Genomic DNA, 241517 nt, shown 5'->3' with positions numbered 1-241517 from the left:
TTAAAGTCCCCCAAGATAATAAGTCTGGGGAATCCTACTGCCAGTCCGGCTACCTCCTTGAGCAGCACAGGCAGGGCTGTTGACACACAGCTGGGAGGCAGGTACGTGAGCAACAAGCCCACCTGAACCCCTAAGTCCAACTTCACCAGGAGGGACTCACAACCCACAATCTCTGGAGCAACGAGTCTACGCAGGCAAAGGCTCTCCCTGGCTATAATAGCCACTCCTCCCCCCCTTCCCTGGTCTCGAGGCTGATGCCATATCCGAAACCTGGGTGGGCGGATTTCAGAGAGAGGAACTCCACCCACTGGGCCCAGCCAGGTTTCAGTCACACATGCCAGGTCGGCCTTCTCATCCAGGATCAAATCCCGGATGAGGAGAGCTTTATTTACCACAGCCCTGGCATTGAGTAGCAGCAGCCTGAGTCCAGGGCCAGAATTACACTCATCACCAGTACCCTGGATTGAGCTCACGGAGCCAGAAGAAGGGATTGCTATTAAGCAGCGATCTCTCCTTCCCCTAGAATGGCTAGCTCCATGGCTCCCGCCATATCTGCCTCTCCCCAACTCCTGCAACTCCTCCTCAACTCCTGCAAATGTCAAAGAAGTTAAATAAGAAGTTAATCTAAGAAGGTTTTTAAAGGATTAAGGGACACGATGAATTTTAAATATTACATCTTTTGAAAGATTAACTAAAAATAACACAAGTTGTTTTGTTTATTAGGAATGAGATCATTGTCTGAAAGCTGAAAATAAAATAAAAAAGAAAATAAAAACTTTGTAAATGCAAAAATGGAACATTAGAGGGCACCAAACTTCCAGGCAGGAAAAAGTAAAATGAAAGTTACAAAATGACTTCCTCCTCATTTTTCAAAATTGTAATCGATACTGTTGTTAGCAATATTTATTTTTCATGATTTTATTGGCTTTTCATATTTTGCTGATGATGTCACGATGACATCACCAACCCAGTTCAGTCCGTGTCTGTCTGTAGTCTCTACCATCTTTTATTTATTTAATTTGAATTTTTTGAATTTATTTTTTTTCTTCTGAGCATGCGCAGAAGCAGTTTCCAGCACTGTGTTTTTGCTTTTTAAAATTTTTAATTTTTTTTTATTATTATTTTTCAGCATTGCGCATGCGCGCACTCATGAGGGCACCCACACAGCATGGGAGCCAGCAATCATATAGAGTCTATGGAGAGGGGCGGCATACAAATCCAATAAATTATTATTATTATTATTATTATTATTATTATTATTATTATTATTATTATTACCCCTGCCCTCTATCCATACTCTTACCCCTATCCTTGAACCCCTGAACCCCTACGCTCTATCCCTAACATTAACACTCACCTAAACCATCCCTACCCCTATCCCTACCTCAAAGACTATACATACCCAGATATTCTGACTGCATTAGTAATGTCTAATTTGATCTTCAAGTTCATGGTGACCAAACTCTAACCCTAACTAGTGTTGTGGTTAGCTCTGGCCCAGCTCTTGCCCCTAGGACTGTGGATGTGGGGAAGACATCCACATGCTGCAGGCCTGTTTTGCCCCCGGTGGAATCTGCTGATGAAGGCTCTACTGACCAAGAAGACATGAGTGACAGGGAGGAGGAGAGTGTGGCAGACAGCTCAGAAGGAGATCAATTATCTAGCTCCTCCTTGGATTCAGAACAAGAGTTAATGATACAGCCACGCATGCGGAGAGTGATGCATAGGCAACAACAACTGAGAGATTATTGTCAAAGAAAATGAGGCCGCCTGTGGTTGGGTGGGGCTGTGGTAATTAGTGAGGCTGCTATAAATAGCAGCCTGTGGGTTTGGCCATTGTGGAGGATTATCTGATCAGTGTGTTTCGTGACTATTTTACTGACTTTGACCTTTTGTGTGCTTATTTTTGCCCTCTTTGAAACTAAACCAGAGCAAAGTGTGTTTCACTTTGTGAAAGAAGAAGGACTGTGAGTTGCCTCACAGCTGCAAGCTAAGTATCACAGAACTGGTAAGGGACTTGTACAAATTACCAGTTTGTTTGGAGACGAGTGCTCTTGGCTATACCAAAAGAGGGCTTAGTTTAAGTGAATTTTCATTATAAAGAACATTGTTTTGAATTTTCAAACGTCTGTGTGTCTGAAATTTTGTACCTGTGAATTTTTGGGAGGAGTCTACCAGAGAGCCCGACAGAACAACTAGAATTTCCTTTGATGGGTAGATGGAGCCTCCTGCCACCAGTACTATCGGTTCTAAGAGCCGTTCCCAACTGGGAGCAACCCACCACTGGTAATGTGCATTTTGCTCTCAGAATTTATAGTGAGCTAACACTAACCATAAGTGGAATTTCTTGTAATGGGATTTTTCATTATTATTATTATTGTTGTTGTTGTTGTTGTTGCTGCTGCTGCTGCTGCTGCTGTTGTTGTTGCTGTTGTTGTTTTGTTTTGTATTGTTTTGTTGTTGTTTTGTTGTTGTTGTTGTTATTGTTATTGTTGTTGTTATTATTATTATTATTATTTAGATTTGTATGCCGTCCTTCTCCAAAGACTCGGGGGGGGGGATACAATAGGAATCTAGCATAAGAGAGATGTGTTGTTGTTGAATCGTGACAGTATGTTCATCATAATTAATTATATTAATTAATTATATTAATGACATCAGTGATAATGGAAGATTTTCCATTTTTTTAGATCTATTTTAATTTGTTTCTTTAATCTAAAATAATTATCTTCCTTAATTGTCATACATCTAGTTATCTGATGAGTATTTTACTTTTTTGGTAATCTGTACATTTAACTTCCCAATTAATTCCTTCTTTTGTTTTTCCATCATATTTTCCCCTAAAAGTTTTGTTTTGTCTTTGTTAATTTTTAATCTTGCCACCTCTCCGTATTTTTCAATTTGCTGTATAAATTTAGGTCCACTCTCTAATGGGTCTTCCAATATGAACTCCAAGTCACCTCGGAGCACTTGTAATTTGTACTTCTCTTCTTTAATTTTCATTCCTTTAATATTCTTTCTTTGTCGTATATTTCTAGTTAGTACTTCGAACGTCAGCAGAAATAACAATACTGATAAAGGACATAAAAGAGCCGGGGTGGCGCAGCAGGTAGAGTGCTGTACTGCAGGCCACTGAAACTGACTGTAGATCTGAAGGTCAGTGGTTCAAATCTCATCACCGGCTGAAGGTTGACTCAGCCTTCCATCCTTCTGAGGTGAGTAAAATGAGGACCCGGATTGTGGGGGCAAAAGGCTGGCTCTGTTAAAAAGTGCTATTGCTAACATGTTGTAAGCCGCCCTGAGTCTAATGAGAAGGGCACCATAAAAATTGAATCAATAAATAAATCCTTGTCTTTCATATAATATCCACCTTCTCTATAATTTTTCTGCTCACTAATACTTTCGCTGTTTGTTTACTAGGATTACATTAATAAATATTTTTCCAAAATCCATAGTTTGAAGATGCATTGTCATAAATTGCTAATTCACATTATCAAATTATTTCTGTGCATATAGAAACATTAAATCCACTTGTTTTCCAGGATGTTGTTCATAATATTCTAATGCATTTAAAATTGTTTGCATATTGTCTTTAATCTGTCCTTTAGATAAAAATCCATTTTGATCTGAATGCATCAATTCGCTTAGAAATTTTCTGTAGATCAGTCTTTTGATATCAAAGTTATAAATTGAAATTTCCCTTCCCCCTAGGCTTATAGAATTTATACATGGTATGCTTGTATGTATGAGTGGTTCTTTAAATTGAGGGTTTTTAGATTGTTTTTAATATTAGATTTGTTTACATTGTCTTTTTATATTGTTGTTAGCCGCCCCGAGTCTTCGGAGAGGGGCGGCATACAAATCTAATAAATAGATAGATAGATAGATAGATAGATAGATAGATAGATAGATAGATAGATAGATAGATAGATAGATAGATAGTTCACGATTCTGGCATCTTAGCTTCTAATAGCAATTCATTATATAGTTCCAACATCACAATTCCTAATGTTTCTTCAAATGTTTTATACACCTCTGTTGGTATCCTATCTGGTCCTGGTGTTTTACTATTTTTCTGTCTTTTCATTGCCTCTGTTAATTCCATCATTATTATTTTCTCCTCTAACAAATTCTTACATTTTTCTGGTATTTTGGGGAAGTTCCATTTCCTCCAAATATTGTTTTATATCCTGCTCAGTTATTTTCTCTAGTTCATATTAGTCTTCGTAATATGCCCTCACTATCTTTTTTATTTCCTCATTTCTATGTTGTAGATTCCCATCAGTATCTTCCAATTGCTTAATTCATTTTTTTCCCTTTCCCCTTTTCATTTTATAAGCATCTTCCTGGTTTATTTGCATGTTCAAAAAAGTTTTGCTTGGTCATATTTATTTTCCTTGCTACCTCTTCATTTTCTATCATATTCATTTTGTATGTCTTCAAGTTCATTATATTTTTAATATTTTTGTTTTTAATATCTTTTTGAAGTTCCTTTTCTAATTTTTTATAGTCTTCTTCTAATTGTTTCTCGGCATATCTTCTTTATTTCTTTTACTTATATATCTTATCACCAATCTTCTAATATATGCTTTTGCTGTGTCCCACACAATATGAAGTGAAATATCACTCTTTTTATTTTCTTTAAAGAAAAAGTCCATTTCTTTTTTTCTATAAGTTGTTGGAATTATTTTTCATTCAATATTTCTTGATTTAAAGTCCATCTGGTTCTTTAGTTTTGGCCTTTCCAAATAATTATACTTGGGTTATGATCAGCCCACATACCAATTTCAATGCTTACATTTTGTACATTTTCTAATAAATCTGTTGTAATCCACAATGTATCTATTCTTGACCAAAACAATAATGTCTATTGGAGTAAAATGTATATTGTTTCTTTGATGGAAACCTCCCCCTCCATGTGTCAAATATATTTAATTCCTCTACTGTAGGGGGGGGGAGACAATTTTGGTAATATCCTCCTTAACGTCTTCTTCTTTTCGTCATCTTATAGTCCGGTTCCACCTCTACCATAGTAAAATTGTACATTGATGAGAAGGAAATGAGATTATTTTTACATGGTGGTTTGATTTTTAATCAAGGGTGGAATTTTTCAAACTGTGGGCCAGGATTTGTGGGATTTTTTAAAAATCTGTTTATACCAAGGACACTTCCTCAAAGACAGCATTCCACAGGTAGTTATTTCATAAAGTTTATATGCTGTTCTGAGCATATTACAATTCTACTATACATAAACAGGATTAAAATAGCAAAATTGTCAATGTAGTAATAAAATAAATGCTAATAATAATCAATAATATTCATGAAAGAGTAAGAATCAAAATCTTTCTATCTATCTATCTATCTATCTATCTATCTATCTATCTATCTATCCACCTATCTACCTATCTACCTATCTACCTACCTATCTACCTACAATCTATCTATCTACCTACCTACCTATCTACCTACTGCTACCTACCCACCTATCTATGTACACATCTACACATTTACATAGTTATACAGATATATAGATATATCCAGGGGTGGGCAGCAGGCAGAACGGGGTGGAACACAGTTCCACCGGCGGAAATGAAGCTGTATGCCTAGCTCCAGCTGACTGGCGGCAGTCACTTTTAGGATTACCGGTCCCGGCAGGGCTCTCTCCTTTTTTTCCCTGCTGCTGCTGCGTCTGTGCTACTCGCTTTTTTTTTCCTTCCTGGCCTTGGACGAGCTTCCCTCTCTCCTGCCCGGCTCCCCCCCAGCCTCATGCGGCCACCTACCAAGGCCAAGAAGGAGAAAAGAGGAAAAAATGAAGAGTGCGCAGCAGCAGCAGGAAAAAAAAGGAGAGCTGAGCCAAGGCAAGCCACGCCAAAGCGGTCTGGGCTGCGGTCTTTTTCCCCTTGTGAAGCCGTCACTCTGGCCACAGCTGAGATGAAAAGGCATTGTGTGGCAATAATAACCTTAACTCTCCTTCGACTTTACATTATTTTAAAATCCCCCCTTCCATTTTTCTCCTCCTCCTCGGAAAGCGGTAGGAAGACCAACACTGGTGAGGTTGTAAGTCGAGGACTTAACAGTTCACTTGAATGATGATGATTGTTCAAGACACTCCCACCTGGTCACATGGCCAGCAAGCCACTCCTACCATCTAGCCACACCCACAAAATAAGCCACACCCACAGTATGGCAGTAAAAAGTTTGGCTGTCCATTACTGGATATATCTATATCTTAGGGCAAACACCCTGAGTAGTTGTGGCAGTTGGAGCTTGCAGACTAGTTAGCAGTCTATACATTACAAAACAACTGACTAGTTCTACAACTACTCAGGATGTCACCCATAATCTGCAAACATCAACTAATCTGCATACATCAATTGCATCAATTACTCAAGGTGTTACCCCACCAACTAACCAGGAAGTTTCAACACAGCCTTCAGCAGCCGAGCCAGCACTCCACACCCACCCACCAGTATTTATAGAAGGACAGCAGCTCAGATCATGTTTTGTTCGCCCAAGCACAAAGCTGAAAGCACCAGCCCGAAGATGATGAGTGGGACCTCATTGAAACGTCACCAGGAATCTCTGAAACTTACACGGAAAGAAACCCGAATATCCCAAGACCTACATACCTGCACCCATGAAAATCTATGAAAACACACACATATATATATGTCACATATTTTTGCTGAATTTGAAATTTTCAAAATTTCAAAGTTTTCAAATTTAGCTAAAACATGTGGCACATACAGAATATACAGGGGTGGACAAACAAATGGAAACACCTTGAAAAATCATCAAAATATCTTTTAATATGTTGTTGTTCCACCTGTTGTGGCAAATACAGCCTCAATTCTCCGAGGTATTGATTCATACAAATTCCAAAGGAATTTTAGCCCATTCTTCAGTTAAAGCACCCTCCAGTTCTTTTAGAGACGATGGTGGTGGAAATCGACTTCTTACTTGAATCTCTAAAATCGACCATAAATACTCAATAATGTTGAGGTCTGGTGATTGTGGTGGCCAGATGAGATGCTGAACTTCATTGACATTGAACTTCATTGAGAAAGACATTTGCCTAGCCTCTGGGATGAATCAGAAGAAGATAGCTGTCAAAATAGAAGGGACCCTCTGTACCATGGAGGTAGATACTGGCTCCTCTAAGAGCATATTAAAGCTTCCAAAGAGCGTTCAGAAACTACAGATCATGCAGAATGCAGCCATTCAGGTGGCTATGGGCCATCCCGGATATACCCATGTCTCTCCAACACTGATCGGTTTCCAAATGCAATTCAAAGTATTGGTTATGACCTACAAAGCCCTACATGGCATCAGACCAGATTACTTATGGGACCGCCTTCTGCCATGTGAATCCCAGCAACCGGTCAGGTCCCACAGAGTCAGCCATGATTATGTGTATCGCCGTCCCTTTCAAGTAGTCACTGATCACAATCTCCTGGATCTCTTGGCAGGGAATTGCCAGATCCGCTCCCCTAGCATGTCTTGGTGGACCGAATTCTTGGCCCCTTCTTCATACACCTGTCAGGTCTTCGTCCAGCACAGATGCCCTTAGTACAGGAAGAACTGTTTTATAAAAATGCTTTTCTTTTCTTAAAACAAAAGCAGTAAAATTTATCAATAAGGTTGGGGCTTGTGAATGTGAGATAAAGAAAGCAAATATAAATTATCAAGGAGGAAATTCATTGAATAAGTGGACAAGGGACAATTGTCAAGAAAGTGGATTTTGTAATGCAAGTGTATTATTAAAAATGTCAAGTTAAACATTAAAAAAGATGGATTATAATTCTTTCTTCCTCAACCAAGAATACGAATTATACATAAAACTCATATACAAGTTCAATGATATTTATGGCAGCCTATAATAGTGAATATTTTGGGGGGAAAGTGGTCATAAATAGGTGTATTATTATAGAAAGCATAACAATCTTTTCAATAGCATCTCTCTGACGTTTTTGTGTTCATAGCTTTGGTTTTTCTCTAGTTAGAGGATTGGCGCTTACAATCCGTAGTCCCTCTGTCTGGACAAAAAGACAATAATTTATAATAATCAGAGTTATCTTCCTAAAATTTTGAAGTAATTGGAAATATTGGTCTTGTAAGAGTGAGAAACACTTAAGAGTATGGAGTTATAGAGAAGAATTAGCATTAAGATACAGGGGTGGCTCTGGGTCATTGAGGTCCTTTGCAAAAGATTGTATCCTAGACTTTTTCCTGCTTATAATCTTTATTTATTTACTGCAATTCTATGCCACACATCTCTGAGGACTCGGTGGGGCTATAGATGTCATTCCATCGGCAAATGCATTTGCACTGGAGATTAAAGATTATACAGGCAGTGCAGTTCTCCACTTACAACCATAGTAAAGCCCAACATTTATGTTGCTAAGCGAGACTTTTGTTAAGTGAGTTCTGCCTCATTTTAAGATTGTCCTTGCCACTCTTGTTGAGGGAATCACTGCAGTTAGTAAGGTAGTAACATTGTTAAGTGAAATTGGCCTCCTCATTGACTTGGTTTATCAGAAGATTGCAAAAGGTGATCACGTGACCCTAAGTCACTGCAACCATAATCAATGGAGTGTTGCCAACATAAGAATTTTGGTCACATGACCATGGAGATGCTGCAAGTGGGGAGAAAAGAATAGAAAAAGGTTAAAAAAAACCCAGTTTTTGCAGTGCTGGTGTGACTTTGAATAGACTTTGAAATTAACGATTGTACGTCAAGGACTGCCAGTAGTTCCCAAAATGAGGGGGAAGTTGGGAGAGACTTACAGAGTTCTTGATACTATGGTAAACCATGGACAGTTTCAGTTAGTACCTTATCCAGAGAGATTTTGTATCTGTGGTGCAGTAGGGGAAATCAGTCCTGTATAGAGTGCTGGTGAGACCACATTTGGAATACTGTGTTCAGTTCTGGAGACCTCACCAACAAAAAGATATTGATAAAATTGAACGGGTCCAAAGAAGGGCTACAAAAATGGTCCTAAGCATAAAACCTATCAGGAAAGACTTAATGAACTCAATCTGTATAGTCTGGAGGACAGAAGGGAAAGGGGGGACATGATAGAAACATTTAAATATGTTAAAGGGTTAAATAAGGTTCAGGAAGGAAGTGTTTTTAATAGGAAAGTGAACACAAGAACAAGGGGACACAGTCTGAGGTTATTGGGGTAAAGATCAGAAGCAACGTGAGAAAATATTATTTTACTGAAAGAGTAGTAGATGCTTGGAACAAACTTCCAGCAGACTTGGTTAGTGAATCCACAGTAACTGAATTTAAACATGCCTGGGATAAACATATATCCATCCTAAGATAAAATACAGGAAATAGTACAAAGGCAGATTAGATGGACCCTGAAGTCTTTCTGCCGTCAATCTTCTATGATTCTAAATTGCTATTCCTTGACTACTAACCAAATGTTTCAGCCATGAGCACAGCCTTTAAAGTTGCTAATTAACAGGATAGCAAATAGGGACCCCATTCAATAGTCTTGTTACTTCCTCCATGGTAAGAAAGGCTGACAAGTTTATGGTTAAACTCATTCAACTGAGAGCTTCATATCTAGATCAGATTCAAGGTCAACTGTCAAGGGAGGATCTTGTCTGATTATTTCACTCAATATTTTTTTTAAAGTGTGTCAATATGTTTCATTATTTAATCTTATTTGCTTGATAGATCATTAGAGTAAACAGTAAAAGCTTCTGAAGGGTAGATTATGTTAGCTGACATGCCATAGGAAAATGGAAGTGGATTTTTCTCTTCTTATTGTCTTATTTCCAATTTATGCTGATCATGAAAATACATTATAAGACTTTCTCCATTACCTGGATAAAGCGATGTAGTGTTTCTCCTTGAAAGAAAAAGGTTTACGATTGTTTTAATATGAGCCAGGGAAATGAATTGCTACTGAAACAATATATTGTGACCTCTATTCCTGGAACTCATTGTTATGTGTCTATATGACTATTGCTGGTAAAATAAAAAGCAACAAAACTGAATTTTTTTTTGACTTTACTGCTATGATTACAAAGGTTGCTAGCCTGTAACAACTAAATATATTTATTATTATTGACTGTCTGTGGTCATGCATCTAAATCTTAAAAGATTAGTTTAAAAATACCAATATAATTTAAAAAATGACCACAGCCAATGTTCCCTCTAATTTTGTTTTGGTATGGATGGAAAAGTATAGTGTCTGAGCAGCAGTCACTTTGGGACTGGACGGCATAGAAAAATAAATAAATAAATAAATAAAACAAAAACAAACAAACAAATAAATAAATAAATAAAACAGGGGGGGGGGAATCTGGGTACCTATTCTATCTCTCCCCCTTTTCTCTCTCATGTTTCTCATTTCTCCCTCTTCCTCCCTTTTTCTCTCATTCCTTCCCTTTCTCACTTCTCTCTTTTTCCATCCTTGTTTCTTCCTCCCTTTTGTGTGTATGTGTGTATGTATGTGTGTGTGTGAACTCTTGAACCATTTCCAAAAACAGATGAGGGCTGGGTTTTTCCCCCTCTGTTATTATTTGAGCGCTTTTTACCATATGCTTTAAATCAAAAGTCACTTCTCTCTCTCTTTTGTTTCTCTCTCTTTCCTCTAATTCTCTGCCTCAATCATTTTCTCATTTCTCTTTTTTCTTCCTTTTTTGCTCTCATTTCTCTCTCTTTCTCTCTTCCTTCTCTCTCTTGCTTTCTCTCTCTCTTGCTTTCTTTCTCTTTCTCCTCTCTCTTTCACTCTCACCTCTCTTGCCCCCTTTCTCTCTCCCCCCTTTCTCTCTCCCCTCTCTTTCTCTCTTCCCCTCTTTCCCTGAACTGGAGGAGGCAAAGTGGAATGGGGAGAGCGTGGTTTTTCAAATGAAAAAAAAACTTGTCACTCCCCGCCCCAAAATCCGATGCCCAGCTCAGCTGAGCAGCCTTGGAAAAGGCTACGTGGGGGGGTATATTTCTGTGCGCGCCCGTGCAGGCATGCACCTTAAAGGGAACTATGACCACAGCAACATTATTTAAAATATTTAGTGCTAAAAGTACTAATAAATTTATTAATAAAGAAATATACTGTACTAGGAAATGTTAGTGATCACATGACCATGGGATTCTGCAAGAGTTGTAGGTCTTGTTATATTATTTTCTTATTTTGATTGATACCTCATTGAATGGTAAACAATAAACTGAACTAAGATAGTGAATAGCAGATTATGTTAATTGACATTCCATAGGAAAGGGGGAAAAGGATTCCCCCTCTCCACAAATTTATGTGGCCAATGCATGCTAGACACAAATATACATTTTAAGTGGGTCTTCATTACCTGGTATTGTAGTGCTTCTCTCTGACAGAGAAAAGTTTATGATTGTTTTAATTATTTAATATGAGGCAAAAAGTGAATGGCTGTTGAAACAATATACTGTATCTATTTCTATGACTTGGTAGAATGTCTATGGCATTGTAAGCAAAATAGCCGCTCCAAGTCTCCGGAGAGGGGCAGCATACAAATCTAATACATAAAATAAATAAAATAAAAAAACAACATTTAAAAAAAAGTACTTCACTTTTTGCTTATAAGTTACTAGCCTGTTACAAATAAATTGTAAATTTACAATGCACTTGTATTTATTTGAAACAGGCTAGTAACTTATAAGCATAGTAGCAAAGTGAAGTACTTTTTTTAAAATTTGAAAGTCCAGCATTATTACTTAATATACCAACATCATTATTAAAAATATTTAGCACAAAAAACATTAATAAATTAAATTAGAAAATGTTAGTAATCTGTGGGACAATATTACAAGATTGTGCTCCAAAAATCTGCAGGAATAAGTCTGTTTTAACCACATGTCTTGAAAAAGAGAGGATAAATCCCAGAATGAATGAGATGGTGTCTGTTTAAAGAATATCTACCAAGGAAAATTTACATTCATTCTGCATATGTTCTTTAAGCTCATCTCTGTTCATGTGTACAGGAAGCGTAAAAATGAATATAAATCAGAAAGCACTTGATTGTTTTTCCAGAAACAAAACTCTTCCTTTGCTCGCTCGTCTTTAATTTCTACTTGTTCTATGACATGCACGATTCAGTAGGTTGTTTCTTAGATTTCCCGCTCAAGGGTACAAAGGGGTTTGTGAATTCTGAATGGGGGATCCACCAAATCTTTTTAGCACAAAATTGGGAATTGCAATGTAGATACAGGCTAGAACAGAAAAGAATGAGTTGGAAGGGACCTTGGAGGTCTTCTAATCCAATCTCCTGCCCAAGCAGGAAACCTTTTCATTTCAGATAAATGGTTGTCCAATCCCTTCTTTAAAATTTTCACTGTTGGAGCATTCACAAGTCTGAAGGCAAGTTGTTCCACGGATTGATTGTTCTAACAAGAATTTTTTCCTTAGTTCTAGATTGCTTCTCGCCTTGATTAGTTTTTATTTGTTGTTTCTTGTCCTGCCTTCATGTTTTTGGACAATGGCTGACTCTCTCTTCTTTATGGCAGCCCTTTAAATCACTCCTAGTCCTTTTTTCATTAAAAATAGACATACCCAATCCTGCAACCATTCTTCACACGTTTTAGCTTCCAACCCCCTACACTTTTTTCTAGAGTGTTAATACTGTATCTTTTAAAAAACAAGTTGGTCTTTCTTTAGAAACGAAAACGGGATACAATATTCCAAGTATGGTCTTACTTACTTATTTATTTATTACTTATTTGGAATATGTATGAAAGAATTTCCTTCAAATAATATTTCTGTTCAAATTCTTAACATATATTTTGTAGTTGTCAAATTACTAATGTGTGGAAACAGACAAGCTTCTTCACTTGCCAATTCATGCCAGCTAATGTCCATTTTTTGGATGTATAATCATATGCTCAGTCTGTTGAACAGAACAGAACAAAATAGAATTCTTTATTGGCCAAGGGTGATTGGACACAGAAGGAATTTGTCTTTGGTGCATATGCTCTCACTATACATAAAAGACAAAATACATTCATCAGGAACCATAAGGTACAACACTTAATGATGGTCATAGGGCATAGTTCCCACTAAGCTGAGCAGTGAGCAATCGCTCACTTAAAAATCATCATCAACTCAGAGTTTTCCAACCCTGCCCAGAAGCCGAGAGGGAAAGAGTGAGAGGGAAGGAGAGAGAGAGGAAGAGAGGAATAGAGAGAAACAGATAGAAAAAAGAGAGGAAGGAAAAGAGAAAGAAAAAGAATGGGAGTAAGGAAGAGAGAAAGAAAATAAAAATCTAGTTTGAAACTAGCTCAACTATTTAAGTGGCATTTTGATATTGATAGAGTTGCCCTATTATGAGCTCACTGTTATAGACACACAGTACAGTATTTTATTTTGAAATTCTCTGAGGAAAAACAGGGTGGGTTTTTTATTTGTTTGTTTGTTTGCTTGTTTATTTATTTATTTGTTTATTTATTTATTTATTTTTTAATATTTCTATGCCGCCCAGTCCCGAAGGGACTGCCACTCAGACACTATACTTTTCCGCCCACCCACCCCCAAAATTAGAGGGAACACTGTCATAGGGTACAAATAAGCAATCAGGAAACAATATTAATATACTGTAAATTGTAAGGATACAAGTAACAAAGTTACAGTCATACAGTCATAAGTGGTAGGAGATTGGCATCACAGAAGGATAATATATGCAGAGAGGCTTTAAGAGTAGACAAGGAACTGACTCTAACCAAAATGTGAACTTCTACATTAAACTTTATCCCATTTTGCAAAATGTATGCAAAAGGTCGTTTATCTCAGAGTTTGTTTGCATTTGCTTATTTATAGAAGTCTGCGTGTGACTAACTTGTTCAAAGGTGATAATTTTAATTGGGTTTTTTTATGAAGGAAGATATGAATACAATGGGATACAGTCTCATAAAACTTACCACACAACACTAAGGTTCACTAGATATAAGAGCAACCAATATGATTAGGGGACTGGAGATTAAAGCATACGATGAATGGTTGCAAGAGACATGATAGCAATGCTCCAATATTTGAGGGGCTGCCACAGAGAGGTGGGTCAAGCTATTTTCCAAATCAACTGAAGGCTACACAAGGAATAATGGATAGAAACTGAACAAGGAGAGATTCAATCTGGAAATAAAGAAAAAAATTATGATAGTGAAAGCAATCAACCAATGGAACAGCTTACCTTCAGAAGTTGTGGAAGCTTCGTCACTGGAAGCTTTTAAGAAGAGACTGGACTGTCAGAAATGGTGTAGGGCAGTTAGGACTAACTTTTTTGTCATTGTGTCCTGAAAGAGCGCGCACGTGTGTGCCGGCACCAGGAATGGGCAGCAGGCAGGACGAGGTGTAATGTCATTCCACCAGTGAAAATGAAGCTGCGTGCGCAGTTCCAACTAACCGGGAGCAGTTACTTCCTGGATTACCGGTCTTGGCTCAACTCCTTTTATTCCCTGCTGTTGCGTCTGCATCTGTGCACCTCGCTTTTTTCCTCTTTCCTCCTTCCTGGGTTCAGATGAGCTGCCTGGCTCGCCTCAAGCCTCATGCGGCCACCTCCCAAGGCCAGGAAGGAGGAAAGAGGAAAAAAGCAAGGAGCACGTATCAGCAGCAGCAGGGAAATAAAGGAGAACCAAGTCATGCCGAGCTGCACCAAAGCCTTTTCATTTCAGCTGCGGCTGGAGTGAGGGCTTCACAAGGAGAAAAAGACCGCAGCCCAGATAGCTTTGGTGTGGCACGGCTCAGCTTGGCTCTCATTTTTTGCCCTGCTGCTGCTTCTGCCATCTGTGTTCCTTGCTTTTTTCCTCCTTCCTACTTCTTCCTTCCCCCTTCCTGGCCTTGGGCCACTAGAAGCAGGAATGCCACCAGTGCTGCTTCCATCCATGCCCTCTGCTTGCACCTCAGGCTGGGAGATGGCCGTGTGAGGCTGGAGGGGAGCCAGGTAGGTGAGAGGAAAGCTTGTCTGAAGCCAGGAAAGAGGAAAGAGAGAAAAAGTGAGGAGCGCAAATGGCAGCAGCAGGGGGGGAAAGGAGAGCTGCACTGCGCCAAAGCGGTCTGGGCTGCGGTCTGCCCGCAGCTGAGATGAAAAGGCATTGCGCAGCAATAATAACCGTGTAACTTTCCCTTGGTTTCCTGATATTTTTAAACCCCCCTCTCGTCCTCCTCCTTGGAAGGTGGCAGGGAGACCAGCACTGGCAGGAGTTGCGGGGGGGCATTTTCCTCCCCCTTCTTTTCTCAACAGTTGATCAGCACCTGTTCACCTAGCTACCCAGCCTGAGGCTGGGGGGCAACCCAGGAAAGAGAGCACGAGAAACACAAAGCAAATTGTTATCTCAGCGAGCGACACTGGTGGGGTTGTAAGTCGAGGACTAAACAGTTCACTAGATGATGATCGTTCAAGCTACTCCCACCTGATCACATGGCCAGCAAGCCACTCCTACCAAGTCACATGACCATCTAGCCACACCCACAAAATAGGCCACAGCCACAGTGTGGCAGTAAAAATTTTGGCTGCCCATTCCTGGCTGGCACCCATAATGCAATGTGGCCTACATGCGCAGAAAATCCTCCACACTCCTCCCCACCCTTGCATGTGTACATGACCCCCTGTGCTCTGTTTGGGCTAGTAGGCCTCCCTGCAGCCTCCTGGGACCAAAACCAGGCCATGGGTGGTGTGTGCCACCCCCCCCCCACTCCTGCTCCATTCACATGATACTCCCATGCATGTGCATCTGTCTCCCTCATGCGCCCCACCTTCACATATTCCAAAAAATCCCAAAAGATTTAAAGCCGGAATTGTTCTTTTTAGGAATTATAAAGGGGAAGATAAATAATAATAATCAATATCTTACATTACATATAATAACTACAGCTGGAATCATCTATGCCCAACACTGAAAAGCAGCAACAGTCCCTTCGAGCTCAATGATAATAACATAAATACTAGAGTGTGCGGAAATGAGTAAATTAACCATGGAAATACATGATAAAGCAGAAACAGAATTTTATACAATATGAAATAATTGGCACAATTGGTTGAAGGTAAATTGAACCAATTTAATTGAAATAGTCAGTTTTGCATATAGGATAAAAGGTAACAGGTAGATAGATTTAGACAAGATGTTAAATGACAGAGAAAATTGTCATAGATTGTAGTTTAAGAAATATGTGAGTATAGATAAGTTAACGAACAAGTGATATAAATATACAGAAGATATATTGATATGAAACACTGCTAAATGAATATCAATACTAATTGTTTAGGTTAGATTAGGTTAGTTATGTTATGTTATATCTTTTGAATGTTGGTTTTGTATATATGTATATTTGCATCTATGTTTTAAAAACTGTTCAATAAACATCATTAAAAAAAGAAAGAGAAAAAGAGTGGTGAATTTGGAATTGAGGTTGAAATGCAACAATTAGACAAACCTTTAACAGGTCTTGAAAAATGGATTATAAAAATTTATTATTATCTGCTACAATTTGACAGAGCTGAGGATCTAGTAAAGGGAGCGATGATAGTTTGGGTGAAAAATGTGGAACATAACGTTTATTTGGCTAACTGGGAACAAATTTGGAACAGAAATTATAAAATAACAAAATCGGCATCTTAAAAAAGGGAGCCACTATAAAACGTTCTATCGCTAGCATTTGGCCCCTTCAAGGCTAGAGAAAATATATACAAATTTAAACTCAGTTTGCTAGAAATGCAAAAATGAGCAAGGTATTGTCTTTCACACATGATGGTTGTGCCTGGAAGCAAAGAAATGTTGGGGGAAAAAATACACAGATGGCTACAAGAATTAGTAGGTTTACAAATAGACTTCACCCCAGAAATTTTTCTTCTAGGGATATTTAAAGGGAAATATATCTCACATGTTTTTTTTTTGCTGAATTTGAAAATTAAGGGAGACTAGGGTAGATCTATTTTGGCCTTATTTTGGCCTCATCAGCTAGCCATACCCACTGGGACTTGAACCTGCAACCTTTGCCTTGTAAGGCAGATAATTATCCTCTAGGCTACAGTATCCAATCCCTTCAGCTCTGCACCAGGGAAGGGTTACATATTTTTGTGTCAAATCACCCTGGTGTATTGAAGAAACATCACAGCTCCTTATTTGCCTCTCAGCCCAACCCAGGGCCATTTCCAAGGCAGTTAATTTTATTGATAGCTGACAATTCTATCTGTATGTGTCACATGTTGTTTTTTTTTTGCTGAATTTGAAAATTAAGGGAGACTAGATAGATACAGATAGAATTGTCAGCTATCAATAAAATTAACTGCCTTGGAAATGGCCCTGGGTTGGGCCGAGAGGCAAATAAGGAGCTGTGATATATATGTGTGTGTGTGTGTGTGTGTGTGTGTGTGTGTGTGAGAGAGACATGTTTTTGCTGAATTTGAAAATTAAGGGAGACTAGGATAGATCTATTTCAGCCTTATTTTGGCCTCATCAGCTAGCCATACCCTCACTGGGACTTGAACCTGCAACCTTTGCCTTGTAAGGCAGAGAATTAACCTCTAGGCTACAGTATCCAATCCTTTCAGCTCTGTACCAGGGAAGGGTTACATTTTGTGTCGAATCATATATATATATATATATATATATATATATATATATATATATATATATATATATATATATATATATATATATCTTTGTTTTCGTAAAATATTACACAGGGCAAAACCCGAACTCAGAACAATCTACATATATATATATATATATGTTTTCGTAGATTTTCACGGGTACAGGTATGACGGTCTTGGTATATTTGGGTTTCTTCTCGTGTAGGATTTGGAAATTTCTGGCAACGTTTCGATGAGGTGCCACTCATCATCTTCAGGCTGGTGTTTCTGTCCTTGTTCTAAGGCGAACACTGCGAGACCTAAGCTGCCTTCTTTCTATAAATACTGGTGGCTGGGTGTGGTTTGATGGCTCAGCAATTGCCTGCTGTGTAGAAACTTCCTGGTGAGTCAGTGGGGTAACATCTGGGGTCGTTGATGTAGCTGAAGTATGCTGATTAGTTAATGGTTGTTGATTAGGCATGATATCCTGAGTAGTTGAAGCTTGCAGGCTACTTGATTGTTTTGCAATATGTGTTCTGAGTCTAGTTTCTGTTTTTACATCTGGGTTACGTTTGAGGGCTGGTTTCCAGATGTCTGGTAGGCGGGAGGTATCATCCTGCTTGTTCATATTTTGGGGATGTTTTTCTATCTCGATGGCTTCCATTATTATTCTTTTGCTGTAGTTTCGATGAGTGGGACCTCATCGAAATGTCGCCAGAAATTTCCAAATCCTACACAGGAAGAAACCCGAATATACCAAGACCGTCATATGTATGTATGTATGTATGTATGTCATGTATGTATGTATGTATGTAGATTGTTCTGAGTTCGGGTTTTGCCCTGTGTAATATTTTGAGTGTCTATGCGATGTTTCGGTGAAATCACATTCACCATCATCAGGCTGAAGTTTTAAGCTTCGTGCTGCTGTAAATATGCTGTAAATATTTACAGCAGCACGAAGCTTAACACTTCAGCCTGATGATGGTGAATGTGATTTCACCGAAACGTCGCATAGACATGCAAAACATTACACAGGGCAAAACCCGAACTCAGAACAATCTACATATATATATATATATATATATATATATATATATATATATATATATATATATATATATATATTTGTTTTCGTAAATTTTCACGGGTATATGTATGTAGATTGTTCTGAGTTCGGGTTGTGCCCTGTGTAATTTTTTGCATGTCTATGCGACGTTTCGGCGAAATCACATTCACCATCATCAGGCTGGAGTTCCAATCTTTGTGTTTTTGCAAATGAATATTAGCAACTGACATTTCTTCTTAGCATGTAGTGTGGGGGTGGAGATTTGCTTTGAATGTAGCAAATAGATTGGGTGACTATGCTTCCGTGATCTGATTGGTTGGTGTAATCATGGTTATAGAAGGAATGGCATGAAGATTATGAAGTGTTTTGTTTAAGTCTGATTTCCAAATATAAAATTCTAAAATCATAATAATTAAAGGATTGACATATTGATTATAATGAAGTGTTTATTTTGTTTAAGGCTGGTTTCCAAATCTCTGGCAGGCGCGAGGTATCATCCCTTTTATTTAAACAAAAGGACCTCTTTTCAATTTCGATAGCTTCTAGAGAGATTCTTTTATATAAATTCTCTGTTTTGTGGAGTAATTTAGTTTTTTCAAAGTCAATTTCGTGCCCTGTTCTTTTAATGTGCTGGACAAGGGAGGAGGTCTTCTCCTGTTTCTTGACTGCATTCATATGTTCTGCCATGCGCTGGCTCACTCTTCGGTTAGTTTGTCCAATGTATGTGGCTGCACATGTTTTGCAAGGGATTTCATAGATTCCTTGGTATTCTAATTGGATTTTATCTTTGGGGCTCCTTAGGATATTAGATATTTTTTGGTTAGTGCAAAATGAGGTTTTGATGTTATGTTTTTGTAGAATTTTACTAATTTTATCCGTGGTGCCTTTGATGTAAGGAAGGATGGTGGTGCCATTGTCCTGTTCTTGATCTTGTTTTTTGGGGGGTGTCTCTTTATTGATTAGGTTTGTTATTGTTTTCTCTTTGAATCCATTAGAAATTAGTACATCTTTGAGTTTGTTCAATTCAGTTTTTAAGTGCTCATGGTCAGCTAAGTGTTTGGTTCTGGTGATGAGAGTTTTGGCCACTGAGGTGATTTGTGCGGGGTGGTGGTGTGAGTGTGCATTTAGATAACGGTTGGTATGGGTTTTCTTTTGGTAGATAGTATGTCCTAGGCTGCCATTGGGTTTTTTTATAGACCAGTACATCTAGAAAGGGAAGTTGATCATTGATTTCTGTTTCCATAGTAAACTGTATTTTGGGGTGTAGGCTGTTGAGATGAGTGAGGAAATTGTCTAGTTTTTCTTTACCATGTGGCCAAATTACAAAGGTATCATCAACATATCTCAGCCAAAGTTTGGGTTTGTATTTGGCTTGCTCTAAAGCATTATTTTCGAAATATTCCATATAGAGGTTGGCTATGACAGGTGATAGAGGTGATCCCATGGGGGCTCCCTCTATTTGTTTATATCTTTGTTCATTATAGATGAAGTATGTATTGGTCAGGCAGTGGTTGGTAAGGTCTAGGATATATTTGGGGGGTTTGTGTTTGTCTTGGATAGCTGTCAAGGCTTCTGTAATAGGTATTTGTGTGAACAGGGACACGACATCGAAACTTACAAGTAGGTCATCGGGTTGTAGGTTTTGTTTTTTAATTATTTGTATAAAGTGGGATGAATTTTGAACATATGAGGTAATAGTTTCTGTATATGGTTGAAGGTATTTGGCTAAAAATTTGGCAAGGTTTTGTAGAGGGGAGCCTATAGAACTGACTATTGGCCTGAGAGGTATTCCTTCTTTGTGTATTTTTGGAAGGCCATAGAGTTTTGGACATATGGAAGATTTTTCTCTGGGGATGATTTTTTGCTGGATTTCTTCGCTGATGGGAGAGGCCTTGATTTTAGATTTGGTGGTTTTTTCTAGGTAGGTGGTAGGATCTGTGCTTAGGAGTTTGTAGGCCGGGTTTTTTAGTAGATTTGTCATTTTTTTCTTGTATTCTGCTGTGTTCATTACTATAGTGGAGTTTCCTTTATCAGCTGGGAGTATTATTATATCCTGGTTTTTCTTTAGATTGATAAGTGCCTCTCTTTCTTCCTGCTGTATGTTGCTTTTTGGAGGTTTACTAGAGCACAGAATATTAGTGACTTGGAGTCTGATTTTGTTAGCAGTATCTGGGTTGATTTTATGTAAAGTTGTTTCAATTTCACATATGATAAAATCAAGGCCTCTCCCATCAGCGAAGAAATCCAGCAAAAAATCACCCCCAGAGAAAAATCTTCCATATGTCCAAAACTCTATGGCCTTCCAAAAATACACAAAGAAGGAATACCTCTCAGGCCAATAGTCAGTTCTATAGGCTCCCCTCTACAAAACCTTGCCAAATTTTTAGCCAAATACCTTCAACCATATACAGAAACTATTACCTCATATGTTCAAAATTCATCCCACTTTATACAAATAATTAAAAAACAAAACCTACAACCCGATGACCTACTTGTAAGTTTCGATGTCGTGTCCCTGTTCACACAAATACCTATTACAGAAGCCTTGACAGCTATCCAAGACAAACACAAACCCCCCAAATATATCCTAGACCTTACCAACCACTGCCTGACCAATACATACTTCATCTATAATGAACAAAGATATAAACAAATAGAGGGAGCCCCCATGGGATCACCTCTATCACCTGTCATAGCCAACCTCTATATGGAATATTTCGAAAATAATGCTTTAGAGCAAGCCAAATACAAACCCAAACTTTGGCTGAGATATGTTGATGATACCTTTGTAATTTGGCCACATGGTAAAGAAAAACTAGACAATTTCCTCACTCATCTCAACAGCCTACACCCCAAAATACAGTTTACTATGGAAACAGAAATCAATGATCAACTTCCCTTTCTAGATGTACTGGTCTATAAAAAACCCAATGGCAGCCTAGGACATACTATCTACCAAAAGAAAACCCATACCAACCGTTATCTAAATGCACACTCACACCACCACCCCGCACAAGTCACCTCAGTGGCCAAAACTCTCATCACCAGAACCAAACGCTTAGCTGACCATGAGCACTTAAAAACTGAATTGAACAAACTCAAAGATGTACTAATTTCTAATGGATTCAAAGAGAAAACAATAACAAACCTAATCAATAAAGAGACACCCCCCAAAAAACAAGATCAAGAACAGGACAATGGCACCACCATCCTTCCTTACATCAAAGGCACCACGGATAAAATTAGTAAAATTCTACAAAAACATAACATCAAAACCTCATTTTGCACTAACCAAAAAAAATATCTAATATCCTAAGGAGCCCCAAAGATAAAATCCAATTAGAATACCAAGGAATCTATGAAATCCCTTGCAAAACATGTGCAGCCACATACATTGGACAAACTAACCGAAGAGTGAGCCAGCGCATGGCAGAACATATGAATGCAGTCAAGAAACAGGAGAAGACCTCCTCCCTTGTCCAGCACATTAAAAGAACAGGGCACGAAATTGACTTTGAAAAAACTAAATTACTCCACAAAACAGAGAATTTATATAAAAGAATCTCTCTAGAAGCTATCGAAATTGAAAAGAGGTCCTTTTGTTTAAATAAAAGGGATGATACCTCGCGCCTGCCAGAGATTTGGAAACCAGCCTTAAACAAAATAAACACTTCATTATAATCAATATGTCAATCCTTTAATTATCATGATTTTAGAATTTTATATTTGGAAATCAGACTTAAACAAAACACTTCATAATCTTCATGCCATTCCTTCTATAACCATGATTACACCAACCAATCAGATCACGGAAGCATAGTCACCCAATCTATTTGCTACATTCAAAGCAAATCTCCACCCCCACACTACATGCTAAGAAGAAATGTCAGTTGCTAATATTCATTTGCAAAAACACAAAGATTGGAACTCCAGCCTGATGATGGTGAATGTGATTTCGCCGAAACGTCGCATAGACATGCAAAACATTACACAGGGCAAAACCCGAACTCAGAACAATCTACATATATATATATATATATATATATATATATATATATATATATATATATATATATATATATAAAAGTCACATGTTTAAGCTGAATTTTAAAATTAAGGGAGACTAGGATAGATCTATTTCGGCCTTATTTTGGCCTCATCAGCTAGCCATACCCACTGATATGAATATGAATGTGAGGAGATAGATAAATTAAAAATGGGATTTAAATGACAAAAAGATTTGGATTATTATGTAATATGGAAAAAGTGGTATGATTGGATTGAGAACAGAAGGATGAAGAGAAAATGTACAAAAAAGACGTAGAACTAGATAATATTTCAAGACAATGTACAAAATGTATTAATATAAATGGTAAAGTATGTAAAGGTTGTAGATCTGCTTAAGAAATTACCGTGACATGTATAAAGAGAAAAATACAATAAAGAAATGTTTAAAAAATAACAATGTATTTCATATTTTTACACACAATAAATCATAATTTTCCATTCAACACCCTTAAATATGTATTGGAAACACTGCTGATGTCCTTTGAATGCTGCCCTATGAGCAGATTATGTAGGTCTATTCTACCTTTTAACCTGTTTAATTATGGTTTTTTCTTTGGTCTCTTCAATCTTAGGCACACCCAAAGAGATTTATTATCACAAGGAAATAGTTTATGATCAAAAGGAAGTAAACTACATTTTAGCTATGAATGTGGTAATGATTATGTAGCAATATAAGTCATGGAAACTTGTTATCACTGCAATGCTATCCTTGTTGACAGAAATGCAGATATTGATCCTTGAAAGACACTGTCTTAATATTTATGTCAATGAAAACAAAGGGAAAGCAAAGTGTTCTCAATCCAATCATATCACACCAGTGAAGTAGGGGACCACACCTCCACATTAACATAAACTTTTAAATTCAGGTGCTCGTGTGTCTGGGTCAGAAGGGTTGGGGAGACAGACACCACCATGATGCTCTCTTGGGTGATGCTGTTAGTGCTCGCAGGTAAACTCTATGCTAAATCTTCTCCAGGGTGATTGCAATACAGTGTAGTAGATAGATCATCCAAGTTCTCCAAAATGGGACTGTTTTTGAGAAATGGCTAAAACTGAATCTTTGCATTTTGTGTACCTTCAATTAATTCAGAATGTTCACCCTTAGGAAGCAAATGAAGCAGTGTTTAGATTCCATTTGAAGTTCTACATTCTGAACTGAATTCTAAAATTTAGCTTTATAGGAAAGTATGCTATGTATCATGTATCATTGTATATTTAAATGATGCATGCATCAACATGAGCTCTGCTCATTCTTTAAGCTTCTAAAAATACAAACTAATTTTTTCTTGTTGCAAAGTTTCACTTTAAATATAGGTTTAGCCAGCAAACCATCATCTATAAATATAGGGGTGTCTTTTAAGCTGTTAAGAATCTGTCAGTGATCAGAACTCCTCATGCTAAATATTTATTAACTATCTATTAACCAACTTTATTAATCTTTATTAAATGTCCATTATCCATTTTTTTTAAAAAAATGTATCAATACATTCAATATCTCACTCAAGTCACATGAGAAAAAACTGATGAACATTCTTTGAATTTTATTTTCATGCCAGCTATGTATCTGCTTAATTGTCATGCCATCTAACCCATGATTGACTAGCATGGTAAATAGATTATTGTGTGCAATTTTACCTACTGACTTGTTGCAGTTAGGGATTTTATATTTAAGCATTCCCCATTATCTGCCAAAAATTGTATAAATTGTCAAAAGTTGTCCTTTGATCACTTTATATCCTTCTCTGAAGTCTTGGGTATCGCTGTAGGACTGGCTGATCTGTTGTTCCCTAAATCCTAGTATCTCTTCTGTTTCAACATTAGGAATACTTTGCCCTATTTAGTCATCAGGCATTTCCAGGATTTTCTTGATAATCTGTTCTTCAGAATTTCTTTTCAACCTTCAGACAAACAATGGGGTTTTTTTTTAGTGCCCAAGGATATAATTCCTGAGGATGAAATAAATAAACCTTCCATGATTACATTTATTTCCATCTTAACTTTCAATTTTGACCTTTATACTATTCATCACAACTGTGCCTCTTGCTCTCTAATTAAAGAAAATAATGATGCATTACCTGTTGGTTAGCTCAGCTTTGCCTTGGAAGCCAAATAACGCATGGACACAAGTCTGGATTTTAAAAATGGGTCACTTTATTGTTATGCATTAATCAAATTCTTAAAAGACCTGCAGAGGTAAGAAACAAAACGGGGGAATCCAGTGAAGGGCTACCAAAATTTTTACTCCCATACTGTGGGCGTGGCTTATGCAGGATGCCCTGCATTTTCTTTCAACATCTTTCAGTGCAAATTGGGTACTCTGGAGTGGAGCTCCATTTTCGCTACCCCACTGCGTTCCACCCCGTCCGGGCAGCAGCCAACCCCTGGTGGAATCCCTTTCAAAATATTTCTAAACAGCTATGTGCGAAGCTCCTTGCTGAGCAAGAGAAGGTTCCTCCTGGCCTTTCCTTTGCTCTCCGCCACACCATTTGACATATGGGAAGGTCCACCCCATTTCCCCATTTAGAGGTCCTGACATGGGTGAAGCTCCAATGGCACCCGTCCCCCATAACTCAGGCCCGACATGCCCGGAGCTTCTGGCGAGGGCAGCCAATCACCTTCCAAAGGGTGTCCTAAAGGAGAACACACAGCTGCTGCTAATACCTCTTTCCGCCCCCAGTGACCAAAGAGGGTTTAAATTAAATTATGATATGAGGTTCTGGGTCACAAATAAAGTCATAGGTGCTGAGAACTCTGAAACACCTCGCTTAGTGATGGTTACTTGAACCCTGATGAAACAGTGGTCCCCCTGATGTTAATAGCTCATTTAATGATGGTGAATCAATACCTAAAGGTGTCGCTGTTTGGGTAGAATGATCTGAAGAAGGTGTGAAGCTAGAAGGCTTGGAAACACCCCTAGCAGGCCCTGCTGCAGGTCCATGCGATGCAGGGAGGGAGGTCCACTTGACTGGTGTTCAGCCAGGGCAACTAAGATGACTCATGATATGAGGCCCGAAGCTACCAGCTTTCTTAAAGCTGATCTAATCCATCCTGAAATATAAGAAATAGCAAAGCCAAACTATATTTGTTTCCTGCTGTTATGTTGTTAGGGTTTAGTTGTCACCGTAGTTTGTAAGCATTCTGATATATTCATTTAAAATTAGCTGGGGGAAAAAATACTTTGGAATGTCATTTAAACTCATTAGCACTTTGATTATATTATTTCTACAGGTAGTTCTGCAACAACAATAGATATAAGAAGAACATCAACAGAAAGCACAACTAAGTGTAAGTCTTTTGCTTTTTAAAAAATAACATTTTTTGCTGCTTTTCTGCTGAAAACTCTGATGAGACTCTTACTGCCATGCTTGCACATATTTATGTTCCATAGGCCATAATTTGCTTTAAAAATATACAGTGTTCCCGCAATTTCTGCGGGGGATGCGTTCCGAGACCGCCCACGAAAGTCGAATTTCCGCGAAATAGAGATGCGGAAGTAAATACACCATTTTTGGCTATGGACAGTATCACAAGCCTTCCCTTAAGACTTTAAACCCCTAAATTACCATTTCCCATTCCCTTAACAACCATTTACTCACCATTATTACTGGTACTCACCATTGAATAAGACACTTAGTGATCCTGATATTTACAAACATAATTATTTATTAACAATAATTACTTTTTTTTGTTATTTATTTGCAAAAATTATTAGTTTGGCGATGTCATATGATGTCATTGGGTGGGAAAAACCGTGGTATAGGAAAAAACCCGCAAAGTATTTTTTAATTAATATTTTTTGAAAAACCGTGGTATAGGCTATTCGCGAAGTTCGAACCCGCGAAAATCGAGGGAACACTGTATAGTATATTATATAAGGTATATTACTATATCTTTTAAGCAAATTTCCTCTTGGCTTTGCCTCAAGCATAATTTCAAATATGTAATTTTGAGAAAGCCCAGACAATGTCTCTCCACACCATTTTGACTCTTTTCGCATTGTCTTATTGCAGGGGTGTCAAACTCACAGCCCACAGCCCGGATGCATCATGAGCTGGCCATGCCCAAAGGGGGGGGAAAGTTGCAATGTGTCATGTGATGACAGCGTTTTGTCATGAGCGTGACACCCCTGTCTTATTTTGTGAACCAGTTCATGCACCAATCCAAATTGATTGTTTAGGCAATTGGCTTTGGATAAACTGCAGTCCCTGGGACCATATCAATCCCTCCCCAATATCAGATGCACTTAGCTGATATGAGCAAGATACTTATTTCTGTATAATTTAGAAGGAATTGCAAATATTTTGAAAAAGGAGCTTGAAAACTCATAGGAATGCATACAAAGTTCTTTCCCTCCAAACTATTAAATATCTTTTTGCAGAAACAGCTGGCTGTTTCAGAATATATGTGTGAGTGTGCGTGTGTGCGTGCACATAGCTGCTACATTTTATTATCCAGCAAGACAGGAAATGTTTCTGCATGTTTTTTCCTAAAGAGATATTGGTATTTTTCATGTATTCTTAAAAATATTATTTCTAACAAGAACAAATCACAGTCGGATCTGTTGCAATAAGAAATGTTCCTGAAAATCACTGGTGTATTTTTTTATTTTACAGATATCCCAGTTCACCCAGCCACTGAAGGTGAGTTTTCAAACATTTATGTTGGTTTCAGTGAGAATTGTTAGACCAGCCTTTGTCAACCACTTGCTTCCCAAGTGCAACAAGTGCAAACTGGAATTCTGGGAGGTGTAATCATGGCATTCCTGGAAAACTACCATTTGGGAAGGTTGTGTTAGACAAATAAAAATTGAAGTAGAGGGTTTGAAAATGAGACAGGTGACAATAAAGTTACCTGTATTATAATATAATATAATATAATATAATATAATATAATATAATATAATATAATATAATATAATATAATATAATATAATATAATATAATATAATATAATATAATATAATATAATATAATATAATATAATATAATATAATATAATATAATATAATATAATATAATATAATATAATATAATATAATATAATATAATATAATATAATATAATATAATATAATATAATATAATATAATATAATATAATATAATATAATATAATATAATATAATATAATATAATATAATATAATATAATATAATATAATATAATATAATATAATATAATATAATACAATACAATACAATACAATACAATACAATATAATATAATATAATATAGATATGATGTTATTATATAGCACCCATCTTGCTGTAACAAAACTCTGGGTAGCTAACAATCTGTCAGTTTACAATGTTATAAAAGTTTAAAATAGTAACATGCTCTGACCCTCTGCCTGTTTGCTTTCCTTTAACTGCTCTTTGGCCTCTTGAGTTATGGCTTGTTTGGGGAGGAAGAATTATATAGCAAAAGATCGGCTTCTTCATTCAAATGGATATGGGAAGAGAGAAGCTTTAAAGATGAGCCTTTATGGAAGGTGTACTATATATTTGCATAGTTAGCCAACAGCACAGCAGTGCCAAGATGTTGGTAGGCATACAACACCTACTTAGAACAATTAATTTTCCCAAAGAAACAAGCAGGCATTTTGGGAGGGGATGGATTTGGGGCAGGAAATGGGCTGAAAATGATCTGTAAAGGTCCAGAATTGATCAGTAAGAAGGTGAAGAAGGACATTTTACTTACTGTTATTCCCTGCTTCGCTCCAGCAATATATGTTCTCCCAGCTGAAACCAATAGTAGTGGAACCATAATAAGTCCTTGCTATTCTACTACCATAATAAAATATTATTTTTTAAAAAGTAGTAAGATCCAAGTCAATATTTCTATCAAGTTATTGAAAAGGCTGAATACAGGACAAAAACATGGAGGTTCTAAGCTGTCAACTTTAAATCCAAAACATTTGCATATCCAAGGGAGATTAAGTTTAGATCATAGTGTTTCAAAACTCAACTAGGGCCTTCAATGATTGATCAATAATCATACAGAAGAATCTTCCCTATTCTTCCCTAGACATAGGGTCTAGTTATTTGACTGACCACTGGCCTCTGTTCCATGTTGCTTCTGGGTGTCCCATGAGATTAGGTGCTAGCTCCCAGATCCCATCATCTAAGCAGCGCCAGGTAGTGGAACTCTACTAGACCCTTCTCTGCTTTGCTATCTTCCTTCTGGAATGATATCTCCTCTGCCACCCCTGATATCTAAAGGCCTCCCCTCTGATTACGGTAAGTTTAGTAACTTTTGAAGTCCTAGTTATCTTTCCATGCTTTCAATCAGGGTAATAGTTGGATCAGGGTAATAGTTGAATCCAGTTGGATATTTTTCTTTTCCTTCCCCCCCCCCCTTTTTCCTTTTCTTTTCCTTTTTTTCATCTTTGGTTCAAACCATCTATAACATGTTTGTATTCTTTTGCCCTTTACTTTTTAAATTGTGAGTTACCCAGAGTTGCTGGGAGCATGTTGTATAATAAAATAAAATATAAACTAGGTATCTGAAAGAAAGAGGCCTATTCCAACTTTTTTTTGACATAGTAGTTTAGTAGTGCAGGGAGCTTTTGAACGGAAGAACTTCATTTATGATCTGAAGTAATCCTTCCCAGGTATATAGTTATCACATCAGAAACAGGCCACTAACATATCAGAGGAGGAATGGAAACAAAAGGCTAAGATTTACAGTCTATTATGTTTTGATCCCCTAAGGTGAGATTTTCTATATTGCCCCATTTAAAATTAATTATTAAAGCAATAATTACATATTTATTTGGGAGATATGTTTTAAAATTATAATTTTGTGTGCATTAAATATACACATGTAGAAACCTAATCATTGATTGATTGACTGATTGGTTAAGAGCCGTGGTGGCACAGTGGTTAGATTGCAGTACTGCAAGCTAATTATGCTGACTGCTGGCTATCTGCAGTTTGGTAGTTATAATATCACTGGCTCAAGGCTGACTCAGCCTTCCATCTTTCCGAGGTGAGTAAAATGAGGGACCCAGATTGTTGGGGCCAACATGCTGACTCTGTAAACTGCTTAAAGAGGGCTGTAAAGGGCTGTAAAGTGGTATATAAGTCTAAGTGCTATTGTTAATAACACTCTTTTCAATGCCTATTTAAAGGAATTTATGTGAGGCTATCAGAAAACTGTTCCAGTCTTCTTGAAATTTATTACGTTGGTGGCTGGACTGGCATTTGCTATGATCAATTCAGCCTGAGAGAAGCTGGGGTCATCTGCAGGGAGCTGCAGTGTGGTCGAGCAGTTGGAGTTAGCAAATACAACTTCACTCACCCTTACTTGAGTAACATGTTCTATAGTGGCAATGAAGACTACTTGGGGCAATGCTTTTTTTTTTTAGAAGGAGGCTGCCGAACCAAAGCAAATGTTGCACTTACATGTGCAGGTTTAAGTCTTTCTCTGATTTTGTGTCACATTGATGCTAGGAAAAGCAGGTTATGGAGTTAAGACAGAGGTCCAAAGTACAATTCAATATCCATAGGCACAGCCCTCTCCAACTTCGTGCTCTTCTGAAGTATCGGCTATATTAGCCATAATCCATGTTATGTATTGGCAGGAAACATTTCATGTGCCATCAATTAGGAGGGCTTCCCACTAAGCTAGCTGATAGGATTCTATTACTATTTGTTTGACTGATATATTTATGATCAATCTTTTATTAGTAGTGTTGGCCGAACCGAACTTGCAAAGTTTGGGTTCGTGCCGAACTTTGCAGTGTTCAGCATGCCAAACGCGAAACCGAATTTTTTAAAAAGTTCGGGTAAAGTTCAGGTTCGGGTTTGGCGTTCACTCGAACAACGTGAAATGCCACTGCCTGGGAGGAGAGTGGGGAATCCCATTGTGGGATTCCCCACCTCCTTTTGCTTGCAGAGCTGCAAGCAAAAGTAGGTGGGGAATCCCACAATGGGATTCCGGAGGCGGGGCTTTGACATCACGGAGACTCCTTCCTCCCCATTTCGGCCAGCCTGAAAGTAGTCTCCGTGATGTCAAAGCCCCACCACCGGAATCCCATCATGGAATTGCCTACTTACTTTTGCTTGCAGCGCCACTGTGGCATCCTTTTCTGTAAAAATAAAAGGAAGCAAAAGGAGGTGGGGAATTCCCCACCTCCTTGTTTATTTTTACAGAAAAGGACACCACAGCAACTTGCTGCTGTTCGGGTTCGGGTTTGGGTTCGGCTTTGGCAAACTCACCCGAACTTCATGGCAAAGTTCGGGTGAGTTCGCCGAACCCAAACTTTGTTGGGTTCGCCAAACACTATTTATTAGTCCCAGGTAGTTAAGGTCTCCTTCATTTATACATAGTCCTTGACTTGCTACCACAATTTAACCCAAAATTTATGTTGTTAAGTGAGACATTGGTTAAGTGAATTTTGCCTCATTTTACATCGCAGTTGATAAGTTAGCTAAACGATTGTGAAGTGAATCTTGCTTCCCTATTGACTTTGCTTGTCAGAAAGGTTCACATGACCTTAGGACACAGCAATGGTAATTAGTACGAGTCTATTGCCAGGCATCTTAATCTTGATCACATGATCATGGGGATGTTACAAAGATCGTATGTGTGAAAAACAGTCACAAGTCACTTTTTACAGTGTTGTAAACTTGAGCTGTCAATGAATGTACTTATAGGATTGGATGTTGTCCAAATAAATCTCTTTTTCCCAGCTCTGTACTTGCAAATCTGATTTACATGAATTTTCCCAGTACATAAATTTCTCTGATTATGCAATTCATCATCATAAACATTACCTATTTACGTATTTTCCAAGAACCGGAGAAAATAATTACCAAACCAAAAGTATCTTTATCATGTTTAATAATATGTACATTTAATGCCTCATGTTTCTTCTTTTCTTGTTCACAGGCACAAAACTGTATCCGACAACAGGTAATTTTGAATTAATACAACTGTCAAGCAACTGGGAAATCAGCAGATTCAGGCAGTTCAAATGAGTATACAGATTTATATTGCAAGTTTAAGTTCTCTGCAAGAATTTGGCTAAGTGACCATTAAGAAGTTAAGAATAGGAAGGAATTCAAAATGAGCTGGACTTAGATCTCTTGTGGGTGTTTAGGGATTCATGACTTCTGACTCATCTTCAAAATAACTTATTCATATCCATCTGTCAAATATAAATCAGTTTTGCTGTTGTAAAACATTGTTTCTCTATTTATTAAAAAAACCAGTAAACACACACACACACACGCAAACATGCATATATACACCAGCACAACTTGCACACTTCCAGGGGAAAGGGAAAGGTAATTGTTGGCATGGTTGCCAAAAGAAAGGAATCTTCATGCATATGTTCTGGGAGTGTGTTGAAGTTCAGAAGTTTTGGAAGGAAGTGCAGAACGAAATAAATAAAATGCTAAATATTAACTGGATAATTACAAAAGAAATAGCGATATTAATTAAACAAAGAGAACTAAGAGATTTTAAATAAATAAAAACTACAGCACTGGAAAGCGCTCAAGCGGTAGTGGTATTGGGTTGGAAAGAGCCTATAAAATGGACATTACAGAACTGGTACTGGTACATGGTGGATCACATTCATTTTGAAATCATGGAAATAAGATTAAACAACTTTGATGAAAATAAATTGGAGAAGCTGATGGCATGATGGAATAAGGTGAAAGGTTATATGCTTAGTAGAATATGTGACGAAAATGTGAAAAATAAACTCCAATCACTCTTTTAATAATAACAAATGCAAAGTAGAGCTAAGGAAATAAAAAATATATAAACTAGTAAATATTTGAAACCCCCGCAATTGGTGGTGGTGGTGGTGGGATTGTCAGTTGGGTGATGGGCACATGCACTGTGCAGTGTTTTATGTTTGTTCATGTAACTTTATGTGCAAAACCAATAAAAAATATATTTTTTAAAAAAAAACATGCATATGCTTTCCTGATATAGGTTGCTTACTTTTGAGATGAGTAATAAAGATCCAGTAACTTGTTCCTTTGGTACTGTATAACTGCAACTTTCCTTAGATTCTGGAAAAGTTTGGGAACCCAAACAAATCTTGATTTCAAGTGGAAATAAATGGCATCTCCTATCCTTATTTATTTATTTTATTTATTATTTAGATTTGTATGCCGCCCCTCTCCGAAGACTCGGGGCGGCTTATTGTACAGTAGTTTAGAACTAAGGACCAATAACTGATCTGGTTATGTGGGAAAGCACTTTGGATATTTAATTCCCCCCCCCCCCAACATAATATCTAACTACCGGACAGGTAGTAATTGTGTAGTTTAAAAATCCATCTGTTAAATCATGGGAACTGCCACAAAAATGTATTTTAAAACTGCACAGTTTCTATCCGTCTGGTAGTTAGATAATATGTTGGGGGTGGGGGTGGGGAGGGAAGTCCACATTAGGTAAGAAATTCTCTTAAATCCATTTTTCCAGATATAGTTTCTTTGCTGTTTGTTGTTTTATCTGAAGACAAAAGATAAAGATGGTTTATTTTCAGTTACAGAGGAGCAATATATTAAGAAATACTACATCAATCTATTTCAAACCAAAATTCACTTCACTGTTTTACTGTTTTTATACCAAATGAGTTAGTATCATTATTTTTGTAGTATATAAGGGATTGAAGTTAGAAATACCAATATATGAATGGTAGGGATCTTTTAACATTACATAGAGATTCAATCATTAAAATTAATTTGGAGCGCCCCCATGAGGTGATCAGTTCCTACAACAAGATATGTGAAAAATCACTATGCTCTGTATAATTGCTTTGCAGTTACCACTCAAGGTTTTTAAAAACATCCCATTTTGTCTTTAATTGTTTTTTGGTGATATCAAAGATGGAGTGGTTCATAAAACTAAGGCTCTTAAAAAGGCACATAGAAATATGTAAAGGATAGAAATATGAAGTCAAATGAAAGTTGATTATGATATTTTGCAATTTAATATACTAACTATGAGTGGATATAGCCAACATGGGATGTCATTCCATTTTATATTTTATAATATTATATATAATTTTTTTCTTTAAAGTTGTTTTTATTAAGAAAATTTTCTACATGTATGTGTTGACCTCTCCAGATTGCTAAGAGGTCAGTAAGGGGCGTGCATAAGTGCACTAGAGTGCCTTCCGTCCCCTGTCGTTTTACTCTCCTATATCTCCTATACCATTCTTCTTTTCCTATATCTCTTCTATTCTTTCATTGATATATTTTATTCCTATATCTTCTCTTCTATTCTTTCTTAGACATATTTTTCTATGAGTATATCCTCTATAATCTTCATTATGTATTTTACTATGTGTATATCCACTATAACCCTCATTGTGTAATGGACAAAATCAATCAATCAATAAAATAAATAAATATAGATAAATATCAAATATGTTTGACATATCTTCAAATATTTCATGGGTAAATGTTGTTAGGTGTTATTATCTGTCATATAGTTTAATATGTCTCTTTTCCTTTTTCAATTACTTTTACAGCATTCAGAACAACTTGGTATAGAAAAGGTAATATTATACACTTAGATTTCTTACAATTGGCTAACAAGAAAAAAAAGTTATGTTTTGTATCCAGAAATCACATATAATTTGGATATTATTTTTAGCATTTCTTTCTGTTTCTAATTGTAATTATGTCTACAGTAATACTATTTTTTAAGATGTAGTTTCAAGGATTATTGATTTAAGCTAAGCTTTGATATCTGGCATGTAAAATTCCAGAAGACCACAGGATGGTGCAGTAATATAAAACTCTGATTTTGCTGCCATCTGGATTTTACAGCCCAATTATACATGGTATGCTTGTATGTATGAGTGGTTCTTTAAATTGGGGTTTTTTAGATTATTTTTTAATATTAGATTTGTTTTCATTGTCTTTTCATTGTTGTTAGCCACCCCGAGTCTTCGGAGAGGGGCAGCATACAAATCTAATAAATAAAATAAAAAATAATTTTTTTTTGCTAGACTTATTTTTCCTAATTTTACTAATCTTTTAAGGAAGTACATATAATAATAAGGATGCTCTAGTAACAATTGAATATAAAATCACAAATTTTTATTTTATTTCATAAATTTATTTTCAATTGTTACTATATAATACTCAATTATTGTATTTATTGTACAATTATTATTATATTATATTAGATTAGATTAGAATTCTTTATTGGCCAAGTGTAATTGGGCACTTGTAATTGTCATTGATGCATATGCTCTCAGTGTACATACTGTAAAAGAAAAGATACATTTGTGAAGAATAATGAGGTCCAACACTTAATAATTGTCTTAGGGTACAAATAAGCAACCAGAAAGCCATCAATATTAATATAAATTGTAAGGATTATGATGTTATGATTGAGTATAAAATTATATTAAATTAAAAGTACACTCAATTTTATTGATATATTACCAATAAGAAGATAGATAGCAAAGAAGGTATTTGAGAGCAATTTTATCCTGATGGTTATAGGCCTCATTGAGGACTAAAGAAACCACAGGTCTAGTCCTAACTTGGGTATGAAGACAGCTGGGCTTAAGGTAAGTCCCTCTTTCTGAAAATGTTGCTAAGAGGGATATTTGGCTTTTCCACATACACTAAGGATTCAAGAGTCAAAACTGTTCTTCAAGTATGGTGATGCTAGAAACTGAAGCACAAAATCTCAGTATGCATGTTTTGTTCCAGTGTCTTCAAAGAAAGAAAAATAGTTTTGTTGAACACTTATATTAAAAATGTCAATTTTCTAGCAACAATATAGAAGAGATTTTGACTATCTTCCCCTTAAATTTTCTTAAAATTTCCAAATGAGCATACATTTGGCATTTCTTAATGACCTTCAAGAAAACTTAATCCCAGTAGATACCACCCTGATTACTGGTTTTGAGATCAGCCAAGGTTGTGTAGGTTCTGGGTATCACATCTGAATATTAAATTTGTGAATGTTTGTCAAGAAGAGCAATCATACTAATTGATTCATTAATTGATTTTTAAGAGCTCCGATTGGTAAATGGAGGGCATAGGTGTCGAGGCCGCATTGAAGTTCGGCGTGACTATAGTCAATGGGGGACAGTTTGTGATGACTCATGGGATCTGAATGATGCGGAAGTAGTATGCAGACAACTTGGATGTGGCTACGCTGTTGAAGCTAAAATTGGAGCCTATTTTGGAGAAGGATATGGTCCTATTTTCCTGGATGATGTTAACTGCCGTGGATATGAATACCAACTTTGGGATTGTACAACTTCAGGCTGGGGAAATCATAATTGTGGCCACAGTGAAGATGCTGGCGTCATTTGTTCAGGTACGTTGTCATCTTATGATGAGATCAATATACATATTTTATGGGTATTTTCCCATTGGTAGTTGAAAGTTTGTACATCTTAGTGTACTTAGTGTTGGAAATTAATATTCTAACTCACCTAATGAAAACCCAGGATATTAACAAATAAACCCAGAAGCAAATTATGACTATAAAATTATAAAGGGATAGGATTCACCAAAAAAGGAAAAAGTTAGAGGGGCAAAATCAGACTTGCAGAAATATATCTGTCAGCAACTTTTACCTGAAGAAAAATGTCACCAAAAATTTCCACCAAACTTGAAATACTGTAACAATTTACAACTACATCGCCTCTGATCTAATCTAATTGTAGTTCACAAAATCATATACCAAAATGTCCTTTGTGTTGGTGACTACTTCACCTTCAACCGTAGCAATGCATAAACACATAATACAGTGTTCCCTCGATTTTCGCGGGTTCGAACTTCGCGGATAGCCTATACCACAGTTTTTCAAAAAATATTAATTAAAAAATACTTCACGGTTTTTTCCCCATACCACGGTTTTTCCCACCCAATGACGTCATATGTCATCGCCAAACTAATAATTTTTGCAAATAACAAAAAAAATAATTATTGTTAATAAATAATTATGTTTATAAATATCAGGATCACTAAGTGTCTTATTCAATGGTGAGTACCAGTAATAATGGTGAGTAAAAGGTTGTTAATGGAATGGGAAATGGTAATTTAGGGGTTTAAAGTGTTAAGGGAAGGCTTGGGATACTGTTCATAGCCAAAAATTGTGTATTTACTTGCGCATCTCTACTTCGCGGAAATTCGACTTTCGCGGGCGGTCTCGGAACGCATCCCCTGCGGAAATCGAGGGAACACTGTATATTCAAACTAAATGTAAACCGCTCTAAATTTGAGTGCAGAAAATATGACTTCAGCCACAGAGTGATCAATGCCTGGAATGCACTACCTGACTCTGTGATTCCTTCCCCAACCCCCCCCCCCAAATTTCTAAGTTTCTAAGAAGACTGCAAGGGGAGTCCATAAGTGCACCATTGTGCCTACCATCCCTCTCTTACTGTCCTATTGTCCTTCTTTTTATCACAAACAAACAAGCAAACAAATAAACAAACAAACAAATAAACAAATAAATAAATAAATTTCCTCAGATAAACAGCCTTAAGGCCATTAAAAGCTTAAGTGGTAACCAGAATTTTGAATTCCATCCCAAAGCCTCTCAGTAACCAGTTCATTTAGATATAGCCCAGAAAAATATAACTGAGTAGTGTAGTTTAGAGACTCTACTGAGCCTTCATCTGAAGGATATGTGATAGTACGGGGGAGTATTTTGATAATGCCTGGCAGAGCAGCAGATGTATAACTCTTTCAAATTAGATAATAACTCCACCATCCCTGAACTAGTTACATAATATTGTCAGAAAATCTTTCATTCAAGCAGAATTAGCAACAAAGATTGCAAACGCAGGCAAAGAGAACCTTTAAATTACATTGAATAGCTATGGGGAAACGTAGCCCTTTCATTTTTTTGTACTCTTGAAACCAAATAGCTGGCACAGAGAAGAGTACAGGTGAGTAACTTTTGCAGCCTTTGCAAAACAAAGTACACATTATTCCTCTGGTCATTGTATCCATTTTACAAGCAGTGTGATAAGAAATTGATATGCATATCAATGCAGTCATTGTGTAACTAAACTATTACATTAAATCCCTTGAAATGTAACCATACCTCTATTTTTCTTTTTCAGCGAGTCTTACTTCAACACCAGGTAATGCTGAGGCAGTAGAAGTGTATTTCAATGTACATTTTGATTATTTGAACACTTACAGTTGAGTCAGTGAAGGGCTACTAACATTTTTACTACCACACTGTGGGCGTGGCTTATGCAGGATGCCCTGTATTTTCTTTTAACATCTTTCAGTGCAAATTGGATGCTCTGGGGTGGAGCTCCATTTTTGCTACCCACTGTGTCCCCCCCGCCCCTGTCCAAGCAGTAGCCCACCCCTAAGTTAAGAGAACAATTTGGAGATGTGTGTGTGTGTGGGGGGGGGTTGTTCCAGGATCACCTGAAAAGCATGATGCTGTCCAAATAAGTCAATATTCCTCAGCTGTGCGTCTGGACTCCTGTTCATTTTTTTTCCTGTTCATGAGCATATATGAGAGCATATTGGATTATTCCTCTGCATCCAGATAGCCCTTATACCTGGGGGCAAATATCTCACAGGAAAATCTGTTATGGTAATTTGGGTATTTTCATGAACAGCCAGATAAGCATAGCAAAATACTTTTTGTTTGTTCGTTTGCTTGATGAAATAAATGCAAAATGTTTCATCTCTACTCTTTATTCTTTATTGATATATTTAGTATTGCTAACAATAGGTAATATTGAAATGCAAAACAGGGCATGAGGATTCAACTATAAAATCTAAACTAATTTGGCAACTAGCCTTTGCTTTGTATATGTCCCAGTGTTTGTCATCAAGTCGTGCAGTACACATTTTCTTTAATAGCAATAGCAATTAGACTTATATACCGCTTCATAGTGCTTTTACAGCCCTCTCTAAGTGGTCACAGAGTCAGCATATTACCCACCTCGTAAGGATGGAAGGCTGAGTCAACCTTAAGCCGGTGAGATTTGAACTGCCAAACTGCAGCTGGTAGTCAGCCTGCAGTACTTCACTCTAACCACTGCGCCACCTCAATTCTTGTAAGTAGATTAAGTAGATTCAGTGCCGTCAAATCAGTGATGACTCTTAGCTATCACATAGATAAATTTTCTCCATGATGATCTATTCCTAACCTGGTCTTTCAGGTCTTCAAACAGTGAAGCCATCATTACCATAATGGAGCCCATCACAGATTTACCTTTATTGATGTAATATGACCTATTCAGGGTTTAACTGTAGTAATAAAAAAAAACAATTATAACTTTAGTTATATGTACTACAGCACAAAACATTGCTATTTGAATACATTTATTTAAAATAGAGTGGATAATATATTATCACATTCAAGTTGCAAATCCAATCTAAGGATTTCAGAGTGCATGGTAGATGTTTTTAAAAATTCCAAGCAGGTGCCCTGCCCACACTATCTTTTTGTCTTCAAGCATTGCATTATTTGCATCTTGCATTATTTGATCTACTGAGCCATGGTAGCAGAGTGGTTAAAGTGCAGTACTGCAGGCTATTTCTGCTGACTGCCGACTGTCAGCAAGCTAGCAGTTCAAATCTCACCAGGCTCAAGGTTGACTTGACTTCCATCCGTCCGAGGTGAGTGAAATGAAGACTCAGATTATTGGGGGCAATATGCTGACTCTGTAAACCACTTAGAAAGGGCTGTAAAGCACTGTAAAGCGGTATATAAATCTAAGTGCTATTGCTACTGTGCTGTGAAAAAAAGCAAAGAAACATAAACTCCTTCTTGATGATTGCAGAGTATTTCATGATTTAGTATGTTTGTTACTGTGATTGAAGGTTCAGTAATGTCAACTTACATTATTGAAATCTCAAAATCAATCTGCTTTTAACCTTGTGTAGTATGCTATATGATTTCAGAATGTAACCTCATGCTTTATCTATTACTGTAGCCTATCTTACACTTTATCTTTGTTTACTGGCAGGTCCTCCGTCGACAACAATACCATCATCAGCCTATGGTAAGAAAGCTTTGAGGATCTGTTTTATCTGCTAAATGTCATCTGTTTGGAGTATAAGAGCATTTTCTCATGGACCACTTTTTATGTTTGTGATTCCATACTAGAGAACACAGTATTATTTAGCATTCAATTCTAGGGTTCTTAACAACCTTAAAGGATCCACTATTGCTAGGCTTCAAGATGCAAACTATCTCTAAATTTCCTTCTATATTGTTAAATATGTAATGGGAATGAGTATTGTGCATTTGATGTCATATATCTGGATGGTTCTATGAGAAAGAAATAGTCTTCACCAAGAGTTTTAGAAGTTCGCTGTTCATTGATTCAGTCACTTTTGATGCCACATGACCAAAGGGACACCATTACACCAGGGCTGTTTTGTCAACAAATGGTTCTTTGAATCCTTGTTTTGTTCTTAATGATGGAATCTAAGCATCTTTCCTTCTTTTTCCTCTTTTCAATTGCTTTCCTCCCCCTCCCAGATCTTCAATGATTGTTGTTTTTGAAATAGATTAGGTTCTGGTTATCAAAATTTTAGCTTCAATATTAATAGTTGGGATTTTACTTCATTTAATGACAGATGGCCTGTTCTTGTTGTCTAAGATATTCTCTACCTATTGTCCAACACCAAAATTCAAATGAGTTATTGTAATGGCAGCAACATTTGGTTTTTATTCCATATATGATTCCATAGGATGTGATGGTCCCAAAGAACATAGGCTAGAAAATTTTTGAATACTTATTTTTATTTTTTAAGTTTAAACATAAACTGAAATTTGTGACTATTTTCTCAAAAGTATCTCCATTCAGTTGAGAATGTTTATTTGCAATACAGTGATACCTCATCTTACGAACTTAATTGGTTCCGGGAGGAGGTTCGTAGGGTGAAAAGTTCGTAAGATGAAACAATGTTTCCCATAGGAAACAATGTAAAACCTATTAATGCGTGCAAGCAAAAAAAAAATCACAAAAACCGTGCTCCACTGGGTGCCTTTTGAAACATCCGGGCGCTTCTCAGCGTTCTCCCAAACGCCGAACCCGAAAAGTGTGGCAAAAGGTTGGGTTTGGGAGAATGCCGAGAAGCGCTGCTGCCTGGCGGTCACCATCGCAGAAGAGCCATGGAGCTGTCGGCCGGTCGGGAGGCTCAAATGGAAGTGGGGAATCTCAATAGGGAATTCCATGGGCGGAGCTTTGACGTCACGAAGACGTCCTTCCTGAAGTCCATGTTTTGGCCGGCCAGGAAGGATGTCTCCATTATGTCAAAGCTCCGCCCATGGATTTCCCTATTGGTACTACTGTATTTGCATTTTTTTGAATATTTGAGAAATGTCTTATGATGTAACGACAGATTTCCTTCTCCAAGAAAGACCACAGGAAAAAAAAACTTTCCAGTAAGAGGATGAGGGACAGCAAAGCTCATGCTACAAACTGGTCTTTCTATTTATTGTTTGGAGCACTTTCATGGCTGTATATTTGAGTAATTTGTATGCAGTGAAAATATCCCATGTTCCATTCTTTCTGATTGTGGTCTTCTTACTCCCTTACTTTTTTTGTTTTGATTCATGATGGCAGACAGATATCCAAAAGTTGTCTCTCTGTAACAGTGATGGCGAACCTATGACACGGGTGCCACAGGTGGCACGCGGAGCCATATCTGCTGGCACATGAGCCGTTACCCTAGCTCAGTTCCAATTTCATGTGTGTGGTGGCCAGCTGATTTTTGGTTTACACAGAGACTCTGGGAGGATGTTTTTGGCTTCCAGAGAGCCTCCGGGGGATGGGGAAGGTGTTTTTACCCTCTCCTGGCTCCAGGGAAGCCTTTGGAGCCTGATGAGATGAAACATGAGCCTACTAGGCCTACCAGAAGGTGGGAAACAGGTTGTTTCTGGTCTCTAGAGGTCTTATGTGGGGTGGAAGAAGCTGTTTTTGCCCTCCCCGGGCATTGAATTATGGGCACAGACCTTCATGTATGCGTGATAGCACCCACCCACGCTTTTTTGGCACCTGAGGAAAAGAAGGTTTGCCATCACTACCATATAAAGATAAATTTTCTCACATATTCAAATCTTCATTACTGATGTTAATCCTGTTTCCTACCAAAAAGTACAATTTTAAAAATATTTTTCTCCCATGTCTGGGACTGTATATGACTGAACAATATGATTTCTTTTTTTCTTAAGAGCTCCGATTAGTAAATGGAACTCGTAGCTGTGAAGGCCGTGTTGAAATTAGGATTTATTACTACAATTGGGGGACTGTTTGTGATGATTCATGGGACCTGACAGATGCCCATGTGGTATGCCAACAGCTTGGATGTGGATATGCCATCCAAGCAACATCGCAAGCATCCTTTGGTCAAGGATATGGCCCCATTCACCTCGATGATGTCCGGTGCAATGGGAGTGAACGCTACCTTTGGGAATGCAGAAATGCAGGCTGGGGAAATCATAACTGCGGCCACTCTGAAGATGCTGGTGTTATTTGCTCAGGTACTTGCTTACTTTGTTATTGAAATATAAATATTTTTATAACACATTTTATATTTACAGATTTTAAATAGTTTGGCATGAGAGTTGACTCATGCATCTGGTTTAAGAACACATAATTAATGCACAGTGAAGGGCTGCCCAAAATTTTTACTACTACACTGTGGGAGTGGTTTATGCATTTTCTTTCAACATCTTTCAGTGCAAGTTGGGTGCTCTGGAGTGGAGCTCCATTTTCGCTACCCCACTGTGTCCCCCTGCCCCTGTCCGGGCAGTAGCCCACCCTGTTAATGCATAACATTGTAATTCAACTAGCTACAAATAATGAAGACAGGATTTGATACTCAGCTGAAGAGTCCTGAAGGAAACAAGTCATCAAAGAACCCAGACATTTTAACCTATCTTTGGGGATGATAATTGCCAAAAGGCACAATCTTAAAGCAAGGCTGGTAGAGAATGTATTGACCTCAGACAGAGAAGAACCAAAGATTCAGATTCTATCCCATTTAAACACAATGTATTAAAAAACCATCCTCTCTATTTCAGTTAGTCTTATACCCAATTGAAGAGTTGGGACAATGCTGACATAACTTTCTGGAAAAGGATAATTCCTGAACATCTCTTAATAGGTGAGGAAGCTAGGTTAGGTATAATTGCTCTGTTTTCTCTTTCCAAATAATGACTAACAACAGGCATCTTGGTTTTGTTGTTTTAACTGGCTTAATAACACAATTAATGTGCTGCAGGCAAATGTCCAAGATAAGCCAGGAAGTCAAAATTGAGCCAGGAAATCTAAGAAACAACTTATTGAATCATAAATGCCCCTGTCATGGAACAAGCAGGAATCAAAACAGATGACATGTCATAGAAGTGACCAAAACAATAGATGGGGTCAAGGAACAATCCAAAGCTGGAAGAAAAAGGGAGTTGAACAAAGAAAGCCAAGGTTTCAATCAGGAAGTTCTTCTAGATCCAGAAAACTAAATAAATAGGAGGCTTTTTATCATTCTCCTGATCAAGCCAAATTAACCGATCAGCCTGAATGGTGGGGTCCTTCAGCATCAGTCTCATAATGAAGTTTAAGATCCTTCAGAGTCATTCCAATAATTCAAATACCAGTAGTCCACATGATAAGTAGCTTCCCATTAGTCTAAATTCATTCTAGTTCCAGAATCTTTTCACTCCCTAACTCTGTTGGATCTCTACAGGTAGCCCTCAACTTACAACAATTCATTTGGTGATGGTTCAAAGTAACAACAGTACAGAAAAAAGGAACTTATGACCATTTTCCAACCTCATGTCCCCTACAGAATCTCCAAATCAGAATCAAAATTAAAAATGATGGTTGCAATGTCCCAGGACCACATGATCGTCTTCTGCAAAATCAATGAATAAGCCAGATTCACTTAATAACCATCTCATTACCTTAAGAACTGCAATGATTCACTAAACAATGGTAGCAAGAAAAGTCATAAAATGGGACATAAAATGTCTAGCAACAGAAATTTTGGGTTCAATCTGTCATCATGTCAAGGGCTACCTGTATATGGACAGCCTTATCCGAGCAGTTCATTCAGTTCAGCAGACTTAGTCCTCCAAAGATGCAAAGCTATCATGCTCTGCATCTATTTTCTTTTGCAATAAACAGTATTAAACTGAGTAAAGGAAAGAAATTATAAGATAAAGAAATAGAATGCGTGAAATACATTGCTTAAGCTTTTTTTTCCGCCTTTCACTGCCGATTTTCACATATATATATATATATTCTTCTCCACATTCCTACAATATTTCATAAATTCCCTAAAGAGTTTGAAAGTTACAATCTCTTTGTTTTGGGAATCTTTTCAAAAGTACTGCACCCTTTCATACTTAATCCTATTTGTTTGTTTCATCCCATGCACCTTTCTTAAGGCCATTACTGACATTGTATTCAATTTACTTTTATATTTCTTCTGACATAACTCAATTTTATTTTCATTCTGGTTCCTTGCACCTGACATTTATGCATTTCTTAGTGACATATTGATCATCAAATCAAGGAAAACATTAAAGATTGTTTTTTAATGTATTATTAATTGGATTGTTATTACTCTTTCTTGTTTTTCTGTACATGCTGTGAGCCGCCCTGAGTCTTCGGAAAGGGGCGGCATACAAATCCAATGAAATCTTAAATATTGGCTTTGTCCAACCTGAGGACAGGACAAAAAACAATGGGTGGAAACCAATAAAGGAGATAAGCAACCTAGAACCAAGGAGAAATTTCTTAGCAGTTCGTACAATCAATTAGTGAAACAACATGCCTCCAGAAATTGTGAATGCTCCAACAGTGGAAGTTTTAAAGAAGATGTTGGATAACCATTTGTCTGAAATGATAGGGTTTCATGCTTGGGCAGGAGATTGAACTGGAAAACCTCCAAGGTCCCTTCCAACTATGTTATTCTATTCTATTCTAACCTGTATCCACATTGCAATTCCCAATTTTGTGCTAATAAGACCTGGTGGATACCCCATTCAGAATTTAAAACCCCTTTGTACCCTTGAGCCAGGAATTCTAAGAAACAACCTAGTGAATCATTCATGTCATGGAACAAGTAGAAATTAAAGACAGGCAAGCAAAGGAAGAATTTTGTTTTAGCAAAAACAATCAAGTGCTTTCTGATTTATATTCATTTTTATGCCTCCTATACCCACGAACAGACATGAGCTTAAACAGCATATTCAAAATAAAGGTACATTTTCCTTACATTACTAACATTTTCTAATTGTACTGTTTAGATGCAGACCACTGGGAATCATTTATAATGCACTTATATTTATTTGCTACAGGCTAGTAACTTTTGTAAGCATAATAGCAAAGTGAAGTACTCTTTTAAAAATGCAACAGAAATACTGATGAATATTAGAAATAGATATATTGTTTCAACAGCCATTCATTTTTGCCTCATATTAAATAATTAAAACAATCATAAACTTTTCTCTTTCAGGGAGAAACTCTACAATACCAGGTAATGAAGACCCACTTAAAATGTATTATGACTAGCATAAATTAGCCACATAGCAAAAAAATGGAGGGGGGGGTCCTCTTCCACTTTCCTATGGTATGTCAATTAAAATAATCTGATATTCACTAGCTTAGTTTAGTTGATTGTTTACCATTTAATAAGGTATCAAGCAAAATAAGATTGAATAATATAGCAATTCTTGCAGTATCCCAAGGTCATGTGACCACTAACATTTCCTAGTTTGTTTATTTATTAATAAATTTATTAGTACTTCTAGCACTCAATGTTTTAAATAACAACGCTGTGGTCATTTTTTAAAATTATGGTGCTATTTTTTAAACTCAACTTTCAAGATTTAGATGCATGACCACAGATAGTCAATACATATATTTATTTGTTACAGGCTAGCAACCTTTGTAAACCTAGCAGTAGATTCAAGTATTTTTTAAAATTTTGTTGCTTTCTATTTTATTAGCAATAGCCACATAGACATACATAGACATATTCCTAAGTTCCAGGAATAGAGGTCACAATATATTGTTTCAGCAGCAATTTATTTCTTGGGCTTATATTAAAACAATCATAAACTTTTCTCTTTTCAGGGAGAACCACTACACCGTTGTGGCCAGGTAATGGAAACTGTCTTAAAATGTATTTTCATAAACAGCATAAATTGGAAATAAGACAATAAGGAGGAGAGAATCCATTTCCACTTTCCTATGGCAGTAGCTTAGTTTTGTTTATTATTTATTCTTTAATCATACATCAAACAAAATAATATTAAATAACATAGCATATTGACATATTTTTTTAAAATATTCAGTGAAATAATAAGATCATCCCTTGGCAGTCTTTCTTACCATGGAGGAAGTAACAAGACTATTGAATGGGGTCCCTATTTGCTATCCTGTTAATTAGCAACTTTAAAGGCTGTGCTCATGGCTGAAACATTTGGTTAGTAGTCAAGGAATAGCAATTTAGAAACATAGAAGACTGATGGCAGAAAAAGACCTCATGGTCCATCTAGTCTGCCCTTATACTATTTCCTGTATTTTATCTTACAATGGATATATGTTTATCCCAGGCATGTTTAAATTCAGTTACTGTGGATGTACCAGCTAGATAGGAAGCTCTAAGTTAAATAACTTTAGCTATAAACTTGGCAGTCTTTCTTACCCTCTGTATGTTTCTACCTTAGAGGAAGTAGGCAAGCCTATTGAATGGGGTCCCAATGGGCTATCCTGTTAATTACTCATGCCCTTATCACCTTGAGGTTCGACTACTGTAATGCTCTCTACATGGGGCTACCTTTGAAGAGTGTTCAGAAACTGCAAATTGTGTAGAACGCAGCTGCGCGAGTGGTCATGGATCTGCCCAGGCATGCCCATGTCTCTCCAACACTCTGCAGTCTGCATTGTCTGCCAATTGTTTTCCAAACTCAATTCAAAATATTGGTTATGACCTATAAAGCCCTACATGGCATCGGACCAGATTACTTGCAGGACAGCCTACTGCCACATGAATCCCAGTGACCAGTTTGGTCCTATAGAGTCAGTCTTCTCCAGGTCCTGTTAACTAGACAATATTGTTTGGCGGAGCCTAAGGGAACAGCCTTCTCTGTGGAGGCCCTGGTCCTCTGGAATGAGCTCCCCCCAGAGATTTGTACTGCCCCTACCCTCCTTGCCTTTCATAAGAGTCTTAAGACTCATTTATGTCATAAGGCTTGGGCCAATTATATCTTGGCCCCTGTCCAACAAATGTTTGTAGGCTCATTGTATGAATGAGTGTGATTGATTTTAATATTTGGTATTTTAGATAGCTATTTAATTTTAATTTAATTGGATTAATGTTATTGAAATTTACTGGTTTTTATGTGTTGTTAGCCGCCCCAGTCTTTGGAGAGGGGCGGCATAGAAATCCAATAAGTAAGCAAGCAAGCAAGCAAGCAAGCAAGCAAGCAAGCAAGCAAGCAAGCAAGCAAGCAAGCAAGCAAGCAAGCAAGCAAGCAAGCAAGCAAGCAAGCAAGCAAGCAAGCAAGCAACTTTATAGGCTGTGCTCATTTGGTTAGCAGTCAAGGAGGATAGGAGTGATATCCCCTATTTGTGGTGGCCACAGATACAGATTGTCACTTATTGACACTGTTTATAGTTTATCATAATATCCATGAACTCTATACAGTAATACGTTTCTCCAACTCCCCACTTCTTTTAGGGACTACAGATAGTCTTTGACTTACAATGGTTCATTTCAAAATCTATTCAAGTCACACCAGCACTGAAAAAATAGTGACCTTTTACCTTTTCCCAACCTTTTCTTCCCCACTTGCAGCATCTTCATGGTCATGTGACCAAAATTCTTATGTTGGCAACTGACTCCATTGATGATGGTTGCAGTGACTTAGGGCCACGTGGTCACCTTTTTCTGACAAACCAAGTCAATGAGGAGGCCAGTTTCACTTAACAATGTTACTAGCTTACTAACTGCAGTGATTCCCTCAACAAGAGGGGCAAGGACAATCTTAAAATGAGGCAGAACTCACTTAACAAAAGTCTCGCTTAGCAACATAAATGTTGGGTTTTACTGTGGTTGTAAGTGGAGAACTGCACTGCCTGTATAATCTTTAATCCCCAGTGCAAATGCATCTGCCAATGGAATGACATCTATAGCCGCCCCGAGTCCTCAGAGAGGGGCAGCATAGAAGTCCAGTAAATAAATAAATAAATAAAGATTGTAAGCAGGAAAAACTCTAGGATACAATGTTTTCCAAAGGACCTCAATGACCCAGAGCCACCCCTGTATCGTAACGCTAATCCTTTTCTATGACTCCATACTATTAAGTGTTTCTCACTCTTACAAGACCAATATTTCCAATTATTTCAAAATTTTAAGATTTCTAGGCTATAACTCTGAGTATTATAAATTATTGTTTTCTTGTCCAGAGGGACTACTGATTGTAAGCGCCAATCCTCTTGCAAAACTAATTAGAGAAAAAACAAAGCTTTGAACACAAAAACATCAGAGTGATCCTATTGAAAAGATGCTTTTCTATAATAATACCCATTTATGACCATTTTCCTCCAAAAATATTCACTGTTATAGAATGCCATAAATATAATTGAACTTGTACATTAGATTTATGTATGTCGTGTTCTTAAGAAGAAAAAATTATAATCCATCTTTTTTTAATGTTTAACTTGACATTTTTAATAACACACTTGAATTGCAAAATCCACACTCTTGACAATTAATTCCTTTGTCCACTTATTCAATGGATTTCCTCCTAGGTAATTTATATTTGCTTTCTTTACTTCACACTCATAAACCTCAGCCTTATTGATAACATTTTAGCACTTTCCTTTTAAGGAAGAGAGAGGCATTTTGATAAAGCAGTTCTTCTTGTACTAATGGACTCTAATCCTTTTGACTGAAGTGTATGTGACAGAATTGACAATTTTCAGTAATGCAAAAGAAATAAATTGAAGATAAATATACTTTCCACTTGTCAAATGTACCTTCCCATTTGTCAAAATTTGTCCTATTTGAATGTTTATTTTTTAGCTCTCTCTCTAGTGGTTTCTCAGTTTGCTGAAGAGATCCTCCCAGGGCATCAGGTACACAAGATGAGGGGTGACCATGACCTTTGCGGTTGAAAACATTGGGTGCCCACAAGCATTAGGAAATAGGCTCTATTCCAAGCGCTGGACAGTTTGGTCAGGTTGCTTGCTTGGAGGAAGTATTTGAATCTTTCCATGTATGCGTCCCATGTCTCAGAGGCTGGACTGTAAGCCTCAAAAGTGGTTGGATTGTTGCTGTTGCTGGCCATCCTGAGTAGGACTGGCTGGGGCAAAAAAAAGTGACAGGTAGCTCGAATGGCTTCAGCTCAGTTTCTGAGGCTCCGAACATTCTTTGTCAACAGTGCTAAATTTGAAGGTGAGGCAGCAATAACTGAGGCGAGGCAAGTCAGAAACCAAATAAATCTTTATTAAGGCTAACAGGGAGGCAACATCAAACACAACCAAAATACAGTTCTAGTAACACAGTCGGCAGGCAGCCACTTCTGACAGCTCTTTTATAGCCGGATGTCAGACGAGGTGGCTAATAGGGAGGCTGGAATCTCCCGCTCTGCAGCTCTGCAGCCCCCGTCTTGGCCAATAAGGAATATTTCTGCTATTCTCCGACATCCTGAGGGGATAGCACAAAAGAAATAAATTGAAGATAAATATACTCTCTCAGCTGTGTCCAGGGGGACCTTTGCCCAGATTCATCTGGTGCACCAGTTATGGCCCTATTTGGACCAGGAGATCTTGCGCACAGTCATTCAGGCCCTCATCACCTGCCATCTTGATTATTGCAATGCGCTCTACATGGGGCTACCCTTGAAGAGCATTCAAAGACTATGTCAAATGTACCTTCCCATTGGTCAAAATTTGTCCCATTTGAATGTTTTAGCTCTCTCCAAGCAAATTCTGAAAATGTAGCAATTATATCTGCTTCTGTAGCATGTATTCTTGTAAAAAAAAAAAAAGAGTTCACTTCTACCTGAAAGAAAATTTGTAGCATGACAAACACCTTTATGATATTTTAGGTCCTAAAGGAGATTATTTATTAAGAAAGAACACTTCACTCTTATTTCTGGCTATATAATAGTACTGAAATCTGCCTTCCAGTCTCCTGAAAGATCTCTTTCAGGCATGGGCATTTTCTGGTAACTGATGGCTTCATTTAACTTTTTTGTGAATGGAAAGAAAGCTGAGGTTCCAAAAGGGGCAGGAAAAATCACATATGTGAGTTGGGGTGGGTTCTGGACCCTTTTGTTGCTGGTTCATTCATGGTTGCGCCATCGCGCTTCGCACGCCTTTGCCCACTTCAATCAAAAAATAGCTTCTGCACATGATATTGCTGAGTTACCAACAGTTGTAAAGAAACGGTTAGAACCGATAGAAACCCACCTCTGATATGGAACTTGCAGGGATTTATAAAGGCTCACTCTCATTTTGAAGTAGGATTTGACAATCCTACTTTAGCATGTTCTCTTCAGTTTTCATCTGCTCTGCACCTCAGAGTGATAGGCCACAGTGCCCGTGTTGAGCAGTTATGTTCAAAGGGAGACATTTTGAGGTTATTTTTGCCATGTGATAGAGAGTGCTGTTGTTGCTTTCACAAATTGCATTGTTCTTCCTCTGTACAAGACAGTAAGCAGGCACTAGTGCAGTGATGGTGAACCTATGGCACGGGTGCCACAGGTGGCACACGGAGCCATATCTGCTGGCATACAAGTCATTGCCCTAGCTCAGCTCCAATGTGGATATGTGTGCCGGCCGGCTGATTTTTGGCTCGCACAGAGGAGGACATATAGGAGGGCATTTTTGGCTTCCAGAGAGCCTCTGGAGAGATGGGGGAGGATATTTTTACCCTCCCCTGAGGAGAGACAAATGGGCCATTTTCTGCCTCCAGAGGGCCTTCCCAACCCTCCCACAGGCCCTCCAGAGGGAAACCTTTGGAGCCTGGAAAGGGTGAAACGCAGCCTACTGGGTCCACTAGAAGTTGGGAAACATGCAATTTCCAGCCTCCAGAGGGCTTCTGGGGGACAGGGGAAGCTGTTTTTGCCCTCCCCAGGCATTGAATTATGGGTGTGGGCACTCTCGCATGCACAATAGCGCACGCCCACACTCTTTCGGCACCCTGGGGAAAAAAGGTTTGCCATCACTGCACTAGTGTGTTGCAAAGATGGAAGAGGGGTTAGGAGGTAAACAAAAGCAAATGTGAAATTGCACAATCTTTTCTCTTTACAGCCAGAAAATAGAGGCAGGATCACATGATTTTCCATTTAGTGTCTGCTTTCCTTAGCAGTAGAATTGCCGGTCTTAATTGAGTTGTTAAGTGAGGATTGCCTATGCAGCTTTCTTCAAACTGGTGTTTTCAGATATACTGAATATTTTAGTCTAGCTCCTTAGTTATTATATCTGTGCAAAATCATTCACAAAGCTTTTTCTGAAAAGTAATTAAAAGTTCCCTTTGAATGTACTCCTTAAGATATTGAAGCACTAAATTTTGCAGAACTCTCAGAAGAAGCTTTCTGAAGGCCTTCAAGATATGCATGACAATGACTGTGAATGCACAGGTGATATTTCTACGAAAATTGCTGCTAAAATGGGGTTGCAACCAGCCCAGCAGCTTTTCTTAAGTGGCAATCTTATCAAAAGTCGACACACATGTAGTCAGTTAATGTGGGAGGACCATGAGGTGATTGTACTGAACATTTCATAATATATGATTCTGTGCTTTTGGCAGTGGGACCTGATTCATGAAGTGTTCCTCAAACAGTTCAAAGAGCTTTCAACATTCTTTTTCCTATTTCACTGTTTTATTTCCATTGGCTCTTAAGGAGCCAATTTAGCTTTTGGAAATGGTGAAATAGGCAACAGTTCAGTGGTAGCAAGGATTCAAAAAAAATTTACTACCACTTCTGCAGGCAAAGCTTGGTGTGCATGATGTGGCTTGGCTCCGGCTTAGCAAGGGAGGGATACTGTAAAATCTCCATTTCTTCCTGATCAGCTGGGCCTTTGGAGGCAGAGAATAGATGATGCAGGGTCATTAAGAGGTGATATTTACCAGTTCTCTGAACTGGCACACCTGTTTTTCTAGGAGCCTGAGGAGAGACAAATGGGCCATTTTCTGCCTCCGGAGGGCGTTCCCAACCCTCCCAGAGGCAGAAAATGGCCCATTTGTCAAGTTCCAGTAGAACCAGAAGGCCCCCTTTTTTTGGTCTCCCCAGGCATCAGTTGGGAAACGGGCCATTTATCGCTTCGGGAAGGCCATTTTCATCCTCCCCAGGCTCTTAGAAAGGTTCTGAAGCCTGGGCAGACCCAAAAAATGGAACTTCCAGTTCAACTGGAAATCAGAAAACAGAACATTTCCAGCCTCTGGAGGCCCTTTGGGGGGGGGAAGACCCTTTTTGCCCTCCCTAGGCTCTTAGAAAGGTTCTGGAGTTTGGAAAGAACAAAAAACAGGCTTTCCCCACCCCTTACAGAGGCTGTTTCGCGACTCCCTGTGAGTCCAGAAGACCTGAAAATCAGCTGGTGCATGCATCGCACCTGGCCTGAGTTCTCCTACCACTGATATGGCTCAGCATGCCACTTGAGGCACATGTGCCATAGGTTCGCCATCATGGGTATAAGGCAATGATGGCGAATCTTTTTTTAACCAGGTGCCGAAAGCATGTGCGTGTTATTGCATGTGTGCCCACACCCATAATTCCATGACCTCTATGTATGCGCATGACACATACACACACCCAACGATCTAGGCATGCGATGGCACACCTGTTTTTTGTTCTCCTCAGCTTTAGAGCCTTTCTAGGAGCCTAAGGAGGCCGAAATGCTCTCCCAGAGCCTCTGGGAGTCTAAGGCAAATATGAGTACTGTATTATTGATTACTATTAGTATTGATTTTATGCTTTTATTATTAGATTGACATTTCTGCTATTTTAATCCTGTTTGTGTATAGTAGGATTGTAAATTGTTCAGAGCAGCATATAATCTTTTTGAAATAAATACAGTGTAATGCTGTCTTTGAGGAAGTGTACTTGGTATAAACAAATATATTTGGCTGTTTCCTGGAATTATTAAGTACTCCTTTGATCAAAGTACTCAAAGTAAGTATACTTTTGGACATTCATTGTCTTGTAGTCTTTCCTATCATACAGAATTACTGTAGGTATAAACTTGAAGAGAGCTTCCATACCTGGAATAAATGCTATATTTGGTCTCTAAATACTTTATATATTATGATCTAATGAAACTATGGTTTCTGACTTTAGTTACACATAATTTATTTTGCTGCTATTAAGTATGCAGGCAGTCCTTAACTTACAACCATAATTGAACCTAACATGTTGCTAAGTGAGACAGATAAGTAGGTTTTGCTTTATTGTATGACTTTTCTTTGCTTCAGTTATGAAATGAATCACTGCAATTGTTAAATTAGTAACATGGTTGTTAAATGAATCTGGCTTCCCCATTGACTTGGCTTGTCAGGAGGTCACACCAGGCTATTGCAACCATCATAAATATAAATCAGTTGCCAGGCATCTAAATTTTGATCGTGCAATCATGGGAATGTTGTAACAGTCATGTGAATAATGATCATAAGCAGTGAAGGGCTACCAAAATTTTTACTACTACACTGTGGGTGTGGCTTATGCAGGACACCCTGCATTTTCTTTCAATTCAATTCAATTCAATTTATTAGACTTGTATGCCGCCCCTCTCCGAGGACCCAGAGTGGCTCACAACATGCAATGCAAACAGTATGTATAGAAATCTAATAGTTAAAAATTATTCTGGTTTCTGGTAGAACTTTAGCTATTACAAATAACTCTTACTAAATGCAGTATTTCATAAACAAAGAAACTCCATCTTTATTCTCTTCTCTTCTGTATTCAAAATGCAGTTCATACTAGCACATTCCTTTTTCTGCCGTTATCTCTCTCAATTATATTCCTCATGCATTCCTCCCAGCCTCCTGTGTTTACCAAGATTTATGTACTCACAGCATGATTCAAAAACAGCAGAAATGACTGTAAAATAACACAGAATGAATTCGCTCGCTTGGGAGCTGAACGGGAACACCTTTCATTTTAGCACTACAACATTGAAACTCCATCCTTCTTCCCCACTGGCCCCCTAACGTACCAAATACATCACTCCAGTATTTAACCCATTCCTCCCCTTAATATCTTCTTCCAAACACCTGTTCCTTACATTTTTGGACCCTTCTGAATTTAGGCTTGACCCAGCGAATGTCTGTTTCTTCCTCGCTAGATTTTGGACTCATAGCAACATCCTGTGGCTCGCCTCCCACCTGTTCTACTACATGTAACCCCGGGCCTGCCACTAATTCATAAACACTATCTGTATCAGAGTCCTCAAGTTCATCATCATCCTACAACTGACCAGGAGTATGTACAACAAAAACAGTCAACTATTTCAACATCTTTCAGTGCAAATTGAGTGCTCTGGGATGGAGCTTCATTTTCACTATCCCACTGCATTTCCCCTGTCCGGGCAGTAGCCCACCCCTGATCATAAGCCACCTTTTTCCATGCTGTTGTAACTTTAAATGATCACTAAATGAACTGTTGTATGTTGAGGACTACCTGTGTTCATTTTTATCTTTTGTAACCTAAAATAAGTTATAAACAATTCAGCCCCATATATAAACCATACTAAGTTCCATGGTGTTTTTTTCCAGAATTACAGTCCGTGATCTTATAGACATTGAATGGTGTGTTTTATGTAAGATTTGTGTTGTTAATTCATGTCTCCCTTTTACTTCCCAGTTGATTTTTACAAAAGTAATATAGTAGAAAAACATTAATCACATCTAATAACATTATAATTGTTTCTATTGCTGTATTTCAACTTCATTTAGAGAATCAATCTTCTGTATGCCATCAGATATTTTAAAAGCTTCACAGTGTTAGTTTAGGAAGAGAAATAGCACTGGTAAAACAGATATTGACTTCCAATACACCAGCGATTAAAGCTGAGTAATTCAGTTTCTTTTATAGCTTTTTTAGCTTTAAGACATGTTAAGAAAAATAAATAAATTGGGGAAAGCCAGACTTCCATTTCTCTTTCTATAAGTAGAAACTGATTTTGGATCATAAATATTTGCTCCTTTTTTCTTATCAGATGAATAAGAATATCAAAACCCATGTAATTGTTAGTTTCTAATAATAACTGTTTAGAAAGAATTATTGATAAAATTATCCTTAATCCAAATAATTTATACAGTAGGATTCCAGTTCTGTCTCACCTCACATTATATATGTGTGTGTGAGCAGTGAAGGGCTACCAAAAGTTTTACTACCACACTGTGGGTGTGGCTTATGCAGGACACCCTGCATTTTCTTTCAGCATCTTTCAGCGCAAATTGGGTGCTCTAGGTTGGAGCACCATTTTTGCTACCCCATTGCATCTCTTCCCGTCCAGGCAGTGGGTGTATGTGTGGGTGTGACTATGGGCTTTAGACATTGTGGTTCCTTCAGAACATAAAGCTGGAAGGCACCAAGATTCTGAGTTTAAGAAAAATTCAAAGATTGATAATATGGTTCTCCGAATCCTAGCCCTATATGATGCTAATGTGTTTTTCTTTTATTTCTTTTTAGTAACAGTGTCAAAACAACCTTGTGGTGGTTTTCTTGGATACCAATCAGGATCGTTTAAAACTCCATATTATCCTCTTGACTATCCAAACAATGTGGACTGTGTATGGGAAATACAAGTTAAAAACAACTACCAAATAAGACTTAACTTGCAGGATTTTGTGTAAGTTTAAAGCTGTTTTTCATGCATGCATCATGATACCAAGACTAATTTATTAAATAGATTAAGATAAATTCAAATTACAGGATGAAATTTTCAAAATGCAATCAGATTGTAAACTTGAGGCCATGGAATTGACTAGGGGTAATTAGTTAAGCCATGGTAGAACTTTAGATCTGTTTAAGGACAGAGAAATAGGTCCAGGCTTCACATATGGACAGGAACTGATCTAAAGTTTGATCCAATGTTTGAAATGTTTAAATGGACCAATCCATATAATTAATATATGAAAATAATTTCAATGATTTCTATCTAGTGCACCATACAAAGTCAGCCGACAAAAAATATTGAGATAGGATGCAGTAAGAGGAGGAATGCTTAAATCAACATGCAGACTTTTATTTATCAAGTCTTAAAAGTTCCTGTTAAATCCTATTCGTCAGGTTCTTTTTTGTTTTTTGTTTTTTTAAAGTAGCTGGAAGAATGTCACGAAATAGTTAATATGACTTTCTGGAAGAGGGAAGAATTTCTGGAGTTTTACCCATTCCAAAATATTTTCTCAATCTATCCAGTTCTATGTTATTGGACTAATATTTCAGTGTTATATATTCAAATTTTGTGCTAAGTACATTAATATTTTAATACAAATGAATGTGTGTTATACATTGTTATCATTCTCACTGCCAGCAGCATTGCCGTAATTGATTGATTAATGAACGACTGACCATTTCACCAATTTAAGAGAATTGAAAACGGCTACCTTATATGAAGTGGGAAGTTCCAAGTTCAATTATTTTACTGGGGCTAATCTCAGAGAGAATTTTACTACCTAACACATACAAAATAAAGCTTCTTTTTTTTTGAGTATCAGAGTAAATGTATGAATCACAAACTGAACAGTATCTATGTAAACACTATACTCCTATTTTGCTTTCCAGGCTAGAACAATGTGGTAGCTGTACTTGTGATTATGTTGAAATCTATGATGGACCTCTCCATACTGCCTCAAGGCTTGGGAAAGTTTGTTATGGCTCCTATCACAGTTTTATATCAAGTTCCAATATGATGACAGTTAAATTCCGTACTGATGGTAGTGTCACAAGAAGAGGCTTCTATGCAAACTATCACAGCATCACTGCAGATGACAACACAAGTAAGTATAATGTTGTCATTCACTTTTTATTTACTGACCTTTTGAATATCATTTAGAATTCAATGAGAATTCTTAGCATCTTATTCAATCTTGGCATGATAAGACACAATTTATTTTGGTTTTAATTCTTCCATTTGGTGTACCCTGGTGGAGGGTTTGTAAGGTAGAATAGTTTTGAACCAGATACCTATAAGCATGAGCAATGGTATCTACAGACTAGACCAGACCTGGGCAAAGTGCGGCCCAGGGGCCAGATGCGGGCCACCCGCTGTCTGTGACCGGCCTGCGGAGGTTGGAAGGAAGGAAGGAGAAATGGAGGGAAGAAAGAAGGAAGGAAGGAAGGAAGGAGAAATGGAGGGAGGGAGGAGAAATGGAGGGAAGGAGGAAGGAGAAATTCTCTTTCCATGCTCTTTTGCCAAAGTCCAATAAATATTCATTGGTTTCATTGGCCTTTCCAATAAATTTTAAGCAAACCCTCCACCGCACCTCTCAGGGGAAAAAAGGGAGGAAGAGGAAGAAAAGGAATTCAAAGCTACTTTCAGGCAAAGCCTCCACTATGTTTTCTCAACTGACAATGTAGGTCAGTTGAAGAGAGGCACTTGAAAGGAATATTTTGAAAGAGAAGTAAAGAACTGTCCAAAAGCAGAAATAAAAGGCAGAGAAAATCAGAGAGACAGAAGCTTCTCTCCATTTGGAGAAAGAAAGAAGGAAGGAGAAATGGAGGAAGGAAGGAAGGAAGGAAGGAAGGAAGGAAGGAAGGGGTGGGCAATTAATTTATAATTATAATATAATTATAATATATAATTATATATATATAATATAAATATAATATAATACATAATTATAATTTATAATTATAATATAATTAACTCAGTTTTACTCAATAATATACAGTATTGGGTAGAACTGAGTTAATTATATTAATCCGGCCCTCTAAAACCATCCCAATTTCTCATGCGGCCCCATGGCAAAATTATGGGCTACCTCTGAAAAGTGTTCGGAAACTTCAGATCGTGCAGAATGCAGCTGTGAGAGCAGTCATGGGCCTACCCAGGTATGCCCATGTTTCACCATCACTCCGCAGTCTGCATTGGCTGCCGATCAATTTCCGGTCACAATTCAAAGTGTTGGTTATGACCTTTAAAGCCCTTCATGGCATCGGACCAGAATACCTCCGAGACCGCCTTCTGCCGCACGAATCCCAGCGACCGATTAGGTCCCACAGAGTGGGCCTTCTCCGGGTCCCGTCAACTAAACAGTGTCGGTTGGCGGGCCCCAGGGGAAGAGCCTTCTCTGTGGTGGCACCGGCTCTCTGGAACCAACTCCCCCCGGAGATTAGAACTGCCCCTACTCTACCTGCCTTCCGTAAACTCCTTAAAACTCACCTTTGCCGTCAGGCATGGGGGAACTAAGACATCTCCCCCTGGGAATGTTTAAATTATGTATGGTATGCTTGTGAGTGTGTATGTACTATATGGGGTTTCTTTTTAAATCTTAAATGTTTTAAATGTATTCAGATTATTTATGATTTGTTTTTCTCTGCTGTGAGCCGCCCCGAGTCCTCGGAGAGGGGCGGCATACAAATCTAAATAATAAATAAATAAATAAATAAATAATTGCCCACCCCTGGACTAGACAGTTGAACAAAATGTGATTATCCTTGGAATAAGGTACTGTGTAGTCCCAATCAACTAAGATTTATATTCTAGAGTGGCTATTATTTGTTTTTCATGTTATCTAACACAACTTTGAGGTAAATTGATTCTTAGCAAATTGAATTTTTAGCAAAAACTTTCAGATATTTTACCATACTATGATCATAATGTGTATGGATTTATATATGTATGTATTGTGTATGTATGTATGTAGGTATGTATAATGTGTATTTAACCCTGCTGCTGTGGCCTAGGGGTGGAGCTCTTGCCCTCACAATCAGGAGGTTGTGAGTTCAATCCTAGGTAGGGGCAGATGCTCTCCTGCTTTGGGCAAGGGATTGGACTAGATGACCTGCAAAATCCCTTCCAACTCTATTAATATGTTTTAATATGTTTATGTCATGAAAGAATATTCCAATTCCAATAAATCAACATAGTTTTATTGATTATTTTGAGATTTCAGTTTACGTGCTTCAGAGAATAAGCATTTTGGTCATAATAATTTTCCTTCAGTTTTTGAGAAACCTTTATGAATCGAGTTAGATATAAAAGAAGTCAAGCAAAACTATGCCCAATGAGTTCAGTATCCTGATGTAGACGGGTGGTTTATGGTGGGCAAGCTCCAGAGTCTGTTTCTTTATGGTTGCCTGGAAAGCATCTTTCCGGCATGCTTTCAATTTAAAGCAAAAGTTATTGAGCTGCAGAACATGTAAAATTATCTGACAGGCATAATTTTCCTTTTTTGTGCTGAGATGGCTTTAGATTCATAAAGTAAGCATAATAATAAATTATTGTCACACTGTATGTATTTCAATGCAGCAATAAGATTTCTTTTTCCTCCTTGATAGCTCTTGTTTGTCAGCCAACCTTTATGGAAGCTGTAATTAGTAGACGCTATCTGGACTCTCAAGGCTATAATCCATGGAGTGTCAGCTTGATGGATCCAAACTGCAGACCGCAGATCACATCATATTATGTTATATTCAACATACCATATAATGGCTGTCGGACCAGAAGAGAGGTATGGAGATTTCTTTGAACGTTTTTGCTGCATGACTCATTCATTAATTCTTTCATTCCCCCCCCCCTTAAAACAGAAGTAGGAGGCATTCAATCATTCAGGGATTTATTTAGGACAATGCTCCAAATTGAAACGTGTTTGTGACAAATAGCAGGAGCTCAAAGCACAATGATTGATAGGGCCCATTTTCTCCTCTGTAGCCAATCATTTCTCTATTTTCTTAGCTATACTGTCAGTGTAGATTAGTTTTCCATGGACATTTTGAATATCGGAATGCCTTCTGTAGCTCAGTAGATAACATCTCTAACATGATTGGCCCAGATAACAAAAAGGTCTTATATCAATTATTTTGTGTTTCAAACAGGCTGATGCTGATACGATTACATATGCAAATGAGATCTCAGTAATTGCCCCTTCACAAAACTTCATAAGAAGGATACCAGATCTTCTTGTTCATGTCAACTGCAAGATGCTGCAAAACACTTGGGTAGAGACAGTGTACATTGCTCAACAAACCAAAGAGATTAATGAAACGCAATACGGCCAATATAGTGTGAACCTTACATTTTATGATTCATCCTTCTGGAGACCAGTGAACAATATGCCTTATTACGTCGTATTGAATCAAAGGCTATATTTACAAGCTTATCTCTACAGTTCGGATTCCAACCTGCAGCTGTTTTTGGATACTTGTACAGCGTCACCCAATTACAATGATTTTACAACCCTAACTTATGATATTATCAAGAATGGGTAAGGACGTCATCTTCTTTTAGGCTATTTGGTTTTGTGGGGAAATGTGGGAATAAATTAATTTTGATTGCTTTTAGCTTTCCAAACATCTATCCGGTATAGTTATTTGATAATTAAAATATGGCCAATCCCGCTAGGTAGATCAGATCGGAAACAATAGTCACAATCCCATTGCAATTGTGTATGTAATTTGCATGTAATTCTAATCGTTATTGAAGTTTACGTGTAACGTAATTCTACATAGCATAACGCCAGGCCACAATTTCTAGAAATATTGCATGGTTATACTAGCCCATATCTAACAGGAAACTATTTGTAATACATTTGAAAACTCAGGATCATTCTGACTTTAGAAATTCTCCCTCACCCCATGTAGAGAAAAGTGTTTTGTCCCTAATATGTGTTAAATTTTCTGCAGAGGATTCACTTTTGCCATGGGTTTGAATGAGGCAAGACACAAAAGTGTTTGTTTGTTAGTTAGTTAGATTTCTATTCTGCCCTATTCCTCAGACTCAGGACAGCTCACAACAAAAGTAATAGTAACACCATTCCCATCAACCATCTTACTTCCTTCATGATGTAGCTCACCTAATGTTCTACTTTCCATCTCTATTCTTCAGAAGAGAAGGATTTAGGGGTAGTGATTTCTGACAGTCTCAAAATGGGTGAGCAGTGTGGTCGGGCAGTAGGGAAAGCGCATAGCCTGCTTGGCTGCATATCTAGAGGTATAACAAGCAGGAAGAGGGAGATTGTGATCCAGCTGTATAGAGTGCTGTGAGACCACATTTGGAATACTGTGTTCAGTTCTGGAGACCTCACCTACAAAAAGATATTGATAAAATTGAATGGGTCCAAAGACAGGCTACAAAAAATGGTGGAAGGTCTTAAGCATAAAACTTATCAGGAAAGACTTAATGAACTCAATCTGTATAGTCTGGAGGACAGAAGGAAAAGGGGGGACATGATCGAAACATTTAAATACGTTAAAGGGTTAAATAAAGTTCAGGAGAGAAATGTTTTTAATAGGAAAGTGAGCACAAGAACAAGAGGGCACAATCTGAGGTTAGTTGGGGGAAAGATCAAAAGCAACATGAGAAAATATTATTTTACTGAAAGAAAATAGTAGATGCTTGGAACAACCTTCCAGCAGATGTGGTTGGTAAATCCACAGTAACTGAATTTAAACATGCCTGGGATAAACATCCATCCATCCTAAGATAAAATACAGGAAATAGTATAAGGGCAGACTAAATGGACCATGAGGTCTTTTTCTGCCGTCAGTCTTCTATGTTTCTATTCTGCTAACTGTTATATATACAAAAGGCAAAGGCTTAAAGCTGAAATAACCAAACACCCTTCTATTGGGAATATCCATGCTAATTATCCAGGAATCCTGAGTTCCAGTATTCTAGAAAGTTCTGGGCCTTTTGATAACGAGATCCAGATAGCATAGATTCTCATTTGTTCACCTGCCTCTCTCTCATTGTCCCTCTGCTTTTGTTTTCCTTTTACCTTATTTCGTCACTTATGTGTTTTTAAAGCAGCTACATTTAAACCAGCAACATGCAACACAAGATCCTCAAAATAATAGATGACTCTTGAATTTTATATTTTTTCCTGTAAACCTCCACAGATTGTTATCAGACTGTCATTTTTATTGCCACAGAAGGAAAAATTCTTAAATAAGGACTTATTTATATAAAAAATATGTGTCCAAATATAATGATGGCTTTCTTCAGCCACTACATCTTGGAGTACAGAGAGCCAAGGGCCATCTGTAGATTTTGATCTTAAACAATTTAATTACAGCAATATATTTATTTCCTTGAGATTAAAATCAGAAGACATTCCAGTGGCATGGGTTTCATGTGAAACCTTTCTGAAACCAATCCACTGCAGTGTTCCTTGTTCCTGGTAAATAATTCTGAATTAGAATATATGTGTATTGACAAATCATTTGGCAAGTAGTTTGGATAGTCTTTTTCAACACAAGTTATGTTTTACTTGCCGTGAGCTGGCATTATGTCTATTTTGAATTGACATTATAAAGATCAAGTTGATATGCATCTTTTACTTTTCTTGAGAAAACAAAGCTTTAAAATTGAAATAACAGTAAAATATCATATGCTGAACATTACCCAGGAGCCATTTATGCCTTCAGGTTGGCAAACCAGAACATAGTTTTTACATGCAACCTAATGATATTCTTGTAGTCCAATGAGACCAAAGACTCTAAATCATGTAGGGTAAATTTTAACTATGCCATCAGTGGAGCTTGATTCTTGGTGACATATTGACCTATCTATGACATTTTCTCTGAACAATACCAGCAGGCCAAATTTATTTACTCGGGGCAGCTTACAACATGTGTAAAGAGACAATAGTAAAGTCAATCCAATTAATACATAAAAACAATCCATAAAATCTACTTTAAAAGCTTCCATTACTATTCATTTAACAATCGTACTGAAAACATTCGTTGGTCAGGGGGAAGATCTAGTAACCCCAGGCCTGGCAACAAAGATGAATTTTTAAGCTCTTTTGGAAGGCAAGGAGGGTGGAGGCAGTGCTAATCTCCAAGGGGAGCTGATTCCAGAGGGCCGGGGCCCCCACAGAGAAGGTTCTTCCCCTAGGTCCTGCCAGCCGACATTGTTTAGCTTTCTGCTTAGCTTTCTGATATAGTCAAGTTGGGTAGTTTTTCCACTTAGGTTAGCAACCTAAGCAGACTAAGAAGATTAATAAAATACATGAAACAAGATTATAACATAACAAACAGGACTATAATTTAAATTTTGTGCATAGCAATAATTAATAATCATGTCCCTCTGTACGTTTATCATATTTCCCTGGGAGGGTCATCTGATATAAAATATATTATATCTTAGTATAAACAAAACTCCACACTTAAGGGTTTTTTAAACTTGTTTTTTGTTTAAACTGAAACATTACCTCATTCTTCAACAATGTCCTTTATCTTGACGATCACAAGAAAGCTTCCAATGTCCCAGTTACTGAAAGTTGACTTTGTTTTTCTTAATTGTCTTGATTTCCCATGAAATTCTGTAGTACTTGCGATTGTCATTGAGGACAGCAGCTACTAGAACATATTAGAAATGATTATTTTCTTAAATTGCTTTACATAAGTTGATTATAGTCATCTTCTTTATCTGGTCTGAAATGAATACAAATTTATTTAATTAGATGACTTTTGTAGTTATAGTGATTGTTTTCTTGTGTTTTGTGTTGCCAAAACATGTTCAGCATTTCTAAATATTAACAATTCAAATGTGAGAAATCAATAACATACTCTGTCTGAACTATTGGCAATATTTATTGGGATGAATGGAAAGGGGATGTCAAAAGAGGCAAGAAGATGATCAAGACCCTTTTGTAATGCATCAAAGTCACAATAACACTCTTTTTTTAACTTCCATACACAGCACTTTCATTGCATTTGGGTTATTTTAATGTGAAAATTATGGAAAATAAATTTTATAAATTAGAATATAATAAATTCAGTAACTGGCATGCTATTCTTCCTTTATTTTGTTTTCATGCAGGTGTGTCAAAGAACCTACTTATCAGACTCACTACTCCCCCTATGGAAACATTCTTCGCTTTTCCTTCCAAGCCTTTGCCTTCATGGGCAGGCATCCATCAGTTTACCTGCAGTGTAAAGTGGTGGTTTGCAGATCCTATGACTATAACTCAAGATGTAATCGAGGCTGTCTGCTCCGGTCCAAGAGAGATACTGAATCCTATCAGGAAAACCTAGATGTCACCATTGGCCCCATCAGAGTTGGAAAGGATGGTGTTCAGAACAGAAATTTTGGTAAACTCAAACAAAACTTCTTTAATGGTTTTAAAAATAATCAGTGCCGCTCAGTTCTTTCAAGATGATAGAGCAAGTAGCATAAAATTGGAAGAATTGCTAAAAACAAAGAAATAATTTGAAATTACTGACTGCAACCACAGTCTTGATTACTGCTGCCTGTCCTGCAGTATTCCTTAACCCTGATGAATAATTTTCAGTCCAGTTATATGAATGTTGACTTATGATTAATTGGCCACTAATTTCTAGAATGTTTTTTTTTATCACAGTTCAAGTAGATGATGTGCCATTGTTCTCTTCTGATTTTTTTTGCAGACGCAAAGCCAGAAGACCAGGAAAAGTTGGCAACTTCTGATTCCCATGTACCTTACATTGTTGCTGCTGCAGTCCTTGCAGTTATTGCCATGACTCTTGCAGGAATTATTCTGAAAAACAAGTTGAAAAGATCAGTTCCATATGAGATAATGTGAGGACTTAAAATCTTCTGTTATAAACCAGTGCTGAACTCATTGTGATGCACTTAATTATTGGATGGATTGTGTCCTCAACTGCAACACCAATATTTTTCTTACATATTAATATCCCTGTGATTTACATTGATTTTGCTTTCACATTAAAATTAATAACTATAAAATAAGGACTTGAAAAGTTCATTACATTTATAGCAGCGACCTGAAGAATATGCTTATTCCCTCCCAAAAATGAATACAGTGGCAGCTGTACTTACGAACTTAATTCATTCTGTGACCAGGTTCTTAAGTAGAAAAGTTTGTAAGAAGAAGCCATTTTCCCCATAGGAATTAATGTAAAAGCAAATAACGCATGTGATTGGGAAAATCACAGGGAGGGTGGAGGCCCTGTTTCCTCCCAGGAGATTCCTTGAGAGGCCTCACAGATGCTTCTCCCCACCTTTTGTGGCCCTGTTTCCTCCCAGAAGATTCCCAGAGAGGCCCCATGGAGGCTTCTCCCTGCCTTTTCCATTTACAATTTCAGAGGCTCAGGGTTGTAAGTGGAAAATGGTTCTTGAGAACAGGCAAAAAAATCTTGAACACCAGGTTCTTATCTAGAAAGGTTCGTAAGTAGAGGCATTCTTAGGTAGAGGTACCACTGTACTATCTAAAACATTTATATGTTGACTGGATCATGAACATATATATGCATCTAGATTCACACACATTCATACACATACATATACACAAACCTATTTACTTCTGTTTCAGCTATTCATCAGATTTTCTTCAGTTGATTTCAATTTGTGGTATATTGTGCACACATTTCTACAGCCATTTGTCATATTCTTGAACACACTGTCCAGAGTAAATGGATGAGGGCTGGAATTTCATCCAATATAATGTAGTTTAAATATCTCTTCAGTTCTTCCCAGTCAGGACGAAGATAAGCAACAAGCACCTCTGTTCTTTTTATTCTTGCTATTTATAAAATAAAACACAATTTCACTCTAGCATGAAGCTTGTTTCCGAAAGTCCTACAATTTTTATCAAGTTATCTCCAATCTGGTTAGCTTACCTTTACTATCAATTGAAAAGAAAGCATTGAAAGAGAAGGTATATTTTCATAATAACTGTACAATGTGAGAAATATTTGTGTGGATTTGAAATTGTACTGATAATCAATTCACATTAAGCAAGGTACAAGTTGCAACCAATTCAGCAGATATTTCCATGTTGTGTTCCAAAGTGGCCCAACCCAGAATATAATAGTCCAGCTGGAAAATTATTAATCAAGTAAAGTAGCAATAAGAAAATGTATTGATGCATTTTTGTGAACTGCCAAGTATTTCTAGTCATTCAAAAAAATTCAGGAAAAGCAGTCTTATGATTATTTCTCAAAAAACATCTTTTGCCAGGAGTTCCTGGGCCATGGTAACAAATAGGTATGGAGATACCAAATTTTGAAAGCTACTACCAATCAGCGGTTTTGCTTTGGCTAAAAGACTGGACAAATCTTCAAAATCAAAGATTACTGGCATTAGAAGGGCACAATATTTTACAGGGATGGCACGGTTTTCTATGGAATGAAAAAGATAAGATTCCAATATACTTCAAAAACCATATGGTTAGAGATTCCCTAATGAATACTTGGTTGAAAATCAAAAAAGAGCATTACCCTAAAATTCCAAGGTGGTACTCTAGCGTGGAAGCTTTTACGCACCCTAATCTATTTCAAATCCAAAAATTGCTGACCTATAACCACATAGGGGAATATTAAAACAAGGCAACAATTAGAAAATCAAAATATTAATATTGACTGGTGGCCCTACTCTCAAATTTGGACAAAATGGAACAAAGACAAAAAGAAAGAGGGAATTCAGGAAAAAGACAGTTTAATTGATAAATTACTATCTGGACATGAAAAAAAAATTATAACTAGAATGTATAATTATATAATGGGATATAAAATGGAAACTGAGATAGCAAAAGAAAATATGATTAGTTGGGCTCAAAATATAGGATATAATATTTATCTAGACCAGTGGGAGCAAATGTGGAAAAATCTTAAATTAACAAAACCAGTACCATACAAGGAAAATTTACAAAAAATGTTTTATAGATGGCACCTAGCCCCAGCTAGATTAGCTAAAATTTACCATAATCCACGTATAAAAAAGATCTGGAAAAAAATTCAAGCTTGGATTCGAGATATTACGACAATCACACTAAAATTAAAACCAGAGACGTTTCTTTTGGGCATAATAGATCTGAAAAGGATGATTTCTACCTGATCCACCACATAATTACAGCCACAAGAATTACAATTGCACAGAATTGGAAAAAAGAGGATACACCATCAGAAAGAGAAATTATTAAGAAAATATATGACTGTGCAGAAATGGACATACTTACCCAAAAACTTAAAAACAAGGAGGATTCAAGATACTATGAAATTTGGGAAAAATTTTATGATTGGGTAACAAAAAGACAAAAGACAAAATTCAAATCAAAATAGGCTAGTACATAGGGAAAATATTGATAGTGACCAAACACAAAATTCTGAAAACCTTTAATCGACTGGATATCTTGTTCAATCCAAACTGACCTTAGATAAAGTGTAGATCAGAAAATATATGGAAAAACCGTGGCCACCATACGCCGCACATCGTTAATTACAGGAATTTAGAACTGTTAAATAAACAGTTCAAGGGGGTGTGTGGGTGAAGGAAGAGTCAGAAGGTAAAAAGCATTTAGACAGAAAGTTTAGAATTTACTTTTATGAATTGATATATTAATTTTTCTTTGTTGAAATGATAGAGATTATATGTACAGAATAATTATATGAGAAAGGTATAATGATTGTAAAGTTAATAATATATGTCGATACAATGATGCAAATTAAGATGTAACTGCTCTTCCTTTCCTTTTTATTTTTGTAACATAATAAAAACTATTTAAAAAAAATAGGTATGGAGAGTATTCATTGGCAACCTTCAGTCTTGAAAGACTATGGTATCGTGCTCAGCAAAGAGTTTCTAGAACAGCATCTAATGTGGCTAAAAAGGCCAATCCGAGAATGGCAATCCCTTCCACACTGAACGTAGATCCATTCTGTCCCCTGCCAAGGACCCCAGATTTCACTGGTTCTGGGACTGCCTCTTTGCCTCAGCCTGCCGAACAAGTGTCTCCTCGAAATGGAGAAGGCCATGCTGCAACTTTAGCCTCCAAGATGAATGATCAGAAGTCAAGGCTTCCCAGCTGTTAATGTCCATTCCCAAGACCTTTAAATCCCTCTTACAGATATCCTTATATCACAGCTGCGGTCTCCCTCTGGGCTGCTTTCCCTATGCTAGTTCACCATACAGGAGATCTTTTGAAATCCACCCATCATCCATTCTCACAACATGCCCAAGCCAACAAAGACATTGTTGTTTCAATAGTTGTTTGAATAGTGTATATATAGCACGTTTCAATACTGTGCTGTTTGGAATTTTGTCATGCCAGTGCATGTGGAAGTTATTCAACTTTCTCTCTTGCCATGCATAAAGAGTCCAAGACTCACTGCAATACAAGAGTGTACTCAGGACACAGACTCTATAAACCTGGATCTTTGTACATTCTGTCAGCTTCTTATTAAGCCATACTCTCTTTCTGGGTTGGAGAGTTACATTATTTGAAATACATACATGATTATAATTAGTGTTGGGTGAACCAAACTTGCACAGTTCAGGTCCGTGCCGAATTTCCAGAAGTCCGTGTTCAGGTTCAGCATTTGAACGAACACCGCAATTCGCCAATCAACAGCCATGTTGTAAGCCGAAGCCATGCTGTATCTGGGCAGGAAACGCAAGGACCATGCTGTATCTGGGCAGGAAACGCAAGGCTGTGATTGGCCATGCGTCCTGCTGGCCAGTGATTGCCTAGCTAGACGCATGGCTGTGATTGGCCCGGTGGGACACCTGACCCTACCTGTATAAAAGGCAGGACCATGCGCTCCAGTGCCATTAAATGAGTGCCACAATAGCTAGGGACAGTGCTGCTGCTGCTGCTGACAGGAAGAGATTTCTAAGTACAGATCACCTAGGTTGCATCTGGTGATGGCTGCCACTGAAAGGGGACATATCTCAGCTGTGCCATTGTCTTCCTAAGGGCAGATCACCTAGGCATCCAAGACAAAAAAAGGGAATATTTTGGGGGGGGGGCAGTCTCACTGCATCTGGTAGTGTTGCCACTGAAAGGGGAACCAAACTTGCATAGTTCTGATATGTGCCGGATATATTTCAACTGTGCCATTGTTATTCCAAGGGCAGATCACCTAAGAAAAATGCTCAGTGAGGCCCACATCTAGGCATCCTAGACATTTAAAGTGGGGGGCCAGTCTCGCTGTGCCTATCATCTTTACCTTTATCTGTGCATTTACGTTTTCTGTGAAATACAGGGCCACTTCCTTTATCTGTGCATTGATGTTTTCTGTGAAATACAGGGCCACTTCCTTTATCTGTGCATTTACGTTTTCTGTGAAATACAGGGCCACTTCCTTTATCTGTGCATTTATGTTTTCTGTGAAATACAGGGCCACTTCCTTTATCTGTGCATTTACGTTTTCTGTGAAATACAGGGCCACTTCCTTTATCTGTGCATTTACGTTTTCTGTGAAATACAGGGCCACTTCCTTTATCTGTGCATTTAAGTTTTCTGTGAAATACAGGGCCACTTCCTTTATCTGTGCATTTACGTTTTGTGTGAAATACAGGGCCACTTCCTTTATCTGTGCATTTACGTTTTCTGTGAAATACAGGGCCACTTCCTTTATCTGTGCATTTACGTTTTCTGTGAAATACAGGGCCACTTCCTTTATCTGTGCATTTACGTTTTCTGTGAAATACAGGGCCACTTCCTTTATCTGTGCATTTACGTTTTCTGTGAAATACAGGGCCACTTCCTTTATCTGTGCATTTACGTTTTCTGTGAAATACAGGGCCACTTCCTTTATCTGTGCATTTCTGTTTTCTGTGAAAAACAGGGCGACTTCCTTTATCTGTGCATTTACGTTTTGTGTGAAATACAGGGCCACTTCCTTTATCTGTGCATTTACGTTTTCTGTGAAATACAGGGCCACTTCTTTTATCTGTGCATTTACGTTTTCTGTGAAATACAGGGCCACTTCCTTTATCTGTGCATTTACGTTTTCTGTGAAATACAGGGCCACTTCCTTTATCTGTGCATTTACGTTTTCTGTGAAATACAGGGCCACTTCTTTTATCTGTGCATTTACGTTTTCTGTGAAATACAGGGCCACTTCCTTTATCTGTGCATTTACGTTTTCTGTGAAATACAGGGCCACTTCCTTTATCTGTGCATTTACGTTTTCTGTGAAATACAGGGCCACTTCCTTTATCTGTGCATTTACGTTTTCTGTGAAATACAGGGCCACTTCCTTTATCTGTGCATTTACGTTTTCTGTGAAATACAGGGCCACTTCCTTTATCTGTGCATTTACGTTTTCTGTGAAATACAGGGCCACTTCCTTTATCTGTGCATTTACGTTTTCTGTCAAATACAGGGCCACTTCCTTTATCTGTGCATTTACGTTTTCTGTGAAATACAGGGCCACTTCCTTTATCTGTGCATTTACGTTTTCTGTGAAATACAGGGCCACTTCCTTTATCTGTGCATTTACGTTTTCTGTGAAATACAGGGCCACTTCCTTTATCTGTGCATTTACGTTTTCTGTGAAATACAGGGCCACTTCCTTTATCTGTGCATTTATGTTTTCTGTGAAATACAGGGCCACTTCCTTTATCTGTGCATTTACGTTTTCTGTGGAATACAGGGCCACTTCCTTTATCTGTGCATTTACGTTTTCTGTGAAATACAGGGCCACTTCCTTTATCTGTGCATTTATGTTTTCTGTCAGATACAGGGCCACTTCCTTTATCTGTGCATTTATGTTTTCTGTGAAATACAGGGCCACTTCCTTTATCTGTGCATTTACGTTTTGTGTGAAATACAGGGCCACTTCCTTTATCTGTGCATTTATGTTTTCTGTCAAATACAGGGCCACTTCCTTTATCTGTGCATTTATGTTTTCTGTCAAATACAGGGCCACTTCCTTTATCTGTGCATTTATGTTTTCTGTGGAATACAGGGCCACTTCCTTTATCTGTGCATTTACGTTTTGTGTGAAATACAGGGCCACTTCCTTTATCTGTGCATTTATGTTTTCTGTGAAATACAGGGCCACTTCCTTTATCTGTGCATTTACGTTTTGTGTGAAATACAGGGCCACTTCCTTTATCTGTGCATTTATGTTTTCTGTCAAATACAGGACCACTTCCTTTATCTGTGCATTTACGTTTTCTGTGAAATACAGGGCCACTTCCTTTATCTGTGCATTTATGTTTTCTGTGAAATACAGGGCCACTTCCTTTATCTGTGCATTTACGTTTTGTGTGAAATACAGGGCCACTTCCTTTATCTGTGCATTTATGTTTTCTGTGAAATACAGGGCCACTTCCTTTATCTGTGCATTTACGTTTTGTGTGAAATACAGGGCCACTTCCTTTATCTGTGCATTTATGTTTTCTGTGAAATACAGGGCCACTTCCTTTATCTGTGCATTTACGTTTTGTGTGAAATACAGGGCCACTTCCTTTATCTGTGCATTTACGTTTTGTGTGAAATACAGGGCCACTTCCTTTATCTGTGCATTTATGTTTTCTGTGAAATACAGGGCCACTTCCTTTATCTGTGCATTTACGTTTTCTGTGAAATACAGGGCCACTTCCTTTATCTGTGCATTTATGTTTTCTGTCAAATACAGGGCCACTTCCTTTATCTGTGCATTTATGTTTTCTGTCGAATACAGGGCCACTTCCTTTATCTGTGCATTTATGTTTTCTGTGAAATACAGGGCCACTTCCTTTATCTGTGCATTTACGTTTTGTGTGAAATACAGGGCCACTTCCTTTATCTGTGCATTTATGTTTTCTGTGAAATACAGGGCCACTTCCTTTATCTGTGCATTTACGTTTTCTGTGAAATACAGGGCCACTTCCTTTATCTGTGCATTTATGTTTTCTGTGAAATACAGGGCCACTTCCTTTATCTGTGCATTTACGTTTTCTGTGAAATACAGGGCCACTTCCTTTATCTGTGCATTTACGTTTTCTGTGAAATACAGGGCCACTTCCTTTATCTGTGCATTTACGTTTTCTGTGAAATACAGGGCCACTTCCTTTATCTGTGCATTTACGTTTTCTGTGAAATACAGGGCCACTTCCTTTATCTGTGCATTTACGTTTTCTGTGAAATACAGGGCCACTTCCTTTATCTGTGCATTTACGTTTTCTGTGAAATACAGGGCCACTTCCTTTATCTGTGCATTTACGTTTTCTGTGAAATACAGGGCCACTTCCTTTATCTGTGCATTTACGTTTTCTGTGAAATACAGGGCCACTTCCTTTATCTGTGCATTTACGTTTTCTGTGAAATACAGGGCCACTTCCTTTATCTGTGCATTTACGTTTTCTGTCAAATACAGGGCCACTTCCTTTATCTGTGCATTTATGTTTTCTGTCAAATACAGGGCCACTTCCTTTATTTGTGCATTTACGTTTTGCGGCGCAGGCGGAGTAACAGTCGGACACAAAGGTGTGGGTATAAATAGGGTCACTTTTATTAAACAAAATTCAAATTAACTATTTAGCCAATTAAACCACGTGACCTGCAAAGGTGCATAAATCAAATGGGGGCGGAGTTAACTTTCCAACAAACTCAACTGAGCAACTCTAGGGCGAAAGCTCCTTGCCCGGGTGCAGGGTCAGGTAAAATTACACCTGCCCCCTGCCCAATGCCACGCCCCCGCTGCGTGTGGGATGGCTCGCCACTGGTCTCTGATACGCCACAGGCAGCGAGCCACAGGAGCGACCCCCTCCCCGAACCCAAGCCGGTCGAGCCCTGTAATCCGAGAAGGAGATCGCCCCTCACCTCAGTAGAGGTGCCCCTAAAGGAGATCACACAGTTGCTGCTTACGCCCATTTCTGCCCCCTTTCGGCCGTCCCCCCCCCAGTGACCTTGAGGGGGGGCGCTAGTTGGTGAGACCACCCCCTAACCACACACTCCCACGCACAGAGTGGAGTAGGCGAAAAAACAGCCACAATTCGGCCAATTCCTTGTGACTGCAGAAAATTCCTACTCGGCCCCACCGAGGGCGACCCATCATATGCACCCTGTAACAGAGGGAGGGTGGGCGGGTGTCCAACGCCGGCGGGCAGGAGGCACTGGCCACGAGGCAGCCCCTTTTATAGGGCCGCCTCCCTCCTGCCCGGTTCACTGGGTGACCGCGCACCCAAACGACGCGCTGCGGCCCCCGGGGATGACGTGGGGGCCGCAGGCTCCGCCCCAACATGGCGGCCTCCTTCCCCGGCCCACGCCGCAACCCTCGCCAGCGGTGAGTCGCCAGCGGCATTGCGGCGCAGGCGGAGTAACAGTCGGACACAAAGGTGTGGGTATAAATAGGGTCACTTTTATTAAACAAAATTCAAATTAACTATTTAGCCAATTAAACCACGTGACCTGCAAAGGTGCATAAATCAAATGGGGGCGAAGTTAACTTTCCAACAAACTCAACTGAGCAACTCTAGGGCGAAAGCTCCTTGCCCGGGTGCAGGGTCAGGTAAAATTACACCTGCCCCCTGCCCAATGCCACGCCCCCGCGGCGTGTGGGATGGCTCGCCACTGGTCTCTGATACGCCACAGGCAGCGAGCCACAGAAGCGACCCCCTCCCCGAACCCAAGCCGGTCGAGCCCTGTAATCCGAGAAGGAGATCGCCCCTCACCTCAGTAGAGGTGCCCCTAAAGGAGATCACACAGTTGCTGCTTACGCCCATTTCCGCCCCCTTTCGGCCACAGCAGGGGGTGAAATTATAAATTTATTCCCCCTGCTCCCCCCCCTGCACATGAATGTGCAGGCACCTCTGCAGGTCTGCTATGAATTTGTCATTCCCCTCTTCTGTCAAATGTACCCCTTCCCTTCTGAATAAGGCTAGCTGGGATGCTCTGATGTTGGGGTGATCTATCACTCCACCCCCCGTCTGGAGTACCCATTCCTTCGCTGCCCTGTTAACTTTCTACCTGGCCTCCTCCACCGCCTTGGGCTCTTGGCATACCTCCAGCACCTCCGTGGCAATATATGGTACACACGCGTGTGTCAGGCCACCTTTCCCAATTCACCAGCAACAGGTGGTTGCCACCAGTGTGCCACACCAAACAATCTGGGTCCGGCCCCTCACAGCTCCCAAATTTCCCAACGGGAGAGGCCCGTCTCCACGGAGACCTCGAGCTCAAGCCCCTTCCACTGAAGCCCCAGTGACTCAGCAACCTCCACATTCCTGAAGATAATGTTGCAGCTGTACATCCAGCCGACATGCCACGCAGTGGCCGCAATTCGCTACTGTGGGCAAAGGAAGGGCAGCTCCGTCGCACATTGCACGTAATAAGTGGAGCAGGGCCAGGACCTAGAGAAACGATAAGAATAACAAGACAGTGTTAGCCACCTGCTCCCAAAACGCTTGTACTCAGGTGCTCGAATCTACACCATGAAAACCCCACTGACTTCGCTCCGCCACCGTATTCACTACTTCACGGAGAACTTGCTGAAAACCGCACTCAGTATTGCTGAGGGAATACCACCCGATATCCTGCCAATCCTCCTGAAACGGCCCCCACTGTTATTTGCTCAGTGGAGGCCCGTCTTATGCTACAAAGGGGACCACTCCCTGGCTTCCTCGCTATACCTGGACAGAGTCCCTCACACCCAGGCCTCTGTCCTGTTAGATACGCCTGGCCGGTGAACAATCCCCCATCTGCGTTACTGGAGACTCCGAGCACAACCAACGCGGTTGCCACAGCCCCCAATTTAACATCAATTACCGGCCCCGGGAACCGTACATGATCCACTACTATGGGACCATGACAGCGCCTTGCCTACCCTCCGTGTCCCAGAGGCCATAGTTTTGGCTGTCGAGTGAAACGGCCTTGCCTCGTTGGGTGAGAAGCTGGGTCCCACCCAATGCCGATGCCCCTGAAACTGGGTAATGTATAGCGGCGTACTAATTTCTCCCCCATCTGCGTCCTTTCCTTGGGCCATCCCTTGCTCATTCCCCCTGTCCTCAAATAGTTAGCCACCGGGTCTATTGTTAGGAGAGCTAAGCCCCCCTTGTTGCCCCTATACGAGGGCATGTAACTGTGTGATCACACCTGCACTCCTATGCTTGAGCGATGGCGCCGCCCACCATTCTGGGTACCCTGTGCCCATGCCCATGCCATGTGGCTGCCAACCACCTGCCCATGCGCACATACTCCCTGTTAACAGACCGGGCCTTCTGTTGCTGTCTCGCTTCCCCGCCGCTGAACCAGCTGTGCCACAGTCGCAGCCCCATGTTCCTGTATTCCTCTCAGGCAGTCACCATACTCTTCTTCCGCCTTAAAGTGCCTGGGAGACGAGCCAATATGCTCCATGGCCCTGCTCGCTACCCCAGGGGGTAGAATAGTTGTGAGAAATTTATGCAGATAAGCAAAGGCCCCTGCAAATGCCTCCTTTACTGTTAGCGCATGAATTGGCTTGACCAACCTGACTTAATCAATATAACCATAATAAGAATGGTAACCTCCTGACACCCCCCACTTCGATATAGCTGACGCTAATAACATTTCATCAATTATTCTTCCTTGAAACAATTAATACAATGCTTAATAACTCCTCTCAAGGTAAAATCAACTTAAGCGTGAGCTTGATTCAGATGACCGGAAAACTTAGCGATCGTGCAAGCCCCCCATACCGGGAAATGACTACACCGTTTCCCTGAACAACTAAAGGGGGCTGCGATAAACTGACTAATTCATTTATGTATTCATTTATGCAATTATCATGCCGCCCCTTTTCCCTAGACCCCTGGCGGCTCACAACATGTCGGCCGCAGCACTTTTCACACAGAGCCAGGCTATTGCCCCCACAATCCGGTTCCCCCTTGCTTACTTCCGAGTGGATTAACCAGAGATTAGGAGATTTCCAAACTTCGGCATGGTAAAGACCTGGGGATCTGCAGGCTGTAGTTATGATATTAATAGTAACTCTCAGTTTTGTTGGTACAGAAAAGGCCTGCTTACCAACTGCACCTGTACAGTTATAGCCCCCAGTACAAAATGACATTTAGACACGTGGCAAAATTCAGAACATTAGTAGTGAGGAGCAACCAACAGTCATGCCTATAGTGATAGCGCCCTACCCCCCAGTGTCTAGGGCAGTATTAGTGCCTTAACCCCTAAAACATCCTATAAAGGCAGAAGTGCTTCCCTGCTGTAATGTCCCTCTTACCACTGTCCGGTTCTCCTTGTGGTTCTTGTCCCGAATGGAACTGCCATAGCAAACAACAGGTTCAGAGTATCCTGATTATTTGCCCCCGTCGCCCAAACGTCCAGTGCCAATTTTACTACCTCCCCATGTAATAAGGTCAACAGGTACCTCGTATGGACCATGTGCCCGGGCCGAAGTGGCCAATGAGAGACACATAGAAGATTGATGGCAGGAAAAAGACCCCATGGTCCCTCCAGTCTGCCGCCACACTCTTTCCCGTACGCTATCGTACAATGGATATGTTTATCCCAGGCATGTTTAAATTCAGCTACTGCAGATCCACTGCCCATGTCTGCTGAACGTTTGTCCCAAGGGTCAACCACTCCTTCAATAAAGCCATAAAATAATAAATGGAATGACAACGACAACACCCGAGGCATCCAAGCGGACAGTGCTCACAGATACCCTCCAATCTGCTAGAGACGTAATCCTTTGCAGTGAGCGACTGCGCCTAGCCTGCTTACCGCCAGGGCGTGTATGTGTGTGTTCCAGGCCTTGCCCTGACTGGGGAAAGGTGGGAACCGCCATGAGGGCAATCCCCCTCCTCGCCATGAGGGCCTAGTAATGCTGCTGTCCACCTAAATTACTGGTGTCTAGCTCATAAATCATAAAATTAAATTAAAATATATCCCTTATAATGACAGTAATAACAATCATAATATCAATTCATTAATTTTGCATGTCGCCCCCCCTCCACCGACAATATATATATCATGTTTCTCTCATTTTGTATACCCTAAACCCACCATTAGGATTAGACTAAATAAAATGAATTAATAGTATATCAAATAAAACTGAACCCAGTGGTTCAATTAATCCAACCACTTAATCAGCTAAAGCTCCCTAAAAGGGGAGGAATTAGATCCCTCAACCACTGCATTCATCCATATCCCCAGTGTAAGCTCCTCCTGATTCTAGTAGATTAATAATAATTATCACCTTAATTATTTGTGTTTATAATTCATTTTTTTAATAAATCAGTCAAGAATGAAATGCAACTTGGAGGAATGTGGCTGAGTCAGTTTCAGCTTTAGATATATTTGCTAAGCAACCATTGGTTTTCTTGAGGTTTTTTTTTTTTTCCTTTTCAGAATTTAAGAAAGAGACTTAATCAAAGGGAAAGCTGTCTGTTATCTCACAATCCTGTCATGATCTTCAGATTCGAATCCCAAAATGGCCATGGGTCAGAAAATGGTCTTTACATTCTTCCCCTCATTTTGTTTCTTGGTTTCGCTCTTCTTCTGCCCCATATTTGAAAAGGAAACCTCGTCAGAGAAGAAGAGCGAGTATGTGATTAATTATTTCTAAAGCAGGTAAGTTACTGCACTAGAAAGCAGGAGACCATGAATTCAAATCCTGCCTTGGCCATAAAAGCCCACTGGGTGATTTTGGGCCAGTCACTCTCCCTCAGCCCAACTTATCACATAAGGTTATTGTTGTGGGTAAAATAGGACGAGAAGGGTGTGTTGATACTGTATATCCACAGCCGTGACCTGTTTGTAAAAATAATTACGATAGGATACAAATAATTAAAAATAAATAAATAAATAATTACAGCCATATTATTGTTATTCTAAGAGTTTGACCACTAGGGCATTAATGCTTGCTTGAGGTGACTCATGCAGGCCACCTGTACATTATAAAGTTGGAGTAACTCATAATCATCACCTTGTAGAGTGGGACTTTAGTGTTTTACCCATTGAAAAGCTTGGCTCCTAGCGCTCGCCCGGGCCTCCCCGAACCGAAGCGCTCCAGGCGCCTAGCCGGCAGGGCCGGAAGAGCCCTGGATCAACCGCCCGGTGGAACACTGGCCCGGAAAGCACAACCCGGCCGGCAAGCCGTCGAAGCCCCGCGCGCCCTGCCGCCATATACACGAGGCTGCGGTGGGGGGGGGCGCCGGCACGGCAGCCATCTGACCCCCTCCTCCCTTTCCCAAGCCAGCAACCAGGCGAATCCTACAATTTTCCCGCCGGCGCCGCCCTGCGCGCTGCCGGCAACAAAGAGGGAGAAGCGACCTCGCCATCCAGACGGGCGCCCGGCGAACAGCCTGTGCACGGGCGCTGGATGCCGCCGCCCCCCGCAAACCAGAGCTGCCCCCGGCGATCGCCATCGATCCCAGGGGCTTCGCAGAAGCCGTATTCCGCAATCCTCCCAACGGGAGAAAAAGCGCGCTGGTCCCCCCCTCGCCGTTCCGTCCTGCAGCGAGATCCGGGGGCAAGAGATGTCCAATGCCGGCGGGCAGGAGGCACTGGCCACGAGGCAGCCCCTTTTATAGGGCCGCCTCCCTCCTGCCCGGTTCACTGGGTGACCGCGCACCCAAACGACGCGCTGCGGCCCCCGGGGATGACGTGGGGGCCGCAGGCTCTGCCCCAACATGGCGGCCTCCTTCCCCGGCCCACGCCGCAACCCTCGCCAGCGGTGAGTCGCCAGCGGCATTCTGTCAAATACAGGGCCACTTCCTTTATCTGTGCATTTACGTTTTCTGTCAAATACAGGGCCACTTCCTTTATCTGTGCATTTACGTTTTCTGTCAAATACTTGTGCATTTACGTTTTCTGTCAAATACAGGGCCACTTCCTTTATCTGTGCATTTATGTTTTCTGTCAAATACAGGGCCACTTCCTTTATCTGTGCATTTACGTTTTCTGTCAAATACAGGGCCACTTCCTTTATCTGTGCATTTAAGTTTTCTGTCAAATACAGGGCCACTTCCTTTATCTGTGCATTTACGTTTTCTGTCAAATACAGGGCCACTTCCTTTATCTGTGCATTTACATTTTCCATCAAATACAGGGCCAGTAGTGCCATCTGAGCATTTAATTTTTACAGGGCATTTAATTTTTGAAGTCTAGGTCCACCTGAACACTGCACCTTCTTCTGTTCCCACATTTTTTGGGCCTGTGTCACTGCAGGGCTTTAATTATTGAAGAAAGCCACCGAAAAGGGTCATGGACATGGTGCTGTTGTTGTTGGTGGTGATGGAGCTGGTGCTGCTGGGGCAGGGAAAGGGTGTGTAACATTTGCACCTGATACGCCTTCCTGTAGTGCAAGCAGGTGCCTGGATTTGGGACCCCCAAACTGCTTCCAGAGTGATGAGGCAAGAAGAAGTCGAGGCACTTATAGATAATATGGCACGCAGTGCTACCAGTTCCATGGGATTGCCTTCCACCCACTCCACCTCAGCTGCGAGTGGCTGAGATGGCCTTGCCTTATCACCCCCCTTCAAAGCAGCAAGGCCATCTCAGCCACAAGCAGTGGAGTCTTTAATGCTCTTCGATGACACTTCTAACTGGAATGCCATAGGCCATCCACCTGCCCCATCCCCATCCACCTGCCCCATCCCCATCCCCAGTTGCAGACCTTGGGCTTCCAGATGCCCAAGAGCTTCTGCTGGAGAATGAGGAAGTGTCCAGGGCATCATCGGGGGAGAACACGATAGATGAAGATGAGAGCCTAATCCCCACTCCTGCAGCTTACCGCAATGTTGAAGGTGAGAGGGAGGCTAGCAGGGAGGAGTGGGTGGAAGAAGATGCCAGTGGTGATGATGAGGTGCTAGATCCCATGTGAACTGAAGGCCAGCAGAGTTCAGAGGAGGAAGAGGCTGTGGTGGTCCCACAGTCCCAGGCAGCCAGCAGAAGAGGGAGAAGGGTGTAAACCCTCAGCGCTCAGTCTGCTGGTACTACTGCCTACCATGGCCAGAGACCGAGAGCACCACATGTGCCACAAAGAATCTCACCAGCATGGCATTTTTTCAAACAGTTTACAGATGACAAGACAAAGGTCATTTGCACGCTCTGCCACCAGTCCCTGAAACAAGGGAGAGGTGTTAATAATCTCAGCACCACCTGCATGACCAGGCACCTGAATACAAAACATGAGTTTCAGTGGCAGCAATACCTTAAAAGTATTCAAATGCCTGGGTCTTCCGCTTCTGCTTTGGCTGCCTCGGCCCCTGCCACTGCCCCCCTAACAACAAGGTCCCTGTCTCTCCCCAAAGGGACAATGTAGGATCACCACCAACAACACCTCCACCAACAGCAGCAACAGCAGCAGCAGCAGCAGCACCAAGTCTGTCCATACCATCCCAGGGAAGCTTTCAGCTGTCCATCTCTCAAACTTTGGAGAGAAAGCGGATGTTTGGCCCATCTCACCCATGAGCCCAGGCCCTTAATGCCAGCATTTCAAAGCTGCTGGCATTTGAAATGCTCCCCTACCGCCTGGTTGGGACAGAAAGCTTCAAAAATTTTATGGAAGTGGTTGTCCCACAATACGCCGTTCCCAGCCACTACTATTTTTCATGCCAGGTCATCCCTGCCCTGCACCAACATGTAGTGGAGAAAGTTAGGTGTGCACTGCGCAATGCTGTCAGTTCCCGCATACACATCATCACTGACATGTGGGCCAGTAAAAATGGCCAGGGCTGGTACATCTCTCTCACTGCCCATTGGGTGAATGTAGTGGCAGCTGGGAATGAGGCGGGAAGCAATTTAGCGCATAGCGTTCCACCACCCAGGATTGCTGGACATCAGTCGGTGCCTCCTGTTGCCTTCTCCTCCTACTCTGTTTCCTCCTCTTCACCCTCCACATGCAGTAAGCGCAGTGCAGCAACCACCAATTTGAGCGGAACCTTGTGGCAGCCTTGGGCCAAGCAGGGTTGACGCACATCCCTTGTCTGGCACATGTGCTCAACTTGGTGGTGCAGAAGTTCCGGGCCCATTATCCAGACATGTTGGCGCTGCTGCATAAAGTGCGTGCCGTGTATGTGCACTTTTGCTGTTCCCACCCTGCTGCTACTCGCATATCTTCCCTGCAGAGGAACTTTGGCCTTCCCACCCACTGCCTCATATGCGATTTGCCAACCAGGTGGAATTCTGCATATACTGGAAAGAGTGTGTGAGCAGCAGCAGGAAATAGTGGAGTTCCAACTTCAAAACGCTCGGGTGAGTAGAAGTGCAGATCAACAGCACTTTACCACCAATGACTGGGCCTCCATGAGGGACATTTGTGCCGTGCTGCAGTGCTTCCAGTATGCCACTGATATGGTCAGCGCTGATAATGCCATTGTCAACAATACCATCCCCATTCTTTGCCCACGGGAAAAATCCCTTCAGGCCATGTGATGGTGGCACAGGAGGAAGCAGAGAAGAAGGAGGAGGAGGAAGGGCCATTTTCCCAAACAGCAGGGAAGCGCATACATGGCTCGCGGGGTGGGTGGCTGGGCCGACAGCAGCCAGGTACTCTGCTGTCCAGCCAGTGTAGAGGAAGAGGAGGAGGACTTGCAGCCCCCAGTGCAACTCACAGGCATCAATGGAGCATGGCAGGAGGGAGGAGCAGGAGGAAGAGGAGGAGAAGGACAACCTCTTCTTGACTCAGGGCAGCCTGGCTCACATGAGCCACTACATGCTCCAGTGCCTGCGCAATGACCCCAGAGTAGCCCGCATCATCACCTCTGCCAGTTACTGGGTGACCACCCTGCTGGATTTCCATTATAAGGACAACATCACCTCCTTGACCTCAGCACTCGAGCGGGAGCGCAAAATGAGAGAGTACAAGCACACACTGGTGGACACACTAGTGGCAGAGTTCCCACAGGACTTGGAGGGCTCAGTGGTGGTACGTGGAGTAGGAGTAGGACGCAGTTGCCAACACAGCAGGGGCACTGGCAGCACCTCACAGGGGAGGGTGAACATGGCCACAATGTGGGGAAACCTATTCCATCATCCCATACATCCCCCACCATTGGATGTGATGGCCCATAATACCAGAAGGCAGAATGTGACATGCATGGTGGATGAATACCTGTCCACGTGTATCATGGTACTTAGTGATGCCTCCATCCCCTTCAATTTTTGGGTAGGTAAATTGGATACGTGGCCAGAGCTTGGCCTCTATGCCCTGAAGGTGCTGGCCTGCCCTGCGGCAAGTGACCTGTCCGAGTGTGTGTTCAGCACTGCAGGAGGGGTCAACACTGACAAAAGAATGCAGAATGCATCTGCGAGAGCCATCATGGGCTTTCCTAAATATGCCCATGTTACTCCAACACTCCGCAGTCTGCACTGGTTGCCGATCAGTTTCCGGTCACAATTCAAAGTGTTGGTTATGACCTATAAAGCCCTTCATGGCATCGGACCAGAATATCTCTGGGACCGCCTTCTGCCACACGAATCCCAGCGCCCAGTTAGGTCACACAGAGTTGGCTTTTTCCAGGTCCCGTCGACTAAACATTGTCATTTGGCGGGACCCAGGGGAAGAGCCTTCTCTGTGGCAGCCCCGACCCTATGGAACCAACTCCTCCCAGATATCAGAGTTGCCCCCACTCTCCTTGCCTTTCGTAAGCTCTTAAAAACCCACCTCTATCATCAGGCATGGGGGGATTGAAATATTCCCTTCCCCTAGGCTTATAAGATTTATGTATAGTATGACTGTATGTATGACTGATCTCTTAAATTAGGGTTTTTTAGACTTCCGGTTTGGAGGAGACCGCATCGGGTTCTCTTCGGCAGAGCTCTGCCTTGAGATCCTTTCTACCCCCTCCGAAGGTCGCATTTGCGATCGGATCGGGCCCGGATGGCCCGATCCCAGAACAGGGGGCTCCCCTCTGCCCGAGGAGCCGTCGCCAAGACTCCGGAGGCAGCGGTTCGCCCCGCAGCTTCGGAGACGGGAGAACCGCTCCTCTTTCCATAAGAGGATCGGCCAGCGCTTTCTCCCCTCACCCAGCGGGAAGGAGAAAAAAAGCCAAAGAAGTGAAAGTGCTAAATCAATTTGACTGGAAAAGAATACAGCAGAGTAAAGACCTAAGGTAAAAAACCCCTTTTTTGTTTCGTGTTTAAAAGCAGAAGATTGGATCGTGAAAGTTCTAAGTGAAAGGTTTTTTTTCAACAAGGCGAAGGTGAAAGTTTTTTTCCTGTTTGGATTCATCCGCACATAATAGCCGGATCTAACTTTTTCACTTTCATTTTTTCCATCTTGAACTTGAACTTTGGAACTTAAAAAATATTTTTTTTTACTTTATGGATTAACAAAATAACTCAAATTTGATATGACTATTTAGAAAATTTAAATTGCTAAAGGAAATCAGTAGTTATGATTAGAATTTGTTTTTGAAAGACTGCTAAAAATATAGTGTTCCGGGCTTAAATTCTGAAGGCGGAGGAACACACTCTTGCTGCCTTTTTTTTCCATCTTGTTGTTTTTTTTCCACAACAATGAAATAACTCAATAACCACAAAATAAATGGAAATTAGAAGTGACTGAAACCTTTCCTTTGGACTATTTACTCCTGGATTAACCTATTTGGATTACTTGCTGAGCCTCTTTGGATTATTTGCTGACTCCTTTTGGATTATTTGCTGAGAACTTTTTAACATCTGCCTTGCTGTACGAAATTTAACCTGACTCCATCTTGGGATTTGTTTCTTTGCTCCTGCCTTGAACTTGGAAAATAAACTGACTTCATTTCAAATATAAGAGAACTACTAATTTGTCTTTCCCTTTGAACTTGAAAGTGAAATTAAACATAACTTTATCCTTTGAGACCTGGACTTACATCCTTACTCTCTAGCAAAACTACAGGACCTATAAGAAGAACATAAGTATATAATATTGATATTGTGTTTCTTGAATAATTATTCTTTCCTTCTTGATCTCTCCTTGACTCTTTTTTTTTTCTGTGCACTGCCAATTCTAAAAGAAACCTGATTTGAAACATATGCATTGTTAACAAACCTTGGTCTCCTGCTCTATTTTAAGTAGTTGAATTAAAATATTACCTCCTTTTTGTTTCTTATTTCCCCTAAAACAATTTCTTCCACTCCTTTTATTAATTTTATTAATTCTCTCCCCTTTCTTCTCTCCCTCTCCTTTTTCCTTTCCATAAATTTTCTTTTTCCTGCTTTCTTCTATTTTTTATGAATAGCTAATATTTTTCCTTTTTTTTAACTTACTTTGTCCTCCTACTAGATTACTCATTTCTAATTCTTACTTTTTACTTATTTTAAAAAAAAAAGTTTTACACCTGCTCTCTTGGCATTGCATATTTAGAGTTTTAAAAATTATAATAATTCTGTTGGCAATTGTTGGTAATTGAATTATATTTTAAGGGTAATTGTTAAAAATAGTCTGACAGATTTGGAATTTATAGGAATTCTTTTCCTTTTACTACATACAATTGGAAAATAATTTAAACCAATTTAAATTTTAATTTTAAATTTTAAAGAGTGGATTCAAATTAGACAATGTCAAATACTTCAACCTTTGTCAAAACGGTCAAAAAACAAACTACAGCAACAATTCCCTCTCCACAAGGGTCACCGCACCCCTCCCCGTCGCATCAGGTGTTAACCATGTCTTCAAAGGACAAAGACAAAGAAAAAACAATGCAGTCTAATTTTGCAACACTACAAGAAACTTTGAACACTTTGAAGGACTTTATGTTTAAATCTCAAGAGGAAGCCACCCAACAAAGAGAGGCCATAAAAGAGGATGCAACACAACAAAGAGAAGCTATAAAAGCAGACCTGGCGGAATTTAAAATGGAGATGGGCCAATTGAAACTTGATGTGGGTGAGATGAAAGACCAGATAAAGGAGATTCAACAAACATTACAAGAAAGTGATGACCGAGTCAGAAAAGTCGAAGAGAAATCTGACAAAAATGAAAAAAGAATGGACTATCTTGAAGGGAGAGCTGATGCAAGATACAGAAGATATGATGAATCAATCACTCAGTTGGAGATGCAACGAGCTTCGTATGGACTTCGATTTCAGAATATAAAAGAGGAAAAAGATGAAGATTTAAAAATGACTATGGCTGAAACTATTGGAGGAATACTCCAAGAGGATCCCACAGCCCTACTGAAAGAAATCGATGAAGTATACAGAATCTCGAATAGCTACATCCGTCATCATAATCTTCCAAGAGAGATACACATTAAATTCACAAGAAAAGCTTTGCGAGATGACATACTTCACTGGTCAAGAACTGCCAAACTCCAACATCAAGGAGTTGAAATAAAAATACTAAAACAAGTTCCAAGAAGTGTCAGAGAAAGCAGAAGAGATTACCACTTTCTAACCCGAATTCTGATCAAAGAAAATATAACCTATCGTTGGCTTATCCCACAAGGTCTTTCCCTGACATGGCGCTCTACATGATACAAATTGGAAAATGTAGAACAAGCTATGTACTTTTTTGAAAATAGTGGCATTAGCCGCCGGGACCATGCAAACCAGCAACAAGTGGTTGAACAACAACTAGTTCAACAACAACCAGGGGAAAAACTAACAACTCAGCAAGAAGAAGATCTGGGGCCTACTGCTCAGGTAATAGAGCAGGACCAAGGTGCCAGAAGAGTTCAACCTCAGCGAGAAACCAAAAAACCTACTAAATGATAACAAGTAAAGATTTAAAAATCTTTTCTGTAAACGTCAATGGACTTAATGAACCAAGGAAAAGGAAACAAATTTTTTCTAAAATTAGAAATCAAAATGCTCAAATTACAATATTACAAGAAGTGCATATTAAAAAAAATAACCAAAAATTACTGTTGAATCCAAAAATTGGAAAAATGTATGCTGCATTAGCAGATTAAAAAAAAAGAGGTGTAGTGATGTATGTTGAGAACTCTATAAATTCCAAACAAATATTTAAGGATAATGAGGGTAGAATATTGATTGTACAAGTTGATATTGAACCTAGACCTTTAGTTGTTGTCTCTATTTATGCCCCTAATGAAGATCAAATGACATTTTATAAAAATTTGCATCAAACAATAATAGACCTAGCTATTGAAAATGTATTAATAATAGGTGATTTTAATGCTATCGCGAATAGACAATTAGACCACTCAGGGGGGGGAGGTAACAATAAAAGGAAAAGAAACAAAAAGACAAGAAGGAATTTGCTACCTAGTACTTTTCAAAAAATGAAAGGGGAATTATTGTTAAATGATATTTGGAGGGAAAGATACCCCCACAAGAGACAATATACTTTTTACTCTAACCCCCACAAAATATGGACAAGAATAGACATGGTATGGGCACCAAAAACGGTTGCAGAACAAATAAGAGATGTAGAGATAGACGTCAATACATGGGCCGATCACAATCCAATAGTGGTTTCTATGAGAATGAATAACAAACAGAATAATTGGCGGATGAATAGAAATATATTGAATGATAAGAAATATAAGGATTGGATCGAAAAGGAATTAAAAATATTTTTTGAAATCAACAAAACTTCAGAAACTACCCCACAGAACTTATGGGATACAGCTAAAGCTTATATAAGAGGATTAACAATATCTTATACTGCAAAATATAACAAGGAAAATAAATTAAAGTATGCACAATTAATAAATGAATTGAAACAATTAGAATTTTTATCACAGCAACACATTAAGAACAGAGACTTAAAAACAGAAATAAATGTAATTAAACATAAAATTAGAATTATAGAACAAAACCAAATAACTGAAAAAATTAAAAGAGCAAAGCAATACTACTTTGAACATGCAAATAAACCAGGCAGATGGTTAGCATATAAACTTAGAAAACAGCGCCAATCAAAATTAATTAAAAAATTAGAAGACAAAGATGGTACAATAAAATATGATACAGAAGGAAAGGCAGACATTGTGTATAACTTTTATAAAGATCTATATGCTAAAGATAATGTTAGTGAAGATGAAGTCTTTAACTATTTACAAGCTTCAAAATTACCACAAATAACAGAAGACCAACAGGCCACCATGGATGGACCAATAACAATGGAAGAACTCCTAACAACAATTAAAAAACAGAAAAGCAACAAGGCCACAGGCCCAGACGCCATACCGGCAGAATGGTACAAGATAGAAAATGACACAATAAGAAGTCATATGTTAGAAACCTTCAATCTATGTAGACTTGAGGGTAAAATTCCTAAATCTTGGTCAGAATCACTGACAACTTTAATACATAAACAGGGCACAGACCCAGAAAAAATTAAAAACTATAGGCCCATATCATTACTAAATGTAGATTACAAGATATTTATCGCCATTTATGCAGACAGACTCAAAAGAGTTATAAATGGAATAATACACCAAGACCAAAATGGGTTTCTACCAGGGAGACAAATTAAAAATAATCTTAGAACAGTAATAAATACATTAGAGTATTATGAACAATATCCAGGCAAGACAGCATCCTTAATGTTTCTAGATGCTCAAAAGGCCTTTGATAACGTCAATTGGATATTCATAAAAATGCAACTAAATAAAATGAGATTTGGCCCAAAATTTGTTAACTTAATAGATACTATATATTCAAAACAAACAACTAACATAATATTGAACAACAATCAACTACCAACACTTGATATAAATAAGGGAGCTCGTCAAGGTTGTCCTATATCACCATTGTTATTTATCATGATTCTTGAAACTCTATTAATTAAAATAAGAGCGGATCCTAAAATTAAAGGTTTAACTGTAGGAGATGAAACTTATAAAGTCCAAGCCTTTGCAGATGATTTAACGTTCATAATTGAAGAACCGATAATAACAGTTCCTACTTTATTGCAAGCTATTGAACAATATGGAAAGGTAGCAGGTTTAAAGATAAACAAAAGCAAAACACATTTTTTGACTAAAAATATGAACAAAACACAAGAAACTAAACTAGAAAGCATCTCTGGAATAAAGACTGTAAAAAAGGTAAAATACTTAGGAATAAATTTAACAGCGAAAACAATAACATTAAAAAATGATAATTATACAAAATTATTAACAGAAATTAAAAAAGACTTAGCAATGTGGAATAATCTGAAAATATCATTCTTAGGAAGAATTGCAACAATTAAGATGAATATTTTACCCAAGGTTTTATTTCTCTTTCAGGTAATTCCAATAAATCCAGGGGGAATTTTTTTAAAAACTTTAACAAACCTAGTTAAAAAATTCATATGGCAAGGGAAAAAAGTAAGGATAAAAATGAACTGCTTAGAAGATATCAAAGAAAGAGGAGGATTTGGCCTTCCAAATTGGAAATTATACTATCAGGCTGCCGCATTAACATGGTTTAGAGAGTGGATAACTCTAGAGAACAAAAGAGTACTTAACTTAGAAGGACATGATCTTATGCTTGGGTGGCACGCATTTGTATGGTACGATAAGGAAAAAAATCATTCATATTTTAAAAGGCATACATTAAGGAAGTATCTACTAGAAGTTTGGAAAGACATAAAGAAAAATCACTTTTTAAATATCCCAGAATGGCTAGCTCCCCTAGAAGCAATAACGCATCCAAAGTCTATAAAAGACAAGAAAATAACTTATAGATATAAAGAATTATTAAATGACCAGATGAAGCTAAAATCTAGGATTAAATTACAAGAAGAAGGGATAATAATAGACTGGTGGCATTATGCTCAGATTCGATCTAGATACCAGAAGGATAAAACTCTTTATATTTTTAATAAAAGTAAGAATCTTTTAAGCAATCTAATTACTATTAATTCAATAAAAATGATAGGGAAAATATATAAATTTCTTATCGCTCATAAAAATATAGAGTTGACTTTAAAAGATACTATGATAAGATGGTGTAGAAATATTGGTAAGGAAATAGACATAGATACATGGGAGAAAGTTTGGATTAATAACTGGAAAATGACCAAATCAGTTTCATTAAAAGAAAACCAAATCAAAATGTTCTACAGATGGCATCTCCCACCAAATAGGATAGCAAAAATGTTTCCCAAAACATCCCCATTATGCTGGAAGTGTAAGAAGGATATAGGAACCTACTACCATCAATGGTGGACATGTGGTAAAGCTAAAATATATTGGAAGATGATTGAGAAAATATTAAAAGAAATAATAAAGCAAGACATAGATAATACCCCGGAATTTTACTTATTAGGAGTTACCAATCAGACCTATAAGAAAGAAATTCTTTACTTAATTATACACATATTAACTGCGGCTAGAATAATATATGCGCAAAATTGGAAAGGGGAGGAAATCCCCAAGGAAGAAGAGGTTATAGCTAAAATATTAAATTGCGCTGAAATGGACATGATGACAAGAAGATTAAATGATCAAGAAGATACTAAATTTTATGAAACATGGAACAATGTTTATAAATGGATAGATAAGAAAAAATAAGATATACACACTTATTTCTAGTTAACTTTTTGTATTTGTTTTTACTTAGGTGATAACAATATCAATACTAGCTTAAATGCATTTTTTGATGATTATGACATAGTAGTTTATGTATAGGTATAAGTATAAGTAACATATTAAGAACTTTGGTCTATATATGTATAATAGTTGAAATTAGTTTAAATGTTTTGTTTGATGAATATGGCATTTTTACTATAGTAATTAAGATTATACTAAAGGTAATTTTTTTCTTCTTTTTTTTGATGACTATTCTATACTAATTTTACTTAATATTCACATTGTATTCAAGATTTGTAAAACTTTAATTCAATTTTACTAAACCTTTTAACATTTAACATATATTCAATTATGTATTCTTTTTCTGTACTTGAATGTACACTTTCAAAAGAAGCGGGGAAAATACACCCCCACTCTATGTTTAGTGTTTGTATGTGTGTCTGTTTATTTTATGAAAATTAATAAAAAAATTGATTAAATTAGGGTTTTTAGATTTTTTAATATTAGATTTGTTTACGTTGTCTTTTTACTGTTGTTAGCCACCCCGAGCCACCCCGAGTCTGTTAGCCACCCCGAGTCTGCCCCGAGAAGAGCAGCATACAAATCTAATAAATAAATAAATAAATAAATAAATAAATAAATAAATAAATAAATAAATAAATAAATAAATAATAAATAATAAATAATAAATAAATAAATAAATAAATAAATAAATAAATAAATAAATAAAAGGATCCACCTATCCACAGACAACGTGGACATACTTACATTCCTTAAAATGAATCAGGCGTGGATCCAACGGGACTTGGCTGTGCCACTACCTGAGTGAGTGGTTAGAGTGCTTGCTACCACCACCACCTTCTCCTCCTATGTCACTTCCACCTACATCACTCCCCCCCCCCAGACAGCTATAAAATTCATGTACGTATATATTTAGGTTTATTTTTACATAAATATTTGTGTATAGTTTGGGTTCAAATTCTGACAACTTGGTAACTGCAGCTGCCCATCAGTAAAATTAATTTTGGCAGAGATGGTTTCTACGAGCCAAAATGCATGTTGCTTCCCGGGGGAGGGGGTGTTTCACCTTGAAAAAGCTGAAATAATTTGCACCAGGCCATGGCAATGGCCAGGCGCTATGATTGAATTGTCAGAAGCTCACACCCTGTTAATGATATGAAGCTTGCAATGGCCTGGTGCAAACCACCACCTGAGTGAGTGGTTAGAGTGTTTACTACAACCACCACCACCACCTCCTCCTCCTCCTCTGCCACTTCCACCTACATCACCTCCCCACCCAGACAGCTGTAAAATTCATGTATGTATATATTTAGGTTTATTTTTACGTAAATATTTGTGTATAGTTTGGGTTCAAATTCTGACAATTTGATAACTGCAGCTGCCCATCAATAAAATTAATTTTGGCAGAGATGGTTTCTAGGGACAAAATGCATGTTCCTTCCCAGTGAGGTCACCTTGAAAATAATTTGCAACAGGCAAATGGGGTTCGGGTTCGGCGAACCTACCCGAACTCCGGCGGCAAGTTCGGCCAAACCTGCCGAACCCGAACTTCAACGGATTCGCCCAACACTAATCATAATCCATATCACTCCTGGAAAGAAAGAGATGAAGTGAAAAAACCAAGAATGTTACACCAATAAAAGAGAATATTTGTAGCTCAGGTTGAAATTAAATATCCTCAGTGTTCTCTGAGCTTTAGGTTTCATTAACCTAAACTGGGTAACGTGATCAGCACTGATTATGTTTGGACAATAATTAAATGTCTGCAAGAAAATATCGAGGCTAAGAGAGTAATGATATTAAAAATGGTGCAAAGTTGAAAAGGAAAGAATTGCTTTATTCCTGCTGAATTTAGATGTGTATTATACATTTTAAATAGATCTCCATCCAATAAATGGAGAACATTCATAAATAAAAATGCTCCTACATCCAAAATTTCAGTGGTTTCTGAAACATAGAAAAGGTCAATAAAAGTTTAGGCATCATATTTCCCTATTCTTTAACAACAGTTGTAAGAGTGAGTTTATCAGAATTGCATGTATAGTGAAGTACTGTTTCAAGAAGCAGGGTGTCTGTTTTCATTTCAATGTATTTAAGATTAATTCTCCATTGTTTGCTTGTTACTTAAGTGGTCTCCTGCATTTCACACAAAGACCTGTTAAAAACATGCTACACATATTGACAAAAATACTATGAAGAGCAAAGGATCTATACACTTACAGAACTATCTTTAGGATATCTGGAAGTTGATTCATGACAAATGGACTTCTTTTCCTATTGGTTCAAAACATTTTGTTGCTTATCTAAATAGCTTCTTCAATGTCAATAAGACTGAAGAAGCTATTTGGATATGTAGCAAAATGTTTTGAACCAACAAGAAGTCCAGTTGTCATGAATCATATTCCAGACAATGATACTTGGATGACTGAGAATTTTCATCAACATATCTGTTGTGAGTGGTCTATGACCAGGTCAGTTAATCGCAGATTCTGAGGAGGATGAACCGGGGCCATCTTGGTATCCTAGGCCAGTGTTCTTGACAACTGAGTCAAAGAGTGAGAGTGAGGGAGGGTTGAAACCTGGTGAACCTCCAGAGACTGTAGAAACCCCAATGATGGTAATTTCTGAGTCAGAGGAGGAGGGAGACATGGGAGATCAGGAGCCCCTATTAGATGCCTGGGTCAGAAGGTCAAGAAGCTGGCAGGAATATCTTTATGGGAAAAAGTTCAGAAAGTGAGACTATGAAATAAAGTCTAGACAGTTATATCTCTAGGAAACAGTTGACCACACCCAGACAGTATATAAAGGAAGATTTCTGGGTAAAGGGGTGTGGTGTTCCAACGTTTGTAATGTGGCAATCCTAGATTTGGGGTTACAGAAATGCCTCGCTGGCAACCTGCTATTATTCTTCTAACTTCATTGGGAAGAGCTGCAGCTGTGTGAGCAAAATCTGGAGAATCGTGAGTGTACAGGGGTGGGATACTGCCCAGACAGGGGGGAACGCAATTGGGTAGCGAAAATGGAGCTCCACCCCAGAGCACCCAATTTGCACTGAAAGATGTTGAAAGAAAATGCAGGGCATCCTGCATAAGCCACACCCACAGTGTGGTAGTAAAATTTTTGGTAGCCTTAAGCACTGTTCCCTGTAAGCTGTGCGCGTGAGCACGCGCACGCTCCAAAATACCCCCACGTGCACCCTTTTCCTCAGTCGCGCGCTCCCCGTCCCGCCAGCCCGGGGCGGGGCGGGCAGGGAGGCGCAAGCAGTAGAAGGGAGCCGCGGCCGCACCTGTCTCTCCATGGTGCCTCTGGCCCCCTCACGCTCCTGGCCTCTCAGCCCTGCCCCCCGCCCACCCGATCCGCCCCCTCTCCTCCTCTGCCGCCCCCTGCCTTGGGGTGCGACTTCTCTTGTGGCGGCTGCGGCAGTGGCTTCAGCTCCTCGGGACGAAAGTGCTCCCAGACAAGGGGCTGCGAGAGGGGCGGGGTGGGGCGGGCTTTCCCAAAATGGACAGAGAAAGCCCTCTCTTGCAGCCCCTTGGCTGGGAGCGCTTTCGCTGCGAGAGAGGGCTTTCTCCATCCGTTTCGGGAATGCCTGCCCCACCCCTCTTGCAGCCCCTTGGCTGGGAGCGCTTTCATCTCAGACTTCCAGCAAAGGGGCTGCAGTAGAGGCAGGGCAAGCGTTCCCGAAGCCCGGCCAACTTTTCCCTGCTGCCGGAGCCATTTTTTCTTCATGGCGCAAAGTCACACAGTCCCGGGCACTGGGGACGCCTGGGAGGGCGAGGGTGTTGATGGTTGCTGCGTCTTAGCTGCAGAGCCAGGCGGAGGCAAAGACAACGGTGCCCTCCACTCTCTCTTTCTCTCTCTCTCTCTCTCTCTTTTTCTCTCTGTTGCCGGCTTGGTGAACGAGAGAGAAAGAGAGAGAGAGAAAAAGGAGGGGAGAGAGAATGAGAAAGAAAGAAAGAGAGAAAGAGAGGGAAAGAAAGCAAGAGAGAGAGAAAGAGAGGGGGGAAGGAGGGAGAGAGAAAGACATAGAGGGAGGGAAGGAGGGAGAGAGAAAGAGCAAAAAAGAGAGGAAGGAAGGAGGGAGGGAAGGAAAGAAGAAAGAAAGGAAGAGGGATGGAGAGAGAGAGGGAAAGAAAGATGAAGGAAGGGAGAGAGAGAGAAAGGGGGAGGGAGAGATAGAAAGGAGGGAGAGGGGGGTAGTAGCCAGTAGGATAGGGAGAGGGAAAAGGAAGGGCTTGGAGAAAGGCAGGGGGAGAGAAAGATAGAAAGGAAAGAGGGAGGGAGAGATACAAAGGAAAGAGGCAGGGAGAGATAGAAAGGAAAGAGGGAGGGAGGAAAGAGGAAGGGAGAGATAGAAAGGAAAGAGGGAGGGAGGAAAGAGGGAGACATAGAAAGGATAGAATTATGGATGCAAGAACTCGCTCATGTGTGATAGTGCACGCCCACACTTTATTTATTTATTTATTTATTTATTTGTTTGTTTGTTTGTTTATTTATTTATTTATTTATATGCCGCCCAGTCCCAAAGGGACTGCCACTCACACATTATACTTTTCCGCTCACCCCAAAAAAAAATTAGAGGGAACACTGGCCTTAACTGTGAGTGTGTATGTCTGATCAAAGAAACATGATTTCACTGAGGAATGTGCTAATTAGCTTTGACTCTCAGCGGCTGACTGGACTTTTATCTCTTAGCCAATTTGATAGGGAAAGCTGCCAAAATAGACTGAAAGGCTTGAATTTGCTTGTATAAAATCCCGCTTTTCACATAAGTGTTTGATTCAAAATCTCAGCATGTGGATTCTTCCTTTGTTCTGATCTGTGTAGGCCCGAGCAGAACAATATCTACAAACTATTTTTTAAGTTGCGTTTAAAATTATCAGAAATTGGTGTTCCTTAGTTGTGTGTGAGCAACAACATGTTTCACCATAACTGAACCTTACTATACTCACATTCATGTGGATGAAGAGAAACTAGTGGATTTCCTTGTAAATATATATTTTTTTGCAGACGCTATTGCTGATAAAAATTATTTGTTTTAGATTAACAAATTTGCTTGAGTGATTTCTTATTGCTTCTTTGGCACTTGAAGTGCCAAGGCCTTGACTTCTCCTTGAACTGGATGCAAACCTCTTCCTTATTTATTCATTAAGTAATCATACAATTTTCCATTCTTCGCTTTCTGTACCACCTTATCTTTTCCATGCCAACATAAGTATTTCTTCCATCTTTGCCTCACTTAGTACTTGGCTGCAAATAATTGTATTGTTGCTACCTCTTCCTTGATTTAGATTATCATTTTCTCTGCCTTTACGTTATATCCATTTGATGAATGAATGAATACTTAGAGAACATGCACAAGTATCCATAAGCATGGCCAGAATTAATTGGATCTGCAAATCTTTGAAAAGAAACTTTAGTTCAGTGAATTATCCCACACAGAGTTCAGTCATAGCAAATATCACTGTGAATATCACTCCATATAGCTGTATTTAAATCACTGTTTGAATTGCTATAAGGCAGTGTTTTTCAATCGGGGTTCCGCAGAACCCAAGGATTCCGCAAGGGCCAATCAGGACTTCCGCAATTAAATGAGGGGGAAAAAATCAACAAGGATCATATCACACAGCAGCAGCAACCCTCTGCCTCAGGTCTGGGCTTTCATCAACCCCACAGGTTCATTTCTCCACAGTCTCTCCTCCACCTCTTCCTCCCAGGGTCTCCCTCAGCAGCCGACGGTTAACAGAAGCCCCCCCAGAGGTCTCTCTTTCTTCATTCTGGCTGGAGAGGTGAGAAGGAACCCTCTACCTTGGCTGCTGGGGGACTTCCATTAACTGTTGGCTTCTGAGGGAGACCCCAGCAAAGGAGGAGGAGGAGGAGAAACATACTGGCTTTTCTTCGGCGTGCTTCTTGCTCCCCAGTACCCTTCACCGCCTGCCGCCGCTGCCGCTAGTCCCACAGCTGCCTCTCATCATCTTCCCTTCCAGCCAACATGGTGTCTACACCAAGTGGAGAAAAGGGGACACAGCAGGGGAAAGACAGATCCGACACCCCCTTTCCCCACCACCACCACCACTCCGCTTTTGGCTCTGCCTTCTCCCAGAACGCTTATTATTTCAGCCCCGCCCACTCATTATGGACGCCAATGACTGAACACCCACCCACCCCCACATGTGCGTCATCAAACAGTTCCCCTGAAGAAAAAAGGTTGAAAAACACTGCTATAAGGACTCAGAAACTTTAATTCTTCTTCTTTTGAGGGTTTTGAAGGCAATATAAACATTGCAATTTCATTTCCATGGATGGAGATTGTTCTTTGCTATCAGCATCTACTAGCTGGTTAATTATTTTATTTCTTCCAAATTATTTAAGACGTTAAAATTCTTTCTTTCTCTGTGGCTTCCTATCTTTGGAGTGTTGTATCTCAACATGTATAATGGGTCTATGAACTAACACAATAGCATTTCCGGGAAATCATAGTTATGTATTAAACTATTCCTGCAAGCAAATAATGGATTTATACCAGAAAGGCCAAAACTTTCCAAATAGTTTTGACTATCTTTTATGAGCACTCAGAAGACACAAAATAATATGATGCAACAAAACAATATCAAAGACAAGACAGTTGTCCCTTTTAATGTTGTCCCAAGTGCACCATGCTAGAAAAGAAAGTAAGAGGGAAAGTAAGAGTTTATTTATAATACATTTTTTGAAACTAAGAATAAAAACTTTTCCGCAGTAATCCAACACAATTTGCTAGGCCAATGATGGCTAACTTTTTTCTCATCGCATGCCAAAAGCACGTGCACTGGCACCCATAATGCAATGTGTGCACGACACCCCTCATGTGTAGTGATGGGCGAACCCAATGGTGTTCGGATTCAGCAAGTTCTGCCGAATTTTATGCAAAATTCGGCCGAACCCGAACCGAACCCGACCTCTAACCCAAACGGGGAATCCCTCCCATGAAGAGATTCCGGGGCCGGAGCTTTGACATCACCGAAAGGTTGCTAAGGATGCCAAGGTGATCACTTCCATGGAATCCAGGAAGTGATCACCTTGGCATCTTTAGCAACCTGCCAGTGATGTCAAAGCTCCGCCCCCGGAATCTCTTCATGGGAGGGATTCCCCAGCTCCTTCAAGGGGAGGTCTTCACGTAAAAATAAACATTGTTATTTTTACGAAAAAGGACACCGCAGTGGCGTTGCAAGCAAAGGGCGGTCCTTTCACGTAAAAATAAACATGTTTATTTTTACGTGAAAGGACCGCCCTTTGCTTAGAATCTAGGAAGTGATCACCTTGGCATCCTTAGTAACCTGCCAGTGACATCACAGCTCCGAATGCTGAACACGACCCCAAAATTTGGAAAAATTTCAGGTTCGTGTTCGGCATACCGAACACCGCAAAATTTGGTACGGACCCGAATTGTGCGGGTTCAGTTCGTCCATCACTACTCATGTGCCCCCCACGCATGCGTGCATGACCACCCCCACTCCCCTACCCCCCATGCAGTGTTCCCTCTAATTTTTTTTCGGTGTGGGCGGAAAAGTATAGTGTCTGAGCAGCAGTCCCTTTGGGACTGGGCAGCATAGTTCCCTTCTTTTTTATTAAAACAAATTAATAATAAAACCAAGCCAATATCTATTACTATTAAAACTAAAAAAACCAGCAAAACTAAAAACACAACTATTAATAAATCCATGCTTTAAAATCTTCATTTCTTAAATATTTATCATAGTATTATAGTAATCTAGTAGTATTATGAAAATCTATCTGAACACCAATGCCTCAATTAATACATTTCCATATTTACTTTTCTATAATTTCATTCAATATTTCCAAGCTCAATTACTTTTCAGGCACTTAGCATTTACTATTATTAACTTTCATCAATCCTCTTCATTTCCAAGTATATTTTAAATTCATAATGCAAACTCATAAAACCATACAGTACATATCATAAACCCCTTATTTATCCTATGTATCTTCCATTAATTTTACCTATGTAATTCTATATACTGTAGTTCTAAAATTCTAATCCAATTTTACAAATTAATACATCCTAATATTAAACAACAAAATTAAATTAAAAACAAAACATAAACATATATGAATTTTAGACTTCTTCCCCCCTCTAAATAGTACATTCCCATTTTTTTTTTGCTTTAAAATAAGGTATGTGCAGTGTACATAGGGATTTGTTCATAGTTTTTTTTATAGTCCGGTTCTCCAACAGTCTGAGGGACAGTGAACTGGCACCTGTGTAAAAAGTTTGGGGACCCCTGCCTAAATATATCTTTTACCATCAAGAAACCATGTTAACCATGATAAAACCTTGTTTTTATCTTCTTTGTTAATCAAACTAATTTATGAGTGGAAATACAAAGGTATATTTGCTTCCAACTAGTATATTATGTTGACAGAAGGCTTCATTTTAACAGAAGGCTACAATTGTTTGCATGTTTCTTTGGCTATAAATGCCAACCAGAAGTGGAATTTATTAAATGTCTTGCTAAATATCTGTCCAGTCACTAAAGTATCATACATTTGCTGATTCCTCTAGTTCAAAGTTTCAAAATGTATATTAGGATATTACTTAATGTTCAATTTTATAAGAGTTCTGTTTTAAGAGAACTGTCTGAGACAGCTTATTTACAATGTAAATAAGAGGCTGCCACAAAGAACGGGGAGTCAAGTTATTCTCCAGACCACCTGTAGGACAAGAAGCAATGGGTGGAAACTAATCAAGGAGAGAAGCAACTTAGAAGCAAGGAGTGAATGTGAGAACAATTAATCCATGGAACTACTTGCCTCTAGAAGTTGTGAATGCTCAAACACTGGAAGTTTTAAAGAAGATGTTGGATACCCACTTGTCTGTAGGGTTTTCTGCCTAAGCAGGGGGTTGGACTAGAAGCCCTCCAAGGTCCTTTCAATCTTGGTTGTTAGAAAATGTTTTACATTTTAAAATATCTGTACAAGCCACAAGAGACATCTCTTTAGAGGAACATCTTCCCACCTTGTAGACAATACTTCCAGAAACTGGGAATAACCATAAACAGCTTCTACATCTAATATCCAATATCCAGTATCTAGTTCAGGAAACACAGATCAGTTTGACATGCCTTGATTGTTGATGAATTATCTACCTTCAGTCTCTCTAGGACTTTCAGCTGACTTGCACCTAAGGAGGTTGTTTTGATTTTTTTTTTTTTTGCAAAAGCAAAAACAACATCATTTAGAAGCAATTACAAATGCCTTCGATGAGAATTTAAAAAATACAATATCCAATTAGAGAAAGCCACACTTTTCTCTCCTTCTTTCTTCCCCGCTCCTTCCCCACGGTGGAAAGCCAATCCAGTCAGTTTTAAAATCACACTGCATTTTGGAGTTGGAGTGAGGGGGGAAATTAGCCGGCTGGGCTTTTCTCTATTTCTCTCGAGGGTGGAAATCCAATCCAGTCAGTTTTAAAGTCACGCCACATTTTGGAGTCGGGACAAATGATCAAGGTCAGGTAACCTTATTCTAATTGCCAATTCCAGCGTAGAGATCAGACCTCCGCGCTGGAATTGGAAACTCACGGGCAGACATCTCAAATCTCCTGCGCTATAGCGCACAACTCACGTTACAGGGAACAATGCCCTCTAACAGTTGGCCTTCTCTGGGTCCCGTCAACTCAACAATGTCATTTGGCAGGACCCGGAGAAGAGCCTTCTCTGTGGCAGCCCTGACCCTCAGTATACATACAAGCAACAAAGTGAAAAATCATAAACCATAATGTATGTATGTATGTATGTGTGTGTGTGTGTGTGTGTGTGTGTGTGTGTGTCTGTCTGTCTGTCTGTCTGTCTATCGATATATATTTACCTACCTACCTATCTACCTACCTATCTCATCTATCCCTATCTCTCTCTCTTTCTCTCTTCCATATAACTATCATCTTTTTATCTATAGCTCTCTATCTATCATCTATCTATCTATCTATCTATCTATCTATCTATCTTATTTATTTAATTTTGTCAGGCATGTATATAAATATAAAATATAAACATTAATGTGCATATATAAAAGTGCAGTTTCCGAGTACATGATATTTTACGAAATACATGGGGACTTTAGGACAGGGACGGTAGGTACACTAGTGCGCTTATGCATGCCCCTTACGTATATTTTAGGAATGGAGTTATGGAAACGGTAGACAGTTTAAGATTAAAGTTGCGGGCAGTGAAGGGCTACCAAAATTTTTACTGCCACACTGTGGGCGTGGCTTATACATTTTCTTTCAACATTTTTCAGTGAAAATTGGGTGCTCTGGGGTGGAGCTCCATTTTTGCCACCCCACTGTATTCCCCCCTCCCAATCTGGCCAGTAGCCCACCCCTGGTTACAGGGATTTGGGAAAGAAACTACAGAGTCAGGTAATGTATTCCAGGCATTGACCACACTATTGCTGAAGTCAAATTTTTTGCAAGTCTGGAATGGTTTACATTAAGTTTGTACCTATTGCAAGATTGTGCATTGTTGCAGTTGAAGCTCAAGTAGTTGTTCACAAGTTGGGCATTGTAGCATATAATTTTGTGTGCTACACTTAGGTTAGATCAAAGGCAGTGTAGTTCTAAATTTTGCCTCTCTATTCAGCCTTGGTGTGAGAAAGCCTGGCTGTAGGTAAGAAGATTGGTGCATTTTGGGAGTGGAACCAAGTCTGTCTTTTCTCTCCATGAAAATCATACCTCACCCCACCCACTCCAGTTAAAATCCATTCCAATTTCTGCAGAAAAAAAGGTCAACAGATGCATAAAACAGTTGGATTAAAGATTTGAAGAATATGTGCTTTAACGAAATCTCATTATTCTTCTAAGTTTTTCTAGTATTACCTGAGGAGGCTTTTCTTGGGAAATTTGGTTAGTCACCTTATACACGTAAACTCCGAGTCTACGGAGAGGGGCGGCATACAAATCTAATAAATAAATAAATAAATAAATAAATAAATAAATAAATAAATAAATAAATAAATAAATAAATAAATAAATAAATAAATAAATAAATAAATAAATAAATAAATAAATAAATAAATAAATAAATAAATAAATAAATAAATAAATAAATAAATAAATAAATAAATAAATAAATAAATAAATAAATAAATAAATAAATAAATAAATAAATAAATAAATAAATAAATAAATAAATAAATAAATAAATAAATAAATAAATAAATAAATAAATAAATAAATAAATAAATAAATAAATAAACTGACCACTTCCATAGCAGGAATCTGAAATTTACCTTATGCAACAAAAATGGATTCTGAAAAATATATTTTATTAATAATACAAAACCCAGTAGATTATACAACCATACATGACTATTTGTAATTTCTTATTCATTTCACATTTCTGTAATTTTAGAAAGCAAAATTCATTTTTATTGTTAGAACAGATAAAAAGATCTGTGCTGCTCATTGTCAAAATCCGAGTGGAAATGAGGACCCCACTAATCCTGATGCTGGTAGGCAGAGGCAGAATTTCGTTTTTCTTGTTTTCCTCCCCCAAAATTAAGGTGCATCTTATATTCCAGTGCGTCTTATACTCAGAAAAATATAGTATTTATCTTTATCTACTTCAGTGAAATAGTCTAATATACAGTGGTACCTCTAGTTAAGAACTTAATTCGTTCTGTGATGAGGTTCTTAAGTAGAAACGTTTATAAGTAGAAGCAATTTTTCCCATAGGAATCAATGTAAAAGCAAATGATGCGTGCAAATCCATTAGGAAAGAAACAAAAGCTCGGAATTTAGGTGGGAGGAGGAGGAGAAAGAAGAGGAGGAAGACAGTGAAGGGAGTGTTTCTTTTCTCTGGGCGCTGGCAGAGGTTTATTCCCTCTCCAAGCGCCCATAGAAAGGAAAATGCTTTGTTCGCTCTGGACAACCAAAGCCTCCTTAAGCGCCACTGAAAGGCTCCTCTGGCAGCCCAGAAAACTCCGAGATGGCCGGGATTAAAGGGAAACTGGCCGGGCCTTCATGCCGCTCTCAAATTTCCTGGGAAATTTTTCCGGGCTCGGGTTCTTAAGTAGAAAATGGTTCTTAAGAAGAGGCAAAAAAAATCTTGAACACCCGGTTCTTCTCTAGAAAAGTTCTTAAGTAGAGGTGTTCTTAAGTAGAGGTACCACTGTACTTTGATGCTTGGCAGAGTTACTGTTCTGCAAACTATGCACTTTCCTAGATATTTTCTTTCTACCAAAAAGCTAAAATGAAATATTTAAAAATAAAGTGGCTGCAAATGTTATGATACTTTTCTATTACAGCCTATGGCTGATTTCCTTTCTCCCCCTTAATTTAATTTCAAAGTGATTTCAGGACTGATAAATCACAGTTAACCAGAATTAATGTAGAACAACATATTATGCTCTGAGAAAGTTCTGAGATTTGCAATGATACAACCTTGTTTGTTTTGAATTATTAAGTAACTACTTTCTTGGTTTCCAAACATTAGAGCCTGTTTGATCCAGTAGTTAAGGTACCAGGCTAAAAACAAAACCAGTTCTGGGAATGAAGGGTCGGGGTCAGATTATAGTGAGACACAAAAGGCCTCGGTAAAAAATTGTTAAACTCAGGCAGGATGGGCATTTGAATGTTTAAACCAGAAATTCAGTAACATAAGTACAGTATATGTCCATGAATGAACTTCCATATTTGCTGACAGGTAGAGTTAGATAATATCCCAGGAACCCTGATTTTATAAATGCTCAATTGCCAACAGCCAATATTGGATCAAAGACTATACAATAGTATCTGATCATGTTTTGTAAACTTTATTACTGTATTTATTTATTTACTTACTAACTCACCCACTTTAGCCTTTTCTCTAAACTCTCAGACTAACTCTGTATCTAAGAAAACTTTTAGCCAGGAAGGCACACACCCAAAAATCTCACTTAAGCCCAAAGAAGAACTTATTGTTTTTCACCATCCATTGCTTCTAGAACCACAGCAGAGCTACTTCCCTTGCGTTAGCAGCTATGAATGCCTCATCAAAGCTATGCCCAATGAGGTGGTTGCTTTCATAATCAGCAGTGATGGGCTCCTACGGGTATGGTCAGGTATGCAGAACTGGTAGGAAAAAAAAGATTTTTTTTTCTTTTTTTCCTATTGCAGTAAATGAGGTTGAACGTATATAATTTTAGAAGAGCTGTGTGTGCGTGTGTGTGTAGATACACATACAGTTTATATAGTACATAATGTATATTTTTGTGTGCCTGTGCATATATTTTGGATGTCAGTATTAGTAAATAGATAGGGAAATTGTATCTCTTTGAGGCGAGGAGAGGTCAGGCACCCTAACCCTAACCCGTGAGTGACATCAAGTTGGCCACCTTTAAGACAGTCGCATGACCTTTCAGCGATCCCTGGCCAGATCATTAAGTCACTCCCACCTTGTCACATGGCTGGCAAGCCACACTCACAAAATAAGCCACACCCACAGTGTGGTAGTAAAAAGTTTTGCAGCCCTTCACTGATAATCAGACACTGTCGACTTTCTCAATACAATGTTTATGGAGGAGCAGATCTTACAGATACATTGAATAAGCTGTTCTAAGAAAATGATTGGGATTTGTAATTCAGATTGACCACTTTATTGTGCTTAACAGCCAGGTGCTATGACTCTCACAAACCTTGTATTCCAACTACCTTGTGTTTCCAACTACAGTACTTTGGGTTCAATCTCTGCCTTCAAATTCCTATGGGTGATTAACTGTATTATAACCCTGATTTTGCTAGCAGCCAAAATACCTATTTCTATTGCTACCTCTGAGATAGGACAGGGATAGGGAAGGAATGTGCACTCCTCTGTTCCTTGGAGTATATAATGCAATAAATCCTGTTAGGTTCCTATGCTTAAGCAGGAGTTACACAAAATGCAGCCTCGATGAGGTATGACCAAATAAAAACGATCCATTTAAGGTGAGTCTAGGTGATTCTATGTAAATTCTCGTGTATTTTCACAAAATAAATATGGAAGTCCTTAAAATATCAAAAATGGTTTGTAATACAGATTTGAGTATTTTGGACTTTAAAGACAGAAACCCAATTTCTCTTTGAGCACATTGAAGTAATGTCAGAGGTCACATTCTATGACGCAGCTGAAGGGAAATGTCCTCTTAAGATGTGGTCACCTCCAAACGCCACAATTTTATAATCCTCTTTGATATGGCGAATGTTCCCATCTATGCATAGTAGGTAGTTAGGAGGATTTGTGGTGTTCTGTTGCAATTCATTTGACACCACCTCAAATCCATAGATTCTGCCTGTTTTCTTCCTGGAAAATATCTCTTACCAAAAAAAAAGAGGAAATAGGATGACAAATCTGGGCTTCATTTTCAGGACTGTTTACTCAATAAACAGTGTAGAGTATTAAACAAGTTTAGAAATTAAAAGATAAGGGAAATGCCATTCGTATGTATCTATCATGTTGGCACAGTTTAAGAAATATTGTTTGACATCTTGAAGTATTTTACATATCACTTCCTTTTCATTCTGAGCTGAGGCAGATCAAGTTTCAGATTCTGTACTGTATATATTCACAGGTAATCTCTGCCACAGGATTACTGTTTTAAATTCTTCTGGAATCTTCCCTCAAGATGGATCACACACTGATCTTTCTTTGGGTGCTGCTACTTTCAGCCACAGGTAATATGATGGGTTTGATGTGGTACTTGGTACCAACAAAGTGGAATATTTGTAGCTCAGGGCTGAAATGAAGGGTCCTTGGTGTTCTATGTGCCTGGTTGCTTTCTTGCAGATGATTTATTAGCCAAACCAGAGAATATCATCAATGCTCAGAGTGTATAGAGTTTATCAGTGCTCAGAGAATACCAAGGCATACTTATTTAATTCTCTCCATATACAAGGTTGGAAATGAGTTAAATAATAATGAAGAACTGAAAAACAGGCTTTTTAAATATTTTAAAGCAATGACTAGAAGTTTTCTTGGGAACATTATGGATATTTCTTTCAGAGATTTAACACACACACACACACACCCATAGGATTAACAGGTAACCCAAGTACTGGATTCCGAGTCTTTAAAAATCAGCTAAAGTCTCCTAAGTGATGCTACTTTCTGAGATTTATTGAAACCTATTATATCAGTTGGACTATCAAATTTGATCTACAGGTTATGGGTAGACTCAATAATTAGCTAATGTTAGTAATAATTAAACCAGAACTTTACTTACTTAAAAATAACCAAATAGCAGAAATTGAATTGAGACGCTTAAATGGAATTAAGTTATGAATTTCACTGAAAGCAGAAGGACAAGATAGACCCGACTAACTTGTTTGCTTCTGTCTCAGTTTTGTGATTCTATCAGCACGAGCCACAGACTACTCAATCCATCATATTTTCTCTAAAAAGAACATTTCTGGGAAATATATCATCAGTATAAGATGCAATCAGGGTAGCTTTTCCAGTTTTATGTAATACACAAGTCATTACAAAGCTAGGGGTTTTCCTAACTTAATAGCAGATTTAAGCACAGTTTGTTGTAAGTATATTTATTGATTTCTGTACAATCACATTCTGATTTCTTCTTACAATAGGTGATGTAATTTAAAAAAAATCTAACTAAAAATCCAGGGAACCAATGATTGTTTCAGCCAATGTAATACTAATTTTTCAGCCCAATGTTGATTTGTCCTTCCTTCCTTCCTTCCTTCCTTCCTTCCTTCCTTCCTTCCTTCCTTCCTCCTCCTTCCTTCCTTCCTTCTCCTCCTTCCTTCCTCCTCTTTCCTTCCTTCCTTCCTTCCTTACTTCCTTACTTACTTAAACGATAATTATTATATTGAAATATATAATTTATAATATATAATCTAAATTATCATAGAATCATAGAATCATAGAGTTGGAAAGGACCTACAGGCCTGCACATGCACATTATCCTAAAAACCCACTAAGTCACAAACTTGGGAATGACAGCAAAACTAGGAGCTAGGATGTAGCTGGAATGGGGTAAGATGTTAGAAAAAATATTGGGTTTTTTTCTTTAACTTATACCAGCAGATGGTGATAACAAGTAGCAAACATGTGAAATAAAAATGCACTTATGTTTAAATGCCACATTTTACCATGCAAGCGACTGTTCTTATTGTAGTAATATAAATACAGTTTTTTATATATTTTTTCTACAATTGCCCAATGTGAAGAATAAACCTCCATGAAGGTACTTGGGGTTGGATGAAAATGCCATGCTTTTGGTGCATGTTCAATACATTATCTGATGCAATATGCTTAAGGCTAATGCCTTAAGAATTGCTGTGCAAAGATAATGAATCCAGGAATAAAAACCTCTTAGAATGATTTGGCCCCGTTTTAGAATTTGTAATTAAAGTTAATTTTATGACATTCTACATTCTTTTTGTTTTATTCAAAATATGTTGTACAAGTGGTTAAAATATATAAAAGACAAATGAAATTAAATGGATCAAGTTAATAGTACAAAAAGTACAAAAAACATATTTTAGAAACATGTCTATTGCTTGTCCATGGATATTTACCAGTTCGGATTTTATTGTACATTGAAATGACATAAGCTTGTTCAAATCAGTATCCATTAATATAAACATACCAATCATGTACAAATCGGAATTATTATGCTAAATAGGAGAACAGTATTTTACTTAAATTCTCTTTCCTAATTGGAAGGACTAATTCATTTATTACTACTTAAAGTATAGATTTATAATTCCTACAACAATAGATGCTGATACAGGACCACACCTGGTTTAGTGAAGGGGGGACTGATGCTGCTGTGATGACTTCACTAACCTGGGTATGGCCAGGAAGAGCATGTGACGCATCCGGTCCCTGGGCCACGAATTTGACACCCCTACTACAATAGATATCATGTGCAAAACATCATATTTAAACATTAGGATATATTAGCCAAATAACCAGTAATTAGTTAATAATCATTACCAAGATTCAAAGTGGATTGATACCAGAGATGGGTTGCTCCTGGTTCAGACCAGTTCTATAAAATTGGTAGCAGCTATTTTCCCCCTCTCTCTGAACTGTGAACAATTGCTGGCTGGCCACCACCGTGAACCAGGTCTCTTAGAGGCGCCATAGGTGCTGCCATCTTGTTTTTGGCTTCTGCGCATGTGCAGAAGCTAGGCTTTTGGCACTGCGCATTCACGCAACGTGTGTGTGCACTCACACGGCACAAGAGAGAATGAACCGGCTATGAGATAAGTTAGAAACAACCCCTGATTGATACATGCCATATTTAGCATAAAACAAATCTCACACTATAACCAACCAAATATATAATTTGGAAAAGTTCGGCTATCATTCTCAATATGTGAATGTGTGTTTATCCAATGAAGAAAGCAATATTGTAAGGTTTGGTATATATATTTCTTGAGTGCATATAATCCTATGTACATATTAGAATGCTTTAAATTATGTTGTAATATGCCAGGAACATCAGAAAGTAAACAGACAGTTTCCTGTAGCTCAAATGCAGTAGATTGTTCTACACTTAGAAGTAAAGTAGATTAGTCTAAATGCCACACAATTACACAGTGAGTCAACTCCATAGCTCCTACCAAACACCATTTTGTTTTCCAGTTTAAAGCCTGGATTGAGGATACAGTACTTATAACTCAAGCTACTGCAGAATATTGATCTAGATTAGAAAGAATATCTATGCAATCAAGAGATTGATTTACAGAACACAAGTGATTAAAAATATTAATATTTATGCCCCAATATTTATACATATCACTTAGAAGTCCATTAATATATTTCAGATTATATGAGCCTCATTTTGGATTCTGGCTGGATGTAAATGAGAAGAATAAATAGATAAATAAAGGGCAGGAAATGTATACATGGGAAATATTAAGATTGGATGACAGAAATGATAGGGTTACAGTACTGGAACAGGATCTCCAAAAATGTAGCAATGTGTTTGCTTATGTTAAATATTCCCCCCCCCCCCCCAGTATCTACAGTATCTGGCAAGTGTTGTTCTTCTGTTATTGGAATTGATTGAATGCCACAAAGTTTCTTCAAACCTTGTGAAATAGGTACAGAAAAAAGGGACTGGGTGTAACAATGTGTTTGCTAACGTATATTAAATAAGTTTTCTTTTCTTTTCTTTCTGCAGCATCTACACAATCTGGTAAGTGTCATTCTTCTTCTAATGGAATTGATTCAGTGACATATTTTTTCTTTAAAGATATGAACCTTGTGAAGTCGGTACAGAAGAAAGGACATTGCAAAATACACACACTCTTCATTGTTTCCCCTTAGCATTGAGAAATATGACTAGGTTAAAGGGTTGGTAATGAATCACTCTCATTCAGGTACTGCCAGCATAAATGGGAAAACAATTGTTTCATATTAAACTGATTACAAAATTCTAACATTGTTCTTTTCCTCCTATCTTCTACTTTCTAAATACATCAGATTCATGAGTTTTTAACCCAGGTGAAAAAGGTTGCAAGATCAAATGCTGGTTATGTCAGCTACAGTAGGAATATTTCCCTTTAGGATGAAAAAAGAGTAATCAAGGAAGATTTAATAATATCCCCTCTGCATTTGTTGTCAATTATGGAATCAGCAACACACGTCCCAATCCATCATCTCCTTTACTAGATGTCAGCGTTCCAAGAAATGCACACATTCAAGGCAGAACTTCAAAGTAGCCAGATTCCTCAAAGAACAATTTATTGGATACATCATATTGCACAACTGGTGAAAACCAACTCTGAAAGTTCCTATGGTTTCACCCAATGAAGGGCTGCAAAAATTTTGACTACCACACTGTGGGCGTGGCTTATTTTGTGGGTGTGGCTTGCTGACCATGTGACGAGGTGGGAGTGGCTTGATGATCATGTTACCATGGGTGGCTTGAAGGTCATGTGACTGGCCAACTTGATGTCACTCACGTCAAGGGTTTGGGTTAGGGTTAGGGTGCCTAGCCTCTCCTAGCCTCAAAGAGATACAATTTCCCTATCTATTTACTATTACCGAACATCCAAAATATATGTATATATGCCATATGTGTATATACATATTACACACAGGCACACAAAAATACACATTATCTACACACACAGAGAGAGAGAGAGAGAGAGAGAGAGAGAGAGAGAGAGAGAGAGAGAGAGAGAGAGCTCTTCTAAAATTATACACATTCAACCTCATTGACTGCAATAGGAAAAAACATACCCAGAGCCCAGAAGGGAAAAAAAGAAAAAGATTCAAAATTTTTCTACCTGTTCTGCGTACCTGACCGTACCCGTAGGAGCCCATCACTGGTTTCACCTAAATAAAAAGTGAAAGCTCCCCCTTCCTCCAATGTGATTGTCCAATAGAGGTGCTGGCCAGTTGCTTGGTTACTATAGTCCTCCTCTCCCCAGCAGCTGTTGAAATATCCTTGGTTCCCACAGAAAAACTTTTTATTTTGACTGCAAAGATCAAACACTTTGGAAGTTACTAGGGGGAATGTGTCTATGAGAAGTTTCTTGAATTCCACCACAGATGTATTTGTGTAAGACTTCTTCAAAGCTTGTAGTACTCTGCTGATGATAGACCAAGAAGAGAAACTTATGCTGCCCTTCTAATGGTTGGTCATGTACACACACACAAACACCATAATATGATCCAAGTAATTCAAGACATACTTTCTACCACATTTGAGGTAACATCAAAATAATTCATCTTTATCTTTTCCCCCCTTTTTTTCGTTCTTTTTAAACAAGTAACTTCTATGCCAAGTGAACTTTCTGCAACACGTAAGTAGAACATCTATGTAACATAATTAAGAAAATTAATTTTGGCTATGCCAACCTTATGGAACACTTTTCAGAATAATAATTCACCAGCAAGCAATTGACATGCAAATATGTGCAAGGTGTATGTGAACTTTATTTACAAATTTTTAATTTGCTAAAAAGTACCTATTGCAGAATGCCTTGAATTTCCTTGCTTCCAAAATTTTTATTTCACAGTGGTTAGAGTACAGTGCTACAGGCTACTTCTGCTGATCACCAGCTGCCAGTAGTTTGACAGGCCAAACCTCACTAGGCTTCCATCCTTCTGAAGTCAGTAAATTGAGGACCCAAATAGTTGGGGGCCAAATGCTGACTCTGGAAACTGTTTAGAAAAGGCTGTAAATCACTGTGAGGCGGTATATAAATGTAAGTGCTCTTGCTCTTTTACTGTGCTGCCAATAGCATGAATTTTGTATTTCAAAATAGTAGAGTCAAATATCACTAATATAGGCATTATTAAAAGACACGCAAAATCTTTGATCAATACAATATTGCCTAATGCTCAGTTTTCACAGAAAATAAAACATACTGAGGAAAAGGCACACTTTTACTTCTTACAGTTGTGTCCTAATTATTTCATCATATTATATTTTGGTCTATGTCAACTTTTTTGCTTCGGCTGAATATCATGAGATCAAATTGACCAAGATTGTAAAGCATAAGAAATAATATGATTTTTTTAAAAAAATGAAAAATGAGATTTAAAAAACCACTGTGCTTGTAGGAACAGTTTCAGAGAATAGTGCAGCTGGTAGTGTTTTTGCTAAAGTATTAGATCTGATATATTTCATTAAATATATACAGAAACCAAAGTACTAATCAATTAATATTAAATTAAATTCACAATTCTTAAATTAAGCGAATAGGGTAAGGTAGGGTAGGGTAGGGTAGGGTAGAGTAGAGTAGAATAGAATAGAATAGAATAGAATAGAATAGAATAGAATTCTTTATTGGCCAAGTATGATTGGACACACAAGTAATTTGTCTTTGGTGCATATGCTCTCAGTGTACATAAAAGAAAATATACATTTGTCAAGAATCATGAGGTACAACACTTAATGATTGTCATAGAGGTCAAATAAGCAATGAGGAATAAACACTACAAAATGTTTAGAGATGTACAATAGATACTATATAATTTAATATATGATGAAATATGACGTTCTACTGTTTTCCTTCTTTCTTCTTCTTTTTTTAAAATAGCTGAACCTGGATGTGGTGGCACGTTTTCAGATGCTTCAGGCTCGTTTTTTGGCCCATATTATCTTGCAGACAATAGTGATAAAAAGTGTGTCTGGAAAATTATCTCCCCTGAGCACCATCCAATACAAGTCAGGCTTGATTATATAAAGTAAGTATTTTCCTTTCAAATCTCATCTAGATATTTCAATCCCTGGCATTTCATTGGCCTGTTTGCATGAAAGGGAAAACAAGAGTGTTTTCCCCCAATGATGCTGTCTTGTCCGGTCCATGATTACTTTTGTGTACATTTTCCTCTTCAGCTTAAACTGTACTTCTGAATCTATTGATGTTTTTAATGGAGAACCACAGAGGTCAACTCTACTTGGGAAAATATGCGAAGGAGAAAGGACATTTTTCTCTTATTCAGGCCTGATGAGCCTGGTACTCTACAGACATTCTAATACAGAAGGTCAAGGCTTCATTGCATTTTATGATGTAGGAGGTAAGCATGCTACCGATCCTGTTTAATGAAAAGAAGATCTAGGGCTGGCATTGTTAAATCAACAGACATGATAGCAGTGGTCCAATAACCACAAGACCAGGGACTCAAGCTATTCTCCAAACACTTGAAGGCAGAGCGAGAAACAATGGATGGAAACTAAACAAGGACAGAGCTAAGGAGAAATTTCTTAATAGGGAGAATAATTATCTAGTGGAATAACTGGCCTCCAGAAGTGGATGCTCCAGTACTGGAGGTTTTTAAGAAGAAATTAGATAATCAATGGTCTGAAATAGTAAAGGGTTTCCTATTCTGTTATTCTAATACTGGCTGCTATGTTTTTCCTACTACAGGGTAAATTTGCTGACATTTTATTTTATTGTACATGTCTTTCTTTCTCTGCCTAATCTCAGAAATCATAACTCTAGCAACCAGTGATTTCAGATTTAGATTTGTTATCCCTTTGAGCAGTAATGGGCAGCCAAAATTTTTACTGCCACACTGTGGGTGTGGCTTGAGGGCCATGTGACTGGATAGGAGTGGCTTGCCGGCCATGTGACCAGGTGGGAGTGGCTTGAACAATCATCATCGTTCAAGTGAACTGTTAAGTCCTTGACTTACAACCTCACCAGTGTCGCTCTCTGGGGTGACAATTTGCTTCGCTTTCCCGCGCTCTCCTTCCTGGGTCGCCCCCTGTTTCAGGCTGGGTAGCTAGACGAATGGGTGCCGACCAGCTGTTGAGAAAAGAGGGGGGAGGAAATGGGCCCCTGCAACTCTTGCCAGTGCTGGTCTCCCTGCCGTTTTCCGAGGAAGAGGATTGGAGGAGGGGATAGTCAGCTGGAGCTAGGCACACAGCTTCATTTCTGCTGGTGGAACTGCATTCCACCCCGTCCTGCCTGCTGCCCACCCCTGCCTTTGAGATAAGCTTGAATCCAGCATTAAATCGCATGGAAAGAAAATTACACAAAGATCAGTTTGGGAAGGCTGCCTATTTTTCAAAACGTTATAAATAGTCAAAGATGTTGCCAGAATTTATGCCATATTGAATGCTTTTCAAATACAGAGTAAACAACAAATTGGAAGGAGCTTCTATGGCTGTTGGTAGAAAAGCAATTGAAAAGGAGAGAAAACAACTGAGATTTGTTTACTTATTTGTATCCCACCTTCATTATTTTTTACAAATAATTCATAACTTCTATCTAAGGGTATTGGGTAAAGACTAATAGATTTTTTTTCTTATCAGAGGCTTTCACAACTCCATTGCCAAGAGCTGACCTCACAAGTAAGTTTGTACTCTCATTCTATAATTTTTCCAAGAAGTTTCCAAGTTTAATAATTATTGTTTGCAAATAATAAGTAAACTAAACTAAATAATCAACTAAATAATATTAGAATGCCTATGGCAAAATAAAGCAAATGTAGTCCCAATAGTAATAGATGGCTTGGATGCAATCCCAAAACAACTGGATCAAATTCATCATCAGTCAACTGCAAAAGACATCTTTGTTCAGAACAGCTGATATCCTGCGACAATATCTGCAACATTGATTGAACATCCACATCTGGCTATGCCAAGTGCTTGGAAAGGATTCGAAAGGTGGACAAAAATGCCAAATTCAGGCTGACCGTATGATGAATCATAAACTGTCAGGTTTACTTTTTGCTCAGGAATTAAGAACAATTTATACAATTCAAGAGGGTTACATTAAAATAGAACAGACACTCAAGCATGATGCTTCATCCAGAGATTTCCACAATATTACATAACTCTTGAGTCCTATAAATAGTTTATCTTGCTTCTAGGAACTTTAGCCTCATTCCATTTGGAGAAATCCATGTTAAGAAAGCCTGCCATTTTACTCGGTGGGATGAATGAGTTTTAACTGCCAATCATTCAGATGCACATAACCGTGCAAATATGTGTACTGAGATGTCTATTTCAGGACCTCTTATTATTATTATTCCAATCCCAAAACAAAATAACATGGAAAATATATGGCGCTGGATTTATCTTATTTTGTAGAAATGTTCTAAATTGGGAAATGTAAGTGAATATAGTATTTCTGCCTTTGTTATTTTATTCTTCTCTCTTTCCTTTCTTTACACTGACCCTCATAATGTTTCTGAGAAAATTCAGTTCACTAGAACATTTTAGTTGTAATCATACCAGATTTAAATACCTGGTTGTAGTAGTATAGACAATTAATACAAGTGATATTGTTTACATATAATTTAATTTTATTTTATTTTCTGAACAGCTCATTTTGAAGAAACAAGTGGTAAGTTCCATAAACAACTTTTCATGTCTTAAAACCAATTCTTTCCAGTTAGCTACTCTGTGTAAATGATACCTTTTGTCATTTAAATAACTGATAAATACACTCTCATGGAAGAAATAATTTTTTGCCAGAAAAGAATCCCAGAGTATTCCTTTCCTCAAAATCAGAAACAATTAGTTGGATATTAAACCACAGACTATTAATGCAATATTCAGTAGTGAAAAAGTATTTCTATTTCTATTTACATATTGCCCCCAAAAATCTGGATCCTCAATCTCAGAAGGATGGAAGGCTGAATCAATCTTTGTTTTACTTTTCTTTATTGTTTGTTGGATAGAAATTGCATTTGGTTCTCTTGTCATGTGAATGCATGGCTGGATTTGGAGGGGCATCAAACCTTGCTTCTATATGAAGATACCTCTTGTTGGTTTGGTATTTTCCTAGAAGCAACCAAGTTGCAAATGTGTGGCACACTCATTTCTCATTTTCTACATCTCTTTATACCAAAGCAGTTCATCTTCTGATAGCTAAGAAAATATACAGTGGAACCCCGACATAAGAGCTGCTCTACTTAAGAGCAACTCGAGATAAGAGCTGGGAGGGGAGAGATATTTTTGTTCTACTTACAAGCCCAAATTCGAGATACAAGCGCCAAGGAGCTGTCTCCTGAAGCCAAATGCTAACTTCCGCGTTCGGCTTCAGGAGACAGCTGCGAAGCGGCGCGCGTGTTTTAAAAGGTTGCAGCCGGCCTGGGGGGCTCGGGGGGGGTGCTTGCAGCTTTCTTTCTTGCTCTTTTTCTTTCTCTCTTTTACCTTCCCTTCCTCTATTTCTTCTTTTCTTTCTCCTTCCCACCTTCTTCCCTCCCTCCCTCCCTTCACTCATTCCTCTCTTACTCTCCCCTTTCATAAGTTTCCTTGCTTCCTTCCTCTGTTCCTGTTCCTTCCCCCTTTCTTTCTTTCTTTCTTTCTTTCTTTCTTTCTTGCTCTTTTTCTTTCTCTCTTTTACCTTTCCTTCCTCTATTTCTTCTTTTCTTTCTCCTTCCCACCTTCTTCCCTCCCTCCCTCCCTTCACTCATTCCTCTCTTACTCTCCCCTTTCATAAGTTTCCTTGCTTCCTTCCTCTGTTCCTGTCCCTTCCCTCTTTCCTTCCTTCCTTCCCACCCTCCGTCCATTCATTCACCCATTCCTCTCTTGATCGCTTAAAGCCGGTCCCTGGTGCAAAAAGAGTTGGGGACCTCTGTCCTACAGGATTGGGTGGCAGAGAAGTTGAACATATGTAAATTTAAAAGTTTAAGAAAGTTTACAAGTTAAGTGAAAGAAACTTCATTATTCATTTATATGTACATGTACATTTCTTCATTAAAAACATGTCTTTCTGCATAATTTAGACTAACTTTGTGAGTTTTTTGAGGGCTGGAACCAATTAAAATTATTTACATTAATTCCTATGGGGAAAAGTCGTTCGAGATAAGAGCTGCTCGACTTAAGAGCCCAGGTCCGGAACGAATTAAACTCGTATCTCGAGGTACCACTGTACTCCAAAGAGAGCCTAATTCTCTATTATATATAGAATCTGAAGCAGTTTGTTTAAACGTATGCACAAGGCTCTGCTGTTTTTAAATCCTGGTTCTAATCAAACATCAATAATAAATCTATAATCCTTAGCCCTTCTGGATAATTTATGGTGTTAGATACTGTCCTTGCTCACTGCAATATTTGATCTGATTTGATTATTAAAAATGAAATAATGTATGCTTAATATTGATTTTTCCAAAGATCTGAGCACACCGTCTTCTCCCCACTTTTTAATGATACTGATTCTTTAGGAAATTATTCATCCCACATTCCCATGAACTATCACAATCTCTGAGCAGCATATGGGGGATTTTGTTTTGCCATGTGTGTTAAGGAAGACATAAGTGATTGCAATATTGAATGTGCCTCTTCCTTGTAGAAGAAATAGCCACACGGGTCTTCTTGTGCTGCTCATTCTAAATGATGTGATGATTGGCTATTTGATATTTGCTTAATTAATGATTGTCAAATTCCATCAATAGGTCAGAATAGGAGAAAATTCTCCTTGTCACAAGAAATTTCTAGAAATATTCAGTAGAATAGACTGCTTTTTAAGAATTAATAGTTAAGGTTTCCCTTTAAAAGTATGCGTGTGTAGGAACAGTTAATTCAATCAGAAAAAAAGGATTTCTTTGTTTCTCGGTAGTTATATGTATTATCAACAGAGAACTATTTTCTGATTGTAAATAGATGGTGAGGATGATTCTAAATCTGATAAAGAGATAATGTATTCTAGTTTTTACTCAGGGATGAAATTCAGCAGATTCTGACAGGCTCTGGAGAACTGGTAGCAGAAAGTTTGAGTAGTTCGGAGAACTGGCAAATACCACCTCTTGTTGGGCCAGAGATTTTTGTTGCTTGCTTGTTTGTTTGTTTTGTGAAATACATATTTGAGAATATAGATAAGTATAACATTATTTGAATACATAATATGGGTAAAAATAAAAGGGAACATTTGGACAGGGGAGGTAGGCATGCTGGAGCACTTATGCACATCCCTTACTGACCTCTTTGGAATGGGGTGAAGTCAACAGTAGATAGTCTAAGGGGTTTGTAATATTCTTCCCCCAGGAGTGGGGTAGGAATGGATATTTTGCAGTATCCTTCCCCTGTCACACCCACCAAGTCATGCCTACAGAACCGGTAGGGAAAATATTTGAATTTCACCCCTATTTTACCCACTGAAATATTTGACTGGATAAATGGAAGAATGGTAAAATCAATCAGAGTGACATTTAAATTTTCTTTTTTTATGAATAGGTGTTATTGAAGAAAATAGTGAGTATCAACTTCTTTTTTTTCATTCCTAACCTAACTTTCTAATAAAGTGTTAAGTATCACTGATAGGCATCATAACTTCCAATTTGATTCTTTTCTTTAAAAATTAGGGTTTTTTCAGCATTGGTTTTTCTATATCTAGAAGTTTAGTGAAATTATTGGCACCATGGATTAGTCAAAGATTTTTATTTTCTAAAATCATGCACTGATGAGAGATAAAAAATGTAGTCTAGTGATTGTTATACTCATATCACTTATTACACTTCATATGAAAAGGATCAAAGGGTCAATGGCTCCATCACTTCTATTAAATCCCCAGGTATTTCTTCCAGAGAAATAATTCTCAACCAAAAGAGTCTATTCGCTAGAAAATCAACATCAGAAATCTGTGAAACAAATAACTTTATAAACAACAAATCCATACACTAGAGCTTTTTTTTCCTATTACATATATAAGACCAGTAAAAATTTACCCTAATTCTAATTACTTATTAAATCACTCCATCTTGTCCTCATAGAATAAAATCTTTTTCCTCTCTTGAATAACTATCAAGCAATTATAAACTTCTCTTTTTCTCAAGGGATTCTTAACCTTGTTAGTACCCATGAAGAAAATGTCCCAGACTTGTTTTCACAATCAGATAAGTCTATTTTTTTCATGTTCTTAGCTCCCTCTTGTGGTCAAGGTGTAAATTTTTTAATAGATTGTTTCCTGGACAAGCAGAATTCATACAAATTTCAACCACCCACAACTAAACAATCCAAAGCTAGAGTACATAAAAATAATAAAATAAAACCACAGATTTTGATATATTTATGTTTTCCATCAAAGGTTTTTTAAAAAAAACAAAAAGGTATTCCATTCTTCCTTACTTTAGCTTGCTTCCAGGAACCCTCTTCCCTGTCAATCACTAATAGGGAAGTCTCAGAAATTATGTGGATCTTCTAAAAGGTGTAAAAGACTTTGATTGCAAAGAGCTTCTTTTCGCTTAATAAAGATAATAATCCTACAAATTGATTATGTCACATGTTTTAAAAATAAAATCCAAAATGGCTGCTATTTAGACAGCAAGTCATTGCAGCTCTGCCCCCTGTTGCTCCTGAGGCTTCTTGCACACCATTGTGGGGTGATTCTAAAACTATCTCTAATTTAGGAGAGTCATATAAATTAAGGGAGCACGGTTCCATTGTTAGTAGTTGAAGAAGTCTTGGTCCAGAGGAAATCCCACCAGACTAATCATTTAGCCATGTTCATGAAGTCTCATTGTTTGAGGATATATCACTGCAGGAAAAAGACTTCTTAAAATCACAACAGAGGCTGTTTCTTATTATAAACATTGTAAAGGTCTAGCATGCAAAGTCCTTCTTTAGTAAGTGATCATATATGTTAGATCCTTACAAAGAATCAACTGCAGACTCTCTGAGTAAGTAACAGTTCTTTTTATTAGAGCAGAAGGTAACGGTTCACAGAATGGAAACAAGACAACAACAACATGGCCGTGCCTGGCAGCTATATATATCCCAGGCTGCCAGGCTGAGCCAACCAATCACCTTGAAGTATTTTGCCACCCAAGGAATATGGGGCGGGTACAAGGCCTAACTGTCCTCTGGACACAACAATATATAAAGCTCTTTACTAATAAAGATACCACCCGCAGTCTCATGCTGGGGTTAAGGCCGTTTCACTTATTGCATACAATTTATTTTGTGCCTGGATTCATTGATATTATCTCACAAGTATGCTCTGACTTTTTATGTCCATTTTCAGTTCCATCTACTCCAGCTCCACCTGCTATCAAAACAACTCTAGCCATCACATCAGAAGTGCCCCCAGGTAAGAAAATTCACACTTTTGTTTTTATAATCATGCACTGATGAGTGATCACAAATGTCTAGTAATCTAGTCTAATAAGTTATTGCACTTTATAAGACAAGGATTAATAAAAGGAACATTGAGAGCCTTGGGAGAAGAGTGGTGCTATAAGCCACTTGGAGAGGTAATTCTCTATCAAATAAGATTAACAATATTCTATAAGTCAATGTCAAAATTCTATGAAACAAATAACTCAAGTTATATCTGATAACACATGTTGTTGTTGTTGTTGTTATTATTATTATTATTATTATTATTAATTATTATTATGTTTGGTATATCCCCATACTTTTTCAGCATTAATTTATTGTCAAATCATATGATAATCATAAACTATCTTACTCACTGTTTGGTCAGATAAGAATATTATATAGCCCCACAAAAGGATATATTAAAATAGATGCACCAAAGCTATCCATTCTTCAAAACAGAGATCTATATACTTGCCATATGAACCTTCTTAATTTTTGAGAGATACACACACACATACACACAGAGTATGTGTATATATAATTGGTGAAATTTAACTTCTTCGCTGAAGGAAAAGTTTATGTGTATATAAACTTAGTACAAGATCATATTTCAGTCACAAATATGAAGATATGTTAGTAACGAAATTGGACATTATGAGTATAGTATTACTTCTACAAATGCTAGTATAGAAATTATGTTAGAAATGTCCACATAAATATAATATAGAACAGGTTAAATGGTTTTTCTCGGGATATTTTATCCTTGCAGCGTTATACTGTGGGAAAGAAAATTTCACTAATTACTGGTATATATCATTTTTAGTGATCAACTATAGTAGTGTTACCCCAATAGTGGGAGTAATTATGCTGCACTATAATTATCCTAATTGTAGATTTTATGCCTTTTTTTTCCTTTGATGTAACTGTTTCACATGATGCAATTCAACACTCAGAAAAGTTGCCTGGCTGCTTAAGAATTCCAAAGTTGAAAATTATAAAGTATAAATACTATAAAGTAACATATCTTATGTTTTTCATAACAGATGTTTATACTAGTCCTAATTAACTGAAAATTTTGAAAATAGTTTGCTCATCTTTGGAGTATCAAATGTGTCACATTAAAAAAACATGAATTCTGACTCATCTTTCTCAGGTAGTTCTATAAGACTGGTCAATGGAACAAATAACTGTGAGGGACGTGTTGAAATCTTACGCAATGGATTGTGGGGGACCATCTGTGATGATTCCTGGGACCTGAAAAATGCAGCGGTCGTGTGCAAGCAGCTCGGTTGCGGAAGTGCCCTCAGTGCCCCTGGAAATGCTAACTTTGGTCAAGGCTCAGGAAACATAACTCTGGATGATGTAAATTGTAACGGGAATGAAAGCAGATTGGAGGAATGTCGTCATGGAGGATGGTATCGTCATAATTGCCAGCATAGAGAAGATGCTGGTGTTTTTTGCTCAGGTATCTTCCATAGTGTGAAATATACAGTAATAGCAAACTGGGATAGAAACTACAGAATGTTTACATGTTTTCCTTATAATGGAACAGATGTATTATTATACATATCTTTGGAAAAAGAAAAAAGAAAAAGCAGCACCTAGGCTAAATACATTTGACATGTGGACACAGCAGATTCCTCAAACTGAATATAAAACCATACACAAAATGAATATAAAGCCATACACAACGAATCAGTGAATACCTGGAGGCAAACAAAGTCATAACCAAAATCCAACATGGGTTTGTCAAAAACTGATTATGCCAGACTAATCTTATTGCATTCTTTGACAAAATGACAATATTAGTATAGGGTTTACTATCAGAGCAGGAGGTTGGACTAGAAGATCTCCAAAGTCCCTTCCAACCCTGTTATTCTATTTTATTCTATTTTAATTAATATTAGTTTTGTACATGAAAATTTGATACACAGTGTACATGCCCATATGCTGCTATTAAGTAGCTTGATAGTTGGTTGAATGAATAACTGCACCTAAAGACGGCTTATGGATGACTCTAGCTTGGAGAGAAGTATTGAGTTCCACAAGACTCTCTTCCCTTTGCTGTTCAGCATTTTAATCAATGACTGTCTGGAAGCAATAGGAGTTGAAACCAACTTCCTTTATAGGGAACTTTGGTAGGAAACTCTACCATACATGCTCTTAAGGAACTCTAAACTTGATAGAAAATTATACAGTTACCATGAACCTTCCTAAGTAATATAGAAGCCCGATGGTAGAAAAAAACATGGGTTCCGTTAAGTCTGCCCTTTGAGTCTGTTATTTTTTTAAAAATTCATTTATCTGTTTTTAATTATTTTTAATTAATTATTTATTTATTTATTTATTATGTTTTTATTTTTAATTGTTGTCATATGATAGACATATGTTTATTCCAAGTATGTTTAAGTTGTGTAACACTTATTTATTTATTTATTTATTTATTTGTTTATTTGTTTGTTTATTTATTGGATTTGTACACTTGATTGACACACTACTCTGTTGGAAGTTGGTTCCAAGTTTTCTGTGAAATAATAATATGCAGGCATTATATGTACAATAAAAATGCAGTTGCTATTATGACCATGCATCAATTAATAATTACAAAGGCAAGATTCTGTAAATCACCAATATGACATAGCATTAGTCAGCAATGATCAAAGAAAGCAGTTTCCTCTAAAGACATCCTACTCCAATGTTATATTGGGTAATGAGGCTAATTTTACCTGTATATATATTTTCGTAGATTTTCACCACTATATGTATGTAGATTGTAGAGTTCGGGTTTTGCAGCACGAAGCTAACAACTCCAGCCTGATGATGGTGAATGTGATTTCACCGAAACGTCACATAGACATTCAAAATATTACACGGGGCAAAACCTAAATTCAGAACAATCTACACACACACACACACACACACACACACACACACACACACACATATATATAATTCATTTTATGTTGGTCTTTAATGTTATTATCTCATTATTTGCAGTTTACATGACTTGTTTTCTTTTTTTGTAGGCGCTTCTCCGGAAATACCACCTAGTAAGTCTATATCTTTAATCAGCAAAATTAAAGACTGAAATAAGACAAATATCCAATTGATCCCCAAACATATGACTTTTGCTGCTTCTACACTAGAGTGAAAAATGGATTCTTGTGACTCATCCAGAGTGGTACCCACATGGAAGACCATAGAAATATACCAAACAAACACGCAAAGAGGAGCAAATGTGGCATTTACAGGACCTTCCCAAATAGTGGAGATTAAATGACTGCTCCAAGAGTTGCATTGGTTGCCAGAACTTCTTCCAGGTTCTGTTGAAGGAGTTGTTCATGACCAATTGGGCCAGGATATTTGAGGGAACCCCCCCCTCCCCGCCCCCAGTAGCATCTGCCTATCCCATGTAGTCTTCCAGAAAAGGCATTTTTGAAGCGGTCTCCTATATAAAGGAGTTATCTCTTGATGAGGTCTGGTCATACAGTACATGACACCCATTCTTTTTCCATCCCTCAGCCCCAGGGTTAGATTGGCCCCAACCTTACTGGCCTTACAGATGTCTCTCAACTTGCCATGTTGCTTGGACTTGGAGCAAGCACTGTATTGATAGTGAAGCATGAATTATACTCTCATTATGTTTTTTACCCAGTTGTTAATGGTTTTATATCTCTATTTCCATGGTATTATTTTTGTAGTTATTATTTAATTTGGTCTTGTTTTGGATTAAAGCCTTTGAGCTGCCCAGATAATGAATGTTGAGGTTGGTATGTATATTGAATTAATTAATTAGTGAAAAAAGAGATCTGTGCATTTTCCATGCAATCATGTGAATAGAATTTAAAAGTAGAGCTTTGATAACATAAAAGTTTCAATCAACTTATTCTTAAGTAAGTGTCTTATGCAAAATTTCAAAAATTCTCTGTGTCTTTGCAGTCTCAGCTGCCTCATTTTTTTCTAGTTTCCCATTCCAATACATAGATTCTATCTCATTTTTCTCAGGTGAATCTGTAAGACTGGTCAATGGAAATAATAACTGTGAGGGACGTGTTGAAATCTTACGCAATGGAATTTGGGGAACCGTCTGTGATGACTCCTGGGACATAAAAGATGCAAATGTCGTGTGCAAGCAGCTCGATTGCGGAAGTGCCCTCAGTGCCCCTGGAAGTGCTTTCTTTGGTCAAGGCTCAGGAAACATAACTATGGATGATGTGAATTGTAGCGGGGAAGAAAACAGATTGGAGGAGTGTCCTCATAAAGGATGGTTCCGTCATAATTGCAACCATGGAGAAGATGCTGGTGTCCGATGCTCAGGTACGCTGATGATACCCAGCTGTACATCTCCACCCCATGTCCAGTCAGCGAAGCAGTGGAAGTGATGTGCTGGTGCCTGGAGGCTGTTAGGGTCTGGATGGGTGTCAACAGACTCAAACTCAACCCTGATAAGACAGAGTGATTGTGGGTTTTGCCTCCCAAGGACAATCCCATCTGTCTGTCCATTACCTTGGGGGGAGAAATTAGTGACCCCCTCAGAGAGGGTCCGCAACTTGGGCATCCTCCTCGATCTACAGCTTACATTAGAGAAACACCGTTCAGCTGTGGCGAGGGGGGCATTTGCCCAGGTTCGCCTGGTGTACCAGTTGCGGCCCTACCTGGACTGGGACTCACTGCTCACAGTCACTCCTGCCCTCATCACCTTGAGGCTCGACTACTATAATGCTCTCTACATGGGGCTACCTTTGAAGAGTGTTCGGAAACTTCTGGTCGTGTAGAATGCAGCTGTGAGAGCAATCATGGGCTTCCCCAGGTATGCCCATGTTACACCAACACTCTGCAGTCTGCATTGGTTGCCGATCAGTTTCTGGTCACAATTCAAAGTGTTGGTTGTGACCTATAAAGCCCTTCATGGCATCGGACCAGAATATCTCTGGGACCTCCTTCTGCCGCACGAATCCCAGCGACCGGTTAGGTCCCACAGAGTTGGCCTTCTCTGGGTCCCGTTGATGAAACAATGTTGCCCTACTCCTCTGGAATCAAATCCCCCCTGGAGATTAGGACGGCCCGCACCCTCCTTGCCTTTCGCAAACTCCTTAAAATCCACCTCTGTCGTCAGGCATGGGGAAATTGATTCCCTGGGCCATTTCCACTTTATGTACGGTCTGTATGAGATGTATGATTGCTTTTTATATTAAGGGTTTTAAATTGTTTTTAATGTATTGGATTTGTACTGTTTCTTGTTGTGAGCTGCTCCGAGTCTTCGGAGAGGGGCGGCATACAAATCTAATTAATAATAATAATAATAATAATAATAATAATAATAATAATCTTCTGAAATACAAAAACATAAAAGGAAAGAAAATGCAATGTGTTTACACATATTTTCCTTCCAATGGAATAGGTTTAATGTTACATATTTTTTCAAAAATGTTATAGGTAAAGGAAAAGGTTCCCCTCACACATATGTTCTAGTTGTTCCTGACTCTAGGGGGCAGTGCTCATCTCCATTACAAAGCCAAAGAGCCAGCACTGTCTAAAGGTATCTCCGTGGTCATGTGACTGGCTTGACTAAATGCCAAAAGTGCATGGAACGCTGTCACCTAAGCTAAATACATCCAGTTTGACATCTCTAATGGCCATGTTCCTCAAACAGCATGTTTAAGCCACAAACTGTAATCCTTAGACTTATTATAAATGAACAAGAACGAAAAAGACAAAGACCATCATGCAAAACTATTTTTATCTTTCTGAAAATAAATAAATATTAGTTTTCAGATGAGAATGCAGTAGACGGTGTACATGGCCAAATTCAGCTAATAATTAGGTTGACAGTTGGCCAAATGAATCAGTGTATCGAAAGAAACTCATGGGTAACTTAGGTTTGGAAGGAAGGTCTATGCACCTTCATTTAAAAGGTCTTGAGCATCACAGGTCTCTCTTCCCTTTATTAACCAACATTTTAATCAATGAACTGGTTGCAGGAGTTGGGAGAACTGTGATACATTTTGGCAGACAAATAAGACTAATGGGTATAATGTTCTGTTTTTGTCACCAATATTAGTCCCCTTGTATTTATATATTCTCTTGGTTTACTAAGTTTTTTTTCTTAACAGATTCTTCTACGTCTGCTCCTCCGGTAACCCTAGGTAAGATCACCCCTAGTAAGTCATCTGAGATCCTTGTTTGTCAATTCAGAGAAATAGCTATTGACATTTTCTGTATTATTCATGTTGCACATATGTTTTGTAATAACAGGTGATCCATTTCACTCAATTCTTATAAATAATTATAATGAACTGCCAGTTGATGCTGGAGAATTAAGACAGAGGCAATGAATGTTACCTTTAAAGCCCCGGAAATATCAAAAGCATGAGCGGGCTAACTTCCTCCTAACTTTCTTCCAATAGCATCTGAAAGCTCAGTCAGGCCTTGAAGACTGATATCAGCCCTATAAAATGAAGCAGATTAAGAAACCAATTGGGACAGATTCTTGAAAGCCTGAGGAGGATGTCTCTCCTTCTCTCCCTTATTATAATGAATTAGGGAGGAATCGGTGCTATCTTTTTTCCCCCATCCTTCCTTTCCATGTTACAAAAACTGAAAGGATGCTTTCATTTATGTAATTGTCATTTTTATAGGTAGTCCTCAAATTACAACCACAACCAAGCCCCAAATTTCTGTTGTTAAATGAGACATAAATATATTTTGCCCAATTGTGGATAATTTCCCCCAGATCAGACTATATTGGGCAATTTCTAAAATCCTAATTAAAGCTGCTCATTCTAAATGATTTGATGATTGGCTATTTGATATTTGCTTAATTAATGATTGTCAAATTCCATCAATAGGTCAGAATAGGAGAAAATTCTCCTTGTCACCAGAAATTCATAGAAATATTCATAATAGACTGATTTTTAAGAATTAATAGTTAAGGTTTCCCTTTTAAAGTATGTGTGTGTAGGAACAGTTAATTCAATCAGAAAAAAAAGAATTTCTTTGTTACTCTATTTGTGTTCTCCGTAGTTATATGTATTATCAACAGATAACTATTTTCTGATTGTAAATAGATGGTGAGGATGATTCTAAATCTGATAAAGAGATAATGTATTCTAATTTTTACTCAGGGATGAAATTCAGCAGATTCTGGCAGGCTCTGGAGAACTGGTAGCAGAAAGTTTGAGTAGTTTGGGTAGTTTGGAGAAGTGGCAAATACCACCTCTTGTTGGGCCAGAGATTTGTTGCTCGCTTGTTTGTTTGTTTTGTGAAATACATATTTGAGAATATAGATAAGTATAACATTATTTGAATACATAAGATGGGTAAAAATAAAAGGGAACATTTGGACAGGGGAGGTAGGCATGCTGGAGCACTTATGCACAACCCTTACTGACCTCTTTGGAATGGGGTGAAGTCAACAGTAGATAGTCTAAGGGTTTTGTAATATTCTTCCCCCAGGAGTGGGGTAGGAATGGATATTTTGCAGTATCCTTCCCCTGTCACACCCACCAAGTCATGCCTACATAACTGGTAGGGAAAACATTTGAATTTCACCCCTATTTTACCCACTGAAATATATGACTGGATAAACGGTAAAATCAATCAGAGTGACATTTAAACTTTCTTTTTTTATGAATAGGTGTTATTGAAGAAAATAGTATCAACTTCTTTTTTTTCATTCCAAACCTAACTTTCTAATAAACTGTTAAGTATCAGTGATAGGTATCAAAAATTCCAATTTGATTCTTTTCTTAAAAAATTAGTTTTTTCAGCATTGGTCTTTCCATATCTAGAAGGTTAGTGAAATTATTGGCTCCATGGATTAGTCAAAAACTAATCTAACCACCATTGATTGAGGATATGTCATTGAGGAAAAAAGACTTCATTAAGTCATGATAATAGCTGTTTCATATTATAAATATTGTAAAACTCTAGTATGCAAACATCCTTGATTGGTAACTAAGTGATCGTGTATAGAAGTTTGTTACCAAAGATATAGCTACAGTGTTAAACTGGGAAGTCAGACAGGTTAATGTATTTATTACTTTGACTGGTTTCTGTTATATTATCTCACAAATATGCTCTAACTTTTTTTGTGCATTTGTAGTTCCATCTGCTCACTTTCTGTCACATCACAAGCAGTGTTCCCTCTAATTTTTTTTGGGGGGGGGCGGAAAAGTATAGTGTTTGAGTGGCAGTCCCTTCGGGACTGGGCGGCACAGAAATAATAAACAAACAAACAAACAAACAAACAAATAAAAAACCCACCCTGTTTTGCCTCAGAGAATTTCAAAATAAAATACTGTATTGTGTGTCTATAACAGTGAGCTCATAATAGGGCAACTCTATCAATATCAAAATGCCACTTAAATAGTTGAGCTAGTTTCAAACTAGATTTTGATTTTCTTTCTCTCTTCCTTACTCCCATTCTTTTTCTTTTTCTTCCTCTCTTTTTTCTGTCTGTTTCTCTCTCTTCCTCTCTTCCTCTCTCTCTCCTTCCCTCTCACTCTTTCCCTCTCGGCTTCTGGGCAGGTTTGGAAAACTCTGAGTTGATGATGATTTTTAAGTGAGCGATTGCTCACTGCTCAGCTTAGAGGGAACTATAATCACAAGAGTGGAGGGGGGGGGGATCACACTTTTATTTTCTAAAATCATGCACTGATGAGTGATCAAAAATGTAGTCTACTAATTGTTATAGTCACATCACTTATTACACTTCATATGAAAAGGATCAAATGGTCAGTGGCTCCATCACTTCTATTAAATCCCCAGGTATTTCTTCCAGAGAAATAATTCTCAACCAAAAGAGTCTATTCGCTAGAAAATCAACATCAGAAATCTGTGAAACAAATAACTTTATAAACAACAAATCTATACACTAGAGCTTTTTTTTCCTATTACATATATCAAACCAGTAAAAATTTACCCTAATTCCAATTATTTATTAAGTCACTCTATCTTGTCCTCATAGAATAAAATCTTTTTCCTCTCTTGAATAACTATCAATTATAAACTTGTCTTTTTCTCAAGGGATTCTTAAACCTTGTTAGTATCCATGAAGAAAATGTCCCAGACTTGTTTTCTTGAGAATTGTAGATTTACTTGGAACTCTTATTCCAATTAAACTGGAAGGCTCATATTTAAACAATCATCATAGTAGATTTCACATTTATATTCCAAAAATTGCAACTAAGTTCTTTGCATTGCCAGGTACTTGTGAAATTGTCTCATTGATTTGGTAACTATCTACTCATAATGGCAATTCTAAATTAGTCACCTTTTTTCAAATTACTTGAATAGTTTTTTCCTCTTGCTTTTATAAGGGTTTTAGAACATAATTGAACTATAAAGAGAATTGTATTATTTAAACACTTCTCAAACAGACTTTCACAATCTGATAAGTCTATTTTTTTCATGTTCTTAGTTCCCTCTTGTGGTCAAGGCGTAAATTTTTTATACATTGATTAATGCCTCCTGGACAAGCAGAATTCATACAAATTTCAACCACTCACAACTAAACAATCCAAAGTTACAGAGTACATAAAATAATAAAATAAAACCACAGATTCTCATATATTTATGTTTTCCATCACAGGTTTTTTTAAAAAAAGGTATTCCATTCTTCCTTACTTTAGCTTGCTTCCAGGAATCCTCTTCCCTGTCAATCACCAATAGGGAAGTCTCAGAAATTATGTGGATCTTCTAAAAGGTGTAAAAGGCTGTGATTGCAAAGAGCTTCTTTTCGCTTTGAGTCAAAAAACTAAGGAATTGTAGGTTTCGGGGAAAAATGGATATATCACTGCAGGAAAAAGAATTCATAAAATCACAACAGAGGCTGTTTCTTATTATAAACATTGTAAAAGTCTAGCATGCAAAGTCCTTCTTTAGTAAGTGATCATATATAAAGCTCCTTACAAATAAAGATACCACCCGCAGTCTCATGCTGGGGTTAAGGCCGTTTCACTTATTGCATACAATTTATTTTGTGCCTGGATTCATTGATATTATCTCACAAGTATGCTCTGACTTTTTATGTCCATTTTCAGTTCCATCTACTCCAGCTCCACCTGCTATCAAAACAACTCTAGCCATCACATCAGAAGTGCCCCCAGGTAAGAAAATTCACACTTTTGTTTTTATAATCATGCACTGATGAGTGATCACAAACGTCTAGTAATCTAGTCTAATAAGTTATTGCACTTTATAAGACAAGGATCAATAAAAGGAACATATTGAGAGCCTTGGGAGAGGGCAGGTGCGATAAGCCACTTGGAGAGGTAATTCTCTATCAAATAAGATTAACAATATTCTATAAGTCAATGTCAAAATTCTATGAAACAAATAACTCAAGTTATATCTGATAACACATGATGTTATTATTATTATTATTATTATTATTATTATTATTAATTATTAGTATTATTATGTTTGGTATATCCCCATACTTTTTCATCATTAAGTTATTGTCAAATCATATGATAATCATAAACTATCTTACTCACTGTTTGGTCAGATAAGAATGTTATATAGCCCCACAAAAGGATATATTAAAATAGATGCACCAAAGCTATCCATTCTTCAAGACAGAGATCTATATACTTGCCATATGAACCTTCTTAATTTTTAATAGACACACACACAAACACACACACATACACACACACATGTATATACAACACAGAGAGAGACACACACACACACACAGAGAGAGAGAGAGAGAGAGAGTATTTGTATATATAATTGGTGAAATATTCGTTCTCCACTGAAGGAAACGTTTATGTGTACATAAACTTAGTACAAGATCATATTTCAGTCACAAATATGAAGATATATTAGTAAAGAAATTGGACATTATGAGTATAGCATTACTTCTACAAATGCTAGTATAGAAATTCTGTTAGAAATGTCCACATAAATATAATATGGAACAGGTTAAATGGTTTTTCTCGGGATATTTTATCCTTGCAGCGTTATACTGTGGGAAAGAATATTTCACTAATTACTGATATATATCATTTTTAGTGATCAACTATAGTAATGTTACCCCAATAGTGGGAGTAATTATGCTCCACTATAATTATCCTAATTATAGATTTTATGCCTTTTTTTTCTCTTTGATTTAACTGTTTCACATGATGCAATTCCACACTCAGAAAAGTTACCTGGCTGCTTAGGAATTCCAAAGTTGAATATTATGAAGTATAAATACTATAAAGTAACATATTTTATGTTTTTCATAACAGAAGTTTATACTAGTCCTAATTAACTGAAAATTTTGAAAATAGTTTGCTCATCTTTGGAGTATCAAATGTCTCATTATTTCCAGTGTCACATTCAAAAACATGAATTCTGACTCATCTTTCTCAGGTAGTTCTATAAGACTGGTCAATGGAACAAATAACTGTGAGGGACGTGTTGAAATCTTACGCGGTGGATTGTGGGGGACCATCTGTGATGATTCCTGGGACCTGAAAGATGCAGCAGTCGTGTGCAAGCAGCTCGGTTGTGGAAGTGCCCTCAGTGCCCCTGGAAATGCTTACTTTGGTCAAGGCTCAGGAAACATAACTCTGGATGATGTAACTTGTAACGGGAATGAAAGCAGATTGGAGGAATGTCGTCATGGAGGATGGTATCGTCATAATTGCCAGCATAGAGAAGATGCTGGTGTTTCTTGCTCAGGTATCTTCCATAGCATGAAATATAATGGCAAACTGGGATAGAAACTACAGAATGTTTACATGTTTTCCTTAGAATGGAACAGATGTATTATTATACATATCTTTGAAAAAAGAAAAAAGAAAAAGCAGCACCTAGGCTAAATACATTTGACATGTGGACAGAGCAGATTCCTCAAACTGAATATAAAACCATACACAAAATGAATATAAAACCATACACAATGAATCAGTGAATACCTGGAGGCAAACAAAGTCATAACCAAAATCCAACATGGGTTTGTCAAAAACTGATTATGCAAGACTAATCTTATTGCATTCTTTGACAAAATGACAACATTAGTGGACCAGTGGAATGCTAGGGATATAATTTACTTGGATTTCAACAAGACATTTGACAAATTAAACCACAATCTACTAATTGATAAGACAGAAAAAATATGGATTAGACAACATCACCACCAGATGGATTCATCTGGATTCAACAAGTAGGCCTTAATGGAATTACATCTACCCAGAGGGAAGTATGTAATGGGATACCTCAAGGCTTTGTTTTAGACCCAGTACTCTTTATTTTCGGCAATGATTTGGATTAGGAGATAGATGGGGAACTCATTTAATTTGCCGATGATACCAAGCTGTCAGAAATAGCCAACATTCCAGAAGATAAGCTTAAGATTCAGAAGGATCATGACAGACTTGAATATAGAGCGCTATCTAACAAAATGAAATTCAATGGTGAAAAAAGTAAGGTTCTAAATTTAGGCAAGAAAAACCAAATACCCAGGTACAGTATAGGTGGAACCTCACTCGCTTACTGTGTACAGCTGCCAAAAAAGCCAACACAGTTTAGGTTTCATTAACAGAGAGATAAAATCAAGATCACTTGAAGTGTTTCTACCACTTTATAATGCCTTAGTAAGGCCATACTTGGATCTGCATCTGGTTTTGGTCACCACAATGTAAAAAAGATATTGAGACTCTAGAAAGAGTTCAGAGAAGAGCAAAAACGATGTTTTGGGGGCTTGACGCTACAGCATATATATATAATTCATTTTATGTTGGTCTTTAATGTTATTATCTCATTATTTGCAGTTTACATGACTTGTTTTCTTTTTTTGTAGGCGCTTCTCCGGAAATACCACCTAGTAAGTCTATATCTTTAATCAGCAAAATTAAAGACTGAAATAAGACAAATATCTAATTGATCCCCAAACATATGACTTTTGCTGCTTCTACACTAAAGGGAAAAACGGATTCTTGTGACTCATCCAGACTGGTACCCACATGGAAGACCATAGAAATATACCAAACAAACACACAAAGAGGAGCAAATGTGGCATTTACAGGACCTTCCCAAATAGTGGAGATTAAATGACTGCTCCAAGAGTTGCATTGGTTGCCAGAACTTATTCCAGGTTCTGTTGAAGGAGTTGTTCATGACCAATTGGGCCAGGATATTTGAGGGAACACGCCCCCCCCCCCCCCCGGGTAGCATCTGCCCATCCCATGTAGTCTTCCAAAAAAGGCATTTTTGAAGCGGTCTCCTATATAAAGGAGTTATCTCTTGATGAGGTCTGGTCATACAGTACAGGACACCCATTCTTTTTCCATCCCTCACCCCCAGGGTTAGATTTACAGATGTCTCTCAACTTGCCATGTTGCTTGGAGTTGGAGCAAGCACTGTATTGATAGTGAAGCATGAATTATAGTCCAATGGTCGTTATGTTCTTTACCTACTTGTTAATGGTTTTATACCTCTATTTCTATGGTATTATTTTTGTAGTTATTATTTAATTTGGTCTTTTTTTGGATTAAAGCCTTTGTTTGAGCTGCCCAGATGATGAATGTTGAGATTGGTATGTATATTGAATTAATTAATTAGTGAAAAAAGAGATCTGTGCATTTTCCATGCAACCATGTGAATAGAATTTAAAAGTAGACCTTTGATAACATAAAAGTTTCAATCAACTTATCCTTAAGTAATTGTCCTATGCAAAATTTCAAAAATTCTCTGTGTCTTTGCAGTCTCAGCTGCCTCATTTTTTTCTAGTTTCCCATTCCAATACATAGATTCTGTCCCATTTTTCTCAGGTGAATCTGTAAGACTGGTCAATGGAACAAATAACTGTGAGGGACGTGTTGAAATCTTGCGTAATGGATTGTGGGGAACCGTCTGTGATGACTCCTGGGACATAAAAGATGCAAATGTCGTATGCAAGCAGCTCGATTGCGGAAGTGCCCTCAGTGCCCCTGGAAGCGCTTTCTTTGGTCAAGGCTCAGGAAACATAACTATGGATGATGTGAATTGTAGCGGGAAAGAAAACAGATTGGAGGAATGTCGTCATGGAGGATGGTATCGTCATAATTGCCATCATAGAGAAGATGCTGGTGTCCGATGCTCAGGTATCTTCTGAAATACAAGAACATAACAGGAAAGAAAATGCAATGTGTTTACACATATTTTCCTTCCAATTGAATAGGTTTAATGTTACATATTTTTTCAAAAATGTTAAAGGAAAATGGAAAGGTTCCCCTCACACATATGTTCTTGTTGTTCCTGACTCTAGGGGGCAATGCTCATCTCCATTACAAAGCCGAAGAGCCAGCACTGTCTAAAGATATCTCTGTGGTCATGTGACTGGCTTGACTAAATGCCAAAAGTGCATGGAACACTGTCACCTAAGCTAAATACATCCAGTTTGACATCTCTAATGGGCATGTTCCTCAAACAGCATGTTTAAGCCACAAACTGTAATCCTTAGACTTATTATAAATGAACAAGAACGAAAAAGACAAAGTCCACCATACAAAACTATTTTTATCTTTCTAAAAATAAATAAAGTATTCAGATTAGAATAAAAATAAATAGGTTTTCAGATGAGAATGCAGTAGACGGAGTACGTGGCCAAATTCTGCTATTAATTAGGTTGACAGTTGGCCAAATGAATCAGTGTATCCAAAGAAACTCATGGGTAACTTAGGTTTGGAGGGAAGGTCTATGCACCTTCATTTGAAAGGTCTATGAGCATCACAGGTTTCTCTTCCCTTTATTAACCAACATTTTAATCAATGAACTGGTTGCAGGAGTTGGGAGAACTCTGATAAATTTTGGCAGACAAATAAGACTAATGGGTATAATGTTCTGTGTTTGTCCTCAATATTAGTCCCCTTGTATTTATATATTCTCTTGATTTACTAAGGTTTTTTTCTTAACAGATTCTACATCTGCTCCTCCGGTAACCCCTAGTAAGATCACCCCTAGTAAGTCATCTGAGATCCTTGTTTGTCAATTCAGAGAAATAGCTATTGACATTCTCTGTATTATTCATGTTGCACATATGTCTTGAAATAATAGATGATCCATTTCACTCAATTCTTTTTTTAAAAAAAAATACTTTATTAGATTATTAAAAAAACAGGGAAAAGGGGGATGGGAATATAAAAAAATTATTTTTTTCTCTCTCTCTTTCTTACTCTCTTCATTCCTTCCTCTCTTTTTTCTCTCTCTTTCTCTCTCTTCCTTTCTCTTTGTCTCTTTCTTTCTCTCTTCCTCCTTCCCTCCCTCTCTTGGTCTCTTTCTCTATCTCTTCCTTCCTTTTCCTTTTTCTCTCTCTCTCTCTTCCTTCCTCCCTTTCTTTTTCTCCCCCCTCTTTTTTCTCTTTCTCTCTCTCTTTCTCTCTCTCTTTCTCTCTTTTTCTCTCTCTTCCTTCCTCTCCCTTTTTCCTCTCTCTCTTCCTTCCTCTCTTTCTCTCCCCTGCTCTCTTTCTCTGTCTGTCTCTGTCTGTCTCTCTCTTGCTCTCTCTCTCTTGCTCTCTCTCTTGCTATCTCTCTATTTCTCTATCTATCTTGCTATCTCTGTTTCTCTCTTCTTTCCTCTCCTCTTTTCTCTCTCCCTTCCTCCCTTTCTCTCTTTCTCTCTCCCCCTCTCTCTTTTCCTCTCTCTTTCTCTCTCTCTTTCTCTCTCATACACCATGCCGGCAGCAGTGGCACCAGGCAGTAACCGTGGGGCAGCCGCAAGGCATTCGGCTGCGAACGGGAGCTCCAGCATGGAGGCACTGACAGCGGCGTCTGGATGTGTTGCTGGACACCATACATGCTGGTGATGTGCTGGATATGTATGGCATCCAGCAACATGTCCAGCTGCTGCCATCGGTGCCTCCACCCTGGAGCTCCCGCTTGCAGTCGACCGCCCCACTGACCCGTGGCTACTGCCCGGTGCTGCTGCTGCTGACGCCCTTCCGCTCCTAGTTCAACCGCTGCTTGGCAGTGGTACCTTCACTGCCCACCCTGCTGTCCCGCACCTGCCAGAGCTGCCTGGCCCCGCTGCCCCTACAGGCCCACCTCGGGCCCGAGCCCTTCCTGCCGCCTGAGAGCTACAAAGCTCACCTGCTGCCCCCAGGCCTCAAAGCTCACCTGTCACTGCTGCCAGGGAAGCTCCAGCCAGGCGGGGCCCTGCAGCTGCGGGAGAGGCCGCCTCCGAATCCAAAGGCCTGAATTTCAGCTCCTCCCTGGAAGGGTTGTGCCCGCATTTGCTCCAAACCTTTTGCAAACTTTGCCAGGCTTCGGGACTGGGGGTGGGGAGAACCAGCTTCAAAATCAGGATATTTTTGAACCGCCGTGGGACGCGGGGAAAATAATTCAAAAGCGGGACTGTCCCGCTGAAGGCAGGACATCTGGACACCTTATTAATACCAAATTCATATAAATGGACAAGCTAGTGGTTGATTTAGTTAACAGTATCATGGGAAATAGTTTTTAAAATCTACAAAATTTCATGTGCTTTACATGGACAATATTTGGCTTTGTGTTGTCTAGTAAATCCATGTGGAGGCCTGCTGACAAATGCTCGTGGATCCTTCTCTGGACCTTATTATCCTGGAAACCACACCAATGTAACCTGTGTCTGGAAAATTGAAGTGAGGCCCTCTGAACGCGTAAATTTAAAATTATTTGATGCAAAGTAAGTTGAAAGATTCTTTTGACTTTTCCCTTCTATATGCTTAATAAATGTATTTTTGGGTTTATAAACTGCTAATGTATTATTGGTGTACATCGGCAACAATAATTATTCCAGATTGAACAAGACTGAGTTAGCATTTGGGATGACTAAAACTAAGCAATCAATTCAATACTTAACTGAATTCAACATAGTTCAACTGAAATAATGTCTTTACAATGTTTAATATGCCCCATAAAAGAAACTCTAAGCACTCCTTTCGATTTAATGTGATTATTTCTTCCTTAAATGATTTAACACAATATAACCTTATAGCCATTTTTGGCTGCAGTTGTTAAGCGAATCTGGCAGTTAAGTGAAGCATTTGGTCATGTAGTGAATCCAACTTTGACTGACTTTGTTTATTGGAAGCTGTTTGGGAAGGTTACATATGTCAATCACATGACCTTGGGATAGTGCAACTGTCATAAATATATACCAGTTGCCAATTGCCCACACATCATGTGATGCTGAATTCGGCAACATTTTCAAATCCAAGAACAAGTCATAAATTCCTTTTTTCAGGGCCACTGTAACTTTGAATAGTGGCTAAATGAATGTTTGTAAATTGAGGACTACTTGGTTAAGGCATCAAACTAAAAACTGAGAGACCATGAGTTCTAATCCTGCCTTAAGCCACCTTCAGTCAATCATTGTCTCTCAATCACAGAAAGGAAGCAGTGAAAAGAACTCAATTCTGAAAATAGTTATGATGTCATAGTATGAGTTAAGGAGTGAAATCTTTATCTATTTCTGTGCAGCTTGAACTGTGAGAAAGAATATATTGAGATTCTTGATGGACCCCAATATAGCTCATATCCACTTGGAAGGATTTGTTCTACCGCCTATCTCAACTATACCTATTCATCAACTTCCAACATAATGACAATAGTGCTGCATAGAGATTCAGGTTATTCAGGAAATGGGTTCTTGGCTCGTTACTATTCTATTCCATCAGGTAAGGATATTTATGTAATTCATTTAACCTATATCCTGTTAAGAATGTAATTTAGGGATTCAATATTATTTTAAACTAACGTCTATTTAGCTTTATACTGAGTAGGGCCATTAGTTATATGAATATTTCATCAGCCTATCTTCATGAACAAAATAATCTTTATCACTTCTGAACTTTATGAAATTGAATAATATTTAAATAAATGAAACAATATAAGAACACAACAATATAACAATAAAATAATTACTTGGAAGAGGTATCAGATGCAATGGAGCAAAACACAATTCTTTGTCACTAATTTAATATTTAAACTAGAAGAATCAATAATATTTTAAAATGGAGCCAAATGAATGGCAGTGTAGCAGTTGTATTGAAAGTTTCCACAATTGAGGTGCTACCAAAGAACCACCTGGTTGTGTCTTATAATGTATTTAAAGTGTCTTTTTCAAAGTTCAAAAATAGATAAATGGGATTCAAGTCATTTAGAATTTCAAAAGTAAACCTGGAAATTTTAAAAGAAGTATTCAGTACAACCCTTTCAATACTGGTATAATCCAATTTGGTTATACTAGTTTGTTCAACAGCTATACTTATTATATTTCAGTAGAAGCCTCACCATATGTAATACAAGCATATATGTTGATAGGCATAGATCACTCAACCCTTGTTCTCCCCATGTTACCCATCATTGTTACAAGATTTCAGATTTGGTTCCAAAGCAGTCAATCACTGCTTGGCACTAAATGATTGATGCAGGGACCAGAGGGAGGTGGGGAAGAGAGTGGGGATACAGCCGCCTATCTTCCCCTGTGCCATGCAACATATGGGTTTCTGGGAAGTATAGTTGGAAGGTGCAGTGGTGCTGAAATGGTCACAACTTCCCCCAAATTTCATTTCTACAAGAGTCACATTTTATAATTAGCCCATTTTAGTTTCCTCCAATCAATAATTGTTGCTCTACACACTTTCCAATTTCACCCTATTTAAGGTTAGAAACAGATCCAAGAGTTTAAGTATGCAGATTGGATGGAAGTAATAATCACCATATTTAATGAAATCATTTTATTGTGTTCACAGACCTGACACCTACCCCAACAGCTTCTACTTCTAAATATACAAGTAAGATATTTTTTTTCTTGGATATTGTTTGGTTGATCAGCTGTAAAGAGTTAAACTGTCACTGGAGATCACAGGTAAAGTTATCTAGGAATAAACCTGAAAATGTTCTACAGGTATCATGATATGAAGGTAGGAGGATTCAAATCCACTACATGATATGAATTAGGCATGTTTATTTGCTTTGTAAAATATATGACAAAATAGATTTACCTACCCCTCTCAGTTCGGATCAAAGTAGCAGCAGGCATATTAGAACAAAGTTGTCTCTTGTTTTCTTATTCTCTTGTTCAAGACCCATTCATAAATTACTACCATCATATTTGGTGTGTTCTTGGAATGTCAACATCTAAAATTTCATAATCATTGGACTAGGTTAAACAGGGATGTCAAACTGGTGGACCATGGGCCAGATGTGTCACATGCAGGTCACATCCACCCCAGCTCTCCAAATGGCAAAAATGTCATGAAACATCATGTGATGGCAACATAATGTGGCAAGTTTGACACCCGTGGACTAGGAAGTAATTTCCTACTCTGCAAGGGATTGTATACCTAAGATTTAAAAATATTATGTTTTCACCATTTATATATCTAAATCAAGTAATCAAGATTGAGTCTAATAGTACTATTAGATAGCATAACAATCAGAAATATAATTTTGAATCAATTTCAGCATTAAACTAATCAAATGGTTCTATTCACAGACCAATGCTGCTATAATTGCTTAAAAATTAATATACAGTATACTTAATTCCAAATCAGCTTTTATTTTACTTGCTTCTTTCTTTCACCCTGCTTTAAACTTTCACCCCTCTTTAAACTAAATTCAGATTATAGGCTTACTCCTTTTTCCTACTTTAGATTCTATTTTTGAAACATAGAATGAGAAATTTAGAAATGCAGAAGCTTGAACACCTGTGTTAGCAGCCCTTGAAATCTTCATTTTTCCTTTAGAAAATCTTGCATTTGTTTCCTTTTCATGGTTCCTAGAGATTATGTCTCATAAAATGAATTTGACATGTGAGAAATACATTTCACATAAAGTATTTTAATATAGTATTGTCCCATGTGTTTGAGTGGCAAGGATTCAAGTTGACCACAGTATGTGCTCTGGGTTTTGATCCAGATTTATAGACTAAAATCCTAAACTAATAAAAAAGTAAAATATTCTCATTGTCATTGTGATGGTAGAAGAAGGTGTGTTGGTTATTGTAAATTGAACTATTAAACCAACAGTTCGATGAAGATATTCACCTTTGTTGTATTTTCAGATTCCCAATTTGCATTACAGATGCAAGAACTGTAACTTTTCTTTTTTTAGACTCTCAGTTGTAAAATATTGTATATTTGTAAGAATCTAAAGCTTTCTGGAATCATTTGTACATAACTAATTGTCTAATGCTGTCTTCTCCAAGCTTGTATGTTGGGAGAACAGACTGAAGAAGGCATGACATTTATACTTTGACACAATTATGAAAAGATAGTAAGGATGAAGTTGTGGTACGATAAATGTTTATTTCTTAATTTGGACTGACACTTAATATATAGTGACAATACAATATTCAGCTTAGTAATACACAAAAAAGTGAATTCAGACAGGACTCATCTAACATTATTTTGATTATATAGAACTTGAGCATTTATAAAATGAATTGTTTAGTGTCCAAAGAGAAATTGAATTTGACATTATCGGTAAAATCAAAAAAGTTTCACTGAAACAAATTTGTTGAGTTAAGACTTACGTATGCTTTTCCATTTTTTTAGTCCAAAGGTCCATGAGTGTACTTCTCAGAACACAACGATCAACTTCTCTTACTGACATTAAACAATAATAGTAATACTTAAATTTATTTGCATTTTGCTTAACATTTCTCTGTGTTATTATTTAGGACTTACCTGTTCTGATGGATTCATGCGTGCACAGATTAGCATACGCTATCTCAATTTAATTGGCTATAATCCATCACAAGTTTACCTGAACTCTTCAGATAGAGCATGTTCATCTCGAATTTCAGGCCGTTATGTTTACTTTATTATTCCATACTATGGCTGTAACACAGAAATAAGGGTGAGAATTAATTGTTATTAAAACTTATAACTATTTTCTCTCTCTTCTTGTCTTACCTATTATTATAAGAAAATGTACTTTGGCTTGGATTTTAAATTGACCTAATGTTACAATTATGTTTAACAACAATATGAAATGTAAGTTTAATGTTAATTTCAGAAATTGGGTTTCAGAAATTCTGCTTAACTGTGAACACATTAATTGGATCTAATATTACAATTTAAAAAAAATTAAAGGGAATTTTGGAAAGGAGAAAAAAAATCAATATCTTTGAAACTGACTCCCAATTTTATCATCTTAAAAAAAAATTCCAGATTTGTGGCTGCTGAAATGTTTTGTAATAGGGGTACATGGTTTTTGTTAACATAACTTTTGTTACTAGAATTCTAAAATAATAGTAGTGTTAAAAGTGGTGGTGTTTAATGAATATTTTTTATGTCAATACAGTTGATTAATTTTTCTTTTTTTCCCCTGTTGATTACTATTTCTTTCTTTCTGTGCTTTTTTAGGTGAAGAATGACACGATAACTTATTATAATGTAATCAAAACACTCAACTCCGATTATATTATTACAAGAAAGAAAAACTTTCAATTTCATGTTTTGTGTGAAATGAAGCAGAACACCATTGTAGAAACAATGTTTATAGCCCAAAATGCTATTGATCTTACTGAAAGGCGTGTTGGCCATTACAATGTGTCTCTGGAATTCTATTCATCATTATCCTTCACCCATAAAATTGTGGGCTCCCCCTACTACGTTTCACTCAACCAGAATTTGTATCTCCAAGCTACTCTGCACACTGCTGATCCAAATATCGTACTCTTCTTAGATACATGTATCGCATCTCCAGATAGTAATGATTTTAGAACCTTGACCTATGACTTAATCCGAAGTGGGTAAGTGTGTGTTAAATATGTAAGAACCATAATTCAAGTGCCACAAAAAAATTGTCATTGTGTCAGACACAGAGATTCTGCTTATGTCATGTTTCTTAAGACAGGGAACATCTGCAAACTATAATGACTCATTTTCAAACAAAACAATACCAGGTTATGTTAATATTTCACTTAAATTGTCAAATATTAAGTAATAGTAATATCAAATTAAAATTAAGTGTTAATATCAAGTAATTCAACCACATTTACAAAAACAAAGGCAAATAAAAGGATATTATGAACTGAATGGATTGGTCACAAAGTGTATACTATTGACCAAATTTTGTTTAGATTGTGGTCTATTTCTCATGCTTTGTACAAAAATATTTATTACTACAGAGCCATTGCCTTGTTCTTACTATACAGGAGTATAATACTCTGTACTAACAACATATTTAATAACATATTCTTATTAAAACCATTAGTTCTATCCAAATAATTTTACTATTTGACACTAGAAAACAGCTAACTTTTAAAATGTTCTTCATATATTTTGTAATTCTTATTTTATTAAACTCTGACACAGAAGATATATCAATTCTAATAGTCAAGCTATACTACTTTACCTTTCAAGTACATATCTTAAAGCACATTTAGGAGTCCTAAATTTGGGGTTTCTTTATTCATTTTGATATTCCAATATTATATGCTTTCCCCATTGTTCTCTAGTGCATCTCATAATAAATCTACTGCAGAAATTTAGGAATTACATACATCATTACACTGTAATAAAATATTTGAAGTAAGTTTCTAGGAATACCTGACACAATTTTCTTTTATTTTTCAGATGCCCACGAGACTCTACTTATAGAAGCCTGTCCTCACCAAGAAGCAATGTAGTTCGTTTCCAGTTCAACTCCTTTAAGTTCCTTAACAAGCACAATTCAGTTTACATACAATGTAAATTAGTAGTGTGTAGAGCAAGTGATCGTTCATCTAGATGCAACCAGGGATGCTTACTGAGAAAAAAGAGAGACGTGGATGAATCTCAGGAGAAGGTTAATGTTGTTGTGGGACCACTCAAACTTCTGAAGGATGAAAATGAAGTTCAAAAATAAGGATTTTCTCCCCCATTTGACTATGTTACCTGGTTAAAATGATAAAAGCTAGATAGATACCTAAAAAAATAATCATACCCATGTTACTCCATGGAGAAAATGTTTCGAATCCATAGCAAAAATACTATCTTTTATACAAGCAACTAAAAGCAAATGAAATATTAAAAGAACTTTTTAAGATCTTCAAAGCTCTTCATCAGGCAATATTAGGGGATGAGGGAAATTAAAATAGCATTTTGCATAGACAAGGTCTTTTCCTAAATGTCTGTGCAGTTTGCTGAGACAGTACATCATTATATAAGCAGGCTGTTTAATTTTGTTAAGCACTTTATACAAAAAAAGTCCCCTTGAAGTTTGTGTTCCTCATTATAACTGTTAGCCCTATGAAAATATTTGAGAATATATCAATAACATACTCATTAAAACTGTTAGTTCTATCCAAATAATTTTACTATTTGACACTAGAAAACAGCTAACTTTTAAAATGTTGTTCATATGTTTTGTCATTCTTATTTTATTAAAGTCTGACATAGAAGATATATGAATTCTAATAGCCAACCTACACTAGTTGTAGTTAATATTTAAATTGTATAAATATGTTATTGTAGCATTCCTTCATGCTCTGAAAAGCAAAATTACTTCTGAAAATAATTGTGGATTATTCTTCTTTCTCTCACACCAATGACACTTTATGAGGCATCTTCTGTCTGAGAAATTACATGATATATTAAAATTTTGTCAGACTTTAAATAAATTGAATAATTTGTTGAAGACTTAAAGGAGTCAATATAGGTCAATATGGGGACTTCTAAACTAATGAGAAAAGGCATAATTTTTAAAGAACCCCTTAAGATGGATGAGCTACAAAAATGAAAAGTTATAGGATTCCATGCTGTTTCTATGAATAGAAAAACTTTGTCACTAAATTAATTTCAAATTATCAGAAATTGTATTTTGCTTCCAATGCATTGCAATAAAACTGCTATCTTTGCAAACTATGAGTGAGTTTATTATTTTGGTAAAAGGACAACTACTACTATAGAAAAATCAAACCTAAGAATTACTATGTTTATTTTCATTTGAAGATTTCTTTCCCCACTTCTATTTTGTGAAAGAGTCCCAGAGAAATATACAATATATGTTAAATTTTACAAGAAATTAAAACAATTTAAAATAAAAATATTTTCATTATAAAAACTGTAAAAAAATGGAAGAATCCTAATTTTGGGAAACCTAAAAATATATACATCTTAAAATAATAAAATACTATTATGTGTACAAGAAGGATACAGTTCAAAAGAACTTCAGATTAAAAAGAAAAAAATCAAAAGCACAATTTGACCACAAGCCTTAGAGGAAAGAATACATTTTGATATGGACACAAGCAACTATTATACTAAATGCCAACTGTAACACAATGGGCAAGAAATTTTATAGACTTGTTATCAAGAATGACTCTTCTCAGGTGGCAGCTTGAAATTTCTAACAAATTAATTTTCTCAAAAAGATCTAAATGTCTGATTAGATCCATTCTTCAGGTCCTAACATCCATGCAGATTTGTAAATTGTTACAGTCACACCAAACACAGCTCAGCAGCAAATTGGAAATTGGTACAAATCAGAACAAATTGGTACAAATCAGAACAAATACTGTAATGGTTGGGTTATGTACATTTTTGGCCAAGAGTTGGCAAAATGCTATAATCCAATATAGATTTAGATACTGTGGTTCTGGCAATCTGCGCCTAAAAATATAGTGGAAAACAAGCATTGTTTCTCATGGAATATGTTTTAATGAAGGTAATGGCTCAATTTTCCCTTCAACATTTTATAAATGCTCTTTGGCATAGTTTCCAAACTTTTCTACCTGGAAACCCTTCGGATTATTCTGGAATTCACCAATCGATACAAATGTAAAGAATCACTTCCTATTATAAGAAAAATTATGTAAGGGAGGTGGGATGAGGGAAATGGCTGTCAATCCAACCCTTACCAGAAAATAATTTGACTATGAGAACAGGAAGCTAAAAAGTCTTCCTATTCATATTCTTTACACAATGCTTATTATGAAGTTGCTCTGCTTTATGTGCTACTAAAATAGACTGAGATTGGTGAGACAGTAAAATTGGCCATGCTTGTAATGGAAATCACGAGGTCCTCAGATGGAAGTATGAAAAAGGCCATATGTGAATGTTTGTGAGTTTTAAAGAACCTCAGATTCTCTATTTAGGAACAGAGCTGTCTTCTGCCTCACGTATCCCAGCAGCCGGTCAGATCCCACAGAGTCAGCCTTCTCCAGGTCCCGTCAGCTAAGCAATGTTGGCTTGCATGGTCTGGGGAAGAGCCTTCTCTGTGGCAGCCCCAGCCCTCTGGAATCAATTCCCCCCAGAGATTTGCACTACCACCATTCTCCTGGCCTTTGCTGGCAGGCCTGGGGCCATTGAGCTCTGGCATCTCGCTCCAGCTGATGATATGAATGTAGGATTGTGTTTAGGATGAATGTGAATGTCTGGTTTTAATAACTCTAGGGTTTTAGTTTTTATGTTTGGGTTTGGCTTTCCCTTTCGCTGTATCTTGTATTTTATTCCTGTTTTGTAAGCCGCCCCCGAGTCTATGGAGAAGGGCAGCATAGAAATCCAAACAAATAAATAATAAAATCACGGGTAGGTCACATACAGTGGCAATTAGGCAATGGACTAAACAGTCTATCAATAAGTCTCCATGCTGCTGTTTTAACCTAATTTAACATGTGCATACTCAGTACCCTTAATAAAGCTGGAGAGTCTACGGATAAGACTAGTAAACTATTCTTCTCAGTTCCTCCAGCCTGGGCTGATACTGCATCAAATAGGCAGAGCTAACAAGCTCACCCATTCAATTCAAATCTCATTAAATATGCCAAGATGGCTCTCACACTTACTAATTAAGCAGCACTGGATACCGATCGATCTTCAAACGCAATTCAAGGTCTTGGTTATTACCTATAAAGCCCTAGATGGCTTAGGACCAGATTATTTACAGGACCATCTTCTGCCTCACGTGTCCCAGCAACCGATTAGGTCGTACAAAGTCGGCCTTCTCTGGGTCCTGTCAGCCAAGCAAAGCCATCCATCGAGACCACGTAGAAGAGCCTTCTCTGCTGCGGTCCTGGTTCTCTGGAACCAACTCCCCCCAGAGATTTGTACCATCCCCACTCTCGTCACCTTCTGAAAGGCATTAAAATGCACATGCCAGTAGGCCTGAGGCCGTGAGCCATAGTTTCCGCTCTGGCCAGTAGTATAAATGAGGAATGACTGAATGTTATTTATACTGGGTTTTATTTTTTACTTGTTTTTATTCTACGCATTGTAGTATTTTAATCTTTGTTGCTATTTTATTGCTGTAAGCTGCCCAGAGTCCGGTAGGAGAAGCATGGCCTATACCAGTGTTTCCCAACCTTGGCAACTTGAAGATATTTGGACTTCAATTCGCTGGCTGGGGAATTCTGGGAGTTGAAGTCCAAATATCTTCAAGTTGCCAAGGTTGGGAAACACTGGCATATACAGTCAATAAACAAACAAACAAACAAACTTACCCAACAGTCAGTAACAGAATGACAACCTGATTTGATGATATAGACTGTGACCTGGGGGATAGCTCTGTTTTTTAAATTTTATTTCCACACTCCTGTACAACTTTTGATGCTATCAGTCCCCTTTTTCGTTTAGATAAAATTATGTTATTCAGTTAGAAGAATGTTATTTTCCAAAGCTGATTACAACAATGTACCACAAAATTTACACAGAGAAGGAGGGGGGGAGGGGGAGGGGGAGAGAGATGGTCATATGAAAGGGTGGGGACAAATAAATATTCTCTCAGATTTTCAGTTATTAGTACTACTTCCCTTGTAAAGAGAACATTTCACCATAACTTCAGTCTTTCAGAATTTCCAAACCTATTTGAAATTGTCAAGCTCTTACTTTATTTAGTTCAATCAAGCTCTTTCCTGTAGTATTTCTTGTGTAGGTCTAAGGTCACATTTTTGGGCAAACCCTAATATGTTCCTAACCACATATGGATGCTTTGTCACCTTATGCTGTTAACATGAGTTAGCATGAGTTTTGAACCCTAGGCTTTGCAACCATGGACCTCTGAGTAGGCCTCAAGGCCTGGGAAAAATTCTGGCCTGGGGAAATTCTAGCTTGTAGCAAAATGTATTAGGAGTGCATTTGCTGACACCTCAAAGCATAATGCCAAAACTTCCCTAGATTTGCCCTTGCATTTTGTAACATCATGAATGCTTATTGTTCTGTGTGTATGAATGATCGCATCATGAAAACTGCGCATGCCCATAGCAAAAGTTGCATAGAGATAACATTCCTATAAGAAAGCTGGCTGAGAAGAAGTTTGATTTTGCCTGATGGTATTGTATGGTATTGGATTGTATCGAAGGATTGTTTGGAGACTTTTGATGCATTGGCTTCTTCCTCTCCTACAATAGTCTCTGATTATCTTTGAAACCTTACCCCAATGCAACACTTACCTTGGTTCAAATCAACATTGCAAATCAGACTACTCAATGAAAGGAGATGCCAGGGAAGGTTGAAAAACAAAACGGATCCAAATTTCTAGTAGGTATCATATCCTAATTATGGCTATATTCATTAATGTGTATCATAGGCTTTATGATCAAAATGTCTACATTTTTGCATTATTCATAATACTAGATTAAAGTGGTAAAAAGGAAAAAGATAAAAATTTCATATATCAATATTAACAGAGTGCTAATGTAGAGTGAATTAATATAACACAACATCAACATGTGTTATTTGTTATTACATTTGTTAAAACATGTTAACATCCCTATATTAATATAGCATTAAAAATAAGAGTAAATACTAGAAATGGAAAGAAGAATGAAAATGTTGTTTTAAGCAAAACAATTCAAGAAATTACCATGGATCTCTTCTTTGCTCTCCCCTTGAAGATGATTAATTTATTTATTTGTAGCCCTCCTTTATCACTTTTTACAAATCGCCCAAACCAGCAAACATATACATCTTCCTTCTATTATTTTTGCAATAATAACAATCCTATGAGATAAAATGGGCTGAGAGAAAAAAGTGAGTGGCCCAAAATCACTTAGCTAACTTTCATGGTTAAGATTGGACTTGAACTTATGCTATCCCACTTTCTAGCCTGGTGCCTTAATCACATGTGTACAACACAAACATCAACAATTCACATCAGCCTTCCACCCTTCTGAGGTGGGTAAAAATGAGGATCCAAATTGTTGGGAGCAATATGCTGATTCTGTAAACTGCTTAGAGAGGGCTGTAAAAGCACTATGAAGCGGTATACAAGTCTAAATGCTAACTATTGCTAATTCATTACTATAAATTAGATATGTTTCTAATGCCATAATGTGGAATAGCTTAACTTTAGAATTTGAGGGTGCTTCATTACTGGAGGTTTTTAAGAAGAGACTGGACAGCCACTTATCTGAAATGGTATAGGGCAGTGATGGCGAATCTTTTTTTCCTCGCGTGCTGAAAGCACGTGAGCACCCTAGCAGCCTACTGGAATGTTAATCTCATGACAAATACATCTAGGTAACATTTTATTTATTATTTATTTATTTATTTTATTCGATTTTTATGCCGCCCTTCTCTTTAGACTCAAGGAGACCTACAACATGTTGGCAATAGCACTTTTTAACAGAACTAGGCTATTGCCCCCACAATCCGGGTCCTCATTTTACCCACCTCGGAAGGATGGAAGGCTGAGTCAACCTTGAGCCGGTGGTGAGATTTGAACCGCTGACCTACAGATCTACAGTCAGCGTCAGTGGTCTGCAGTACAGCACTCTACCTGCTGTGCCACCCAAAAATGAATAAAACAGGACAGTTACATTTTGTTCTTTTTTCTATGTTTAATTTGTACTTGTGCATCAAGTTTCTTTGTTTGTTTATCAAAGTTATAAACTTTCTGTCTCCAAAAGATCCTCCTGGGGAGGGCAAAAACAGCTCCCCCCCCCCCCAGGAATTCTGGAGGCCAGAAATGGCCTGTTTACCAACTTCTGGTGGGCCTAGTAGGCTCGTATTTCACCCTTCCCAAGCTCTAAAGGCTTTCCTGGAGCTGGGTGAAGGTAAAAAAACACCCCCCTTCAGCCCCCCAGAGGCTCCCTGGAAGCTAAAAATGTCACCCCCCTCCCAGAGTGTCTGTGCGAGCCAAAAATCAGCTGGCAAGCACACATATGTACGTTGGAGCTAAGCTAGGGCAATGGCTCGCATACCAGCAGATATGGCTCTGCGTTCCACTTGTGGCATCCATGCCATAGGTTTGCCATCACTGCTCTAGAATCATCATATAGTCACTTCTACACCCTAAACAAGCTCTCCTATATAAGTCTGCCGCTGTACCCCATTTCTCTGCAGCTGCCCCCCAAAACTCTTTGCTTTTAGGAATAAATATTTCTCCTTTCCTTACAACTGTCTGGATCTCATTTGTATTCTTGAACAACCCTAGTTTTAGGTGGAACCCCAAATTATTCTTCTAATATTGATTAGTTAGAATTAATAGATATTACTGAGGTTTTTAAAAATGTATTCTTTTGTTAGCTACAATGATTTAAATATTGCATAGCTTATGTTGCTAGTTAAGTAGGGTTACATGGGGTGTCAGCTTGTCATATGTATTTAATTTGTTCAGCTTGCAATGTTGATCCGCACAGAAAGAGAAAAGGAAATGTATTTAATTGAAATGCGGAAAGGAAAAAGCACTTAAGAAAAGAACAGTTAGTTCCCAAGTCTCAATCTACCTGTCACAGTTATGTCATAAACATGGCCTTCAACTTTTACATAGGCTCTTTGTTTTACTTGGAAGTTAGATGGAGGTTTTTAAACTAGACATTATTATAATAATAAACTCCATAAACATGCCAAATCCACAAAGGTCACCCTTGGAGGAAATTTTCTCTACTTTTGCATTTTAAAATCATATATTTCAGATTAGTGACTAACCATTTCATTTGTTCTTTTACAAAATTTACTGCTTGTGCAAGAAGACAAAATTTGTTATTCATTACGGTGGCAATTTTCTTAAAAATAAGTTGATCCTACAATTATTTGAACGTAGCACATCATTGTTTGTATATTAATATGGTAAAGAGTTACAGCAAAAGAAATAATTAAACAGGATTTAGATCTTAGTTCTCAAATCCAAAACATCTGGGAATGTATATCAGATCAGTGTTTTGTTTATTTTGATATAAGGAAAACATGAGGACATACTGCAAATAAAATTCAGAATAGTATGATGGCAGTATAGTTTGCAAAATAGGTGTATCTGTTCATAGTGAACAGCACATGTCTATGAATATTATGACTGAATGAACAGTTCTAAGGCCAAACATATCACTGAATGACAATTCCAAGAAGGTCCTGGGTAGCTTATTGAAAGGGCTGCTGGGAGTTGTAGTTCATCAACTTATGGAAAAGCATGCTACTACTGCTGGCTTTCATTTTAAGTTGCGCACTAAAGGATCAAAGCTGTTTGCAATTTAATGTAATATAGAAGAGAAAGATGAATTTCATCAAGACCACAGGAAGGTAGGTTTGACTTTGATCCCCCAATTGAAGAAATCCTTCCTTCCATAAAAATTAGTTTAGAGAAAAAAGTTCTAAAATAAATGGCTGCTGTAGTTTCCAAGAACAGTAGGGGCGAAAACTGAAAGTCCTTCAATTCCCAACTTACAGAGATAATTCAATTTTCTTTAATTGGCCACTAACTTTTCAGAAAGGGAACTGCTTATTTAATTTGGCCATGTGATTTTAAGAATGCAAGATAAATTCTACTTGTGCAATTTCATATCTTGCTCTTTGACCTTTTTATCAGAAAGTCATTCCATATGGAACAGTAGTGCATACGGAAGCTTAGTAGATGGAATTCCACCATCCCAATAAATTGTTGTTTTTGTATATTCTAAGCAGGACATCAGTCTTGCAGTGAGGTTTACTTTGATCTGATTATGTACCATCAAGTTAATGTTAACTTTTAGCAAATGCATAACTACAGATGATCTTTGTATTAGCACCACAATTGAGCCCAGAATTTCTGTTGCTAAGTTAAACATATATTAAGTGAATTTGCCTCATTTTACAACCTTGCTTGTCTCATTTTATGACCTTTTGGTTGTTAAATGAATCAGTTAGTTAGTTAGTTAGTTAGTTAGTTAGTTAGTTAGTTAGTTAGTTAGTTAGTTAAGTTAGTTATATGGTTGTTAAGTGAAACTTACTTCCCCATTGATTTTGCTTGTCAGAAGGCAGCCAAAGGTGATCACAATTGCCATAAATATGTGTTATTTGCTAAGCATCTCAATTTTGATCATCTGACCATGTAAATGCTGCAATGGTCTTCAGTATGAAAAATGGTCATAGGCAGAGGTAGGCTGCTGCCCGGATGGTAGGAGGGACGCAGTGAGGTAGTGAAAATGGAGCTCCAGACCAGAGTACCCAATTTGCACTGAAAGATGTTGAAAGAAAATGCAGGCCATCCTGAATAAGCATTACTACCACAGTGTGGTAGTAAAAATCTTGGTAGCCCTTCACTGGTCATAGGTCACTGTTTTCACTATTGTTCTAACTTTGAATTGTTGTAACCTGTAAGTCAAGGACTACCTATATGCATTCTTCAAGCTGCCTAGGGCTTTAAAAATTGTGAATCTTATCAAACCTTTACATAAATATCACCTAAAATGTTCCACACAAGCCCTTAGTTATACAAAGAGAACCCAATTAAACAAATGAGTCAAAAACATTTTACTTCTTTATATTATATTTATTTACTGAGCAAAATGACCCAAAGCTACATATTTATAATTTAGCACACTATGGTTTAGAATGGAAATGAGTAACATACAGTACACTGTAGATTACATGCAAACACTGAAGCCTTTTGGAGTTCGGTGACCTGCACCAAACTTTGTATTTTCCTATTACTTTGAGGTTGGAAACATATGAAGTATTTTATATATATACAATCCTAAAGAAAATGACAATTGCATCTTGTTTTTTATCCTTAAAAAAAAAAACCACAAAAACCAATATCACAAATTGCAAAATACTTTTGTTGCTTTTCTGAAGAAAATATTTAAACAATCACAGTTCACTGTAACTTCTGTTGGAGAGGAGACTTACTTTAGATACTCAAGCCAACAGCAGAGATAGTATGCTTTTTCAAATGCATTATAAGTAATCTTCACTTAAGGATGGTAATTGGGAGCGAATTTCCATTGCTAAATGACAGGATATCACAAGCACAATATCACATGCTTGCACTGCTTAGCAATGGCATTTCTGTTTGCCCTCATTTAATGATTCACTGCAGGGTAATTCAGTGAGGACTTGACACTGATTTGACTTGTAGGAAGCCAGCAAATGGTGCAAATTATTACCAATGGTTGCAGGGGCATTAATTGACATAAATACAAAGAGAGGTCATAAAAGCCACTTATTCAGTATGTCCCATCATGTGTTTGAACAGTCACTGAATAAATAGTAGTTGTTAAAGGAGAACCACTTGCAGTTAAATATGTTTCTGGCCTATATCATCACAAACTTCAGTTGGGGATTTGTACCTCATATGCAAAGATCTCAGAACTCAGAAAGCCCAGTACTGCGTCAATGGTTCTAGCATGTTTCTCAGACATTGTATATAATTGGATAGCTTGGATGTGTATACACTTTGCCATTAACTTTAAAAAATGAACATTTCCTGGAGCAATTGCGTTAGATGTTATTGTATGTGATTACCAAGCTTTTCCATGAATATTGGAAACTTAGCCTCTTCCTCACTTCCCCCAAATAGTAGTTCTGTCTTCTGGACTAAATATTGTGAAATGAAAATATTATTAACTTCCTTGATACAGACTTAGGAGATGAAGATGGAAGATCAAATTGCATACTAACATTTTTCCTGTTTGGACTGGAGCATTTATAAATTCTCAAGTTTCCTGCTTCTTTAGATTAGCAAAACACAGTTTGAAATACAGTATGGGCCTCCAGAAACTCTTCCCTTGGATGCTGCTAATACATGCTGCATTTCTACAAGAATCAGGTATTGCACATATTATATTATATTATATTATATTATATTATTACATCATATTATATTATGATTACCGTGTTTCCCTGAAAATAAGACCCTGTCTTATATTTTTTTTGAACTCTGAAATAAGCTCTTGGGCTTATTGCCATACACTCAAAAGCCCGATAGGGCTTATTATCAGGGAATGTATTATTTTTGGGAAAACAGGGTACTATATAATTATATAATTAAATAATATGATACACAGTAATATTATAAAGCATGAATCAGCTGTGCTTGGATCAATGTTACCTCTTGATTCTATAAATTTGAATGCGCAGAAGCAAAATAATCAATGTACAAATCTTGTACAAAAAGTATAAGCCTTTGTGCTAATCAAAAGATGGTTTTCCTGAGACTTATGAAATAGCTGAACAACTTGTCTTTGGATGGTGCTAGCAATCATTGGTCAAGAAGTGCCCACAAAATTGCTCTCAGAGAATCCCTTTCGGTGACTTCTATCACCCAAATGAATCTACTCAGGAATTAAGGCATAATAAAACTACCATGAATCCATCACCTACCATGTTGACCTAAAGTTTTTATTTTGCAGATTATATTGTAGCATTTTGTTTTGTTTTTTAATTCAGAACAGAATTGAGCTGATCTGATTTTATTTTATCACAGCCACTTACAATAATATCATTTGTGTTTTTGAAAGGGACACAGGAACTACGCTTAGTAAATGGATGGAACAGATGTGCCGGAAGAGTAGAGGTTTATTTTAATGGAATTTGGGGGACTGTTTGTGACGACGGCTTTGATATAACCAATGCACATGTAGTGTGTAGACAACTTGCATGTGGCAATGCAACTATTGTGGTAGGATGGGCATACTTTAACCAAGGATCAGGGTACATCAGTCTGGATGATGTAAAATGCACAGGAAGTGAGCCCACCATCTGGGATTGTGTTCACGCTGGATGGTTCACTCATAACTGTGAACACAATGAGGATGTCGGTGTCATTTGCTCAGGTATCATTTCTCTGTATATTTATATATGATGCAGATCTTTAAAAATGAAACCAAGCCAGATATCTCAACTAAAAAGTTACTAGAGGAATGACTAAAAGTAGAGCATTTAGTCAATGTTCAATATTTGATCAAGTAATCTGAATTAGTACCCAAAGTTGAAGAAATAGGACTACAATACATACAGGGTTTGTCTGAAATGCAGAATTAATGAAATTAGTAAATCATTATTCTTATAAGCTAAGAATATGTGTTCTATTTAAGAAAAGGTAACAGCTCCTTCAGATTAAACTCAACTCCTTGTACAGTATAACTAAATTAACATATTGACTTTACTATTGATTTATTTGGGGCATATATTTTAAAATTTCTCAGTCTAGCCTAAAACTCTGTGACATCGCATACAAATATTAAATAAGTCAAACCCTGTTTAGTCTTTTTTAGATCAACCATGTGAGTTAAGTGCTGGTCTCTATTTGGTCAATGCCTATTAAGAAACATATATGCAATTGTTTCCTAAACCAGAAAGTTTATAAATGGCAAGTGAACAAACATTAGTCATGTACCATAATCAAGATGAAACAATCCATGATGTCTCAAAGTGGACTATTATAGTCTTTCTAATTGACTATTAATGGCAAGTTATTTGTTGTTTACAAATGGGAATGCAATAGCTTAAGCAAGAGAACAAGTAACTAATCATAATGCCATCACTCTGTATTGGTTAGTAAGTTTATAGTCCTGTTAATTTGAGCATAAATTATGATGCTAATTGCAGTTTCAGTTAATCTGATTGGATCATAACCATCATAAGCATCCACAAGAGATGAAAATGCAAGTGATTTCTTGTAACTGAAAGTTTAAATTTTCATAAAATTAATATGTGACAATATTGTACATTGCAGCAATAAAATTAAATAACATTATCAACATTTTCTGTCTCTTTGTTAAAAGATGCTGAATTACTACCAACAGGTAAGTCTCTTTATTTGCCCTGGGTTAAAATGAGAGCGGGTTGATTTTTCTTAAATCCATAACCATTCTGGAGAATCATAGATATTATTTTGTTCATTGACTCTATATAAATTGAAAATGTGGCTTCTCTGAAATGGGTTTTTTTTTCCTGATGACAGGCAGTACAAAAATACCAACCCCAACTCCATTTGCTACATCCAATGGTAAGAGGATTACCTGTAATGCTGAATGTAAAGACCAGACTAGGCCCAATGTTATTGCCCAAAATGGTTTGAATGTACATAACTGATTATGATGCAGATTGAAATGTAATTTTGTACAGGTAATTTTCATTTTCCTGTAATGAACTGCCTTGTTTGTGTAACATAGTGTACAGTATCAGACTGTCATTTTTAATATTTTTTTATACTTCCCAAAGAATAAAATCTGAGAGAATCTGAGAGAATTGCTGATCATGTTCAGTTTTGCCACTTTAAAAATTCTAAGAAGCTAGTTCAGTGCTCCACCAAATAGTTTTATATCATCAAAATGAGGGAGGAAAAGATGAAAAACATCCAGCTAGCTGACACTTTGCAGCTTGACAAAGGTGCTTGCTTTATTTTTTTCCAAGAGGCAATGGACTTTCTGGCGTTGCCTTTTGGGATGGGGGCAACAACTTGGAAACCTACTATAGATGACAGAAAGGTCTTTAAATTTTACTTGTTCCCATTTTGTCTGGGGGACTGAAAGGGAGCTACAAAGGCTAGAATTCTCATTACAGAACCATGAAGTCTGTCTCTAATGGAGATAGAGAAATATAGCTTCTACAAACAAACAAAGCTGGTACACAGAATGCACAGCAAAAGGAAAATATTAGTGCCAGTTGCTTGCCTACCAAGTTAAACTCTAAAATGTATTGTTTTTATCAGCCCTTTCTACAACCTTTGTAGATATGACTACACAGGATCTGACTACACAGGATCTGACTACACAGGAAATAAAAGGTATTTCTTATATGCTGAAATATATTTACCTTTGTGTGTGTGTTCTGTTCTACAAATGATTATGATTAATATTGAGACATTTGTAACTCCTGTTTTCTACACTTGGGCGTATTATTTTTTTAAGTGGACAATATTTGCATCAAAATAAAACATAACAGTCTGTTGGGCAAAATTCAATTATCATTTATATTCAACAAAATAAAACTGATCAGTTATTTCATTGCCTAGTACCCAGAGACTAGAATTTGAAAAAAAAACCTCTTATGTAACTATTTGCTGAATAGTATTAATGTTGTGGTTTTTACATTAAATCAAGTTCCTTCATTGCAAAACATTATTAATACTCCCCCATTACTCAGAGGAAGAGCTTACTTTCTATGGTTTTTTTTCATAGAAACACTTTCCCTTACAACAATAATCCAATTATACTTAATAAGTACCGATTGACCCTGAAAACAGTAATCTCTCAATACTATAAACAGTAATCTCTCAATACTAAAAATCAACAGGGATCAGTTCCTATACTTTAAGTCAGGTTTGCTATTTTATTTAATATTAGATTTATTATTGATTGATTGATTGATCTATCACATTTCACAAGAGGGTCACGTTTACTTCATTATATCAAATTAAATAATAAAAAAGTATAAAATAAAAGATTATTATAATAATGGCAATACAATACAACCCTGTAATTCATCCCCATCATTCTGCCATCTTCATCCAACTTGCTTTTCACTGAAAGGAAGCTTCCAAAGTCTCTACTTCCATTTTTGAATGATCCAAGAAAAACACTAAAGATTTGTACATTAGGTAGCAGACTAGCCTTAAACCTGTATGGTCTTAAAAACTCATTTAGCTAATAAGCAAATAAGGGCCAATTATAGTCTCAATACAAAAAAGGAACAGGGATCAGTTCCTATACTTTGAGCTAGGTTTCCTATTTTATTTTAGATTAGATTTATTATTGATTGATTGAATGACCTATCACATTTCACACTTTTGCTTCACTATATCAAATTAAAGAATACAAAAGTATAAAATAAAATATTATGATAATAATGGCAATATAATACAACCCCGTAATTCATCCTCATCATTCTGCCATCTTCATTCACAGAAGTTATTTCTTCTATTTTTAGGTACTGCTGTCACCACATCAGCACCTAGTATGTATTTTCTTAAATTTCTTTTTACTTAACATCTTGTATCATAATTTAAGGCAGTGCTTCTCAATTTTTTCCTGTTATCCCCCCCCCAGGAAGAAGTAAACATATTTGCATGCCCCCCCCCCCCAACTCTCCACCAAGAGGTGTCTTCTGGCCTACCCTGCCTGACCTGCCATTCCCAAATTGTGCCCCATTGCAAGATGCACATCTTACCTGACACTTGTACTAGTACCTCTATTGTGTTCCTCAACGTTGTGCCCAGGGCAGCCCATTCTAAAGGAAAACATCTTGCAAGTTCGAGAAGTTTGATTGAACTCACAAGATGTTTTCTTTTACAATAGGCTGCTCTGGACACAACGCCAAGGAATGCGATGGAGGTACCGGTACAAGTGTCAAGTAGGATGCATGTCCTGATCCCTGTGACAAAAAAAAGCACAGTCCCCTGGGTTACAACCCCACCCCCCGGCATTGCTCCGCATCCCCCAAGGTGGTCCTGGCCCACTATTTGAGAAGCACTGACTTAATCATAATTAAGTCAACATCTTCATAATTCTGCCGTCTTCACTCACAGAAGTTATTTTTTCTATTTTTAGGTCCTGCTGTCACCACATCAGCACCTAGTATGTATTGTCTTAAATTTCTTTGTACTTAAAATATTGTATCATAATTTAAGGGGTAATAGAATCAACAATGTCTTTAACAAGATAGAGGAAAAATAAGATTTATCCAACTTGCTTTTCCCTGAAAGGAAACTTCCAAAGTCTGCACATAACGTCCATTTGTGAATGATCCAAGAAAGACACCAAAGATTTGTACATTAGCTACTAAATTAGCCCTAAGCATATATGCTCTTAAAACCACATTTAGGCAAAGGGAGTTTAAATCACAGATCACTTCCTGAACATGAGACAGGCTGCTGCGATCATACAGTATTGTTGGCATCATTATCAGAGAAGGAAGCAAGCTGAAACACAGGAAGAATTCCTGGATCATTCAGCCTTTTTAGAGCAAGCTGCTGTGGTCGTTCAGGCATCCTGGTGAGGTTACCTGGAACGACGAATGTTCCAGCAGATGCAGATTGCAGCTTTCATTATCCAGAGATCTTGGTGGGACTGCTTAAGACGTAGGCATGCTGCGGCAACCTCTATCCGGGCGCACTGGCAGAGGACTCTCTACAGGGCCAAAAGAAACAAAATCATTTTGTTGCAAGCAGCCTATAGAGGCTACAAAGCACGGCAGAGGTTTACCACATTAAGGGAGCAGCAATTGAGTGAAGTCTCACTAATGTATATACTAACAAGTAAAGATGACAAATTAATAGTAGGGTATAACTCTGATATTAAGGATTTAGACCCTTCTGAATGGGAAGGGAATTCATTGGAAAACAGAGTGAAAGCTGTATAAAACAGCACATCCATTATGGACAATAGAATAGATCCATCCAATTCCTTGTACCAGCATCATGAAAGGGCAAACAGCCAGAGCAGAATGAGCATGGAAGAGGAAGTTCTTGTCAGAGAAAGACCAAAGTCCCTGGAAGATCTCAACCCCCAAAAAGGAGTCCTTGCAAAGCAAGTGAATCGGCAGAACTGGAACAAGCCATTTTTACCTTGGAGTTGCTGACGGTTTGATCCACTAGTGGAACTTTTCCATCAGAGGAGCACCAGTTGTCCCCTGACTTTGCTTCTGAAGGGATGCTTTCTTCTCGAAGAACTCCAGAGAGTAAAAGCTCTTGCAGAAGTCTAGAGAATCTAATCCGGGACCCCCTCTCGTCTCTGGATCACAGTGTACATCCCACAGAATCACTACATGATAGTTCCTGCTGCTACTATAAATAAAACTATGACAGAGAGAAAGACGTCGATCTCAAGTTCTGAATTACTTGACTCCCTTTCTGTTAAAGAGAGGTCGTCGGTTTGTGATTCTTACAACATCTCCAACAAGTATACAAGGGAATCATTCATTTCTAATAGCTTGCCTATATTTTATCTTCTGCAACAGGACAAGTTGAAAGTTGGCCAATCAGTGAGGGACAATAATCTAAGAAACAAACAAATGGAAATGGGGATCAATTTTTCCCCCAGGCACCCAAACAATTCCTCAAATGGAAAGGACTATACAGAGCACAGCCTTACACAATAATGGTCAAATGTCCAGCAGTGGAGAATTCCCAGCTGTTACAGCTACAGAAATGCATCTCTCAAATACAGTTATTGAAAAGTTGGAGAAGTTAAATGTTGAGACAGAAAAACGCCAGAAACGAAAACAGATAGAGAATGAAAAAGAGATGATGGAGCAAATACAACAGCAGACAGAAATTTTGGAGAAGCAGCATAAAGTTTTTAAAGAGCTTCAGAGACAAGAGAATGAGCAGAATCAGATTCGGGATTCTTGCCATGGAGCCCCTCTCACCTCACCAAAGAAAATGGACAGAGGTCCACTTCTACTCATCGCCCATCCTCAAGTCAAGGGACAACTAAGACTTGAAACAAATTCAATTCAATTCAATTTATTAGATTTGTATGCCGCCCCTCTCCGTAGACTCGGGGCGGCTCACAACAATAATAATACAGTATATGACAAATCTAATAATTAAAAGTCACTAAAACCCCTTATTAAAAAGAAAACATGCACACAACATAACATGCATAAACTGTATAGGCCCGCGGGAGATGTCTCAGTTCCCCCATGCCTGGCAGGAGAGGTGGGTTTTAAGAAGTTTACGAAAGACAAGGAGGGTGGGAGCAATTCTAATCTCTGGGAGGAGCTGGTTCCAGAGGGTCAGGGCCGCCACAGAGAAGGGTCTTCCCCTGAGTCCCGCCAGATGACATTGTTTAGTCAACGGGACCCGCAGAAGGCCAACTCTGTGGGACCTAACTGGTCGTGCGGCAGAAGGGAGTCTCGGAGATATTCTGGCCCAATGCCATGAAGGGCTTTATAGGTCATAACCAACACTTTGAATTGTGACCGGAAACTGATTGACAACCAATGCAGAAGCTTCCTCATCAGTGGGCCTTAAATCTCCTATGGGTCCCCAAAAAGGAAGCCCCCCAATTTGCCAGACAGACCTGAAGGATAAAATCCCAGAGAAAAACAAAAGACAGACTCCAGTCATCCTGGAATCTGTTGGAACAGATTGGTTGAATTTGCAAATAGGTACTGAGTCTCGGGAAAGAGTCACCAATCTACCTGGGAGGGAAAAACAGTTCAGACTGCCTCAAATTCCCAGCCAGGGCAAGGAAAGCTCTTCTAAGGAAACTATAATTGGTTCCATTTTCTTTACACCAAAGGATGCTCATTTGGGCAATACTTTGAATAAAGGATCTTCAGCACCTCTACTTCTTCCAAAAGAAGAACAGAAAAAGCCACTGAAACTTCCCAAAACAGATAGAGGAGAGCAGGTTGCTCGACCAGTCCATAGAAAGAAAGCCCACATGGCACGGAGATACTCAAATTTCTTGACTTAGGGGTGCTTTTGCTGATTGGGAGGGGCATACAGAGGAAGAGGATTGCGATGCCGATCTTGAATTCCTTTGCTCCTTTGAGCATCTACCTTATCTTGAGCCAAGTTGTGCAGTCAGGCTTGGGCAGCCCTGTCATAATGACTCTGAAATGATGTTGCAACTTTCTGCATCCAACGAAGGCCAAACAAAGCTTCACAAAACAATGTCACAAGGAGAGATTGGAAAGCTGCCAGTTGCCCAGAAGATCGTAGCCATGGACAGAAGATCTCAAAGAGCCAAGATGAGATTTTGGGGGAAAGGAAGGCAGGGGGAGAAGAAGATAAGTAGGGAGAAGCTTGCTACTCAGTCAGAGCTGCTGGAACTGTATCCTGACCAAGATGCATCAGGAAGAGACATGATTCCAGGTCTACAGCTTGAAGAAGAGCTGAGTCCTCAAAGGAGTCTTGACCTGTCGGGCATCTATCGAAGGGGATGAAAGAAAACAAAGAGCCATCTCCAAAAGTCAAGCGAAAACGCAGCCTGAAAATTAACACTGTAACTATGGAACCTGCACAATGGCAGAACAACACTCTTCAAATCATAACAAGTGCCAGTGACTTGAAAAGCATGGACGAGTTCCTCTTGAAAAAGATGAATGATTTGTATAGTGAAGTCTGTAAGAAGGACAATGTTGTGGAGATGGTATTTTAAAAAGCTTTGAAAGAGTTCCAGCAAAATATCTTCAGTTTCTACTCTTCTGCTTTGGCAATGGGTGATGGGAAGAGCATCCACTACAAGGATTTCTATGCGCTGTTTGAGCAGATTCTAGAGAAAACCATGAAACTTGAACAGAGGAACTGGAGTGAATCCCCCGTAAGGGTTTGGGTCAATACATTTAAGGTATTTCTGGATGAATACATGACAGAATATATGCCTTTGGATTATTCTACTGCAAAGGTGACAAAAACAGAAAATAAGAAGACACGAAAGAAGGAAACAGACATAGTAGAAGAACACAATGGCCACATTTTTAAGGCTACTCAATATAGCATCCCTACCTACTGTGAATTCTGTTCTTCCTTGATATGGATCATGGACAGGACCGCTGTTTGCAAATTGTGTAAATACGCTTGCCACCGAAAGTGCTGCCAGAGGACCACAACAAAATGCTCCAAAAGGTATGACCCAGAGCTTTCTTCATGACAGTTGGGAGTCGAACTCTCTCACCTGACCAGCGAAGAACGGATTGTGCCAATAGTGTTTGAAAAACGAACCAGCTACATAAAAATGCATGCTTTGTATACAGAGGGCATTTACCGGAAATCTGGATCAACAAATAAGATCAAAGAGTTACGGCAGGGCCTTGACACAAACATTGAACGAGTGAATCTCGATGACTACAACATCCATGTCATTGCCAATGTGTTCAAGCAATGGCTGAGGGATTTGCCTAATCCTCTCGTAACATTTGAACTCTATGAAGAATTTTTGCGAGCCATGGGTTTGCAGGAGTGGAAAGAGGCCATCTGCGGTGTCTACTCAGTCATCGATCAGCTTTCCCGAACTCATCTTAATACCTTGGAAGTCTGATCTTTCACCTTGTCAGGATTCCTCTACAAGAAGAAACTAATCGAATGATGGCTAATGCACTAGCCATTATCTTTGCTCCCTGTATCCTCCATTATCCAGACACCACTGACCGTCTGCAGAGTGCTCAGGATATCAGTAAAACCATCAGTTGTATAGAGTTTATTGTTGTTGAACAGATAAACAAATACTGGGCCCGTCTCAAGGATATCAGCAACCTGGAGTTTGCAGAAAACAAAGCAAAGAGCCAGCTGTCCTTGATCCACAGATCAATGGGCAAAGGGCGTTTACGCCGAGGCACTTATCCAAGCCCTACATCCACAGCGGGAGTCTGGTTGCCTTCTATGGGGGATACTCCTGAAGAGACCCTGAGCAGCGAGGAGGCCATGGAGATGGATGTCACCAAACAGCAGCAAGTAACCAGGTAACAGGAGGAGAAAATACTGGCAGAGCAAATGGAGAGCCTACAAAAAGAGAAGGAACAACTAACTTTTGAGATGCTAGCACTAGAGCTCAGAGCCTCTGATGATGAAACCTTTGAGTTTTAGGCTTCGATTGGCACCGCTGACAGTTCTGAAAAGTTGAACTTTGATTCCGAAGGAGCTATTTCGAACAAATCAGGCAGAGGTTTAACCTTAAACCTTACTAGATTAGCCCAAACCATGTATGCTCTTAAACCCCTTGGTTGTTGTTACCAAGGCAGAAAGTGTCTTGGTAAAAACAACAAGCTCATTGACTCTAAGGTTGATGATTGGAGAAAACAAATGCCAGGGTCCTCTTGAAATCTTTTACAATGGGAACTGGGATGACGTTTGGGACGTAGAAGATGCAAAGATTGTATGCAGACAGAATGCCTGTGGAGACATTATGAATGCCACCATAGAATCCTCTTTTGGGAAAGGCACTGGCAGCATCCTCCTAGAACAGGTTCAGTGCAAAGGGAATGAATCAGCTATAGAAGAGTGGTTCAGTTCAGACTGGGGGATTCATCAGTGTAACCACAAGGAAGATGCTGGTATCATTTGCTCAGGTAACCATCTCCACTGTTGTTGGTACAAAATGATTTCATAGGAGCCTTCATAGCACAATGTTATTAATGCTCCCTATCAATCAGAGGAAGAGCTTACTTTCTGTATTTTTTTTTTCATAGAAACAGTTTCCCTTACAACACAGACTCCCACTATAATTAGTAAGTATTCATTGTCTCTGAAAACAGTAAATGGTGTATTTGAGAACTGATCTCATTTTGCATAGAATCCGCTCTTGATGAATGATGCCATGCACCTTGGGGCGTTCATAACTGTTGTCACAAGGAAGATTCTGGGGTCATTTGCTCAGGTAATATGAGCTGATTCAGTTTTAATAAAATTATTAGAGTATGTTTCAGTACATTCATGTGAAGTGAGACCTGGTAGACTATGGAGTATACATCTCTGACTAAATAAAATACGGGGATTTACTCTTTTTCTTCTTCAACCTATGGAAGCCTCTTACTGTAAATCACATGCTTTTCAACTGTTTTCCCATATAGCTTTTATATTCAGAGCTCTGAAATGTCTCTGAAGAGTTCAGTGATGCAAAGCTATAGAAATTACAATCCACCTTCACCAGCAGAACTTAGTTATAATGTGGCTAGAGATTTATGTTTATTTTAAGAATGAAAGGTCGGCTGATATTTTTTTTGTTTGAAATGCTGCATTGCATTGATTATCTTGAGTAGATTGGCTTATGGGCAGTGCTTGCTTATTGACCAAATGGTAATAGCAATGAAAAGTGAGACTTTCAACAGGTCCTTGAAGATATGGTTTGTGCAGGTCCCCTGTGATCCTTTGGACACTTGGCAACTGGTATTCGTTCACTACCGTCACAGCATCCTGGAGTGATGTGATTGCCATTTACAACCTTCATAGCCAACTTCCAATAAAGTCTATGAAAAAGGCCAAAATAAGTTGCAAGTCATGTGATGTGTGATCACACAACTTAATAATTGAGATGGAAGGCTCGCTTGCAGTCAGCAAATAAGCGCCTTCTATACTTTCAGTAGTAACAAGGAACAGGGATCAGTTCCTATACTTTGAGCTAGGTCTGTTATTTTATTTTAGAATAGATTTATTATGGACTGAATGATTGATTGATCTATCACATTTCACACCTTTATTTCATCATATCAAGTTAAAGAAGAATAGAAAAGTATAAAGGAAAAGATTATGATAATAATGGCAATATAATACAACCCCGTAATTCATCCTCATCATTCTGCCATCTCCACTAACAGAAATTAATTCTTCTATTTTTAGGTACTGCTGTCACCACATCAGCACCTAGTATGTATTTTCTTAAATTTCTTTGTACTAAAAATCTTGTATCATCATTTAAGGCAGTGCTTCTCAATTTTTTCCTGTTATGCTCCCAAGGAAGAAGTAAATATTTCGCACCCCAACCCCCAACGCTCCACCGAGGCGCATCTTGAAGCCCACCCTGCCTGACTATTATTCCCAAATTGCGCCCAGTTGTGAGATGCATATCCTACTTGACACTTGTACCAGTACCTCCGTTGTGTTCCTCAGTGTTCTGCCCAGGGCAGCCCAATCTAAAGGAAAACATCTCGTAAGTTCGAGAAGTTTGATCGAACTCACAAGACGTTTTCTTTTACAACAGGCTGCCCAGGACACAATGCTGAGGAATGCGATGGAAGTACTGGTAGTAGTGTCAAGTAAGATGCATGTCCGGCTCCCTGCGACAAAAAAAAGCACGGTCCCCAGGGTTACAAGCCCCCCCCCCCCCCCCCCCGGCATAGCTCCACATCCCCTGAGGAGGTGCCGTCCCACTGTTTAAGATGCACTGACTTAACTGGAAATAGAAGCAGCAAAGTCTTTTACAAGATAAAGAAAAATAAGATTCATCCTATTTGTTTTTCACTGAAAGGGAGTTTCCAAAGTTTATACATCCATTTGTGAAAGATCCAAGAAAACTCCCAAAGAATTATACATTAGCTGCTAGATCAGCCCTAAACATGTATGCTCTTAAAAACTCATTTAGCTAAAGGGTGTTTAGATCACAGACCACGATATTGATTGTTGTACACATATACATGCATGCACTTAGATATACGCATGCAGAATGTTACCTCACAAAAAATTCCAGTTAGTAAATCCTGATACATCTCTTTAAAATGAACCCTGTAAGAATCCATGTAACATTTCACTGGGACAAACTGCTGTTTATATTCTTTTGACAATTGCAGAAAGTGACTTGGCAACAACAACAAGCTCATTGACTGTAAGGTTGATGAATGGAAAAAACAGATGCCAGGGTCGCCTTGAAATCTTTTACAATGGGAACTGGGGAACAGTCTGTGATGATGGTTGGGACGTAGAAGATGCAAAGGTTGTATGCAGACAACTTGCCTGTGGAGAAGTTATCAACGCCACCACAGAAGCCTCTTTTGAGCAAGGCACTGGTCCCATCCACCTAGAACAGGTTCAGTGCAACGGGAATGAATCATCCATAGAAGAGTGCTCCAGTTCAGGCTGGGGGATTCATCAGTGCAACCACAAGGAAGATGCTGGTGTCTTTTGCTCAGGTAACCATCTCCACTGTTGTTAGTACAAAATGATTTCATAGGAGGCTTCATAGCACAACGTTATTAATGCTCCGTTATCACTCAAAGGAAGAGCTTACTTTCTGTATTTTTTTCCCCATAGAAACAGTTTCCCTTACAACAAAGACTCCCACTATACTTAGTAAGTATTGTTTGTCTCTGCAAACAGTAAATGGTGTATTTGAGAACTGATCTCATTTTGCATAGAATCCGCTCTTGATTAATGCTGCCATGCACCTTGGGGCGTTCATAACTGTTGTCACAAGGAAGATTCTGGGGTCATTTGCTCAGGGAATCTGAACTGCTTCTGTTTTAATAAAGTTATTACAGCATATTTCGGTACATTCATGTAAAGTGAGACCTGGTAGACAATGGAGTAATCATCTCTAGCTTAATAAAATATGTGGATTTACTGTTTTTCTTCAACCACCTATGGAAGCCTCTTACTGTAAATCACATGCTTTTCACCAGTTTTCACATTTAGCTTTTATATTCAGAGCTCTGAAATGTCTCTGAAGAGTGCAATGATGCACAGCTATAGAAATCACAATCACAGTTCACCAGCAGAACCTAGTTATAATGTGTCTAGAGATTTATGTTTAAGAACAAAATGTCGGCTAATTTTGTTTGTTTGTTTGGAAGGCTACATTGCATTGTTCATCTTGAGTAGACTGGTTTATGGGCAGTGCTTGCTTATTGAGCAAATTATAATAACACTGAAAAGTGAGACTTTCAACAGGTCCTTGAAGGTACGCTTTGTACAGGATCCCTGTGATCCTTTGGGCAATTGGCAATTGGTAAGCGTTTACAGCAGTCACAGCATCCTGGAATCATATGATTGCCATTTACAACCTTCATAGCCAACTTCCAATAAAGTCTATGAAAAAGGCCAAAATAAGTTGCAAGTCATGTGATGTGTGATCACACAACTTAATAATTGAGATGGAAGGCTCGCTTGCAGTCAGCAAATAAGCGCCATCTATACTTTCAGTAGTAACAAGGAACAGGGATCAGTTCCTATACTTTGAGCTAGGTCTGTTATTTTATTTTGGAATAGATTTATTACAGATTGAATGATTGATTGATCTATCACATTTCACACTTTTATTTCATTATATCAAGTTAAAGAAGAATAGAAAAGTATAAAAGAAAAGATTATGAAATAATGGCAATAGAAACATAGAAACATAGAACTCTGACGGCAGAAAAAGACCTCATGGTCCATCTAGTCTGCCCTTATACTATTTTCTGTATTTTATCTTAGGATGGATATATGTTTATCCCAGGCATGTTTAAATTCAGTTACTGTGGATTTATCTACAACGTCTGCTGGAAGTTTGTTCCAAGGATCTACTACTCTTTCAGTAAAATAATATTTTCTCATGTTGCTTTTGATCTTTCCCCCAACTAACTTCAGATTGTGTCCCCTTGTTCTTGTGTTCACTTTCCTATTAAAAACACTTCCCTCCTGGACCTTATTTAACCCTTTAATATATTTAAATGTTTCGATCATGTCCCCCCTTTTCCTTCTGTCCTCCAGTATAATACAACCCCATAGTTCATCCTCATCATTCTGCCATCTTCACTAATAGAAATTAATTCTTCTATTTTTAGGTACTGCTGTCACCACATCAGCACCTAGTATGTATTTTCTTAAATTTCTTTGTACTAAAAATCTTGTATCATCATTTAAGGCAGTGCTTCTAAATTTTTTCCTGTTATGCTCCCAATGAAGAAGTAAATATTTCGCACCCAAACCCCCAACTCTCCACCGAGGCACATTTTCAGCCCACCCTGCCTGACCTATTATTCCCAAATTGCACCCAGTTGCGAGATACACATCCTACTTGACACTTGTACCAGTACCTCCGTTGTGTTCCTCAGTGTTGTGCCCAGGGCAGCCCATTGTAAAGGAAAACATCTTGCAAGTTTGAGAGGTTTGATTGAACTCACAAGACGTTTCCTATTATAACAGGCTGCCCAGGAAACAATGCCGAGGAATGCGATGGAGGTACTGGTACTAGTGTCAAGTAGGATGCATGTCCTGCTCATGTCACTCATGTCCTGCTGGATACATGTCCTGCTCCCTGCAACAAAAAACCCCACAATCCCCAGGGTTACAAGCCTCCTCCCCCCCCCCCCCCGGTAGCATAGCTCCACATCCCCCGAGGATGTCCCGCCTCACTATTTGAGAAGCACTGATTTAAGGGGAAATAGAACCAGCAAAGTCTTTAACAAGATAGAGAAAAATAAGACTCATCCAATTTGCTTTTCACTGAAACAGAGCTTCCAAAGTCTATACATCCAACTGTGAATGATCCAAGAAAACCCCCGAAGATTTATACATTAGCTACTACATTAGCCCTAAACATGTATGCTTTTAAAACCACATTTAGCTACAGGGTGTTTAGATCACAGATCACAATATTGGGAGTTGTACACACACACATGCATGCACTTAGATATACACATGCAGAATGTTACCTCACAAAAAATTCCAGTTAGTAAATCCTGATACATCTCTTTAAAATGAACCCTGTAAGAATCGATGTAACATTTCACTGGGACAAACTGCTGTTTATATTCTTTTGACAATTGCAGAAAGTGACTTGGCAACAACAACAAGCTCATTGACTGTAAGGTTGATGAATGGAAAAAACAGATGCCAGGGTCGCCTTGAAATCTTTTACAATGGGAACTGGGGAACAGTCTGTGATGATGGTTGGGACGTAGAAGATGCAAAGGTTGTATGCAGACAACTTGCCTGTGGAGAAGTTATCAACGCCACCACAGAAGCCTCTTTTGAGCAAGGCACTGGTCCCATCCACCTAGAACAGGTTCAGTGCAATGGGAATGAATCATCCATAGAAGAGTGCTCCAGTTCAGGCTGGGGGATTCATCAGTGTAACCACAAGGAAGATGCTGGTGTCTTTTGCTCAGGTAACCATCTCCACTGTTGTTATGCTCCCCTGTCACTCAGAGGAAGAGCTTTCTTTATTTTTTTTCCATAGAAACAGTTTCCCTTACAACAAAGACTCCCACTATATTTAGTAAGTATTGTTTGTCTCTGCAAACAGTAAATGGTGTATTTGAGAACTTATCTCATTTTGCATAGAATCCATTCTTGATTAATGCTGCCATGCACCTTGGGGTGTTCATAAATGTTGTCACAAGGAAGATTCTGAGGTCATTTGCTCAGGGAATATAAAATGCTTCTGTTTTAATAAAGTTATTACAGTATATTTCAGTAGATTCATGTAAAGTGAGACCTGGTAGACAATGGAGTAATCATCTCTGGCTTAATAAAATATGTGGATTTACTGTTTTTCTTCAACCACCTATGGAAGCCTCTTACTGTAAATCACATGCTTTTCACCAGTTTTCACATTTAGCTTTTATATTCAGAGCTCTGAAATGTCTCTGAAGAGTTCAATGATGCACAGCTATAGAAATCACAATCACACTTCACCAGAAGAACCTAGTTATAATGTGTCTAGAGATTTATGTTTATTTTAAGAACAAAATGTCGGCTAATTTTGTTTGTTTGTTTGGAAGGCTACATTGCATTGATCATCTTGAGTAGATTGGCTTATGGGCAGAGCTTGCTTATTGAGCAAATTATAATAACACTGAAAAGTGAGACTTTCAACAGGTCCTTGAAGGTATGCTTTGTACAGGATCCCTGTGATCCTTTGGGCAATTGGCTATTGATAAGTGTTTACAGCAGTCACAGCATCCTGGAATCATATGATTGCCATTTACAACCTTCCTAGCCAACTTCCAATAAGGTCTATGAGAAAGGCCAAAATGAGTTGCAAGTCATGTGCTGTGTGATCACACAACTTAATAATTGAGATGGAAGGCTCGCTTGCAGTCAGCAAATAAGCGCCATCTATACTTTCAGTAGTAACAAGGAACAGGGATCAGTTCCTATACTTTGAGCTAGGTCTGTTATTTTATTTTGGAATAGATTTATTACGGATTGAATGATTGATTGATCTATCACATTTCACACTTTTATTTCATTATATCAAGTTAAAGAAGAATAGAAAAGTATAAAAGAAAAGATTATGATAATAATGGCAATAGAAACATAGAAACATAGAAACATAGAACTCTGACGGCAGAAAAAGACCTCATGGTCCATCTAGTCTGCCCTTATACTATTTTCTGTATTTTATCTTAGGATGGATATATGTTTATCCCAGGCATGTTTAAATTCAGTTACTGTGGATTTATCTACAACGTCTGCTGGAAGTTTGTTCCAAGGATCTACTACTCTTTCAGTAAAATAATATTTTCTCATGTTGCTTTTGATCTTTCCCCCAACTAACTTCAGATTGTGTCCCCTTGTTCTTGTGTTCACTTTCCTATTAAAAACACTTCCCTCCTGGACCTTATTTAACCCTTTAATATATTTAAATGTTTCGATCATGTCCCCCCTTTTCCTTCTGTCCTCCAGTATAATACAACCCCATAGTTCATCCTCATCATTCTGCCATCTTCACTAATAGAAATTAATTCTTCTATTTTTAGGTACTGCTGTCACCACATCATTCTTCTATTTTTAGGTACTGCTGTCCTCATCATTCTGCCATCTTCACTAATAGAAATTAATTCTTCTATTTTTAGGTACTGCTGTCACCACATCAGCACCTAGTATGTATTTTCTTAAATTTCTTTGTACTAAAAATCTTGTATCATCATTTAAGGCAGTGCTTCTAAATTTTTTCCTGTTATGCTCCCAATGAAGAAGTAAATATTTCGCACCCAAACCCCCAACTCTCCACCGAAGCACATTTTCAGCCCACCCTGCCTGACCTATTATTCCCAAATTGCACCCAGTTGCGAGATACACATCCTACTTGACACTTGTACCAGTACCTCCATTGTGTTCCTCAGTGTTGTGCCCAGGGCAGCCCATTGTAAAGGAAAACATCTTGCAAGTTTGAGAGGTTTGATTGAACTCACAAGACCTTTCCTATTATAACAGGCTGCCCAGGAAACAATGCCGAGGAATGCGATGGAGGTACTGGTACTAGTGTCAAGTAGGATGCATGTCCTGCTCATGTCACTCATGTCCTGCTGGATACATGTCCTGCTCCCTGCGACAAAAAAACCCACAATCCCCAGGGTTACAAGCCTCCTCCCCCCCCCCGTAGCATAGCTCCACATCCCCCGAGGATGTCCCGCCTCACTATTTGAGAAGCACTGATTTAAGGGGAAATAGAACCAGCAAAGTCTTTAACAAGATAGAGAAAAATAAGACTCATCCAATTTGCTTTTCACTGAAACAGAGCTTCCAAAGTCTATACATCCAACTGTGAATGATCCAAGAAAACCCCCGAAGATTTATACATTAGCTACTACATTAGCCCTAAACATGTATACTTTTAAAACCACATTTAGCTACAGGGTGTTTAGATCACAGATCACAATATTGGGAGTTGTACACACACACATGCATGCACTTAGATATACACATGCAGAATGTTACCTCACAAAAAATTCCAGTTAGTAAATCCTGATACATCTCTTTAAAATGAACCCTGTAAGAAGCCATGTAACATTTCACTGGGACAAACTGCTGTTTATATTCTTTTGACAATTGCAGAAAGTGACTTGGCAACAACAACAAGCTCATTGACTGTAAGGTTGATGAATGGAAAAAACAGATGCCAGGGTCGCCTTGAAATCTTTTACAATGGGAACTGGGGAACAGTCTGTGATGATGGTTGGGACGTAGAAGATGCAAAGGTTGTATGCAGACAACTTGCCTGTGGAGAAGTTATCAACGCCACCACAGAAGCCTCTTTTGAGCAAGGCACTGGTCCCATCCACCTAGAACAGGTTCAGTGCAATGGGAATGAATCATCCATAGAAGAGTGCTCCAGTTCAGGCTGGGGGATTCATCAGTGTAACCACAAGGAAGATGCTGGTGTCTTTTGCTCAGGTAACCATCTCCACTGTTGTTAGTACAAAATGATTTCATAGGAGGCTTCATAGCACAAGGTTAATAATGCTCCCCTGTCACTCAGAGGAAGAGCTTTCTTTATTTTTTTTTCATAGAAACAGTTTCCCTTACAACAAAGACTCCCACTATATTTAGTAAGTAAGTCTCATAGAAACTGTTTCATAGAAACAGTTTCCCTTACAACAAAGACTCCCACTATATTTAGTAAGTAAGTCTCTGCAAACAGTAAATGGTGTATTTGAGAACTTATCTCATTTTGCATGGAATCCGTTCTTGATTAATGCTGCCATGCACCTTGGGGTGTTCATAAATGTTGTCACAAGGAAGATTCTGAGGTCATTTGCTCAGGGAATATAAAATGCTTCTGTTTTAATAAAGTTATTACAGTATATTTCAGTAGATTCATGTAAAGTGAGACCTGGTAGACAATGGAGTAATCATCTCTGGCTTAATAAAATATGTGGATTTACTGTTTTTCTTCAATCACCTATGGAAGCCTCCTACTGTAAATCATATGCTTTTCACCAGTTTTCACATTTAGCTTTTATATTCAGAGCTCTGAAATGTCTCTGAAGAGTTCAATGATGCACAGCTATAGAAATCACAATCACACTTCACCAGAAGAACCTAGTTATAATGTGTCTAGAGATTTATGTTTATTTTAAGAACAAAATGTCGGCTAATTTTGTTTGTTTGTTTGGAAGGCTACATTGCATTGATCATCTTGAGTAGATTGGCTTATGGGCAGTGCTTGCTTATTGAGCAAATTATAATAACACTGAAAAGTGAGACTTTCAACAGGTCCTTGAAGGTACGCTTTGTACAGGATCCCTGTGATCCTTTGGGCAATTGGCTATTGATAAGTGTTTACAGCAGTCACAGCATCCTGGAATCATATGATTGCCATTTACAACCTTCCTAGCCAACTTCCAATAATGTCTATGAGAAAGGCCAAAATGAGTTGCAAGTCATGTGCTATGTGACCATACAACTTAATAATTGAGATGGAAGGCTCATTTGCAATCAGCAAAAAAGTGCCATCTATAGTTTCAGTAGTAACAAGTAACAGGAATCAGTTCCTAAATTTAAGCTAGGTTTTCTCTTTTATTTTAGATTAGATTTATTATAGACTGAATGATTGGTTGATCTATCTATCACATTTCTCACTTTTATTTCATTATATCAAGTTAAAGAAGAATAGAAAAGTATAAATGAAATATTATGATAATAATGGCAATATAATATAACCCCGTAATTCATCCTCATCATTCTGCCATCTTCACTCACAAGTTATTTCTTCTATTTTTAGGTACTGCTGTCACCACATCAGCCCCTAGTATGTATTTTCTGAAATTTCTTTGTACTTAAAATCTTGTATCATAATTAAAGGCAGTGCTTCTCAATTTTTTCCTGTTATGCTCCCAATGAAGAAGTAAATATTTTACACCCAAACCCCCAACTCTCCACCGAGGCACATTTTCAGCCCACCCTGCCTGACCTATTATTCCCAAATTGCACCCAGTTGCGAGATACACATCCTACTTGACACTTGTACCAGTACCTCCATTGTGTTCCTCAGTGTTGTGCCCAGGGCAGCCCATTGTAAAGGAAAACATCTTGCAAGTTTGAGAGGTTTGATTGAACTCACAAGATGAAGTAGACCCAGAGACAGGGTTGGAGCAATCGGTACTTTTATTCAGCTCAGAGAACAAGTGACAGCTCAGCAAGGTAAAGTGACAATTCAGCGAGTACCGACTGGCTCTGCCTGGAGAAACCGCTCCTTTTATATATTTGCGGTTCCCGCCAAAGCTAGAGCCGGCCGCGTCTGAGCCAATCAGGAGCGACTTCCTGCTTGGGCTCAGACAGCGCTGAAAGAGGAACAAACTATTTACAGAGTTACAAGGTAGCCATTACAGGATACAACACCCCTCCCCTCATAGTTGGACACATCCATCAAGAGAGCCATGTGACAAAGTCGTCCAATCGGTGGGGCCTCTGAGGAGCTCGCGCTGACCTGCGCAGTTCAATTTCTCCTTCGCCACCGACTGTGGAGGATGGCTCGCCGCTGTTCTCCCGGTGTGGCGGACTTGGCCTGGCGGGCCCAACGAAGGCTTCGGAGGACGAGGATGGTTCGGCGTCGCTGGATGGTTCCCCCTGGCCCGATAAGTCTCTTTGCGTGTCTCTTATTTCGGGCAATGTACTAAAGTCTGTTGAAGGAGGAGAGTCCATGTCAGCGGTTTGTGGCAATTGATTTTCTGTTCGCTTCCGAATGTGGTCTATGTGTCGTTTCCACAAACGACCATCCTCTAGTTTAACAACATAGGTCTTAGGTGCATTTTGCTTAACAATAATTCCCTTCATCCAGTTTACATTTCCATCAAAACTTTTTACATATACATTTTGTCCCAAATACATTTCTCTTTCAGGTTTTGTACACATTTGGTTATTATTAACACAGAACCTTGGGTTTAACCTGTCTAGTGGTGACCTCAACTTCCTTCCCATCAATAACTCTGCAGGGCTTACATGTGTGTGCGAGTTAGGGGTAATGTGTTGGGTGAGTAAGAATTGGTCCAAGTTCTGTTGCACATCCCCAGGGCCTGACCTGCGCAATGCCTCCTTTGCCACCCGTACGTAACGTTCTGCCAATCCGTTAGCCCAGGGCGAATAAGGCGAGATGAGGGCATGCCTGACCCCTAGGCCATCTAGGAACAATTCGAATTGCCTGGCTGTTAGCTGTGGCCCATTGTCAGACACTAAGAGATCTGGGCAACCATGGGATGCAAACAGTCTGCTCAATACCTTGATAGTGGCACTTGTGGTTATGTTGTTCATTGCTATTATTTCCAACCATTTGGAGAAGGCATCAACCACTATTAAAAAATACTGAGACCCCACTGGGCTAGCAAAATCAATGTGGATTCTAGACCAAGGACCAGCAGGCTGTTCCCACTCAGCCGGAGTTGTTTTGGGGGGACTGGGCCGTGACTCTTGGCACGGATCACACTTTGAAACCCAACTTTCAATATCAGCATCCAGCCCTGGCCACCATAAATGCCCCCTTGCCAGGCTCTTCATCCTGACAATCCCGGGATGACCCACATGTAACATTTTGAGTACCTTTCCCCTTAGGCTTTTGGGGATGATCACTCTATCCCCCCACAGCAAACAACCTTTTACATACGATAACTCAAGTCTTTTGTTTTTAAAATCACACAATTCAGGTTTCACAACATCATTTTGCCATCCCTTTAGAACACAGTTCACCACTTGTTTAAGGATTTGATCTTGCTGCGTGTGTGCAGCTACCTCTTTTGCTGTGGTTAGTGGGTTTTCCTCGAGTTCTATCATTAACACATCTGTGGAAGGAACAGGGTCTTCCACTAAGTCTGCTATGGGGCATCTGCTGAGGCCGTCTGCATGATTGATTTCCTTCCCCCCCTTGTGGGTGAGCTCATACTGATACCCTGAGAGGAAAAGAGCCCATCTGATTAGTCTTGGAGACATAAAAGGTGGAGTGGGCTTGTTGGGGGCTAGCAGGCCTAGTAGGGGTTTGTGGTCAGTGACTAGCTCAAAGCTTCTTCCAAAAATGTAATTGTGAAACTTCTTTACCCCTGCCACTAATGCTAGAGCCTCCTTGTCTAACTGGCTATAATTCCTCTCTGTGCTGGTCATGGTTCTTGAAAAAAATGCTATTGGGGCCTCTGTCTTATTAGGTAGAACGTGAGCTAGGACTCCTCCTATGCCGTACGGCGAAGCGTCGCACGTGAGTCTAATGGGTAGTGAAGCACTATATTGGACTACTACACTTTTAGAAGTTAATAAATTTTTTATTTGAGAAAAAGCTTCACGTTCAGTTTTCCCCCATGTCCAGTGGGCTTCCTTCTGGAGTAAACGATGGAGAGGCTCTGCTACTGTTGCCTTCTGCTTTAAAAAGACGGAATAAAAATTAAGGAGGCCCAAAAATGCCTGCAACTCATTCTTATCTCGTGGCTCTGGGGCTTCTCTAATTGCTCTCAGCTTCTCTGTTGTGGGGTGGATACCTTCCTTATCTATTTTATATCCTAGGAATTCTATACTGTTGGTTCCCCAGACACATTTATCAGGCTTGATTCTTAAACCTTTGTTCTGTAACCTCTTAAGTACTTCCCTTATTCTTTTGTTTACTTGTTTATTTATTTATTTATTTATTACTTAGATTTGTATGCCGCCCCTCTCCGAAGACTCGGGGCGGCTCACAACATGTAAAAACAAATCATAAGCAATCAGACAAATTTAAAATATTTAAATATTTAAAAAACCCATATACTAACAGTCATACACACAGACATACCATGCATAAATTAAACGTGCCCAGGACGTTGTTCCTGGTTTTCCCCTGCAATTAAGATGTCATCAAAGTATGGAATGGCCCCATTTACCCCTGACAATAGGCGTTCCATAATGCTCTGGAATATTCCTGGGGCTATGCTTACCCCAAACTGTAACCTCGTGCATTTGAAAGCCCCCCTGTGCGTTACAATTGTTTGGGCGTTTGCTGTTTGTTCATCGACCGGAAGTTGCTGGTAAGCTTGCGCCAGGTCGATCTTTGCGAACCTTTTCCCCTCCCCCAGGGAGTGTAGCAGTTGTTGCACAACCGGGATGGGGTAGGGGTGGTGTTGGAGTGCCTTGTTCAGGGTCGATTTGTAATCAGCGCAAACTCTTAAAGAGCCATCTGGCTTCAGAGGGGTAACTATGGGAGTTTCCCATGGCCCCTGTTCTACAGGGACCAAAATACCTTGGCTAATGAGTTTGTCCAGCTGTATGTCTAGTTTGGGGAGGAGCGGCAGGGGGACCCTGCGAGGTTTTAGTCTGATCGGTGGGACCTTGGGGTCAATAGAGAAAGATATAGGGGGGCCCTTATACAATCCCAATGTGGGGCTGAACACTTCGGGGAACTCTTTCACAAAGTTAGGCATATCATAACAGTTTACATTACACACACCCGAAATCTCGATCCCCAGTGGTTCCATCCATGCTAAACCCAGAAGAGAGTGCTTGGCCCCTGTTACAATAAGCATGGGAAGGGTACATTTAACATTCTTGAATGCGATAGGTACATTTGCTGTTCCCAAGACCGAGATTACTCCCCCCTGAAAGTCTCTAATCACCAAAGAGGTTTGATTTAGGTCAGCCTTAGATACATTAGGCATATACAGTTTAAATTTTTCCCAGGGCATGATGGTATATCTAGAGCCCGTATCCAGCTCCATTGAGCACGGTTGGTTATTGAGTAACAGTGATATAACAATTTTAGCCCCTTTTTTGGTTGCCGTGTTATTCACGGAAAATTGAGAGTTACCTCTATAGTAGTCGCGGTTAGCGGTTGAGTAGTTCCTTTGACCCGCGTTGCGGAATGGTCTCCTTTCTCGCGATTGGGGGGTCTGGTTTGGAGGTCGCTGGTATTGTGGTGTGGCAAATGTTTCCTCTGGCGCTGTTGCTCTGCATGCGATGGCGATGTGGCCTCTCCGGTTGCAACGGCGGCATGTAGCGTCTCGGAAGGGGCATCGATGGCGCTGGTGATTTCCCCGGCAGCCCGCGCAGGGTGCTGGGTGAGTATCTCTCAGGTGTCTCGGCTGGTCTTGCACCAGGAGGCAGTTGTCTCCGCTGGGAATTTGTTGGCTGAGGTTGTCTGTTTCCACGGTGCTGGGAGACGCGGAGTCGATTTTTGCAATGATTTCTCGCCTTCCGTGCTCTTTCAATTCTCTCGCCGCTGCGTCGGCTGCTTCTGCGGTTTGCACCAGTTTAATCACGGTTTGTAGAGTCGGCTCTTCTTCGATGAGGAGTTTATTTCTCACCGTGTTGCTTTTCATGCCGAAAACCAAGGCGTCGGTGAGGCGAGCTTCCGGGTCTTTAAACTTGCATTGAGCAAGTACTGTTCGCAGCCGCGTTGTAAACTGGCTGATCGACTCGGTTTCCCTCTGAGCCATCATGTGGAATTGATGCCGAAAAACCATGGCTGGTTTGGTCGGCTTGAAGTGGCTCGCCAGTTTTTGTTGTAGGACGTCCCACGCTGTGGCTCTTGCTTGTTCCGGTTCGGTGAGAGTTTGGGCAAGTCTGCGGATTTCTGCGCCGCAGTAGTTAAGGAAAATAGCCCGTCTGCGATCGGCTTCGGCGTCCTGCATTCCCGCCGCCTCGAGGAAGATCTCGAAGGTGGCCATGTACTCGTCCCATGTCGATTTCTCGGGATCGACGAGTTCCGGAGCCTGGCCGATCTGGATTTTGTCCATGTTGCACGCGAAGTTTCTTCCGTCCGTTCGTCGCCAGTGAAGTAGACCCAGAGACAGGGTTGGAGCAATCGGTACTTTTATTCAGCTCAGAGAACAAGTGACAGCTCAGCAAGGTAAAGTGACAATTCAGCGAGTACCGACTGGCTCTGCCTGGAGAAACCGCTCCTTTTATATATTTGCGGTTCCCGCCAAAGCTAGAGCCGGCCGCGTCTGAGCCAATCAGGAGCGACTTCCTGCTTGGGCTCAGACAGCGCTGAAAGAGGAACAAACTATTTACAGAGTTACAAGGTAGCCATTACAGGATACAACACAAGACGTTTCCTATTATAACAGGCTGCCCAGGAAACAATGCCGAGGAATGCGATGGAGGTACTGGTACTAGTGTCAAGTAGGATGCATGTCCTGCTCATGTCACTCATGTCCTGCTGGATACATGTCCTGCTCCCTGCGACAAAAAAACCAACAATCCCCAGGGTTACAAGCCTCCTCCCCCCCCCCCCCGTAGCATAGCTCCACATCCCCCGAGGATGTCCCGCCTCACTATTTGAGAAGCACTGATTTAAGGGGAAATAGAACCAGCAAAGTCTTTAACAAGATAGAGAAAAATAAGACTCATCCAATTTGCTTTTAACTGAAACAGAGCTTCCAAAGTCTATACATCCAACTGTGAATGATCCAAGAAAACCCCCGAAGATTTATACATTAGCTACTACATTAGCCCTAAACATGTATGCTTTTAAAACCACATTTAGCTACAGGGTGTTTAGATCACAGATCACAATATTGGGAGTTGTACACACACACATGCATGCACTTAGATATACACATGCAGAATGTTACCTCACAAAAAATTCCAGTTAGTAAATCCTGATACATCTCTTTAAAATGAAACCTGTAAGAAGCCATGTAACATTTCACTGGGACAAACTGCTGTTTATATTCTTTTGACAATTGCAGAAAGTGACTTGGCAACAACAACAAGCTCATTGACTGTAAGGTTGATGAATGGAAAAAACAGATGCCAGGGTCGCCTTGAAATCTTTTACAATGGGAACTGGGGAACAGTCTGTGATGATGGTTGGGACGTAGAAGATGCAAAGGTTGTATGCAGACAACTTGCCTGTGGAGAAGTTATCAACGCCACCACAGAAGCCTCTTTTGAGCAAGGCACTGGTCCCATCCACCTAGAACAGGTTCAGTGCAATGGGAATGAATCATCCATAGAAGAGTGCTCCAGTTCAGGCTGGGGGATTCATCAGTGTAACCACAAGGAAGATGCTGGTGTCTTTTGCTCAGGTAACCATCTCCACTGTTGTTAGTACAAAATGATTTCATAGGAGGCTTCATAGCACAAGGTTAATAATGCTCCCCTGTCACTCAGAGGAAGAGCTTACTTTCTTTATTTTTTTTTCATAGAAACAGTTTCCCTTACAACAAAGACTCCCACTATATTTAGTAAGTAAGTCTCTGCAAACAGTAAATGGTGTATTTGAGAACTTATCTCATTTTGCATGGAATCCGTTCTTGATTAATGCTGCCATGCACCTTGGGGTGTTCATAAATGTTGTCACAAGGAAGATTCTGAGGTCATTTGCTCAGGGAATATAAAAAGCTTCTGTTTTAATAAAGTTATTACAGTATATTTCAGTAGATTCATGTAAAGTGAGACCTGGTAGACAATGGAGTAATCATCTCTGGCTTAATAAAATATGTGGATTTACTGTTTTTCTTCAATCACCTATGGAAGCCTCCTACTGTAAATCATATGCTTTTCACCAGTTTTCACATTTAGCTTTTATATTCAGAGCTCTGAAATGTCTCTGAAGAGTTCAGTGATGCACAGCTATAGAAATCACAATCACACTTCACCAGAAGAACCTAGTTATAATGTGTCTAGAGATTTATGTTTATTTTAAGAACAAAATGTCGGCTAATTTTGTTTGTTTGTTTGGAAGGCTACATTGCATTGATCATCTTGAGTAGATTGGCTTATGGGCAGTGCTTGCTTATTGAGCAAATTATAATAACACTGAAAAGTGAGACTTTCAACAGGTCCTTGAAGGTACGCTTTGTACAGGATCCCTGTGATCCTTTGGGCAATTGGCTATTGATAAGTGTTTACAGCAGTCACAGCATCCTGGAATCATATGATTGCCATTTACAACCTTCATAGCCAACTTCCAATAAGGTCTATGAGAAAGGCCAAAATGAGTTGCAAGTCATGTGCTGTGTGACCATACAACTTAATAATTGAGATGGAAGGCTCATTTGCAGTCAGCAAAAAAGTGCCATCTATAGTTTCAGTAGTAACAAGGAACAGGGATCAGTTCCTATACTTTGAGCTAGGTCTGTTATTTTATTTTGGAATAGATTTATTACGGATTGAATGATTGATTGATCTATCACATTTCACACTTTTATTTCATTATATCAAGTTAAAGAAGAATAGAAAAGTATAAAAGAAAAGATTATGATAATAATGGCAATAGAAACATAGAAACATAGAAACATAGAACTCTGACGGCAGAAAAAGACCTCATGGTCCATCTAGTCTGCCCTTATACTATTTTCTGTATTTTATCTTAGGATGGATATATGTTTATCCCAGGCATGTTTAAATTCAGTTACTGTGGATTTATCTACAACGTCTGCTGGAAGTTTGTTCCAAGGATCTACTACTCTTTCAGTAAAATAATATTTTCTCATGTTGCTTTTGATCTTTCCCCCAACTAACTTCAGATTGTGTCCCCTTGTTCTTGTGTTCACTTTCCTATTAAAAACACTTCCCTCCTGGACCTTATTTAACCCTTTAATATATTTAAATGTTTCGATCATGTCCCCCCTTTTCCTTCTGTCCTCCAGTATAATACAACCCCATAGTTCATCCTCATCATTCTGCCATCTTCACTAATAGAAATTAATTCTTCTATTTTTAGGTACTGCTGTCACCACATCAGCACCTAGTATGTATTTTCTTAAATTTCTTTGTACTAAAAATCTTGTATCATCATTTAAGGCAGTGCTTCTAAATTTTTTCCTGTTATGCTCCCAATGAAGAAGTAAATATTTCGCACCCAAACCCCCAACTCTCCACCGAAGCACATTTTCAGCCCACCCTGCCTGACCTATTATTCCCAAATTGCACCCAGTTGCGAGATACACATCCTACTTGACACTTGTACCAGTACCTCCATTGTGTTCCTCAGTGTTGTGCCCAGGGCAGCCCATTGTAAAGGAAAACATCTTGCAAGTTTGAGAGGTTTGATTGAACTCACAAGACCTTTCCTATTATAACAGGCTGCCCAGGAAACAATGCCGAGGAATGCGATGGAGGTACTGGTACTAGTGTCAAGTAGGATGCATGTCCTGCTCATGTCACTCATGTCCTGCTGGATACATGTCCTGCTCCCTGCGACAAAAAAACCCACAATCCCCAGGGTTACAAGCCTCCTCCCCCCCCCCCCCCCCGTAGCATAGCTCCACATCCCCCGAGGATGTCCCGCCTCACTATTTGAGAAGCACTGATTTAAGGGGAAATAGAACCAGCAAAGTCTTTAACAAGATAGAGAAAAATAAGACTCATCCAATTTGCTTTTCACTGAAACAGAGCTTCCAAAGTCTATACATCCAACTGTGAATGATCCAAGAAAACCCCCGAAGATTTATACATTAGCTACTACATTAGCCCTAAACATGTATACTTTTAAAACCACATTTAGCTACAGGGTGTTTAGATCACAGATCACAATATTGGGAGTTGTACACACACACATGCATGCACTTAGATATACACATGCAGAATGTTACCTCACAAAAAATTCCAGTTAGTAAATCCTGATACATCTCTTTAAAATGAACCCTGTAAGAAGCCATGTAACATTTCACTGGGACAAACTGCTGTTTATATTCTTTTGACAATTGCAGAAAGTGACTTGGCAACAACAACAAGCTCATTGACTGTAAGGTTGATGAATGGAAAAAACAGATGCCAGGGTCGCCTTGAAATCTTTTACAATGGGAACTGGGGAACAGTCTGTGATGATGGTTGGGACGTAGAAGATGCAAAGGTTGTATGCAGACAACTTGCCTGTGGAGAAGTTATCAACGCCACCACAGAAGCCTCTTTTGAGCAAGGCACTGGTCCCATCCACCTAGAACAGGTTCAGTGCAATGGGAATGAATCATCCATAGAAGAGTGCTCCAGTTCAGGCTGGGGGATTCATCAGTGTAACCACAAGGAAGATGCTGGTGTCTTTTGCTCAGGTAACCATCTCCACTGTTGTTAGTACAAAATGATTTCATAGGAGGCTTCATAGCACAACGTTATTAATGCTCCGTTATCACTCAAAGGAAGAGCTTACTTTCTGTATTTTTTTTTCCATAGAAACAGTTTCCCTTACAACAAAGACTCCCACTATACTTAGTAAGTATTGTTTGTCTCTGCAAACAGTAAATGATGTATTTGAGAACTGATCTCATTTTGCATAGAATCCGCTCTTGATGAATGCTGCCATGCACCTTGGGGCATTCATAACTGTTGTCACAAGGAAGATTCTGGGGTCATTTGCTCAGGGAATATGAACTGCTTCTGTTTTAATAAAGTTATTACAGCATATTTCAGTACATTCATGTAAAGTGAGACCTGGTAGACAATGGAGTAATCATCTCTGGCTTAATAAAATATGTGGATTTACTGTTTTTCTTCAACCACGTATGGAAGCCTCCTACTGTAAATCACATGCTTTTCACCAGTTTTCACATTTAGCTTTTATATTCAGAGCTCTGAAATGTCTCTGCAGAGTTCAACGATGCACAGCTATAGAAATCACAATCACACTTCACCAGCAGAACCTAGTTATAATGTGTCTAGAGATTTATGTTTATTTTAAGAACAAAATGTCGGCTAATTTTGTTTGTTTGTTTGGAAGGCTACATTGCATTGTTCATCTTGAGTAGATTGGTTTATGGGCAGTGCTTGCTTATTGAGCAAATTATAATAACGCTGAGAAGTGAGACTTTCAACTTGTCCTTGAAGGTATGCTTTGTACAGGATCCCTGTGATCCTTTGGGCAATTGGCAATTGGTAAGCGTTTACAGCAGTCACAGCATCCTGGAATCATATGATTGCCATTTACAACCTTCATAGCCAACTTCCAATAAAGTCTATGAAAAAGGCCAAAATAAGTTGCAAGTCATGTGATGTGTGATCACACAACTTAATAATTGAGATGGAAGGCTCGCTTGCAGTCAGCAAAAAAGTGCCATCTACAGTTTCAGTAGTAACAAGTAACAGGGATCAGTTCCTATACTTTGAGATAGGGCTGTTATTTTATTTTAGATTAGATTTATTATAGATTGAATGATTGATTGATCTATCTATTACATTTTACACTTTTACTTCATTATATCGAATTAAATAATAGAAAGGTGTAAAAGAAAAGATTAAGATAATAATGGCAATATAATAAAACCCCATAGTTCATCCTCATCATTCTGCCATCTTCACTAATAGAAATTAATTCTTCTATTTTTAGGTACTGCTGTCACCACATCAACACCTAGTATGTATTTTCTTAAATTTCTTTGTACTAAAAATCTTGTATCATCATTTAAGGCAGTGCTTCTCAATTTCTTCCTCTTATGCTCCCAATGAAGAAGTAAATATTTCGCACCCAAACCCCCAACTCTCCACCAAGGCACATTTTCAGCCCACCCTGCCTGACCTATTATTCCCAAATTGCGCCCAGTTGCGAGATACGCATCCTACTTGACACTTGTACCAGTACCTCCGTTGTGTTCCTCAGTGTTGTGCCCAGGGCAGCCCATTGTAAAGGAAAACATCTTGCAAGTTTGAGAGGTTTGATTGAACTCACAAGACGTTTCCTATTATAACAGGCTGCCCAGGAAACAATGCCGAGGAATGCGATGGAGGTATTGGTACTAGTGTCAAGTAGGATGCATGTCCAGCTCATGTCACTCATGTCCTGCTGGATACGTGTCCTGCTCCCTGCGACAAAAAAACCCACGGTCCCCAGGGTTACAAGCCTCCTCCCCACCCCTCCGCGGAATAGCTCCACATCACCCGAGCATGTCCAGCCTCACTATTTGAGAAGCACTGATTTAAGGGGAACTAGAACCAGCAAAGTCTTTAACAAGATAGAGAAAAATAAGATTCATCCAATTTCCTTTTCACTGAAACAGAGCTTCCAAAGTCTATACATCCAACTGTGAATGATCCAAGAAAACCCCCAAAGTTTTATACATTAGCTACTACATTAGCCCTAAACATGTATACAGTGATCCCTTGATTATCGCGAGGGTTCCGTTCCAGGACCCCTCGCGATAATCGATTTTTCGCAATGTAGGGTTCCGGAAGTAAAAAGATCACGCATGCGCGATCTTTTTCTTTTTAATGGCTGCGCATGCGCAGATGGTGGAGCTGGGGAGCGACGGAAGTGCGGAAGCCGACAGATTGCTTTGGATGTCGGCTGCCCCCGCCCCCCCGGCACCCGCTCGCCTGCCGTTCGCCGCTCGCCCGCCCTTCACCCGGCCACCCGCCGTTCGCTTGCTGCTCGCCCGGCCACCCGGGTTCGGGGGGGTGCTGGGAAGCCCCCCAGGCTGGCTGCGACCTTTTAAAACAGCCGCGCCGCTTCCCAGCTGAGTCCTGAATCCAAACGCCAAAGGCGAACTTCCGCGTTTGGCTTCAGGAGTCAGCTGGGAAGCGGCGCGGCTGTTTTAAAAGGTCGCAGCCGGCCTGCGGGGCTTCCCAGCACCCCCCCAAACCCCCAACCCAGGTTCGGGGGGGTGCTGGCAAGCCCCCCAGGCCGGCTGCGACCTTTTAAAACAGCCGCGCCGCTTCCCAGCTGACTCCCGAAGCCAAATGCGGAAGTGGGGGTTTTTTAATTAATATTTTTTGAAAAATCGCGATATAGCGTTTCGCGAAGATCGAGATCGCGAAACTCGAGGGCTCACTGTACTTTTAAAACCACAGGGTGTGTTTAGATCACAGGATCTGCAGAATGTTACCTCATTAAAAAATCCAGTTACTAAATCCTGATACACCTCTTTAACATGAACCCGGAAAGAATCGACATAACATTTCACTGGGACAAACTGCTGTTTCTATTCTTTTGACAATTGCAGAAAGTGACCTGGTAACAACAACAAGCTCATTGACCGTAAGATTAATGAATGGAGAAAACAGATGCCAGGGTCGCCTTGAAATCTTTTACAATGGGAACTGGGGAACAGTCTGTGATGATGGTTGGGACGTAGAAGATGCAAAAGTTGTATGCAGACAACTTGCCTGTGGAGAAGTTATCAATGCCACCACAGAAGCCTCTTTTGGGAAAGGCACTGGTCCCATCCACCTAGAACAGGTTCAGTGCAAAGGGAATGAATCATCCATAGAAGAGTGTTCCAGTTCAGGCTGGGGGATTCATCAATGTAACCACAAGGAAGATGCTGGTGTCTTTTGCTCAGGTAACCATCTCCACTGTTGTTAGTACAAAATGATTTCATAGGAGGCTTCATAGCACAACGTTATTATTGCTCCTGTCACTCAAAGGAGGAACTTACTTTCTGTATTTTTTTTTTCATAGAAACAGTTTCCCTTACAACAAAGACTCCCACTATAATTAGTAAGTATTGATTCTCTCTGACAACAATAAATAGTATATTTGAGTACTGATTTCATTTTGCATAGAAGAACATGTCATAAAATAATAATTTGGGAAAAATGAAATTCCTTAATGATGTTATTTAGGAACATGTAAAACTGCCAAAAATGTATGTATTATGCCACAGATTTATTTTCACTGAACACTGAATCCTTACTTTTTGGATTCCTGCTCTCCTGACCCTCTCTATGAAGATTAGTATACTAGAGTCTCATGATAAAGGCTCTAAAACCAAAACCAAAATCATGTATAGTATTCCAAACTATATTTTCTCATTTTCAGAGTTAAGCTTGCAAAAAATTACTGACAATAATTTTAAAAAATTGTGTGTCTCCCTTTTCTTTCTTCGTTCATCAAAATCTGCCATTTCTTTTCTCTTTGGTCTCTCTAGCTCCCACAAAAAATGCATTAGAAGTACCAGGTATTTACATTTGGATATTTTTCTAATTTATCTGATCTGTGCATTATACTGCAAACATATTATCATTGTTGTTGTTGTTGTTATTATTATTATTATTATTATTATTAATTAGCCCCTCTCCGAAGACAATATTCTTTTGTGTCTTTAAAATGTTGCATTGTAGCACCTCCAATATGATGTTTTATTTGAGCAAATGAATTTTTGAAAGCTTTTCTGGTGTACTCCCTAAAATGATCTCCCATTATTATACTATTATTATGTTGAATTTAAAATTATTTTCAGTCCTAATGTTAAATTATATTTGCTCTATTTATTACCAGTTCAGAATTCATCTACTAGACCTATTCCTGGAGTAAGCACACCACATCCGATTATTCCAGGTCACTAGATTAACCAATCTCCTGATTAAAGGGACTTGAGCAGTAATAATTAAATGTTCAGTAACATTTTGTGATGACTTCTTTTCCTTCTGCAAAATGAACAAAATATTCCAAATTCATTTTTGTCTGCAAAAAATGCAAATATAGAAAATTATATGGGTACTTATTTCTTTTCCACTCCATTATTTTTCTCAGCACATTCTTCATTTCACCATTTTCATTTGGTCTATCTAGATGATATGTAGCAAGAAGAAACGTTGAATAGTCTTGTCTGGAATATGTGGAAAATTCAGCTAACCGTTTCTGTATTTGCATACAAACATACCATTACAGTGGTACCTCGGTTCTCGACCGCAATTCGTTCCAGAAGTGTGGTCGAGAACCAATTTGGTCGAGTACCGAATTAATTTATCTATCCCATAGGAAATAATGGAAATGGGTTTAATTGGTTTCCAGCCCCTATTTCCTTTATTTCCTATGGGATAAAGATATGAGGTCTAAGCACTCCAAGCTGTAGTAAGGGTGGGGGCAGTTTCGGGGGGGGGGGGTGTCCTTTCCTCAGTGGTTCGTCTTCTTCCCTTTAAGCAGTTACACCAACTTTCTCTTTCCCGGCAGTAGCGACGGCGGCCGCGGCTTTCCTTAGAGCAGCAGCAGCGCCGGGAACATGAGATGAGAAAGGGAAGCCGCTGACGTTCCCAGCACTGCTGCTGCTCTAAGGAAAGCCTCTGCCGCCATCACGAAGGAGAAAGTTGGTGTAGCTGCTTAAAGGGAAGGCGAACCACTGAGGAAAGGAGCCCCCCCCCGAAACTGACGGTATTGAGCTGCCCCTACCCTTCCTACACCCTTCCGCTCCAAGCTGTAGGGAGTGGGGGGGCGGCTGCAATACCGTCAGTTTCGGGGGGGCTCCTTTGGTTCGTCTTCCCTTTAAGCAGTTACACCAATTTTCTCTTCGACGGCAGCAGAGGCTTTCCTTAGAGCAGCAGCAGCGCCGGGAACGTCAGCAGCTTCCCTTTCTCATCTCACGTTCCCGGCGCTGCTGCTGCTCTAAGGAAAGCCTCTGCTGCCGTCGCTACTGCCGGGAAAGAGAAAGTTGGTGTAACTGCTTAAAGGGAAGATGAACCACTGAGGAAAGGAGCCCCCCCGAAACTGACGGTATTGCAGCCGCCCCCCCACTCCCTACAGCTTGGAGCGGAAGGGTGTAAGAAGGGTGGGGGCGGCTCAATACCGTCAGTTTGGGGGGGAGCTCCTTTCCTCAGTGGTTCGCCTTCCCTTTAAGCCGCTACACCAACTTTCTCCTTCCTGACGGCGGCAGAGGCTTTCCTTAGAGCAGCAGCAGCGCCGGGAACGTTAGCGGCTTCCCTTTCTCATCTCACGTTCCCGGCGCTGCTGCTGCTCTAAGGAAAGCCTCTGCCGCCGTTGGGAAGGAGAAAGTTGGTGTAGCTGCTTAAAGGGAAGACGAACCACTGAGGAAAGGAGCTCCCCCGAAACTGCCGGTATTGCAGCCGCCCCCCCACTCCCTACAGCTTGGAGTACGACTGGGAGGCTGTTTAGTGGGCGGCCAGAATGGGCGTGTCGGATTCCGACTCCCATTCCTTCTCACCCCATCCCCTCATTTCAGATAATAAACAAAATTTTCTGTGGCTGTTCGGTATCCAAATTTTTGTTCAGATACCGAAGCAAATTTTTGCCGAAAATTTTGTTCGGTATCCGAAATGTACAAGAACCAAAGCGTTCGAGTACCGAGGTACCACTGTATTTTGGTGAAAGACTTATGAAACCTAATAGGATAGATAGTAGTTAGCCTACTGCCAAGTAGTTAGTCTACTGCCAAGAAGGGGAAGAGAAAGAGAGTTCAATTAAAGGTTAAATAACATCACTCAAGGAAAAATGGTTTTGAAACATTGGGTGGCTCAACTTGTATGAGAGTAATTGGATAGTGTTTACTGTTAGAGGTGACTGCTACAACACTATATACAAGGAGGGTTCTTTTTGGACTGCAACTAGGTATTAGCTATGCTAAATAGGTATTTCAGTTCTTAATAAACTCTTAAAGCAAATGATGCTCCAAAAAATTGTGGATAACTGGAGTATTTGTTCTTCCATTTGTTCTAAGCACTCTTTGGAATGGAATACTAAGTAGAAATATAATTTTTGACCTATGTTGGCAAAAATCAGCCAACATTTTCACCATCACATAAATTTGTGATTTGTCATGTGGAATGGAGATAACTGAGGCATTTTTTAATAATTATATCATGTAAAATCTCTCCTGAACAAAGGATTCAAAACAAATATTAATTGTAAGATGCTTAAATTTGTGATTTGTCATTATTCAAGTAACTGATTTTTTATCTTTTCCTTCTAGCATCAAAATCTATAGCTTTTCCTAACACTCAGAAGCCCACTCCTTCTGGTAAGCTATCGGGCTGAAGTTTCTTTTCAGCATCAATTAACTAATTTAAAATTACAATCGTATAACATATTTTTTTCAGAAACTAATTCACTGAAATGTTCTTCAGCAGTACACATGTAGGATTATGATCTAAGTAGTTTTCTTTCTTTCAATGAAAGCCCCTTCTCCTTTTTTTAAGATATTAAAATAATAATATTTTTTTAAAAGCAGAAGGTAATACCTAGTTAGCTTACTATTATGTAGCACCCACACAGCGATCTTTGTATATCAAATGCTGAAAAGAAATTATCACCAAATTTGAAATACAGACTACTTAGCTACAAAAGTAATAGTGGTTTCCTTCTCAGAAATCTAAAATAATAGATGTTTAGTTGTTTTGTTTTTTCTAGTTCATTTCCTTGCTTAACAATTTCTCTCATGTTTGACAATAATATACTGTATTAATTGATTGGATTTATTTTCAGTTTTAAATTTAATGTATCCTAAACATCATTCTAAATGGAAGAAATAGAAGTTCTTTAGCCAAGAAAAACAAAATGTGAAGGTATAGTACACAGTATGTGGTACATTGCTCAACAGTAGTAACTGTGAGAGGGATCTTGGAGTCTTAGTGGACAACCATTTAAATATGTAGTGTGCAGTAGCTGCCAAAAAAAGCTAACACAGTTCTTGGCTGCATTAACAGAGGGATAGAATCAAGATCACGTGAAATGTTAATACCACTTTTAATGCCTTGCTAAGGCCACACTTGGAATACTGCATTTAGTTTGGGTCGCCACAATAGAAAAAGGATGTTGAAACTCTAGAAAGAGTGCAGAGAAGAGCAACAAAGATGATTAAGGAACTGGAGACTAAAACATAGGAAGACTGGTTGCAGGAATTGTGTAGAGAGGTAGAAATCACAGGCACATGGTTTCTAGAATGCTTTGTCCAAGTTGGAAATATCTCTCTAGGATGAGCAGAGCTGTCTCATGTTGAGAAACAAGCTCTCTCTCTCTCTCTCTCTCTCTCTCTCTCTCTCTCTCTCCCTCCCTCCCTCTGATCATGCTGTGTGCATGATCTGCACTTGCAAGTTTATTTTTATAACCAGTTTCCTGTATGTACAAATATAAAACATTAATTTTTAATTTAACCCAGTTAGAGGTAAATAGTTACTTTGTGACATATAGCATGACTAGCTAAAATAAACAGGAAAGTATCTTAATTAAGTAGACAAACAGAAGGACTTCGATTACCTAAAATCAACATAGACTTAAACAATTATTTCCTTAAACTTAATCAAGAGGGGTGAGTTGTCTCTGTCCAGCACCTAGCTTCTTTAATCCAATCATGGTTGGTTTGACCTTTGCTGTTAGCCAGAGCTGAACAAGCATGTAACATGTAATGCTTTAAATAATTCAGAATAATGAGATGCTTTATTGCCAATATATGTGTGCATATGATTGCAATAATTGATAATAACCTACAGAACTAGGTATGTCTAGTTTAATGATAAGAAGGACTAGGGGAAGATCTCCAAGTCCCTTCCAACTCTGTTATTATTGTTGTTGTTGTTGTTATCGTTACATAGGCAAGGATACTTCCAACCTCTGGGATATTTAAGCAATATCTTCACTTTATAATTTATTCTTGTTTTTTCGCTTACCCATTCTCATGTAGGTTAAAAATCACACAATGGATTTGTCTTGATTTTTTTTTCTTCTTTCTTTTGAGTTTTATTGACCCAGATGCAGGGAATGTAGGTTGCCTCCTCTCAAGTTGTTATTTTTTCCCCATACTACTTTTATAAATGGCTTTATTTGACATGCACAAACAAGTGTTATTTCCTGGATTTTTTGTATATTTATTTCAGTAAAATTATACATGTGTGTACCAGTGGCGAGTTCCTCTCAGTTGCTTACCGGTATGCTGCGCCTGCATCCTGACAATTCGGACATGCGCACTCACACAATTTTGCTTTTGCATATGCATAGGAAGCAAAAAAGTATCAAAATCTCATGCATGTACAATTTTGGGAATTTTTTGCTTCCATTTTTTTGCAGAAGCAAAAATTGCTGAGACCTCACACACATGTGTCCCTTGCAAAATTTTGCTTCTGCGCATGCACAGGAAGCAAAACATGCAATTTTTTAAAATAAAAAATATGGTGCCGCGTGATGGACTGGTAAAGACGGCACCAGAGCCGTCACACACAAATTGTGCAATTGGCAGGCCGTTACCAGAACGGCGCACCCTAGCGCACTGGTAGAAACCCACCACTAGTGTGTACCAACAGAAACATACTATACCAATAAAGCCCTTCATTGGCCTTTATTAATTTGTTTTCCTCTAGGCAAATGTCTCTATGGCTGCAAACTCACAGGTCCTTCAGGTTCATTTTCAAGTCCATTCTATCCTTCACACTACCCAAAGAATTCTTACTGTGTTTGGGACATAGAGGTAGAGGAAAAACGTCATGTAGAAATCACATTTGAAGATTTCAGGTAATGATGGGCCTGCTAGTTCATCAATGAAAATGCTGTTGTAACTAAACATATTTCATATTTTATATTTGGAAAGTTTTTCAGGAACTATCACACAGAATGCATGGTATTTTCTTGATTCTTCTATCTTATAATAGAGTGATCTATAAACTAGAACAGTGATGGCGAACTTTTTTCCCTTGGGTGCTGAAAGAGCGTGTATGCACGCTATCACACATACGTGAGTGCCCACACCCATAATTCAATGCCTGGGGAGGGCGAAAACAGCTTCCCCTGCCCCCCAGAGATGCTCTGGAGGCCAGAAACAGCCTCTTTCCCAACTTCTGGTACGCTCAGTAGGCTCATGTTTCCCCCTCTCCAGGCTCCAAAGGATTCCCTGGAGCTGGGGGGAGGATAAAAATGTCCTCCCCCGTCCTCTTGGAGGTTCTCTGGAAGCCAAAAATGCCCTCCTAGGGCCTCTGTATGAGCCAAAAATCAGTTGGGCAGTACCCACATGCACACTGGAGCTGAGCTAGGGAATGGCTCGCATGCCAGCAGATATGGCTCCGCGTTGCCACCTGTGGCAGCCGTGCCATAGGTTTGCCATCACTGAACTAAAATATGTGTTTATGATTTTAATAGCATTATTATCCATTATATCCTAAGACTGCAAGCATACAAAGTTCTAAGAATATAATGGGAAGTATTTGTGTGCATGTGTGTGTTTGCCTTCTGTCCAATTTCTGCTTAATTTAACTATTTTTTTTCTCAATATTCGAGACATTAACCAATAGCACCTTAAAGAACAGCAAAGGAATGCAATATGTATTAGGTAATAAAATTCTATCTGTTCTAACTGAATATTCTTAAAATAATAAATTATTTCAAGTAATTTTTTACTTGTTTGTTTGTGTATGACCTGACAAATGTCTCTTTGAAAGCAGAGTGTAATAACAATTTAATTGTACTTGCTTTATATCAAGAATACTGATCTTAAAAACACAGGATCTTAAATGGCCTATAACCCCAGTAACTCTAATCAAATTATAACATGGAATGTGATAGAGTATTATGCATTTTGCATAATAATAATCATAATCATAACAATAATCATAATAATCATAATCATAACCATCATAATAAAAACGACTCTGGCATGCCAGTGAAAGTGGTCCCAGTGGTCCTTGGCACACTGGGTGCAGTGCCAAATGATCTCAGCGGACATTTGAAAACCATCAGATGTCCATCTGATGGTTACCAAATCTCCATCTGTCAATTGCAAAAAGCCGCTTTACTGGGATTGGCACACATAATTTGCTGCTACATCACGCAGTCCTAGGTGCTTGGGAAGCATCCAACTGATGATGAAATACGAAATCCAGCATAGTGGTCTCGTTTGCTGTGTTGTACTGACAATAACAACAACAACAATTATAATAATAATTTATTAGACTTGTATACCGCTCCTCTCTGAAGACTCGGGCGGCTCACAACAACAATAAAACAATAAAGTTCATGCTTAAAATTTATAAGTAACTCTGATTTCTATTTATAGTATTGATCAAGGATGCATATATCATGATATAGCCTCCTCCCATTAGAAATAAAATTGATAGCACATTTAAAAACTGAATTGTTAGAACCTATACAAGATAAAACAACACCATTGGCTTGTTATCAGTGCTGTTATTATAGCATGATTTTATTTTACTACTTTAAAGTTTATAACCAAGTGTATAGAATATAAATACCTTGCATTGTTTATTGGCACAGTTTTGGTAAACCACCTAGAATTTCCCTACAACTAGAAATAAAATACCATAATAAAATAAAATAAAGTATATTTTTATTAGATTTAATATTGTGGTGAGTAACCTTTCCATTCTGGGAGCTTAGCTTTCTGAAGAAGGCAAGATAATTGATATAACATGGGTGGACCATTACTTTTTTTTCTTTTTCCCTCTAAGGAGTTTAGATTTAGCACTCTTTTGAAATTCTGCTATGTCTGTATTAGGGCGCACATAAATCCTTTTTGCATTTATTTATTTATTTATTTTATTTATTTATTTATTATATTAATTGGACTTATATGCCGCTCCTCTCTGTGGACTCTGGGCGGCTTACAACATTTTAGTGAAAAGTACAATAATAAAACATTCCAGGCCAATTAATAGAGTAATGACTTTTAAAAAATTTCTTAAAAACTAAACATTTAAAATCAAAGAATCACACACATACTATCATACCAAATATATTCATTGGGCAGAGGCTGGGATCTAATGACATTTAGACTCCAGACTGAGGCATTTGGGCCTTGAAATTGAAGCAAAGTTGTATTTGGTTCGAACAAGGAGAAGGAAAGAATTCAGAGGTTTCTGGCCATTGCTGGGTACTTGGTTGCTCACCTCTGCTTTAATGGAACAACTTCTGTGGGAATGTTTGAGGAAGGACAACTTTAACATATATTTTTTTTAAAAAAATCTGGATGTAGTGGTAGTTTCATGTAATTCTGAAAGCATTCACTTACTCATCCTTTTCCCCACAGGGTGGAAATGGCCAGGTATTGCACACTTGATTTTGTGGAGCTCTTTGATGGCCCTTTCTCAACATCCCGTTCATTTGGAAAAATTTGTTGGAGTCCAAAAAAGAAATACATATCCTCATCAAACAAAATGAGAGTTATATTTAAAAGTGATTCCAGCATAAGTGAAAGGGGATTTCGTGCACGCTATCGAGAAGTGCCTCCAAGGAAAACTGTGATTCGAAGTAAGGCAGCTTCACGATTATCCTTCTCTTGTTCAATTTCTTGTTCAATGATATTACCAGTAACTTGGGTATTGCTCCACTTCTTTCCCTTCTTTCCCAACAGAACACATATATTTCACAGTCATCTCAGTTGGATATTTTAATCCTTTCAATATACAGAAGATGCTTTGGTGAACTGATTTTCTCTACCTACAAATATAAAACTAAGGTTCTTGAGAGTAGAAATAAAAATATGCCCTATATTTCAAAGTATAAAACGCACATTTTTCCTCCCTAAAAGAGGCTGAAAATTCAGGTGCGTCTTATACTCTGAATTTTCCCAGCTCTTGTCTTGCAGGTTCTTTCATTGTTATTCTCTGCTAAGAATGTTTTCCAAGCCTGTCTTTGCAGGTTTTTCATTGCTCTAACTTGTTGCAAATAATTTTATTTCCAGCCCTAACCAGGTGCTAATGATATTTCCCAGTTCTTACCTGCTTGCAAGGTCTTTCATTGTTATTTTCTGCGCAGAATAGTTTCCAAGCCCTAAGTCTTTGTAGGGTTTTTTTCATTGCTCTACTTGCTCAGAATTTTTCTTTCTATCCCTAACCAGGTTGTAACAATGTTCCCAGCTTTTACTGTCTTGCAAGCTCTTTCATTTTTACTCTCTCCAAATAAAGTCTCAACTGTAGATTTGTGGTCATGAAAAAAGACAATTGCTTTTGCCTCTAGTCATCAGCTTGCATTTCATTTTCCCTCCAGCTCAACTTTTAAGGCTGTATATTTTATAACACTATAAAATATAAAACTTTATATTTTAAAGCAAAAAATTATATCTCCTTAAACATAACATCTCCCCAATCTCGGGGATAACTTAATGATGACATTGCGTTTAAAAGAACAATGTAGCCAAAGGTGCTAATGCAACTATATAAGTTAAAATATGAACTAATAGTATTGAAAACATTTCTTTCAACAGCCTTGCCGCCACCAACTACCTCAGTGGCCACGATAGTCAGTAAGCAATATTTTTATGATATGTAAAGTATTCATATATACATGTGATTATTGTTCAGTTTGGTGAGCATTTTGTACCTTGTTCCATAAAGTAGTATAGTGGTACCTCTACTTAAGAACATAATTTGTTCCGTGACCAGGTTCTTAAGTAGAAACGTTCTTAAGTAGAAGCAATTTCTCCCGTAGGAATCAATGTAAAAGCAAATAATGCGTGCAAATTCATTAGGAAAGAAATAAAAGCTCGGAATTTGGGTAGGAGGAGGAAGAGGAAGAGAAGGAGGAGGAGAGGAAGGCTGCCGAAGGAAGAAGGTGAGGTGAGGGGGAATCAAAATGATCCAAAACTTTAAGGCTTAAAAAAAAAAGGGACTCTGAGGCAGCGAGGAGGAACACGCACCTCCAATACACCCGGTGCAAGGCTACCTCCCATACACTGGCTGCTACTGCTGCTACCTGCTGCCTCTTCCTTCCCATGCTGAAGGGTTCCCCTCTCCTCTCACTCACTTGCTTTGTATCTGGCGCCTTTCTTTCACTGTGTGACTCCTCGGCTGCCCAGAGCGAAGGGAACTTTTTTTTCTCTGGGCACTAGCAGAGATTTATTCCCTGTCCAAGCGCCCAGAGAAAGAAAAGTGCTTTGTTTGCTCTGGACTGCCAAAGCCTCCTTAAGAGCCACCAGAAGGATCCTTTGGCAGCCCAGACGGCCAAGATTAAAGGGGGAATGGCAGGAAACTGGCCGGGCCTTCGTGCCACTTTCAAATTTCCTGGGAAATTTTTCAGGCTTGGGTTCTTAAGTAGAAAATGGTTCTTAAGTAGAGGCAAAAAAATCTTGAACACCCGGTTCTTATCTAGAAAAGTTCTTAAGTATAGGAATTCTTAAGTAGAGGTACCACTGTATATGTCAAATAGATAGATGTTGATAGATCAGAGCCCAGGATCAAAATTAGTTTTATTTTAAAAAATTTTAAAGCTTGGTACACTTACAAAATATCCCTTAAAATTTCACCACTGTCAAAAAAATCTATTGTTTTCTTTTCCTGATTGATCCTAATTCGTTCCCCAATTTGGGGATATCTCCAAACCAAAGAAGATAACTCCTTCTGACAATGGACAAAATCCAATCCAGATATTCCCATATTAAATGAATAAATAAAATCATGGGATAGTTATACTGAAAAATAACCGGTTACTATCCATAAAGAAACCTTATAATTGTTGGTTTTCCAAAATATTATTTTTTATTATTATTATTTATCAAATTTGTTTGCCGCCTCTCTCCGTACACTCGGGGCGGCTCACAGCAGTAATAGAAAAACAATATACAATATAAATCTAATAATTAAAACTAAAAACCCATAAAACAGCTCACATTAGAGAAACCATGGAGCTCTACGCGGTCTAGTGCCACGGAGAGGTTGCAATGGCGCAATCCGGTCGAGAGCCTCCGCTGCAGCCTTGTTCCAGGCCTCAGCAAGAGACTCTGCCGAACTGTGGACAAGTGCATCTGGAATAACCCCAAGCGCCTTCTGAAAGCCCTCTGGGTCCATCAGGCATCTGGGGGAGAACAACCTAATCGGTTCCGCCTTCCTGTGGGGAAAGATTGGAGCCAGGAAGTCAAGCAGTAGTAGAAAATGGTCCGACCATGACAAAGGCAATCCTTCTAAGCCCCGTAGTCTCAGACCATTATTCAATTGCTCAGAGAGGAATACCATGTTGGGTGCGTGTCCCCCCTCGTGAGTTGGACCCTGTATTACTTGAGTCAGGTCCATGGCTGTCATGGTGGCCATGAACTCCTGTGCCAGTCCAGAGGTTTTGCCGAGTGACGGCAGGTTAAAGTCCCCCAAGAGAATAAGTCTGGGGAACCCCACCGCCAACCTGGCTGCCTCCTCGAGTATCACAGGCAGGGCTTTTGACACGCAATTGGGAGGCAGGTATGTAAGAAACAAGCCCACCTAAACCCCTAAGTCATCAAGAGGGACTCGCAGCCCGCAATCTCTGGAGCAACGAGTCCACATAGGCAAAGGCTCTCCCTGGCTATAATAGCCACTCCTCCCCCCCTTCCCTGGGGTCAAGGTTGATGCCATATCTGAAACCCGTCTGGGCAAATTTCAGAGAGAGGAACTCCTCCCTCCGGGCCCAGCCAGGTTTCAGTTACACATGCCAGATCAGCCTCCTCATCCAGGATCAAATCCCGGATGAGGAGAGCTTTATTTACCACTGACCTGGCATTGAGCAGCAGCAACCTGAGCCCGGGGCCAGAATTACACTCATCACCAGTGCCCAGGGTTGAGCTCACGGAGTCAGAACAAGGGATCATTATTAAGCAGCGATCCCTCGTTCTCCTGGAACGGCTAGCTCCGTGGCTCCTGCCATATCTGCCTCTCCCCAGCAACACCGGGATATTCCGATCCTCTGCTACCCCAGAGATCAGTGCCCCCTCCCCTCCTGCCTCTCCAGTGTCAGGTGGGCCAAGTACCCTAAGAAATTAGTTTTATACATTGTTAAAGAAGTTCTCATAATCAGTGGCTTTAGCCTGGTTGTAAAAAGCTAAACTTATACTGGTTGTAGAAAGTCAAGGTTTTGTGGCTATAATGTTGACAAAAAACAAAATCACATCCTATAATCACATCTCCAAATCCGGTGGTGGCGAAGTGGTTAGAGTGCAGCACTAGAGGCTACTACAGCTAACTGCTAGCTGTAGTTCAGCAGTTCAAATCTTATTACCAGCTCAAGGTTTATTTATTTTATTTATTTGGTTGGATTTCTATGCCGCCCTTCTCCAGAGATTGGGGCAGCTTACAACAATAAGGGTGACTCAGCTTTCCATCCTTCCGAATTGGGTAAAATGAGGACCTAGATCAGTGGTTCTCAACCTGGGGGTCGGGACCCCTTTGGGGGTCGAACGATCGTTTCACAGGAGTCGCCTAAGACCATGGGAAAATACAAATTTCCCATGGTGTTAGGAACTACAGCTTCTATTCTGGTGCCTTGGGAGTGGGACATATTTTTACAATCCGACCAATCAGGCATTTACAGTAGGGTTGTCCCTCTGACCTTCCTGCCAATCAGCTTAAAGCTCTGTTGGGGGAATTGGTGCTACACTTATGGTCGGGGGTCATCACAACATGAGGAACTGTATTAAGGGGTCACGGCATTAGAAAGGTTGAGAATGACTGATCTAGATTGTAGGGGGCAATATGCTGATTCTGTAAACCGCTTAGAGAGGGCTGTAAAAGCACTATGAAGCAGTATATATATCTAAGTGCTATTGCTAAATTGTCATTTTCATGACAACTTTTAAATCAGGGGTCCCCAACTCCCAGGCCACAGGCCACTACCATGGCCTATTTGGAACCGGGGCACATGAATGGGGGACTAACAAGCATGTATACGCACACAGCCCGATTTGCCTGAGTGGTGGGTCAACACAGTTACTTATTTATTTATTTATTTTGTCCAATACAAATTGAAAGTTAAAGAGAATAAAAATATGTAGTAGTAAATATCAGGGAAAGGATAGAAGAAAAGATATGAGAATAGAGTATGTCAATGAAGAGTAGAAGAAAGGATGTATGAATGGGAGAAAAGATATATAAAATATAGAAGAGACAATTGGATAGGGGACGGAAGGAACACTAGTACACTTATGTTTGCCCCTTACTGACCTCTAAGGAACCTGGTGAAGTCAATCGTGGATAGTCTAAGAGAAAAATGTTGGGGGTTGGGGGTTGATACCACGGAGTCTGGTAATGAGTTCCACGTTTTGACAACTCGGTTGCTAAAGTCATATTTTTTACACACGAAAAAATATGCACATGAGTGTATAGCTCAACTTGCTCAAGTGCAGTTTGTGCAAACTGAGCTGTGAGCATGCGTGCCAGCCTACCACTTACATAGCCCAGTTCCCATCTCTCCCTCCCCAGCCAGGCCGCAAAGCTGCAAAGGTTAGGGACCACTGTTTTAAAGACAATTGAAGGCTGTAAGGTAACAGGCCCAGTTGTTACATCATTAGTCTTCATAGCAACATCTGGTTGGAATCCTAGCCAAATATACATTTTGCACATGCCATGATTTCTTCAACCAGTCATGGAGCCACTGCTTGACTGTTGCTTAGTCTCCGGTCCAACAGTCATAGGATCAAATAAGCCTGGTATTTGCCAAGAGTTGGTTGCCTTATACAGTGGTACTTCAAGATACGAACCCCTCGTCTTACGAACAACTCGTGATACGAACCCGGGGTTCAGAAAAATTTTGCCTCTTCTTACGAACTTTTTTTGAGTTACGAACCGGCGTTCGGAGACTGCTGGGAAGCTGCGCGGCTGTTTTAAAAGGTGACAGCCGGGCGGCGGGGCTTCCCAGAAGCCTCCCAAACGCCGGTTCGTAACTCGAACAAAGTTCATAAGAAGAGGCAAAATTTTTCTGAACCCCGGGTTCGGTTCGGGAGGTTGCTGGGAAGCCCCCCAGCCCGGCTGTCACCTTTTAAAACAGCCGCGCCGCTTCCCAGCTGTCTCCCGAAGCCGAACGCGGAAGTTCGGCTTTGGCGTTCGGCTTCAGGAGACAGCTGGGAAGCGGTGCGGCTGTTTTAAAAGGTCGCAGCCGGCCTGGGGGGCTTCCCAGCACCCCCCCGAACCCCGAACCCGGGTTCGGGGGGGTGCTGGGAAGCCCCCCAGGCCGGCTGTCACCTTTTAAAACAGCCGCGCGGCTTCCCAGCAGTCGCCGAAAGCCGGTTTTTTGCGGGGGGTTTTTTGGTTGCACGGATTGACTTTACATTGTTTCCTATGGGAAACAATGTTTCGTCTTACGAACCTTTCGTCTTACGAACCTCCTCCTTGCACCAATTAAGTTCGTATCATGAGGTATTACTGTATTTGAAGAATAGTTTCTGAGTCGCAGATCTAGTAATTATTCCATAAGTTATTTCTACAAGCTAATTTGTAAAATATGTCTTAATTGTATTTTTTTTCTTTCATAGCTCTTCCAGATGATACCACAGATTTTGGTAATTTTTATTGTTGTTCAGTTACTTAATTAAACGTTTTCATGGACCTAAGACATTCCACAAGAATTCAAATAATTATATTTATTTGTTCAGTAGCAATAGTAGTCTAATGGTGGCGACGCTCACTTCTCAGAAGGTTTGAGTTCAATCCTAGGTTGTAGCAGATGTTTTTCTCCTAGGGCGCAAATTAAAGAAAATAAATCTGTGAATGTCATGTAGACAACAGGAAGGGCAGCTGGCCAATAAATGCTCAGCTCTATCCAATTGCCCCAACTTCATCAAGTAGAGCCCACAGGATTCTAAAAAGGGAGTTCAATAGCAAATTGCCACCCACACAATGATGAAAGTTTTAAAAGTTTTTGGAAACCACACAAATGTTAGTGTGAGCAAGGGCGAGTGAGTGTATTAGACAGAAGTATCTCCTCCAACTCACTGCTGCTTAAGGTCATAGTGAAGAGTGGAGAAGAGATTTTGTTACTGATTAAAGTGATTGTGGCAAAAACATAAGTGATGGAAACGAAGGAGGAAGCAAAGCCAGTATTCTTATTATTCAGGATGCCACAGCTGAATAACCTATCTGATTCACAGAACTTTACAAAAAGTTCAAATGCCCTTACCTTCTATTTTTAACTCCTGTCTTTTTCATATATCTTTTATTTTATCATAGGAAGCATGTTGAGAAGAAAAGATAGAACAACTGCGTAGTGGCTTTTGACTCAACAGTACTAGCAGCAGTAACTAATAAGGCCCTGATATTAATATGTGCAAGCATACCAAACAATTTTGAAATGAACTAATAAATACTTATAGTTGTAAAACAACATGAGCAGATTGCTGATTAATTTGGAAATGTAGAATGAAACATTTAAATACTATAAATATGATTATTTTAAGTTATGGTATTTCAATGATACCTGCATTAATAATAATCATTATAATAGCTATTATTAATAATAATAGCTACAATTTTATATGTTTTCTTCTATTGACTGACATCACATTTCCTTTCTCATGGTGCAGTAACACTTTCTTGCTATGCGGAATACATGAAGGCAGTTATTGGGAAACAATATCTCATTTCAAAGGGCTGCCTTGACTGTAATTTGTATATAAGCGATTCTACCTGTACACCTGACATTTCAAAAGATAAATTTACATTCTATATACCATATGATGGCTGTGGAACCAAAAGAGAAGTAAGTATCTGATAATGTGACCAGTCATTATAATCAAATGATTGTTCTTTTGGAAAGTTTGAAAACCTTATAAATACAGTGTCAATTTCTTTTCCTGGAAATAAATTGTACTTAAGGAGCTGCTGTAACTAATTCTTATTTGGAGATGTTAACCAATACTTGATCACCTAAACTAGTGGTCATTAAAACATTTTATGCCAGGTGGCCAAAACCAACAATAACAACATTAGATTAGGTGGACCCAGTTAACCCAGTAATAGATTATGTAGCCTAAGTGGTGTGATAAAATTCTTTTAGGTCAGTGAGATTTCCTTCTTATCAATGCAAATGTGTTTAAATAGTCTATTTGTCTTCATTCTACATACTAATAAGGGAGAATATTTATAGCTAAATACTAATAAGGGAGAATATTTATACATGAGGGGCCCTTGGTATTCTCCGAACTTGCACACGCTTCATTACTCAAACTAGGTAACATCATCAGTGTTAGTAAGGAGTAGTATTTGCTGTCAGTTTATAGGCTAGTGGCTTGTCTGACAGTGTTGGTGCAGGGTGGTCATAGAGATTCTTTCATTGGGCTGTTTGCTGTACGCTTCTTGGCAGGTATTTGATTGAGGTATTGCTTACTTGATTGTTGGTCTGATGTTAACTTTGGTGTTAATCTATGCTGATCTATGACCTATAAACCCTACATGGCATAGGACCAGATTATCTCTGAGACTGCCTTCTGACGCATGAATCCCAGCATCTGGTGAGGTCCCGTCAGCCAGACAATGCTGGCTGGTGGGGCTTAAGGGAAGAACCTTTTCTGTGGGGGGCCTGGCCCTCTGGAACCAGCTCCCCCCAGAGATTTGCACTGCCCCACCCTCCTTGCTTTCCGAAAAAGTTTGAAAACTCATCTTTGCTGCCCAGCCTGGGGCCACTAGATCTCCCCCCACACCCGACCAATGAATGTGTTCAGAGTGGCCTATTGAGTGAAGGATAAGTTAAATGTTTTTAAGGTTTTTAAGGATCTTTTAAAGTCTTTTAATTGTAATTAATTGGATCAAATTGTTTTACTATGTATTCTATGTTTGTTGTGAGCCACCCCGAGTCCATGGAGAGGGACGGCATACAAATCCAATTAATAATAATTATTATTATAATTATAATTATAATAATTATAATATAATATAATAAAATTATTATCATCATCATCATCATCTGGGTGGTGATTGCTGGTGGAGAGGTTGTTCGATTTCTTTGTTCCTTTTTGGGTTGGGTGATCGTCTCTTTTGCATAATCTAAAGATGTTCTTAATGTCTGTGTGTATTGATGACTGATTTGTCAGGGTGCCAGGTTTCTAAAAATTTCCTGGCGTTTTTGGACTTGGCTTGATCAGAGATGGGCTGTGCGCAGCTCCACGGCTCTGGAGTGCGAATGCGGATTCGAGCACAATTTTGCTCCCCGCATGCATGCAGGGAAGCAAAAGATCACAGAAATGTGCCTGCACGTGCATCCCTGTGTGAGATTTTGCTTCCTGCACAGGTGTGGGGAGCAAAATTGTGCTCAATCCCACACTTGCACTCCAGAGAGCTGCGCCCAATTAGCTGTTCCGGCAGCAACCCATCTCTGGGCTTGATCTAGGATGGTCACATTTTCTCAATTGAAACTATGATTAAATCTGTCTCTATGTTGTGAAATTAAATAATTTTCATCACGTGTTCTGACTACTAGGCAGTGTTCTGTCTGTTTGTCCTATATAGTGGTTATTGTAGTCCTTGCTGAGAGCAAATATCACTCCTTGCACTGATGGATGTTACGTAGTTTGAGTAATGAAATGTCTGCAACAGAACAATCAAGCCCACAGAGCAGCTTTTAAGATATGTGGAGTTCAATCCTTGCTTTAGAAAAATGCAAAAGAAATTCTGAGACATGATCGACTATCTGGCTACCTAAGTATATTGTCATGGTTTCTTTCCATAGATAATGGTGACTAGGGTGGTGGAAGGATGCCATGGACTTTCTACTATTAACATAAGTAGTTAGCCAATGATTTTTATCAATTCCTAAACCCTGATTACATTCAATAGCTTAATATTTTCTTACCTAGGGAAAAAGTGGGTTGCTATTATATTTCTTACAGGTGTACCATAAATGCAGAAATGATAATACACCATTTCTCAGTCTTTCAAAAAATGTACTAGCAGTTAAATGCCGTATCTTTCTCAGAATAATGAGTAGGTACACCTGCAAAAATGCAGAAAGGGAGGGGGGGTGTTCTTCAGTGTTTCCTAAGACCTTAGTTTTAAAGGTGTTTTTTTTTAATTGTAGTAAAGACTTTCTGGTTTACTGTAGCTCCTGTGCAGGCACTTTGCTATACAATTTGAAAGTTACTGTGTTTTTTGACTCATATCCCTGCTATTTTTACCTTAAAAGAACTATAGTGAGGGCAACATTGCAAAACTGTATTGTAAAACTATTGAAGTTATTTAATTTTTTAGCTCTTTCCAGGAGAACAAAGGGTTATTGCAGCAATTATTTCTACTAAATCAAATGCTTTAAAAATGATTGCATTTATATATATTTGCTTTATGTTTTAACAGAATTATGGGAAGATAAGCACTTTCACCAATATTGTCAGCAGCACTGGGAATGGCGTAACTCCTCAGTTTCGATTCATCTGTAAAATGGAGCCCAGCAAAAATATGGAAGTCACCCACAACATTGATGAATTTGAATCCACAAAGCAAGGGCAAAAATTTCATATGGAATTTTTATTTTATGAGTCACCTTTCTTTACACAGCCAATAAATAACATGGGTTACTTTATGAACCTGAACCAGAATGCATACATTCAAGCCACACTCTACAGCTTTAATAGAAAACAGATATTATTCATAGACTCCTGTGTGGCATCTCCTTATCGTTACGACTTCGTAAAGGAACCTTATGTCATGATAAATAAAGGGTAAGGCTAAAAAATCAGTATTTCTTCACATAATCATTATTTTTTTGCCTCTCTTTCGTATCTAGATACATTTGTTGTCACTTTATCTGCTTTCTCCATTATACTCTTAAGGAAGTTTTCCTTTAATGCCTTTGAATCAGCGTGTGTCAAGCTGATGCTTTCCAAATGTGTGAAAGTTCAGTTCCCATAACTATAGCCAGCCAGCCAATGGTCATGATAACTAGGGATTAGATAAATTATATTCCAGCACATCTGGATCAAAATATGATATTAAAAAGTGCTTTAAGCTTTTCAGTCATTCTCTCAGCATTCTCTCCATTTCCTTCTGTTGCTTAACACCAAACGTAACTTAATTAAATATTATAATTTCTACTTAGATTTGTTTGGCTTATTTAACAATCTATTGGATATCACCCATCCTGCCATTATTTTTGCCAACATGGTCTTAACCTTTCTGTTATATATATCAGTTATCTTTAGTCTCTAATTCTGTTTCCAACTCTCTCTTGTGAAAAATTTTCCTGATCATCACACACATCATAAATTTCACAATTTTGATAAGTAGATAATTATAATTGCTAAATAATGCAGAATAAATTGAAAATGACTGATCGACAGGAACACATATACAAATGCAGAACAATTTTCCCCAAATGGCTTAAAAGATATCTACCAAATGTATGTGATAGTCCAAACTCTAAGTCACTGTTGTCATGAAATTACATTTTACTGACTTCCTATTGCAACTTATTTGCAGATAGGTAACATTATAATCCATTTATTTGTTAAGATCAACCTAAGAATTTCAGTAGAATAAACAGAGGACAGTGGACTATCCGTGTTCTCTATGCCTTATGTGGTTCACAAGCAAACAGTTTAGAAAGTGAATAGATAGTATACAGCCAGGGGTGGATTCCTACTACTGCAGCTTTGGTTAGCTTGTGTGTGCACTTGTGCATCCCAGTGTGTTTTTGCTTCTGTGCATGCACAAGAAGCAAAATCTTGTGAGGAGACATGCATGTAAGAGAGATTTTGGTGATTTTTTTTGTTTCCACGCATACACAGAAGCAAAAATCACCAAAATCTCATGCGTGCATCCCCTTGCAAGATTTTTCCTCCTGCACATGCTGGGACATGCATGCACGCACACGAGATAACTGAAGCTGCGTGTACAGTGTAACAATCGCTACCGGTGCGCCGTCCTTTACCGTATCGGTAGCAACCCGCTACTGTATACAGCGTATTGTGGGAAATTAGAGCTTGTCAAAATAAATTAAACTGGCTGTGTGCAAGGTTGTTAATAAGAAGAAATTAGATATGTTAGGGGAAATGTGAAAATAAATTGAAGGCAGTGTTAATGGATGAAAAAGTGTGATGTAAAATAAAATGACATAAGATCAAGAACGAATAGATGCTGAATGAAAGCAGATGAATACAGAGTAAGTGTCCTGTATGAAGGAAATACAGGTGGTCCTCAACTTACGACCATAAATTGAACTCAGAATTTATGTTGCTAAGTGAAATACTGTAATTGTTAAATTAGTTTTGCCCTATTTTATCACATTCCTACCCACAGTTGTTAAGTGAATCGCTGCAGTTGTTAAGTGAATCTTGATTCCCCATTGACTTTGCTTGTACGAAGGTCACAAAATGGGATCACATGACGCTGGGACACTACAACTGTCATCAATATGAGTCAGTTGCCAAGTGTCTGGATTTTGATCACTTGACCATGGCGATGCTGCAATGGTCGTAAGTGTGTAAAACAGTTTAAATCATTTTTTTTCAGAGCTGTTGTAACTTTGAATGGTCACTAAATGAACTGTTTGCAAATCAAAGATTACCTGTATGTGAAGGTTGTTGTTCATATGGAATAAGTGAATGGGATTGAATCGCAAAACAACAAACAAAAGGAGAATGAACAGATTGAGGGGAATGACTGAAAAACTAAGGAATGTATACAGTGGATCTAATTTTCAAAACTAGAGTGAAGCTTAAAGAACAAAAGTATAGAGTATTGCACATGCGCAGGGGAAATAAGGATGGTTTTCAAGGACCAAATGGTACAGAGACATATTGAAAAGTGTTGGTACAAATCAGAATTAGTTCTATTTCTGATTCATTCCATTATCCTCAAGTTTCTTTAGCTTGGTATTTCTAACTCTTTTTTCTTTGCTTAGTATAATGTTTGTTGTCCTACATTATTCTTATGTATGTATGGTTTTTTCCCAACATTTTTCATTTTAAAATCTTCCTCTTTTGTCATTCTTGTGTATTTTATTATCAGAATGGATTGCCTAGCAATCTATTTGCAATTATGCAACTTTTTGCAAACCGGTAAATCTATGAACAAATTCCCTCTCATAAGCGTGATATTCACTGGAGCATGCGTGCCAATTCTAACAAAGAAATGACATTCATCTTTGTTTCATCTCTTTCAGATGCTTAATGGATAATACATACCAACTTTTTTCTTCAAGGAACAGGAGAAACATCAGCTTCAGATTTAAATCTTTCACATTGCGCGACAACTATTCCACGGTTTATATTCGCTGCAAGATATTTGTGTGCAAAGCATATGATTATTCCTCTCGTTGCTACCAAGGCTGCAATAAAAATAATAGAATAACATGGAAATAATTTTTCTGGCCTATTATGCTTACCAAATGAATAGCAGCTTGAACGTAATCAAATACATGGTCTTATCATGCAAATCTTTCTCAATAATGACAATTTTTCAATTATTGTATTGCAGAATTGAACTATTCAGTGTTTAAATGTTCTCACTGTTGTTCTATTATCTATCATCCTCATTCCTGTCACCTGGTTGACTTCAATTAGATGTGGGGACAGTTACAACTCTTTTGGCTTAATTCATCATACTTAATTAGGTAGTTGAACAACCTAGTGAAATAAATAAAGATATGTAGAAACATTCTGGTTTTGAGTGTTTAATCAACATGGGAAAAATAGAGTAATTGATTTTTATCATCATTATTACAAAGTTAAATGTTATTCTTATTTGGTAATACACGGAGTCTATATTTCTATTTTGTGAAGCTACGGGCTACTGTATCTAGGTTTTATTTGTTTGACTCAAATATCATTCAGTATTTAGAACAATAAAATGCATAATAATTTGGATATTATTTAATGTACAAGTTCAGCTAAATTTGCACACAAGTGGAGAACTAGTGGGACACCATAGAGAGGGTAACTGTATCACATTATTTTGTTAAAAGATTTTGTCAAAGAATGCATTTTAGATTTTAAAAAAGAATGCAGCAGTTCCAGATTTAGTAGTATGGACTAAAAGAAAAACCTTTACCCATTACAATAATTATTGATCTTCTCTGCTCTATTATTGTGACCCAAAAATGTAAATGGTACATTCTTCTCTGATACAAGATTGTAACTCATTATAGAACAAATTGGTCTAAAGAAAATAATTAAATATAAAATCAGACTGAAACTAATGGGCTGTAGTCTAAATGACAATAGAATACAGTAGTAGTAGATGATGTTATAACGAGGGATCATGCTGGTTATTTTAAATGTTATGGAAAACAGCTTCTCACTAAAATAAATACAAAAGAGAGGTTTTCCATACAAAAGTCAGAATGGGAATGAGGGCCTATGAATGTCAGGGTTCGAAGTAACACCCCTCTAAAACAATGGGGGTAATCTAGTGTCCTTGTCCCCAAAACACTATGAAGAGTGATGATCGAATACCTTTAAAACTTAAGAAGATTCACTTGAATAAAAATAGCAGTTGCGTAACTGGGTATCAGACCAGAATGGGCTCATTTATTATTATTATTTTTATTATTATTTATTGGATTTGTATGCCGCCCCTCTCCGCAGACTCGGGGCGGCTAACAACAATGATAAAAAACAACATGTAACAATCCAATTTAATAAGACAACTAAAAACCCTTATTATAAAAACCAAACATATACACAAACATACCATACATAACTTGTAATGGCCTAGGGGAAGGAATATCCTAACTCCCCCATGCCTGGCGACAAAGGTGGGTCTTGAGTAATTTGCGAAAGATAAAGAATCCATCCAGAATCATTAAAATAAAATGTAAACGTAGCATTATTCCAAACACGTAGGCTTAACTTTCAGCAATAGTATTGACTCAGTCATGAACAGTCCCTCCTCTCCCCGTAATGATGTATTAGGGCTACATTTAGAGAATGGGGTGAATGCCAATTTTCCAGAGCAGTCCCTGTATTTGCACAGGTGCATATCACTTGCCAATCAGAAAACGTCTCGGATCACACTATCAAGAATATTTTTTTAAAATAATCTCACATGTGCACATTTGCAGATATTAGGACTGCCTCATTGTATTTTGAAGTTGAGAAACATCACACCTGTGGATCTAAGTCATTGTTAGGTACCATGGAAAAATCTATAAATTTTTAAATCTTATTGCATCAGCACATCCCACCCAGTCGGGCAAGAAAGATACGTTACAGACCATCAGTCAAAGAACTCTGACTAGCTGCTCCTCTGCCTATGCGAGCTTTTGTTCCCCAGAGGTGAGTTAGGCCCTCATTCTTCTGGCCTTTCAAAAAGGAGTTAAAACAGCATAACTAATCTTATGTATGCTGACGGCAGCAAGATTACTTTATGCACAAAAATCGAGGGACACTGATTCTCACAACAGACGAATGGCTGCAAAAGTTGATGGAGCTAGCAGAGATGGCTAAACGGACTGTTTTGTTTAAAGAAAAGAACCCATCAAGTTTGTTTCCCCTAAGAAACTGTTTTTGGATTTTGTGCTTGAGGAAAAAATGAAGCTTTGATTTTGGGTTTTGCTGATTAGATATGTTGGTATTATAGAAATGGCAAATGGTTAAAGAAGCCAAATCCAGTTTCATCATTTGCCTGATTTCATGACAAGCCATAATAATAATATTTGATACTGATTTCCGTAGTCCCTCCCCCCCAGTTTTGTCAATTTTAGTATTCATGCATTGCAGAAAGCTATTGTAGCCAAAGGCCAGCTGCTAGGACATTGTGGGAACTAAAGACATAGATTTTTTTAAAAGAAAAGTAGCATCAGCTTTCTGAGATAAGCAGGTCAAGAACCAGGCATTGCAGACATTCCAGGAATAACAATAACAATAGCACTTATATACTGCTTCACAGTGTTTTACAGTCGTCTCAAAGCAATTTATGGGATCACCATATTTTCCCCACCAATCTGGGTCCTTATTTTGACCAACTTCAAAAGATGAAAGGCTGACTCAACCTTGAGCCGGTGAGAGTTGAACAGCAGGAAGTTGGCAGAGTTAGCCTGCAATATTGCATTCTAACCACTGTGCCACCATGGCTCTAGTGTGCTTTTTTCGCAACAAGATAGTCTAACAGAATTTTGAAAACTTGTCTATGTTTCACCAAACAAATTTAAAGCGGGTTTTTTTCAGCATTTCCCCCCTCAAGCTTGCCTCCATTACAGGAAAGTGTGGTCTGTTCTATAATTTCCTACTCCCACACAACCTTTAAAGGCTGATTCATTTCTCCCCAAGATGAACTCTACATTCCCTTTCCTGTCATTTATGAAAGCATCTTCAAAGTGAAGCAGCTCCACAGCAAGGGAGACTCACTCGCGCAACCAACTTTAAGTATTGCATTGTCTTTCAGTAGCATGAGAAATTGAATATTTGCTATCATGCATCAAGCCTGCTTTATATTGCATAAGAGGAAACATTAAGCCAGTGTTTTTCAATCAGAATCTGGTTTCCCCATTGACTTTGCTTGTCAGAAGGTTGTAAAAAGGGATTACATGACCCCGGACATTGCAACGGTTATAAATATGAATCAGTTGTCAATAATTTATTTATTTATTTATTTATTAAAAATAATTTTTATTTACATATAAATGACATATACACAACAACACACATACAAAACTGTACACATCCCCTCTCTTCCTCGGCTGTCTCATTGGCAGCCTCCTTTAGTACACTTGTACGGTAGTGTTACCTGTGGTGTATTAATAAAACATAGTCAATTTTGATCATTACGAACTCTTGACCTATAATTGTAGAAACTTAGTCAAATAGTAATGAAGTTTACAATTAGGCAATTATACTTTGGCTTAAATAAACATTTTAATTTGATTTATTCCCTTATCATGCAGCACTCTTTGTATTTACTCTTTGGTTTAAATGTAAATCATATGATTATGGGACACTGCAACTGTGACTCAGTTGTCAGGAGTTTGAATGTAAATCACATGAGCATAGGGATGGTGCAGTGGTCATAAGTGTGGGAAATGGTCATAAGTCACTTTTTTCAGTGTCATTGCAACTTTGAAGAGTTACTAAGTAAACTGTTGTTAAGTCGAGAACTATCTGCATCAGAAATTAGTTCAACCAACAATCTGGATCAACACACAATTTGTTTTCAGACTTTTTAATCTCTCTGAGTTTTTAGGATTTGGTCCCCTACAAAATTGTAGACCTATAGATTTTGAACGACTAAAGCAAACAATGATAAAACAGCTTTTTGGACATTACATGGTAACTTTAAATAGATTACTCTGGTCTTTAAAAAAAATCTATAGTATGTAAAATCCATAATGTTAGCACCTGTTTCTTTCTCACGTATATCTCCAAACTCAGACATTACTGATTATGAAATAAGCAGAGATATAAAAGGTGTCGAAAGGCATTAACAATTTCACAGCAAAATGTCTGGACTCAGGCATTATGTTTCTGCAGCAATCTTCTTGTCTTTCTTCTTTGGTTTGAGTTTTGCTGAGCAGAATCTGGCAGAATTACAAGGTATGCAAAACTAGATTAAAAGTTAAACTAATACACATATCTAGTTAATGCACAGTGGCTTCGAAATCAATTTTGCCTAAATTATGAAAGTATATTTTTAGTATAGTCTTCACTCTTGTAAATTCAAAATGTTATGCATTTAGTAAGTTCTCTTACTGACATTACTGTAGTTTATAAAAATATTGTAATTGTTACTTTTTTTTTCTTTTGTAAGACAAAGTGTAATGCACCGATTTAAATTTTATTTACCTGTTAAAGTTATATGCTACCTATCTCACTGTCGAACAATTCTGGGTGGCTTACAAGTTCACTAAAATATTAAAAAGTTAAAACATTGATAATTAAAAAATTAACAAAAAAACCCCAGGTATAATTGAAAGGAAAACATAAACAGGTTGAAGAGGTTCAGTCCACCAACTACTTTCAGTGAGGAAATGTAAATATTTAGATGTTTTTATAGGAATTCTACATTTATGTAAGTAATTTCCAAAAGTCTTCAGACAAAATTCCTCTATAAAAGTTTACTGAGATTAATGCTGGTTTTCTAGAACGGAATACAACATGTGTGCAAACACTGACAAGAAATTATCAAGCTATGCCAATTCAACTCAACGCAAGTGAAAATTGCATCTGGGAAATAAAGGGAGAAAAGGAAACAAATCAAACTATTCGACTAATTTTTTCCTACGTCGAGTAAGTATTCTTCCTATGAATTATGCCAGAAAAATCATAAATTGGATAAGCAACTGGTATCTGAACTAAATCGCTAACTGGAAGTAACACTAACTGGAGTCTGCGGAGAGGGGCGGCATACAAATCTAATAATAATAATAATAATAATAATAATAATAATAATAATAATAATAATAACAACAACAACAACAACAACAACAACAAGAAGATTCTTGGAAATGGCAATTTAACTAGAGAGTGAGATTAAGAGAAGAGAGGGGAGAAGGTTTTTTAAGGAATTATATAGTCAGTGAGGAAATCAGATTTGGAGGTCAATAGAAAATGTAGATCTACCTCAAAATTTGGAAAGACAAAAAACAAAACTTTGTTTTTAAATGTTTTATTGGTTAAATATAACAACCCGACCATGTGATGTACAAGTATAACAGTGCTAATAAAACCAGACAAGAATATACATAATGATTAAATGAATGACATTTGAAGAAAATAAAAATACAGTGGTGCCTCTATTTAAGAACTTAATTCGTTCCGTGACTAGGTTCTTAAGTAGAAAAGTCTTTAAGTAAAAGCAATTTTTCCCATAGGAAATAATGCGTGCAAACCCGTTAGGAAAGAAACAAAAGCTCTGAATTTGAGTGGGAGGAGGAGGAGGACAGTCGCTGCCCAGAGCGAAGGGAGTGTTTCTTTTCTCTGGGTGCTGGCAGAGGTTTATTCCCTCTCCAAGCAGCCAGAGAAAGGAAAACACTCCATTCATTCTGGACTGCCAAAGCCTCCTTAAGCGCCACCAAAAGGCTCCTCTGGCAGCCCAGAAAAGCCCGAGATGGCCGGGATTAAAGGGGAAATGGCAGGAAACTGGTTGGGTCTTCATGCCATTCTCAAATTTCCTGGGAAGAGGCAAAAAAATCTTGAACACTCAGTTGTTGTCTACAAAGGTTCTTAAGTAGAGGCGTTCTTAAGTAGACGTACCACTGTATATTCATACAGTGTTAATATAGAACTACTTCAGCTTTATCCTATTATTAAATCTAGCCGTATAGACCAAAGAAGCAAAAAGGATGTGAAGATATGCAAACACACAAGCCATAAATGCACACAAATACACCAAGGACAACATACAAAAACCAAAGCAACTTAGCCTGGGGTACCATCAGTATCGGGTTCCTACCGGTATGGATGAAGATGCTGCACTGGTTGTAAAACCGGAACTGTGCACATAGCTTTGGGTCTCTGGCGTGCACGCGCACACGTCCTGGTGAGATTCTATTTCTGTGCATGCACAGGAAGAAAAATGTCGCAAGAGGATGCGCACGTGTGCGAGATTTCACCAAAATCTCTCGTGCATGCACGTCCCCTTGTGAGACTTTGCTTCCTGAGTATGCGTAGAAGCAAAATCGCACATGCCAGACATCCGAAATTGTGCATACAGCACACCGGTAGCAGCAGGAGCTGCAACCCCCACCTGGGGAGCATTAGGAAAAAACAAGAAATGATCAGCAGTGAGGGAGCATTTACTTAAGCTTACATTTAAAATAACTTTATTGTCACTTTGAAAGTATGCTTATCAGCATACAGTAGAACCCCTGGTCACAAACGATTCTGACCTCAACCAAATCAAATTCTGACCAAAAAATTCAATTCCCCCGTCCCATAGACGATTTCTCCTTACGCACCATTTTTTTTGTGGGGTAAGTGCCAAATTTCCAAAATTAAGTTGGGGTTACAACCAAATCTGTTTGCAACCAAAGATATGGAGCAAATTATGGTCGTGACCAGAGGTTCTACTGTACATTAAAATGAAATTTCATTGCATGCAGCTCCCAAAAGATCACTACCTCCAATATACACTGCACCATTGGGAGACTGTATCAAAAAATTAGAAAATGCCTAACTTGACTGCTGCCCCTCTCACTTTCTTTCTTTTCTCTCTCTGACAGAGAAACAGAGAGAAAGAGAGGGGGAGGGAATTATCTTTCAGCCCTCATTTAGAACAATCTTGGGGTACCCCAATGTCCTAGTTTTGCCATTTCTGGCTCAGATATAAGCAACATAAGGAGTTAACAGAAATAAGAAACCGGGTTGGCACAAAGATTGTAAGTAAAGCTAAAAGGAGAAGTTATTTGATCATCTATTGTAATCTTCTGACAAGGGAAAGCCAGATTCACTCAATAACACTGTTACTAATTTAATAACTGTAGTGATTCACTTAAAAACTGTAGCAAGAATAGTCATACCATGGGGCAAAACTCACTTAACAACTGTCATGCTTAGCAATAGAAATTTTGGGATCCATTATGGTCATAAGTTGAGAACTACCCATGTAGAAATCATTTTTATAGGATGTTTTTCTTTTTTCCATGGTGGAGGACTCAGAGAGCAGAATTAGGACACAATTATATGAAACCAGGATTTGGAGATCCTATTTTTGTAACGTTTGCAGGAGGGGGGGATGCAGTACTGCTATAATGGAAGTTTACTGCAAATATTTTATTTAGTTTCGATAATCATAAGTTTGCACTACTGTTTTTTTTAATCAGGGGATTTCATTAATACTAACATAGAAAAAAACCAATCTTCTCTTTTTCTCTTAGATTTAGCCCACTGTCCTCATGTGATGAAGAATATATTGAAATATATGACGGTCCCTCAACTAATTCATCTGTTTTAGGAAAAATATGCCATACTCAAGACTCAGCATTTCACTCATCAACCTCGGCTTTAACGTTTCGCATATCAACAGGCTCCACAGATTTTACACGAAAGATCCATGCATTTTACTACTATATTTCACCAGATACACGTAAGTCGTCCACAGAAGATGGGAGGGAGATCTCCATCCAGAATCACCTGGGAGTTCAGGTTACCAGTTTTAGAATAGAATGATCGATGACGCATTTTTTGGAATTGTTCGAAACTATAAAAATTGCACTTAGCTTTTCATAGGTACGATGAATTCTTAATTGAAAAGAGTTTAAAAATGAAGTAAAAGTAGCTTCAGCACAGAGAATTTGAAGAAGTCTGTACGCAATGTCTATACTCAATAGCAGAAAGAAAGATTTCCACCTTACAGGTAGTCCTTCACTTATGACCACAATTTGGCTTAAAATCTTGGTCGTTGAGCTAAAGCGGTCACCAAGATGCCACGACTGCTTCATGTATTACAGTGCAAACTGTTATACAGAGTCGTTGGGAGAGGGACCAGGCCTTCTTCCACCCCACCAGGGAGAGTGATTATGAAAATGCTGGGGTTTGCTAACATTTTTATAGAATTTGGAGTTCATTCCTCCAACACATTGAAGACGTTCCTCTCTGGAAGGGAAATCTATCAACTTACTTGTAGAATAGACCTCAAATTCGGGGACGGGGGTATAGCTGGTGTTCTAGCAAATGGCAGAGCAAGGGTGGCGCAGTGGTTAAAATGCAGTATTGTAGGGTGACTCTGCTCTCTGTCAGGAGTTTGAATCTGACTGGCCCAGGGTTGACGCAGCCTTCCATCCTTCCGAGGTGGGTAAAATGAGGAGCCATATTGCTGGGGGCAATATGTTGACTCTGGAAAACCGCTTAAGGGAGTGCTGTAAATAACTATAAAGCAGTACTGTTAAGTCTGAGTGCTATTATTATAACTATTTCCCCCTTCTCTATGGAACCTTTTGGATCCTTCTAGAGCAGTGATTTTCAACCATTTTTGACCTGCGGCACATTTTTTACATATACGAAATCATGGGGCACATTGAGCGGGGGGGAGTGGTAAAAAAAGTTTGGACAAAAAAATTATCTCTCTCTTCCTCCCTTTCGCTCTATTTCTCTCCCTCTTTCTCTCCCTTCCTTCCTCTCTCTCTCCATCCCTATTTCTTTCTCTCTTCCTTCCTCTTTTTTGCTCTCTTTCTTTCTCCCTTCTTCCCTCCCTCTTTCTCTCTTTCTTTCTTTCTCTTTCTTTCTTTCTTTCTCTCTCCTCTCTCTTGCTTTCTTTCTCTCTCCTCTCTCTTGCTTTCTTTCTCTCTCTCTCTTGCTAAGCTTCGCAGCACACCTGACCATGTCTCACAGCACACTAGTGTGCCATGGCACACTGGTTGAAAAACACTGTTCTATAGGGAAGTAACACCAAAGGCTTGGAATGCAGGTATTCTCTAGTATTTTTACCAGATCTGAAGTCTGTTCCTGCAGCATGTGGAGGGGACCTCAAACCCAACATCTCCACCACTTAGAATATAGAACAGTGATGGTGAACCTATGGTATGGCTGCCACAGGTGGCACGCGAGCTGTTGCCCTAGCTCAGCTCCAGTGTTCATGTGTGTGCCGGACAGCTGATTTTTGACTCACACAGAGGCTCTGGGAGGGCGTTTTTGGCTTCCAGATAACCTACGGGGGGATGGGCGAGGGCAGTTTTACCCTCCCCTAGCTCCAGGGAAGCCTTTGAAGCCTGGGGAGGGCCAAACATGAGCCTACTGGGCGCACCAGAAGGTGGGAAACAGACCATTTCTGACCTCCAGAAGGCCTCCAGAGGGGTGGGAGAAGCTGTTTTTGCCCTCCCCAGGCACTGAATTATGGGTGTGGGCACTCATGCAGGTGTGATAGCGCGCTTGCATGGCCTTTCGGCACCAGAGGAAAAGAAGGTTCGTTATCACTGATATAGAATAACAGAATTGGAGAGGACCTTGGAGGTCTTCTAGTCCAACCCCTTGCTCAGGCAGGAAACCCTACATACCATTTCATACAAATGGTTGCCCAATCTCTTATTTAAAACTTCCAAGTTTGGAGAATTCACAACTTCTGCAGGCAAATTGTTCTGTCAGGAAATTTCTTCTTAGTTCTAGCTTGCTTCTCTTCTTGATTAGTTTCCATTCATTGCTGCTTGTCCTGCCCTCGAGTGCTTTGGAACAATGGTCACCACCTGGTGGTCCGCGAGAAAATTTTGGTGGTCCGCAGAAAATTTGCCATTTTTATACTGCACTGAATCAGAGGATGGAAACCCCTGATTCAGTGCAATATAAACTCAAACTACAGGCCCTTGGGGCAGATACATGCAATGAACGTTTGTGTGGCTGCAGAGTCTCTCCCTTCAGAGTCTTTTTGTGTGGGCTGGAAAAGGACAGAAGTTCTGACTTGGGGTTTGCTTCGGCCTCCTGGTGTGGGGCTCTGGGCGAAGGCTAGAAAGGCCGCTGGTGGCAAAGAGCCAGAGGACCTTGTTCCAGTGGGACTGAATCATGGCCTGAAACTGGCTGACCATCTCAGTCCGCTGAGCCTCCAGGCACTGACACCTGGCCTTTCACTACTACAGATCTTCTCTCTGCTTGAAAAGCCTATGCTGATAATCCACAGTTCTGCTGAGCCTCCTTCTCAGTCAGATCCAATTTGATCTGAGTCACCCATTTTGCCAACACTTGTGCTGACTGCTTAGCTCCAAAAACTGCTTCCTATTGGGACCCTAAGGAGCCCAGGCAGGCAGATAAGGAGTGACAGGGAGGAGGGGTGAAAAGAGGATGGCGAGGCGCCTCTCAGCGTGAGTGACATCAAGTTGGTTACACCCATCCAGTCACATGACCATCTACCCATGCCCATCAAGCCAGTCATTAGACAGATTATATTAGTGGTCCACGGGATTTAAAATTATGAATTTAGTAGTCCCCAAGGTCCAAAAGGTTGGAGACCCCTGCTTTGGAGAATAACTTGACTCCCTCTTCTTTGTGGCAATCCCTGAGATACTTGTAACCTTTCCCGACAGCTTCCTTATATAGTCCCGGAAGGAGCCAGCAGAGCAGCTTACAAATGATTACATTATTACTGGGCACTAGGCAACTAATTGTAAATGTGACCAGATTGCGAAGTGTCCAAAATGTGATTATGTGACTGTGGGAAGCAGTGCGACATTTTGCATCAACTGTTTTATGGTTTGTTCTGACTGTGACTATAAATTTTAACAACTGGTTGTGTGATAACTGAATACCAAGCAATTGTGCACAGGTATTAACTCACAGTGGGTTCAATCCATTTATGGCCAATTCCTCTATCAGCCGCACACAGATTTAGTGGAAGCTCTATTAATCCCATGTTGTGTGTATAATCTTTAAAAAATCCAAACTTGAACCTTAAGGATTACTCTAAAGGTAGTTGCATAATTTCTGAACAGCTTGAATCTTTCCACTGGCAGAGGATAAGAACAGGAAGAATAGCAATCGATGTTGTATTTTCTGCATACTGATAAAGGTGTTGTTTTTTTAAAATCTTTCTAAAGCCAGATGCGGAGGTTACTTAAATGGCCCAGAAGGAACTTTCCACAGCCCGAATTATCCTAAGAAACACCCACCCTTTACATATTGTGTCTGGCATATAGAAACAGAACCATATACCCAAATAAATTTAATTTTCAACGACATACTGTAAGTACATTTTGGTTTATATGTGTGTTTCAAATTTTGGTCAGAGTATGAAATGCTAAAATAAGATTCAAGATTAAAAATAGGAAGAATTATATGATGGCATCCCAATAAAAAAATCATTCAATACAGAAAGTAGAATTTTAGACAAAACAATTACAATATGCTTATCCTTAAACTAATATTTGGCCATCACCCTTTTCTGGATCAATGTGTTTATTTCCTATTTTCATTCATTCTTGGGTCCCCTATTTTATAATAATCACTATAATACATTGATTCATGAATTGATTATATACAGTTCAGAAACATTTGCCGAAATCCAATCAGTTTAGCTTCTGTAGCCAGCATCAAAACACGTATGAAAGCTAGTTCCACAAACTCAAGAAGGTATTATCTGGCATAGAACATGGAGTATAAGTTAAGACTGCCAAACTAGGACTGGGGGCGGGTGGGAAACTTGAACCAAAGTTATTCTAAGGATAAATGAAGATAATGGAGAAAAGATCTTGAGAAATAATAGTAATAAAAAAACTTGTTTTTCTTTGTGTCCAGGCTAGAAACAGATGACCACTGCAGATTTGATTTTCTCGCCATTTTTGATGGTCCAACGTCCAATTCTCCTTTAATCAAAAAACTGTGCGGTTATTTAGCTCCAACATTTAAGTCTTCGTCTAACACTATGACAATTGTGATGTCTACTGACTATGCTAATTCTTACAGGGGCTTTTCAGCTCGCTACACAACTACACAAATATCACAACCTAACAGTAAGTTCAATGAGGCTGTAATGGCTGATTTTTACTGATATGGAAAGGAAATACAAAATACAGATAGATTCTTCCAATGATGTCTTGTATATAAATCTGCTTCATGACATCTTTTATAGGTTGGGAAACATGGCAAGGATTTTGTTCTTATTTCAAGTGATGACTAGTTTAAAATAGTCATAAATACACAGATAAACTATCCATCACCAAAGATTCCTACTCCTACTATTTAATTTGCACCTTCAAGTCAGTGTTGACTCCGGGATAACATGTAAACAAGTCCCTGTAGGACTTTGACCGGGTTTGGAATTGATTTGTTATTGCTTGTTGTTTCTTGGGCTTAAGATGACCAGCCGAAAATCACTCAGCTGGCTCTGTGCCCAAGGACTAGAACTCACAATCTCTTGGTTTCCTCAACCATCACGGAAAAGTAGCACTCAGTACCCCTACACTATGACTATAATTATATATGTCTGATGACACGCAAGATCATTTATTTATTTATACAAATTGATATAGCTGCCACAGCAATGTCAAAGTTAAAACCAAATATTTAGACAATCCAAATAACAAATATCTAGGTTACATACAGCTAATTACAATTTACAATTAAAACATCAGCTAACATATGTTTTAGAGGAGGGTTTTTCACTTTTTAAAACTGCTAGTTAGTTCAAAATGCAGCAATTATGAGAAAGTCTATAAAGATCACATGGTCAAAACACTGAGCTTTACCGGAATCTCTGCCTGTAGGATTATAACATCATACACAGAACAATGATGCTTACCTTGAACCATATTTTTTTACTCTTTTACAAAGCAGCTGTTATAGAAGATGAAATATACATTTCAGAAATGTATCATATCATATGCTAACATCTAGCTTACAACCAAGGAAATAATTTTAATATTTTTCTTTACCATTTTGGAAGTGCTTCAAACTCAAAACATTTCCAAAGTTATAATAGTCATATTTCTATTTGTTTTACTTTACTATACTGCTCAAAAAAAATAAAGGGAACACTCAAATAACACATCCTAGATCTGAATGAATGCAATATTCTCATTGAATACTTTGTTCTGTACAAAGTTGAATGTGTACAACAGCATGTGAAATTGATTGTCAGTGTTGCTTCCTAGGTGGACTGTTTGATTTCACAGAAGTTTTATTTACTTGGAGTTATATTGTGTTGTTTAACTATCCCCCTTTATTTTTTTAAGCAGTGTATTTTGCCACAGAACTAGGTTTCCCATTTATATACAAACCTACTTAACATTGCTTCGCTTTTTCAAACAAGACCAAAGTCTTGTTTAGATGCTACTTGTCAGAGATGTTCTGGTGTTATGACACAAAAAGAAAAAAATTATCTCTTTTTCATTCAAAATAATTTTATCACTTCTAGCATCTCCTTTCAAATTCACTTGCAATAGAAGTTATGTACTTCTTCCTAGGACAAAGAGTTTTTTATATTACTCCTGAGATTACTCTATTTTTTTTTCTTTTCCCGTTAGCATCTCTCAGTTGTTCTTCAGACAGGATGACAATTACTCTCAGCAATTTTTTCTTGGTTTCGCTCAACTATAATGCAAGTTTCTTACATCTGAACGACCAAACATGCAAGCCTGTTTCTTACAACCCAGTGGTATTTTCTTTTCCAATCAATAGCTGTGGAACAATTAAAAAGGTAACATTCATCTTGCTGTAAGTTCATTTATTTTTTCCAAAGCTGTAGCTGCTTTTTGTAGTCTCCAATAAGGACTGAAAAAATTCAAATAAGGCTAGTTGGCAGCAGTGAATTTTCCATATTGTACTTGTTTCTTTCAACTTGTGGTTATCAAATTTTTGCATCCTGTATTTAAGTTCTTTTCTAACTTGGTCATCTCCAACATACATTATCCCTAGGTCTAACCATATCAATGGCATGCAATCTTAAGTTTATTTATTTATTTATTTGATTTATATGCTGCCCTTCTCCAAGGACTCCCAAAAATGAGTCCAATATAGTTATATATCTCTGTACTCCGCTTTTTACACCATTCAGATATGAAAAAGAACACTATCAGAGCTGTAAGTAAGTGAATTTTTTTAAAAAATCCCTTGACAGTACAGAGAAAGTTGGAAGCACATGGATAAATCAAACAGGATGCAAAGGACACTGAGCATTTACACCAGATCCCACTAAAATTAATGGAACTTACAAAGTTGTTACAATCCTGAAACTAGAGATAAAAGCTGTAACTGGACTGCATACAGCTCACTGGTTTCCTTTGTAGTTTTTTTTTTACTGGCATGAAATGTCCTGCTTCATTAACTGTCCTGTGCTTTTTACAAAATTCAAATGCTGGTTTTCAAGATACCTTCTTGGTTTTCATATGATAAAAGTGGTAGTATCAAAAAAACTGATATTGGAGAAGGCTTCTACTTTTCAATCTTCAATGTATTATCATATATGATTTCATTGCTACTGGTTGTTACATTTAAACAAAATACTTAAGCATAGTTTTATTAGAGATTATAAAACATGAGACTCATGATGTATCTGTAGCTCAAAAACATTTTTTTCTGTCTCCCGAAACATTGCACCTTTTTAAAAACACCTTCTTTCTTTTCTTTCCTTGGCAGACTGAAGGTCAAGGCATCTCATACAGCAATATTGTAACTGCCCTGCCAGCGGGCGTTGTGATCACCCGCCAAAAGAAAGTTGAAATTTTTGCAAAATGTATAATGGAAAACAATTCAACGGTAGAAATTGTGTATGTAACAGAAAGTGAACATTTAGACAACACAACAAGTGTAGGTAGATACAATCTCAGCATGTCGTTCTATGAAACAGACTCCTTCTCCAAACCAATATTTGAAACTCCCTACTTTGTGGACTTGAACCAAATGCTCTATGCACAGATCAGCCTACATTCTACTGACCCAAATCTGGTAGTGTTTGTGGATACTTGCACTGCAACTCCAGATCTTAATTCTAAATCACCAACTTACGATTTAGTTAAAACTGGGTAAGTATATTCACTGTTAATTTACCATTAGGATTGACTGTAACTAATAAACTGAACTGTATTACAATACATGGAACTGATATAAATTCCATAATAGAACTAGGACAAACGTTTCATATTGCATACATTTCTTAATTATTTAAAGGTATTTGAATGACATCTAAGTACTACTTCATTTTCATTGTGTGTTCCATCTTTACATATATTTAATAGTCTCACAAGACTCCAGGCATTTGATAAGATAGATTAATTACAGGTATATAAATTGTAATAATGGCTTTATTTTACATATGCAACAGACTAACACATACGTAACCTTCTGAACAGAATGTAAGTGGAACTAACTATAGATTGAAAGAGTCTGTGCAAAAGGAAAGTAAAGAAATAGATATAGGATTGAAATGTTTTTTTGCCTTAAAAGCACCCATTCTTGAACTTTTAGAAAGCAATTTCTGGTAAGCATAATATGTAATGTCGGTAAAATGAGGACCCAGATAGTTGGGGGCAATATGCTTACTCTCTGTAAACCACTTAGAATGGGCTGTAAAGCACTGTGAACTGGTATATAAGTCTAACTGCTAACATATAAATGCATATAAGTTCAAATTTTAATCATTCTAAAATAATCTGAATATTCTATTTTAGCTGTGCTAAAGATGACTCTTTTATGGCCTATCCCATCCTTGAGCATTATGGGAGATTCAGGTTCAGATCATTCAGATTTCTACAACATTACCCATCAGTTTATCTTCAGTGTGAAGTTTTAATTTGTGACAGCAAAGATTTGAATTCTCGCTGCACAAAAAGTTGCATTTCTCGGCATAAGAGGGAGATTTCCTCCTACAAATGGAAAGGTAATGCAGTGATTGGACCCATCAAACTCAAAAGAGAAGAAAGTCCCATGGATCGCTCAGGTGAGAATGTTTTCTTGGAGTTGACTACATCAGTAGATTTAACAGGTTTCGTTGGGAATTGTTTAAGAATACTTTCAGTATTATAAATAGCAATCAAAGCATGCTACCGCCAAACTGCAGACCAGCAGAACTAACGGTACTCCATTTCTACCTAATCAATCAAAATACTGTTTTTTTAAAAAAAAGGAAATTTATAGCCAACAATTTTCCAGATTTTATTTTAAAAGTATTGTTCCATGATTTGGGAATTTGTAAAGACCTTAACCTCCTTTTGTCTTCTGTTTTTTACATTCAGCCATTTCTAGTGAAGTTTATCCAGAAGGAAGTCTTAACGCACAGCCCCAAATCCTATATATCCTTGCATTTGTTGTGTTGGCTACAAACACAGTACTCCTGGTTGGTCTAGCAGCAAAACGTCTCTTCACTCAAGAAACCAGATACAGATACCAGAAACTGAGTAACTAACAAGGATCTTCATCTGACTGTTTCACATCTACAGTGATATGAATGGAATATTCTGTTGTCTTTCCATTATTTTTCCCTTAAAAGGACAATTTCAATTAAAATAAATGAATTAAACAGCATTAAATTAATATGGAAGGGAAACAGTCAACTACAAAACACACATACACATCAGATGCCAAAAAAAGAAAATTGAAATTGAGGAAACTTATGGTCATAAATACAATTCTTCTCTTCCCCCACCTTTTCCTTCTGGTGAATTTTTCAGGAGACATGGGTGGCTGTAGGGAAGAAAATGGCCAGGAATATTCTCCTTCCATGAACCCCTTCATGTGAAACTTATTTTTAGGCAAACTCTTTAACCTTCTTTGTTTATATATTTATACACAAACATTCAAGGAAACTACTGAAAGAAAAGTGTACATGAATAAATCATATTAGGAAAAATAGTTATCAGAAATCATTTTAGTCTACTGCAAAAATTCATCATATGTATAATCTTTACCCAGGAACCGCTGTCAAATAGAGATATACAAAATAATATCAGAGCAAATACATTTCAAAATATTTAGAAGTTCTACATGGATAACAAGAACAGATACAGAACATGTCAATTACTTCTTTCCCTTAATTAATCTGCTTTTTTTCTAAGAGTGAAGATTAATTTAGAATCAAGAATGAATGGATATAATTTAATTATTTTATGTGAAATTACCCTATATTAAATATAAAAATATTGTTAAATGTTGATAAAGCCATAAAACACTTTTAGAATGGTTCAAAATAATTTAGTATGACACTTTATCCTGCCCAAAACTATTTTTTTAAATAGTTACAAATAAATAGATCCTAAGCAGATGTAGAAAATACTCTGAAATGTAAAAAATACTTGTTTTGCACATTACAGATGTATAACAATTAACATTAACATATAATACTTGCAAAATTACAGAAAAAGTAGAAAGTCTGAGATGTAAATGTTTACAAGCTTAGAAGCAAAAAGTTTGTAAAATACAGACCCGGCCTTATAAAAGATATTGTGGTATTTGATTTTTATAAATATTTCCTACCTCTTCCCATCTATGTTTTCTTCTTTCAAAGGACCACATTCTTGAGAAACAATATGCAAATTATTAACCAAATCCATCACTGCAGCAAGTTTATTATCAACATGTTCCTGAAGTTTTTGCATACGTAGGTCAATATAATCCATTAATCTCTTCTCTGTCAGGTCAATCTTTTTGGACATGAGCTTTTCCAAATACAGACAAATATGCTGCTCTTCTAAACTGCAAAATAATAATAACAACAATAATAATAATAATAATAACAATAATAATAATAATGCAAACAACCAAAAACTGATCCATGCTATCCAAAAGTATAAATTATGTACCTAAACTAGCATGAATTTTACAAATACATCAGCAAAATATGAGCAATCAAAATATGAAAATCTTTCAAAAATAACACTACTTAATAGTACACATAATTAATAATTATAAATCTTTAATGTGTGTTTCTAAATGTTAATTTAGATGATTTATTAAATTAAGTCAATCAAATAGAGCCGGTGTGGCGCAGCAGGTAGAGTGCTGTACTGCAGGCCACTGAAGCTGACTGTGGATCTGAAGGTCAGCGGTTCAAATCTCATCACCGGCTCAAGGTTGACTCAGCCTTCCATCCTTCCAAGGTGGGTAAAATGAGGACCTGGATTGTGGGGGCAATAGGCTGGCTGTTAAAAAGTGCTTATTGCTAACATGTTGTAAGCCGCCCTAAGTCTAAGGAGAAGTGCGGCATAAATATTGAATAAATAAATAAATAAATAAATAATTCTGGCAAGCAAAATATGGTTATAGACCCTTAATGGATACTGGTGCGTACATTTTTTTAGCATTTGAGTAAAGATAATCATTATATTACATTAGAACTGTAAGAGGACACTCACGTTTCAATATGATTTTTTGTAATGCTATAGTGTGCTTCTACGAGTTTGTTGGCTTTTGTTAGTGATGTATTAATTCATGTTCTTAACACTGTGTGCTACTCAGAATTACTTGATAAGAGAATGCTCATATAAGCTGAATAAGTAAATAAATATCTTTCTTTTCCATGATTTCATGTCAGTATCTTAAATAGATACTGATTTAAAGAGATAATTTAGAGAACCAATAGATATTCAGAAAATAACTGCTCAGTTAACTTGCAGATTCAACTGATTAATCTTTTCTATGGTTCCTGCTATTAAGGTGCAAAGATTTACGGAAAATGAACCATTCAGAAATTAGCAATTTGAGTCATATCAACTTTAATGTATTAAAAAATCCAGCTAAATTCAAACTCACGCAATGATGAAAGGTTTCGTTAACAGTTACCTAGTTCAACTGCCTGATAAAATCTATCTTACTTTTTCAAAGAGGCATTTTGAGACCAATTTTAAAAATGGATAATTTTTTTCCATATAAACTCACCTAACAGTTTGTATTCCATCTTTCTGAGAAGCAAACTTGTTTTCACAGCATTTATCCTTTTCATCTATGGATAGACGATCTATTTGACCACATACCGTTTGAAGAAGTGGAAGCAGCAATGTGGAATTAGGTATATTTGAATTTTCACTTTCTTGTTTTTGAAAAAATAATGCCAGCAACCTTTTACAGTCACTTTCAGAATGTACAGAACAAGGCTGATGTCCAGAGAATTCAAATATATTACCAGTAACCTGATTGGTTATCTTGGAGTGTGCATTCAAATCCTCCGCAACGGTTTTAGCTACCAAATTAGCTTTTAAAAGAGAAGGTCCATTGGATAAGTGGTCTAAATTTTCAAAATCAGATGCCTCTTTCAATCCACTAATGGGATGATTTTTTGCACACACAAATCCATTTCCTCCTAAGATGGTTTGTAACTTGCTTCCAAAAGAAACTCCATTCTATTAGATATAAAATATATGGTATTATTAATTAGATATACTCTATAATCCAAGAAAATAATTGTACAATTTCTAATCTCAATGGTATCTCTTTGTATATTGCAGACTCACATTGAACTGATGAATATTCCCTTATAGAAAAACTATTTGCTCAATGCATTGCAATTTTCTGAAATTCCTCCATATTCAATCCATTGTCTCCTACTAACCCTGGCTATGTTGGAGAGAAACTCACTCATCCAGGGGAGGAACCAAGCAGGGAATTGGTCTGGAATTGTTATCTGGGCATAACAGGGCAAAGGGCAATCCCCCTTGAATATTGGAATACTGCCAATATCCTTTAAAAAAAGCATGAACAAGAAAGTAGTTAATGGAATTCTTCAGAGTTGTGTAGATTTGATTGTCTCTGCCTAACAGGTTGTTTCAGAATATTTTATTTGGCTTTGTTTGACTCTAATCTTTGATAGAAGGACATAAATAGTTTGGAATTTTCAAGGCGAAAGTATCAATGGAGGCTGGTTTTGTGTTATCTGAAATGCACATTGTGCTAAATGTGGAATGAACAAGACAAATGAAAAGGAGAGTAACAATGGTAGAGAAGAATAGAATTGCATTTTCAGAGTTATTTGCTTCATTGCTAGACTGATCCAGAATCATGATAATTAATGATTTATCTACTTTTCAAACGACACCTACCATTCACATAGTTATGACTACATGAATCATCAGTTCATTTTTCTTGGCAAGAATATGGAAATTGTTTGCCATCCCCTAGTTCATTTTTCCCCTTTATAACTATAACTCTGGACTCGGGTAGAACCCGAAATACAGTGTTCCCTCGATTTTCGCGGGGTTTGCATTCCGAGACCGCCCGCAAAAGTCGAATTTCCGTGAAGTAGAGATGGGGAAGTAAATACACTATTTTTGGCTATGAACAGTATCACAAGCCTTCCCTTAACACTTTAAACCCCTAAACTCATTCCCTTAGCAACCATTTAGATTATTACTCACCATGTTTATTTATTAAAGTTTATTAAAAAAATATTTATTAAAGCCGGACAAAGGTTTGGCGATGACGTATGATGTCATCGGGCGGGGAAAACCGTGGTATAGGGGAAAAAACAGCAAAGTATTTTTTAATTAATATTTTTGAAAAACCGTGGTTTTTCGCGAAGTTCAAACCCGCGAAAATTGAGGGACCACTGTACTATGCAAAGTTGAGCTTATCTACTTTTGGCGTCTAATTGGAAGGCTCACATGTTGTCATATAACTTCAATTTATATATACCCTGCATTTCCAAACCAATGATGCAACTTTGTTGTTATATATTTATCTATCTTCACTAAGCAAAATACCACAAAATTAGTCTGAAAAGAAAAGCTATAAATAGAAATTCTGTATGCAATTACATTTTGTAGGAGACATTTGAAAGAAGGCAAAACCTACCTTTATTTCAGTTATTAACAGCACACAAGTAATATACAAGTTGAGAATACAAATATCCCACATTATACAGTCCCTTCTATTTCTTGCACATAAAAAGGACATTTTATGGACAGTATTTTGCAAATGGTAACTTACCTTCTGTTGAAAACGAACCATATCTAGGAGTTGTTGTGCCCCTGGTGATAATTTGGATCCCATTGATTCCATTATAGCTTGTACTTTATCTAGGTTTATTCCTGATCCTAATGTAACACTAGGCAGAGTTTTTGCACAGGTTGACTGGACTTGTACTATGATTTTATTGATGAGTACTCTTTGTTTTTCACTGATGGACAATAGCTAGTGAAAACAGAATTCGGGTGAATTGAGGAAATAATTCAATTAATTTAAGACACTCTTAAAAATGGCTTCTAATTGTCTCCTCTTAACTCTCATGGTAAACTTTATGCAGGTGCTAATAATAGATCTGATGTAAATAATAGATCTGATGTAACTAAACATAAGCCTAGGCTAATAATAAGACTAGATTGAAGCAAAATATTAGTTGTATTAAAGTTTGTTGCAATTTCAAGGACTAATTTCTTGATTCTGCACTAGTGATTCCAAGCTTACATCTTATAGAACCTTTGAGGACAAATTGCTCATGATGTCAATAAACATGAGTTTCTGACCTTTTATTTTCTGAAAAATTGAGAATAATGCTGAATGAACCTCTTTCTATTTTCCTCTAAATCAATTTTATATTAGCTAGACGTATTGAGTCTCACTGGCCAGGGATGGAGGTTAAAATTAAGGAATGTTTTGGGGTACAAACAGGAAAGCACGGGAATGAGAAGTCTGCGGAGAGAGGCGGCATACGAATCTAATAAATAATAATAAATAATAATAATAATATTTATTTCATGTTTGCAACTGGCAAGGAAAACTACAATGCTTCTAAAAATTATCAATCTGTCTCCCTATCATAGTTTACTTGTGCTCTACTGCTTTTTATTCCATCTCTAAATCCCCTTTTTACAAAGAGAGATATAATTAAAATCTACTTATAATCAAAATGTCTGGAATATCACAGATTAAATGATCTTCATTTTATGACTTCCAAGATGTAGGAGAGAACACAATAATTTTATTTATCACCATCAGAGTTGTGTAAAGCATTCAACAGAGGCTCTTTATAAAGCGTATCTCTTCTCAAAGCAGCTCTATCACTGGAAAGCCTGTACAACTGCTTCAAATATTGTCTCAGTTTGCAGGTATGCATGTCTACCTGCCTCATTTGCAGTTTCAGAGGTGTTGCCTGTGTATCCAGATACACATAATGTACAGATAGCTGGAGAAAGTTTTGAAACAAGTTGCAAGACAATTGTTTTAGTGCTTTCAGGAGTAGTCCTTTACACATTATCATGCTTTGCAAAGGTCCTCTTTTGAATAATTTGTAAAATTGCTGGAACTATCTTTTTAAAAATGAGCCGAAAATTTAAGAGGTTTTTTTTATAAATAACCTACCTTAATCTTACAAGAAACCGTGGAGCACTCCAATTTAAGATACTTTTTGTATAATGAAATCTGGTCACCACTGCTAGAAAAAAGTAAAATAAAGAAAGTGTAAAGTTTTTATACTGCTACATCAATAAAAGTTTTCCATTAAGAAAAATACAAGAAATACTGATTTTTTTTCAAAATGCTATTTATGTATTGTCCAAATAAACCAGGCAGAACTACTACATTTTCAAATATTAGAAACTTTTAATAGTGCTTACATTTCTTAGCAATTTGCATAACACCAACAGTTATTTAAACATAGCAAAAAAAGCTAAAGACCCCACTCACAATCCAGAAATTCTATGTGCATAGCAAGTACAGTGTTTCCTCGATTTTCGCGGGTTCAAACTTCGCGAATAGCCTATACCACGGTTTTTCAAAAAATATTAATTGAAAAATACTTTGCTGGTTTTTTTTCTATACCATGGTTTTTCCCTCCCAATGACATCACCAAGCTTTCGTCTGCCATTGTTGATTGGCTGAAATCTAGGCCAATCGGTGTTGTTATCACAAAAAAAATAATTATTGTTAATAATTATGTTTATAAATATCAGGATCACTAAGTGTCTTATTTAATGGTGAATACCAGTAATAATGGTGAGTAAATGGTTGTTAAGGGAATGGGAAATGGTAATTTAGGGGTTTAAAGTGTTAAGGGAAGGCTTGTGATACTGCCCATAGCCAAAAATTGTGTATTTACTTCCGCATCTCTACTTCGCGGAAATTTGACTTTCGCGGGCGGTCTCGGAACACATCCCCCGCGAAAATTGAGGGAACACTGTACTTCAGTATTAACACAGGGTACCTCTATCAAATATTGTACTCACTGAATTTCACTGAAGGTTTTTTCCCACCCAAAAAAATCACAAGAGCAGTGAAGTAGACATTCAAAGCTACAGTAAAATGATTGAGAAAATTGTAATGAGGAAAAAGCTTAATGCTTAGCAGGGACTCCAAAAATGAACTTTAGTTTATTTTAACTATTTGGAAAAAATGTATCAAAAATAAATGTTATAAAGTTAGTCATCCATGTATGATTAAAGCTCTGTCCAGGATTATTTTTAAATAAACTTCTTGGAAGCAACTTAGCTTTAAGAGTTATCCTCTTCTTATATAATTTGAGCATGTATAAATAATCCTTTTTTCTTCCATGAAATGAAACTTTAAGATCTCTATCTCTATTATTAATATCACATCTATTATATTCCTGCTATCCCAACACATTTCTTTAATAATAATTAATAATAATAATAATTTATTGGATTTGTATGCCGCCCCACTCCGTAGACTCGGGGCGGCTAACAACAATAATAAAAACAACATGTACAATCCAATAATAAAAAACAACTAAAACCCCTATTATAAAACCAAACATACACACAAACATACCATGCATAACTTGTAATGGCCTAGGGGGAAGGGCTATCTCAACTCCCCCATGCCTGGCAGTATAAATGAGTCTTGAGTAGTTTACGAAAGACAGGGAGGGTGGGGGCAGTTCTAATCTCCGGGGGGAGTTGGTTCCAGAGGGCTGGGGCCGCCACAAAGAAGGCTCTTCCCCTGGGGCCCACCAAACGACATTGTTTAGTCGACGGGACCTGGAGAAGGCCAACTCTGTGGGACCTTATCGGTTGCTGGGATTCGTGCGGTAGCAGGCGGTTCCAGAGGTAATCTGGTCCAATGCCATGTAGGAGGAAGACCTTTCAAAAATGTTCTAACAAATATTAATATGATCCTTTCAGTTTCATTACATTAGCAAAACAGAATCTACATACCAATAAAAATGCAGAAGAAAAAACGATCAATCCACATTACTGACATATAAATATTAAAATATTTTGAGTATATAATTTTTGGAATCTTATCTGACTTAATATAACCATATTATATTATTGACTGAATAAATGCTGAAAAGACAAAACAACCGACCTGCCATGTTTGATGGTAAATGCTTGCTCTCCCCTTCCAGTTCCATAGTATTCATCTCCTATGTACATTTCCATGTTCCTTGCTTCACTTATAATACTTAGACTTACAATTTCTTCAGTTCCACATGGATCACAGTGCAAGTAGAGCAAACAGGGAGCTACACCATCATCATTTATTTGTCCTTCAAGAGTGGCAATATTCTGACTAAATAAGGGAGAAAGGTTATATTAAGTTACTCAGTTGAACATCAGTACCTCTGGGAATCAAACATTTCAAATGTACATGACAAAAATCTGAAAATATTTATCCCATGGCTAAAATATTACGTAGGCATTCAAATGGGTACCTCTTCTAAGCTTTATTGCAGTTACATGAAGTAAGAAGTGTGTTTTCCTACCCTTTGAAGAGAGAGGCTGAATTTAGATTCAGAAAACAGAAGCATGGACTATTGAAAGAGAGAAAATGAATCTTGAGAGCAAAAACTGTATGGTGTCCATACATAAAATAACTGAAAGATGCTATTAGCCATAAATTCCAAATATTTTTTCTACAGTCCTCATTTTCTAGGGACAGAATCAGTTTTTCTTTCTGTTTCACTGTAAACCTTGACCTTCTACATTTTCTACCCTGTCAATTCTATCCTCTCCTACTCATCTCTTTTGTTTCTTCTTTCTTTTTCTTCCTGTGTAGCCATCGCTTCTCATCCTATTTCCATTTCATGCTTTCTACCTTTTTTACTTGGAAAAGTAAAGGAAGATATTTATGTATCTGAATATATATACATAAATGAGATAGTAGTCTGTGGTGAAGGACAATGGTTAGAGCAGTGATTTTCAACCTTTTTTGAGCCGCGGCACATTTTTTACATTTACACAATCCTGGGGCACACGACCAAACAAAATGACACTCTAACACAGTACATATTATAGTGTCAGCTGGGTGCAGGGGCCTTGGTTCTGTCTGTTTTGATGGTGTATATAGAGATTTGAGCTCTTTAAGATTGTCTTTCGCAAATTACTCAAGACCCACCTTTGTCGCCAGGCATTGGGGAGTTAGGATATTCCTTCCCCTAGGCCATTACAAGTTATGTATGGTATGTTTGTGTGTATGTTTGGTTTTTATAATAAGGGTTTTTAGTTGTTTTATTAAATTGGATTGTTACGTGTTGTTTTTTATCATTGTTGTTAGCCGCCCCGAGTCTGCGGAGAGGGGCGGCATACAAATCCAATAAATAATAAATAATAATAATAATGATCCTTCAGGAGGCCATATACAATATAGATAACATTGTGATGCATTGTGATGCCTTGTATATCACCCTCTGCGGGGGTATAATATTTATATAGAATTCTATTCTATTCCATTCCATTCCATTCTACCCAACCCTCCAATCCATCCTACAAAAGCAGCATTGCCCTCCACTCCCTTCGCCTTTTGCCCATCGGCCAGCTTGGCACTCTTCTTTTTCCTGCCCATTGCACCCCAGGCAAACTAGTGCTGGTCTTCCTCCTCTACCTCCGGCACACACCAGGTCTGGCTATGAGGATGGCAGGTCTCCGAGGAGGAAGTAGCCTCTCCTTCCATCTGCATTTCCCTTGGTTGTCCCCTCCCTCCCAGCTCCACAGCCGCCCAATACGACAGGCCTGAGACTCACACAGGGATGAAAGAATCACAAGTAGGAGCAGCGCGGGGAAGCAGGCTATGGGCACCGTGCCCTGCCGCGAGCCGCCGCCCGAAGCCACCACTAAAGCCGCCACTGCTGCCAACACTGCTGTCATTTTCCTGCTTCCATCTCCTTTTCCTCCCATTGTTCCACCCCCGCCCATGGTTGGAGAGGGGTGGGAAAGCTGAGGGGGATTGCCTATTGAGCTGTGCCTCTGTCAATCACGCACACTTCCTGAATCCCATGGGACTTTTCCCGAGGTTCGGCCTTTCGCTTCTCCTTTCTGAAAAGTGGTTGGACATGCCAGCTGCCACTCCCGCTTGAGGGGAGTTGTTAAGAAAGCACGGCCTCACCCTCATTGGGGGGCTGACATGTGACTTAGGTGGCTTTTGTAGCATTCTCTAATTTCCCCATGGCACACCTGACCATGTCTCACGGCACACTGCTTGAAAAACACTGGGTTAGAGTATGTGCATATATGCTTTGCTGAAATAAAGATGGATTAAGATTTATTTTGTGTATGTGTGTTAATATGTTTAAAACTGTCTAGTTTACTTTAGAAAATGCACTGGAGTTTTTCACAGCCAAGAAAGAATAATGAAATAGGTGAATATGAATAGAATACAAAAGTGAGTCTTCAATATTAAACAAGTATGTTGAGATGGTTTGATTACACAGGTAGTCCATGCTTAATAAACAGTAGCTGGGACTAGAAACTCCATGCTAAGCAACATAGTCATAAAAAAGCAATGTCACATTATTGCCCCAATTTACTATGGCAGTGTAAACAGCAGTTGTTGCAAATCCTCCATATTATTAGGTGTAATATCACGATTGCCATTTGCTGCCATATTTCCCCATTGATGTGGTTAGTCAGAAACCAGGAGTGAAGGTTGCAAATGGTAATCATGCTACAGAGGACACTGCAACCATTTTAATTGTGAATAGGATACCAACAGCCCAGATTGAAACCACAGGACCGTAGGGATACTACAACAATGAGGGCCAGTGATAGTTGCCTGATTCAGTGTCATAATAACTTTGTTCTATGAATGAGTGGTCATTAAATAAAGACTATCTATATATAGAATGAATGAGGACCAACAATGAATTAAATCAATAAAGGAAGATAAAACAGACCCAGAAGAAAGGTAAGCCCAAGAAAGTTACTGGATGCAGGTGGTGAGAACACAGAAAGAGGGTGGTAGAGAAGTGTAAGACTAGAATAGGGAATAGGGAATGGAATAGAATTTTATCTGTCAAGTGTGTTTGGACGCACAAGGAATTTGTCTTGGTGCACATGCTCTAGTGTACATAAAAGAAAAGTTCATCAAGAAAAGTCAATGAAAGAATGGGCGCAGCAGAAGCCAGGATGAATTGCACAGAAGTGTTTGGGCATGACACATTAAATGTAAGCTATGGTAGATTTGATTCAAATTCTTTTCCTTTTATCTTCTGCCTTTCATTTATTTCTTTGTTTCTTGCTATATCTCCCCAACTTCCCCTGTACTATTATTTTCCCCTTCCACACAATAAGGCTCAATTCAAAACAAATTAATTCGATTTTGGACATTTGATTTTTTTCATGGCACTTAATCTGAGGTTAGCAAGTGGGAATGGAATGGTTTGGGGGGGGGGAGAAAATATACAGTTAATTTTCAGTAATTCTGCTCCAAGATGTTGGGGAAAGGAAGGGGCACCAGAAAACTCCAAAATTTGTCCAGAACATCTTGAACACCTTGTTTCCCCGCCCCCAATTCCTAACCCCGGATTTACTACCATGAATAAATCCAGTCCTCCTATTTCAATTGTTTTAAATGGAAGCCTGGTTTAACCAGCAATCCCCACGTGTATTTACACATCCAGGTAAACCATAAACCGAGATTTACAGCATTCAGTCTATCCTTGGGCTCATGAACCCAGAAATGTGAGCCTGGAAAAAACTACTCAACCACCCTGGTTTGGAGGCCTCGACATCACCAGGTCACTCTTCGACCGTAAGCTACACTTGTCATCCCCCTTTCCTTCCCGGCCTCAAAAGACCCTTCTCACCCGTTCTGGGTTGGTTCCGAAAGCTCCTCCGCATCGAATTCTCCCGCCGGGACGACGAAGAGAACCCTCGCCAGATCGCTCGGACACTTCCAGGAACAGGCGACCGAGATGCGGGGGCTGCCGGCAGGAACATCCCAGCCAACCTGGGGCGTCTCCGTCAGGCTGCTGTTGCTGCTCGCCATGGCCATTAAGAGACCCGAGCCTTTTTAACGCAGCAGCCCCAACCCAAACGAAACCTTGGCGGAGTAATTTCAAGCCGGAATGGAAGGTCCAAGGGACACGTTGTTCATCGGACGTATGTTTAATGGGGCTTCCGGTCTGTCACAAATTTAACCATAGATAAGTAGCCTTTCTATTTTCCTATTGTCAGTATATAGGAAGTGAGTTGATCAAGCACGTGATATCGCCGCGGCTGATTTGTCAGTATGGCGGGTCGTCCGTTTTGGGCGCTGTGGCTCTCCGGACAGTTGTGCTTCCTGCAACTGTTCGACGAGATTACAGAAGATCGTTTTCTGCTGTCTATTCTGTTAGGCTATACACAGTCCCTCTTCGGCAATAGAAGTCAAGAAGGAAGCTTGTGGTTATTTTTAGGTTTTGGGTGCATAGCAAATAATATAAAAAAAATAAATCCTGACGCTTCCTGTATTCGAGAGGAAAATTAAACTGCTCAGCATGATTAAAAATGAAAACAATGCCGATACTCCTTTCAGGCAATCCAAGGTTGCATCATACTTTGCCTGCAGGCAGGGATTATAAAGCTGGGACTTCCTTGTAATAAAAATGTAACGTATGCTCTTTTTGTGTGTATAGATACAGATATGGAATATAAAGAAATAGAATCACGTTAGGCACAAAGCCATGATTTGCTTAAAAATTGTCAGGGTTAGCCCAGTTTAGGAACTACATTATGGCTTAGGCTGATGTGAAAACTTACTAGAAATTTCTTTGCATAACTTTGCTTAACGTTGGAAGTGAAGGTCTATGGAGATTCTCAATCATCCAAGTGATGGTTGTCTCAAAGGTACTGTTTCAAGAAGCAACTGGACTTTCTGGTTTTTCTTTGAAGATATTTCCAAGAAGCTTCTTGGATAAGAAGTGAAAGTTTTGAAAGAAAAACCAGAAAGTCCAGTTACCTCTTGAAAAACCACCTTTAGGACCTTGGAAATTAACAAAATCTGTAGTATATGTGTAGTGTAGATATGCAACTTGCTGTTTGCAATGGCTTTCAAAGTCTAGAATGGAGGACATTCAGGCTTAATAAATCCTCACGACTTTTTTGGGGAGGGGGGGGCATAAAATTTTCTTTATTTTTCTTCCATCATACAATAAAACGAGCAGTAAAAAACAATGCCTAAAATAATAATTAATGATAGTGTGTTTCTTTGATACGTTAAACATTCAGAGAAAGAAAATGCTAATAATGATTTTAATATGTACTTTTTATCCTCTTCTTTGCTAAGTTAATTAAAATTAACTACACATGAGATATATTTCATCTACAGATAACAATATTATAAAATCGAATCCCTTATATTCCCTTTTTCTATTTATAATAAAACATAAACATCTTAACATCTTATCTCAATATCTAATTTAATCCTTTCATCTCTGTGTTAACTCCTTATCCAATGCTGCCACCAATCCTTATTTCGTCATCTGGGTCTTTAATAGATTAAGATTAAATCATGTATTTCTTCAAAAGTAATTTAAAAAAATACTTCTCAATTATTTTTAATTTCCAACCATTCATAAAACTTTCCCCAGATCTTATTGTAATCACACTCTTCTTTATCTTTAAGTTTTAAAGTAAGCCTATTCATTTCAGCACAATCTAAAATCTTACGTAATATTTCTCTTTCGTCTGGGATTTTATTCAGCTTCCAATTTTGTGCATATGCTATTCTAGCTGCTGTTAAAATATGTATAATCAAATATATTTCTTCTTTATTAAAATTTTCTGGTAGAATACCTAATAAGAATATTTCTGGTTTAAATTCAATAGTCCTGTTCAAAATCTGTATCCAATGCGGAATCTCTTTCCAAAATTTCTTGGCTTCTGTGCATGTCCACCACATATGATAAAAAGAGCCTGGTAGCTGATTACATCTCCAACATTTCATTGATCTATTATTAAACATTTTTGCTAATCTTTCTGGTGTCATATGCCATCTATAAAACATCTTATATATATTCCCCTTTTAGGCTGTTGACATTGACATTTCATAATTTCTTTCCCAAATGTGTTGCCATTTATCAATATCTATTGAATATCCTATATTGTTCATCCACTTTATCATTGTATCTTTAACTTGGGCTTTGGAAACCCTCACAACATTTTGATGGCTGAAACTGCAGTGCAGTGGAACAAACACACGGAATGTAGAAATACTTTAATTCAATTGAAAGTCAAGCCATCTTACGCCAATTAAGTTTTATTTAAAAAAATTAGTAATTCTTAAAAGTTTGCATGGCAAATCCATGTTCATATGTTGCGCAAACCAAAAATTGATGGTTCATTTTGTGAGGCAAACTCAAAATTGGTTTGAACAAACCATTGTTAAGTTAACCATGAGTAAATATGTCATAAACATAATTTTCATTAGATGTTATAGTTAAAATTTAGAAAACAAGTGGAGATTAGAGCTAAACAAGGAGCTGTCAAAAGGATAGAATAAAGGGCTGAATTATCTGGATAAAATTAACAGGAAGGAATGAAGCTAAAAGAGGTATTTCGGAAAGCCACTGGTAAACTGATTCATGGGCAAATATCGATACTTCAAATGATTATTTCTGGCACTGCAGGAAACCCATGGGTTGTTTAAATCTGTTTAATGGCAATTAGGGAAGAGGGAGAAAATATGCAAATACATAAGAGTTAATCAAATTTAATGCTGTCAGTCTAAATCAGGGGTATCAAACTCACAGGTAGGATACATCATGTGCTGTCTCTGTCCTGCCCAGTTTAGCGAAGGGGAAAAATCCTGATAAATCATGTGATGACATGAGTTTGACATCCCTGGTCTAAATATCAGAAAACTCTACAGCCCAAGAAACTCAAGCTACACAACCAACCAGGAAAGATTCAGGTGAATCTATTCAAGTGAACTTGAAAAATAAGACACAAAAAATCTAGGTGCCTTCCCTCCTCCCTTACCTCTTTCATTCCCCAAAGAGAAAACATCTGTTCAGTTTGTTTCCTATTTCCAGTCCCAATTGCACAGGACTACCAATATACTATTAAATAAATAAACTTTGAATTGCTTGTTTGGTCTGTCATCTTTTGTAGTTTGTCAATATTTTTCACAGAAGACATTTCTTACGTGATTTACTAGACTATTTTTAAAACAAAAAGGAAGGAATAGTAATTTGAGCTGTTCTACAGAAAATTGTGAAACAGGCAAAAGTTTATTCTGAAGATCTATTTCCTTTGTGGTGAACAAAAAAAGCAAACAGTTTAGTTCAATGTTTTTGTATCTGCCTCCCCTTTTTTAAAAACAACTAGTGAATAACTGAAATGTTTCTAATGCTAATAATAAGGCAAATAATAAATACAAATACACAGATCAAGCTAGCCATGGAGAATAAATAAAAGATTTAAAGCACCCCATTTCTTTAATGACTAGAAAATAAAAGGATATCTACTTGATGCCATATGGAATGAATAATTAATTTCTGTTATCTCAAATTCAGTATCTTCTACATTAACTGGTCTATAAATTTGCCACTTTCAGCTAATTGGGGATAGTACCCAGAGTTCTTCAACAAATTTGAAATTCAAAGAATTATATTGTAGTTATATAGCTACCTCATATTAGAGGTTTTCTAGGTGTTTCATAATTAATTCAAGGCTGAAATAGATTAATAATACAAAATAACAGCTGAGGGATGTCATCCAAGAAATTTTTCATATTTCAAATGGGAAATACTAAACTGAATAATAATTTCTAGAAGCCTATTTATGTTTCAATAAGATTGTAGTTGGTGTATCATCTTTAGGTTATAACACGCACGCTGAGCTGTATCTAGGATTATTCCCCTCAAAGTATGAGTTTGACCTTTCAGGGAAAGTTCCACTATTTCAAAAATAGGATGAATTTTGCTTAGCTGGCAAGTGAAAGTCATCTGCGATTAGTCATGTTTGAGTTTTCAGTTCTTTGACCCTCAATTATGCCAGTACACCACAAAATTGATCCAGATGCATCCTCCTTACCTTTAGATGAAAGAAACAAGCTCTTCTGTCAATCTTGAAAAAAGGAGAAAACACAATAAATCCTAAAGACTATGTAACCTATTCTGATGGGGAGAATTTTCATGCTTACTTCCTGGAATCCAAGGAATGAAGTAGCATAAAATATCTCTCCATTAAACCAGTTAGTTAAAAAAAAAAGGTATAGTATTGCAAGGTGCTGAGACCATCATGCATAGATACTATCTGCATTTATGAAAAATAAGTACTGAAATTAATCAAAGATTTCATTGACTCATAATTCATGACTGCTTCCACTCCCAACACAATTATGTCTTCTTATCACATAGTACAATTCTTTAGTTAATGTGTCAAGTATATTCAGGTTTCCACACCCTGAGGAAAAGACATTACCTGTCCAGGGCTTTATAACATTTCATAATGTTGATGGGGATATCTGTCAGGTTCTTTGGCCAACTGTTGACTTATGTGAAATAGTTCATAGTATAATGTACACATTTATTTCCCACTCAGACACCTAAATAGCTATATAATCCAGAAATAAAGATGTCAAAACTCTTCAGTTAACAAAAGCAAGACTTGTGGTTCAGATCATAAGGCCTTTGCTAATGTATAGTTTAAGCTAAAGAAAGCAAAATCACAAGATCTACAAGTGAAAACTGCAGCAATATTTCATATGGTTATGTAATGTATGAAGTACAGGGTGTGGACAAAAAAATGGAAACACTTGATTTTTTGGCATCATAATGTTTCTTTATGTCTTGACATAAACTTGACATAATTTAATGTTTTTTAAAAAAATCTGTTATTTGATATGTTTTTTAAAACTACCTTTTTTTTTTAACAGAAATTTAAGGAAATTGGTTATAACCTTCTAGAAATGGCAGACCTCTCAGACTTTCAAAGAGGCCAAATTGTTGGTGCTCGAATGGCAGGCGCTAGTGTAACAGAAAGTACCCAAATGTTTGGCGTTTCAAGAGGTAATGTCTCAAAAGTAATGACTGCTTTTGAAAGAGAAGGGAAAACATCCTCAGCCAAGCACAGGTCTGGTCGAAAGTCGAAGTTGTCTGAGAGAGACCATCAGACTCTAAAGCAAATTGTTAGAGCGGATCGCAATACCACAGCTCCTAAAATCACCGCAGAGCTCAATAGATACGTACAGAACCCAGTTTCCACAAAAACTGTTCAAAGGGAGCTTCACAAATCTGGATTCCACGGAAGAGCTGCAATTAGAAAATCTCTGCTCTCTAAGACAAATGTTTCAAAGCATTTAGAGTGGTGTAGAAACCACCAGAAGTGAGCCCTCGACCAGTGGCAAAATGTGATTTTCTCTGACAAATCATTGTTTACTATTTTTCCGACCTCCGGCCATGTTTACGTTTGGATCCAGTCAAAAGAATCATTTCATCCAGACTGCCTTCTCCCAACTGTCAAACATGGTGGGGGTTCAGTGATGATCTGGGGTGCTATTTCTTGGAAAACCGCTGGGCCAATGATTTCCCATCATGGAAGAATTAACAGCCATCACTATTTCGGAATTTCGCCCAACCAAATTCATCCTATGGTTCCAGAACTGTTTCTAGAGGGGGATACCATCTTTCAAGATGATAATGCACCAATCCATAGAGCAAGAATTGTTAAAGAATGGCACGAGGAACATTCTAATGAAGTTCAGCATCTCATCTGGCCACCACAATCACCAGACCTCAACATTATTGAGAATTTATGGTCGATTTTAGAGATTCAAGTAAGAAGTCAATTTCCACCACCATTGTCTCTAAAAGAACTGGAGAGTGCTTTAACTGAAGAATGGGCTAAAACTCCTTTGGAAACAATTCACAATTTGTATGAATTAATACCTCGGAGAATTGAGGCTGTATTTGCCGCAAAAGGTCGACCAACACCATATTAAAAGATATTTTGATGATTTTTCAAGGTGTTTCATTTTTTTGTCCACCCCCTGTAAGTAAACAAGAATAGATATCATGGGTTAGATTTGACAGAATGCCTGAAGAAGTGAACTGAAATTTATGACATCATTAAATACGAACAAACAGAACTATCACAAAGTACAGAAAATAAAAGGAGAACCAGCTGTTTGCTAAAATGTTGAAACTGATGGAAGAAAGTTAGAAAACCAAAGCATTTTCTGTGATGAATAGTTTGTAGGAAACTCTTCATTTTTCTCCTGTTGCGTCTTGTTATTTTTTATTGTTTTAAATCACTTTAATCTTGTATACCACCCAGAAAATCATGATGGTGTCAGGCAGCCTTATCAATGTAATAAATAAATAAAGTCTGGGTATATCAGGAATCTGATCTTCATATTGAAGATCAATGTTCAGGAAGCAACAGCTAGAATGAAATATGAAGCAACCAGATGGGTCATGATGAAGAGTAGATACCGTGTTTCCCCGAAAATAAGATGTACCCCGAAAGTAAGGCATGTCAGAGGTTTTGCAGAATTTGCTAATATAAGGCACCCCCTGAAAATAAGGTGTAGTCAAGTTTACATACGGTACGGTGGAGTTGGGGGCGGGGAGCAATGAAAGTGCGGAGGCGCCGCGCGTGCTCCCCATCCCCCTGCCAGCCCGTGGGTGGAAGGAAAGGGAGCCGCGGCCACCCCTGCCTCCCCACGGTGCCTCCAGCCCCCTCGCGCCCCTGGCCTCTTGACACTGCCCCCGCCCACCCGAACTGCCCCCTCTCCGGCTTTCTCCGCCTCCCGCCTTGTGGCACGACTTCTCTCGTGGCGGTGGCGGCTGCTCCTCCTCATCCGCGCTCCCAGCCAGGGGGCTGCGAGAGGGTTTTCTCTGCGCGCTTCAGAAATGCCCGCCCTGCCCCTCTCGCAGCCCCTTCGTTGGGAGCGCTTTTGTCCCGAGCTTTCAGCAAGGGGGCTGCAGTAGAGGCAGGGCAGGTGTCCCCGAACCGCTCAGAGAAAGCGCTCTCGCAGCCCCCTTGCTGAGAGAGAGAAAGCAACAGACAGAGCAAGATGGAAAGAGAGAGGGAGAGAGAAAGTAAGTGAGAAAGAGAGAGAGAGAGAAAGAGGGGGGGAGAGAGAGAGATAGCAAGAGAGAGAACAAGAGAGAGAAAGAAAACAAGAGAAAGAGAGAGAGAGAGAGCTTATTTGAGAAATATAAGGCACCCCCCCCCCCCGAAAATAAGACGTAGCACAACTTTTGGATCAAAATTTAATATAAGACAGTGTCTTGTTTTCGGGGAAACAGGATATACCACTGCTACCCACTATTCCCTTATTTATTTATTTGTTTATTTATTTGTTTATTTATTTTAAATAATTTATATGCTTAATGCATTATGAGAAATGCTGGACTAAAAAAACAGACATTGGAAATGAGAGTTGTTGGTGCTCTCTGAAGTTTCTTGTTTTCTTGCAGACTTTTCATTACCAAATTAGGTAACATCATCAGTGTTCAAATAGTTTGGGCAATAAAATGTCTGCAAGAAAACAAACAAGCGCAGAGAGCACCAAGGACCTCTCCTTTCAACTCTGAACTATAAATATATTTTGGAGACACTGGGAAGTTTGCTGGGAGAAATTTAAGCAATCTCAACTCTGCTCATGGATGAAATTGAGGAAAATTTAAGAAATTCCAGGTTGAAGGTAAAAGAAAAATAAGCAAAAGCGGGACTGCTGTGTAACATTACATAAAACTAACAAAAAGAAAAAAGAAATCATGCCAAAGATAAAATACAAATAGGAAACAAAGTTAAAGTAAGTTTATCCTGCTAGACTCTAAAATTCACGAGGTGGTAACTAGGGGTAAAATTCAACAGGGTCTGACAGAGTCAGAGCAGTCCGGAGAACTGGCAAATACCACCTCTGACTGGTCCCCGAGTGGGATGGGAATGGGGATTTTGCAGTATCCTTCCTCTTCTACACGCAGAGTCGGTAGGGAAACGTTTTGAATTTCATCTTGCTTGTAACCATAACAAGAAAGCAACTATGACAGATCTAGACAAATACTAACATATAGAGATTTCAATCTGTTAACAGAGGAGTCATGATCACCAGAGAGATAATGATCTGAGCAAGAAAGATACTAAAGAAAATAGCTGATCATATTTTGAACCACAAAAAACAAATATTTCCATATATAGTGGTACCTCTACCTAAGAAACGCCTCTACTTAAGAACTTTTCTAAATAAGAACCGGGTGTTCAAGATTTTTTTGCCTCTTCTTAACAACCATTTTCTACTTAAGAACCCGAGCCGGGGAAAATTTCCCAGGAAATTTGAGAGCGGAACAAAGGCCCAGTCAGTTTCCTGCAATTCCCCCTTTAATCCTGGCCATCTCGGGCTTTTCTGTGCTGCCAGGGGAGCGGTTGCGCTTAAGGAGGCTTTGACAGTCCAGAGCGAACGAAGCATTTTCCTTTCTCTGGGTGCTTGGAGAGGGAATAAACCTCTGCCAGAGCCCAGAGAAAAAAACCACTCCCTTTGCTCTGGGCAGTGACTGTCCTCCTCCTCCTCCTCTTCCTCCTCCTCCCCCCACCCAAATTCTGAGCTTTTATTTCTTTCCTAACATCTTTGCACACATTATTTCCTTTGAATTGATTCCTATGGGGAAAAATTGCTTCTACTTATAAAATTTTCTACTTAAGAACCTGGTAATGGAACGAATTAAGTTCTTAAGTAGAGGTACCACTGTACTAAGTAAAACCAGGTTGTTCACTGGAAGCAGTAGTAATAATGCTGAAGCGGAAATATTATAAATGCTCAATTGAAAGCAAGAGTCATTGAAAAAGACCATGATGGTTAGAAAAAATGAATGTATTCAAAAAGCAGACTATAGGTCTCACACTGTCACAGATAATACACACACACAAATCAAGAAACAGGTACAGGTGTACAATCCATGATATCCATTACAGCAGGGGCGGATTGCTGCTACCGCTGCTACAAGTGCAATGCACATGCAGCTTTGGTGTTCTGCATGTGGACATTTATTTATTTATTTATTAGATTTGTATGCCGCCCCTCTCCGTAGACTCGGGGCGGCTAACAACAGTAAAAGACAGTAAAAAACAATATAAACAAATCAAATATTAAAAGTAGTTTAAAAACCCCAATTTAAGAAACCAATCATACATGCATGT

General features: G+C 38.4%; 4 protein-coding genes and 1 pseudogene across 7 annotated transcripts; 4 read left to right on the top strand and 1 right to left on the bottom strand.

Annotated features, from left to right (window-relative positions):
• Positions 1 to 23578: 23578 nt before the first annotated feature.
• Positions 23579 to 66445, top strand: LOC139167731 (scavenger receptor cysteine-rich domain-containing protein DMBT1-like). The gene is made up of 17 exons (XM_070752547.1): positions 23579 to 23633; positions 25913 to 25969; positions 27298 to 27324; positions 31577 to 31600; positions 34182 to 34208; positions 35687 to 35995; positions 37755 to 37775; positions 39630 to 39665; positions 41846 to 42154; positions 45136 to 45156; positions 45756 to 45782; positions 55325 to 55484; positions 56420 to 56634; positions 59138 to 59310; positions 59675 to 60063; positions 63624 to 63895; positions 64211 to 66445. The coding sequence occupies exons 1-17, from the start codon at positions 23597 to 23599 to the stop codon at positions 64363 to 64365; spliced, it is 2259 nt and encodes a 752-aa protein (XP_070608648.1). The 5' UTR covers positions 23579 to 23596; the 3' UTR covers positions 64366 to 66445.
• Positions 66446 to 103543: 37098 nt separating this feature from the next.
• On the top strand, positions 103544 to 204491 carry LOC139168589 (scavenger receptor cysteine-rich domain-containing protein DMBT1-like). Its single transcript, XM_070754212.1, has 58 exons — positions 103544 to 103632; positions 107115 to 107129; positions 108712 to 108744; positions 109987 to 110134; positions 110286 to 110467; positions 111708 to 111746; positions 112723 to 112743; positions 115578 to 115595; positions 117364 to 117429; positions 118594 to 118905; positions 120467 to 120490; positions 121446 to 121757; positions 123554 to 123586; positions 127484 to 127549; positions 128805 to 129116; positions 130237 to 130260; positions 131207 to 131518; positions 132332 to 132376; positions 133931 to 134075; positions 134873 to 135069; positions 136147 to 136188; positions 138078 to 138256; positions 138766 to 139154; positions 139981 to 140239; positions 142353 to 142447; positions 150255 to 150346; positions 151038 to 151352; positions 152304 to 152324; positions 152483 to 152527; positions 153233 to 153307; positions 154450 to 154476; positions 155070 to 155096; positions 160657 to 160695; positions 161804 to 161830; positions 162751 to 163089; positions 163211 to 163249; positions 164722 to 164748; positions 165709 to 166047; positions 167740 to 167766; positions 168722 to 169060; positions 170391 to 170417; positions 176308 to 176646; positions 178287 to 178313; positions 179275 to 179613; positions 179735 to 179773; positions 180885 to 180911; positions 182494 to 182832; positions 182952 to 182990; positions 183421 to 183450; positions 183771 to 183830; positions 186196 to 186243; positions 188576 to 188726; positions 191251 to 191471; positions 192427 to 192465; positions 197431 to 197457; positions 198478 to 198653; positions 201239 to 201603; positions 204045 to 204491. The coding sequence occupies exons 1-58, from the start codon at positions 103584 to 103586 to the stop codon at positions 204241 to 204243; spliced, it is 7587 nt and encodes a 2528-aa protein (XP_070610313.1). The 5' UTR covers positions 103544 to 103583; the 3' UTR covers positions 204244 to 204491.
• LOC139168315 (unconventional myosin-IXa pseudogene) lies at positions 155359 to 160288 on the top strand (annotated as a pseudogene).
• A 3665-nt stretch (positions 204492 to 208156) lies between the features above and the next one.
• Positions 208157 to 232485, bottom strand: C5H10orf88 (chromosome 5 C10orf88 homolog). 4 transcript variants are annotated; one of them, XM_070752550.1, is made up of 7 exons: positions 232196 to 232485; positions 228481 to 228684; positions 226516 to 226588; positions 225145 to 225348; positions 223102 to 223562; positions 221701 to 221919; positions 208157 to 208394 (listed from the first exon to the last, which is right to left on the bottom strand). In XM_070752550.1, the coding sequence occupies exons 1-7, from the start codon at positions 232381 to 232383 to the stop codon at positions 208334 to 208336; spliced, it is 1410 nt and encodes a 469-aa protein (XP_070608651.1). In that variant the 5' UTR covers positions 232384 to 232485; the 3' UTR covers positions 208157 to 208333. The 4 variants fall into 4 exon arrangements, with proteins under 4 accessions (XP_070608651.1, XP_070608652.1, XP_070608649.1 ...); XM_070752551.1 differs by lacking the exon at positions 208157 to 208394 and adding an exon at positions 220359 to 221145; XM_070752548.1 differs by lacking the exon at positions 208157 to 208394 and adding an exon at positions 220359 to 220911.
• Positions 208494 to 220633, top strand: CUZD1 (CUB and zona pellucida like domains 1). The gene is made up of 9 exons (XM_070753896.1): positions 208494 to 208499; positions 208931 to 209103; positions 211692 to 211900; positions 215334 to 215478; positions 216031 to 216245; positions 217758 to 217930; positions 218869 to 219254; positions 219900 to 220168; positions 220464 to 220633. The coding sequence occupies exons 1-9, from the start codon at positions 208494 to 208496 to the stop codon at positions 220631 to 220633; spliced, it is 1746 nt and encodes a 581-aa protein (XP_070609997.1).
• Positions 232486 to 241517: the final 9032 nt, after the last annotated feature.

This window comes from Erythrolamprus reginae, chromosome 5 (genome assembly GCF_031021105.1).
Source record: "Erythrolamprus reginae isolate rEryReg1 chromosome 5, rEryReg1.hap1, whole genome shotgun sequence".
In the NCBI taxonomy this organism is placed as follows: domain Eukaryota; kingdom Metazoa; phylum Chordata; class Lepidosauria; order Squamata; family Dipsadidae; genus Erythrolamprus; species Erythrolamprus reginae.
Note: the sequence above shows the minus strand (reverse complement) of the source record. Positions and strands in the feature narration are given on the sequence as shown.

Excerpts from the sequence above, each read along its gene's own strand:
- LOC139167731 (XM_070752547.1), top strand. The coding sequence starts at position 23,597 with ATGATGCTCTCTTGGGTGATGCTGTTAGTGCTCGCAG. Across the intron at positions 39,666-41,845 it reads AATACCATCATCAGCCTATG|AGCTCCGATTAGTAAATGGA; the intron begins GTAAGAAAGCTT and ends TTTTTTCTTAAG. Across the intron at positions 63,896-64,210 it reads TGTTCAGAACAGAAATTTTG|ACGCAAAGCCAGAAGACCAG; the intron begins GTAAACTCAAAC and ends TTTTTTTTGCAG.
- LOC139168589 (XM_070754212.1), top strand. The coding sequence starts at position 103,584 with ATGGATCACACACTGATCTTTCTTTGGGTGCTGCTACTTTCAGCCACA. Across the intron at positions 111,747-112,722 it reads GCCAAGAGCTGACCTCACAA|CTCATTTTGAAGAAACAAGT; the intron begins GTAAGTTTGTAC and ends TTTTCTGAACAG. Across the intron at positions 167,767-168,721 it reads TGTCACCACATCAGCACCTA|AAAGTGACTTGGCAACAACA; the intron begins GTATGTATTTTC and ends TGACAATTGCAG.
- CUZD1 (XM_070753896.1), top strand. Across the intron at positions 216,246-217,757 it reads ACAAATATCACAACCTAACA|CATCTCTCAGTTGTTCTTCA; the intron begins GTAAGTTCAATG and ends TTTTCCCGTTAG. Across the intron at positions 220,169-220,463 it reads AAGTCCCATGGATCGCTCAG|CCATTTCTAGTGAAGTTTAT; the intron begins GTGAGAATGTTT and ends TTTTACATTCAG.
- C5H10orf88 (XM_070752548.1), bottom strand. The coding sequence starts at position 232,383 with ATGGCCATGGCGAGCAGCAACAGCAGCCTGACGGAGACGCCCCAGGTT. Across the intron at positions 228,685-232,195 it reads TCGGAACCAACCCAGAACGG|TCAGAATATTGCCACTCTTG; the intron begins GTGAGAAGGGTC and ends TCCCTTATTTAG. Across the intron at positions 226,589-228,480 it reads TTTACCATCAAACATGGCAG|CAGTGGTGACCAGATTTCAT; the intron begins GTCGGTTGTTTT and ends ACTTTTTTCTAG.